This window comes from Dendrobates tinctorius, unplaced genomic scaffold (assembly GCF_039654945.1).
Source record: "Dendrobates tinctorius isolate UK_male_01 unplaced genomic scaffold, ASM3965494v1 ptg000028l, whole genome shotgun sequence".
NCBI lineage: Eukaryota > Metazoa > Chordata > Amphibia > Anura > Dendrobatidae > Dendrobates > Dendrobates tinctorius.
In genome coordinates this window covers 2,847,079-3,135,436 of record NW_027361696.1, presented here as the reverse complement: position 1 = coordinate 3,135,436, position 288,358 = coordinate 2,847,079, and the positions used below count along the sequence as shown (strand labels likewise).

General features: G+C 45.7%; 1 protein-coding gene across 3 annotated transcripts; it reads left to right on the top strand.

Moving 5' to 3' along the window:
• The first annotated feature begins 103,607 nt into the window (after positions 1 to 103,607).
• On the top strand, positions 103,608 to 282,406 carry ETS1 (ETS proto-oncogene 1, transcription factor). 3 transcript variants are annotated; one of them, XM_073569975.1, is made up of 10 exons: positions 103,608 to 103,675; positions 103,802 to 103,884; positions 172,808 to 172,931; positions 269,066 to 269,185; positions 269,303 to 269,503; positions 270,084 to 270,158; positions 270,385 to 270,633; positions 271,051 to 271,311; positions 277,682 to 277,800; positions 280,053 to 282,406. In XM_073569975.1, exons 2-10 carry the CDS (start codon positions 103,813 to 103,815, stop codon positions 280,266 to 280,268), a joined length of 1,437 nt encoding a protein of 478 aa, XP_073426076.1. In that variant the 5' UTR covers positions 103,608 to 103,675; positions 103,802 to 103,812; the 3' UTR covers positions 280,269 to 282,406. The 3 variants fall into 3 exon arrangements, with proteins under 3 accessions (XP_073426076.1, XP_073426074.1, XP_073426077.1); XM_073569973.1 differs by lacking the exon at positions 103,608 to 103,675 and having other exon boundaries at positions 103,690 to 103,884; XM_073569976.1 differs by lacking the exons at positions 103,608 to 103,675; positions 103,802 to 103,884; positions 172,808 to 172,931 and adding an exon at positions 253,606 to 253,784.
• Positions 282,407 to 288,358: the final 5,952 nt, after the last annotated feature.

Genomic DNA, 288,358 nt, shown 5'->3' with positions numbered 1-288,358 from the left:
TTTGACGTTTTTGGCTGGAATTGAGATCGGACACCATGTCGCGTTTGGAAAACTCCTGATGTACCAAAACAGTGGAAACCCCCCACAAATGACACCATTTTGGAAACTAGACCCCCTAAGGAACTTATCTAGATGTGTGGTGAGCACTTTGACCCCCCCAGTGCTTCACAGAAGTTTATAATGCCCAGGCGTGAAAATAAATAATTCGTATTTTTTCCACAAACATGATCTTTTAGTCACCATTTTTTTATTTTCCCAAGGGTACCAGGAGAAATTGGACCCCAAAAGTTGTTGTCCAATTTGTCCTGAGTATGCTGATACCCCATATGTGGGAGAAAACTACTGTATGGGCACACGTCGGGGCTCGGAAGGGAAGTAGTGACGTTTTGGAATGCAGACTTTGATGGAATGGTCTGCGGGTGTCATGTTGCCTTTGGAGAGCCCCTAATGTACCTAAACAGTGGAAACCCCCCACAAATGACACCATTTTGTAAACTAGACCCCCCAAGGAACTTATCTAGATGTGTGGTGAGCACTTTGACCCCCCCAGTGCTTCACAGAAGTTTATAACGCTCGGGCGTGAAAATAAAAAATTCATATTTTTTCCACAAACATGATCTTTTAGTCACCATTTTTTTATTTTCCCAAGGGTACCAGGAGAAATTGAACCCCAAAAGTTGTTGTCCAATTTGTCCTGAGTATGCTGATACCCCATATGTGGGTGAAAACTACTGTATGGGCACACGTCGGGGCTCGGAAGGGAAGTAGTGACGTTTTGGTATGCAGACTTTGATGGAATGGTCTGCGGGTGTCATGTTGCCTTTGGAGAGCCCCTAATGTACCTAAACAGTGGAAACCCCCCACAAATGACCCCATTTTGAAAACTAGACCCACTAAGGAACTTATCTAGATGTGAGGTGAGCACTTTGAACCCCCAAGGTCTTCACAGAAGTTTATAATGCCAGGGCATGAAAATAAAAAAATCGTATTTTTTCCAGAAACATGATCAATTAGTCCGCAATTTTTTCATTTTCCCAAGGGTAACAGGAGAAATTGGACCCCAAAAGTTGTTGTCCAATTTGGCCTGAGTACGCTGACACCCCATATGTGGGAGAAAACTACTGTATGGACACACGTCGGGGCTCGGAAGGGAAGCAGTGACGTTTTGGAATGCAGACTTTGATGGAATGGTCTGCGGGTGTCATGTGCGTTTGGAGAGCCCCTGATGTACCTAAACTATTGAAACTCCCCACAAGTGACCCCATTTTGGACACTAGACCCCCCCACGGAACTTATCTAGATGTGTGGTGAGCACTTTGAACCCCCAAGTGCTTCGAAGAAGTTTATAATGCCCGGGCGTGAAAATAAATAATTCGTATTTTTTCCACAAACATGATCTTTTAGTCACCATTTTTTTATTTTCCCAAGGGTACCAGGAGAAATTGGACCCCAAAAGTTGTTGTCCAATTTGTCCTGAGTATGCTGATACCCCATATGTGGGAGAAAACTACTGTATGGGCACACGTCGGGGCTCGGAAGGGAAGTAGTGACGTTTTGGAATGCAGACTTTGATGGAATGGTCTGCGGGTGTCATGTTGCCTTTGGACGTGAAAATAAAAAAATTATTTTTTTCCACAAAAATGATATTTTTGCCCCCAATTTTTTATTTTCCTAAGGGTAACAGGAGAAATTGGACCCCAAAAATTGTTTTGCAATTTGTCCTGAGTAGGCTGATACCCTACATGTGGGGGTAAAACACTGTTTGGGCGCATGGCAGAGCTTGGAAGGGAAGGAGCACCATTTGACTTTTTCAACTCAGAATTGGCTGGAATTGAGATCAGACGCCATGTTGCATTTGGAGAGCCCCTGATGTGCCCAAACAGTGGAAACCCCCAATTATAACTCCAACCCTAACCCCAACACACCCCTAACCCTAATCTGAGCCCTAACCCTAGCCCTAACCCTAGCCCTAACCCTAGCCCTAACCCTAACCGTAACCCTAGCCCTAACCCTAGCCCTAACCCTAACCCTAGCCCTAACCCTAAGGCTGTGCGCACACGCTGCGGATTTTGCTGCGGTTCCGCAGCGGTTTTGGCTGCTGCGGACCCCAGTACCAAAAACCGCAGTGCAGACGGTGCGGAATTTTCCGCGCGGATTATCTGCGGTTTTCAATCCGCAGAAAGAATTGACATGTCAATTCTTTCTGCGGATTCTTCTGCGGTTTGCCATCTCCTCTATTGAGGAGATGAAAAACCGCAGGACAAAACCGCAGAGCAATCTGCAGGTAAAACCGCAGGTCTTTTGACCTGCGGTTTCACCTGCGGATTTTACAAAATCCGCGCGGATGAATCCGCACCTAATCCGCAGCGTGTGCACACAGCCTTACCCTAACGGGAAAATGGAGATAAATACTTTTTTTTAGTTTTATTATTTTTCCCTAACTAAGGGGGTGATAACGGGGGGTTGATTTACTATTTATGGCGGTTTTTATTTTTGGCGGCTGTCACACGCTAAAAGACGCTTTTTATTGTAAAAATAGTTTTTGCATCACCACATTTTGAGAGCTATAATTTTTCCGTATTTTGACCCACTGAGTCATGTGAGGTCTTATTTTTTGCGGGACGAGTTGACGTTTTTATTGGTACCATTTTCGGGCACGTGACATTTTTTGATCGCTTTTTATTCCTATTTTTGGGACGCAGAATGAACAAAAACCAGCGTTTCATGAATTTCTTTTGGGGGGGTGCGTTTACACCGTTCCGCGTGCGGTAAAATTGATAAGGCGGTTTTATTCTTCGGGTCAGTACGGTTACAGTGATACCTCATTTAGGTCGTTTTTTATGTTTTTGTCGGTTTTATGCAATGAAAACTATTTTATATAAAAAATAATTATTTTTGCATCGCTTTATTCTGTGAGCTATAACTTTTTTATTTTTTCGCTGATGATGCTGTGTGGTGGCTCGTTTTTTGCGGGACAAGATGACGTTTTCAGCGGTACCATAGATATTCATATGCGTCTTTTTGATCGCGCGTTATTACACTTTTTGTTTGGCGGTATGATAATAAATCATTATTTTTTGCTTCGTTTTTTATTTTTATTTTTTAAGGGGTTCGCTAAAAGGGTTAACTAATGGGACAGTTTTATAGGGCGGGTCATTACGGACGCGGCGATACCTAATATGTGTACTTTTATTGGGTTTTTTTTATTATTTTCAAAAAATGAATTTATTGGGGAATATTTTTTTTTTTTTTTACTAATTTATTTGGCGATTTTTTTTAATTTATTTTTACATTTTTTTTAATTTTTTTTTTACTTTATTACATAGTCCCAGGTGGGACATCACTGTCCTGTGACAGATCGCTGATCTGTCACATCACAGATCACTGTGACAGATCAGCAATCTGTCACAGGCATTGAAGCAGACTTCCTCTTGCCTGCGCTTTGCAGGCACTGAGGAAGCCAGCTTCCTCAGGTCCCCGAAGGCCCCCGTCGCCATCTTGGATTCGGGGGCCTGGAGGATAGGAGCCCCCCGCAGCAGCGCTGCACATTGCGCTGCCGTGGGGGGCTCAGGGAAGCATGGAGGGAGCCCCCTCCCTGCCGATGCTTCCCTTTAACTCCCGGTACACCGCGATCATGTTTGATCGCGGTGTGCAAGGGGTTAACGTGTCGGGGGCGGTCCGTGACCGCCCCTGACACATAGTGCCGGGTGTCAGCTGTGATAATCAGCTGACACCCGGCCGCGATCAGCGGCGCTCACCACGTGGGCGCCGCTGATCGCGGTAGACGTACTATCCCGTCCACGGTCATACGGGCCCAGGTACCGTGGACGGGATAGTACGTCGGATGTCAGGAAGGGGTTAAGGGAGCACACTCGGACTGGGTCACAGTTAGCAGTGGGGTACCACAGGGGTCAGTATTGGGCCTGCTTCTTTTTAACATATTTATTAATGACCTTGTAAGGGGCATAGAGAGTGGAATTTCAATATTTGCAGATGACACTAAACTCTGCAGGGTAATCAATACTGAGGAGGACAATTTTATATTACAGGAGGATTTATGTAAACTAGAAACTTGGGCTGATAAATGGCAAATGAGCTTTAATGGGGATAAATGTAAGGTCATGCACTTGGGTAGAACAAATAAGATGTTTAATTATGTGCTTAATTGTGAAACACTGGGCAAAACTGTCACTGAAAGACCTGGGTGTATGGGTGGACGACAAACTCACATTTAGTGGCCAGTGTCAGGCAGCTGCTGCAAAGGCAAATAAAATAATGGGATGTATTAAAAGAGGCATAGATGCTCATGAGGAGAATATAATTTTACCTCTATATAAGTCACTAGTGCGACCACACTTAGAATACTGCGTACAGTTCTGGTCTCCGGTGTATAAGAAAGACATAGCTGAACTAGAGCTGGTGCAGAGAAGAGTGACCAAGTTTATTAGGGAACTGGGGGGTCTGCAATACCAAGACAGGTTATTACACTTGGGGTTATTTAGTTTGGAGAATCGAAGGCTTAGGGGTGATCTTATTACAATGTATAAATATATGAGGGGACAGTACAAAGACCTTTCTAATGATCTTTTTACTCTTAGACCTGTGAGGGGGACAAGGGGGCATCCTCTACGTCTGGAGGAAAGAAGGTTTAGGCATACTCACAGACGTGGATTCTTTACTGTAAGAGCAGTGAGACTATGGAACTCTGCCATATGATGTTGTAATGAGTGATTCCCTACTAAAATTTAAGAAGGGACTGGATGCCTTTCTTGGAAAGTATAATATTACAGGGTATATACACTAGTTTCCTTAATATTGCGTTGATGCAGGGAGCTAGTCTGATTGCCGTATGTGGAGTCGGGAAGGAATTTTTTTCCCCAATGTGAAGCTTACTGATTGCCAGATGGGTTTTTTTTGCCTTCCTCTGGATTAACATGTTAGGGCAAGTTAGGATAGGATATGGGTTGAACTAGATGGACTTAAAGTCTTCCTTCAACCTTAATAACTATGTTACTATGTTACTATGCTACCCATCGGACCAGACCGCCCCCCAGGTGTGTATGATAAAACTTATTTTTCTTATCTTTCAGGTTGGATCGGGGGCTTATCTACAGCATTATAGAATGCTGTAGATAAGCCCTCAAAGGCAGTGGCCGCATCTTATAGAGGCCAAAACAGGTGACAGGTTCCCTTTAACACAGTCCCTTAGTATATAGTGTGCTCACTTATTATACATAGCACAGGCCCTTAGTATATTGTGTACTCACTTATTATGTATAGCACAGTCCCTTAGCACATAGTGTACTCACTTATTATGTATAACACAATACTTAGTTACGTAGTTTCCTTTGTTGTTATGTATAACACTGTCCCTTATTACATACCATTCTCTCTAGCTATATATGGTGCCGTCCCTCATTATATAGCTTCCTCTGCTGTTATGTACAGTGCTGCCTCTTACATAGTGTATTCTTGTTATTTTTGTTATTCACAGTGCCCTCTTATATTGCATAGTCCGCTCTCTTGTTAGATATAAAATGACTGCTGATGGAGGAGCCGGTGACCAGACTACCAGTCCATTATCTCCTCCATTAGAAAAGAAGCTTTCCCATACTCCATCAGCTATCATTGCATTATACACTCACTGGCCACTTTATTAGGTACACCTGTCCAACTGTGTGTTAAGACTTAATTTCTAATCAGCCAATCACATGGCGGCAACTCAGTGCATTTAGGCATGTAGACATGGTCAAGACAATCTCCTGCAGTTCAAACCGAGCATCAGTATGGGGAAGAACGGTGATTTGAGTGCCTTTGAACGTGGCATGATTGTTGGTGCCAGAAGGGCTGGTCTGAGAATTTCAGAAACTGCTGATCTACTGGGATTTTCACGCACAACCATCTCTAGGGTTTACAGAGAATGGTCCAAAAAAGAAAAAAAATCCAGTGAGCGGCAGTTCTGTGGCCGGAAATGCCATGTTGATGCCAGAGGTCAGAGGAGAATGGGCAGACTGGTTCGAGCTGATAGAAAGGCAACAGTGACTCAAATTGCCACCCGTTACAACCAAGGTAGGCAGAAGAGCATCTCTGAACGCACAGTGCGTCGAACTTTGAGGCAGATGGGCTACAGCAGCAGAAGACCACACTGGGTACCACTCCTCTCAGCTAAGAACAGGAAACTGAGGCTACAATTTGCACAAGCTCATCGAAATTGGACAGTAGAAGATTGGAAAAACGTTGCCTGGTCTGATGAGTCTCGATTTCTGCTGCGACATTCGGATGGTAGGGTCAGAATTTGGCGTAAACAACATGAAAGCATGGATCCATCCTGCCTTGTATCAACGGTTCAGGCTGGTGGTGGTGGTGTCATGGTGTGGGGAATTTTTTCTGGGCACTCTTTGGGCCCCTTGGTACCAATTGAGCATCGTTGCAACGCCACAGCCTACCTGAGTATTGTTGCTGACCATGTCCATCCCTTTATGACCACAATGTACCCAACATCTGATGGCTACTTTCAGCAGGATAATGCGCCATGTCATAAAGCTCGAATCATCTCAGATTGGTTTCTTGAACATGACAATGAGTTTACTGTACTCAAATGGCCTCCTCAGTCACCAGATCTCAATCCAATAGAGCATCTTTGGGATGTGGTGGAACGGGAGATTCGCATCAGGGATGTGCAGCCGACAAATCTGCGCCAACTGTGTGATGCCATCATGTCAATATGGTCCAAAATCTCTGAGGAATGCTTCCAGCACCTTGTTGAATCTCTGCCACGAAGAATTGAGGCAGTTCTGAAGGCAAAAGGGGGTCCAACCCCTTACTAGCATGGTGTACCTAATAAAGTGGCCAGTGAGTGTATATCTAACAAGAAAGGATGGTATGTAATAAAAAACAGGGCTCTATATAATCCAATATGTAAAGGACGGTGCTGTACATTACAAGAGAGGACACTGTGTAAGGGACAGCAATATACATAATAATGGAGACTATGTAATATATACAGTGGGGAAAAAAGTATTTAGTCAGTCAGCAATAGTGCAAGTTCCACCACTTAAAAAGATGAGAGGCGTCTGTAATTTACATCATAGGTAGACCTCAACTATGGGAGACAAACTGAGAAAAAAAAATCCAGAAAATCACATTGTCTGTTTTTTTTTTTCATTTTATTTGCATATTATGGTGGAAAATAAGTATTTGGTCAGAAACAAAATTTCATCTCAATACTTTGTGATATATCCTTTGTTGGCAATGACAGAGGTGAAACGTTTTCTGTAAGTCTTCACAAGGTTGCCACACACTGTTGTTGGTATGTTGGCCCATTCCTCCATGCAGATCTCCTCTAGAGCAGTGATGTTTTTGGCTTTTCGCTTGGCAACACGGACTTTCAACTCCCTCCAAAGGTTTTCTATAGGGTTGAGATACATGTACATGTATATATAGCTTTGTCACCATTAAAGGAGGGGGACCCAGACACATTTCTTGCACAGGAGCCCCAAGCTGTCAGTGTCCGCCTCTGACCTGAGGTGTTTCACTGACCTCACACCACCTCTCTCAAAGACTATCATGGTGCAGAGCAAGACAGCAATAGAGATTGGAATAAAGGTCTTTGCTCTTCAGCTATGAGTCCTGCTTTTTTTGTGGATACAAAGTTAGCCAGAGATGGATCTGGAGACCAAATAGGCAACGTCAGGGAACGTCACACTGGTTCAATTCCCAATATTATGGTGTGGGGGGCATAATGTACAGTAGCCAGACCCTTCTAGTTTTCATGCCATGTGCCCTTACAGGTCAACATTACATTAATTTTTTAGTGGAACCAGTGGTGTGTCAATTTCTCCAAACTGTCACAGGAGCCATTCATTTAACATTGTTAGCATCACGCTCCCGGCATGTCAGCTCATTCACCCGCACTGCAGTTGGTTCCTCTCTACCTCATGCTCTGCATGTTCCCAGCAGCAAGGCCATGTTCTAAGAGCACGCGTGTGTGCTCCCACCCTCTTGAAGGGTCAGTGCGTGCACTTGCTATTTCCTCCCCAGCCAATGGTTGGGAGGCATTATGTATATATTGCTTCCTCTCCACTGAGTAGGTGCCTGAGCAACCTTCCTGTTTCAGTCTATGTTGTGTAAGGTTGCATACCAGTGCAAATCCTGCCTGTTGTACAGTAAGTACAAATCCTGCCTATTATACTCCAAGTACAAATCCTGCCTGTTGTACTCCAAGTACAAATCCTGCCTGGTGTACTCTAAGTATCAATCCCCCTTGCTGCACTCAGAAGTAAATCCTGCCTGCTGCACTCAGAAGCAAATCCTGCCTGCTTCACTCTGAAGCAAAACTTGCTGCACTCTGACGCAAACTCTGTCTCTGACACAAACTCTGTCAGCTGCATTCTGATACAAACTTGGTCAGCTACACTATGATACAACCCCTGCCTGCTGCTCCATCCACTCTGCCTTTCGGGTCCAGCCGTTGGTCTGCCCTGGAGTGGCACCTGGCGTTCATCAGGAGCCAAGTCTATCCTCACCATCAGAGGCTCTAGTGAATAGTCAGGTAATCGCTTAGTCATGCCCCTCCAGGCTCTCCGCGGTCCGTGGCACAGTGGTTCCACAAACCACGACCGTGACAAACATGTCTATCGAACCTGTGATTTTCTTAAATCGAAGACTTTTCTTTTTTGGTGTTGCAATTGGAATGTTAGGGAGCTGTGTGTAGGAGATTATAGAATTCTAGAATGTTAGTTGGAAGGGACCTCCAGGATAAATGTGTCCAACCCACAGCTCAATGCATGAGTCACTAAACCATCTCAGACAGATGTTTGTCCGGCCTCTGTTTGAAGACTTCCATTAAAGGAGAACTCACCATCTCTCATGGCACCCTGTTCCACTCATTGATCACCCTCACTGTCAAAAAGTTTTTTTTCTAATATCTAATCTGTATCTTCTCCCTTTCAGTTTCATTCTATTGATTCTCGTATTTCCGTGTGTAAATGAGAATAATGATGATCCCTCTACACTGTGACATACCTTCAGATATTTGTAGACAGCTATTGTCTCCTGTTAGCCTTCCATTTTTGCAATCTAAACATTCCCAGATCCTTTAACCGCTCCTCAGAGGACATACTTTGCAGTCTGCTCACCATCCTGGTAGCTCTTTTCTGAACTTGCTTCAGTTTTTCTATGTCTTTTTTAAAATGTAGTGCCCAGAACTGGACACAGTATTCCAGATGATGCCTAACCAAAAAGGAGTAGGGGGATATAATTACTTCACATGATCTAGACTCTATGCTTCTCTTAACACATCCTAGAATTGTGTTTGCCTTTTTTGCTGCTGCATCACACTGTTGACTCGTGCATTATGTGAATCAATTAATATACCCAAGTCTTTTTCACTTTTCACACGTGCTGTTGCTTAGTTGTATTCCTCCCATTATATAGATGTAATATTTGTTTTTCTTGCCCAAATGTGGAATCTTGCATCTCTTTCTGTTAATTATGATTCTATTAGTCACTGCCCATTGTTCAAGCTTATCTAGATCCTTCTGAATCCTTTCTCTGTCTTCTCTAGTGTTCGCTATCTCTCTAGCTTTGCATCATCTGCAAACTTGATAAGTTTACCTTCTGTTCCCTTATCGAGATCATTTATAAAAAATGTTAAACAACACTGGGGCCAAGACAAAGCCTTGTGGTACCCTGTTGTGAGTTCATTTTCCCCTTCACCACTGAGGTCTGACGAACTCCCTCTTCTGGTGAAGGAAGGTAGTGATGCTGATTACCAAGCACCTGGGCAGGATGATGATGACTGGGTGACGGGAATTACTGACTGGATATAAGGCAGCCGACGCCCTTCTGCCTTGCTGGTGATCTCTCTGAGGGATTCTAGGAGACCAGTCTGATTCCTGCTCCTCATAAGCTAAGTTTTCTGCTCTGCATTTTGCATTTGTGTTTTGGTTTTGTTTTGCCTTGTTTTTCTGGATTTCTGCCATTCCCTGTTGGGGTGAGCTGAATTCCTTTTTGCTCTGTCTTCAGAAAATACCTGAGTACTGATATAGTCTTTTTGAAGCCTAGCGTCTTCAGGGCTTTTTTCCCTATCAGCTGTTGGCTCTTGTTTTGATAGGGTTTTGGCGGATTACAGACAGCAGCTTTTCTATCCTGTGCTATGTAGTTAGCTTGGGCCCCATCGTTTGCTCAGCCTGTCTTTCTATCTGTGTGTTTTTTCATCTTGCTTCACCGTCATTATATGTTGGGGGCTGCCTATTGCTTTGGGGTCTGCTCTGGGGCAGTTTAGATTTCCCTTTCTGTCTTTAGGCTATGTAGTTCTCTGGCTGTGATCGAGGGGTCTAGGGCACCGTAGGAACCCCCCACGGCTACTGCTAGTTGTTGTTGATAGGTTCAGGGGTCTGCAATCCGATAGCTGCCAACTTCTCTGGTTTTCTGGACTTAGCTAGTATTTCTGTTTTTGCCTCTTTCGGTGACTCATTCATAACAGTACCCCACTTGAAACACTTTTCCAATTTGATGTGCAACCATTTATTATCACTCTTTGAGTACGATCACTGAGACAGTTATGAATCCACCTAACCGTAGCCTTGTCAATCCCATGCTTGGTCATTTTTTCAATAAGGATAGTATGAGATACTTTATCAAACTCTGCTGAAATCGAGATATACTATATCTACTGCATTTCCCTGATCCACCCAGTCAGTGATTCCATCATAGAAGGAAATTAGATTAGTCTGGCAAGACTTGTTTGCTACATTGAATTACATATTATATATACTTCTTCTCCATGCTGTGATCGGTCTCCCCAGGATTTAAACTTGGAACATCTGTGTCCACAGGCTGTTGCTTTACCAGTGAGTCACTGGTATTATGTGCTGCAAGAGAACAGAACAAAATACATGTGATTAGAGATGAGCAAATCGATTCGCAGAACCCTGCTCCAGTGGCCATGTCAGCAGTATGGAACCACCATACCAAAGTCCTGCAAATTGCCTTCTACCTGCTGAAACCCCTGCCCCCTCCTGATTTGTAAGCTCTAATCAGAAGAGGAAATGGGGATTCTGTAAAGTAAGAAGAAGTTATCATGGCCCCCATTTGCCTTCCACGGATTACTGGCAAAGCCGCTAGACCCTAGGGTCCTGCAAACTGATTTTTTCATTTCAGCATAGGATATCAATTCATGAGAACAGTACATAAACTGTAGAAGTGACTAATTAACCATGTACAGCATGACATCTGTAATGGGAGTGGTGGAACCACTGTGCCGTGGACTGAGGAGAGCCTGGAGAGGCTTAACTAGGTGAACACCTGACTCTTCACTAGAGCCCTTGATTGTCGGGTTAGAATGGACACCAAATGCAACAACAGGACGGACCCCGGATGCACGGCAGCTGACCCTCGAGGAGCAGGAAGCTGGAACGGCACAGAAGGAAAGTACAGCTACTGCGGGTACTAGCGGGAATGAATGGTATACAGGCAGACATTGGCAGGTGCAGGCTGGTATAAAGGTAGGCACTGGTAGGCACAGGCTGGTATGGCTAATATACTAGTGAGCACGGCAGGTGCAGGATGGTACGGCTGGTATACGGGTGTGCACAACAGGTGTAGGCCGGTATACAGGTGAGCATGGCAGGTGCAGGCTGGTATCGCTCGTTTACAGTTGAACATGACAGATGCAGGGTGGAACACAGCAAGTGTAGGCCGATATACAGGCATGCACTGGCAGGTGTAGGCTGCCACAGTTGGTATATAGGTGGGTACAGCAAACACGGCTAGTATACAGGGGGGTTCTGGAAGACAAACTAGAACAGGGGACCTAAGAACTAGCAAACATGCAACAAGCAGAGTATACACATTGCTTTGGCACCTTCCAACAGGTAGAGGTGCCTTAAATAATAAGTGTCTCCCAATCATTGGCAGGGGACATTTTAGAATGGGGTGCACCTTCCCTTTAATTGGGTGTCTCCACGTGTGCCCTAAGCATAATGCCCAGTTATCTGCCAGCCATGCACAGACCCCAGACGGCAGCAGGAGGAGGAAGTGTGTGATAGGTGTTATGAGGGTGAGTAAGCCGGCGTCCCTGCCGTGGAAGGGGGGAAGCTTGTAGAGACGCCTGTTTTACCCCATCCAGATCCAGTCACGACCTTCCATGTGGTGCCTCATGCTGTCATCTGTTTGTTATTTTGAATCTAAAAATTTAAACACGGCGTTCTGTGAGCAGTATATGGTGGCAATATTTTTGCTGTATGACTCTCCTTTTGATCCATTCCACATTGTGTATTTTGCCTCAAGACTTCCACAGATATTGGCTTTCCCTAGAGAATATGGAATTGAACTAGAATAGTGGCCACTAGGCTAATCCTGTACACCTCATATGAAGCCTGATTATTAACCTGCACGATCACATTATAATAAAGTGCATACAAAATGAGAAAAATTCACACATTAGCTCACCATGCTTAGAAGCATATTGCTTAACCCCTTTACTCCCAAGGGTGGTTTGCATGTTAATGACCCGGCCAATTTTTACAATTCTGACCACTGTCCCTTTATGAGGTAATAACTCTGGAACGCTTCCATGGATCCTGGTCATTCTGACACTGTTTTTCTCGTATTGTACTTCATGTTAGTTGTAAAATTTCTTTGATATAACTTACGTTTATTTGTGAAAAAAAGGAATGTTGGAGAAAATTTCGCAATTTTCCAACATTGAATTTTCATGCCCTTAAATCACAGAGATATGGCAGACAAAATACTTAATAAGTAACATTTCCCACATGTTTACTTTACATCAGCACAATTTTGGAACCAACATTTTTTTTTGTTAGGAAGTTATAAGGGTTAAAAGTTGACCAGCGATTTCTAATTTTTTTTAGGGACCACATCACATTTGAAGTCACTTTGAGTGGTCTATATGATAGAAAATAAGCAAAAGTGACACCATTCTAAAAACTGCACCCCTCAAGGTGCTCATAACCACATTCAAGAAGTTTATTAGCCCTTCAGGTGCTTCACAGAAATTTTTTGAATGTTTAAAAAAAATAAACATTTAAATTTTTTTTCACCAAAAAATTAATTCAGGTCCAATTTTTTTTATTTTGCCAAGGGTAACAGGAGAAATTGTGCAATTTGTCCTCAGTACCCTGATACCTGATATGTGGGAGGGAACCACTGTTTTGGCGCATGGCAGAGCTTGGAAGGGAAGGAGCGCAGTTTGACTTTTTCAACGCAGAATTGGCTGGACGCCATGTTGCGTTTGGAGAGCCCCTGATGTGCCTAAACAGAGGAAACCCCCCACAAGTGACCCCATTTTGGAAATTAGACCTCCCAAGAAACTTATCTAGATGTGTGGTGAGAACTTTGAACCCCAAAGTGCTTCACAGAAGTTTATAACACCCGGGCGTGAAAATAAAAAAATCATATTTTTTCCACAAATATGATCTTTTAGTCCCCAATTTTTTTTATTTTCCCATGGGTAACAGGAGAAATTGTACCCCAAAAGTTGTTGCACAATTTGTCCTGAGTACGCTGATACCCCATATGTGGGATAAAACTACTGTATGGGCACACGTCGGGGCTCGGAATGGAAGTAGTGACGTTTTGGAAAGCAGACCTTGATGGAATGGTCTGCTGGTGTTATGTCGCGTTTGGAGAGCTCCTAATGTGCCTAAACAGAGGAAACTCCCCACAAGTGACTCCATTTTGGAAACTAGACCTACCAAGGAACTTATCTAGATGTGTGGTGAGTACTTTGAACCCCCAAGTGCTTCACAGAAGTTTATAACGTAGAGCCATAAAAATTAAAAAATCATATTTTTTTTCCACAAAAATGATATTTTTGCCCCCAATTTTTTTCCCCAAGGGTAACAGGAGAAATTGGACCCCAACAGTTGTTGTGCAATTTGTCCTGAATAGGCTGATACCCCATATGTGGGGGTAAACCACTGTTTGGGTGCATGGCAGAGCTTGCAAGGGAAGGAGCACCATTTGACTTTTTCAACGCAGAATTGTCTGGAATTGAGATCAGACGCCATGTCGCGTTTGGAGAGCCCCTGATGTGCCTGAACTGTGGAAACCCCCCAATTCTAACTCTAGCCCTAACCCCAACACACCCCTAACCTTAATCCCATCCCTAACCCTAATGGAAAAAAGGAAATAAATACATTTTTTAAAATTGTATTATTTTCCCTAACTACGGGGGTGATAAAGGGGGGTTTGATTTTCTATTTATAGCAGGTTTTTATGTTTGGCACTTGTCACACACTAAAAAACACTTTTAATTGCAAAAATTAGTTTTTTCATCACCACATTTTGAGAGCTATAATTTTTCCGTATTTTGACCCACAGAGTCATGTGAGGTCTTATTATTTGCGGGACGAGTTGACTTTTTTTTGGTACCATTTTTAGGCACATGACATTTTTTGATCACTTTTTATTCCGATTTTTGGGACGCAGAAGAAAAAACAGCAATTCATGAATTTATTTGGGGGGGGCGTTTACACCGTTCCGCTTGTGGTAAAATTTATAAAGCGGTTCTATTCTTTGGGTTAGTACGATTACAGCGAGATACCTCATTTATATAATTTTTTTATGTTTTGGCACTTTTATACAATAAAAACTATTTTATATAAAAAATAATTATTTTTGCATCACTTTATTCTGCGAGCTATAACTTTTTATTTTTTCGCTGATGATGCTGTATGGTGGCTCGTTTTTTGCGGGACAAGATGACGTTTTCAGAGGTACCATGTTTATTTATATCCATCTTTTTGATCGTGTTTTATTGCACTTTTTGTTCGGCAGTATGATTATAAAGCAATGTTTTTTGCCTTGTTTTTTTTTTTTTGAAGGGGTTCACTAAAGGGGTTAACTAGTGGGACATTTTTATAGGGTGATACTAAATATGTGTACTTTTATTGTTTTGGGTTTTTTTTATTTACAAAAAAAAGAATTTATTAGGGAATTTTTTATTTAGGAATTTTTTAAAAATTATTTTTACACGATTTTTTTTTCTACTTTATTATATTGTCCCAGCGATCTGACAGGCACTGCAGGCAACTTCTCAGAGCCTGCTCTTAGCAGGCACTGAGAAAGTCGTCTCCCTGCAGGACCTCGAAGGCCCCCGTGACCATCTTGGATCCGGGGGCCTGCAGGAAGGAGGCCCTCGGAACAATGAGAGCACATCGCATTGTTCTGAGGGTCTCAGAGAAGCATGCAGGGAGCCCCCTCCCTGCGCAATTCTTTCCTATGTCCCCAGTCCACTGCAAAGATGTTTGATCGCAGTGTGCTGGGGGTTAATGTGTCGTGAGCGAAATGTGATAATCAGCTGACACCCGGCCGCGATCAGCTGCGCTCTCCCCTTAAGTGCCAGGTCACATGGACCGAATAGTACGTCCAATGTAACAAAGTGGTTAAGGGCTCATCCAGGGTGCACGGAGTCACCACTAAGTGAGTTATTGGCAGTCATAGAAGGATTACAGGTAAACTCTCCAGCAGTGATCATTGAGGATTGGTCCTTATTCACAGCTATGAGTAGGAATTGATCTTGATACAAAATGCATCAGTTTGTCTTCATTTTTTCTGGATATTTATCTTATAGGGGTTGTCTTCTACTGGAACCTGTCACAAAGTTGTCATGTCTCCCTGGGAGAACTGGAGTTAGACGGTCATGCCAGGAAATGAATCACAGGTCTTCTTTAGAGATGGTGTGATTTGTGTCCCATATTAAATGGATTTTGTTTCTTCTGGTGCTGAAGAGGTTAACAACCCTTTCCATGCTGGTCAGAAACATGCAACTCAATTTCAACTGCTTCTGATCTGGTCATTACCTCTTCCTATATAAACTGGTCAGACCTTCTTCTCCCTGCTGGTGAAAGATTTGTCTTCCTGTGCTTTGTGCTAAAGCTAAGTAGTTGGAGTAAATTTGTTTGTAGAAGTGTTTGGTGGTTTGCTGTAGTACATATGCATTTATCCCCTGGTCCCCGTTTCCATTTAGTTTATTTCTGCCTGTCCCTATCTTCCTCCCCATTGTTGGTTAGTGTTTTTATATGATAGAGGGTTTCTGTTATCCCTGATTTGTCTTTTATGTCTTGTTTAGATTACATTTCTGTACCAGCTCTCATGGGGTTGGGAAGAGGACAGATCAGGGGTTAACATTAAGATAATAAGGTCAGCTCAGGCCTTTCTACCTTCAAGACTACCCACGGGACAGGGATAGTTAGAGTCCCAGTTTCAGGGAGGGTTTTAGGCCCCCCTTATTTACTGAAGACCGTCACAGCATGCACAACACCTTCTCGATCTAAATGTTTGCACCAGATAAAATAAAAAAAAAAAAAAGCCTATACTCGCCTCCCATGCCAGTGCCTTTCTTGCAGTGTCGGCACTCATGGTCCCGGAGCTCTCATGCGGTTATTGTGACATGTGGTGCCTGGCACCCAATCAGTGCTGGCGTCACTCTCCCCGTTTGTCAAATAGAACATGAAGAGGAAGTCCGGACTGTAGATGATCCCTAACTTCCTCTTCATGTTCGATTCGACAGAGGTCGGAGACAGTGACACCAGCGCTGATTGGGCTCCGGGCAGCACATGCCATGCCACCGCACGAGAGCCTTGGGACCGCGAGTGCTGACACGGAAGGTGAGTATAAGCGTTTTTATTTTACTATGGTCAAGCATTTAGATGGAGAAGGTGTTGTCCTATTAGTGGACAGCCCCTATAATGATGGTTTTTAACAAGCAGTTTACATAAATGTGAATTCTAAATTACATATAACTTTTGTGAACCTGAAGTGCTTGTTTGTAAATCCTTCTATTGAAACAAGCTAAGATTTGAGCTGTCTGTTGCCCAAGTACAGACAGAATCCTGGAGCTATTATACCAATCGGTACCAAAGTAATGTACTAATATAGGAAAACAAATATAAATCAACATTTGCATGATAAAGATCTATTATCGTTTTGTGGATAACATAGCTTTGTAATCTATTGTTGCAGTCCTATGTTTTTATATCTGTTTTTTAATGACTGCTGGGATATGATGGTATATAGAGCTAGCTTATGCTTCGTACTGTTGTGGTGTTTTTTGGACAACGCAATTTTGTAAATATTGCTCCCCTACATTAGTGCATTTATAACCCAAAAGTCATTATCTCAGTAAGTTAGAAAAAATAACAAAAAAAACCCCACCTGCAAAGGCTTCCTAAGTGTTAAAAAATGTCCCTTAGTCTGTTTCAGAAGGCTCCACAATCATGGGAAACACTGCTGACTTGACAGATGTCCAGAAGGCAGTCATTGACACACTACACAAGGAGGGTAAGCAACAAAAGGTCATTGCTAAAGAAGCTGGCTGTTCACAGAGTGCTGTATGTAAGCATAGTAATGGAAAGTTGAGTGGAAGTAAAAAGTGTGGTAGAAAAAGGTAAGCAACCAGGATAACCGCAGCCTTGAAAGGATTGCTGCAAATTTTTTCCCATTACTGTATGTTCGGAAAATCACAGCAATAAAAAAACCAAAACACACCACATCATGACAGTATTGTGCAAGTGTTAACTTTAAAAAAATTCAAAAAATACATACGTTACTTTAATTTGCTCCAAACTGATCAAACATTATGTGTCATATTGATGAGTTTATCCACCAAGAGAAAAAGTCCAAACAGGAAAATGAGTTAAAAAAAGAAAAACAAAACACAACTGACAAATTGGTACCAAAGTATACTAGAAAGTTGCAGAACAACTCATAGCATGAGGATGGAGATTCATTCCCTTGTAACCAACCAGCTACCATATGTGTAACATGTGTTGCTTTATTTGCTCTATGCACTGTAACAATCTGGTAATGGGTTGTCCTCTAGCTGCAACTTGATAGAGTCACAGCTAATATTGGCTGCCATTATGTGGTGTGTATCAGGTCTGCTTTCCACATACCCCAACAGTACAGTTACCTGCTGCAGTTAAATTGTGGTTGTTTTGTCATGATTAGCGCAGAAGTGCAACAAAACGCAATGTTTTTGCAAAAACTATATTATTTTGCCACAAGTTTGTGCAAATCTTAGCTGCGTATGACTGCACCTTGTGAATATAGCCATAATGGCATAAAAAACCATTATGGAAGGAGGAGAAAAGGTTTTTCCACCAACATAGAAGAGGATTCTTTACTGTTGGGGCAGTGAGAATCTGGAATTCCCTGCCTGAGGAGGTGGTGATGGCGAACTCAGTCGAGGGGTTCAAGAGAGGCCTGGATGTCTTCCTGGAGCGTAACAATATTGTATCTTACAGTTATTGTTAGGTTCTTTAGAAGGACGTAGATCTGGGGATTTATTCTGACAGAATTTTATAGGCTGAACTGGATGGACTAATGTCTTTTTTCGGCCTTACTAACTATGTTACTATGTTATTATGTGTATATTCTCTAACCAGGAGAAATCCTTGGCCATTCAGTTGTAGCTCTACTACTATATTGCCTGCTATAGATGAGTCTAGAGCTAAATCGGGAGGAAAATTCCCATATAAAACTTCGGAATTTAAGCAGAAATGTGTATGAAAAAAGTTAAATACACTGATCAAAAAAAAATAAAAGGGAACACTTAAACAACACAATGTAACTACACAATGCCACTACTATTATCCCTGTGACATTATAGGAACCTCGGAGTCCCATGTTTCCTGCCTTATCTCCTTTGCACGCGTTTCCCTAATAGTCTGCGCTCACTGATTGAGCAATGAAAATGACTGAAGTCCTTGAGCAAAGGGGAATATTAACCTGGCAGAATTGTGTTCACTGGGAGGGTGGTGGATCTTTGTAATCAAGAAGATCAGATCTCTGAGCTCTGCTCCATTCTTCAAGAGGAAATGGTTACACACTGATACAATCTCACTTCACAGCTGTAATTCTGCTAATGTCACCCATCATTGGCTTGCTAAGTAGATGCTGCTGATCAAAAGGGGACCTGCATCATATCACAGAAAAGGGGGGATTTAGTGCTGGAAGGTGGGGAGCAGGGCGACAGAGTGAGATTCTTATGTGTAGCTCTAATGTAAGTTGTGCTGATTTCTAACCTTTTTGGGATAAACTGAATAAAAGTGAGCAAAAGTAACAGAGAAGTATAGGGAAAAGCAAGAATTAATGGCAAAATCATGCCCAAGCCACTGTCTTAACCCTCTAGTACCTTAAACAGATACTCTCTTGTGATAAAACTAAATGTGGGAGACCCCTGCTGAAAACTGTAAACTACATCATACAAAGTCGTTATATGGAATCGCCTCTTGTAAAACTGATATACAATGATTTTTGATAATTTATCCCAAATATCTAAAATATTCTTACATAAATAATAAAAAATTAGAAAAAGAAAGTTGTGAATTGTTCTCACCATCAGAAGGACCGCCATGACCCCCTCCAGAGACCAGATACAAATATCTACATCGGATGGATGCAGCATTATTGTCAGTCTGGAAGAAGAATGCTTTCATTTGCTCAGATTTTTTCTGCTATGCTGTAGTAGTCACTACTAGTATTAAAGCTAACTCTACTCTCTACTACCACTTAAGGATTTCTTTCTTGTTCATTTCCCTTGTTAAACCAGTCTCCTTGCACATGGAGGTTTTCTTATCATTGATTGCTAAGTATTATGCTTCTCTCTTTTTTTATTATTATTATTATTATTATTATTATTATTATTATTATTATTATTTATTTATATAGCGCCATTGATTCCATGGTGCTGTACATGAGAAGGGGTTACATACAAATTATAGATATCACTTACAGTAAACAAACTAACAATCACATAGAGGGGAGAGGACCCTGTCCTTGCGGGCTTACATTCTACAGGATGCTGGGGAAGGAGACAGTACTGTAGGTTGGGGGGTTGCAGCAGCTCCAGTGATGGTGAGGTGGTAGCTCCAGAAGTGGTGAGGAGGCAGCGGGAATCATTGCAGGCTGTAGGCTTTCTTGAAGAGGTGGGTTTTCAGGTTCCGTCTGAAGTATCCGAGTGTGGTTAATAGCTGGGCGAGTTGGGGCAAGGAATTCCAGAGGATGGGGGCTATTCGGGTGAAGTCTTGGAGGCAGTTGGGTGAGGAGCGAATAAGTATGGAGGAGAGAAGGAGGTCTTGGGAGGACCGGAGATTATGTAAGGGAAGGTATTGGGAGGTTAGTTCAGAGACTTACGGGGGAGACAGGTTATAGATGGCCTTGTAGGTCAGTATTAGTAATTTGAATTGGATACGCTGAGGGAGTGGGAGCCAGTGAAGAGATTTGCAGAGGAGAGAAGCGGCGGAGTAGCGAAGAGAGATGAATTAGCCGGGCAGTAAAATTAAGGATGGACTGGAGAGGTGCGAGGGTGTTAGCAGGGAGGCCACAAAAAAGGATGTTGAAGTAGTCGAGACGGGAGATGATGAGGGCATGTGGGTCGCCCTCCCAGGGCTGCGGGGTTACTCGGTACCGGGCCGGTCTCAGCGGGTGGTGTGTCACAGCAGCGGTGACCCGGTCCGTGGCCCTGGGCGCCCAAGTAATGGCGGGATAATGCTTATGGTGGAATGTAGTTAATGGAATAGTTCGTGACGCCACCTGTGGTGTTCGGCAAGTGGGATGTTAGGCCGACGCTGCAGGGCAGAATAGGCGAAGTGACACTTAGATGGTGTAGTGTCCGGCGCAGGGGATGCAGCAGTGCCAAGCAGGCAGACGCAGGAAGGAATGGAAGACACCAGGGCATGTAGTTCCAAAGCTTTACTCACAGTCTGTAGTGCCCGCTTCCGTGCCGTGTCCTCCAGGTCAGGGACTCAGTCAACCTCCAGGCAAGATGGAATGCTCCCTTCCAACACTCCGCCAACTTATGTACCTTTTCTGAACATCTCCTCTATAGCGCCTTTAAGTGTGAAGATCTCCTAGTACTGAGTTACACTGGAGTTCCTCCTTCTATCAGATGTTCCCAAGAACTCTACTTGTACGGCAGACAGATGTAGCCTGCTTCGGGGACTCCTTACTCCTGAGTCCCAGCTCTCTATCCGTGTTGCTGTTGTGCCCCCAAGTCTTAGATGGGAGTAGTGCATTTACAGCCCACTACTCCACCGGTGTCTGCTGCAGAACCATTAGCGTGCATACAACCTTGGGGACCGGGCCCCGGCCTTGCGCTTAGAACTTCTAGGCAGGGTTCTCTCCTAACCCACGTCCTCTGTGTTCCCTCTTCTCCTACGTTCCGTACTTGTCTTTCTTTCCTATGGAAGCTCAGGCTTCAGTTCAATGTCTTTCTCTTTCTTTCCTTTCCCGTGCCAGCAGACCCGGTCACTCAGGCCTGCTACAGCACTCCTGCCTCCATCCCTCTTCCAGGGATCTCCTTCCCTCACTCCTCTCCGAGTGACTTCCTCTGACTCTCCTTCAGACTGACTGACCTGTAATCCTAAACCTTCCCACTCTTTTATGTATTCTCAACTCCACCCACCTCCCAGCACGTTTAGTGTTCCGAGCAGGGAACCACCAAAGGTGCTCTGCTTCTCTCTAAGCAAGGAGCCGCAATGTGGTTTTGCTGAACTACTCTATTGTGTGGGGTGCGAGTGTTGGAGTGTGGTCAGGAGTTTCCCACCTTACCTGGATGGTGGGGCACCACACCTTAGGAGAAGGTGCAGTACCTCTGTGGCGACGGAGCCTCAGGGGCGCCACACATGCACAAGCGTTTTAGTAGAGTGAGAGTTGAGGAAGGGACGGAATGCTACCAGGCCTATCACCAGTGACACTAACCCTATTACCACTGCCAGCAACCTCATTACCACTGCCACCAACCTCATTGCCACTGCTATCAATCCCATTACCACTGTCACCAACCCTATTACTACTGTCACCAGGCCTATCACTAATATCACCAGCCATATAACCCATGTCACCAACTGCATATCCACTAACTATCACCACTACCACCAAGCTTGTCTTTGGAAAGATTGATAAAGCAAACTAGCAGTGGTCATCCAGCCTCTGATATCTCTGGTAGAAGAGAGGCAAAACACATACTGGGGTAGATATTTGTAGATTGCTTTAGCATTATTAAATGTGACCATTGTAGATGTGTGTCCGTTAGGCCTGACTGCCCCTGCACCCGTGATTGTACACGACCCAAGATGTCATTATCATCCTAAGTTTTACATGAAGGGACATTTCCTATAACTGCAGGCTTGTGACCACAGCCTCCTTCCCAGAATCTAATCCCCGGCACACGTCTCCAGAGCCTCATACACATTCTGAATGGGAATTAAGTTATTACTAGGCTTTAGAGGCTGTACATTGATGTGAGAAATGGAGATCACTGAGGTTAAGCGGAGTCCTAACACCTCAGTGTCATTGGCTGTATTTACAAGTGTGGACACCTGTCATCTCTTCTCATCAGTAATGTTCATCAGCACCAGAGAAAAGCTTCACATATATTGTACTAATTGGAAGCCAGTGATCAGGAGTTGGGGCCTCATCTGAGTCCTCTTTACCTCAGGTTAGGAAATAATGCAATATCCTTTTCATTTTCAACAGCATTGAAGGATTTCTGTTTACTGTTCGTAAATAAAAACATTTCTGTTTACTGTTTGTAAATAAAAACATTTAGGTCAGGACTAGTGTTGAGCGATACCATCCGATAATGAGAAATATCGGATCGGATTGGATCGGACCGATACCCAAAAAGTATCCGGTATAGCTGATTCCGATACCGGAGGTCCCATGCAAGTCTATGGGACAGAAATATCGGAAGTAAAAAAACCCCTTTCTTTCCTTGTACATCCAGTTCGGGAGGGGGGAAGCGTGTGGGCGGTGCGTGGGCGGACACTGTGCGTGTCTGTGTGTGCGGGCGGGGTCTGTATCGGCCTCTCGGGGGTCTATGCGGGCCTCTCGGGGGTCTGTGCGGCCTGCCGGGGGTCTGTGCGGGCCAGCCGGGGCCTGTACGGGCCTCTCGGGGGTCTATGCGGGCCTGCCGGGGGTCTGTGCGGGCCTGCCGGGGTCTGTACGGGCCTCTCGGGGGTCTATGCGGGCCTGCCGGGGGTCTGTTCGGGCCTGCCGGGGCCTGTACGGGCCTCTCGGGGGGTCTATGCGGGCCTGCTGGGGGTCTGTGCGGGCCTGCCGGGGGTTGTGTGTGTGTGCAGGCATCGTCCGATGGGACGACAAGTCCCATTGGGCAATGCCTGCTATAATGACAGTGATTGACACATTAGCCAATGATGGGACAGTAGTAGTCTCATCATCCGGCTAATGTGTTGAATGTAAAAAAAAACAAAAAACATACATACTGCATACATACTACATACATACTACATACATACTACATTCATACAACATACATACATACTACATACGACATACATACTTTATATATACTACATTCATACAACATACATACATAATACATGCTACATACATACTTCATATATACTACATTCATACAACATACATACATACTACATACATACTACATATATACAACATTCATACATACTACATACATACTACATATATACAACATTCATACAACATACATACTACATATATACTACATTCATACAACATACATACATACTACATACATACTACATATATACAACATTCATACAACATACATACATACATACTACATACTACATACATACTACATATACAGTGGGGAAAAAAAGTATTTAGTCAGTCAGCAATAGTGCAAGTTCCACCACTTAAAAAGATGAGAGGCGTCTGTAATTTATATCATAGGTAGACCTCAACTATGGGAGACAAACTGAGAAAAAAAAATCCAGAAAATCACATTGTCTGGTTTTTTTTCATTTTATTTGCATATTATGGTGGAAAATAAGTATTTGGTCAGAAACAAGCAATCAAGATTTCTGGCTCTCACAGACCTGTAACTTCTTCTTTAAGAGTCTCCTCTTTCCTCCACTCATTACCTGTAGTAATGGCACCTGTTTAAACTTGTTATCAGTATAAAAAGACACCTGTGCACACCCTCAAACAGTCTGACTCCAAACTCCACTATGGTGAAGACCAAAGAGCTGTCAAAGGACACCAGAAACAAAATTGTAGCCCTGCACCAGGCTGGGAAGACTGAATCTGCAATAGCCAACCAGCTTGGAGTGAAGAAATCAACTGTGGGAGCAATAATTAGAAAATGGAAGACATACAAGACCACTGATAATCTCCCTCGATCTGGTGCTCCACGCAAAATCCCACCCCGTGGGGTCAGAATGATCACAAGAACGGTGAGCAAAAATCCCAGAACCACGCGGGGGACCTAGTGAATGAACTGCAGAGAGCTGGGACCAATGTAACAAGGCCTACCATAAGTAACACACTACGCCACCATGGACTCAGATCCTGCAGTGCCAGACGTGTCCCACTGCTTAAGCCTGTACATGTCCGGGCCCGTCTGAAGTTTGCTAGAGAGCATTTGGATGATCCAGAGGAGTTTTGGGAGAATGTCCTATGGTCTGATGAAACCAAACTGGAACTGTTTGGTAGAAACACAACTTGTCGTGTTTGGAGGAAAAAGAATACTGAGTTGCATCCATCAAACACCATACCTACTGTAAAGCATGGTGGTGGAAACATCATGCTTTGGGGCTGTTTCTCCGCAAAGGGGCCAGGACGACTGATCCGGGTACATGAAAGAATGAATGGGGCCATGTATCGTGAGATTTTGAGTGCAAACCTCCTTCCATCAGCAAGGGCATTGAAGATGAAACGTGGCTGGGTCTTTCAACATGACAATGATCCAAAGCACACCGCCAGGGCAACGAAGGAGTGGCTTCGTAAGAAGCATTTCAAGGTCCTGGAGTGGCCTAGCCAGTCTCCAGATCTCAACCCTATAGAAAACCTTTGGAGGGAGTTGAAAGTCCGTGTTGCCAAGCGAAAAGCCAAAAACATCACTGCTCTAGAGGAGATCTGCATGGAGGAATGGGCCAACATACCAACAACAGTGTGTGGCAACCTTGTGAAGACTTACAGAAAACGTTTGACCTCTGTCATTGCCAACAAAGGATATATCACAAAGTATTGAGATGAAATTTTGTTTCTGACCAAATACTTATTTTCCACCATAATATGCAAATAAAATGAAAAAAAAACAGACAATGTGATTTTCTGGATTTTTTTTTCTCAGTTTGTCTCCCATAGTTGATGTCTATCTATGATGTAAATTACAGACGCCTCTCATCTTTTTAAGTGGTGGAACTTGCACTATTGCTGACTGACTAAATACTTTTTTTCCCCACTGTATACTACATTCATACAACATACATACATACATACTACATATACTGTATACTACATTCATACAACATACATACTACATAAAACATACATACTACATACATACTACATTCATACAACATACATACATACTACATATATACTACATATATACTACATTCATACAACATACATACATACATACTACATACGTACTACATATATACAACATTCATACAACATACATACATACTACATACATACATACATACAACATACATACATACTACATACATACTACATATATACAACATTCATACAACATACATACTACATATATACTACATATATACTACATTCATACAACATACATACATACATACAACATATATACTACATTCATACAACATACATACATACTACATACATACTACATTCATGCAACATACATACATAGTACATATATACTACATTCATACAACATACATACATACATACTACATTCATACAACATACATACTACATAAAACATACATACTACATACATACTACATTCATACAACATAAATACATACTACATATATACTACATTCATACAACATACATACATACTACATACATACTACATATATACAACATTCATACAACATACATACATACATACTACATACATACTACATATATACTACATTCATACAACATACTACATATATACTACATTCATACAACATACATACTACATACATACTACATTCATACAACATACATACATACTACATACATGACACTGGCTTCGGGGAACAAAGTGACAAGTGATGGTGAGTATGTACTCTATGTTATATGTACTGTATGTCTATATGTATGTATTGAATGTATTGTATGTATGTATGTAGTATGTATGCTGTATGTATGTATGTTGTATGAACGTAGTATATATGAAGTATGTATGTAGTATGTATGTATGTATGTTGTATGAATGTAGTATATATGTATGTATGTATGTTGTATGAATGTAGTATATATGTAGTATGTATGTATGTTGTATGATTGTAGTATATATGTTGTATGTATGTAGTATGTATGTATGTTGTATGAATGTAGTATATATGTATGTATGTTGTATAAATGTAGTATATATGTAGTATGTATGTAGCATGTATGTATGTTGTATGAATGTAGTATGTATGTAGTATGTATATAGTATGTAAGTATGTTGTATGAATGTAGTATGTATGTAGTATGTATGTATGTTGTATGAATGTAGTATATATGAAGTATGTATATAGTATGTATGTTGTATGAATGTAGTATGTATGTAGTATGTATGTATGTTGTATGAATGTAGTATATATGAAGTATGTATATAGTATGTATGTATGTTGTATGAATGTAGTATATATGAAGTATGTATGTAGTATGTAGCATGTATGTATGTTGTATGAATGTAGTATATATGTACTATGTATGTAGTATGTATGTATGTTGTATGAATGTAGTATATATGAAGTATGTATATAGTATGTATGTTGTATGAATGTAGTATGTATGTTGTATGTAGTATGTATGTAGTATGTATATAGTATGTATGTATGTTGTATGAATGTAGTATGTATGTATGTTGTATGAATGTAGTATATATGAAGTATGTATATCGTATGTATGTATGTTGTATGAATGTAGTATGTATGTATGTTGTATGAATGTAGTATATATGAAGTATGTATATAGTATGTATGTATGTTGTATGAATGTAGTATATATGAAGTATGTATGTAGTATGTATGTATGTTGTATGAATGTAGTATATATGTAGTATGTATGTAGTATGTATGTATGTTGTATGAATGTAGTATATATGAAGTATGTATAAAGTATGTATGTTGTATGAATGGAGTATGTATGTAGTATGTAGTATGTATGTAGTATGTATGTTTGTTTTTTTTTACATTCAACACATTAGCCGGATGATGGGACTACTACTGTCCCATCATTGGCTAATGTGTCAATCACTGCCATTGTAGCAGGCATCGCCAAATGGATTGGACGATGCCTGCACACACACAAGACCCCCGGCAGGCCCATACAGACCTCCGACAGCCGGCACAGGCCCCCGGCAGGCATGTACAGACCTCCGACAGCCGTCACAGGCCCCCGGCAGGCCCGTACAGACCCCCGACAGCCGGCACAGGCCCCCGGCAGGCCCGTACAGACCCCCGACAGCCGGCACAGACCGCGCATCATGATGCGCACAGACCGCGCATCATGATGACATCATTTCAGCAGCCAATCACAGCCACAACAGTGGCTCATTGCATTATGGGGACTTCCGATTCCGGTATCCGATATTGAAAAAATATCGGGACTCAGTATCGGAATTCCGATGCAGCGAATATCGGTCGATACCCGATATTTGCAGTATCGGAATGCTCAACGCTAGTCAGGACAGGTTTTCTGACAGCAAGCAGAACTTTTCATTTTACAGTTATTGCATTACCCCTTAATCCCCAGTTACAAGAAAAATTGAGGGACCTAATATAGGGAAGGATGCTCTTTTGTGTAACATTCATTCAGTTTTTATTTTTTTTATTTATTTTTTTGTGTGTAATTTTACAATGAAAAACCTGAAAGTTATTGTTTAGGGTTAGCGTTTCTTCTCTCAGAAGCATCACAATTTCTACCCATGGTTATGTCTTGTGTTGCAGCCTAGCTCCTATCAAGTGAATATGGGACACATGAATGAGAGTGTTTCTGTTTTCAAATTCAGTAAAACCTTTCTCCTAATCTCATACTGGCCCATGTAAGGGAGTGGGAGGATAATGAAGCTTTCATGCTTTTTTTTTTTTAGAACTTATTTCGCTGTTACAGGAAAGATATATATCCTTATACCGTGTTAGCCAGTAGATAGAAAAATATTTAGAATTGAGATTCCTCAGTGGTTGATACCTTTTAATGGCTAACTGAGAAGATGGTAACAAATTGCAAGCTTTCGAGACTACTCAAGTCTCTTCATCAGGCATAGGCTAATACAAAATCTGAAGCAGGGGCTGGCTGGCACTTTTCAGCCTGGGGAGCAATCACAAGGCAGTGGCCCTCGAGTTTCAGTGGCCCTCCTTTTCCCTGCTTATCTCTGGCCATTGCATTAAAGCAGCAGAGATAACAGGCTTTAAAAATAGGCTGGTACATAGATATAGGAACAGTAAGGAGCTTGCTGCATAGATATGGGAGCAGAACCAAGCTTACTCCAGAGATATGGGGGCAGAACCAAGCTTACTCCAGAGATATGGAAGCAGAACTTAGATAACTCCAGTGATATGGGAGCAGAAATGAGCTTACTCCAGAGATATGGGAGCAGAACGGAGCTTACTACAGAAATATGGGAGCAGCATGGAGCTTACTCCAGAGATATGGGAGCAGAACAGAACTTACTCCAGAGATATAGTAGCAGAACCGAGCTTACTCCAGAGAAATGGGAGCAGAACGGAGCTTTCTCCAGAGATATGGGAGCAGAACAGCGCTAACTACAGAAGTATGGGAGCAGAACAGAGCTTGCTCCAGAGATATGGGAGCAGAACAGAGCTTAATCCAAAGATTTGGGAGCAGAATGGAGCTTATTCCAGAGATTTGGGAGCAGAACGGAGCTTACTCCAGAGATATGAGAGCAGAACCGAGCTTACTACAGAGAAAAGGGAGCAGGACCGAGCTTACTACAGAGATAAGGGAGCAGGATCAAGCTTACTACAGAGATATGGGAGCAGAACCAAGCTTACTTCAAAGATTTGGGAGCAGAACAGAGCTTACTACAGAGATATGGAACAGAACAGAGAATACTCCAGAGATATGGGAGCAGAACGGAGATTACTACATCAGTATGGGAGCAGAATTGAGTTTACTACAAAGATAAGGGAGCAGAACTGAGCTTACTACAGAGAAAAGGGAGCAGAACCGAGCTTACTACAGACATATGGGAGCAGAACTGAGCTTACTCCAGAAATATGGGAGCAGAACAGAGCTTACCACAGAGATATAGGAGCAGAGCCGAGCTTACTAAAGAGATATGGGATATATATATATAATATATATAGTGCGATGGCCCCAGTTCTCCCCACATATCTATTATGATGGCCCCAGTTCTCCCTACAAATCTAGTATGATGGCCCCAGGTCTCCCCATATATATAGTGTGGTGTAGTAACCACTGTGTCCGCTAGGGGGCGCTGTGTGGAGGTTCCAAGGGAGAGGATGAGTGGCAGAATCCTGAAGGATGGTTGTGTATCTCAAAGGGGGTGTGTCATGTCTGCCATGCTGTTTTGTCTCAAGAACTCCTGGAGCGATGTGCATGTGCATATCTTGTCTGCTGTCCTGCATGTTCGCTAGAGCAGTGTGCACACTCATGTCTGAGCTGCAGGATGCCTGCGTTTCTGCTCTGCCTTCTGTGATCTTCTCGTCTTGTCTAGAGTCCCTGATCATGTGTCCCTGCCTGGATCCTGCACTGTCTGGTTCTGCAATCATCTCGTCATGTCTGGAACGCTGATCATGTGACGTTTCCTAAAGATCCTGCACTGTCTGGTTCGGTAATCATCTCGTCATGTCTGGAACTCTGATCATGTGACCTGTCTAGGTGTCAGCACTGGTTCTGCAGTCGTCTCGTCATGTCTGGAACTCTGATCATGTGACTGTGCTCTGTTATCCTGTGGATCTGAACCCGGAAGTGCTCCCCTGGTCCTGACCTGGAAGAGGAGGTGCTATGCCCTATATCAGGCCGTCCCTTCTTTGCTCAGGGCCTGAGTATTGTGTGGTGTCCCTGCATGGCTGCTTGGTCTGTGGGGCGCTCCCTCTATTCTGTGCCCTTGCACTCTGCTCTGTCGTGCATCTCTGCACACGCTCCGTGCTCGTATTCCGTCTCTTGTTTTGTGCCATGTCTTGTGTTGTCCTTCGTGCCATGTTCTGTCCCTGGTCAGCTTTGCCTTGTAGTCCTTGTCTGCTTCTGTTCCGTGTCTCTGTCCCTGGCGTGCCTCTCTGCACGCGCAGGACTCTGCCTCTGTCTGTCCCTGGCGTGCCTCTCTGCACGCGCAGGACTCTGCCTTGCCTGTCCCTGGCGTGCCTCTCTGCACGCGCAGGACTCTGCCTCGCCTGTGTACCTTGTCTAGTCCCAAGGCCCTGCCTTAGCCCGGCTCTGGGCTTCGGCCTACGCTCCGCTGCTAGACTGTCCCTGTCCCTGGCATGCTCTCTGCCTTGCACCTAGCCTTGAACCCTGGCGTGTCCCCTACACACGCACTTAGCCTTGGACCTCGGCGTGTTCGCTATCACGCACCATGCCTGGATATCTGTCGTGCCTCCTTGCCTGAAACCTGTTTTGCCTGCCGGCTGCCCGGAACCTGCCGATCGCTGCCAGAGATCATGACCTGGATGACTGCGGCCTGACGTCCGGAGCTGATGTCCGCAGCCTGATGCCTTGATGATGTCGATCGTTGCCAGCAGTCCGGAGTCCGATGCCATCGTGCCGTTACCTGTACCTAGGCGTGCCACCTGGCACGTACCATGCTATGGACCTTGGCGTGCCCACGTGCGCACCTTGCACGTTTTGCTTGTTTACACTGTATGTGATCCTGAGTTATCCTTATGAAGTTACCTTGCACCTACGTCTTGTCTCGTCTTGCTTCCTGCTCGTCCTTGTCGTCAGACACTCGTCTAGTGTCCCCTGAGCCGGCCGTCTGGTCCCAGCAGTCGTGGTGGCTCACCCCCTTGGTCTTGCCCCTGACACTCCCTGGATTCTCACAAGGTAAGCTCGCCCTCGGTGGGTGGGTGCCATGACCCAGAGGGTCCACTCAAAAAATGGGCTCAGCAGGAGCTGAGTCCGTCACAGGGTGGCTTTGAGATGGAGACTTAGTTATGCGTATTGATCAGCAATGGTATTGCTGAGGTGTTATTTCAAGGTATAAGGGAGAAGTCTCTAGGTAACTTGGGAGTTGGGCGGGCCAGTTACCTGCAAACCCACCCAGGGGTGTGTCTGAAAACGCCTGTAGTAAAAGACTATGTGAGGTTCTGAAGGACCTGTGATGAGGTCATAATCACGTGACCCAATGGGTGTGGCTATAGACCATATAATGTGGCCAGGGTAGGTCACATGTGGGGAATGCTGGGACCTGGTCGGTCCAGTGGGGAAGGTCCTGCAGACATGGAACTTCCTGCCTGACAGCACGTGTGAAGTGGCTGGGAGCAATGGCGATGTGTGCCTGAGAGTTCCCTGGAGGGAACGAACTTGTGCGGAATGCTGCAGCCGCATGAGGAACCCTGACGTGGGTGAGATAATTGTGAGGCTAAGAGAGCCTGCGTACTGGACATTGATAATAAGAGTGAAGCATTATAATGGACGCTATGCTGGTAATGCTGTTAAGTGAACTTTCTGTTGCTGCTGTGGTTTATGAGGCGTGAATAAACCGCAAGGACTGTATGATTTGATGGAAAAATCCGTGCCGGAACTGGTTTTTGTTCGCTGCAAGCGAGAATCCCCTAAGTAAATGACAGCGCTACCTCACAATAGTATGACAGCCCCAGTTCTCCATACATATATATATATATATATATATATATATATATATATATATATAGTATGACGGCCCCAGTTCTCCCCATATATATAGTATGATGGCCCAAGTTATTCCCATATATATATATATATATATATATATATATATATATATATATATATTATAATAGCCCCAGTTCTCCCTGTGAGGCAGTGACCGGTGTCATATGTGAGGGTCGCTATGTGTCCCCCAGGATGTGCTCTGAAATGTATTAGATCCGCTGGCGTGCCTTGTGATCACAGCAATGTGTCTGTGACTCGCAGGACAGAATAAAAGTAAGTTGGAACCTGGTCAAGCTATTTGGACCAAGGAGTTTTTTTAGGAAAACCTGGTATGGGCTTTTATTTTTTAAACAGACTGCAGGAAGGTAGTGGTGTCCAGAGGCGTATCTAGGGGGGGGGGGGGTGTGGGGGGGATAGCCGGGGCATTTGCCCCGGGCGCAGCCGGCAGGGGGCGCAGTCCGGGCCGCAATGCAGCGGTCAGCAGTGTCCTCCCTGGCGACTGCGTTCTGCCCCCCCCCCCCCTGGCCTGAGAGTCGGCGGTTCTGTGTCAGCTGTCAAGCTGACAGCTGGCGCAGAGGTGCGCGTGCCGGCTCCCAGGGAACAACTGTACTGGCGTCTGTATAGACGCCGGTACAATTGCAGCTCTGACCGCCGGGCCAGAGCGACGTCAGCAGCGTGACATGTCATGTGATCACGCTGCTGACGTCACTCCCCGGCGCCCAGAGTGCTCAGTGAACGCTCCGCGCTGGTGGTAAGTGTGCTCCAATGTGGAGCTGAAGAAACCACCGAAGATGGGGTGGTGTTAATGTGTGACGATGGGGTTAATGAGTGGGGATGTAGATTAATGTGTGGGGGGGGTTAAAGAGTGGGGATGGGGTTAATGGATGGGGGTTAATGTGTGGGGATGGGGGTTGAGTGGGGATGGAATTAATTTGTGGAGGGTTAATGAGTGGGGATGGAATTAATGTCTGGGGAGTTAATGAGTGGGGATGGGGGTTAATGTGTGGGGGATTTGGAGTGGGGGGTACATAATGTGTTGGGGGATTTGGGAGTTTGGACGGGGGGGTTAATAAGTGGGGATGGAATTAATGAGTGGGGATGGGGGTTATTGTTTGGGGGGGTTAATGAGTAGGGATGGGGTTAATATGTGGGGGATTTGGAGTGGGGGGGTACATAATGTGTGGGGGGGGATTTGGGAGTGTGGATGGGGGTTATTTAATGTGTGTGAGGGATTTGGAGTGGGGATGGGGGGGATTTAATGTGTGTGGGGAGATTTGAGGACACAGAGTATGTATGAGGAAACAGTATGGGGGTTGGGTGCAGACAGGTATGGGGAGCGAACGGGTTAATGTATGTGAACACAGTATAGGGAGTCAGGGGTATGTGTGAGCAGACGGTATAGAGAGTGAGGGGATAAATATGAGGAGACAGTATGGTGAACAGAGGGATGTTAGAGGAGACAGTATGAGGAGGGAGGGGAATAGTGTGAGGTGACAGTATATTGCAGATATTTTTATTCAGGAGCATTATAATGACACTTCTATCTTTAAGGGCGTCGTGTGGAGATTTGCCGCAGAAGACCGGAGAAGATGGAAGTCTGCAGAGACGGCTGTGGGTGAGAAAACTTGTCATGGGGTCTGGACAAGAAGAAGAAAAGGAGAACGACTCCAGAGACGACATCATCTATAAGGTACCTGGATGTAAATGTTATTTGTGATACTGACTAATTCTCATGTTTTTATTTGTTAGGAACATTAAAGGGTTTGTCCAGGTTTGTGATGAGTCTGCAGTCATTCTATGTGACTGCAGACTTCTGAATTCTCACAGTGCTCAGTGAACGCTGTTAGGATCCTCTCATGCCGGTAATTTACATACATACGGTCACATGCTGACTAGACATGTGTGGCCTCACTCAATGAAAATGAACGGAGCGAGGCCGGGCACGTCTAGTCGGAATGTGGCCAGAAGTATATAAATCACATACTTGTGCTGACATGACTGTACATCGGCAAGGGAGAATCCTAAAAGTGTGCAGTGCATTCGTTGTGAGAATTCAGAAGCTGCAATATCAGGACTCAGCTCTGCAGGTTCCAGTGTCATCACACGGACACTTCACTCATATGCGATTTTCATACTTGACAACGAGCTTCTCTTCCTACTTTCAGTTTTTTACTGAACATTGAGAGCATTAGGGAGAGCGGCTCGTGGGTACATGGCTAAGTGTGCCGAACCAAATTCTTGCCCCGGGTGCCAGGAAGCCTAGATACGCCTCTGGTGGGGTCCGGTCCGTTTCCTCCAGCCCAGGTCTTATGAGTGGCCTATGGCCACAGGTTGGAACGGGAAAAAAAAACCCTACAGGGAGGGTTGATTTGTTCAGTGTTGCTCTGGTGAGGAAACAGAGCAGGTGATCTGCAGAGCACGCCCTCTGTGAGTTAACACAGGGCCAGCAGAGCCAAAGGGACTGGCAGCCCTCCCTGTATGCCCGGCAGTACGTCGCTCACGGCTACTGCCCTGGACTGGCGTTTTGTTTACTCGGCTGCGATCCGGAAGATACAGCGTGCTGTGCACTAAGTGAGTTTTGTTGGACATTAAAACCCTTTTTTGTTTTGAACTTGCTTGGGTCACTGCCTCATAACTGCACAGCATGGACACCACTGCTTTACATCCCATATATATAGTAGGATGGCCCCAGTTCTCCATATTAAAAATAATGAAGTTTATACTCACCTCATCCTGATTCCCCGCACTGCAGCCTCCATTTTCTCTTCCGGTCCCCAGGGCGGCATGAGACACTAATGTCATCACGCCGCCTGCGTGAGCACACTGAAGTCTCAAGAAACTGCGGTCTGCAGCTTATGAGACAGACCAGGGCTTCCACTAGGAATTTCGGGGCCCCATGCTGGCAAAATTTTCGGATTCCATTGAGACTCCGCCCAGGTTCCACACCAGCTCCACCTCCACTGTTCCACCACCCACTCTTGAAAAAACTCAACTTCACCACCACATCCTCACCGATCAGATATTAACAGTTCCCATCAAACAACAGATCACATTCATAACTAGCAGCTTTTGTTCTGGCCAAAATAATTTTTAAGCTGATACCACGACACGGTAGACTCTTTCAGCCAGGCCCTACTCTAAACTATTAAAAATAAATATATATTTATGTATTTTTCTTTAAGGGAATTTGTCACATACAATTACATTTTGTAATTGTATGTGACAAATATCGTCACACCATGACCAGACCACATATTACCACCACATAGTGATTGAATAATACCATATACAAGAAACAAATAGCACCACACCATGACCAGACCACATATTACCACCACATAGTGACTGTATATTACAATACTGATCATTAATTTAAAAAAACACAATACTAAGTGCCATTGTATACAGGAACTCTGTATTTACTGTCAGTGTACAGGTAATACAGTGATCACTAGTGACATTATACACAGGAGCTCTGTACAAAGTGTCAGTGTACAGGTAATACAGTGATTGCCGATGATAATGTACACAGGAGCTCTGTATATAGTGTCAGTGTACAGGTAATACAGTGATCACCACTGCCAGTGACATTATGCACAGGAGCTCTGTATATAGTATACAGTGTATAGTGTCAGTGTACAGGTAACACACTGACTCACCAGTGACATCTCTAGCTGAAGTCCTTCATCTTTGCTTTTCTTTTTCATCCAGCACAGACCGCCATCAACACTTCCAGCCAGGACTCGTCTCTGCATAAAATAACAGTTACCTAGCGCACCACTTCCAGAGCATATTCCCCACTTTTCCCTTTCTTCTACACTACACATCTGAATACAGAGGTGCACCTACCATTAATATATAATTGGTTATTATGCAACACACCATTCCAAATATAAATCATAATACGCCAATGTGCCCCCACTATCTGTACATAGCCACTTTCCCCATTTAATATATAAATTAATTAGCACCTGTACTCTTTCCCCCAATTCATTACCAGTAACTTCATCCTCAACACCCCCCACTATGTACCTCCCGCTCTAACCCTAACCCCGATTCATTATATTTACATGTCCCTCCTGCCCCAATTCACTGTCATGTCTTTTTCTCCCACCCTCTATTAATTATCAACTGCTCTACCCCACATTCAATACATCATTTACTCCCCCACCCTCAAAATTCATTGTGTTCTCCCCCTAGATCATCATTTGCTCTCCCCAGCCCCCACCTTCAATTCATCATTTGCTCTCCTCACCCCCCCACCTTCAATTAAATTGCTGTGCCCCGTCACTCACACTGAATTCATCATTTGCAGTCCCCCGTCCTCTCCCCCACTTCATTATTTGCAGTCACCCCCACTTTAATTTGAAGTCCCCTTACTTCATCCATTGCAGTCCCCTATCACCGCCTCACTTCATTTGCAGTGCCCCTTCATCATTTGCAGCCCCCTATCCCCCTTCCATTTCATCATGTGCAGTCACCCTTACCTCCCCACTTCATCATGTGCAGTCACCCTTACCCCCCACTTCATCATGTGCAGTCACCCTTACCCCCCACTTCATCATGTGCAATAACCCTCACTCCCCCACTTCATCATGTGCAGTCCCTCTTACCCGCCACTTCATGTGCAGTCCCCCTTACCCCCACTTCATCATGTGCAATCCCCCTTACTCCCCCCACTTCATGTGCAGTCCCCCCTCAGGGGTGGACACTGACAGCTTGGGGCCCCGTGCAAGAAATGTGTCTGGGGCCCCCCTCTCTTTATGGTGTCAAAGCTACGTGTGTGTGTGTATATATATATATATATATATATATATATACACACGTGTATATATATATTACATAGTCTCCTTTATTATGTATATTGCTGTCCCTTACACTGTGCCCTCTCTTGATATGTACAGTACCATCCCTTACATATTGAATTATATAGAGCCCTGTTTTTTATTACATACCATCCTGTCTTGTTAGCTGTATAATGCAATGATGGCTGATGAAGCATGGGAAAGTTCCTTTCTAATGGAGGAGCTGATGGACTGGTAGTTTGGTCACTGGCTCCACGATCAGCAGTCATTTTATATCTAAAAAGAGAGGTGACTATGTAATAAAAGAGGGCACTGTAAATAACAAAATTAACAAGAATACACTATGTAAGAGACAGCACTATAAATAACAGCAGAGGAAGCTACCTATATAATAAGGGACGGCACCATATATAACTAGAGTGGATGGTACATAATAAGGGATGGTGTTATACATAATAAGAGAGGAAACTATGTAACTAAGGATGGTGTTATACAGAATTAGTGAGTACACTATATACTAAGGGACTGTGTTAGACATAGTGAGTACACTATATACTAAGGGACTGTGTTAGACATAATAAGCGATAATGTCTTCCTCCAGCTGTTCCTAAGGCCATTATAAGTCCTCCTCCCCTCACATCCCATTATTGCCCTCTCCCCAACCCATCATTGCCCTCTTCACCACCTCCATCATTTTCTTCTCCCCCACCACTATCTTTGCTTTCTCCCCCACCACTCCCATCATTGCCCATTCCACCACCTCCATTTCCTCCTCCTCCACCACCCCCATTTATTGCCCTTTCCACCACTCCCATCATTGCATTCTCCCCCACCACCCCATCATCATTTCTTTTTCCCCCACCACCCCATCACTGCCTTCTCCCCATCGCTCTCATCAGTGCCTTCTCCTTCACCCCATCACTCCCATCATTGCCTGCTCCATCACCCCATCATTGCCTTCTCCCCATCACTCCCATCATTGCCTGCTCCATCACCCCATCACTCCCATCATTGCCTGCTCCATCACCCCATCATTGCCTTCTCCCCATCACTCCCATCATTGCCTGCTCCATCACTCCTTCACTCCCATCATTGCCTGCTCCATCACTCCCATCATTGCCTGCTCCATCACTCCCATCATTGCCTTCTCCCCATCTTTGCCTTCTCCATCACCCCATCACTGCCTTCTCTCCATCACTCCCATCATTGCCCACTCCCATGATCCCATCAATGCCTTCTCTCCATTACCCCCTCATGGCCTTCTCCCATCACCCCAGGCATCATGGCCTTCTCTCTCCATCACGGTCTTCTCCTCATGTCCCCATCTCCTCCAGGGCCAGGCTAACCCACACACACACTATCACACACACACACTATCACACACACACTATCACACACACACACTATCACACACACTATCACACACACACACTATCACACACACACACACTATCACACACTATCACACACTATCACACACACACACTATCACACACACACACTATCACACACACACACTATCACACACACACACTATCACACACACACACACACACTATCACACACACACTATCACACACACACACACACACACACTATCACACACACACACACACACACACTATCACACACACACACACACACACTATCACACACACACACACACACACTATCACACACACACACACACTATCACACACACACACACACACACACACTATCACACACACACACACACTATCACACACACACACACACTATCACACACACACACACACTATCACACACACACACACACACTCACACACACACACACACACTCACACACACACTATCACACACACACACACACTATCACACACACACACACACTATCACACACACACACACACTATCACACACACACACACACTATCACACACACACACACACTATCACACACACACACACACTATCACACACACACACACACTATCACACACACACACACACTATCTCACACACACACACACACACACACTATCACACACACACACTATCACACACACACACACTATCACACACACACACTATCACACACACACACTATCACACACACTATCACACACACACACTATCACACACACACACACTATCACACACACACACACACACACACACACACACTATCACACACACACACACACACACTATCACACACACACACACACACACTATCACTCACACACACACACACACTATCACACACACACACACACTATCACACACACACACTATCACACACACACACACACACACACACACACACACACTATCACACACACACACACACTATCACACACACACTATCACACACTATCACACACACACACACACTATCACACACACACACACACTATCACACACACACACACACACACACACACACACTATCACACACACTCACACACACACACACACACACACACTATCACACACACACACACACTATCACACACACACTATCACACACTATCACACACACTATCACACACTATCACACACACTATCACACACACACACACACACTATCACACACACACACACACACACACAGACACACACACACACACACACACACATATATATATATATATATATATATATATATATACATATACATATACACAGACACCACCTCTCTCCTCTCACGTGTTCGCAGCATCGCCCGCGCTTCTTCACTCTGACACAGCAGCGGCTGCTGAATGATGTCATTCAGCGGCCGCGCTCCTCTCTGTGTCAGTCAGAGACAGGAAGCACGGGCGGCGGGCAGGAAGCAGGACGGGTACTTGCAGCTCCGCTCCTGCTATTCCCTCTTGCAGGCAGCGGAGCTGCTTGGATCCCTCCCTGGTCGCTGCTACACATGAGGGCAATCTGGCCAGGGGCCCCCTGGAGCCTCGGGCCCGGAGAAAACGGCCAGATTGCCCTCATCATTAGCTGCCCTGCAGGGGCCCCCTGGAGGCTCTGGGCCCCGATGCAGTGCACTGGTTGAACGGGCAGTATGTCCGGCCATAGTCCCCCTTACCCTCCACATCATGTGCAGTCCCCCACTCCCCCACCTCATCATGTGCAGCCCCACTCCATCATTTGCAGCCCCTCCCCCCCCCCCCCCCCCCCCCGCAGGTGCGTGCATTTTACATGCAGATTCAAAAAACGCAGACTAATCCGCAGCAAGTGCACACAGCCTTATTGAAATAATACATTTTCCTCCAGGTCATTTGTGTCAATGATGCATGATACTGTGTGGCCGAAAGTTGTTCAGCTAATGACAGATGAGTTGCAATGCAAAACATTAAAACTATTAAAAAAAAATAGCTTGTATTTATCTAAAATGACTGTGTGTACTTCTACCTGGCAGTTCAGGACCTGCTGCTTTGTCGCCTCCACTTTCAGGCCAAGTACTGTAAAGTAAATTGCAGGTGTTTTCTCTGATGGTCATGTGCTGCCATCTAGTGGTCATCTGAGTTATAAAGCGTCTAACATGGAAGTATCGGTAACTCTTTAAAATGTGTTTTATGTGGAGTTTTACTTGTCAGGGAGCAACTTGTCTTCACTTCATTTTAGTCCCTGTCCCTATTGAGGCTCACAATTTGCTTGCACATTTTTTACATCTCTGGGACTAGTTACCTTTTTTTCTGCTCTTATTAACAGATAAGCCTGGGCTACTAGGCCATATCTGTTAAAGAGCCGCTGTGTGCCATGTGCATGTTATATCACTGGTGCCTTATTGCATTCCTTCAGACCCCCAGACTACAGGGCCTTTTACTGACTGTTACCACTTCCGCTTTTACCACAATTCTTAAAAATGGAACAAAATTCCATTCATTAGGCATCTGATGGCCCCAAAATCCTTTTAATATAAATATCCCCATGCATGGTTAATACCAGGGCCGCACTGTGGCTGAAATTCAGACCTGGCATTTGAAACACATAGGCCCAGAAGGAGGTCTGTAACATTACCCTGCCTGACAATGGAGGAAATAAAGATTTATTGCGAGACCAATATTACCGCCACCTGACTACATAATACCTCCATCCAGTGACAGAATAATGCCATCACACTGATCTGATCTTTAAAGAACTTGCTGAATCTATACTCTGGGTAGACAACCCCTTCAACAACCAATGTACCAAGACCAATATTACCTGCATTATAAGAGACAAATGATACCAATCACTGGCCTTCTCATGCTTTTTACTTTGTGGCTGCCGTCACTGAGTTTAAGGCTGTGTGCCCACGTTGCGCTTTTTTAAGCGTTTCCGCCGCTGTGGAAACGCTTAAAAAACGCTACCAAAACGCATTTGCATGCAATCCTATGGGATTCCGCAGTTGCTGTGCCAATGCTGTGGAATTTTCCGCTGCGGAATCGCATAGCGGTAACATCCGCAGCATGTCCATTAATTTTGGGGAATCTCGGCGATTCCGCCTCCATAGGATTGCATTGAAATGCTCACTTTATGCATGTGGCTGCCCACCATACGTAAAGTAAGCGCTTCATGTGCGAATGTACCCAGGGTCTGGAGGAGAGGAGACTGTGTCCTCCAGGCCCTGGGTACCATATTCCTGTAAAAAATAGAATTAAAATAAAAAATCGGGATATACTTACCCTCTGTCAGCCCCCGGAGTCCTCCCGGCCCTCAGCGGCCCCTGGGAACGGACGTTGCTGGCAACGCTGCTGAGGGTCGGGAGGACTCCGGGGGCTGACAGAGGGTAAGTATATCCCGATTATTTTTAACTATCTTTTACTACTGATACTGCATAGGCGGCATCAATAGTAAAAAGTTGGTCACACTAGTCAAACACTATGCTGGCCAAGTGTGACCAACCTGTCAATCATTTTTCCAAGCGATGCTTCAAATCGCTTGGAAAGCGCAAGCATTCTGCAAGCTAAAAACGCTTGTGTTTTGTGGGAAAACGCATGTGAATTTACCCGCGTCAGGGAGTTGCAGAAATGCTGCGGCAGTGTGGGCACATAGCCTTAAGCATTTGACACAAGTTTTCAGTTCTGTATTTTACTTTGTTACATTTGTAACTAGCATTAGTTCCAGAATTTCTGTCTTGTTGAATTGCCAATTGTCCTAGTTATTCTTTTTGCTGGATTTTGAGATTGAAAATTATTTAACCTTTCAATAAAAATTTGAATTTTGAAAAAAGCCAGACACAAAGCCATGAAACACATATATCGAAATAACCCTGGAGTTTATTGCTGACAGCGTGGCCTGCAATCTAAACATAAAATTCAAGAATGGATCGGCGCTCCCTATGTCAAGGTGTTGCTCGTGGAAAAATATCATTTCAAAGAGTCCGGGCTCTCACATAATGTTATATTAGCTATTTTATTCAATCAATAAGGAAATCTAATAAGCCACATTTCAGCCCATCCAGGGCTTTCATCAACTGAAACGCGTCCTATTGGGTTTCCTTGTTGATTGAATAAATGAGCTATAATTCAACATTACATGGGTGGCGGGACTCTTTGAAAGTTGCGGTCTAAAGATGACCAGCAGAGGTCTCTTCTGTAAGATGAGCACCTGTATGTGCAGTCACAGTTTACATAAATCCTTATAATAGGCCCTGAAGGTGGGAGTCCTTGTGGTGGTCTGGTCATTTAGGGCCCCGTGTGGAAGATTTCAACATCCCAGTTACATCGTCAGAGATGCCCAGCAGTCATGTGCAGGACTGGGGCTGAAATTCAGCCCTGGCATTTGAAATCACACAGGCCCATGCTGTCCCCGTCCCCGAGCACCAGATGGGATATATTACTAATATTACCCTGGATGGAGGAAAGGGAGATTTACTAAAGAGGCTAAGGACCAAATGAAAGGCCAAAGCTCTGACAATATTTACCAAGGCGGTTTGAATAAAGGCAAGGAGCAAGTAGAAATGGGCTGAGGGTCCACAAAACAATAGGGAACAGGGGTGTTTACCAAACCGGCTTGGTCAATGTTATCAGAGCTTTGGTCCTTAGCCTCTTTTGGATAAGGGGCTCTTATATAGCAATCTCGTTTTTTTTTCTATAGGCATGGTTTATTCATCCCGGGTTTGTGCATTTATGGCTTTCTAATATAAAGGGGTTCACTGTTTTCTATTCAGCTATATTTGGACATTTGTATACATGTGTATGCTTCCTTATGTTTTGATTCTATCATAATTATTGCCTGTTTATTGAACGTGATATACTGTATAAACATGGTCTCATATACCAGTGCTATAGGAGGTTGTATTCTCATTACACATGTATATTGGGCCAGGGGTGTCATGATTTGATTTTGTATGTGTTTTTAAATGGTTTTAAGATCTATTGTGTGTTGTTTCGCTAATAAATTTTGATTTATATATTTGATGATCATTCTGGTGTGCAAACCATTTATTGCTTGGTCTTTTCTATGTGGGTGCATAGTTTTTGCACCCGCTTTGACAAATATCTGGTTTTTGGTACACCCTATAGTGCTTTGTGTCAGTTCTCAAGGGGAAAAGACACACTCCTCTTGAGACAGCACATCTGCGAAACGCGCGTTGGGGCATTTGTGGTGTCACGGATGGACGGCTTACAGCAATATAGATAAGATACATTTTGCATCTTTCTTTCATTAGGTCAGGTTTTTTGCCTTTACTTTATGTACGTGTTTATTAATATACTTCAGGCCATATGAAGTTTTTGCGTGTTACGAATAAATACCTGCAGCCTGATACTGGTCCGCTTCACCACTCATATGGACTTGACTATTTCCTCTATCTTTTGATTACTCATACATGTTTCATGGGTAATCCTGATTCATATTTTCTTTTTTAATGTGTATTTTGTTTATTAAAAATGTATTCACTTTATTATTGCTTTTTGGAGTGGTGTTATTGGATACATGTCCTCCGCCTTTTGATGATATATGGTTATAAAACAACCATTTATATTTTTGATTATGATGGGGATACTGATTAAAGCCCCTTTATATTTTGGATATGTTTGTGGATATTTCTTTTGTTTATTTATGTAAATACAAAAATAAGCAATAAAAATACACATATTGCTAACTACCCACTCTATAAAACTATCCCACTAGTTAACCCCTTCAGTGAACACCGTAAAAAATAAATAAATAAAAACCGAAGCAAAAATTATGCTTTAGCATCATATCGCCGAACAAAAAGTGCAATGAAATGCAATCAAAAAGACAAATGTAAATAAAAATGGTACTGCTGAAAACGTCATGCCCCGCCGTCATACAGCTCCATTAGCTGAAAAATAAAAAAAAGTCATAGCTGTCAGAATAAAGCGATGAAAAAATAAATTTTTTCTATAAAATATTTTTGAATGTGTATGGGTCGCCCTCGCACACCCAGGGCAGAGGGGTACTCGGTACCGGGCCGGTGTTGAGGCGGGAATGTGTCACAGCAGTGGTGACCCGGTCCGTGGCCCTGGGCGCCCAATATCAATGGTGGTGATGTTAATGGTGTTAAAGTTTATATGAATAGTTCGTGACACCACCCCTGGTGTTTGGCAAGTAAGATGGTAAGCCAACGCTGCATGCAGATCCACTGGGACTGATGGTGTGGTGCAGCAGAGATGGTATAGCTCCCCACAGGTTGAGCTGTAGTCCCAGGGCAGTGTAGATGCAATGGATGAGGAGAGGCGCAGAATGGTATGGAGGCTGGTACCCAGGTGTAGTGGTGCGGGAATAACTGGAGGATACCAGTGTATGCGGTTCCAAAGGTTTACTCACTGTTTGCAGTTCACTCCACTGCCTGCCTCCGTACCGTGTTCTCCAGGTCATAGCTCCAGCCAACCTCCAGGCAGGATAGGATTCTCCCTTCCACACTCCGCCAACATGTACCTTACTGAACGACTCCTCCAATGCGCCTTTAGGTGCGAAGCACTCCAGTACTTAGTTACCCTGGAATGCCTCTCTCTAGGTGTTCCTAGTCTTTACTTGTATGACAGACAGCTGTAGCCTGCTTCGGGGACTCCTCACTGCGTCCCGGCTCTCTATTCAGTTGCTGTTGTGTCCCAAGTCTATGATGGGAGCAAGGCGGGGAACGGGCCCCGGCCTTTGCGCTCTCTGGACTGGAAGGGTTCTCTATCTTTCTTCAACCAGCTTCCCACCGTCCTTCTACTCTCCTTTGTTCTGATCTGTTCTATCTCTCTTATGGAATCTGTAGTCTCCAGTCTACGTCTCTTTCTCCTTCTCTTCCTTCCCTAGGGAGCTCGTTCCACTAAGGCCAGTCCTCAGCCTCTCCTGACTGACTGCCTTCCTCCGCCTTGAGCTCCTCTCAGGCTGACCTGCTGTCAGCCTGCTCTCTCTCTCTCTCAGACCCTCGTCTGACTGACCTCCTTCTCTGGGACTCACCCCAGACTGACCTGAAATCCTACACCTTCCCTCTCTTTTATATCTAACTCCACCCGCCTCCCAAGCACCTCTCGTGTTACGAAGCCAGGGACCACAAAAGGCACCCTATGACCTTTCCAGCATAAAGCATAGATGGGTCCCTGCTGAACTATCCTGTGTGTGGGGTGCAGGTGTTGGAATGCGGAAAGGAGCTCCCAGCCTACCTGGATGGTGGGGCACTACACCTTAGGAGAAGGTGCAGTACCTCTGTGGCGACTGAAGCCTCAGGGGCACCACATGTAAATGTGCCAAAATATAAAAAAATATATAAATTGGGTGTCACTGTAATAGTATTCACCCGAAGAATACAGCTGCCTTACCAATTTTACCACACGCAGAACAGTATAAAAAAAAAAGCAATCCTGAATTGTTGTTTTTTTTTTGTTCTGTCTTTCAAAAATCAGAATAGAAAGCGATCAAAAAATGTCATGTGCCCAAAAATGGTAACAATAAAATGGCCAGTTCGTCCCGCAAAAAACAAGCTATAAAATGACTGTCGGCCGAAATATAGAAAAATTATAGTTCTCAAAATATGGTGATGCAAAACGAGTTTTAAAAAGCATCTATTAGTGTGTGACAACAGCCAAACAAATCTGTTATTGCTGTAATTGCACCGACCCAAAGAATAAAGTCGCCATATCACTTATACCGCACGAGGAACGGCGTAAAAAATAAATAAAACCAATTCTTCACATGCTGCTGATTTTTACATTCTGCCTTTTAAAGATTGCAGTAAGGCTTAGCACACATTTATCCTGCGCTCTACGCTGAGCGCTTACACCGGGGTTTTCGTGTAAATCTTTGAAATACGTGACTCAGACAAAACCCTCGGCGGAAGACTCCCTATAATGAGGCAGATGGAGGCACTGTGAATGCCATAGGACCTGTGATCCAGCAGTGTCAATCTTTTTAGGATTGCATAAAAGTGCTGTTGGCAGCAGTTTTGTGCACTTCTGAAAAGGACCCCGCTGAATAGAGGCCAGATTGAGTCCAGAGTAACTCTGCTGCCTCATTATAGTGGAAACCCCAATGTAAGTGCTCATCGTAGAGTGCCAGAGATAAATGGGATCATAAATGTTATGTAAAATGTTTCCAATAAAAGCTTCAACTCAATTCACAAAAAAGCAAGTCCCTACTCAGGTCTGTCATCTGTTAACAGAAATTTAGGGGTTTCCACGTTACTGGTAGCACAAAGGCTCTGGAAAAGTGAACTGGCTCCTCATCCCCAAAAGAAATTCAGCAAATTATCTGCTCCCAAATCCAAATTCCCCCCTCCCTTCTGAGCCCCTGTGTGCCCAAACCACATTTAGTGCCCACGTTTGGCATTTCTGTAGTGATGAGAACCCACCTAATTTATTGGTGCATGTCTCCAGAAGCATGAGCTGGGCATAATGTACTGGTGACTGCAACGTACTGGTCACTACAATGCCGCTTGCAATTGTCACTGAGTAACATCCATTGCTGCATGTTTCTGGAAAACACCCATGGAGTCAAAATTGTTCCTACATCTGTAGATAAATTAGCAAAGGGTTATAATTTCCAAAATGTGGCCACTTGAGGGGGGATTCTGCTCTTCTAACACTTAGGGGCTCTTTATATGGAATCTGCAAACTATTTGACGGAAATCTGTGCTTCAGGAGTCAAATAGTGCCCTGTTCCTCCTGAGTCACTCCGTATGGCAAAGTAGTACTGTACAGCCACATATGTGGTATTGCCACGTTCAGTAGAAATTGCAGAACAAATTTTGGTGCTATTGTTACCCATTTTGCAACATGAAAATTTAAAACTTGGGGCTAACACACAATCTTGGTGGTAAACTGTAAAAATGTAAATTATTTTATCTTCACTGCCCAATGGTATAAAAGTCTGTGACACACCTGTGGTGTCAATATAATCACTGCACCCCTAAATGATTTAATTGAAAGGTTTAATTGGTAAAATGTGGTCACTTTTTGGGGGTTCTGCTGTGCTGGCACCTAAGGGGCTCTGTCAATGTAACATGGCACCCTCAAACAAGCAATGGCGGATCTTAATAGGGGCGGATGGGGCGGTCGCCCCGGGCCCAAGGTTTTTTGGGGGCCCAGGGGCAGGGGCGGGCTGGGCCAGGTGGCAGAGAGGCAAATGCCCCCCGGACCGCTCCCCCAGCACCTGTACAGGGCCGGCCGTGCCCTGTGCTGTGACGCCGCCGGCAGCAGACAGCCGCCCCCGTCACATTCTATGGGGAGCCGGGAGCTGTGCACGGCCGTCACCTTGACGGCTGCTCAGCTCCGGCTGTACTTCCGGGTCAGATGTCGGGCGTGCGCGATGACGTCATCGTGCACGCGCCGACATGTCCCGGAGGATGCTGAAAGCAGAGGCGCTGCTGGGGAGCAAGCCGGCTGTGAGGTAAGTATGGGGAACTTTTTTTTATTTTTTTTTTATTTATAAAATGAATTAAATGGGGGAGGGGGTGAGTGGGGGCTGTACACAATGAAGGGGGGGGTGACTGGGGCCTGTATATGATGAAGGGGGGGTGACTGGGGCCTGTATATGATGAAGGGGGGTGACTGGGGGCTGTATATGATGACGGGGGGTGACTGGGGGCTGTATATGATGACGGGGGGGGTGACTGGGGGCTGTATATGATGAAGGGGGTGACTGAGGTTGTACAGGATGAAGGGGGTGAGTGGGGGCTTCACAGGATGAAGGGGGGTGAGTGGGGCTGCACATGATGAAGGGGGGGTGAGTGGGGCTGCATATGATGAAGGGGGGTGAGTGGGGCTGCACATGATGAAGTGGGGGATAAGTGGGGCTGCACATGATGAAGTGGGGGATAAGGGGGAATGCACATGATGAATTAAGGGGTAAGTGGGACTGCACATGATGAATTGGGGGTAAGGGGAACTGCACATGATGAATTAAGGGGTAAGTGGGACTGCACATGATGAATTGGGGGTAAGAGGGACTGCACATGATGAATTGGGGGTAAGGGGGACTGCACATGATGAATTGGGGGTAAGGGGGACTGCACATGATGTGGGGGTAAAATTAACTGCACATGATGATGGGGGAGTGGGGCTGCACATGAAGTTGGGGGGGAAGGGGACTGCACATGATAAAATGGAAGGGGGGATAAGGGGCTGCAAATGATGAAGCGGCACTGCAGATGAAGTGAGTGGGTGATAGGGGACTGCAATGGATGAAGTAAGGGGACTTCAAATTAAAGTGGGGACATTAAAGTGGATCCCATATGGCCAGGATCACGTTGGGCGATTTTGTGCGTATTGGCCGTAGGCCTACAGCTTATGTGCAACGTCTTTTTAGGCCATGTCCACACGTGGTGGAATGGTGGCGGGTTTTCCGTATGGACCCCCAGCAAACCAAGTGCTGCGGTCCGTACGGCTGTCAATTCCCGCACGGGGACCGCAGCGCTCAGGTGGGAAGGGGGGTACAGGGGGCCCAGGTTTTATGATCAGCCCCGGGCCCATAGTCCACTTAATCCGCCACTGCAAACAAGTGCACCCAAACATTGGTTTTCCCCAACATATGGGGTATCTGCGCACTCAGGAGAAATTGCTCAACAAATTCTATGGAGCAATTTCTCCTGTTACTCCAAATTTTGCATTTTCATAAGGGTAAGAAAGATTTCTTGGAATTTTTATTTCACGACTTAACGTTATAAACTTCTGTGAGCCACCTGGGGGTTCAAGGTGTTCAATACACATCTAGATAAGTTCCCAGAAGGGTCTAGTTTCCAAAATGGTGTCACTTGTGGGAAGTTTCCAATGTTTAGGCACATCAAGGGCTCTTCAAACGCGACATAGTGTCCGCTAATTATTCCGTCAAATGGCGATGATTCCATTCCAATCCCTACCTTGTGCACAAACAGTAGTTTTCCCCCACAATACGGGGTATCTGTGCACTCAGAAGAAATAGCACAACAAATTGTATGGAGCAATTTCTCCTGTTATCCTTATGAAAATGCAAAATTTGGAGCTAAAAAAGATTTATCTGGGAAAAATGTGATATTTTTTTATTTTTTTTTATTTTCACAGCTCTACGTTATAAACTTCTGTGAAGCACCTGTGAGTTCAAGGTGTTGATACACATCTAGATAAGTTCCCTAAGGGGTCTAGTTTCCAAAATGGTGTCATTTGTGGGGGGTTTCCACTGTTTAGGACACATCAGGGGCTTTCCAAACACGACATGGCAACCACTAACCATTCCATCAAATTTTGCATTCAAAAAGTCAAATGGCGCTCCTTCCCTTCCGAGCCCTGACATGTGCCCAAACAGTAGTTTTCCTCCACATATGGGGTATCGGCATGCTCAGGAAAAATTGCACAACAAATTACAGTATATGGTCCATTTTCTTCCGTTAGCCTTGTGAACGTTTAAAAAAAATTAGGTTCTAATCGAAAATTTTTGTGAAAGAAAAGTAAATGTTTATTTTTCCTTTCTCATTGCAAAAATTCCTGTGAAGCACCTGAAGGGTTAAAAAACATCTTGAATGTGGTTTTGAGCACCTTGAGGGGTGCAGTTTTTAGAATGGTGTCACTTTTACATGAAAACCTTCCAGCCTATACTACAAAGCTGAAGAATTTCAACTTTCAGTGCGACAACACCCCTGTGTGACCTCTAGAAGATGCCACCGCAATCAGACAGATGAGGAGCTGCTGTATGCAAGAAGGAGCAGGCAAAGATCACCAATTCTAGATGTGCCTTGCTGAGACACCCCGACCCAGAAAGACAGAAATTCACAGGGGACTGCAACAAAGTATTAGTGTAAGGGCTCATACTCACTTGTGAGAGAATCTCGCATGAAAACCTGGCACTGCTGCCGGCACTGGGACCGGGGCGTGCCAGGTTTTCATGCGAGAGCGAGTATGAGCCCTAAGGGCGTGCAGATTTATGCAACTACATTTTTTTACTTCTTTATTTTTCTAATTACACCCAAAAAGATTTTTTTCAGGTAGTTTTTTTTAATTATTGTTGAATTGTACAGATTATTGGCAACAATAAGGGAGAGGTTCTGATATTATTCTTCTATTTTTTTTTTTTTCACATGACAACAAAAGCCTGTCTTTTTAACACAGGTGTGTAGACTTCTTACATCTACTGTATGTGCTTGCGCTCGGCTTCCTATAGAAATATCCATCAGTCCTATAAATAAAACATGATTTAAGAATGACAACAAATCCTGGATGTTGAACTCTCGTTGGCCATGGGTTGGTTTTTAACCTCCAGTCCCTGGTGGTTCAGGCCACCGCTTATAACCTCACATATCAGTGAAAATCTCAGACTCAACATTTCCTCTCATGGTAAGCAAACGTCTGGAGGTGATCATCACAAAGAAAGACTCCAACTTCTAAACATAGAAGCGTTTCCTTCTATTCACGACCAGGCTGCTGGGACGAACGTGACGAGCGGCTGCTGAGCCTACACCATCAGTGACTGCTCTCGCCTGAAATCCTCATGTCTCCACAGATCCTTCATCTAATATAATGCGCCATCGCCTTGTGTCACCTGGAATAGCTGCAGAGAAGCTGAAGTAATAAACCTTCTAAAACTGTCCAGCTTTAACCTACACTAGACTAGACGATCCCACAGTGCCATATGCAAACATCTACCCTAGATTTTGAGACATGGCTACAATTTTAGGCCACAGCCTCTTATCTGGTGGAACACACCCTTCCGACATATGTAAAGCGCAATAAGTTTGCATGTTTTGTACGTTACTTACTTTTTTGGCAAAAATTAAACCAGAAATAAATGTAACTCTCACTATTGTTTTTTTCTTTTTTTTTTTCAGCACCCCTCTAGTTGGAAAACATTTCAGTCAATTCTCATGTTAAGAGCTCACACTCACATGTGAGAAACTCGGACGAGTCTCGCACGTCAATACCTGGCACTCGGATCGGAGCGTTAAACTGCATAGAAATACGTGGAGCTGAACGCTCCGATCCAAGTGCCGGCGGCAGTGCCGGGTATTGATGTGCGAGGCTCGTCCGAGTTTCTCTCATGTGAGTATGAGCCCTAAAGTCGCACTCCAGCGGTTTTGTTTTTTTTTTAATTGCATTAGTGGTGCCACTAATGTAAGCTCCCTGCCCCTAGTCTAAGGGTCCCGTTACACTTAGCGATGCACCAGCGATCCCAACAACGATACGACCTGGTAAGGATCGCTGGTGCATCGCTAAATGATCGCTAGTGATCTGCCAAACAGGCAGACCACTTCAGCGATGCAGCAACCGTCCAGTGATCCTCGGCGGTCGTTGGTGCCTTGTCACACAGCAGCGTTCCTAAACGATTCCAGCCTGAATCTTGAGTTCTGCGTCACTGAAGAGATCGCTCGTCGGCGTCAAACACAGCGATGCGTGCTGGCCAGCGGGACACCGACGATGAAAAAATGGCCCAGGCCTTTCGCGCACGACCAGTGATATCCAGCGGGGGGGGGGCGGTCGCCGCTGCTTGTCACATGTAGCGAGATCGCTGGCGAGTTCGCTGTTGTGTCACAAAATCGGTAACGCTTCAGTGATCTCGCTATGTGAAAAAGGGGCTTTATACTCATCAGCCGCCATCTTCATCTGTTCATGGTGCCACGCCTGTTGTTGTCTGCAGAAAATTCTTACAATTTTGCTGCAATACTGAGTTTTCCAGGTTTGCACTTTGCTCTTTGGTCAGTGGGGGGCTCTGTGGGTCTGCAGGAGGAGAAGGATGTTTCTCTGTTTACCTAAGATGCTAATCAGTCTCTTCCAACAGAAGTCAAACTTCTCATCCAGTCATGATCAAAGCAGCTGTCACACCAGAGAGTTATGGGTTGCGTATGCTGCTCTTTGCCATGCCTCCGTTTTTTGGGGGTTTGTGCATATATTTGTGTTTCTTCAAAAACTTTATTATACCATGACCGAGGAAGAGACCTAAGAAGTCTTGAAAGCTTTCTTTGTAATGTGGTCATGGCAGGTACGTGGGATGCAGTGATGAGACGCGAGACGGATTGAACTTTAGGTAGTAACTTTTAGGCTGGGTTCACACGTAGCGGAACTCTCGCAGAAATTACCGCGAGAATTCCGGAATTCCATTCCACGGGAAAATCGCATTTTAAGTTCCCACGATTCTCCCACGGAAAAACTAGCATTTTGCAAGCATAATTAGCTTGCAGAATTGCTAGCGTTTTCCAAGCGATCTGTAGCATCGCTTTGAGAACTGATTGACAGGTTGGTCACACTCGTCAAACATAGTGTTTCACGAGTGTTTTACTATTGAGGCCGCTTATGCGGTATCAATAGTAAAAGATAGAATGTAAAAAATAATAATAATAAAAAAAAAATTGTTATTCTCACCTTCCGACGTCCCGCGCAGCCTTCCCGCCTCTCTCTCCACGCTCCCGGTCCCAGTAATCCTCTGCGACAATTACCGATTACTGATTTAATGAGCCATTCGCAGTTTCACTGTACCATCCGTGTGTACTTACACGTGCATGGCTTAATCTTTGAGACAAGCATATGCTACTGGCAGGATCAACCATTCTCGTGGGATCGCGACGTCTCTCGGCCATTCGTGATGACGTCGTGCGAATGACCGCGAGACTTCGCGATCCCGCGAGAACGGACGTCATTGCTCGCAAAGGCTTACTGGGACCGGGAGCGTGGAGAGAGGCGGGAAGGCTGCGCGGGACGTCGGAAGGTGAGAATAACAATTTTTTTTTATTTTAAATTCTATTTTTTACCGGGATATGGTACCCACAGCCCGGAGGACAGTCTCCTCTCCTCCGGACAGTGGGTACCATCCGCAAATGTTCTGCTTACTTTTCGCATGGTGGGCACAACCACATGCGGAAAGTAAGCAGAACAATGCATTCCTATGGGTGTGGGATCGCCGCAATTCCGCAAAATTAATGAGCATGCTGCATTTTTTACCGCGAAGCGATTCCGCCGCAGTAAAAACCGCAGCATTAGCACAGCATTGTGGAATCCCATAGGAATGCATGGGATGCTTATTTTTCGTGTTTTCGCGGCAAAATTGCGCAGTTAAAACCGCCACGGAAGCGCGAAAAAACCGTCACGTGTGAACTCAGCCTTATAGATAGATGCCGGTAGGGCTATCCTAAGCAACCAAACAAGATAACAGCAATTGTCCTCGCAGGGACAAAATACAGGAAAACACTAATTATGAGAACACGACTACCCCGGCAACGGCCGGTCACAATAGGGCCGCGGTATGGCCGACTACAGGTCCTTAGTTACTATGTGTCACTTAGCCGTCCTGACATCCAACGGCGTACTGTTCGATGGTGCTTCGGCGTCGCAGCCGCTGGGCCCAGCTGCTGAGGATCTGGTGGAGTCTTCGGGAGTTCCTACGCCCAGGTGAGGCAGGGGCACAACAGGCCCTAGAAGAGTTCTTTGACGGAATGTCCCCCTACGGAGGCAGTGGGATACCGCATGGGAGTGGGAGAGTGGAGGCCGCAGCCCCCAGGCAGGGGCGGGCAGTGGCGGTGCTGAGTGGCGGTTGGTAGGCCACTGGCGCAGCCAGAGGCTGCACTAGGGGACCCACGGAGGGTGACGGCCCGGCCCCTACCATGAACTGGAGCCAGTGGCGGCTGTGGGCGGCAATGGACAAGCCGCAGCCGCGGACTGGAGTGGAACGGCAGCAGTCAGGCCGCAGCTGCGAGCTGGAGTGAGGCGGCAACAGCCGCGGGTGGCTGCGGGCAGGCCGCAGCCGCGAGCTGGGGCAAGGCGGCAACGGCCGTGGGTGGCTGTGGGCAGGTCGCAACCGCGGACTGGAGCGAGGCGGCAACGGCAGTGGGCAGGCCGCAGCCGCAAGCTGGAGTGATCCGGCAACAGCCTCGGGTGGCTGTGGGCAGGCCACAGCCGCGGACTGGGGTGAGGCAGCAACGGCCGCGGGCTGGAGTGAAGCAGCGGTCCTCTGTCGGTCGGCTCGGCGCCGTCTCCCTGCGGTCCACCGAGAGTCTCCCTCCTGTCTCTGTCCTCCTCTCTGGTTACTGCTGGAGGCTCTGGCTCCCTGGCGCCCCCTCGGTCTCCTGCTCCTTCTCTCCCGTTCTGCTGACTCACCCTGACTGGCGTCCTCCGCCCCTTTTATATAGGCTCCTTCCTCAACCATCCTGGATGTCTCAGCGGTCCGTCCTCTTACTCTGCTCCCCGGAAACAGACCCCCTAGGAACCTAGATGACGGTCCCCTTGGTTCCGGCCCGGACACTCGGCGGGGGCCCTTCCTCCTACAGTAACATCATTTATTTTATTTTTGTTAGCCATTAAAAGGTATCATAACTACAAGATTATCTTGTTTTTCCCACTGAGAGCATTCTTTTTTCAACTGTCTAACATGGTACCAAACCCCTTTGCTCTTTCTATGGACACTCCATAGTTTAAGCTGCTTTCAAGTCGTTCATACACCTTAGGTAAAAGTCAACGGAGCGGCAAACCATTTGTGTGGATGGACCTCCTGATTATGTCACCATAGATTATTTCAGGGGAAATAAGGACTCTGCAGTTGGAATTCAATCACCCACCATGGAGATAATACCACGCCAGATGATTCTGGCAGCAGCTCTCCCCATAGAGAACACAAAAAGGCTTGTGTATGGGGTAGATGGCTATCAGTATGAAGCAGGTACGGACTGGGGCTGAAATTCAGTCCTGGCATTTGAAATCACACAGGCCCATGTTATCCCCGTCCCCATGAACCAGATGCGATATATTACTAATATTACCCTAGATGGAGGAAAGCAAGATTTACTACAAGACCAAAATTTCTAATGATACCCGTGGCCTGCTGGGTTAAGTGACGGAGTCTGCGACTTTGTGCTCTATCACAGCTCTTGGGTATCTTGAGAATGCCGATTCTGTTAACAATTTAGCAGACAAGGCAGCCCATGACCAGACAGGCCCTTCTGGCATTTGCCAGAATTGCCAGATGGCCAGTCCAGCCCTGGTATGAAGCATCTAGATACTCCCTTATGAGAAATATAGATCATTGATTGACAGCAAGGGACACATGCACATATAGATTACTGACATGGATTTTTTTTTTTTTCAAGAGTGGCTATAGGCAAGGGACCGTCGTTACTTCCCTTGCCGAAACACCATTTTTCCCATGGTTTCCACCAAAGCCAGAAGTGTTGACATCCTGTATGATGGCACCCTTCAGACAGCAGTGGCCTTAGCAATCAGATGACTATATAGACTTCTGGTTTTAGTGGAGACCATTAGAGAAGCAACACCTTTATTATTTTACTACCATCTTTTTTGTGTGGACAGTTTTGTGAGATGGCAGATGGGTAACTAGAAAAGCCATCTTTTTCCCTAACGTATGGGGGTCTCACAGGGGTCTTTAGGCTTCTCTGCCGCGGTTTTCTCTTAGATGTTTCTTTGTCTTCTCTCCTGATGTGTTCCATTCCCCAGTTCATTCTCCAGCAGTAAATTTTCATTTATTTTCACTGAAGAATATTTCTTCATCTGGGGCTGGCGGCATTAACGAGTCTTACTTTTGTGTAATTACAATTTCCTCTTTGGCATTTTCTTAAATAACTGGACGCAGCCCAGGAAACCTTTATCTGAGAAAACACTGTTTTGTTTCTTGAGATGTGAACTCCCTAAATTCCTTTTTTATAGTATGTTGATTTTCTTGGAATCATTTTTAACCCATTTCTGTGAATGTTGTCACGAAACAAACAAACGGAAAATCGACGAATGCTTAAAAACGCTGCAAATAGTGTAACTGAGTCGAGTAAGGCATGTGGGCTCTGCATGGGTAGGACAGACTCTGCATGGGCAGGACTTAAAGATTATTAGCAAATGCCTCTAATTAGAAATGTAGTATAGTTTTTCTGATTCACTGTCACTTATCCTATGTGCAGGCATTGCAGGACCTTAGGTTACGACCACTAACAACTAAATAACTGCTACTATATGAGTAATTGTAACGATGGATATCTAAGCTGCTACAATGCCCTGCACATGGGGTAAGCGACCTAGCGAGTCTGTACTACATTTCTAATTGGAGGTACAGTGGCGTTTAAAAGTTTGGGCCCCCTGGTCAAAATTACTGTTTATTGTGAAGAGTTACGCAAGTTGAAGTTGAAATAATCTCTAAAAGTCCTAAAGTTAAAGATGACACATTACCTTTGTATTTTTGGCAAAAAAATTATATTGTCATTTTTTACATTTTAAATATTTACATAAAGGAAAATGGGCCAATGCAAAAGTTTGGGCACCCTTGGAGATTTGTGTGTTCAGATAACTTTAGCCAAGTATTCAGACCTTAATTACCCTGTTAGGGTTATGGCTTGTTCATGATCATCATTAGGAAAGGCCAGGTGATGCAAATTTTCCAACTTTATTAAAACCCACATATATCAACACGATAAAAATACAATAATTTATGGTTCAAATCAAGATACTCAGATCAACAAGTGTGAACATGGACATGACACTATTGTCCAGTACACATCATGAGAACCAAAAAAGCAATTAAGTTTGTTTAAAAATCATATTTATTATTATATGTTAAAATAAATGAACCAATTTAATACAAAATTATACACAAGGTGCCTCACAAAGATGAAGAAAAGCCACCATAGCACAACAGCAAGTCAACATTAAGAAATGTCCCAGTTTAGACCGCCGATAAAGTTAAAAAGTACCTACTATAACAGTAGGTTTTGCATGTACATAAGAAAGGACTTCTATGCTAATCTAATGATAAAGGGAAAAGGTACCAGTGCCTTAGTCCCAAACACCATATGACTATAGGATAATCCAATGTATTAGTCTTAAGAATAAGATATATTGCACATTACCTACGTATATTGAGGTCAAGATCACAGAGGTACACAGAGGTCCAATAGGGTGCTGCGGTGCTGTTAGCGTTTCTCCCACCCCAACGCACGTTTTGTTACTTCTTCTTTTGCATCGGCCCATTTTCCTTTTTGTAGTTTTTAAAATATAACAGATTAACTTTTTTTTTCCCAAAATGCAAAGGAAAGATGTTATTTGTAACTTTTGGCCTTTTAGAGATCATTTGATCTTCAACTTGCTTACTTGCTTTAACTGTTCACAATCACAATAACATTAATTCTGACCAGGGGTGCCCAACTTTTACATTCCACTGCATTTGCAAATATTTTACTACACCTATCTTCTACATATTGAGATAGGATATGGGAATACTCGCTTAACTTCTGTTCCTCACATTAGAGCGCTGACACCAACCACATCAGTGAGGATTACCATTCGTAACACTCAGTCTGGTGCTTGTTGGTCTGTAACAGTATGGACATGGGTTACTCTATAGCCGAGCTAAAGATGGACACGAGATTTAATCAGACAATATTCTGCAATCTGGGAACAGTCCCTATAATGAAACATACGAAGGTGATTGCTGATAAATTTTACCATAGAACATTGCGAATTTCAATAAAAATCTGTTGTTTCTAAAATATATCAGGAGTCGCTAATCATTTTCTATACATCACGAGAGAGCCATTATCTCAGCCAAAGTTGTGTTTTGCTTCCGACTCTGCTAAAAGTTTTTATATAAATAGATGTATCTGTAAAAACTATGGTATATATAATAGTGTCATGATGATTCCTCGTTAAGGAAGGAATGCTGGAAAATACAGTGCGGACCCTGGGGACATAATTGGATGAGGCAAGAAGCCATATGTGACTGGTTTCATAGGATTAAGATAAAAATACAAATGGCCATGTACTCGGCATTATGTCAACTTCCTTCTTACACAACTGCCCATCACAGAACTGACCCCGATAATAGATGGAACTGGGGATGTGGAAGTTGTGAGGAAGTGGAGTATCACTCCGCAGAAGCTGGGATATTGCTCAACTACAGATAGGAGCAAGACGGTGAGTGAATGATAACACAGATATTAGAAGGAATAAAGGGGAAATCCATTTTCATCTCCCTTTTAGATATCATTGACAGTTGGCTGAACATGGCTGGAGATCCATGCTATGAGATCTTCACTGATTGCCCCCTTGATCAAGGCCATCACAATATGTAGACCCCTTAACTGGTGGGGATCTTCACTCATTGATCCCTGTGTGTTGATCAAGGCCATCACAATATGTAGACCCCTTAACTGGTGGGGATCTTCACTTATTGATCCCTGTGTCTTGAGCAAGGCCATCACAATATGTAGACCCCTTAACTGGTGGGGATCTTCACTCATTGATCCCTGTGTGTTGATCAAGGCCATCACAATATGTAGACCCCTTAACTTGTGGGGATCTTCACTCATTGATCCCTGTGTCTTGATCAAGGCCATCACAATATGTAGACCCCTTAACTGGTGGGGATCTTAACTCACTGATCCCTGTGTCATTATCTGCTGATATTTATCAATGGCCATTGATTTGTACATTGACCTAAAATGCTCTGGATTGGGTTACACAGCAGACTTCCTTGAAATGAAGTTAAACCGATGATTGTATGAATGAGGCTGATACTTTGTGACTATATAATCAACAGATCGTGTCCAATGATCATTTACTCCATGATTGATGTTGTTCTTTTTTATGGCTCAGAGTAGTAAAATTTGTGGATTTTACGGAGACTATTTCCAGCTCTTTCTGCATGTAATCTGTGTGACATTAGGGGTCTCGTGCTCTGAGTCATGAATGCAATGAATAAGCTTATCTAAGCCATGAAATAATGGATTGCCTTCCTGAATGCATGACCAGAGAACGCCTGGGTCATGCATACTCCCTTAGATAAGGTCCTCTGATTATCCGCCACTGAAAATGGACTATGTATTTTAAGATCTGGAGGAGCCGCCTGCTTCCTGCGACAAATCTCTACACACACATTCTTTGGCATTGGAGCATCTAGGGATCTAAAAATAATATCAGGAGAAAAGAAGATGTTAGAAAGATAGGAAATTGGGGAAGTATGGGGCATGAGGAACAAGTGTCCCTGTGGAGGAGAGAACGTGGTCACAGAGGGACCCATGAGAGCAACACATAGAAATGAGAGCTGCAGTGATAGGAAATATGAGCTTATGCTCTTACAACCCCATTGTCGTATAGAGACTTCATATTAACTATTGTTATATTTGTGGTAAGTTAGATACAATTCAACATAGTTTGGACCCTTGGTCATAATGTATCTATAGATTTATATATAAGCATATATATGCATACATATACTGTAAGTCCCAGTTCAGAGGGCAGTTGGATGAGAACTAAAAGTCACATATGCTAACTCAGGCTTGGACTGGCCCATAGGGTAACAGGGGAATCCCCCGGTGGGCCCCTGTGCAGATCTGGGCCCCAAACCCTATTGTATGGGCAGTGCTGGGCATGATTCACTCTGTACAGGAAAAAGCAGCATCTCATTCACTAACCAAACTACCCAGTTTATTATTATATAGAGATAGAGGAAATTTGTGCACCAGGGTCGTGTAATATTTGTATGCAGGAGAAAAGTGGGCCCCCAAAGTCAATGTTACTGGTGGGCCCTTGGCAACACAGTCCGACACTGTGCTAACCTACACTCCGGTTAAGGCCTTGTCATAATGTCCTGACATTGAAGCTGGCCATCATATGATAAAAAAAAAACCACATGAAACGGTCTGTATCATAATGACTGACCGTGATAATTGTAGAGGACTTGACCTATGAACATATAGGTAATGAACCAATAGGAAAGCCCTGACATGCCATAGCTCACTGTACAAGGACACACTGTTATACATGGCATAGAAGAAATCTGTCTGTTGCTGGACCCCAGGACACGTACTAAGATAACGCTCTGATCCGTTATTTGTCTGGTTGGATCCTTCACAGTTATTGATTTATAAGAAATATTTTCTCTGCAATAGGAGGACTTTAGCCAGTGCCGGATATCTGAGGAGCTCGAGTGTCTGCACGGAGCTAGAATAATTCTTCCACAAATAACCTGCAGCGATGAACAGCCGTCCTCATCCTCCTATTTATTTTCCTGTACACTAGGTGGCCTGAATTCACCTCCACCTAAGGTTTATTTTCTGACTCTCATCAAGGACAACTTCATTAAGTGGTTTATGTAAAAATCCTCAGTGCTCTGCGCAGCTTCTAACACTAGAGCCAGTCCTCAATAACTTCTTTTGTTTTGTTTGTTTATTACCATTAACATTCAGATGTACTGTATTAGTTACCAGGCACACAAAATACAGATTCACCATATCTTATAGTGATCTGTTTCTGGGATTCTACACTTACTAATTAAAATTACTTATCTGGGGGAAAGGGGGTATGATCCTCACCTATACGGATCATGACAGTAGGTACATTATAAATTCTAACACATTTATTTTTTAAGCCCATAATATCTAATTGGAACTCCATAAATAGTGCATATTTTTACTACTCCTGAGTTACATCATTTATTATACTCCAGAGCTGCAGTCACAATTCTGCTGGTGCAGTCACTGTGTACATACATTACATTACTGATCCTGAGTTACATCCTGTATTATACCCCAGAGCTGTACTCACTATTCTGCTGGTGCAGTCACTGTGTACATACATTACTGATCCTGAGTTACATCCTGTATTATACTCCAGAGCTGCACTCACTATTCTGCTGGTGCAGTCACTGTGTACATACATTACATTTCTGATCCTGAGTTACATCCTGTATTATACTCCAGAGCTGAACTCACTATTCTGCTGGTGCAGTCACTGTGTACATACATTACTGATCCTGAGTTACATCCTGTATTATACTCCAGAGCTGCACTCACTATTCTGCTGGTGCAGTCACTGTGTACATACATTACATTACTGATTCTGAGTTACATCCAGTATTATACCCCAGAGCTGCACTCACTATTCTGCTGGTGCAGTCACTGTGTACATACATTACTGATCCTGAGTTATATCCTGTATTAAACTCCTGAGCTGCACTCACTATTCTGCTGGTGCAGTCACTGTGTACATACATTACATTACTGATCCTGAGTTATATCCTGTATTATACTCCAGATCTGAACTCACTATTCTGCTGGTGCAGTCACTGTGTACATACATTACTGATCCTGAGTTACATCCTGTATTATACTCCAGAGCTGCACTCACTATTCTGCTGGTGCAGTCACTGTGTACATACATTACATTACTGATCCTGAGTTACATCCTGTATTATACCCCAGAGCTGTACTCACTATTCTGCTGGTGCAGTCACTGTGTACATACATTACTGATCCTGAGTTACATCCTGTATTATACTCCAGAGCTGCACTCACTATTCTGCTGGTGCAGTCACTGTGTACATACATTACATTTCTGATCCTGAGTTACATCCTGTATTATACTCCAGAGCTGAACTCACTATTCTGCTGGTGCAGTCACTGTGTACATACATTACTGATCCTGAGTTACATCCTGTATTATACTCCAGAGCTGCACTCACTATTCTGCTGGTGCAGTCACTGTGTACATACATTACATTACTGATCCTGAGTTACATCCTGTGTTATACTCCAGAGCTGCACTCACTATTCTGCTGGTGCAGTCACTGTGTACATACATTACATTACTCATCCTGAGTTACATCCTGTATTATACTCCAGAGCTGCACTCACTATTCTGCTGGTGTAGTCACTGTGTACATACATTACATTACTGATCCTGAGTTTCATCCTGTATTATACACCAGAGCTGCACTCACTATTCTGCTGGTGCAGTCACTGTGTACATACATTACATTACTGATCCTGAGTTACATCCTGTATTATACTCCAGAGCTGCACTCACTATTCTGCTGTTGCAGTCACTGTGTACATACATTACTGATCCTGAGTTACATCCTGTATTATACTCCAGAGCTGCACTCACTATTCTGCTGTTGCAGTCACTGTGTACATACATTACTGATCCTGAGTTACATCCTGTATTATACTCCAGAGCTGAACTCACTATTCTGCTGGTTGTATTTTACATCTGTATTACTAAGATACTGTAGGAGGGTGTGCTCCGTATATTCTTTTGTGAAGCTGGATGACATTCGCCCCTGGCAGACCTGTAGGAATGGCAGCACTCATTGTATGAGCTGTCATGGCGGCTGGAGATCCTCTGCTCCACAGGTCATATCACAACTCTCACTGACATGAAATGAAAGGGAAATGGCTTCAGTCTTTCATTTTTGTGTTTGCTTCGGTCATGAACTGCAGTCTTCAGGAAAACAGGATCCTCTGGGGTCAGAATGTTTAACCCTTCCATGGGTGATGTACAGAGGAGTTAAACAGCAGAAGCAACAGCATTATGTGTGTGGAATGGTTTATTTCCCCAGATACAGTGTAACCTGCACATAAGGTAATTCATCATCTGGACAAAAGTGAACCTGGGGATTTCGAGTCCAGGAGTGGAGGGGGAGTCTGGTAATACTGGAAACCATCACATGCAAATAATACAGGAGCATCCTGAACCTGCGGCATAAGCTCAGGAGGGCCAAGTGCAGATCAGAGCCAGATGTTTGTCCTCTGTGTCCCTGCAGAGCTCTGTAGCCCCTCCTGCCTCACATTCTGTCACTTTATATGTCATATCACATATGTTCTCATCCACATGTTCTGCTGTCATAAAGTGTGGAATGTGGCCCAGAATTACGGCTTCATGGAGGGGAGGGAAAATGGGGGCTATGAACCTGCGGGAGAAGCAATGACCCCGATTTATCCGGGACATTGTAAATGACACATTGTGGAATTCTGCTACAAGACTTGATCCAAAGCAGCCAAAAATCTGCTGCCTGTGACAGCTCTCACCGACAGCCCTGCGTATCCTGGGAAATGGGAGGATGCCGGGTGCACACATGACTGCGCAATCCCCATATGTCAGTGATCACATGAATATAGGAACCATTTTCAAGGTCTCTGCTTGCAGTCAGTGAATGAATTCAGTCATTGGAGGACATCCTAAGTAGGAATTTACCTTACTAAAGTAATAAAGGCTCGTCAACACTATTTCTAATTTAACCATCTGTTAACCTCTAAGGCAGGGATGTCAAACTCAATTGCACAGAGGCAAAATTTATATCTTAGGCAAAGTCAGGGGCCAACCTTGATATTTATTAAAAAAAAGTCTACAATTGAGGACGTTTTTCCTTATTATCAAATATAACTATGAGCTTTTTCATATGAAAACAAACTTAAAGGGGTTGTCCAACGAACAAAGTACATTTTAGTTAATAGATCATAGAATAAAATATTGGAATAATATATGTTGTGGAAGAGCAGTAAAAAGCATATGGCCTAATTTACACATGTAATAACAAAGGATAAAAAACCTTGAATAATACAGAAAAAGTGTGATGCAATCAAAAGTGATCCCAAACACAGCGGCATTGTGGCCCAGAGGTGGAGGGGGGCCTCTGCAGGGCGGCTAACACTGAGGGCAATCTGGCCTGTTTCTCCAGCCCTGAGGTGCCGGGGGGGCCCTTGGCAAGATTGCCCTTATGTGATGGGCAGAGAGCGATCCCTGCAGTTTCACTGCCTAGAGAAGAAAATGGCAGCAGAGCGGAGCTGCATGGAACCGTCCTCAGCTGCCTGTCTGACACAGCCGCACGTTTGGATGACGTCAGCATTTAGCACGTGTCTGTGTCAGATAGAAAGCTGCTGGTGACAATGATGCTGCAGAGAAACGTGCGTAGAGGTGAGCGGTGTTGTTTATTGAGGTGGTGGAGAGGGAAATGTTGGAGGTGATGGGGGAGAACAATGATGGAAGTGGTGGAGAGGGCAATGATGGAGGTGGTGAGGGATAGGGCAATGATAGAGGTGGTGGGGGATAACAATGATGGAGCTGGTGGGGGAGAGAGCAATGATGGAAGTGATGGGGAGAACAGTGATGGAGGTGTTGGGGAGAACAATGATGAAGGTTGTGGAGAGGGTAATTATGGAGGTGGAGGAGAGGGAAATGATGTGGGTGGTCAGGAAGAACAATGATTTGGGTGTTGGAGAGGGCAATGATGGAGGTGATGGAGAAGGTAATGATGGAGGTAGTGACGGGAGGGCAATGATGGAGGCAATGGAGAAGGCAATGATGGAGGTGGTGGAGAGGGCAATGATGGAGGAGAAGGCAATGCTGGAGGTGATGGAGAGGCCAATTATTGAGGTTGGGAAGAAGGCAATGATGAGGTGGTGGAAAGGGCAATGATGGGGGTGGGGGAGAGGACAATGATTGGGGTGATGGAGAAGGCAATGATGGAGGTGGGGGAGAGAACATTGATGGAATATGTGGGTGAAGAGGACAATGAGGGATGTGAGGGATTGGGATGGAAGGAAGGGGGACTTTTAATGGAGTTACAAATAGGGGGAGGACGATATGGATGTAAAATGAATTGGATGGTTGAGGAGGCTGCTAAGCCACTGATAGCATCCTCCCCATCTCACAATTCATTGTGATGCTATCAGGGACTTAAAATTTATTGAGGAATGGAAGAGGAGGCGATAAGGTGCATACTACCTTTCAGGGCTGCTATCAAGGCATTACTGCCCTTACTGCTGTATGCGGCCCGATGACCTGCAGCACACAGGGGGACCTTCAGGGCCCTGCCTCTTGTACTTCTGCTCATCGGGCCCCATCATGCAGTAATGTGCTGGGCGCTGAGCGCCTGCAGTGCACACGTTGGCCCGGGGCTCAGGAGCTTTCTCGGAGCTGTGCAAGGCTGTCTAACCTTGACGGCTACGCAGCTCCGACTCTTTCCGCCCTCCCTGGACTTCTGGTCAGGTGTCGAGCGTATGCGATAAAGTCATTGTGTACCCGCCGACATGTATGAGGACACTGTGACAGAGGAGCTTCACCTGCTGGGGACCACTTATGACGTAAGTATGAAAAAAGTTTTTTTTTCTTAATAACATGAATTAAATGGGTGAGGAGGTTGTGAGGGGGGTCTGCACATGATGAAGGCGAGCTGCTGATGGAGGGGGTCTGCACATGATGAAGGGGGGGCTGCCAATGATGGAGGGGGGTCTGCACATGATGAAGGGGGGCTGCCAATGATAGAGGGGGGTCTGCACATGATGAAGGGGGCTGCCAATGATGGAGGGGGGTCTGCACATGATGAAGGGGGGTCTGCACATGATGAAGGGGGGTCTGCATATGATGGAGTGGGTGCTGCAAATGATGGAGGGGTGCTGCAAATGATAAAGGGGGCTGAAAATGATGGAGGAGGTGCTGCAAATGATAAAGGGGGCTGCAAATGATGGAGGGAGTGCTGAAACTGAGCAAGGGGTACAGCAAATGATGAAGGGGTTCGGCAAATGATGGAGGGGATGCTGCAAATGATGGAGGGGGACTGCAAATGATGGAGGGGGTGCTGCAAATGATGGAGGGAGGCTGCCAATAAGGCAGAGGGCTGCAAATGATGGAGAGGGTGCTGCAAATGATAAAGAGGGGATGCAAATGATGGAGGGGGGCTGCCAATGAGAGATGGGTCTGTCAATGATGAGGGGGCTGCCAATGATGGAGGAGGTGCTGCAAATGATAAAGGGGGGATGCAAATGATGGAGGGGTGCTGCAAATGATGGAGAGGGCTGCAAATGATGGAGGGGGCGCTTCAAGTGACGGAGGGGGTACTGCAAATATTGAAGGGGTTCGGCAAATGATGTAGGGAATGCTGCAAATGATGGAGGGGGTACTGACAATGATGGGGGGGTGCTGCAAATGATGGAGGGAGGCTGCCAATAAGGGAGAGGGCTGCAAATGATGGAAGGGGTGCTGCCAATGATGGAGGGGGTGCTGCAAATGATGGAGGGAGGCTGCCAATAAGGGAGAGGGCTGCAAATGATGGAGAGGGTGCTGCCAATGATGGAGGGGGTGTTGCAAATGATGGAGGGAGGCTGCCAATAAGGGAGAGGGCTGCAAATAATGGAGGGGGTGCTGCCAATGATGGAGGCAGGTGCTGCAAATGATGAAGGGGTTCGGCAAATGATGGAGGGAATGCTGCCAATGATGGAGGGGGGTGCTGCAAATGATGGAGGGAGGCAGCCAATGAGGGAGGGGTCTGCCAATGATGAGGGGGCTGCCAATGATGGAGGAGGTGCTGCAAATAATAAAGGGGGCTGCAAATGATGGAGGGAGTGCTGAAACTGAGCAAGGGGTACAGCAAATGATAAAGGGGGGATGCAAATGATGGAGGGGTGCTGCAAATGATGGAGAGGGCTGCAATTGATGGAGGGGGCGCTTCAAGTGATGGAGGGGGTACTGCAAATGTTGAAGGGGTTCGGCAAATGATGTAGGGAATGCTGCAAATGATGGAGGGGGTGCTGCCAATGATGGGGGGGGTGCTGCAAATGATGGAGGGAGGCTGCCAATAAGGGAGAGGGCTGCAAATGATGGAGGGGGTGCTGCCAATGATGGAGGGGGTGTTGCAAATGATGGAGGGAGGCTGCCAATAAGGGAGAGGGCTGCAAATAATGGAGGGGGTGCTGCCAATGATGGAGGGGGGTGCTGCAAATGATGAAGGGGTTCGGCAAATGATGGAGGGAATGCTGCCAATGATGGAGGGGGGTGCTGCAAATGATGGAGGGAGGCTGCCAATAAGGGAGAGGGCTGCAAATGATGGAGGGGGTGCTGCAAATGATGGAGGCGGGCAGCCAATGAGGGAGGGGTCTGCCAATGATGAGGGGGCTGCCAATGATGGAGGAGGTGCTGCAAATGATAAAGGGGGGCTGCAAATGATGGAGGGGCTGCTGCAAATGATGGAGGAGGTGCTGCAAATGATGAAGGGGGTTGAAAATGATGGTGGGGGCTGCAAATGATGGAGGGAGGCTGCAAATGATGATGGAGGGGGCTGCCATTTTCAAATTATGATGGAGAATCCCACCAAGGACAACATCTGCACGGAGTTTGTATGTTCTCCCCGTGTTTGCGTGGGTTCCCTCCCGGGGACTCCTCCCACATTCCAAAGACATACTGATAGGGAATTTAGATTGTGAGCCCCATCGGGGACAGTGATGATAATGTGTGCAAACTGTAAAGCGCTGCGGAATATGTTAGCGCTATATAAAATTAAAGATTATTATTATGGAGTGGGGGCTGCAAATGATGGAGGGGGGCTGCAAATGGTGTGAGGGAGGGGACATGGGACTGCACATGAATGGAAGGGGACTGCACATGTGAAGTGAGGGGAGAATGGGGGACTGCAAATGATAAAGTGAGGGGAAGGGGACTGCGAATGATGAAGTGGGGGGATACGGGACTTCAAATGATGAAGTGAGGGGGAATGCAAATGATGAAGTGAGGAGGACTGCAAATGATGAAGTGAGAGACGGGGAACAGTAATTGAATTGAAAGTGGCGTGTTGTGAACACTTTAGACCTGACTTCTGAGTTTGGGCTCCCTCTGGTGGTTGCTGCGGGTAATGGAGCTGGTCGGGTTGACAGAAGTCAATCACCTGAAGATGATGATTGGAAGTCAGGTGTTACAGACTGGGAAGATTTAAGTCAGCAAGCTTCCTTCAGTTGTTGCTAGTGATTTGGTTTTCTTCCTGTGCATTTTGAAGTCCGCTTGCCCCCTGCTTGGTCCTGTGTCATTCAGATAAGTTATTTGTTTGCTGGAATCTTTTTGCATTTGATCCAGTTTTTGCCTTTCTCTGCTTTCTGCTTTGCTATGTGGGTTCAGCATTGTTCCCTGCCGGGACCAGTACTGGACCCCGTTCCATGAGCCTCAGCTTACGTCAGTTCAGTATTGCTAGTCCCCTGTTATATCAGTATCTTTTGCTTTGCTTCCAGTTCACACCAGAATGCTGATCTAGTGGGGGAGAGGTTGTGTGGCCTCAGTATTTTTGAATATCAGATGTGTTGGATTTTTCTTAGGGTTTTTTGCATGATTGCAGACAGTATCCTTTCCTGTCCTATTGTATCTAGACAGTTTGGGCCCCATCATTTGCTTACTCTATTTTCTGCCTGTGCTTGTGCCTCATCTTGTCTCACCGGCAATTTATGTTTGGGGGCTATCTATTCCTTTGGGGTTCTACTCCGGGGCAGTTTAGCTTTCCGCTTTCTTGCTTTAGGCTTAGTTAACTCTCTGGCTGTGCCCAGGCGTCTAGGGCATCATAGGTATGTCCCACGGCTAATTCTAGTTGTGTTGTTAGTTTTAGGGGTCTGCAATCTGCTTAGTTACCAAACTTTCTGGTTTTCTGGTTGCCCAGCTTATTCCCCGGCTATCCTCCTTGGTGACCTAATCATAACAGTGGGGGATGGGGAGTGCAAATGAGGACCTTGGGGAGAGCAAATAATGATGAATTTTTTATGGTGGTGGGAGTAAATGATGAACTGAATGTGGGGGGAGAGCAGTTGATAATGAATAGAGGGTGGAGGTGGGAGAGAGAGAATACATGACAATTGGGGCGGAAGGGGCATGTAAATATAATAAATCGGGGGAGTGTGAGGCACATAGTGGGGGGCATTGAGAATGCAGTGACTGGTAATGAATTGGAAAGAGTACAGGGGCTAATTAATGAATATATTAGGTGGGGAAAATGGCTATTTATAGTTGGTGGGGGCGCAGTGGTGGAATATAATTTACATTTGGAATGGTGGATTGCATAATAACTAATTATATATTAATAGTGGGTGCACGTCTGTATTCAGATATGTAGTGTAGAAGAAAGGGAAAAAGTGGGGAATGTGCTCTGGAAATGGGGCTCTAGGTAACTGTGTTTTTTTATGCAGAGACGAGTCCTGGCTGGAAGAAATTATGTCAGTCTGCGTTGCATGAAAAAGAAAAGCAAAGATGAAGAACTTCAGCTAAAGACGTCACTGGTGAGTCAATGTGTTACCTGTACACTGACACTATACCCTTTATTACCTGTTCACTGTACACTATGTACAGAGCTCCTGAATATAATGTACCTATACACTGACAATATATACAGAGCTCCTGTCTATGATGTCACCAGTGGTCACTGTATTACCTATACACTGACACTATATACATAGCTCCTGTGTATAATGTCACTGGTGATCACTGTATTACCTGTACACTACATAGAGACTGTCTGTGTATAATGTCACTAGTGATCACTGTATTACCTGTACACTAACACTACATCCACAGCTCCTGTGTATAATGTCACTGGTGATCACTGTATTACCTGTACACTGACATTATATACAGAGCTCTTGTGTATAATGGCATTAGTGTTGTGTTTTTTTTATTAATGATCAGTATTATAGTATTTGATCTATGGTGTTAGTATGTGATCTAGTTATGGTGTGGCGGTATTTCTCCCTGTATGTGGTATTATTTAGTCACTATGTGATGGTAATATGTGATCTGGTTACGGTGTGGAGTTATTTGTTCCTAGTATGTGGTATTATTCGGTCACTATGTGGTGGTAATATATGGTCTGGTCATGGTGTGACGGTTTTTGTCACTTGCATGTGGTATTAATGGTCATTCTAAAAAATATATGTGACTCATTCCCTTAAAGAAAAATAAAGAAAAATATACCTAAAAAGAGTATTGGATATTTTAAGAAATGTTTAATAGGTTAGGGTAGAGTAGGGCCCGTCCAAAAGAGTTTACCTTGTCGTAGTGGCTGCTTAAAAATTCTTTTGGCCAAAACAAAAGCTGCTGGTTATGTATGAGATCTGGTGTCTGCTCGGAACTGTTAATATCAGATTGGTGAGAATGTGGTGCAGAAGATGAGTTTTTCCAAGAGCGGGCGGTAGGACTGTGGAAGGTTTCGAAATGTGGAGGCCGGGCAGGGGTGGAGTCTAGGCGGAGTCTCAAGGGAGCACGAAAATTTTGTTAGTATGGGGCACCGAAATTCCTAGTGGCAACACTGAGACCCTTTAGAATGAGTTGAAAGGTAGATGAAGACTCTGTCAGGGACTTGTAATGAATTGGGAGGTGGCGGAGGATGCTCAGTACCTGATAGCATCTTTTCCCACTTCCAAATTCATTATGATGCTATCAAGTACTTATAATGAATGAGGGAGGGGTGGGGACACAGGACAGGGACTAAGGTTATGTGCACACTTTCAGGATTTGCAGGAGAAAATTCTGCTGCATATCCTAATGTGTTGGCAGGAAGAAAGTTGTGTAAAATACATTTATTTTTTTCCACATTTTTGCCATGCTTTAGTTAAGTATTTTTCACCATTAGTACGGGTGAAATACGCTGCATGAATTGAAATTATGCAGATTGTAATCTGCTGCAGATATGCAAGGAAAAAAATAAGCAATGTGTGCATGAGACGTCAGGGATCTCATTCAATTCACTTGTACAATAAAAGTGTGCTTTCCGTGTGCATGTAGCCAATTGAGGAAAGTCACAGACTGAATAATTTATATCACTGGGAGTCAGAGATTATAGTTAATGGGAGGCACAGTGCTGCTTATCACTTTATATTTTTTAATGGTCGGGTACATATCTGTATTCAGTTGGGGGGGAAGACACATGTATGTATCCAATGTATGTGACCTTGTTATTTTCAGTGCTGCAAAGATCATCATGACAAGAAGAGTCATGGCTGAGAGATGTCGACATGAAAGTCTGACCAGACAAATAAGGCTAGGTTCTCATTGCGTTAGTGGCATCCTTTTAACGGATCCGTTAAATGGATGCGCTAACGCTGATGTCATTTTTGGCATCTTTTTACTGATAGTGCTAACGCATGGTAGCATGAAGTTACCATACGTTACCATGCGTTAGCAATACAGGTCTAAGTGCCGCTTAGTAATGGATGCGTTAAACGCATGGCACAAACGCAATAGGAACCCAGCCTTAAAAACAGGAGAAAGCGCCTCTAACCAGACGAGAAGTCAGCTGTAAGTGCCTGGATGTAGATATTATTCGGTATCTGCACAATGTGACTTTGAGTGCTAATGTTATTTGTAAAATCCCTTAGGCCTGTTTCATACATCAGTTTTTTCAAATTAGTCAAGATCCGCCGTTTTGCAAAAAAAAACGGATCCGCCATTTTGCTTGGCGGATCCGTTTTTTTTCCCATTGAGTTACATTACCGGCGGAACTTGACGGATGGCCATCCATTGGATCCTTTTTTTGCGGATCCACCAAAATTTTGGCGTCCGCCGACATGTCTGGACGGACCATGCAATTTTTTTTCAGGCGGCCGGATCCGCATTTTACATTGCGCATGCCCGGAGGATTTGCTTCGGCCGCAAATTTAACCCTGTTCTGGCGGCTGAAAAAAATTCTCTCTCTCTTCCCCAGGCAGCGGTTCCTTTAAAATTCTTCCTTCGACAGATCCGTTAAAACAACGGTCCGGTGCCAAACGTTGTGGTCAGTACAGGAACGGATCCGTTGTCCGCCATTTTAGTGGATTTTAACTGAGGAAAACAACTGATGTGTGAAACAGGCCTTATTCTACATTCTCACATTTGTGTGAAATGTCCGTGTGCTTCCAGGTTTTTTTATCAGATGTCACACGGGCTCTTATGGCCAGAGAATGTCCTGTTCTGATCCGATTTTGAGGATCAAATTAGGACATGCTCACCGTGTCTGTAAAAGCTCGCAGCACACCTACACAGCACACGGATACAAGAATGTAGCCTTATTATGTATAGCACAGTCACTTAGTATGTAGTGTACTCACTTATTATTTATAGCAGAGTCCCTTAGTACAGTTGTGCTCAAACGTTTACATACCCAGCAGAATTTTTGCTTTCTTGGCCTTTTTTCAGAGAATATGAATGATAACACCAAAACTTTTTCTCCACTCATGGTTAGTGGCAACCTTCAAACACGAGACAGTTGGAGCAGTTTGCTTTTTGAGGATTGGGCCAAAATGCCTGTCAAGAAGTGCAGAAGTCTCATTGACAGTTACAGGAATTGTTTGAATGCAGTGATTGCCGCAAAAGGTTGTGCAACAAAATATTAAGTTAAGGGCACCATCATTTCTGTCCAGGCCTATTTATTTTTTAAAAAAATCTGTGGAAGCATGATTGAAAAGCATTGTCTGACTTTCATTTGTTAATTTTCATAGATTTTTTTTATTTATTATTACTTTTGTCAGATTCAAGTTATTTCTGTGACCATTGTGGGTTTTTCTGTCATTAAACAAGGGGTACCAATAATTTTGACCGTGTGTGTATATATATATATTACAGTAGCTCTATACAATCCGATATGTAAGGGACAGTGCTGTACATAACAAGAGAGGGCACTGTGCAATAAGAGACACCAATATACATAATAAAGGAGACTATGTATAATATATACATGTACTGTATGTGTGGCTATATATATATATATATATATACTGTGTATATATATATATATATATACTGTATATATACACACACACTGCTCAAAAAAAATAAAGGGAACACTTAAACAATATAACTCCAAGTAAATCAAACTTTTGTGAAATCACTTAGGAAGCAACACTGATTGACAATCAATTTCACATGCCGTTGTGCAAATGGAATAGACAACAGATGGAAATTATTGACAATTATCAAGACACCCTCAATGAAGGAGTGGTTCTGCAGGTGGGGACTACAGACCACATCTCAGTACCAATGCTTTCTCATTAATGTTTTGGTCACTTTTGAATATTGGTTGTGCTTTCACACTCGTGGTAGCATGAGACGGACTCTACAACCCACACAAGTGGCTCAAGTAGTGCAGCTCATCCAGGATGGCACATCAATACGAGCAGTGGCAAGAAGGTTTGCTGTGTCTGTCAGCGTAGTGTCCAGAGGCTGGAGGCGCTACCAGGAGACAGGCCAGTACATCAGGGGGGCCATAGGAGGGCAACAACCCAGCAGCAGGATCGCTACCTCAGCCTTTATGCAAGGAGGAACAGGAGGCGCACTGCCAGAGCCCTGCAAAATGACCTCCAGCAGGCCACAGATATGCATTTGTATGCAAAAACGGTTAGAAACTGACTCCATGAGGATGGTCTGAGGGCCCGATGTCCACAATTGGGGGTTGTGCTCACAGACCATATGCTGTTGCGGTTGGCCCTGGATTCCTCCTAATGCAGGACAATGCCAGACCTCATGTTGCTGTAGTGTGTCAGCAGTTCCTGCAAGTTGAGGCCATCGGACTGGCCCACTCGTTCCCCAGACCTGAATCCGTTTTGAGCACATCTGGGTCATCATGTCTCGCTCCATCCACCAACGTCACGTTGTACCACAGATTGTCCAGGAGTTGGCGAATGCTTTAGTCCAGGTCTGGGAGGAGATCCCTCAGGAGATCTTATCAGGAGCATGCCCAGACATTGTAAGGAGGTCATACAGGCACGTGGAGGCCAGACACAATACTGAGCATCTTTTCCTTGTCATGAGGTATTTCCGCTGAAGTTGGATGAGCCTGTAATTTGATTTTCCACTTTGATATTGAGTATCATTCCAAATCCAGACCTCCATGGGATATTCATTTTGAGTTACATTGAGAATTGTTATGTTTTATCGTTCTGAACACATTCCACTATGCAATGAATAAAAATTTGCAACTGGAATATTTCATTCAGAGATATCTAGGATGTGGTATTTTAGTGTCCCCTATATATTTTTAAGTAGTGTGTGTATATATATATATATATATATATATATATATATAGCTTTTGTCACCATAAAAGTAGAGGGACCCAGACACATTGCTTGCACAGAGGCCCTAAGCTGTCAGTGTCCGCCCCTGAAATGTTGTATGATACCCCAAGGTATCAGGCACTGTAGCCTTGCAGTGGTCATGGGTTCAAATCCCACCAGGGACAACATCTGCAAGGAGTTTGTATGTTCTCCCCGTGTTTGTGTGGGTTTCCTCCGGTTTCCTTCCATATTCCAAAGACATTCTGATAGGGAATTTAGATTGTGAGCCCCGTCATGGACAGTGCCAATAATGTATGTAAAGCGCTGTGGAATTAATGACGCTATATAAATGAGTAAAATAAATAAATGACTGCATCACTAATGTCAGGGTCACTTTCTTATAATAGGAAAATTGAAGGGATTTATGATTTGACTGAGGAAGCAGAGATCCTAAAGATGGCGAGGATCTGAAGCACATATCATGCAGATTATACGTCACACTGTAATCTATCAGTAGGTGTGGATCTGTGCTAAATCCCTATGCGTGTCCCCCTCGGTGCACGGTGGAGCTGCGGACAGGTCTCCCGGTGGTCACATCCTGTCTGTCAGCTCCATCTTTAGGCACGGTGATGTATTGTGGCCCTTATCTGTGTATTGGGGTGGCTGGGATGTGCTATGTGTGTCACTCATTCTGTGTGTCTGTGGTGCTGTCAGGATGTGCGCCCATCGTGCTCTGCATATTGATGGACCCTGTAAATACACCGCCTGGCACTATGCATCTCTCCATCTTCTCCACCTTTTCCTGCCTCTCTGAGCATCATCACTGCCCCAAGCCTCCAGTGCAAAGGAAAATAAACTGCCATTAAGTCTCTTTTGTGCCGCTTGACTCAGACGGCCGGACCCCCTGAATGCTCGGAAGCCCCGTCTGCCTAAAAATAGCAGCGTTTCACTTCGCCTTAGATCCTTGTAGCAGTTTCAGGGCAACATCTGCTGACCGACTTCCTTCAGCAAGAGATTTTTTTGGCCTTGTATCAAAGGCAAAAGGAACAATAGTCCAAAACTCACAAAAGAATCTGCACCTTCCTGCAAAAACATTAACCCCTTCAATCACATGACAACAGGATGAAAAGTGACCCCCGAGCCACACAGCCATCCTCCCGATATACAGCAGAATGGAGAAGATGTAATCCAATGAGGCCTAATATGGCCTATGGCTCCTCTAATGTGTAACTGGATATGGCCACTTCAAGCACTTTGTAGATAGAACTACAGGGTCCTGGGGGGAGGGCGTTGATCCGGCTGTGGTAGGAGAGCGTCTGTCCACGTTCCTCAATGGGTCATGATGTGTAAGGCCTCTTTCACACATCAATTTTTTAGAATCAGTCACAATCCGTCAAAGTGTTCAAAAAACGGATCCTGTGTAGATTGTAAAAAACTGATACACTGGATCCGTTTTTTTGACGGATTGGAATAGAGAGGCTAAGTGCCAGAAAAGGCGCATCTTCATTATTCATAAATGTGTTCTGGCTTTCATGGCTAGAATACAGACATTTTACTCAATGGGACTGCTCACAGGTCTGTGATTTTTTTTTTTTAAGGTGAAACAGTCTGTAAAAAAATCACACAGACTTAAAAATTTTTGATTTGAGGATAAAGATCATGCGTTTAAGGCTGGAGTCACACACAACCATTAAAAAATCGGCCCAATTTTAATGGTACAAAATCGCACAAAGAATTCTTGTCCAGGGATCCGTCTGTGATCCGATTTTCCGGCGATGAACTGATTTTATTCGCATCTAAGCATCAAATTGACATCCGTGCTAATGCCTGATGCTCTTTCCTGTTGACCTGGAGAAATCTTGCGATTTAATCGCAAGTCACACGTGTGGTGCGTTTTCAATGCGATTTTTAATCGCATCCATAGACTTGCATTGGCGAATCCGATCCGAAAATCGGTGACAATCACAGCATGCTGCGATTGTCTCGGTCCGAGGAACGGATCCGATAAAAAAAGCATGATGGGAGCAGCACCATAGAATAACATTGGGACGAATGCAATGCGATTTTTTATCGCATTGCATTCGTCCGATTTAATCGCTAGTGTGACTCCGGCTTAAGTCTATGGGTCCCTCTAAATGGCAACCATGCTGTCACTTTTTAACTTTGTAGGAGAGAACCTTCGAGGTTTTTTAGTTTTTGCTTTGGTGAGGGTAGAAGGCATATGAGAAAATCACTGATGGTAAAAATGGACAAACTGACCAAACACTTATAGAAGTCTGATCCACTGATGAAAAAAAATATTTTTTTTTCCACGTGTTAAAATAAAATTGCAGTCTGAATGAAACCTTGTATAGCTGACAGGCAATCACTATCTACCCAAACCCATCAAAACCTGAAAGGATGAGCGATTGTACATGTGTTTTCAATTGAGATATCGAATTAAGCTGCTACTTGACTCCCCTGTACCCCCTCTCCTTATAAGACTCCTCCGTCCCCCTCACCTCATAAGACTACTTGGTACCCTCTCTCCTTATAAGATTCCTCCGTACCCCCTTTTCTTCTAACACTCCTCCATACTCCCTCTCTTTGTAAGACTCCTCCGTACCCCTCTCCTTATAAGACTCCTCTGTACTCCTTCTCCTTATCTCCTTATAAGGCTCCTTTGTACCCCCTCTCCTTATAAGACTCCTCTGTACCCCCTCTTCTTCTAAAACTCCTCCATACTCCCTCTCTTTGTAAGACTCCTCTGTACCCCTCTCCTTATAAGACTCCTCTGTACTGCTTCTCCTTATCTCCTTATAAGGCTCCTCCGTACCCCCTCTCCTTATCAGGCTCCTCCGTACCCCTCTCCTTATAAGACTCTTCCATACCCCCTCTCTTTTTAAGACTCCTCCGTACCCCTCTTCTTATAAGACTCCTCCCTACCCCTCTCCTTATAAGACTCCTACGTTCCACGTCTCCTTATAAGACTTCTCCATAAGCCTTCTCCTTATAAGACTCCTCCGTACCCCCTTATATAACTCCTCTGTACCCCTTCTCCTTATAAAACTCCTTGGTACCCCCTCTCCTTATAATACACTTCGGTACCTCCTTTCCTTATTAGACTCCTCGCCCTCAGTACCCTCTCTCCTTATAAGACACCTTCGTATCCCCTCTTCTTGTAAGACTCCTCCGCACCCTCTCTTCTTATGTCCTTATAAGACTCCTCTGTAACCATTCTCCTTAAAAAGACTCCTTCATACCCCCTCTTCTTATAAGACTCCTCCTTACCCCTTTATAAGACTCCTCCATAATCCTCCTTTTCTCCTTATAAGACTCCTCTGTACCACTTCTCCTTATAAAGCTCCTCCTCACCCTCTCTCCTGTTAAGACTCCTCCGTACCCCCTCTCCTTATAAGACTCCTCTGTACCCCCTCTCCTTATAAGACTCATCCGTACCCCCTCTCCTTATAAGACTCCTCCTTACCCTCTCTCCTTATAAGACTCCTCTGTACCCCCTGTGTTTATAAGACTCTTCCGTACCCTCTCTTCTTGTAAGACTGCACCGTACCCCTCTCCTTATTAGACTCCTCCGTACCCCCTCTCCTTATTAGACTCCTCTGTACCCCCTCTCCTTATAAGATTCCTCCGTACCCCCCTCTCCTTATAATACTCCTCGGTACCCCCTCTCCTTATAAGACTCAAATGTACCCCCCTCTCTTGTAACACTCCTCCGTACCCCCTCTCCTTATAAGATTCCTCCGTATCCCCTCTTCTTGTAAGATTCCTCTGTACCCCCTCTCCTTGTAAGATTCCTCCGTACCCCCATCCTTAAAAGACTCCTCCGTACCACCTCTCCATAAAAAACTCCTCAGCACCCCATCTACTTATAAGACTCCTCCTTACTCCCACCACCAGAGGTGACTGTCCCCCACCTCCAGATTCTGCAGGTCCACCCTCCACATTAATCCATACCCTCTCTTCCAGACTCCCTTACTCCAAGATCTTCTTCACATGCCTAAAATTTGGTTTCCCAGTCCGGCACTAGGTTTCTTAATGGCTGTACTGGTCTGTAGTCATTTATGAATGGACAGAAGGCTCCAGCTTCTCGACAGTCATTACGACATAAATCTACAGGACGCTTTCTTTGTTTATATAAGAGAAAGGTGGGAAAATATACAGTGAAAACCATCAACCCAAGTCAGTGCCCTTCATATATACAAGAGTTGCAGCTGCCTGCACCCCCCACATTGCCCGCTGGTCTGGCTTTTATCTGGATTCTTCCTCTTTATACAATGTCCAGTCACTGAATGAGAACAGAGATCATGGCAGCAAAGTAACATTGACCAGTTAATCCAGGTCTGAGAAAGAGCTTCATCCTGAACCCAGGCTAAGCATAAGTCAATGGCCACATGTGCTAGATATGTTGCAGACATTTCTGTGACTGTCCCATGCAGTAGTGAGGTTGATTGTGAAATGTGTATTGATTTTTACAAACCCCATCCACATGGTAAACTGCAGAAATAACTTGTCTTATCATCAATTGTCCAGCTTTTCAAAACTAAAGAGAGCAAAGCTGTAAATATAATAAAAAAAGTGCAAATGTTACCAGAATTGAAACATCATGTCCGCATATTCCAGAGTAACATCGTCAGAGAAATGTCTACTCATTCCTGACTTGTTCGGCTAAATGCACATGATGTGGATTTTTGGTGTAAGAAGGTGAGGCAAGACGGAGTCAGCGGTGTGCGGTGCCCTTTAAGGCCGGAACTATCGGGACTGTCACCACTGCTAGCAGGGGATATTTCCTCTGAGAGGGAGAGACCATCCAATCAAACAGCAGGGGCACGGGGAACTTAAGGGGGCATGAGCGTGGGAATGGGTCAGACTTGGCGGGAAGGCGACAGGAGACGATTGACTCCCTCTCTGCAGCTCCTACTGATGACTCCCCTGTTTCGAGACCTCCGTGTGCTGACTTGAAGATTACCCCTGATGGTATTGAGTTACCATCTGTATCCAAACCACTGAATACCTCTGCTTCACCTGAGATACCGTTACAACAGCCTAGAGACTACTCCGAGAGACCGCAGATTGCTGTGGCTAGTGCTCGTGCTCGCGACCCGTGTTCGGCGCCATTCCTGGGACATTCATGCAAAGGACTGTTTCCATGTTCCAGCGTATCAAAGAAAAAGAGGCACTGTCGGGCGGAAGTGTTACTCCTTTCTTCGGAGAAGAGCCAGAGACTTTGTGTATCGTTTGAGATGCCGCCGGGAGATATTCCAGCCTTCCACCTGTCAGAACTTCAACCGATAAGTGTCCCGTTTATCTTGTATATTCTCTTTGCCATTGTCTTTACCTCCCTGCTTAGAGTATTACTGTTATTGATTGTTTAGTAAATACTTGTTCACCCCTTTTCTGTCTCCGGTTACTCACTGCATCAAATGAACTGCTTTCTCCTTTACATTTTGGCGTAGTCAGCAGGATGCAGTCTGGTAGTACGGAGACAGCAGAACAGGCGGTGGGGCCCAGAACCAATATTTCTTTGAGGGCCATGTTGATTAATTTACCAAAGTTTATGGGGTCTAATACTATGTTATGGAGTTGGACGGAGTGTATGAGGGGTATGATGAATCATAGAATCATAGAATCGTAGAGTTGGAAGGGACCTCCTGGGCCATCTGGTCCAACCCCCTGCTCAAAGCAGGATTCGCTAAATCATCCCAGTCAGATGTCTGTCCAGCCTCTGTTTGAAGACTTCCATTGAAGGAGAACTCACCACTTCTCGTGGCAGCCTGTTCCACTCATTGATCACTCTAACTGTCAAAAAGTTTTTTCTAATATCTAATCTGTGTCTCTTCCCATTCAGTTTCATCCCATTGCTTCTAGTCTTTCCTTGTGCAAATGAGAATAAAGTTGATCCTTCTACAATGTGACAGCCCTTTAGATATTTGTAGACAGCTATTAAGTCTCCTCTCAGTCTTCTCTTTTGCAAACTAAACATTCCCAAATCCTGCAACCTTTCCTCATAAGACAGGGTTTGCAGACCGGTCACCATTCTGGTCGCTCTTTTCTGAACTTGCTCCAGTTTGTTGATGTCTTTTTTAAAATGTGGTGCCCAAAACTGGACACAATATTCCAGATGAGGTCTGACCAAAGAGGAGTAGAGGGAAATAATGACTTCACGTGATCTAGACTGTATGCTTCTGTTAATACATCCTAGAATTGCATTTGCCTTTTTTGCTGCTGCATCACACTGTTGACTCATATTCAGTCTGTGATCTATTAGTATACCCAAGTCTTTTTCACATGTGCTGTCACTTAGCCCTATTCCTCCCATTCTATATATGCTTTTTTCATTTTTATTGCCCAGATGTAGTACTTTGCATTTCTCCCTGTTAAAAACCATTCTGTTAGTTGCTGCCCACTTCTCCAGTTTATTTAAATCTTTTTGAATCCTCTCTCTCTCTTCTCTAGTATTAGCTATCCCTCCTAGCTTTGTGTCATCAGCAAATTTAATCAGTTTACCCTCAATTCCTTCATCTAAATCGTTGATAAAGATGTTGAACAATACAGGGCCCAGGACAGAGCCCTGTGGTACCCCACTTGAGACATTCTTCCAACTGGATGTGCAGCCATTTACGACCACTCTTTGGGTCCGATCACTAAGCCAGTTATGAATCCACCTAACAGTTGCCTTGTCCATTCCATACTTAGTCATTTTTTCAATAAGGATTGTATGAGAGACTTTGTCAAATGCTTTGCTGAAGTCAAGATATACTATATCTACAGCATTTCCTTGATCCACCCAATCAGTGATACCGTCATAGAAGGAAATTAAGTTAGTCTGACATGACTTATTAGTTAGAAACCCATGCTGACTCTGAGAATGCACGCCATGACCCCCGCACTCGAGGCTGAGGTGGCCATTATGGCTCTAGACAGAGAGGCCCGAGATTCTGTGATATTGCATACCCCCTGAGACCGAGATACGTTTGCTAAAGTGCTCCAGATCTTAGAGGCGACTCGTGGGGACCTCACTGATGTAGGGGAACTTAGGACAGGTTTGTTTAGCCGTATGCAAAGAGAGGGGGAGACCATCACACAATACATGAATGCCCTACAAGAACTCCACACCGCCATTGTTAGAAAAGATAGGATGGGTATAGGGCCGATGGATGTCGTGCTGTGTGACTTGTTAGTGACCGGTCTACGGGACGTCTTGACCAAGCAGACGTTGAGAGAGAGGGTACGGGTAGACCCTCATATCACTTTTGCTGACATAGGGAGAAAAGTCCGCTCACGTGAACAAGAGCAAGGGGGGAAGGTCCAGAGTAGTGAAGTCGCAGTTCAATCGGTAGTCAAACCCCAATGGGCTGAAGAGATGCGACGACAACTGGTGAATACTCAAGGAGAGCTGGCCCAGATGAAAGAGAAAGTGGAGACTAGCCAGTGTATCGCCGGAAACCAAGGTAGGACAAATGCCCGTAATGAGGAACGAAGGGTCCGTCGGCCGAGGTCTTTGGCATGCTATAACTGCGGAGAAATAGGACATCTGGCTAGGGAATGTCCGCGATGGGCCAGGCCCCATCCACGACGCCCATTAAACTAAAGGGCTCCGAGCTTGGGGAACGTCGCCCGGAGACAGATTTGAAAGGAAGGAGTAGTGAAATTCCCATGAATCTAGTTTCTACATGTCCACTGGTATGGGCCGAATTCGATGGTCCGGCCGTGCGTTGCTTGGTGGACACCGGGTCACAAGTGACCACAATGCCGGAAGCATACTTCCATCGGCACTTCCTTGAAACCCTCAGGCTTGAATGGGGCCCGGTTGTGAAGTTGACGGCTGCAAATCACCTGCCCATCCCGGTCGCAGGTCTCCCTGTGTGGAAGAGATCTCGGACGAAGGGGTATCGTATTGACTCAGGGAGAGGCTGGCCACGGCCACACTGTGACATTAGGGATGAATATCCTGAAAGAGTTTGGAAAGTGGCTGAGTGATGAACCTTCACACTTGTCTTTAAGTCAGTGGAGTCCGCACACCCACCAATGGCGGGTGTTTCAACAGTTGATTTGTATAGCCCAGGTGCAGGAAGTCACCAGTCAAGGGGAAATGCTGGGAAAAGTGGTACCGGCGTCCGTGCAACTCACCCTACCACCGGGACAGACTGTGTTAACTCTACCCGTCCGAGCCCATGCCCCGCTGGAAGGGGTGGAAGTTCAATTGGAACCTCCAGTAGTGCAGCAACTGCTTGCGGGATTACTGGTGGCCCGAACACTGGCCGTGGTGCGAGAGAACCGTACTGGTACGTTGTGTGAACTTCACTGATCAGGAGATTGTCGTCCCACGCAGAAATGAAGTAGCTCGAGTAGTGGGCATGCCTGAGTCAGTCGTACCGCCCCAGGACATACAGCTAGCGGTGAGTCCAGAAGACCCCTGGTCGGTGAAGGTCACTACCTCTCCGACGGCCAAACCTCAATACATCCAAGAGGGTCGGCGCGTCTTAGAACAGATGCGGGCTGAACTATCCGAGCTCACCTCCACCCAAGTGCATCAAGTGGAGGCGTTGCTGGGGCGATACCAATCCGTTTTTTCGAGTCATGAAGATGACTTCGGTTGCACCATGGCAATTACTCATGAAATTCCCACAGGAGAGACAACGTCCATATGCGAACGCTACCATCAGATCCCCCCTCAGTTGTACCAAGAAGTAAGAGAGATGATCGGTCAGATGCTGCAGGTGGGTCTCATTAGAGAGAGTTAGAGTCCGTGGGTGGCCCCTATTGTACTGGTGCGGAAAAAGGATGGAACTTTGAGGTTCTGTGTGGACTAACGCCTGTACTGTACGGTATTCATACCCTCTGCCCCGGATTGAGGAGTTTCTGCATTGGGCAAGGCCAAATTCTTTTCCACGCTGGATCTCGCCAGTAGCTACTAGTGCCCATTTCCGAAAAGGATCGGGCGAAGATGGCCTTCAACTTCCCATGGACCTCTTTGAATTCAACCGAATGCCGTTCGGCTTGGCCAATGCCCCCGATATGTTCCAGCGGCTGATGGAAAGGTGTCTGGACGCTTGAACTTTGAGGCCACCCATCTACTTGGATGATATCATTGTGTACGCTGCCTCATTTGAAGACCATTTACGGAGACTTGAGCAGGTGCTGAGCCATCTACAGAAGTATGGGCTAAAAGTGAAACCCCAGAAGTGTCACCTGTTCCGGACTCAGATCGAGTACTTGGGGCATATAGTTTCCGCCGAGGGAGTGAGACCTTCACAAGAGAAGATTGCGGTGATCAGAGATTGGCCGACTCCAGAAAGTGTGAAGGATGTACTTGCATTCCTAGGACTAACGAGATACTACCGTTGTTTCGTGAAGAACTTTACCCGAGTGGTGCAACCGTTGCTCGAACTCCTGAAGGGAGTACCGCCTGAATGCCAAGGGTAGATCCATTCACTGGGAAGAAAGGCAGGAGATGGCGTTCTGTGTCCGCTTATGCGGACTTCTCTTTACCGTTCATTCTCCACACTGACGGCAGCTTGCACGGACTTGGAACGGTGTTGTCGTAGGTGCAGGATGGGAGAGAGAGGGTGATCACCTATGCTAGTCGGTCCCTCCACGATTCCGAGCGCAACCTGGACAATTACAGCTCCTTCAAGCTGGAGTTGCTGGCGTTTGGCGTGGGCTAACTCAGAGAGATATGCAGAATATCTGTCTGGCTCGGAGGTGCTGGTAGTACCGATAATAACCTGTTGGCTCACCTGGAGAACGCTAAGCTAGGCGCCTTAGAACAACGTTGGATGGCCATAATGGCAAAGTTCCAGTACCGGATCGCCTACAGGAGAGGAGCAGAGAACACACACGCTGACGCCCTATCTAAAGCAAGACAAGCACCACCGGGGAAGAGTAGGGATGAATTGCTGGAGAGGGAGGATGTTCCCCGATCTCAAAGGACCGCTGGGACGGCGGTGGCCACTCTAGACCAGATGCAAAGCCTCCACCATGAAGGAGAATTGGGAAGATCATGGATGAATGGGTCCAATTACAGAAGGAGGACCGTGAACTTGCTTTGTTTAGGAACTGGGTGACGGTGGGGGAGCTGCCTAGTCCAGAGCAGCGAAGTGCTTTGACCCCAGAAGCATTGAAGATCTTCCGGCAGTGAGAGGGCTGCAGATGAGAAATTGACTGTTATACCGGAAGGAGCAACTCCGGGAAGAATTGGGATCTTCCTGGCAGGTGATGATACCGGAGACAGTATTACCTACACTTGCTACCGAAGCTCATGAGAGGAGGGCTCACTTCGGCCTTGAGAAAACGCTTCAGTGGCTACAATGGTTCATTTACCATCCACGATTGAGAGTGGTGGTCGAAGAGGCTTGTAGGCTCTATCTGGCCTGTGAGTTGGCCAAGTCCACAGAACAACGAGCTCCTTTGTAGAAGATAGCAACCTCCGCTCCCCTGGAACTATTGACTGTTGATTATATGACAATCGGGCAAGGCCATCAGGGATTTGACCACTGCCTAGTGATGGTAGACCATTTCACAAAATTTTCAGTGGTGACGTCCACCCGAGATCAGACAGCTGAGACTGCTGCATATGCTATCTGCAAACACTTCATTCAGGTGTACGGGTGTCCACAGCGGATCCATTCAGATCAGGGAGCATGTTTCTTGGGCAAAGTGATGGATGAATTGTAGCGGATCTACCGGTTTGACAGGTCACATACCACACCATATCATCCTCAGGGAAATGGGGCTTGCGAATGATTCCATCATACCCTGATTTAGATGCTAAGGACTCTGAAAGATGATTGAAAGGCCAGGTGTCCAGAAATTGTGTGGATCTATAACAATCGAGTCCATCAAAACAACGGCCACATGCCTTACTTCTTGTTGTTCGGCCGAGCAGGGAAGTACATCATTGAGCTGGACCTGGATCCAGGGAAGGACTACCCACAAATGGGGGTGTCTACCTGGGTCAGAGAACATCGTCACCGGCTACAGTCCTTGCATCGTTTGGTGCTGACTCGGCTCTTGGGGCTGGAGCATGTTGAGAAACTTCCTCTCCGGGAGACAGATCTTCAGGTGGGTGATTGAGTGTTGGTGCGGGACAAGCATCCCCATGACAAGCTGGAAAACCAATGGGCCATACAGAATGAAGCGTCAAGTTATTGTGGAAGGACCTGTGTATGAAGTTTTTCCAGAAGGAGAAGAAAATGCACCCACCAGAGTGGTCCATAGGAATATGCTCCTGCCATGCCTCTCTGAAGATGCCATGCAGAGGGAAGAAGCTCCCAAAGTTTCTGAAGAAGTGCCTCTTGTGATTGTGGAGGAGGAAGAGGCACTGAAAGTATGACCGCGGATCAGGTGTCACGCCGCCTGTCACGCTGCTCTCACCTGGGGGCGGGACCCTGCGCCCGATGTCACCACTTCCGTCGCCACGGCCGCTCCGGGGGTCCCGTCGGGTGCGCGCTCGCACCTCTCGTACTTAGTTCCATGGCTGCACTATGTTGCTAGTGAGCATGTGCGCTCTTCTTGGTTCTAGCTGCAGCCTTGCCCTCTCTATGGTCCTGGAGGACCCGACCCGGAAGTCCTAGCACGCATGCCCTATATCAGACTACCTGTTCCTATGGGACATGCCTGATTATTGTTGTGCTTCCTGGCTTGGTCTGCTTGGTCCTTGCCTGGCTGTGCACTGTATTCGGGTCATCTGCCTTGTGCTCTGTTCCTGTACTCTGCCTTGCCGTGCTTCAGTGCACACGCTCAGCCTCTGCTCTGTGCTCTCTCTTGCTCCTTTGCTCACGCTCAGCTTCTGCCTTGATCCTGTCATGCTTCTCAGCACACCCTCTGTCTAACCTTGCTCTCATAACGATATATTCACCGCACACTCAGAGGAATATAATGCCAACAAGTGTTCATTTTATTATGTACAAAACATGTGGGAGCCAAAAAAGAATATAGAGCACCAGATGGAAGCGATATACATATAACGACGTTTCGGCTCAGCCCGAGCCTTTATCAGTTTATCGCTGTAAATAAAGAAAGATACGTCAAAACATATGCAGAGAAAAAACAAATGTAAAAAAACAAAAAAGAGAATATACAACACCATAAAAACATCACATTATCCAAATATAATACAGTGATAGAGACACATATATACACATATAAATTATACTCCTTTCATGGAGAACATGGACAGAGGCCCAGTAAACTAGTACCATAATAGGTAGAATAAGGGGGAAGAAGAGGGTTACCTGAATCCGGTTTTGGATCTTTGAATAAATAGGAAGAGAACTCCCAAGAGAATAGCCCAAGAAAGACGGCTGAAAGGAATTTGTCAACATCATGGTTAGTAAAATAGATAAAGTTGTAATTGTAGTTACTCTAGTTTTCTAAATATGGTTGTCTGTGTGCAGTATTTAGTACATCAGCATTGTGGGGAAAATACCATCCTTGTAATAATAAGCCTTATGTTAACCTACTGGTCATAATAATAATAGAAGAGATTAAGTATATGGTATCAGATAGGGCAGTAAGAGTACTTGCCCGCAGAGTGTTGAAATAGTGTAATTAATAGAAAAATGAATATACACACAGAGTATAACAGTGCTAGCATTGCACTAAAGTGTATTATGTGTGTTGTGCAGGATGTGCACATATAGATCGCTATGAAACAGCGCTCTTATAAGAATGCAGGACAACACACATTATGTGTGTTGCGCATGATATGCACAATGTCATCTCATAAATCACTGTGTAACAGCGCTCTTATATGAATGCAAGACGTCACATTAAGAGGAGGGGGCCTGTGTCGGTTACCTGTAGTTGTAGTGCTGTAAAGCGGCGCTCCCGCGCCTGGCTGCAATGGCTTCATGCTATCCCTCGGTATGTGGCTGTATTTATGTAAGAGCCCGGGTGGCCGCATCCGGCCGGAAGTGAAACCCCTGAACCGGAAGTGACGTCGCGCTGTCTTAGTATCGACACTGCGCATGTCTGTGATGGTTGTCAGGGTGATCAGCAGGTTGGCGTCCCTGTAGATTGTCTAGTTGCGCCGATAAGTGTGTGTATATATTGCATAAAAGCAACCGTATAGTTATATAATATGGAGACAGCGTCACCAAATTGCAGGAAAATAGTAAAGTCAAACTAGCTAATAAATAAGGAGGCATATGGAAAATATGTGAACCATAAACAGAAAAAGGAAAAATAAAATCTGTAAAGGGCAAAAACAAACAATGTGAAACAAAATAGATGGTAAAATAAGGAAAGTAAAAAATAAAAAAATAAAAATAAGAAAAAATAAAAAATAAAAATAAATATAAAAATAAAAATGAAGATAAAAGTAAATAAAAATAAAAATAAATATAATGGAAAAAATCGAATACAAAAACAACGTAGTTGACCTTACGCAAATAATTACCTATGCGTGCATTGTATATATAGGGTTATGGTTATAAAAATAGAAAATAAAAAATAAAAAATAAAAATAAAAAATAATAATGAAATAAAAAAAGGAAAATAAAGATCCAAAATAAGTAGGAGTCCAGTGGGCGGAGCAAAACTCACCTAGGGTAATAGTATATTAGCGAGTCAGTAAAATAACAGAAAAAACAGAGAAAAGGTTATTAACAATTATAGAAGCCAGTCTATTTCTCTATTCAGCCCCCTAGGGGCTAGAGTGTCTAACTTATGTATCCAATAAGTTTCTCTCTCTCTTAATAATTTAACATGGTCGCCCCCTCTCCTTGGGCGTGGTACATGCTCGATTACCTGAAATTTTAATTGTGCGACCGAATGTCGATATTTAGTGAAATGTTCAGGTAGAGGTAGCCAGTTTTTTTGACACCTGATTGTTGATTTGTGGCTAGCAATACGGTCCTTAACATGTTGGGTTGTTTCACCTACATAGAGGAGGCCACATGGGCATTTAACCAAGTAGACCACAAAGTTCGAATCACATGTATAGTAGCCGCGTATAGGGAAGGATTTACCTGTCCTTGGATGGGTAATACTGTCCGATCTAATCACATTCGAACAGGCTGCGCAACTTAGACAGGGGAATGTACCGCAACGGCGAGAGGCAAGTAGCCTTTGCGTAGTAATAGGAAGTTTACTGCCTATGTCAGCCCTAACAACTTTATCGCGAATGTTCGTAGGACGTTTTGTGCAGATTAAAACTGGAGCTTCAAAGGAGCCGACGTCAGGGTAAGCCTTATAGAGGAGGGGCCAGTGTTTTTTGATAATAGAGTAAACTTTGGGCATCAGTGGATGGAAAGTATGTACAAATGGAATCCTTTCTTTTGCGCATGTCCTCGGTAGAGGAGATGGAGGGGTTAATACCCGTTGTTTTTCAACCTCAAGTAGTTTAGATGGGTAACATCTGTCCTTAAATTTTTTTGCCATAATATCAAGTTTCTCATTGCGAATATCGTGATCAGAGACAATACGTGCCACCCTATTAAATTGTGAGCGTGGAAGACTATTTTTGGTGGCCTTTGGGTGACAACTCGAGTAGTGTAGAAGGCTGTTGGTATCCGTAGGTTTACAGTATAGATCTGTGGAAAGATTCCCCTCACAATCCTGTATAACCTTTGTATCAAGAAAAGGGACCGATTCCATATTGAAATGTAGCGTGAACTGCAGTTCTGGACGGATGGAGTTAAGGTGTAAGTAGAAATCCTGTAGTGATGATGTAGTTCCTGTCCAAATAAAAAAGATATCATCGATATAACGGTGATATTCTGTAGCATGTTGTAGGAAAAGATCATTACAGAACACATGATTGATCTCGAAATGGTTCATGTAGGCATTAGCATACGCCGGCGCTATATTCGCACCCATCGCAGTCCCGCACTTCTGTATATAATAGGTATCCTCGTACAAAAAGTAGTTCTCATGTAATACAAGACTGAGAAGGTCTAAACAAAATTGTATGGAGTCTGCTGACAATTCTGAGGAGTTTAGTAAAAATCTTGCAGCTTCAATCCCTTTGTCATGGGTAATTGAAGTGTAGAGGCTATTGACATCGAGGGTGGTGAGAATGCTACCCGGGGGTATTTTGCCTACCTGTTTAATGATACTCAAGAATTGACCCGTATCCAAGAGGTAGGATCTAGTCTGTTTAACTAAGGGTGTGAATATTTTCTCGAGAAAAATAGACAGTGGGGATAAAACCGAGTCGGTAGATGCGACAATCGGTCTGCCTGGCGGATTTTCTAGAGATTTATGTATCTTGGGAAGTATATAGAACACTGGTGTAATTGGATGAGGGTTCACAAGGAAACTGGCAGTTTTGTGATCAATTATGTGACGGTCCAAGTATGTTTTAGTTAGGTCCCTAATCTTGTGAGTAATGGTGGAAACCGGATCCCTAGGAATAATCCCATATGTGCTGCTGTCAGATAATTGTCTATTCACTTCCTTGTTGTAATCAATATAGTTCATGACAACTAAGGCACCGCCTTTGTCAGCCGGTTTAATTATAATATTCTTATTGCTGTTAATGGAGTTGAGAGCCTGTTTCTCAGCAGGTGATAGATTGGAGTGAGTAGGAAAGAGACCGAGTTTTGCCTGGTGGGACAGCATTTTGACCTCACGGTCTACCAATGAAATAAATGTCTCCGTCGCATGGTATGTGCAAGGAGGACAAAATTTACTTGGACTGCGAAGGCCAAGTGTAGAAATAGACAATTCCGGAATCTGAACATCACCCGATATTGGAAATCCCTCGCCCATAGGGTTAGGAGATAAGCCAAAATGGGTTTTGAGTCTAACTGTCCGATAAAATCTCTTGAGATCCTTCTCGAGTTGAAATGCATCCCACTTAGGAGTGGGACAAAAAGATAGTCCCTTCTGTAGCAACGAGAGCTCAGAGGGAGACAGGAGATAGTCCGAAATGTTGATCACCAGGTCTGATGCTGCATCTGGTGTCTCACCTGTGAACGCGTTGCCATTCTTTCTCCTGCCTCGCCTAATGGGTCTGTGGTTCGCTGGTCCCCTCGGCGGCCCCGTCCTAAAAAACGTTGTCTGCCAGAGTTTACGGAGGACTCGCTCCCGGAACTGAAAGACCCATTTCCTCGTTGGTAGCGGGATCTGCGCCATTGGCCCGTAGTAGCAGATGTATCGTTCCATTTGTATATTCTGTTCATAGAATAGTCATCTGAGTCACGTTGAAATTTCTGCCTCTTTCGTTCCTGTAGAGACTTCTGATGTTCGGACAGGATTTTCTCAGTTTTGGATTTCAATAATGTCCACTCAGTTGAGGAAATAGAGGTGGAAAGTTGCGCTTCGATAGCCTGTATATTCTGCTTAGTTTCCACAATAGCCCTCTGGAGATATTCTACTGTCAATATAATAATGTCTAGGGAATACTTATTGAGTATTTTTTTGTATTTCTCACAATACTCTGTATTATCAGAGAAGAGAGTAGGACGGAGATTACTCCTGAGTCCCCTCGGAATTTTACTCTGTCTATGATATTCTGCTAATGTGGTACAATGCAGGTCATACGAAATTAATTTGCGTTTTGCTTTTTCATAGTCTCGAGTCCTTAGTTCTTGGACTGGAGTTCTCAAGAATTCATTGGAACTAGTAACTTGAGCCAAAATATTGGAACAAGTGGCCAAATCATAAGCAAATGTGTCAGTAGACATGTAGAGATAGGGGAATGACTGGTGCAAGCGCCAATATAACAACGTAATCTAGAAAGAAAGCGTGCACTCAAGTCTTAGTAATGAGGTGCAGGTGTAATGGACCAATAGGTCCTATTACTAATAACGATATATTCACCGCACACTCAGAGGAATATAATGCCAACAAGTGTTCATTTTATTATGTACAAAACATGTGGGAGCCAAAAAAGAATATAGAGCACCAGATGGAAGCGATATACATATAACGACGTTTCGGCTCAGCCCGAGCCTTTATCAGTTTATCGCTGTAAATAAAGAAAGATACATCAAAACATATGCAGAGAAAAAACAAATGTAAAAAAACAAAAAAGAGAATATACAACACCATAAAAACATCACATTATCCAAATATAATACAGTGATAGAGACACATATATACACATATAAATTATACTCCTTTCATGGAGAACATGGACAGAGGCCCAGTAAACTAGTACCATAATAGGTAGAATAAGGGGGAAGAAGAGGGTTACCTGAATCCGGTTTTGGATCTTTGAATAAATAGCAAGAGAACTCCCAAGAGAATAGCCCAAGAAAGATGGCTGAAAGGAATTTGTCAAGATGCAGCATCAGACCTGGTGATCAACATTTCGGACTATCTCCTGTCTCCCTCTGAGCTCTCGTTGCTACAGAAGGGACTATCTTTTTGTCCCACTCCTAAGTGGGATGCATTTCAACTCGAGAAGGATCTCAAGAGATTTTATCGGACAGTTAGACTAAAAAAACCATTTTGGCTTATCTCCTAACCCTATGGGCGAGGGATTTCCAATATCGGGTGATGTTCAGATTCCGGAATTGTCTATTTCTACACTTGGCCTTCGCAGTCCAAGTAAATTTTGTCCTCCTTGCACATACCATGCGACAGAGACATTTATTTCATTGGTAGACCGTGAGGTCAAAATGCTGTCCCACCAGGCACAACTCGGTCTCTTTCCTACTCACTCCAATCTATCACCTGCTGAGAAACAGGCTCTCAACTCCATTAACAGCAATAAGAATATTATAATTAAACCGGCTGACAAAGGCGGTGCCTTAGTTGTCATGAACTATATTGATTACAACAAGGAAGTGAATAGACAATTATCTGACAGCAGCACATATGGGATTATTCCTAGGGATCCGGTTTCCACCATTACTCACAAGATTAGGGACCTAACTAAAACATACTTGGACCGTCACATAATTGATCACAAAACTGCCAGTTTCCTTGTGAACCCTCATCCAATTACACCAGTGTTCTATATACTTCCCAAGATACATAAATCTCTAGAAAATCCGCCAGGCAGACCGATTGTCGCATCTACCGACTCGGTTTTATCCCCACTGTCTATTTTTCTCAAGAAAATATTCACACCCTTAGTTAAACAGACTAGATCCTTCCTCTTGGATACGGGTCAATTCTTGAGTATCATTAAACAGGTAGGCAAAATACCCCCGGGTAGCATTCTCACCACCCTCGATGTCAATAGCCTCTACACTTCAATTACCCATGACAAAGGGATTGAAGCTGCAAGATTTTTACTAAACTCCTCAGAATTGTCAGCAGACTCCATACAATTTTGTTTAGACCTTCTCAGTCTTGTATTACATGATAACTACTTTTTGTACGAGGATACCTATTATATACAGAAGTGCGGGACTGCGATGGGCGCGAATATAGCGCCGGCGTATGCTAATGCCTACATGAACCATTTCGAGATCAATCATGTGTTCTGTAATGATCTTTTCCTACAACATGCTACAGAATATCACCGTTATATCGATGATATCTTTTTTATTTGGACAGGAATTACATCATCACTACAGGATTTCTACTTACACCTTAACTCCATCCGTCCAGAACTACAGTTCACGCTACATTTCAATATGGAATCGGTCCCTTTTCTTGATACAAAGGTTATACAGGATTGTGAGGGGAATCTTTCCACAGATCTATACTGTAAACCTACGGATACCAACAGCCTTCTACACTACTCGAGTTGTCACCCAAAGGCCACCAAAAATAGTCTTCCACGCTCACAATTTAATAGGGTGGCACGTATTGTCTCTGATCACGATATTCGCAATGAGAAACTTGATATTATGGCAAAAAAATTTAAGGACAGATGTTACCCATCTAAACTACTTGAGGTTGAAAAACAACGGGTATTAACCCCTCCATCTCCTCTACCGAGGACATGCGCAAAAGAAAGGATTCCATTTGTACATACTTTCCATCCACTGATGCCCAAAGTTTACTCTATTATCAAAAAACACTGGCCCCTCCTCTATAAGGCTTACCCTGACGTCGGCTCCTTTGAAGCTCCAGTTTTAATCTGCACAAAACGTCCTACGAACATTCGAGATAAAGTTGTTAGGGCTGACATAGGCAGTAAACTTCCTATTACTACGCAGAGGCTACTTGCCTCTCGCCGTTGCGGTACATTCCCCTGTCTAAGTTGCGCAGCCTGTTCGAATGTGATTAGATCGGACAGTATTACCCATCCAAGGACAGGTAAATCCTTCCCTATACGCGGCTACTATACATGTGATTCGAACTTTGTGGTCTACTTGGTTAAATGCCCATGTGGCCTCCTCTATGTAGGTGAAACAACCCAACATGTTAAGGACCGTATTGCTAGCCACAAATCAACAATCAGGTGTCAAAAAAACTGGCTACCTCTACCTGAACATTTCACTAAATATCGACATTCGGTCGCACAATTAAAATTTCAGGTAATCGAGCATGTACCACGCCCAAGGAGAGGGGGCGACCATGTTAAATTATTAAGAGAGAGAGAAACTTATTGGATACATAAGTTAGACACTCTAGCCCCTAGGGGGCTGAATAGAGAAATAGACTGGCTTCTATAATTGTTAATAACCTTTTCTCTGTTTTTTCTGTTATTTTACTGACTCGCTAATATACTATTACCCTAGGTGAGTTTTGCTTCGCCCACTGGACTCCTACTTATTTTGGATCTTTATTTTCCTTTTTTTATTTCATTATTATTTTTTATTTTTATTTTTTATTTTTTATTTTCTATTTTTATAACCATAACCCTATATATACAATGCACGCATAGGTAATTATTTGCGTAAGGTCAACTACGTTGTTTTTGTATTCGATTTTTTCCATTATATTTATTTTTATTTTTATTTACTTTTATCTTCATTTTTATTTTTATATTTATTTTTATTTTTTATTTTTTCTTATTTTTATTTTTTTATTTTTTACTTTCCTTATTTTACCATCTATTTTGTTTCACATTGTTTGTTTTTGCCCTTTACAGATTTTAGTTTTCCTTTTTCTTTTTATGGTTCACTATTTTCCATATGCCTCCTTATTTATTAGCTAGTTTGACTTTACTATTTTCCTGCAATTTGGTGAACTGTCCATGTTCTCCATGAAAGGAGTATAATTTATATGTGTATATATGTGTCTCTATCACTGTATTATATTTGGATAATGTGATGTTTTTATGGTGTTGTATATTCTCTTTTTTGTTTTTTTACATTTGTTTTTTCTCTGCATATGTTTTGATGTATCTTTCTTTATTTACAGCGATAAACTGATAAAGGCTCGGGCTGAGCCGAAACGTCGTTATATGTATATCGCTTCCATCTGGTGCTCTATATTCTTTTTTGGCTCCCACATGTTTTGTACATAATAAAATGAACACTTGTTGGCATTATATTCCTCTGAGTGTGCGGTGAATATATCGTTATTAGTAATAGGACCTATTGGTCCATTACACCTGCACCTCATTACTAAGACTTGAGTGCACGCTTTCTTTCTAGATAACCTTGCTCTCAGGCGTGCTCCTTCGCACGCGCCCTGCTTTGTTTGCACCCGGGCGTGCTTGGCTGTGCAAGCCGTATGTGCCCTTGTGTATCCGCCATACACTATCCTGTATCTAACACACTCTCGTGTACATGCCTTGTATTGTCCTGTACTCTCCGTGCTCCGATACACTCGCCCTGTATTGTCCTATACCTTGTGTGTCCCTGTGTCCACGCTTTGCACACACTTGTACTCTGCACATCCCCTGTTGCTAGACACACTCACTCTTGTCTCCTGTGAGCCGGCCACCTGGTTCCAGCAGTCATGGCACCTCACCCCCTTGGGCTTGCCCCTAACGCTCCCTGTATAGGGGGTGGTCCTCACTAGGTCATCTCGCCCTAGGTGGGTTGGTGCCACGACCCAGTAGGTCCACTCCAGGAGTCGTTCTCCTAAGGTGTAGTGCCCCACCATCCAGGTAAGGTGGGAACTCCTTTCCACGCTCCAACACTCACATCCCACACGACAGGGTAGTTCAGCACAACCACATTGAGGGCTCTCTCTCCTCCTAGACATTAGGAGTGCCTTGGTGGTTCCCTGCTTGGAACACTGGATGTGCTGGGAGGTGGGTGGAGTTGGGATCCATATAAAAGGTTGGGAAGGTTTAGAATTACAGATCAGTCTGAGAGGTCAGTCTGACGGGAGGGCAGGCGGGAGAAGGAAAGTCAGTCAGGAGTGTCTGAGGATGGGTCTGAGGAGAAGGAGAGAAGAAGGAGTGCTGCAGCTGCCTCAGTAATCTGAGCCAGCTGGCACGGGAAAGGAACAAGAGAGAGAGAGACGTAGAACTGCAACCTAAGCTTCCATAGGAAAGAGAGACAAGTATGGAATGAAGGAGTAGAGAGAACAGAGAGGAGTTGTGGATTGGAAGAGGAACCCTGCCTATAGGTTCTCAGCGCAAGGCCGGGGCCCGGTCCCTGAGGTTGTATGGACACTTATGGTTCTGCAGCAGACATCGGTGGAGTAGTTGGCTGTAAATGCACTACTCCCAACTTAGACTCGGGGCACAACAGCAACTGAATAGAGAGCCAGGACTCCGGAGAAAGGGGTCCCCGACAGAGGCTACAGCTGTCTACCATACGAGTAGAATTGCTAGGAACATCTGACAGGAGGAACTCCAGAGTACCACGGTACTGGAGAGCTTCACACTAAAGGAGCATTGGCGGAGTCATTCAGGAAAGGTACATGTTGGCGGAGTGTTGGAGAGGAGAGCCCTGACTTGCCCGGGAGGTTGGCTGAGTCTCTGCCCTGGAGGACACGGCATGGAAGCGGGCACCAGTGTGTACCACGAACTGTGAGTAAAGCGTTGAAACTGCAAGCCCTGGTGTCCTCCATTCATTTGCGCACTAACATCTTCAGCACCACTACACCTGGGTACCAATCCCCTCACCGCTTGTGCCTCTCCTCTAATCTTACATCCACACTGCCCTGGGACTACAGCTCCACCTGTGGGGAGCTACACCATCTTTGCTGCACCATCTCATCAGTCCCAGTGGATCTGCATGCAGCGTTTGCTTAACATCTTACTTGCCAAACACCACAGGTGGCGTCACAAACTGCTCACATATACTATATCACAAACCACCATTGATTTGGGCGCCCAGGGTCACGGACCGGGTCACCGCCGCTGTGACACATTTCCCCCTGACACCGGCCCAGTACCGAGTACCCCACGGCCCCATCATTCGAGGGCCACAAAAAATGATCACCTTGAGGCTGTGTACCCACGTAAGCATTTTTTCCGCGTTTTTTTACCAGCAAAAATGCTTTAAAAAATGCTTAAATGAAGCATCCCATTCATTTTAATGAATTCCGAACTTTTTGTGCATATTGATGCGTTTTTTTCCGTGAAAAAAACGCATCGCAGTAAAAAACACAGCATGCTCATTAACCCCTTCACCCCCAAGGGTGGTTTGCATGTTCATGACCGGGCCAATTTTTACAATTCTGACCACTGTACTTTTATGAGGTCATAACTCTGGAACGCTTCCATGGATCCCGGTGATTCTGACATTGTTTTCTCGTGACATATTGTACTTCATGATAGTGGTAAAATTTCATTCAAATAACTTGTGTTTATTTGTGAGAAAAACGGAAATTTGGCAAAAATTTCACAATTTTCCAACTTTGAATTTTTATGCCCTTAAATCACAGAGATACGGCACACAAAAAACTTGATAACTAACATTTCCCACATGTTTACTTTACATCAGCACAATTTTGGAACCAAAATTTTTTTTTGTTAGGAAGTTATAAGGGTTAAAAGTTGACCAGCGATTTCTCATTTTTACAACACCATTTTATTTTTAGGACCACATCACATTTGAAGCCACTTTGAGGAGTCTATATGATAGAAAATACCCAAAAGTGACACCATTCTAAAAACTGCACCCCTTAAGGTGCTCAAAACCACATTCAAGAAGTTTATTAACCCTTTAGGTGCGTCACAGGAATTTTTTTGAATATTTAAAAAAAAATGAACATCTAACTTTTTTTCACAAAAAAAATACTTCAGGTTCAATTTTTTTTATTTTACCAAGGGTAACAGGTAAAATTGGACTGCAAAAGTTATTGTACAATTTGTCCTGAGTACGCTGATACCTGATATGTGGGGGGAACGACTGTTTCGGCGCATGGCAGAGCTCAGAATGGAAGGAGCGCCGTTTGACTTTTTTCAATGCAAAATTGGCTGGAATTCAGATCGGACGCCATGTCACGTTTGGATAGTCCCTGATGTACCTAAACAGTGGAAACCCCCTACAAATGACCCCATTTTGGAAACTAGACCCCCCAAGGAACTTATCTAGATATGTGGTGAGAACTTTGAACCCACAAGGGCTTTACAGAAGTTTATAATGTACAGCGGTACAATTAAGAAATCATATTTTTTCCACAAAAATGATCTTTTCACCCCAATTTTTATTTTCCCAAGGGTAACAGGACCCTAAAAGTTATTGTGCAATTTGTCCTGAGTACGCTGATACCCCACATGTGGGGGTAAACCACTATTTGGGCGCATGGCAGAGCTCGGAAGGGAAGCAGCGCCATTTGACGTTTTTGGCTGGAATTGAAATCGGACACCATGTCGCGATTGGAAAACCCCTGATGTACCAAAACAGTGGAAACCCCCCACAAATGACACCATTTTGGAAACTAGACCCCCTAAGGAAATTATCTAGATGTGTGGTGAGAACTTTGAACCCCCAAGGGCTTCACAGAAGTTTATAACAAAGCCGTACAATTAAAAAATCATATTTTTTCCACAAAAATGATTTTTTCACCCTCAATTCTTATTTTTCCAAGGGTAACAGGACCCTAAAAGTTATTGTGCAATTTGTCCTGAGTACGCTGATACCCCACATGTGGGGGTAAACCACTATTTGGGCGCATGGCAGAGCTCGGAAGGGAAGCAGCGCCATTTGACGTTTTTGGCTGGAATTGAGATCGGACACCATGTCGCAATTGGAAAACCCCTGATGTACCTAAACAGGGGAAACCCCCCACAAATGACACCATTTTGTAAACTAGACCCCCCAAGGAACTTATCTATATGTGTGGTGAGCACTTTGAACCCCCCAGTGATTCACAGAAGTTTATAACGCCCGGGCGTGAAAATAAAAAATTCGTATTTTTTCCACAAACATGATCTTTTAGTCACCATTTTTTTATTTTCCCAAGGGTACCAGGAGAAATTAGACCCCAAAAATTGTTGTCCAATTTGTCCTGAGTATGCTGATACCCCATATGTGGGAGAAAACTACTGTATGGGCATACGTCGGGGCTCGGAAGGGAAGTAGTGACGTTTTGGAATGCAGACTTTGATGGAATGGTCTGTGGGTGTCATGATGCCTTTGGAGAGCCCCTAATGTACCTAAACAGTGGAAACCCCCACAAATGACCCCATTTTGGAAACGAGACCCTCTAAGGACCTTATCTAGATGTGTGGTGAGCACTTTGAACCCCCAAGGGCTTCACAGAAGTTTATAATGCCCGGGCATGAAAATAAAAAAATCGTATTTTTTCCACAAACATGATCAATTAGTCCCCAATTTTTTTATTTTCCCAAGGGTAACAGGAGAAATTGAACCCCAAAAGTTGTTGCCCAATTTGTCCTGAGTATGCTGACACCCCATATGTGGGAGAAAACTACTGTATGGACACACGTCAGGGCTCGGAAGGGAAGTAGTGACGTTTTGGAATGCAGACTTTGATGGAATGGTCTGTGGGTGTCATGTTGCCTTTGGAGAGCCCCTAATGTACCTAAACAGTGGAAACCCCCACAAATGACCCCATTTTGGAAACGAGACCCTCTAAGGACCTTATCTAGATGTGTGGTGAGCACTTTGAACCCCCAAGGGCTTCACAGAAGTTTATAATGCCCGGGCATGAAAATAAAAAAATCGTATTTTTTCCACAAACATGATCAATTAGTCCCCAATTTTTTTATTTTCCCAAGGGTAACAGGAGAAATTGAACCCCAAAAGTTGTTGTCCAATTTGTCCTGAGTACGCTGACGCCCCATATGTGGGAGAAAACTACTGTATGGACACACGTCGGGGCTCGGAAGGGAAGTAGTGACGTTTTGGAATGCAGACTTTGAGGGCATGTTCTGCGGGTGTCATGTTGCCTTTGGAGGACCCCTAATGTACCTAAACAGTGGAAACCCCCCACAAATGACCCCATTTTGGAAACGAGACCCCCTGAGGAACTTATCTAGATGTGTGGTGAGCACTTTGAACCCCCAAGGGCTTCACAGAAGTTTATAATGCCCGGGCATGAAAATAAAAAAATCGTATTTTTTCCACAAACATGATCAATTAGTCCCCAATTTTTTCATTTTCCCCAAGGGTACAGGAACAGGAGAAATTGGACCCCAAAAGTTGTTGTCCAATTTGTCATGAGTCGCTGACATCCCATATGTGGGAGAAAACTACTGTATGGACACACGTCGGGGCTCGGAAGGGAAGCAGTGACTTTTTGGAATGCAGACTTTGATGGAATGGTCTGCGGGTGTCATGTGCGTTTGGAGAGCCCCTTATGTACCTAAACTATTGAAACTCCCCACAAGTGACCCCCATTTTGGACACTAGACCCCCCACGGAACTTATCTAGATGTGTGGTGAGCACTTTGAACCCCCAAGTGCTTCGCAGAAGTTTATAACGCTCGGACGTGAAAATAAAAAAATCATTTTTTTCCACAAAAATGATATTTTTGCCCCCAATTGTTTATTTTCCTAAGGGTAACAGGAGAAATTGGACCCCATAAATTGTTTTGCAATTTGTCCTGAGTAGGCTGATACCCTACATGTGGGGGTAAAACACTGTTTGGGCACATGGCAGAGCTTGGAAGGGAAGGAGCACCATTTGACTTTTTCAACTCAGAATTGGCTGGAATTGAGATCAGACGCCATGTTGCATTTGGAGAGCCCCTGATGTGCCCAAACAGTGGAAACCCCCAATTCTAACTCCAACCCGAACCCCAACACACCCCTAACCCTAATCTCAGCCCTAACCCTAACCCTAGCCCTAACCCTAGCCCTAACCCTAACCCTAGCCCTAGCCCTAACCCTAGCCCTAACCCTTCCCTAACCCTAACCCTAGCCCTAACCCTAGCCCTAACCCTAACCCTAATGGAAAAATGGAAATAAATACATTTTTTTTATTTTATTATTTTTCCCTAACTAAGGGGGTGATAACGGGGGGGTTTGATTTACTATTTATGGCGGTTTTTATATTTGGCACCTGTTGCACGCTAAAAGACGCTTTTTATTGTAAAAATAGTTTTTGCATCACCACATATTGCGAGCTATAATTTTTCCGTATTTTGACCCACTGAGTCATGTGAGGTCTTATTTTTTGCGGGACGAGTTGATGTTTTTATTGGTACCATTTTCGGGCACGTGACATTTTTTGATCGCTTTTTATTCCGATTTTTGGGACGCAGAATGAACAAAAACCAGCGTTTCATGAATTTCTTTTGGGGGGGTGCGTTTACACCGTTCCGCGTGTGGTAAAATTGATAAAGCAGTTTTATTCTTCAGGTCAGTACGGTTACAGCGATACCTCATTTAGGTCTTTTTTTTATGTTTTGTCGGTTTTATGCAATGAAAACTATTTTATATAAAAAATAATTATTTTTGCATCGCTTTATTCTGCGAGCTATAACTTTTTTATTTTTTTGCAGATGATGCTGTGTGGCAGCTCATTTTTTGCGGGACAAGATGACGTTTTCAGCGGTACCATGGATATTTAGATGCGTCTTTTTGATCGCGCGTTATTACACTTTTTGTTTGGCGGTATGATAATAAATCATTATTTTTTGCTTCGTTTTTTATTTTTATTTTTTAAGGGGTTCGCTAAAGGGGTTAACTAATGGGACAGTTTTATAGGGCGGGTCGTTATGGACGCAGCGATACCTAATATGTGTACTTTTATTGTTTTGGGTTTTTTTATTTCCAAAAAATGGATTTATTTGGGGGAATATTTTTTTTTTTCTAATTTATTTGGCGATTTTTTTTAAATTATTTTAACACTTTTTTTTAATTTTTTTTAGCTTTATTAAATAGTCCCAGGTGGGACATCACTGTCCTGTGACAGATCGCTGATCTGTCACATCACAGATCACTGTGACAGATCAGCGATCTGTCACAGGCAGTGCAGAAGGCTTCCACATGCCTGCGCTTTGCAGGCACTGAGGAAGCCAGCTTCCTGCAGGCCCCCCGTCGCCATCTTGGATTCGGGGGCCTGCAGGAAAGGAGCCCCCGCAGCAGCGCTGCACATTGCGCTGCCGTGGGGGGCTCAGGGAAGCACGGAGGGAGCCCCCTCCCTGCCGATGCTTCCCTTTAACCCCCGGTACACCGCGATCAAACATGATCGCGGTGTGCAAGGGGTTAACGTGTCGGGGGCGGTCCGTGACTGCCCCTGACACATTGTGCCGGGTGTCAGTTGTGATAATCAGTTGACACCCGGCCGCGATCAGCGGCGCTCACCACGTGGGCGCCGCTGATCGCGGTTGACGTACTATCCCGTCCATGGGCATAGGGGCCCGGGTCCCATGGACGGGATAGTACGTCGGATGTCAGGAAGGGGTTAATTTTGCGGAAAAATCCGCATTTCTAGCTATTCTCTATGAGACTGGGGACGCGCGGAAAACACGCAGAAACCGTGCGGAAAAAAACGAGCGTTTTCTGGGAAGGAGTCCGGTTTCATGCAGAAATTTTCTGCATACATGGGTACATAGCCTGAAAATTACCCTGGTATATTTAGTCAAACAATTAATTACGGTAACTCACCCTTAATGTGACGGCTGGAGCTGCTTCTCATCACTGGGGGCTATATATATCACAGGTGGTAGGATATACAGTACTCGGGGGGGATATACAGCACTTTTTGGGTAAATGCAGCAGCTGTGGGGAGATATATAGCACTGGGGGGGACAGGGATCATCGGGGAGGCTCATAGATCACCGGGGGGACAGATCACAGAGGGGTGACACGAAGATCAAAGGGGTGCACATAGCTTTGGGTGACAGATCACAGAGGGCACATGGGAGCACAAACATCACAGGGGGTACATAGCAGGTGGGCACATAGATAACATGGGGCACAAAGCTGGGAGCCACAGATATCACAGGGGTGCACATAGCTGGGGGCACAGAGATCATGGGGGGCATATAGCTGGAGGGCACAGATCGCATAGATATCGCTTGGGGAAACAGCTGGGGGGGCACATAGATGGAGGGCACAGATCACGGGGTATATATAGGTGAGGGGCACAGATCACATGTGGAAACATAGCTAGAGGGCACAGATCATGGGGTATATATAGGTGTGGGGCACAGATCACATGTGGAAACATAGCTGGGGGCACAGAGATCATGGGGGGCACATAGCTGGAGGGCACAGATCCCCAGGGAGGCACAGAACTGCGGGCACGCACTCACAGAGATCGCTGACTCTCTGGCAGCATCTCCTCTTCCGGCCTGGGACATGTGGACGGGAGAGCATTGGGCGCTAATCCCGCCCACCCGGGCGCTAATCCCGCCCACCCAGACACTAACCCCGCCCACCCAGACGCTAACCCTGCCCTCCCAGATGACATCATCATCATGTGCAGGGCAGGCAGCGTTTTGTAATGAACACTGTGTGCCCGTGCACTTGGGGGTTACAGGGCCGGCAGCTGCCGCCCGAGCATTGGGGACTCCAGGGACCTACCCGCGGGCTGCATGGAAAGCCACTACAGGCCGCATGCGGCCCGCGGGCCGGAGGTTCCCCACCCCTGGCCTAGAGACTATTCCGAGAGACTACAGATTGTTTACATTTACTGCTTTCTCGTTTACATTTGCACAGAACAACTTGTTGGAATAATGCATATTGATCTGTATGTATTGCAACAACTACTACGGTACTGTTTGACATATTGTGCATATTGTGAGATTGTTAACAAAGTTCAGTGACAAAAAAAACCCAAAACAGACAGGATGCCCCCTCCTTCTCTTCCCTTCTTGTTGTTGTAATGCTCCCATGCTGCAAGCCACAGCAGATACCAGACTGATCACATTTCATGCTGTAAGCTGTTCAACCTGGATATGAATAAATCTACATTCTGTGTTGCTGACTCTGGATGTTACGCTGATTAATCCGCTGCTAACACAACTGCAGCGTAAAACTGTAAATGCTCAGTACATGAAATTTTGGAAAGCTTATCTATCCGCTCTGGAAATGTTCTGTGCGTAAATTGACCTGTGGGTCAGATTTTTAAATCCACAGCATATTAATTCTTTCATTAGGGAGTTCACCATTTGTAATCCACTACAAAATCCGTGGCAAAGAGTTGATGGTCCTGTTGGGACCTAGTCAAACGTTTTTAGCAAACCTTCCACAAGTGAACATTGCCTTCTTGTAGGAGGGAATGACATGAAGTAACTAGTGGAGTTGTAGAGGCCCCTTTTCACTCGTTCCTCATAGTTGACCAGTGTAAACATTCTGACGATTGATTGAGCACTTTCTTTAGTTGACTGGATCATTGCCGCAGACCCTATAACCGTTGTCAGCAGCACATTTCCTCTGTAACCAGACTGTGTGCGGCAGACAACATGCGCACTGTATGGGGACAGAACCATGCTGATTGCTCATCATAAGCAGAAAGTGATGAATTTACATTTTATATCCTCCGGGCTGTACGATTGTCGCCTGTTTAGTGACTGGCCCAAGCGAAGATCTGTGCAGATTCCCATTATGAGAGCTGATCACAGCTCATATTTGGGTATAACTACCGGCCCCAGTGATGGAGCACTGATCGCCCTTCCTTACATTATCTACAATATCTTCATTCACATTTTATCCACAGATTTTTGATCATTTTAGTTTCTTTGCATTTGAAATTAATATTTTACATTATTGCTGTCCTTTTAATTCCCTTTGATTGAGTTGATGGATTACAGGTCTCATCTTGTTGGCTGTTGCTTGGCCTCTGACAGTGTGTTCTCCCTGCGCCTCTTCTCCTCTGTATTTTAGAAGAGAAGGCGAGTCGGACACTGAGGAAGGAAGGAAACTTCTTCAGGTTTCTAACATTTCCTCTCTGCGGTTGAGTCTGATATGGGATTTGATTTCCACAGAATGTCACTGAGTCCCTGACTGCTCCAGGAGGTGTCATCCCCAGCAGCCTCCATTCTAGGGCTGTGTAAGTCGGTGGGGATGAATGTGGGGGGCACACTGTTTATGGTCGATCATCTGTCTGCTGTCTTTGGATTGTGTTTGCTTTTTTGTGCATCTGTGACTGGTTCTCATGGGGTTTGTTTGACTACAGGTGATCCTGTCATGACTTATTACTACAGCTCCCGGGCCACCGATGACTCTGCCTTGTTCCAGCTTCCATCATCTGCAGTCGTGGTAAGTACAAAACTGTCTACATCTATTACGATTCTCATAAGAAAGGCAGAGTGCAAATCTCCCACCATTCCCAACTTATTTTATTTCTGCAAAGATTGCTTTCTGGATTGACATTGTAGAACGCATACAGTAATTTGATGATGGAAATATTTAACTGCTCCTCTGAAGATTTAAGGTGTGGGTGTGTCTGTCCAAAAACTAGCAGAATAGTGAGTGCAGCTCTGAAGTATAATACAAGATGTAACTCAGGATCAGTAGCGCATGTACACAGTGATTGCACCAGCAGAATAGTGAGTGCAGCTCTGGGGTATAATACAGGATGTAACTCAGGCTCAGTAATGTAATGTATGTACACAGTGATTGCACCAGCAGAATAGTGAGTGCAGCTCTGGGGTATAATACAGGATGTAACTCAGGCTCAGTAATGTAATGTATGTACACAGTGACAGCACCAGCAGAATAGTGAGCGCAGCTCTGAAGTATAATACAGGAGGTAACTCAGGATCAGTACAGGATCAGTAGCGTATGTACACAGTGACTGCACCAGCAGAATAGTGAGTGCAGCTCTGGAATATAATACAGGATGTAACTCAGGATCAGTACAGGATCAGTAATGTATGTACACAGTGACTGCACCAGCAGAATAGTGAGTGCAGCTCTGAAGTTTAATACAAGATGTAATTCAGGATCAGTACAGGATCAGTAGCGTATGTACACAGTGACTGCACCAGCAGAATAGTGAGTGCAGCTCTGGAATATAATACAGGATGTAACTCAGGCTCAGTAATGTAATGTATGTACACAGTGACAGCACCAGCAGAATAGTGAGCGCAGCTCTGAAGTATAATACAGGAGGTAACTCAGGATCAGTACAGGATCAGTAATGTATGTACACAGTGACTGCACCAGCAGAATAGTGAGTGCAGCTCTGAAGTATAATACAAGATGTAATTCAGGATCAGTACAGGATCAGTAGCGTATGTACACAGTGACTGCACCAGCAGAATAGTGAGTGCAGCTCTGGAATATAATACAGGATGTAACTCAGGCTCAGTAATGTAATGTATGTACACAGTGACAGCACCAGCAGAATAGTGAGCGCAGATCTGAAGTATAATACAAGATGTAATTCAGGATCAGTACAGGATCAGTAGCGTATGTACACAGTGACTGCACCAGCAGAATAGTGAGTGCAGCTCTGGAATATAATACAAGATGTAACTCAGGATCAGTAATGTAATGTATGTACACAGTGACCACACCAGCAGAATAGTGAGTGCAGCACTGAAGTATAACACAGGATGTAACTCAGGATCACTAATGTAATGTATGTACACATTGACTGCACCAGCAGAATAGTAAGTGCAGCTCTGGGGTATAATACAGGATGTAACTCAGGATCAGTACTGTAGCGTATGTACTCAGTGACTGCACCAGTAGAATAGTGAGTGCAGCTTTGGGGTATAATAAAGGATGTAACTCAGGAACCGTAATGTAATGTATGTACATTGCCTTGCGAAAGTATTCAGCCCCCTGGAACTTTTCAACCTTTTCCCACATATCATGCTTCAAACATAAAGATACCAAATGTAAATTTTTGGTGAAGAATCATCAAGTGGGACACAATTGTGAAGTTAAACGAAATTTATTATTTAAAATTTTTGTGGAAATTCAAAAACTGAAAAGTGGGGCGTGCAATATTATTCGGCCCCTTTAACTTAATACTTTGTTGCGCCACCTTTTACTGCGATTACAGCTGCAAGTCGCTTGGGGTATGTCTCTATCAGTTTTGTACATCGAGAGACTGAAATTCTTGCCCATTCTTCCTTGGCAAACAGCTCGAGCTCAGTGAGGTTTGATGGAGATCGTTTGTGAACAGCAGTTTTCAGCTCTTTCCACAGATTCTCGATTGGATTCAGGTCTGGACTTTGACTTGGCCATTCTAACACCTGGATACATTTATTTGTGAACCATTCCATTGTAGATTTTGCTTTATGCTTGGGATCATTGTCTTGTTGGATGACAAATCTCTGTCCCAGTCTCAGGTCTTTTGCAGACTCCAACAGGTTTTCTTCAAGAATAGTCCTGTATTTGGCTCCATTCATCTTCCCATGAATTTTAACCATCTTCCCTGTCCCTGCTAAAGAAAAGCAGGCCCAAACCATGATGCTGCCACCACCATGTTTGACAGCGGGGATGGTGTGTTCAGGTTGATGAGCTGTGTTGCCTTTACGCCAAACATATCGTTTGGCATTGTTGCCAAAAAGTTAGATTTTGGTTTCATCTGACCAGAGCACCTTCTTCCACATGTTTGGTGGCTTGTTGCAAACTTTAAATGACACTTTATATCGATATCTTTGAGAAATGGCTTTCTTCTTGCCACTCTTCCATAAAGGCCAGATTTGTGCAGTGTATGACTGATTGTTGTCCTATGGACAGACTGTCCCACCTCAGCTGTAGATCTCTGCAGTTCATCCAGAGTGATCATGGGCCTCTTGGCTGCATCTCTGATCAGTCTTCTCCTCTGTTTGAGATGAAAGTTTAGAGGGACGGCCGGGTCTTGGTAGATTTGCAGTGGTATGATACTCCTTCCATTTCAATATGATCGCTTGCACAGTGCTCCTTGGGATGTTTAGAGTTTTGGAAATCATTTTGTATCCAAATCCGGCTTTAAACTTCTCCACAACAGTATCACGGACCTGCCTGTTGTGTTCCTAGGTCTTCATGATGCTCTCTGTGCTTCAAACAGAACCCTGAGACTATCACAGAGCAGGTGCATTTATACGGAGACTTGATTACACACAGGTGGATTATATTTATCATCATTAGTCATTTAGGACAACATTGGATCATTCAGAGATCCACAATGAACTTCTGGAGTGAGTTTGCTGCACTGAAAGTAAAGGGGCCAAATAATATTGCATGCCCCACTTATCCGTTTTTGAATTTCCACAAAAATTTAAAATAACCAATAAATTTCGTTCAACTTCACAGTTGTGTCCCACTTGTTGATTCTTCACCAAAAATTTACATTTGGTATCTTTATGATATGTGGGAAAAGGTTGAAAAGTTCCAGGGGGCCGAATATTTTCGCAAGGCACTGTATACCGTGACGGCACCGGCAGAATAGTGAGTACAGCTCTGGAGTATAATACAGGATGTAACTCAGGATCAGTAATGTAATGTATGTACACAGTGGCTGCACCAGCAGAATAGTGAGTGCAGCTCTGGGGTATAATACAGGATGTGACTCAGGATCAGTAATGTAATGTATGTACATAGTGACTGCACCAGCAGAATAGTGAGCACAGTTCTGGAGTATAATACAGGATATAACTCAGGATCAGTAATGTAATGTATGTACACAGTGACTGCACCAGCAGAATAGTGAGTGTAGCTCTGGGGTATAATACAGGATGTGACTCATGATCAGTAATGTAATGTACAGTATGTACATAGTGACTGCACCAGCAGAATAGTGAGTGCAGCTCTGAAGTATAATACAGGATATAACACAGGATCAGTAATGTATGTACACAGTGACTGCACTAGCAGAATAGTGAGTGCAGCTCTGGAGTATAATACAGGATATAACACATGATCAGTAATGTAATGTATGTACACAGTGACTGCACCAGCAGAATAGTGAGTGCAGCTCTGGAGTATAATACAGGATGTAACTTAGGATCAATACAGGACCAGTAATGTAATGTATGCACACAGTAACTGTCTCTTGTCCTGTGTTCTGCTCCTTGTTGTTTTCTATATTTTTATTTCATGTAGAGAGGGGAAGATATAGAAATGTGTATATAGAGGGAAGGACAGGACAAAGGACGCGGTGCTGGTCTCCACGGGTGTGCATTGCACCTGTGATACAGGAGGGGTCACTGCTCCTCGTGGTTACATTTGCCTACTGAACGTCTAGGTATTCACATTTCCCAATATGTAGTAGGTGTAATAATAATAGCGAATACCTCCAAATAGAAATGTAGTATAGTTTTTCTGATTCGCTATGTCTCTTTCCGCCTGTGCAGGCACTGCAGGACCTTAGGTATCCGTGGTTACGATCACTAGCAACTAGTGACAATTAGTCACTATATCAGTGGTCGTAACCATGGACACCTAAGGTCCATGGAGGTATTTGCTAATATTATTGTCATTCATACCTAGTACATATTGGGATAGGACCTTGGAGATGTGAATACCCCTTTAAACTGTTCATAATTCCCTTTACTTTGCCTAAAGCCCCAATGCCTGCAACCAAAAAATCCTCCTAGAGCAGCGACACTTTATATGGGGCTAATCAGAATCGCTGTAAATGAGGGCAGTTGTGTACTGACTACTGTGTAACATGAGGATTAATATGACTGGCCAATTATAAACACAACCACATCCCCAATTATAAGAGGTTATTCACACTTACACAACCATATTATTTTAGTTTTATTTTCTCCCTTTTAATTACTTCAGTTTGTTCCTCAGGATTTGTACAGATAATAAGCAACACTGAAGGTGAAAAAGTTCTGAAAATGTTCTACTTGGAATAATTTTTCTCATGAAAAAAAAACTGGCATTGTAACAGGGGTGTGTAGACTTTTTATATTTGTTTATTTCACTCTCTTATATAGGTATCATTATGTGGAGTTATGCATTTTGCAATATGCCTCCCTCTGTAGAGAATAATATTTCTTTATTATGCTTTCTTATTTAGTGTCATTAATTCCACATCTTTACAGACATTATCATCACTGTCCCCAATGGGGCTCACAATCTACATTCCCTATCAGTCTGTCTTTGGAGTGGAGTCTTATATCCACTGTATGTTGCCAGGGGCCCCTTATCTTGACTGATAGTGGACCCAGATCCACTGATCATCTCTCATCATCTTCCTGTCAGGCCTAAAGGGGGCTTCATACATAGCGATATCGCTAGCAATATCGCTAAAGCGCCACCGATTTTGTGACGCAGCAGTGATATTGCTAGCGATATCGCTACATGTGACACTTACCTCTGACCGGCTGCCCCGCTGGCTATCGTTGATCGCGCGAGATCGGCCTGGTCCATTTCTCGGCGGCGGCTTCCTGCTGGCGCCGACGAGCGACACGTGGACGCGAGCGGGAGGACATCTTCATCTCCGCATCTGACAGGTAATTAACGACCGCCGACCGCTGCTATGTCACTGGTGAGATCTGCCTGTTTGGCAGCTCCCTAGTGACCATTTAGCGATGCACCAGCGATCCTGACCGCATCATATCGTGGTCGGGATTGCTGGTGCATCGCTAAATGTAACGGGGCCCTTAGCCAGCTGGTCAGCTCTAATCGTTTTATCAGGCTTTGACCATCTTCCTATCGGTCCCTGGTCAGATCTTCACCTCTTCATAATCAAGCATTCCTTAGCTGGTCAGCTGTCCTTCTCCTACCATCGGCCCTGACTGGCTTCTCCGCCCTCCTCCTATTTTGTCCTGGCTAGCTCGTCATCTCTCCTCTTCCTATCAGGCTTTTGCTAGCTGATCAGCTCTGCTTCGTTCAGGTCCTGATCACCTTCTCTTGGACTTCTCCGGCCAGCCTCCTTGTCCATGGATGCTGTTTTCGATGTCCCTACGTAATATTTGCTGTACAGAGTCTTGGCAGGGATGTATGCACAGCCCTCCACTCTGAGTCTGAACACAAAGCTTTCTTTGGCACGGTATGTTTGCATAAGCTATTGAAGTTCGGAGCAAAGTAAAAATAGACCTCCATCTGCCACATTATTGGCCTTGTTATATTTGGCTACATGTCTCCGTGTGATGTGGGTGACCAATGAAAGTGCAAATACTTAGAGCAGTTTTATACTGAGTAATCCAAGCACTTTATTGCTGGATCTGAGCTGGAGATTTAAAAAAAAAAAAATTTCAGGGACTACCTGACTATAAGATTAAGGCCAGGATCACACTACCGTGTGTGATGCGAGAAACTCGCACGAGTCTCTCGCATCAACACCCAGCTCTGCCGCCAGTACTCAGGACCAGAGCTGCAGCTGCATGTATTTCTATGCAGCCGCAGCTCCGGTCCTGAGTGCCAGCGTCAGCTCCAGATGTTGATGCGAGAGACTCGTGTGAGTTTCTCACATCACACACGGTAGTGTGATCCCGGCCTTACAGTTAAAGTTAATCCCCTGAAAATTTCTGTTGCAAGCAATTACTCTCATAGGTCCCATGCTTAAGTCCCATGCTTAAGTCCCATGCTTAGTTAAAAGAAGTCCACCTGTGTGCAATATAAGTGTCACATGTCTGTCAGTATATACCTTTTGCCTTTTATGAAAGGCCACAGAGGCTACAACACCTTTCCTTACACAAATTATAAGGTTCATTTTGAATTTGCCAAAAGACATGTGGGAGACTGCACAAATGTATGGAGGAAGACGCTGTGACCAGATGAGACCAAATTGAACTTTTTGGCCACCAATGTAAACGCTATGTCTGACACCAAACCAACACAGCTCATCACTCCAAGAACACCATCCCCACAGTGAAACATGGTGATGGCAGCATCATGCTGTGGGGATGTTTTTCGGCATCAGGGACAGGGAAAATGGTCCGAGTTGAGGGGAAGTTGGATGTTGCGAAATACAGGGAAATTCTTGAGCAAAACCTGTTTGTCAGTGATTTGAGACTGCAACAGAGGTTTACCTTCGAACAAGACAATGACCCAAAGCATACTGCTAAAGCAACACTCCAATGGTGTAAGGGGAAACATGCAAATATATGAGTCACAGCCCAGACCTTTATCCTATGGGGATTCTGTGTTCAGACATGAAATTTGCTGTTCACCAGAGGAAATGGATCACCCGCCAGGGCAGTGGGGTACTCGGTACCGGGCCGGTATTTCACAGGGAAGTGTCACAGTAGCGGTGACTCGGTCCGTGGCCCTGGGCATCCTTGTAAGGGAGATTGAAGTGATGGAATAAAGTTTATGAACAGATAATTCATGACGCCACCTGTGGTGTTCGGCAATGAAGATGTTAAGCCGACGCTGTAGACAGATCCTCTGGGACCGATGGTGTGGTGCTGCAATGATGTTATAGCCCTCCACAGGCAGGGCTGTTCTCCCAGGGCAGTGTAGATGGGTATTGGGAAGGAAGGTGCAATGTCAGGTATAGAGATGTAGCAGTGCCGGGGAGGTTGCAGCAAGAAGGCAAGGGCACAATAGGTTGCAGTTTCTTTACCTTTACTTGGCAAATGCAGTCCAGTGTCCTGAGTACAGATGGCACAGGAGCTGGTTAGCCTGGAAGCAAATCAGGAATCACTCTGGCAGATGGGTTGTGCAGGCTCCTTACTAGCGCTCTCTATGAAGTACTCCCAGCACTAAGTTACACTGGAGTTCCTCCTTTCTGATGTTATCCACACTCCACTCGCATGGCAGACAGCTGTAGCCCTCTATCTCTCTTGGCTCACCCGTTGCTGTTGTGCCTCCGAGGATTATGTGAGAATAGGGCATTTACAGCTTCCTATTCCTCTGGTTTCTGGTGCAGGACCGTTAGTATCCATACACCCTTGGAGACCAGGCTCCAGATCATGCGCTATCACTGGGACTGAGCTCTCCACTTTCCTCAGTCTCCCCAGCACGTCTCCTCCACGTCTGCACACGACGCCCTCCTCACACTAACTGACTAATTCCTTCCTGGACCTCAGAGAGCACTCCTCCCCCTCAGTTCTGGGTTCAGAGCTCCCTCTGCTGACCCGGAGTGGGAACTGTGTTGCATGCAGTGATTAACTGCCAGAGAGACCCTTCATTGCTTCCAGGCATGACATCACTCTCCCTAGGAAGAAGGCAATTCCATTGTGGCGACCATACTCCTGGGGGTGCTACAGAAACATCTAATGTGAAGGAGCTGGAGCAGTTTTGCCTTGTGGAATGAACAAAAATCTCAGTGATTACATGTGGAAAGCTCATAGAGACTTATCCAAAGTAAGTTACAGCTGTAATTGCTGCAATAGGAGGCTCTACAAAGTACTGACTTTAGGGGTGTGAATAGTTATGCACACTGAAGTTTACAGTTTTTTTGTCCAATTTGTTATTTGCTTCACAATAATAGGAAAGCCAATTGTTCAGAGTTGTAGGCAAGTTCTTTATATGAACTGATGTAACCCCTCAAAAAAACCTGTGAAATTCCAGATTGTGAGGTAGCAAATTATGAAAAATGCTGAGGGGATGATTACCTTCGCAAACCACTGTAGAATGGGTCGCAGAATTGCTGGGGGAAAAATGGACACCAGAGTTCGCACCAGAGACACATTAAATTAATCTATTCTTAAAATGTAAATTACAAGATGTTATTTGAATTAAGGATATAAATATGAAAACCGAAACCCCCACTGGGACTGGACCTTTTATTTTCATGTGAATAAAGATTTCCTACAAGTTTTACTTTGAATAAGAAGAAAGGGATACTAATGGACATTAATACAAATTATCACTTGTTACATTGTAACCAGGGTCTGTGTGTGTGACTCATGAATAGATACTCCAAACTGGTTTCCTACAGTATCTGTACTGCCTGTCCTTAAGGCCTGTTTCACACATCAGTTTTTCACCATCAGTCAAAATCTGCCAAAAAGTGAAAATGGTGGATCCGCTAAAAATGTGCGAAAACGGATGCAAGCGGATGGTACGGATCCGTTTTTTGACGGATCCGCTAAACGGATTTTTATACGGATCCATCAAAAACAGGATCCGTTCCATCTGCTGGCATCCGTTTTTGCTATCCGTTGGGTCCGTTTTCTGACGGATCCATTTTTACACACCCTCCAAATGGGATGCTCCCAAATATGATTGGCTCTTGGAAAATGCTCCCAAATGTGATTGGATCCTGGAAACTAGGGGAAACTATATCTATGGTGTTGTAAAACAATATCTGAAAGGTTGTATAGCTAGTGGCAGAGATGGAAGGAGTCATAGCAAATATTAACAGCTTTTGTGTGGAATTTGATTTGCACTGCAATCGGTTGGCAATTATTGCTCTCCAGAGGGAGAAAAGAAGACTGCGAATCCTGCGTCAGAGGAGACGGCAGTGGATTCATCCGATAAATGCGCAGAGATTTACCCTTGGCGTGTTTTCTACACTGTATCTGGAATTGAGGGATAATCCGGACAAGTTCTTCAATTTTGTGCGCATGAGGCAGGACCTGTTTGAGATTTTGGTGGAGCGAATTGGGGCGCAAATCCGGAGAAGGGACACCTACATGCGCTTTTCTATTTCACCGGTGGAGCGTCTGATGGTGACCCTTCGGTAAGTTATCAATTTTTTAAAAGGTTTCAGATTCTGCAGACTTTTATTGTTATGTTATGGCTTGTAGTTTGTACTAATTTTACTTTTTCCCTTTTTTTATCAGATTCCTGGCAACTGGAGAATCCTTCACCTCCCTCCATTACCAGTTCCGGATTGGGATATCAACAATATCTGGAATTGTCCAACAGACCTGCCAGGCATTGTGGGATTGTCTACATGAGGAATACATCCCACAGCCAACACAGGAGAGGTGGCTGGAGATTGCGGACAACTTTCAACAAATCTGCCAGTTTCCAAATTGTGTTGGTGCAGTTGATGGGAAGCATATACGGATTGTGAAACCCATTGGATCTGGTTCAGAATTTTTCAACTACAAGAAATTCTTCTCCATTGTATTGATGGCCATTGCAGACTCAAAATGCAAGTTTATTGCAGTCGACATTGGTGCACATGGTCGATCTAATGATTCGCAGGTATTCAAGATGTCCGCAATGGGCCGTCGTTTGTATGGAGACAATTTTGCTTTCCCACCTCCAAGACTGCTCCCTGGAACAAGAGGCCCACCAATGCCATTTGTATGTGTTGGAGACGATGCATTTCAACACTCAAAACATCTTCTCAAGCCCTATGGAAGTCATGGATTGACACACACCAAAAAAAACTTTAACTATCGATTGACAAGAGCGCGAAGAGTGGTGGAGTGCGCTTTTGGGATTTTAACTGCCAAATGGAGAGTGCTGTTAACGGCCATAAAAATGAAAACTGATATTGTGGATGAGTTGGTGAAAGAATGCGTAATCCTGCACAATTTTGTACTTTCAAAGGAACCTGCTTCCATGGAAGAAAATGTTTGTGAAACCACCTTGTGGGATTATCAGCAGACAAGTGTTTGGAGTACTGTGTCAGTGTCAAGAATGAGGGACACATTTGCGGATTATTTCCTGTCACCAGAAGAAAGAGTTGACTGGCAAGATGACAAGGTATAATTTTTTTCTTTTTTTTTTTACCAAGGTTCCTTTTTTGGTTAAGAAAAAGAAAACATTTTTGTAATTTTTCCTTTTTTCTTTCATAGTGGGTAATAACAGTGTTGTGTTTTTTTTACCTTTACACCACCGGTCTACTTTGAAATTTTACCAAGTGTTGTGTTTTTTTTACCTTTACACTACCGGTGTACTTTGAAATATTACCAAGTGTTGTGTATTTGAATCTGTACACCACCGGTGTATTTTGAAATTTTACCAAGTGTTGTGTTTTTTTACACCACTGGTGTACTTTGAAATGTTACCAAGTGTTGTGTTTTTTTACCTGTACACCACCGGTGTACTTTGAAATGTTACCAAGTGTTGTGTTTTTTTACCTGTACACCACCGGTGTACTTTGAAATGTTACCAACTGTTGTGTTTTTTTTACACCACCGGTGTATTTTGAAATGTTACCAAGTGTTGTGTATTTGTATCTGTACACCACCGCTGTACTTTCAACCTTTACCAAGAACTAAAGAAAAAAGTAAACTACACAATAAAATTGTTTTGAAACAAACACATGTTTATTTTTGTTTTTCAAAATGATATACTGTTTTTTTTTTTTTTTTTTGCAAAACTTATTTTAATTTTTTAGAAACTGTTATTTTAATATTTAGCAAATTACTTATGCCGGTTTTGTTGGGTGGAGATATCATCGGAGGGGTTAACAGGGTTGACCACATCGAGGGGGGGGTGGAGGACTGGGAACGGAGTTGGTGAGGATCAGAAGTGGAAGGGGGGTTGAAAACATGAGGTTGGGATGGGAGTTGGACAGAGGAGGTTTGTGTGAACATTGAAGGTGTGTGTGGGGGTGGGTATGGTGAGGGCATTGGGGTATAATGCAATGGGGAAGGAAGGTACTGGGAAGAATGGAATGGGGAACTAGAGAAAGGAGGAGTGGTAGGAGGATGGATGGTGGTGGAAGGATGGACGATGGACGGGGGAAGGATGGACAGAGGGAGGATGGACAGAGGGAGGATGGACAGTGGAATGAGGTGATGGAATAGGTGCATGGGATGCTTCGGACACTGCAGCCACTAGAGCATTGTGACAGGCTTGCATCAAATGCATCTGCTGGTGAGTATTTAAACCTTCCATTTGCCGGACAACTGAATGAAAAAAAAAATATGTCTCGGCGTCTGGTTTGACTCTGCATTCATCCGTTCCATGTAGCTTCTGAGTTCCATGATACTTTGATTTATCATGTTCAACCCAGAAGCTAACTGTTGCCCAAAAACGTGGAAAGCATTCTGGAGGGATGAGTTCAGACTCAAACAGTCAGACAAGGTCATCCTTTCCAGACCTCTCAGACGCTGCCGTCCAGAACCAAAAGTTGGTCGAGATGTTGCGGCAGTGTCAGAGGGGTGGGGTAAAGGGTACTGTAAATCGTCACCTGCAGCTTCATGTGATGAAGTCTGCCCTGCTGCTCCAGTGCTGGTGGAGGGGATAGAGGGACGAGACAAGAGGGAAAGTAGAAAGGGCTCGGATACCTCGATGTGGTCACCGGTGGCGGTCTCCGAAGGGATCCCTCCAGAGGGAGGCAACTCAGAAGCAGGCTCCCGAGTGCTGCAGATGGTGCTAAAAAAGAGAAAAAAAAAATATATTAATATATTGATTTCATTTAACATTGCTGAAAAAAAAAATGGTTAAACATGTAAACATTTGTACTACAGAAATGGTGTGTGGAATATTTACCTTCTGCTCACCATCGTCGACCGGAGGAATGGCAGGGCTCGGTAATGTTTATACTGGGTGCTCCTGCGTCCTCTCGATTCACTCGGGGCCTGCATCTCCTTGTTGAAGTCCCTCTTGAAGCGATCCCTGAGCAACCGCCACAGTATGATAACCCTGTCACCTGTGAAGGAAAAAACAAAAAAGTTGTTAGTATTCAACACTTCACATGCTGTAATATAAGTTACTGAAATTGGAATATTTACGCACAAAATCCTTGGCCCTCGCATTGAGCTCCTCCCAGTTCTCAACAACCTCCGAACACACCTCATCCCATAGCCGTCGGGTGGTTGGTTGGTCGGCATGTAAGCGGTTTGCCATGTTCCACAGAGGCTCCCGTGGTTGAACAACCTCAATGAGGGCGTCCACATCAATGATGACAGAATCTTCCACAGGTCTGTGGGGAGCACGCTGTGAAACCTGTGAAGAAAAAAAACAAAACGCAAAAAAAAAAAATGATTACATTCAAACACATGAGGTTCATTAATCAATCACCCAAATAAAGGGTTACTTACCGTTCGCCGACCACCAGATGAATCACCTCGTCGACGATGGGATGTCCTGAGAGTCGCTCTAGTGCGGGTACCGAATTCTGAAGACTGTAAAAAAATAAAAAAATTTTTTGGTTGGATGGATGCGTAGTTATTGTGTGTGCTGTGATGAATGTTTGTGTTGGGTGTAGCATTATGTATGTATGTATGAATGTGAGTTTTTGTATGTGCTAAACTTACACTCTACGCGCCCCCTCCTTGCATTTCTCCACCCTGCATGTCTGCTCCTGGAAGCTCCTCAGATTCAGCTTCCTGTGAAAGCATAATACATGCATATATTGTTAAAAAAAAAATTTGGAAAATAACATTAAAAAAAAAAATTATTTATATTACCTCAGTTCGCTGATGCTGTGAGGGGGAGCTCCCAGAAGAAGACATATTAAATTGCTGCGGTTTTGCTGGCGGGTCTGCTGCAGAATTGCTGGCGGTTCTGCTGCAACCTTGCTGGCTGGATCTGTAAGTATAAAGACACTTGTTTAGCTACTATACAAAGGATTAAATAAGCTTTCAGGCCTTTATGCTTAACTTGGAAACCTGAAGTGTTTTCCTAGGATGCTCTGCTGCAATCTTGCTGGCGGGTCTGCTGCGGAATTGCTGGCGGTTCTGCTGCAACCTTGCTGGCTGGATCTGTAAGTATAAAGACACTTGTTTAGCTACTATACAAAGGATTAAATAAACTTTCAGGCCTTTATACTTACTTGGAAAACTGAAGTGTTTTCCTAGGATGCTCTACTGCAATCTTGCTGGTGGGTCTGCTGCGGAATTGCTAGGCGGTTCTGCTGCAACCATGCTGGCTGGATCTGTAAGTATAAAGACACTTGTTTATCTACTATACAAAGGATTAAATAAGCTTTCAGGCCTTTATACTTACTTGGAAAACTGAAGTGTTTTCCTAGGATGCTCTGCTGCAATCTTGCTGGCGGGTCTGCTGCGGAATTGCTGGCGGTTCTGCTGCAACCTTGCTGGCTGGATCTGTAAGTATAAAGACACTTGTTTAGATACTATACAAAGGATTAAATAAGCTTATAGGCCTTTATACTTACTTGGAAAACTGAAGTTTTTCCTATGTGCGTCTGCTGCAGTCTGGCGGGTATGCTGCGGAGTGGCGGGTATGCTGCGGCCTGGTGGATGCTTCCTGAACGGATCTGCTAGTATAAAGAGAATTTTAGTAACATAAAAAAAATCTTCATTGGTATTAATGTGTGTAATTCCCTGAGAATGTATCACTGAGAGTATACCCACACTTTTAAGTGTTTGCATGTGTGTAAATTCCCTTCCAATCTCTCACTGAGAGTGTAACCACACTGTGATTTTATGTGTGTAATTCCCTGAAACTCTCACTGAGAGTATACCCAAGTGTTTGCATGTGTGTAAATCCCTGAAACTCTCACTGAGAGTATACCCAAGTGCTTGCATGTGTATAATTCCCTGAAACTCTCACTGAGAGTATACCCAAGTGTTTGCATGTGTGTAAATCCCTGAAACACTCACTGAGAGTATACCCAAGTGCTTGCATGTGTATAATTCCCTGAAACTCTCACTGAGAGTATACCCAAGTGTTTGCATGTGTGTAATTCCCTGAAACTCTCGCTGAGAGTATACCCAAGTGTTTGCATGTGTAAATTCCCTTACAATCTCTCACTTGAGAGTATAACCACACTTGTATACCAGAAACCAACACTTAATGTAACCTTTTTTGCACGTATACCCATACTTAATTTTACCTGGTTTAAAAATAATACTATGGACAGTTTTTAAAAACAGTTTTTATTAAAAAAAATTTTTTATCTTTTTTTTCACAAGTAAGAGCTACTCTGCTCTTTATTTTAAATACCACAATACATGAAAAGTAAAAAAACAGTGATATACTACAGTAACAAAACATACAATACCACAGTTACAAAGCATACAATACACAACACAATCACAGCACAATTGCAAATATGCAAATAAAATTACAGTACTATAAAAATAAAATGCAGTACACATGCAACAGAAAAAAAATTAAAGTTTAAAAAAAAGCATTATAAAAATACACACACACACAGACATGCAACACTCGGAGGCCACGAACATACATGCAGGAAGGCAGACCACACACACACAGGCAGGCAAGCCACAGACACACACAGACATGCAACACTGGGAGGCCACGAACATACATGCAGGAAGGCAGACCACACACACTCAGACACACACACAGGCCACACACACACAGGCAGACAAGCCACAAACACACACAGACATGCCCCACACAAATTGGTTTTATACTCACACAATAATTGCAGGCTTTGCTAGCAGGCTGGTCGTGCTGGCTGGCAATGGCAGGCTGCTAGGTCCTGGCTTGGTGCTGGGCAGCTGGGCAGGTGCTGCCAGGCATCTTGCTCCTGGGCTTGTGGTTCCAGGGGGCTTTCGGTTCCAGGGGTCTTGCTGCAGGGTAGGTGCTGGCTCTGTCTCTGTCTCGTCAGTGTGGCTGGTGCCGGATGTCTGGGCCCAATGATTAATTAGCCCACTTTATATAGATTTTGGACTGTCTGGAAAAGTATATTTTTTTCTGAGCATGCTCAGTGCGAAAAAGCGGATTCCGCCGGCGGATTCTGCCAAATAAAGGATCCCGGCGGATCTGCCGCCCATAGGCGCCCATTCTACCACATGGCGGACGACGGCGGATCCGACGTCTCCCGCCATTTTGACGGCGCCAAAAAACGTTGCAAAGTCTTTTCACCTCAGACAGAATCCGCCGAATAGCGGACGACCATCCGCCAAAATCCGCCACTAATGTATTTCAATGGAAAAAAACGGCAGATCCGCCACAAGTAAAGCGGATCCGCCATTTTCAAATTTTGGCGGATTTTGACTGATGGTGAAAAACTGATGTGTGAAACAGGCCTAAGACTCTGCACTATAAAATAATGATATTGGACTGGCCTTTTATTTGTAGCTGTTTAGTCTCGAGGAACTGATAGAAAGCCCATAAGTAATAATGTTCATTATATAGCAGTGAGTGAGGGAGATATTAATGAGAGCAGGAAATTACAGACCATGAACTGAGGCCATTAGCCATAATGAAGTTATAAGGTGTAAATATTGTCTGCGGATTACAACAGTCTGATACGTTCGGAGCCAAAAATAATAGGAAAGTAAAGTCTTAAGGGGGTTTTACACATAGCGATATCGCTAGTGATATCGCTATAACGTCACCGATTTTGTGACGTTATAGCGATATCGCTATGTGTGATACTTACCTCCGACCGGCTCCCCCGCTGTCCATCGCTGATCGCGTGAGAATGTCCGGCTCCATTTCTCGTCAGGCGCTTCCTGCTGGGCTTCCTGCTGGCGCCGACGAGCGACGCGTGGAGGCGGGCGGGAGGACGTCAGGATCGCTGTGTGTGAAAGGTGAGTATCGTGCGCTGCGTCGCTGCTGCATCGCTGTTAGATCTGCCTGTGTGACAGCTCACTAGCGATCATTTAGCGATGCACCAGCGATCCTGGCCGGGTCGGATCGCTGGTGCATCGCTAAATGTAAAGGGGCCTTTATACTCAAAACATCTCTGAGATTACTGATTATTGTACTTATAAGCTATACATTTTCAGATAACATATAAAATTTATCTGCATGTAAAGCTGATCCATTGTGTACATACATTACATTAATTAGCCTGTACTGATCCTGAGATACATCCTGTATTATACCCCAGAGCTGCACTCTCTATTCTGCTGGTGAGGTCACTCTGTACATATATTACATTACTGATCCTGTACTGATCCTGAGATACATTCTGTATTATACTCCAGAGCTGCACTCACTATTCTGCTTGTGAAGTCACTGTGTACATACATTACATTACTGATCGCGAATTACCTCCTGTATTATACCCCAGAGCTGCACTCACTATTCTGCTGGTGCAGTCACTGTGTACATACATTACATTACTGATCCTGAGTTACATCCTGTATTATACTCCAGAGTTGCAATCACTATTCTGCTGGTGCAGTCACTATGTACATACATTACTGATCCTAAGTTACATCCTGTATTATACTCCAGAGCTGCACTCACTATTCTGCTGGTGCAGTCACTGTGTACATACATTATATTACTGATCCTGAGTTGCATCCTGTATTATACTCCAGAGCTGCACTCACTATTCTTCTGGTGCAGTTATTGTGTACATACATTACATTACTGATCCTGAGATACCTCCTGTATTATACTCCAGAGCTGCACTCACTATTCTTCTGGTGCAGTCACTGTGTACATACATTACATTACTGATCCTGAGTTACATCCTGTATTATACTCCAGAGCTGCACTCACTATTCTTCTGGTGCAGTCACTGTGTACATACATTACATTACTGATCCTGAGTTACATCCTGTATTATACCCAGAGCTGCACTCACTATTCTGCTGGTGCAGTCACTGTGTACATACATTGCATTACTGATCCTGAGTTACATCCTGTATTATACCCAGAGCTGCACTCACTATTCTGCTGGTGCAGTCACTGTGTACATACATTACATTACTGATCCTGAGTTACATCCTGTAATATACTCCAGAGCTGCACTCACTATTCTGCTGGAGAAGTCACTGCATATGTATAAGGTATAGCAGGAAGGTAGGATGCAGTAACGGACTGGAGGCAGAGCTAGGGTTAAAGGGGGTTTAATAATACAGTGGATACTCCAGGCAGGGAGAATCATAGAATCATAGAATCGTAGAGTTGGAAGGGACCTCCTGGGCCATCTGGTCCAACCCCCTGCTCAAAGCAGGATTCGCTAAATCATCCCAGACAGGTGTCTGTCCAGCCTCTGTTTGAAGACTTCTGTTGGAGGAGAACTCACCACCTCTCGTGGCAGCCTGTTCCACTCATTGATCACTCTAACTGTGAAAAAGTTTTTTCTAATATCTAATCTGTGTCTCCTCCCATTCAGTTTCATCCCTTTGCTTCTAGTCTTTCCTTGTGCAAATGAGAATAAAGATGATCCTTCTACAATGTGACAGCCCTTGAGATATTTGTAGACAGCTATTAAGTCTCCTCTCAGTCTTCTCTTCTGCAAGCTAAACATTCCCAAATCCTGCAACCTTTCCTCATAAGACAGGGTTTGCAGACCGGTCACCATTCTGGTCGCTCTTTTCTGAACTTGCTCCAATTTGTTGATGTCTTTTTTAAAATGTGGCGCCCAAAACTGGACACAGTATTCCAGATGAGGTCTGACCAAAGTGGAGTGGAGGGAAATAATGACTTCACGTGATCTAGACTGTATGCTTCTGTTAATACAACCTAGAATTGCATTTGCCTTTTTTGCTGCTGCATCACACTGTTGACTCATATTCAGTCTGTGATCTATTAGTATACCCAAGTCTTTTTTACATGTGCTGTTGCTTAGGCCTATTCCTCCCATTCTGTATATGCTTTTTTCATTTTTATTGCCTAGATGTAGTACTTTGCATTTTTCCTTGTTAAAAAACATTCTGTTAGTTGCTGCCCACTGCTCCAGTTTATTTATATCTTTTTGAATCCTCTCTCTCTTCTCTAGTATTAGCTATCCCTCCTAGCTTTGTGTCATCACAAAGAAATGGGGAAGGGGCTTACTTCAGCAGGGGTATTATAACTAAGAAAAACAGGTTTAGGTAAATAAGGCAAGAAGTTCAGAGGTAATAAACTTATCAAACCAGTGAGTTCAGCAGTTAGAGTCCTGGGCGGAAATGTTGGCGCCAAGGCTGTGGCGCGTATGGTGTCCAGCGTAGTCTTGGAGAAGATGGCATCCTGGATCCTGGAAATGGCGGTGATTCCTCGTGGTCGTGGCGAGGGTCCTGGGTTCAGAAGATGAAGGGACAGAGAAGATAAAGTCTCTATCCTGGGCAGAGGTTAACACTGCATAGCCACTGTGTGCGGACTTATCAGGGCAAAGTTCAAAACGGGTCACCTGGCTTTCCTGCTGGTATGGGCGCGTGCCTATGTTCCTCCCAGGGGCCTTGTGACTCACGGCCAGTGGTATCATCGGCATCAATGGTGTCAGCAGTAGCAGCGGAAATGGGACAAGTGTCTGCTGACAGTCTCTGGTCATGGTACTGCGGCCCCTCAGGCTTGGGCCTGCTCCGACGCGATGCTCTGAGGTCGGAGCACTCACACTGTCCTCCTGCGCTCTGCGCATTCCCGCCAAGACTCTCTGCATGCCGCGGCTTTTTAAGCTTAGCCACGCCCCCTATCACTGAGTGCAAAAGCCATTCCGGGGCCTTAAGCTTTCCCCTGTGCAACAAAGGTAACAGCCCCAACAGTTTTGTATCTGTCACGGAAAAGGTATGCCTGACCTGGTTCTTCTTCTTACATATGTTTCTGACTTATCCTGTATAGTGATAGTGTAGGATATTTTACAGCTGCACTCTCTGAATATGGGGTGAATACTAGGATCCTGCAGAATTATGTCTGCACGGAGCCTTCCCTAATTAGCGAGCTTAGGCCTGGATAAGAATGCCAATGCTGGACTTATAAAGGTTGGTCCCTATAACAAGTGGATGATAAATATGCTTTTTGATTTTGGGTATACATGTATATCAGATATAAAGGCTGAAGGTTATTATTCCCCATTTCTTGAACTGTCACCAAGGCTGGATGAAGGGGCGGCCGCTGCTGCCTCATAGACTGGACAATATGTCCAAAACCCACTTGAGTGACAGTGAGGAATATAAAGCGATTGTGAATCTAAAAAAAAGCTTTCCTGGAAACCATCCTAATACCCGGTGAAAATATGACCTCTGGGAATAGGATCATATTGTGACGTTGGGTCAAAGCAAAATTGGATAGAAGTGTTCTGTGTACACCGGTTTGCGGACTATTCCTAGCAATTTTCTATCATTTCAGTGCAACTTAAACATTAAATCATTTTTCTGAATCTTGTCGAGTGTGGAATCCCGAGTGCAAATTCTCCTTCATTCTTGCTCAGTAAGGCTCCTTCTTCCCTATGTAATTTAGTTACATTTGTAAGTGAATCAGGAAATACATTGTGGCTTCTGTCATGAGTTACGTCCATCTGCATAGCCAATACAGCTATTGAATCCACCTCCACCCAATGAATGACTAAACCATAGGCCCTCAAAATCTTGGGGCCCCTCAAGAAAATGATTTCCTAATATGTTGATAAATTTGCTAACTATTTTAATACCCAAATTACATTTTGTTAAACAGAACAGAAATGAAGTTGCTCAGACTGCATTATAACCCACAAATGGTAATGAGCGTACATCGACCTTGGGTGTAGGCCTATAATCCTTGTCTGTGTCCCGAAGCTTCTATCATGATCTAGAGTCAGCGAGAACTCACGGCCACTCTCTACTCCACTCCCTCTCCCGTTCTGGCCAATTACACAGTTGCCACGGCCGATCACACAGCTGCCTCTAGTCTACTACTCGAGAATTCTCGAATATAACCAACAACATCCGAAACATCATTTCCCCGCCATTTGGTTTAATGTTCACATCTGAGCTCCAGGTCTGTTGCTGGCTCCAATGTCGGCTGGCCGGGCCGGCATGCTCATTATATATTTTTATAATATCGAATCAATATTTTTTGTCCATTGTGCAGGGCCCCCAAAAGATCCAGGGTTGATAAGCTGGTGCCTAATTGGTAATCAGGCACTGCCTTCACCATGTGGCATAACCTGAAGGTCAATGTGGTTCTTATCAGACCAAGTCTGATAGGTATCCCCAAGATTCACAGAGGACCCACTCTCCTCCTCGCTTCATCCTCTAGTCTCTTACAGTGCTGGTAACTGGGGTGGACTACATTGTCATGATGGCTTCTGTATATGTTTTACATACAGATCATAGGAAATATTATATTTTAACATTTTGGGAAATTGCCATAACTCTCCAAAGGTCGCATATCTGATGCTAGACTAATGGGGAGAATGTCTGCTGTACAGGCTTTAAAAATAGGACTAGCTGACAATCTCAATGGAGTATGGGTAAATTCAAGAAATTATCTAATAGTTAAGGGAGAAAGACTGGAGTGGGGGGCGCATTGGAGCAGCAATTCAGATTGGTGTGTTACGACTTGAGATTATAGGTTGATTTTGTGGGGATGAAGTGGAGAAGACATTCAAAGGGCCATATGATCCCAAGAAATCATTTTTGGTATTTTTTCATTGGGTGAGGATTATTTACTTGCACTTAGATTTTTTAAATGCTGTAATGTTTCATGTTGAGCTGGAGAACATTGGGGGTCACCTTAGACAATGAGGGCCCAGCTTACTACTATAATGGCCACTTTTAGTTGCATTTACACTTTGTGGTGCCAACATGAACCATCGAACATCCTGCTAAACTTTTATATTATTTCTTTTTTTCACTCAAATAAGATCTCTCCGCCATCAGACTTGGAAACTTTCTTTTTTGGAGGGCGGCTCTCCTTCCTTGTTTTAGTTGACTCTTCTGTTTCCTTCACATATTCACAATTCTCATCAATTATGGCATTGCATTGCATGTATGAGAGCTTCCTTGCCCACTGACACTTCGCTGTCTTGCACACGTTTCTTTTTACATTGTTCCAATTCTTTGCTGCTCATTGCTGAGATTCCTTGTTTCTGTGTTGTTTGACTTTGACTGGAAACGATGCCATCACATTTTTGTAGGATCTGGCAATATTCTCAAATTGACTCTTGCTCAACATTTTTGGTCCTCTGCTCCATACACTTAAGGTGCAATGATGAACACAATCTGTCTCATTATTCAATGGCATAGCCTCAGCCTCAGATACATTCCTTTTCCTGTAAAGTCATTAACCACAAGTGACATATTGCAGCTTGGGAGAGACTCCTGAACTGCGAAATGTGTATGTGATTTCTTACAAATACAGATTTCTTTCTATTGCCTGTGTATGTAAATCGCTGTGGAATAAGATAGCGCTATATCCCTGTACTGTTATATTGCTTTGTGTCTTATCCCTGTACTGTGATGTCAATGTGCGCATTCACTGTGCTGTGACGCTGCTGTGTGCCTTATCCCAGTACTGTGATGTTGCTCTGTGTCTTATCCCTGTACTGTGAAGTTGCTGTGTGCCTTATTCCTGTCCTGTTACGTCGCTGTGTGCCTTAGGGGTACTTCACACTAAGCGAGATCGTTAGCGAGATCACTGAAACGTCACGAATTTCGTAACCCAACAGCGATCTCACCAGCGATCTCGCTATGTGTGACGCATAGCGGCGTCCGGCCCCCCCCGCTGTGATATCGCTGATCGTGCTCGAATGTCCCAGGCCATTTTTTGATCATTGGTATCCCGCTGGCCAGCATATGGGACGCCCTCACACCCAGGGCTGTGGGGTACTCGGTACGGGGCCCAATGGATCTCAATGGGAGTTGTCTCGGTAGCTGTGACCTGGCCCGTGGCCCTGGGCGCCCAATGTAAATGTTCAGTGTGAATGAATAAGTCGTGACGCCACCTGTGGTGTTCGGCAATGTAGATGTTAGGCCGGCGCTGCAGACAGATCCTCTGGGACAGATGGTGTGGTGCAGCAGTGATGGTATAGCCCTCCACAGGCAGGGCTGTTGTCCCAGGGCAGAGTGGATGTGGTGACACTCAGATGGTGTAGTGTCAGGCGCAGGGGATGTAGCAGTGCTGGAGAGGTTGGCGCAGGAATAAGTGGAGGACACCAGGGCATGTAGTTCCAAAGCTTTACTCACAGTCTGTTGTACAAACAGGTGCCTGCTTCCGTGCTGTGTCCTCCGGGTCTGGGACTCAGTCAACCCCCAGGCCAGATGGAATACTCCTTTCCAACACTCCGCCAACTTATGTGCCTTTCCGAACGTCTCCTCTTATAGCGCCTTTAGATGAAGTACTCCTAGTACTGAGTTACACTGGAGTTCCTCCTGTCTGATGTTCCTATGAACTCTACTTGTACGGCAGACAGCTGTAGCCTGTTTCAGGGACTCCTTGCTTCTAAGTCCTGGCTCACTATCCAGTTGCTGTTGTGCCCCCAAGTCTGGTGTGGGAATAAAGTGGTCACTACTTCTATTCCTCCGGTGTCTGCTGCAGGACCATTAGTATCCATACAACCTCGGGAACCGGGCCCCGGCCTTGCGCTTAGAACTTCTAGGAAGGGTTCTCTTCTCAACCACATCCTCTGTTCTCTTTACTCCTCAAGTTCCGTACTAATCCTTGCTTTCTATGGAGAGTGAGGCTTTCAGTCTACGTTGCTCTCTTTCCCGTTCCCGTGCCAGCAGACCCAGATCACTGGGATCTGCTGCAGCACCTCCATCCATCTATCCCTCTCTCTAGGGATCTTCTTCCCTCCAACTCTCGAACCAACTGACCTCTAATCTCAAACTCTTCCTGCTCTTTGTAATGTAATCTAACTCCACTCACCTCCCAGCACGTTTCGTGTTCCAAGCAGGGAGCCACCAATGGGTGCTTTGCTATACTCCAAGCAGGGAGCCGCCGAAGGTGCTTTGCTACACTACTTTGTGGTGTGGGGGGTGTGGTGTAGGAGCGTGGTCAGGAGTCCCCATCTTACCTGGATGGTGGGATACCACACCTCAGGAGGAGGTGCAGTACCTCTGTGGCGACTGAGCCTCAGGGGCGCCACATACCCCCCGTTAAATGCAGCACATCCGCGGGCTGCAAGGCAAACAAAGTTGACAAACACAGGAACATACAAAATTTTTGCAATGCTTAGTAAACAGTTCTTATCTAATCTTCTCAATGTGAGAGGCACTCATTCTTGAACGTTACAAACAATTCTTAATTAACTATCTAGAGTCCTAATTCAAAAGTGCAAGTTTTCATTATCAACACATTTCTTTATCATCTTTCCTGTTCACATTTTCTATCATTAGCTTAAGTGACAACCGTTGATACCTGGTTCATCACCTACTTCTTCCAAATCTTCATTCTTTATTCAAATCTCTCATCTTTTTTTTTAAAAAATTCCTAAATCCTATATAAAAGCTATTTTCTAGTCATCAATACTCTCATAAGACACATTATCAAATACTTCACATTAAGACATCAATAATTCTTGTAAGTGCTGACACCACTCCCAGCCGGGATTTCTTGCAGTGTCCTTTAATTGGAGTCATGCTCCAGATGAGGTAGACCTTATCTTCGCAAAGTGTCTATGTAAAGCCAAGAGAGGGCACCAAAAGAGGTGCAATTATTTACAACACAGTTCTGTATCACTCTGCGTCCATGATCTCCACAGTTCCAAATGTAGAAGCGCTGCCAATCAAAACTGGGCAACAACAATAAACATTGTAACCTAAAATAGGAAAAACAAAATTAGGGAAAACAGGCACTATTGTGCAAATACCCTCCTGGGCAACAAAGTTAGTTACTTTACTGGTTATGGCTAGTTGTCCCCTCCTGGGGTACTGGAAGCCGATTGTTTGGACTGCTGCTTCCATGGAAGAACTTCTTGACAGTCTCTTCCTGCAGATGGGTTTACATGGGACGAAGTGGTGGCACCTGGGGATACGTACATCTTCCTTCCTGTATAGGTTGCCAGTAGCTCTTCAGGTATCCACCGTATATTCATGGCACACCACCCTCTCAACCCCTCATGCCGGGTGAAAGTCACGTACTCCCCTGGCTGCAGGTCTCTAGCAGGGTGCCCCTTCCTCAGGTGCGACTCCACATCCCGCCGATTAAAGAAAAGGTCACTAATTCTTTTGGGGTCTGCAATGAACCCGAAGCCTCTCTCATGGTTCACATTCAGGACTTGCCCCCAACCAGCTGCATCCCGGGGACGAAAATGAGCAGCCCCGACCTTCTCCTTCCGGTCCAGGTCAGGACCCAATACAGCCAATCTCTGCTGCTCCCTCTCCCGCTGCTCCGCTGCCAGTTTCCAGAGAGTCTGCTGGTAATAAGGCTCTTCCTCCTCTTCCTCCCGGGACCTGCTTCCACCCACTTCGGACATGGGGGCCTCTGCTGGGGATTCGGGTGTCTCCCCCAAAGGTTCAACGTCTCGGTCCCAGATAAGGTCCAGCATGACCTGTCCCGATGCTGCCACAGGCGTACACCCCAGGACCATCCCAGGTGCAGGGACAGCAGACATACCTGGGGCCTCCTGGCAGTGTTCCGATGCAGGCTTGAGACGGTGGTCAGCTGTAGGGGTATCCACTGGAGTGGCTGGTCCGGGTGTCGGTGGTGGAGAAACAGATGGCGGCTCCGGGTCCACAGGGGCCTCCGGTGGGACCTGCGCAGCCACGTCAGGTCCAGGCGGGAGCACGGCCTCAACTCCCGGGGTCTCCGGTGGCTCTGCCGGACAGGCCGCAGCCAGCCGTATGGACAGCGTGGAGGTGTACACTGGCGCTGCCTGAGGACAGTCCGGGTCAGCGGTGACAGGTACCGCTGGTGAAGGTACCGGGGTGACAGCTGTTATGAATGAGTCACCGTAGGAGGCAAAAGCAGAAATACAAGCTAAGTCCAGAAAAACAGAGAAGTTGGCAACTATCAGATTGCAGACCCCTGAACCTATCAACACAACTAGCAGTAGCCGTGGGGGGTTCCTACAATGCCCTAGACCCCTCGATCACAGCCTGAGAAATACATAGGCCTAAAGAAAGAAAGGGGAAATCTAAACTGCCCCAGAGCAGACCCCAAAGCAATAGGCAGCCCCCAACATATAATGACGGTGAAGCAAGATGAAAATACTAACACAGACAGAAAGATAGACTGAGCAAAGACGGGGCCCCAAAACTACCTAGATAGGAAAGGACAGGAAGGCTGCTGTCTGCAATCTGCCAAAACCCTATCAAAGACATAAGCCAACCAGCTGATATGAAAAAGGCCCTGCAGCAGCTAGGCTTCAAAAACTGAATCAGCACTCAGGTATTTTCAGAAGACAGAGCTAAATGAATTCAGCACACCCCAGCAGGGAATGGCAGAAATCCAGAAAAACAAAGCAAAAACAAAGTCAAAGCACAAAAGCAAAAGGCCGAGCAGCAAACTTAGCTTTGGAGGAGCAGGAATTCAGACTGGTCTCCAAGGATCCCACAGAGAAATCACCCGCAGGGCAGAAGGGCGTCGGCAGCATTATATCCAGTCCGTAACTCCACTGAGCCAGTCACAATCATCAGCCTCAGGTGTTTGACAATCAGGCTCACTACCTTTCTTTACCAGAAGAGGGAGTTCCTCGGGCCTCAGTAATGAAGGGGAAAATGAACTCACAACAGACAGCTGTAGCAGCAGGTACCGACTGGAAAGGTACCAGGTCCGGAGGCGCCGATGGTGTAGGCCCCTCCTGGGCGTGCTGCCTGCTCAACTTCATAAGGCTGCTTGCCTTAGTCGTAGACGGCACATCAGCTGGGTTCTTTCGTCCTCCAGCTGTTGGCGATTCATCTCGGAGATGGGGTTGGAGCCTTCAGCCATGGCGCCGGGGAGATCCAACTCAACCTCCATGCGCTCTCCAGGCCTCCTCCCTTCTCCTTCCAAGATGGCGTTCTGGCGTTCTTCTTCCTGCCTGAGCCCTTTTCCCGCCACTGGCCTTTGCCCCTCCTTCCGAGGGCGGTGTCTTTTTCTTACTCCTCCATGCCAAGCCAGTATCCGAACCCCTCGGGGGGTGGGCCATGTTGCAGTTGCATAGTAGTTCAGACAGGGGAGGCCCAGGACAGTTCGCGGTCTTTTCTTAGGACCACCCATGTTATCACGCCCTTCTTCACCGCACCAGCAGCCATTTTTAGCGTTCACTTTACAGTCTATCAAGTAGGGTCTTCTGCACATTTCCACAAACATTCAAGTTCAACAAATCGTAGGCACACAGAACCCGATGGCATCGGGTCTTGTTATCCTGTTCGGGACGCCCTCACACCCAGGGCTGTGGGGTACTCGGTACCGGGCCCGATTGATCTCAATGGGAGTTGTCATGGTAGCTGTGACCCGGTCCGTGGCCCTGGGTGCCCAATGTAAATGTTGAGTGTGAATGAATAAGTCGTGACGCCACCTGTGGTGTTTGGCAATGCAGATGTTAGGCCGACGCTGCAGACAGATCCTCTGCGACAGATGGTGTGGTGCAGCAGTGATGGTATAGCCCTCCACAGGCAGAGCTGTTGTCCCAGGGCAGAGTGGATGTGGTGACACTCAGATGGTGTAGTGTCAGGCGCAGGGGATGTAGCAGTGCTGGAGAGGTTGACGCAGGAATAAGTGGAGGACACCAGGGCATGTAGTTCCAAACCTTTACTCACAGTCTGTTGTACAAACAGGTGCTTGCTTCTGTGCTGTGTCCTCCGGGTCTGGGACTCAGTCAACCCCCAGGCCAGATGGAATACTCCTTTCCAACACTCCGCCAACTTATGTGCCTTTCCGAACGTCTCCTCTTATAGCGCCTTTAGATGAAGTACTCCTAGTACTGAGTTACACTGGAGTTCCTCCTGTCTGATGTTCCTACGAACTCTACTTGTATGGCAGACAGCTGTAGCCTGTTTCGGGGACTCCTTGCTTCTAAGTCCCTCAGATTTTTATGGAATAGATTCATGGACTTCAGTGCGCTGCTTGACAGATTCACGAACCCAGTTTGTGAGAAAAGATTAACTATTTTATTTCCCAACGCGTTTCAAAGTGTATACCATTTCTTCCTCAGGGGATGACATATATATGTCATCCCCTGAGGAAGAAGTGGTATACACTTTGAAACGCGTTGGGAAATAAAATAGTTAATCTTTTCTCACAACCTGGGTTCGTGAATCTGTCAAGCAGCGCACAGAAGTCCATGAATCTATTCCATAAAAATCTGAAGTTCTGGCGGTCACGGAGCTGACCTTTGGACGTGCAGCAAGCTGACTACGGATCTTATATGCCTGAACCTCTCCTGGAAAGGGTGAGTGAATTTTTGCTTATTCGTTTAGCAATAACTCGGGTAAGACCCTATTGCGCTTTCTGTTCCTACAGTTTATTTGCATTGCTTCTAAGTCCCGGCTCACTATCCAGTTGCTGTTGTGCCCCCAAGTCTGGTGTGGGAATAAAGTGGTCACTACTTCTATTCCTCCGGTGTCTGCTGCAGGACCATTAGTATCCATACAACCTCGGGAACCGGGCCCCGGCCTTGCGCTTAGAACTTCCAAGAAGGGTTCTCTTCTCACCCACGTCCTCTGTTCTCTTTACTCCTCACGTTCCGTACTAATCCTTGCTTTCTATGGAGAGTCAGGCTTTCAGTCTACGTTGCTCTCTTTCCCGTTCCCGTTCCAGCAGACCCAGATCACTGGAATCTGCTGCAGCACCTCCATCCATCTATCCCTCTCTCTAGGGATCTTCTTCCCTCCAACTCTCGAACCAACTGACCTCTAATCTCAAACTCTTCCCGCTCTTTGTAATGTAATCTAACTCCACCCACCTCCCAACACGTTTCGTGTTCCAAGCAGGGAGCCACCAATGGGTGCTTTGCTATACTCCAAGCAGGGAGCCGCCCCGAAGGTGCTTTGCTACACTACTTTGTGGTGTGGGGGGTGCGGTGTTGGAGCATGGTCAGGAGTCCCCACCTTACCTGGATGGTGGGATACCACACCTCAGGAGGAGGTGCAGTACCTCTGTGGCGCCTGAGCCTCTGGGGCGCCACACATACATCGCTGTGTTTGACACAACCTCGTTGGCGACGCAGAACTCACGCTTATCGAGGTCTGAGTCATCAGAATAGCTGCTGTGTGACAACGTCCGAATGACTGCCGAGGTCATTATACGGATCGCTGGATCGTTGCTGCGCCATTGAGTAGATCTGCCTGTTTGACAGCTTACTAGCGATCTTGTAGCGATGCACCAGTGATCCTTACCAGGTTGTATCGTTGTCGGGATCACTGGAGCGTCGCTTAGTGTAACGGTACCCTTATCCCTCTACTGTGACGTTGTTGTGTGCCTTATTCCTGTGCTGTGTTGTTGCTGTGTGCATTATCCCTCTACTTTGACTTTGCTATGTGCATTATCCCTGTGCTGTGACTTTGCTGTGTGCCTATGCCTGTACTGTGACGTTGCTGTGTGCCTTTTCCCAGTACTGTGATGTTGCTGTGTGCCTTATCCCTGTACAGTGACATCGCTGTGTATTATCCCACTACTGTGATGTTGCTGTGTGCTGTGTATGTAAATCGCTGTGGAATAAGATAGCGCTTTATTCCTGTACTGTAAAGTCGCTGTGTGACTTATCCCTCTACTGTGACATTGCTGTGTGCCTTATTCCTGTGCTGTTCTGTTGCTGTGTGCCTTATTTCTGTGCCGTATTGTTGCTGTGTGCACTATACCTCTACTGTGACTTTGCTGTGTGCATTATCCCTGTGCTGTGACTTTGCTGTGTGCCTATCCATGTACTGTGACTTTGCTGTGTGCCTTATCCCAGTACTGTTATGTTGCTGTGTGCATTATCCCTCTACTGTGACATTGCTGTGTGGACTAGGACTAAAATTCAGCCCTGGTATTTGAATTTACACAGGCCCACTAGTCACATGGTGACTATATAATATCTTTGTACACTTGTAGGTTACAAGAAGTGAGAGGAGATTAACACGACTATATAACATGTAGTCACAGCTGTGCCCAGTATTTCAGCTCAGTCCTATTTATTGCTTTTAGTTGCAGTACTCCTCCCAAAGCTCTGTCCTATTTTGTACGCACGGTGACAGAATTCCAGGCAAAACTGCCATCCATTGGGCAACCAGACCCCCTGGTCATAGCCGCCCCTATCATACCTCCCAACTTTTGAAGAAGGGAAAGAGGGACAAAGACTGCAGCAAATTTTAGGCCACGCCCCAGTCACACCCATTTTGCAACTAGTCACACCCATGTCCACACCCAACCGCACCAATTTAGCACTGCTGATCACACTGACTGGTACTGAGGGCACAGTGGCTGGCATTATGGGCACATTTGCTGGTACTGTGGGCACACTGACTGGTACTAAGGAAGAGAGAAAACAGAGAGAGAAAAAAGAAAACAGAGAGAGAGAAAGAAAGGAGAGCGAGAGAGAAAGAAAGAACAGAGAAAGAAGAAAGAACAGAGAGAGAAAGAAAAAGGGGAAAGAAAGAAAGAACAGAGAGAGACAGAGAAAGAACAGAGAGAGAGAAAGAAGGAAAGAAAGAAAGAACCGACAGAGAGGAAAGAAAAAGAAAGAAAGAGGGGAAAGAAAGAACAGAGAGAGAAAGAAAGAAAGAAAAAAGAAAGATTAGAGAGAGAAAGAACAGAGATTGAGAAAGAAAATGAGGGAAAGACAGAACAGAGAATGAGAAAGAAAGAACAGAGAAAGAAACAGAGAGAAAGAAATAAAGAAAGATTCTATAAAGATACTAGAGAAGCCCGGCTCCCATTGTAGTGCCCACCTGAGCCTCCCGATGCAGGATATATCATGATCCGCTCACATGGCCGGCATCCCCGATTCCAAGGCGATCCTGCTGTCCGCGCTGTCGGAGGAGGACATGGTGATGGATCTGAAACATTCCTAGTTCCGTCAGAATCTCCTCATGAAATTATCTAATTTCCGGTCAGCTTCCAGCACATCACTTCCGGTGGAACGTCATGTGCGAGTTTTAAAATGCTCCTCGGGGCTCCGCCATATACTCCTGTGTCCGTGGGTAAAGCCTGCTTTGTATGCCTCATACACACTTGGCTCCGCTCCATACATCCCGTACACATATGGCTCCACTCCGTACACACACGGCTCCGCTCCGCATACCCCATACACACGCGGCTCCGCTCCGTACACCGAGTAGACACACGACTCTGCTCCGTACACCTCATACACGTGCGGCTCTGCTCTGTACACTTCATACACGCGTGGCTCCGCACACCCCATACACACCTGCCTCCGCTCCGTACACCTCGTACACGCGCAGCTCCGCTCCATACACCTCGTACACGTGCGGCTCCGCTCCGTACACTTTGTACATGCACGGCTCCGCCCCGTACACTTCGTACACGCAAGGCTCCACTCCGTACACTTCGTACACGTGCGGCTCCGTACATTTCGTACACGGGCGGCTCCGCTCCGTACACCTCGTACACGCGCGGCTCCGCTCCATACACCTCGTACACGCGCGGCTCCGCTCCGTACACCTCGTACACATGCCGCTCCCTACACCTCGTACACACGCAGCTCCACTTCGTAAACATGGTTCCGCTCTGTACACCTTGTACACACACAGCTCTGCTACATCCACCCTGTAAACCCCTCCTGACCCCAAACAGAAACTTACCCGCATCCAGCAGTGCACCATGACAACCAGCATGGCAGTGTCCTGCATACACACAGGGAGGCTCCTGATCATGTGACCCCTGACTCATCCCCTCCTGTGATCTAATCACAGGTCCTGTGTACACCGAGCAGCCAATTGCAGCCTGAGAACGGAGCTGCCTGTGGGGGGTCAGAAGTGCCGTGCAGCGTCTCATCCCGTCCTCAGAGGGGATAATGAGCGCTCCTGCCCCCTTGTGGTCGGGTGACCGCAGCGCACATCATCACTCTACGACACCTGAGCTGCCGGTGCTGCCTGTATCCATGTGGCGTCATTTGCCAGAAGTGCCCGATGGTCAGTCCGGCCCTGTGTGTGCCTTATCCTTGTACCGTGACATCACTGTGCATTATCCCACTACTGTGATGCTGCTGTGTGCATTATCCATCTACTGTGAAGTTGCTGAGTGTCATATCCCTGTAATGTTATGTTGCTGTGTGCATTATCCCTGTACTGAGACATATCTGTATGCATTATCCCTGTACTGTGATGTTTCTGTGTGCCTTTTCCCTGTACTGTGATGTTGTTGTGTGCATTATCCCTATACTGTGATGTTGCTATGTGCATTATCCCTGTACTGTGACGTTGCTGTGTGCATTACCGCTATACTGTTACATTGCTGTGTTCATTATCCCTCTGACGTTGCTGTGTGCATTACCGCTATACTGTTACATTGCTGTGTTCATTATCCCTCTAATAATGTGACGTTGCTGTGTTCATTATCCCTATATTATGACATTGCTGTGTGCATTATCTCTCTATTGCGAAGTTGCTGAGTGTCTTATCCCTGTACTGTCATGTTACTGTGTGCATAACCCTGGTACTGTGAGGTTGCTATGTGCATTATCCCTGTACTGTGATGTTGCTGTGTGCCTTATCTCTGTACTGTGATGTTGCCTTGTGTATTCTCTCAGTCCAGGGAATAGTTTCCAGTTGTGATGAAGGTGACGACTGCTGGAACCAGCACTTTCCTTGCTCCAGTAAAGTGAGTGCAGATGTGAATATTTATCAGTCATCTCCTGCACATCACATAGAAAATCACAGCTTCTATACAATTTATGGCTCAGGTCGGTCATTATTTTCTGTGCGTTTCAACCATTCACGTGTCAGGTATTTGTATCAGATATTACACTATATTCCTCTGTGTTCTCGATAAGTGAATGAGTGTATGTTTCCGGTAGCTGCCATTAGTTTCTCTTTCTGCGCTGTATCGGTTCCTGATCACTGCGCTCATCTCAGTACTGTAATATCTGATGTTGCTGTAAATTCTCCTCGCTGTCGTGTTTATGGCTTATATGTGCGGTTACAGATCTGCACCTGGTTATGATGCTAGTGACACGCCCCAGGGGCCGTGGGATACTCGGTACTGGGCCGGTCGTCTTAAAGGGATGTGTCACAGTGGCAGTGACCCGGTTCATGGCCCCAGGCGGTCATGTAAAAGGGGAGTATTGATTAGGGATAAAGTTTATGTAGTGATTCTTGATGCCAGTTGGAGTGTTCGACTGTGGTATAGCCGTCACTGCAGATGATCCCTGGGGGAGTAGATGGTGATGGCAGTGCAGATGTTTAACCCTCTCCAACCAGGGATGACCCCCAGAGATTGTGATGGAAGTAGAAGGCATGGAGTAATCAGGCAGGAGACAAGGAAAGTCACTTTATCATTTACTGTAGTTCAGGAGCAGTTCAAAGAAGATATTACAACTCTCACCAGGTTACAGTCTGCTTTGCAAAATGGGAATTATCCTTCGCTCTGCTGTGACTCAGTGTAAGCTTCCTGCTATTCAAATCCCTTCAGGGACCAAGGCTTCCCGGAGTCTAGAAACTTCCAGTATAGCACTACACACTGTGTTTTCCTCCTCTGGCAACTTGCAGCTTGGTTCCTGTGTGAAGCAGCTCAAGTTCCTTCTTGCACAATCCATCACTGATCCTAGTTGCTGCAGTATTCCCGGAGAAAAACACTCTGCTGTTGGTTGTATAAATCCACAGTCTCTCAGCAAGCATGGATGGCCTAGGGGCTGATTCCCTGATGCTTCATAGCTTTTACTCCTGGACGAAGCACATGTGTCATGGCTTCCAAGAGCATTCTTCTTCTCCTTCTTCACCACTGAAAAATAACAACTTTGGACTCCTCCCCCTCCCAGTTAGGGTGTGTCTGCAAAGCTCTAAGCTTCAGACAAGTAAGGGAGTGAGGTGAATTGTGCGTGTGTTGTGGTCTCTAGCAGAGAAAGCATAACTCCCGTTGCTCACAAAACACATGCAAAACAGTACATATTTAACCCTTTTGTGGCAGTAAAGACGCAGGGCGCCACACTAGTACAACATAAGAGACAAAACCTGCCACCACTAGGAGGGTGAAATAAACGGCCTCCAGAGATTTCTGGCTCTATGTATCTCCGTGGGAGCTTCAGGATTTGACATCTTGATTGGAGTGTGGTCCTGCCTGACAGTTTTCTCGCCCAGGTCCATTCCTCACAGGGCCTATACACAATCATACACAGCATGGAGACCCCGCCAGCCCTACACAGCTTAATGCACCAACGCTGACCTGATATTTCATATATTGATCCCACTGAGCAAAATGTAATCACATACAATAGAGGTGGGTGGGGCAGGCCCAAAAGCTTCACGGCTATAACAGTCATTTATTGCACAGAAATCTACTGACTATTTCCTGCTGCTCACTCTGACCTATTTTACAGTAACCTGCAGAATCTTTACATTTTTCAGGCAAACTGAAAGTGTGCACAACAGACGTCTGTGCACCTGCAGCACAACAGGAAGCACCGTCTCTTGTCTCTTATTCCATTTGTTCTGTGTTAATGAAAGTTTCATTGCCGTACACTGACTTTTAACCACAAGTGTGATGGAGAAGATGTGCCCCCAGTGCAGTCCTATCTGGTCCTGCAGCAGAGAAATTCATAGGGGATCCAGAAACATTCAGGTTCCTGGAAAACACTGTGATCTAAATGAACTAATACATTTTCGTTCACTTAAGAGGGTGTTTGTTCACAAATTTTCTAATGGTTTTCAAAACCAACTTGCAGAAAATAACTGCAGCTCTTCTTGAGTATACTACAAGATGTAACTCAGGATCAGTAATGTATGTACACAGTGACTGCACCAGCAGAATAGTGAGTGCAGCTCTGCTCAGCTGCTGCTCATTGTGCTAATTGTGGGTGTGTTCACTAATGATCCTGCTGTGTGCTCCTGAGAACCATCACCTCTCCACCCAGGGACCTGCTCTCTCTCTTACTCATGGAGGGAGGGGCTTCCTGGGATGAGTGAAGGAGCCAAGTCCCAGGCTTCTGTTTCCTGGACCAGGCCGGACTCGGGGGTGAGCAATGTGGCTCCTACTCCCTCCAAGTCTGCAGAGACCCAGAGAAGCTGCAAGGCTTCCAACATAGAGGAGAAGCCTGCTAGCAGCGTGCAAGATGGCGTTTCTGCCGGAGAAAAGCTGAGTGCTCACAGGGGAGACGCCAACCTCACTGAAGAAGGTTGGGGGCTGCAGAGGTCCCGGGAGTCTGTGTCCACCTATGCATCCCGGGTCATGAGCCAGCTCTGTGAGTATGAAGAGGCGAGTAAGACCATCAGGAGGCTCTGGGAGGAGCTGCGCTTCACAAGCGCTAAAGCTGCAGGTGCCTCAAAGCTGAGGAAGAATCAGTTCCAGTTGGAGGTAAAGAAACTAAAGCTTGAACTTAATGAGCTGGAGGTGAAGAAAGCCTTCATAAGAGAGAAGAGTGGTCCCTTCAAGGAGAAACTAATAAATGAAGACAGATTTAGATAAATGGATGATAACAGAGAGCAAAGGCAGATGGGGCTGCAGCCTGAAAGCCAGGTGGATGATGATGAGGATGATGACCAGTAGAAAGCCCCACTTGGCAGTCTGCAAAGTCACCCGCAGGCTACGTGCAGCGAGCTCCCTGCAGGACAGGCGACTTTGGCATCTCGTTGTAGTTCTGCTGGTTCTGGGGATGACAGTGGCAACAGCGGCCAGGGAGGGGCACTAATGGCAGAGATTAAGCTCCTGGAGTCCCCAGTGTGCCTCCAGAACATCCATCTTGGTAATGATTTACCAGAGGAGGTACCTGGGGGCCAGAAGAAAAAGGCAAAGAAGATCAAGCCAAAGCTGCAGGAAGCGATAAGCTACATGCATGCCACCCTCCCTGTGCCCCCTGAGTCGGCTGCAGGGTCAGCTCGCTGTATAAGCCCCATTGCCCAGCCCAGCCCGGGTTCTGCTGTGGATCCGGTGCAAAGGCGCGGGGAGATTACAAAGCATTGTAGCTTTCTCTTCTACCCCTGATGAAGTCACGATGGTGACGATACGCGTCGGGTTATGGGAGCGACACTATGCCCCTCCATACTAATCTATGCATAATGGCTACTTATACTGAATGAGTATCTCCTATTTCAGCTTGCTGGCGTGGTAAAGTATTATAGGAAGGGTTGCTAATTTTCTTGCTACTGGCGCTGTTTTTTAACCTTTGGTGTATTGATTTATTTATCGGATACTGGTTGGTGTTCCAACCTCCACCCTAATGGACTGTTATTTGGTGCCTTAACCCTATCCCCACTATCTATAGCTGTGATCCTTTGCTTCAGCAATTTTGTACACTTTATCTGCATATTATCATCGGCTGCAGCAAGGAATTTAGGCTCACACTCTGGTGTAAAAATACTCTGCAGTATATTTGTATAGGTCATTTTTTTGTATTTCTTGTGTATATAAATCGTATTTACAACTAGGAATTTCTCCTGTACTTTAACACAAGACCACTTCTTATTATAATGGTATATATTGTGGACATGCTGTATGTGACATTCTGTGCATAATTAGCAGATTTTGTATAGGGCTTGTGTTTGCTCCCATATATACAGCTTATGGTTATTAACCACTGTATATTTTAAATGTTTTTAGTATCTTTTTGTGCTTTGTGTGTTCTAAGAAATAAATTTGTGACTGTTTTCATGATGATCCCTGCTGTTTGTATATGTCTTCTTTGCCTCTGGTTGTAAAGCATTGTAGTGAGGCGCAGAGCTCTGTCTCTGACTGTAGTAGCAGAGATGTAGCAGGAGGTGCATCAGCCGAGAGGCTGGACAGTGAGGGCGGCCCGGCGGCGGGCATACATTCAAGCCACGATACTGAAGTGTGCTCCTCAGTGGGAGGGGGAAACGGCCCAGTGTCAGGTGCAGCTCCGGTAGCCTCGGCGCCCCTGAATACTGTTGCTGCTGATCACTTAGTTGAGAAGCGGCGGCAGTATGAGGCGGTTGTCGGGGCTGAGCGTTCCGATCCTCTCAAAGTCCTATTCTGTGTTGGCGCCGCTGGTCAACAAGATACAGATATAAAGGATCAGCGGCGCCTCACAGCAGCAAAAGATCAGTGGCATCTGATGTCAACTGTTAAACAGTGGAAATTACCAGCTGATGATGCGGAGGGCACATTTAAGACCAGGGGTGAGGTTGCCTCCAGTTCTGTGGAGGAGACTGAGACCCTTGTGCCTGATGATGCGGTGGTCAAAATGTCACCCCCTGTTGTTGGTCCAGCAGGAGTGAATGTGGTGGGGGGTATGAATGTGGAAAATTCTTTGTTTAGTGTTGTGGTTGCTGGTTTGGTGGAGAGTGAGGGTGTTATGGAGGTGGGTAATAGTGATACTGTTGGGGTTGATGTGTCACCTCCAGGGAAAATAGGGCATCATCCTCCTCTCTGGGCTCTGGGGACGGCATGTTGCAGCATCGTCTCCTGGAGGCTCTATAGAAGGGAGAGAGATCACTAATGGTAGAGGGTCGAGAGGTTGATCTATCCTTCTGGTTAGAAAGGCATGGCCTCGGGGCCTTCCGAGAGCAAAATGGGGAAATACAGTGTGGTCCCTCCTGACAGCTGGATAGAAAGGCAAGGTCTCGGGGCCTTCCGAGAGCAAAATGGGGGAAATACAGTGTGGTCCCTCCCGACAGCTGGGCCAGGTAGTGTGCGTAGAAATGTGGTCCGTCTTCGGTGGAGGGGCAGTGATGCGTGTCCTCCAACGTATAAGGTTGTAGAGCTCCTGCTGAAGATGGGCTTCAAGGCTATTGACATCTACGCCTTGATACATCCCTATTCCATGCCTGAGTTTGATGTCAACTTTGTTCGACCTGGGGCTTGAGCTCTTCTGGTCGAATTATGAGCTTGCAAAAAATGAGCCCGGCTGGCGAGACTTTGCCATCCAGGCAGTGTCTCGCCAAAATCAAGTCAAGAAAGTGACCGTGATGACTTGTAACGAGTCGCTTTCTTGTTATGACATCATGACGTGTCTTGGCCGATATGGAGAGGTGGTGGAGATGCTGAAGAATATCTGTGATGAGTTTGGTATCTGGTCAGGGGCCTGGACATTTATGGTAAAACTTAAGCGTTCAGGTGGTACGGTTGCCCACATTCCATCATCTGTCTTCCTGGGTAGGGATCACATCCAGGTCTTCTACCAGGGTCAACCGAAGCTCTGTCACAGGTGTGGCAACCCCACACACTTCAGTGCAAACTGCACTGTGCAGAAATGTCCATTGTGTGGTTATCGGCCATCTTGCTGCATCTTGTGTGGAGATTAGGTGCCACCTGTGTGCTGACTTAGGTCACCCATTCAGCCGTTGTCCTCGCTCCTTCGCTAATGCAGTCATGACCCCGGAGGGAGAAAGCCGTGAGGCTGATTCTGCTGGGGAAGGGTGTTATGATTGGGTCACCGAGGAGGAAAACAAGACCAAGCTAAGCTACAGAAAACCAGAGACGTTGGTAACTAAGCGGATTGCAGACCCCTGATCCTATCCACACAACTAGCAGTAGCTGTGGAGCGTGCCTACGATGATTCTAGACGACTCGACACAGCTAGAGAACTAAATAAGCCTAAAGCAAGAAAAGGGGAAATCTAAACTGCCCCAGAGCAGACCCCAAAGGAATAGACAGCTCCCAAACATATATTGTCGGTGAGACAAGATGAAAACACAAACACAGGTAGGAAAATAGGCAGCGCAAACGATGGGGCCCACACTAACTAGAAAGGAAAGGAAAGACACTGTCTGCAATCACGCAAAAAACCCTGCAAAAATGGCCAACACTTCTGATAGCAAAAACTCTGAAGTCACTAGACTTCTCCCACTATATCAGCACTCTGGCATATTCTGAAAGCAGAGCAAAAAGAGGCCAATCTAATAAGGGACAAGAAACAAACTGACACAAACAGTAACATAAGGATGGAAATTCAGCACACCCCCAGACGGGGCTGGTTGACCACACAAAACTGAATAGACAAAACCAAATCAAATGTGAACAATAGCAAAGAACACTTAGCTTGAGCATGCAGGAACTGAACTGGAAACTAAGACCTCAGGAGGCAGGAAAAATCACTAGCAGGGATAGAGGGAGTCGGCTGTCTTAAATCCAGTCAGAGACTCCAGATGTCCAGTCGTCATCCTCATTATCAGGTGGCAGGCCTCTGTCAATTAGATCAGCTCCATTACCTCCTGTAATCACCAGAGGGAGCCTGGAAAGAGAATTCGCGACTCTACTGTCAATACAACCAGCTCCACTACCTTCACTAGCAACCAGAGGCAGGCCAGAAAGTGAAATCACAACAGAAGGGACTAGCAGGGGTGAGGGAGCTGAGGGGCCAAGGAGGAAAAGCAATAAAGAGACGCCTGCCCGGCTGAGGCGACTAGAAAAGCGCAGACAGGAGAGGGAGCTGGGCAAGCCCTTGGCTACTGAGATGGTCCCTGTCCTGGATGCCAGTCTTGCTGCTGAGGCCCCAAGGGATGATGAGTTAGTTGAGGAGGTCAGGAGGATCCACAGGGAGGAAAGCGCCACTGCCTCCGAAACCTCCCATTATGGAAGTATGGATGAGGATAATAGGCAGTGGCTAAAGAACAAGTGTAAGCTCGGCACCAAAAAGAAGAAAATGAAGGGAGATAAAACATCCTTTCCAGCTCTGACCAAGGTACCTAAGGAAGGAAAAACTGACTCCCCTCTGGTTGGTCTTTCTAACCGGTTCCAAGCTCTTGAGAACATCTCTTCCTCTGAGGAGGAAGGTGAAGGTGAGGTTCCGGCTTCGGCGGGGCTTACAGGGGATGCCGATTCTCCTGGGAATGTAAGGTCCTTGGAAGGAGGGACTGGCCCAGAGTCTGGAGACAAGGACGATAAAAAGAAAAAACACTCGGGAATGGACACCTCCGTGTCATTAAAGAGGGGGAAGGATTCCTCCTCTGAGGCAGAGAATAAAGGGAGTGGGAAGAAGAACGCCATTTAACTCAATCACCAATGATGGCGGTACCCACTCCGTTGACGTTGGCGTCCATTAATGTCGCCAGCATAAAGTCGAATACAGCTAGATTTGCAGCCTTTGATTTTCTCAGCCAGGTTGAAGTTGACATTTTCTATTTGCAAGAGACCAGGCTGCCATATATGGCAGACGTGTTTAAAGCTAAGAGGGTGTGGAGACTCGGGCCCTCCTATTGGTCTCTTGTGGCCGAGCTGTATAGCAGAGTGGCGGTCCTTTTTACGGCATCGGTTGAATACCGACGGGTTATTGAGGAAGGTGCCTGATCTTAGATGTCCTCATAAAGGGACAAGCGCGCAGGATCATTAACATCTATGGTCCCCAATCTAAGTGGGAACAAAAGTGTCTCTTTATGAGGATCAAGCCCTACCTTTTTACAAGTCAGCAGGTTGTCTTTGGAGGGGACTTCACTACTGTCACGAGGCCCCGGGATAAAGGAGGTTCCAGAGACAAGCTGACTTATGATAGCGTCGCCCTTAATAGTACAGCTAGTGAGAATCGCCTGGTGGATGTCCACATTCGGCACACCCCAGGCCACAAGGAGTTCACTATCATAGAGGTACCTGTAGTTCCAGAATAGATAGGTTTTAATTAAAGGAGGAAGTTTTCTCTTCAGCAGTGTCTGAGGTGGAGTTCCCGGACCACTGTTCAATTTTGTTTTCTCTGAATATTACAGACACCCTCCGGATGGGAAGAGGCTTTTAGAGGCTCAATTCGTCTCTCTTGGAAGAAACAGACATAAGACAGTCCTTTGAGGATTTTCTTCAGAGCCAGGTACCCTTACTGGATCTTTGTAGTAGTAAGTCAGAGTGGTGGGAGATGTTCAAGAAAAGGGTGGTGAGATTCTTCCACCAGCTCTCGAGCCTCAGGAGTCTGAACAGGTACCGCCTGTCTCAGGGTCTGAGGAGGAAACTCCAGCATCCTGTCTCAACTGGAGGTAGCTGCTAGGAGATCTCCAGAGTGAAATCTTTGCTCATGAGGTGTCAGTACGATAGAGACACATCTTTGGTTTTTGAGAGGGATTACTGGAAGTACCGCTCGCCCAACCCTTACAGAAACTGCAAGATGTCAGTGAATAGTAAAGTGGTTACAGGACTGGTCGACACTATGGGGTCCCTGAGGCGATTCAGATCAGGGATCCTGGAGGTTGTCAGATCCTTCTACTCGCACCTCTTGGGGAAGAGGGATCTTGATTGGGATGAGATGTTGGCTTTCCTGGCTGAAGCCGTTCCCGATCCAGGGGTAGACCCCTCTCTTGATGTTTTGACAGAGATGATCAGGGAAGAGGAAGTTAAGTTGGTGATTGAAGGGCTTGCTGAAAAAAAATCACCCGGTCCAGAAGGCTTAACATCTGAGTCCTATAAGACCTTTAAGGACGCTTTGGTTCCCCTCTTGACTGAGGTATTCAATGAGTGTCTTTCCTCGAGCACTCTGCCAAAGTCAATGAGGAGGTCTGCCCTGATCATCTTGTCAAAGGGTAAGGACCCCTTCGTGCATTGAGAATTGGCATCCCATAGCGCTTCTCAATGCAGACAGGAAGGTTCTGGAAATGGTGCTGTTTAATCGGCTGGTGAAATTTGCACCCCTACTCCTTTCAGAGGCCCAACATTGCTCTCTTGCAGGTCGCAGCACATTTAGTGCTGTGCTTGGTGTCCGGGAGGCGGTGGAGCAGGGTAGGGCTGGTCATTGGAAGGGGTACATGCTGTCACTGGACCAGGCAAAAGCGTTTGATTGGGTTAATCACGAGTACCTCTGGTCTGTCCTTCTGAGATATGGCCTGCCGGGGGGGTTTGTTGATTGGCTTAAAACCTTGTACGGTGGGGCAGAGAGTTTCCCGCTTGTGAACGGTTGGATTGCCAGCTCTTTTGAGGTTTGATCGGGTATTTTCCAAGGTTGTCCCTTGATCCCGCTGCTGTGCGTGTTTGCGATTGACCCACTTCTTAGGAGGGTGGAGAGTGGACCGTTGGCCAGGATTGGCATGGACCGGGCAGCACCGGAAGCCACTCTGAGGGTGGTGGTGTATGCCAATGATGTCACTGTTTTTGTTTCCTCTCACGAGGAGGCAGGGTGGCTGATGTCAGAGGTAGATCGCTATTCAGAGGCATTCGGGTACAATATCAACCGGGATAAGTGTGAGAGTCTCTGGCTGGGAGGAGGAGATCCTGGTTTTGATCTCCTGGACACCCTTCCAGGACCCAAAGTCTCTGCAAAAGTCCTTGGCATCGAATTTGGCCAGGGGGATTACCTCAAACAAAATTGGGATAGCAGGCTAGAGATCGCCACTCAGAAGGTGAACCAATGAAAGGGTTGGTCTTTGACCCTAAGGGAAAGGGTAAACCTGATCAAAACTTACCTGCTCCCTTTACTGATTTATCTGGGCATTCTGTGCATCTTGCCGGAGTCTCTCTGGACTCGGGTCTACAGTTTGTTCTTCCAACTGATATGGAGGAATAGACTGAACCTGGGCAAGAGGGAGGCTACTTACCATATGAGGAGACTAGGAGGGTTGGGTATGGTCAACCTTGTGGATACCTTCATTAACATCAATATTGCAAACCTCTGGAAAGAGAGGGCGCCTCCGTGGGTATTCTACAGTAGGGGATGGTTTCAGCCTTTCTTCCAGGAATGGGAGACAGGAGAGCAAGTGAAGGATCTTCGCTCACCGCATGGACATATTCCGGCTTACGCTACCTTGGGTCTCAAGGTAATTTGCCGATGGGGTCTGGGAATGTGGGAGATCAGGACTCTGCCAAGGAAACTCCTTGTCAATAGGGTTCTGTTGACCCATTTCCAGAGGTCTCTGGTGCTCAGGGATTGCCCAAGTCGGGATCTTGGGGTGGGTTTGCATCTTTTGAATTCTATCAAAATCCCCTCAAAGCTTTGGGACTTGTTTTGGCGCTTCTTCCATGGGAAACTGTGTGTGAGGGACAATCTGAAGTGTAGGAGCTCTGAGGACAGGAACTGTCCTCGGGAGCATTGTGGTACCGTGCTGGAAAGCATGGACCGTTTCCTGCTTCATTGTCCCTTCAACACAGAGGTGTACAACAGGGAGGGCACCTCCATTGGCTGGTCTCGGCTGGCCGGTCTCTCCTATGCGGGATGGGCCTATGGAGCATTCGGAGACCTTGGTGGTCGGGACTGCTGCACCTTATTTCTAGTTAGCGCAGTGGTTAGATATCACACGTGGAACGCACGGTGCTTAGTATCGACGCAACGGAAAATCTTCCCAGTGGACGATGTGTTTAGTACCATACTCGGTGACCTGGTAAAGGTGCGCTCTCTGGAGTATGAGAGACTGGGTACACGTAGGGCCACTCTCCTCTGGAGGGGCTTTTCTTTCAGTGTGCCCTAGTCTGGTCGTCTCCTTTCCTGGTGGTGGGCTGCTGCTGATACTGTAGATTTTTGTTTTGTGATTGGTATAAAGTAATGTAGGGCTGCAGGCGCCGAACTTGGGCTCTGTGATTTGTGGTTATTGTAGTTTGTTTCTGTATATATTGTATATAGGGATATAGATTTGGGTGTAGGTTTTAGGTTGGGTGGTGGGAAAAGGGGAGAGGTGGGTTTATCTTGTGGGCCTATGGGACACTGGGGTGTTTGGGGGAAACACTGGCACTGCCTGATCTGGCCTATGGACATTGGACATGGACTGAGGCATGAGACGCAGGACCAGCTCTCAGGTCAGTGTGGGGGTTGGAAATGGTGGGCTTGAGTGTAAGGTGTTTAGTTTAGTCTTGTATATATTTGTATAGTTTGTGGTTATTTTATTTAACCCCTTTCTGACATCCGAAGTACTATCCCATCCACGGTACCCATGCCCGTATGAACGGGGACGGGATAGCACGTTACCGCGATCAGCGGCACTCACGGGGGGGACACCCGGCACTGTGTCAGGGACAGACACGGACCGCCCCCGGCACATTAACCCCTTGCACACGGCAATCAAACATGATCGCAGTGTACCGGGGGCATAGGGAAGAATCACGCAGGGAGGGTGCTCCCTGTGTGCTTCCCTAAGACCCTCGGAGCAGCGCGATGTGCTTGCGTTGTTCCGACGGTCTCCTCCCTGCAGGCCCCCGGATCCAATATGGCCGCGGGGGCCTTCGGGGTCGTGCAGGGAGGCGGCTTCCACAGTATCGCTGTGTCCGTAACGACCCGCCCTATAAAACTGTCCCACTAGTTAACCCCATTAGTGAACCCCTTAAAGAAAAAAAAACAAAACCAAGGCAAAAAACAATGCTCTATCATCATACCGCCGAACAAAAAGTGCAATAACACATGATCAAAAAGACGGATATAAATAAACATGGTACCACTGAAAATGTCATTTTGTCCAGCAAAAAACGAGCCGTTATACAGCATCAACGAAAAAATAAAGTTATAGCTCGCAGAATAAAGCGATGCAAAAATAATTATTTTTTATATAAAATGGTTTTTATTGTATAAAAGTGCCAAAACATAAAAAAATTATATAAAGGAGGTATCGCTGTCCTGACCTGAAGAATAAAACCGCTTTATCAATTTTTCCACACGAGGAACGGTGTAAACGCCCCCCCAAAATAAATTCATGAAATGCTGGTTTTTGTTCATTCTGCGTCACAAAAATCAGAATAAAAAGCAATCAAAAAATGTCATGTGCCCGATATGGTACCAATAAAAACTTCAACTCGTCCCGCAAAAAATAAGACCTCTCATGACTCTATGGGTCAAAATACAGAAAAATTATAGCTCTCAAAATGTGGTGATGCAAAAACTATTTTTACAATTAAAAGCGTCTTTTAGAGTGTGACAAATATAAAAACCTGCCAGAGTAAATCAAACTCCCCTTTATCACCACCTTAGGGAAAAATAATAAAATTAAAAAAATGTATTTATTTCCATTTTCCCATTAGGGTTAGGGCTGAGATTAGGGTTAGGGGTGTGTTGGAGTTAGGGTTGGAGTTAGAATTGGGGGGTTTCCACTGTTTAGGCACACCAGGGGCTCCCCAAATGCAACATGACATCTGGTCTCAATTCCAGCCAATTCTGCGTTGAAAAAGTCAAACGGTGCTCCTTCCCTTCCAAGCTCTGCCATGCGCCCAAACAGTGGTTTACCCCCACATATGGGGTATCATCATACTCAGCATAAAACTTTTGGGATCCAATTTCTCCTGTTACCCTTGGGAAAATAAAAAATTGGGAGCAAAAATATCATTTTTGTGGAAAAAAATGATTTTTTTATTTTTATGGCTCTACGTTATAAACTTCTGTGAAGCACTTGGGGTTCAAAGTGCTCACCACACATCTAGATAAGTTCCTTAGGGGGTCTAGTTTCCAAAATGGGGTCACTTGTGGGGGGTTTCCACAGTTTAGGCACATCAGGGGCTCTCCAAACGTGACATGACACCCACAGACCATTCCATCAAAGTCTACATTCCAAAACGTCACTACTTCCCTTCCGAGCCCCAACGTGTGCCCATACAGTTGTTTTCTCCCACATATGGGGTATCCACATATTGGGGTCCAATTTCTCCTGTCACCCTTGGGAAAATAAAAAAATTTGGGACTAAATGATCATGTTTGTGGAAAAAATTTGATTTTTTTATTTTCACGCCCGGGCGTTATAAAAATCTGTGAAGCACTTGGGGGTTCAAAGTGCTCACCACACATCTAGATAAGTTCCTTGGGGGGTCTAGTTTCCAAAATGAGGTCACTTGTTTGGGGTTTCCACTGTTCAGGCACATCAGAGACTCTCCAAACGCAACCTGGCGCCCGATCTCAATTCCAGCCAATTTTGCTTCAAACGGTGCTCCTTCCCTTCCGAGCTCTGCCATGCGCCCAAACAGTGGTTTACCCCCACATATGGGGTATCAGCATACTCAGGGCAAATTGCACAATAACTTTTGGGGTCCTGTTTCCCTTGGGAAAATAACAATTGGGGGTGAAAAGATCCTTTTTTTGGAAAAAATATGATTTTTTAATTTCACGGCTATACCTTATAAACTTATGTGAAGCCCATGAGGGTTCAAAGTTCTCACCACACATCTAGATAAGTTCCTTGGGGGGTCTGGTTTCCAAAATGGTGTCATTTGTGGGGAGTTTCCACTGTTTAGGCACATCAGGGGCTCTCCAAATGCGATATGGCGTCAAGCCAATTCTGCGTTGAAAAAGTCAAACGGTTCTCATTCCCTTCCGAGCTCTGCCATGCATCCAAACAGTGTTTTACCCCCACATATCGGGTATCAGCGTACTCAGGAGAAATTGCACAATAATTTTTGGGTTCCTGTTTCCCTTTGGAAAATAACAATTGGGGGTGAAAAGATCATTTTTGTGGAAAAAATATGATTTTTCAATTGTACGGTTGTACGTTATAAACTTCTGTGAAGCCCTTGGGGGTTCAAAGTTCTCACCACATATCTAGATAAGTTCCTTGGGAGGGTCTAGTTTCCAAAATGGTGTCACTTGTGGGGGGTTTCCACTGTTTAGGCACATCAGGGGCTCTCCAAATGCAACATGGTGTCTGATCTCAATTCCAGCCAATTTTGCGTTGAAAAAGTCAAGCGGCGCTCCTTCCCTTTCGATCTCTGCCATGCGCCGAAACAGTGGTTTCCCCCCCCCACATATCAGGTATCAGCGTACTCAGGACAAATTGCACAATAATTTTTGCAGTCCAGTTTCTCTTGTTATCCTTGGTAAAATAAAAAAAATTGGACCTGAATTAATTTTTTTGTGAAAAAAAGTTAAATGTTCATTTTTTTTAAACATTCAAAAAATTCCTGTGAAGCACCTAAAGGGTTAATGAACTTCTTGAATGTGGTTTTGAGTACCATCAGGGGTGCAGTTTTTAGAATGGTATCACTTTTGGGTATTTTCTATCATAGACCCCTCAAAGTGACTTCAAATGTGATGTGGTCCCTAAAAAAAATGGTGTTGTAAAAATGAGAAATCGCTGATCAACGTTTAACCCTTATAACTTCCTAACAAAACAAAAATTTTGGTTCTAAAATTGTGCTGATGTAAAGTAAACATGTGGGAAATGTTATTTATTAAGTTTTTTGTGTGCCATATTTCTGTGATTTAAGGGCATAAAAATTCAAAGTTGACAAATTGAAAAATTTTCAAAATTTTCGCCAAATTTCCGTTTTTTTTCCACAAATAAACGCAAGTTATATGAATGAAATTTTACCACTAACATGAAGTACAATTTGTCACAAGAAAAACATTGTCAGAATCACCAGGATCCATGGAAGCGTTCCAGAGTTATTACCTCATAAAGGGACAGTGGTCAGAATTGTAAAAATTGGCCCGGTCATTAACATCAAACCACCCTTGGGGGTAAAGGGGTTAAAATAAAAAAGGTATATTTCTAGTTTTTGTTTGCTTTTGATTAATTAATTTGTTTGTTATTTATTTATTTGTTTGGTGACCTGACCAGAAGGTGTAAGTGCTTAATATTAGTTATTATTTTGTATATAATGTATGTATAATATGTGTGAGGAGAGAATGATCGGCTGGACCAGATTATTTTTCTGGCTGATATTTTTGTTTTGTTTCTGTTATTATTATTGTTATGTTTTTCATTTTTATATTAAAAGAGCTACAGGATGTAACTCAGGATCAGTAATGTAATGTACCTTATATACTCGCGTATAAGCCGAGATTTTCAGCCCATTTTTTGAGCTGAAAGTCCCCCTCTTGGCTTATACGCGAGTCATATAACAGGGGTCAGCTGGGGAGGTGGAGCCAGGGGTGTCGGAGATCATACTCACCTCTCCTAGCATGTCTCTTGCAGTCCCCCATGCTTATTCCATCTTCTCGACGCTGTTCTTCCTGCTTTCAGCAGTCACATGGTGCCGCTCGCATATGTAATGAGCGGCACCACGTGACTGCTGAAAGCAGGAAGAACAGAGCCAAGAAGATGGAATAAGCACGGGGGGCTGCAAGAGACATGCCAGGAGAGGTGAGTATAACCGAGGGAGCCATATTCACCTGTCCCTCATTCCACCGCTGCGCGTCGCTCTACTATCTTGCTTCCTCTGGCAGTGACGTTCAGGTCAGAGGGCGCCATGATGTAGCTAGCAGGTGCCCTCTGCCTAGTCACTGCAGAGCCGGCAGCCCTGAGGAGCAGTAGCTGCAGCAACAGGGACGAGGTGAGTATATAGGTTTTTTTTTTAATTGAGGCAGCAGCAGCAGCAGCAGCATTATAAGGGGCCACTGATAACTGTGCATCATTGTAAGGGGCCGCTCACTGTGCAGCATTATAAGGGGCCACTAATAGCTGTGCATCATTGTAAGGGGCCGCTCACTGTGCAGCATTATAAGGGGCCACTAATAACTGTGCATCATTGTAAGGGGCCGCTCCCTGTGCAGCATTATAAGGGGCCACTAATAACTGTGCATCATTGTAAGGGGCCACCAATCACTGTGCAGCATTATAAGGGGCCACCAATCACTGTGCAGCATTATAAGGGACCACCAATCACTGTGCAGCATTAGAAGGGACCACCAATCGCTTCGGCATTTTCCACCCTAGGCTTATACGCGAGTCAATAAGTTTTCCAGTTTTTTGTGACAAAATTAAGGGGGTCAGCTTATACACGGGTCGGCTTATACACGAGTATATACGGTATGTACACAGGTTCCTGGAAAACACTGTAATCTAAATGAACTAATACATTTTTGCTCACTTAAATTAAGAGGGTGTTTGTTCACAAAGTTTCTGATGGTTTTCAAAACCAACTTGCAGAATAATAACTGCAGCTCTGGAGTATAATACATGATGTAACTCAGGATCAGTAATGTAATGCATATACACAATGACTGCACCAGCAGAATAGTGAGTGCAGCTCTGAGGTATAATTCAGGATGTAACTCAGGATCAGTAACGTTTGTACAGTGCCTTGCGAAAGTATTCAGCCCCCTGGAACTTTTCAACCTTTCCCACATATCATGCTTCAAACATAAAGATACCAAATGTAATTTTTTGGTGAAGAATCAACAACAAGTGGGACACAATTGTGAAGTTGAATGAAATTTATTGGTTAATTTACATTTTTGTGGAAATTCAAAATTGAAAAGTGGGGCATGCAATGTTATTCAGCCCCTTTACTTTCAGTGCAGCAAACTCACTCCAGAAGTTCATGTGGATCTCTGAATGATCCAATGTTGTCCTAAATGACTAATGATGATAAATATAATCCACCTGTGAAATCAAGTCTCCGTATAAATGCACTTGCTCTGTGATAGTCTCAGGATTCTGTTTGATGCACAGAGAGCATCATGAAGACCAAGGAACACAACAGGCAGGTCCGTGATACTGTTGTGGAGAAGTTTAAAGCCGGATTTGGATACAAAATGATTTCCAAAACTTTAACCATCCCAAGGAGCACTGTGCAAGCTATCATATTAAAATGGAAGGAATATCATACCACTGCAAATCTACCAAGACCCGGCCATCCCTCTAAATTTTCATCTCAAACAAGGAGAAGACTGATCAGAGATGCAGCCAAGAGGCCCATGATCACTCTGGATGAACTGCAGAGATCTGCAGCTGAGGTGGGACAGTCTGTTCATAGGACAACAATCAGTCGTACACTGCACAAATCTGGCCTTTATGGAAGAGTGGCAAGAAGAAAGTCATTTCTCAAAGATATCCATAAAAAGTGTTGCTTAAAGTTAGCAACAAGCCACCTGGGAGACACACCAATGTGGATAAAGGTGCTCTGGTCATATGAAAACAAAATCGAACTTTTTGGCAACAATGCCAAACGGTATGTTTGGCATAAAGGCATAAAGGCAACACAGCTCATCACCCTGAACACACCATCCCCACTGTCAAACATGGTGGTGGCAGCATCATGGTTTGGGCCTGCTTTTCTTCATCAGGGACAGAGAAGATGGTTAAAATTGATGGGAAGATGGATGGAGCCAAATACAGGACCATTCTTGAAGAAAACCTGTTGAAGTCTGCAAAAGACCTGAGACTGGGACAGAGATTTGTCTTCCAACAAGTCAATGATCCCAAACATAAAGCAAAATCTAAAATGGAATGGTTCACAAATAAACGTATCCAGGTGTTAGAATGGCCAAGTCAAAGTCCAGACCTAAATCCAATCGAGAATCTGTGGAAAGAGCTGAAAACTGCTGTTCACAAACGATCTCCATCAAACCTCACTGAGCTCTAGCTGTTTGCCAAGGAAGAATGGGCAAGAATTTCAGTCTCTCGATGTACAAAACTGATAGAGACATACCCCAAGCGACTTGCAGCTGTGATCGCAGTAAAAGGTGGCGCAACAAAGTATTAAGTTAAAGGGGCCGAATAATATTGCACGCCCCACTTTTCAGTTTTTGAATTTCCACAAAAATTTAAAATAACCGATAAATTTCGTTCAACTTCACAATTGTGTCCCACTTGTTGTTGATTCTTCACCAAAAATGTACATTTGGTATCTTTATGTTTGAAGCATGGTATGTGGGAAAAGGTTTAAAAGTTCCAGGGGGCCGAATACTTTCGCAAGGCACTGTGTATAGTCTAGAGACCGCACTCCCAACACTAGACAGTAAGGTTTCCACCATGTTGGAAAATGACATCTCGGATACAGAAATCGAGATAGCAGTTCAGTTATTGTGTCCCGGAAAGTGACACAGTCCTGATGGGTTCACCCCAGCTTTTTTTTTAACCTTTTTAATAATCACTTAGCTCCAGTGATGGTAAAAACTTGAAATTTTTTTTAATTAAAACAATCCAATCGCTTTGCAATCACTAGAGGTCCAGATTAGCATTATCCCAAAGCCAGGGAAAGACCCCTCTATAACAGCTAACCACAGACCTACGGTAACTCCCAACTATGTGTAATGTCGATATTAAACAGTTTTAAAAGATATTTGCTGATATATTGACACCCTTGTTACGTTCCCTGATCAATACCGATCTGGTGGGATTTGTTTAGGGTTGTGAGGTGAGGGACAACACAGTCAAGGCTATGGTAATCATTTCTAAAGCCAAAACCAGACGTATTCTGCTTGGCCAAAAATCTGTCAAAGTAGAAAAGGTTTTTGACGGGGATAGTTGGGGGTTCTTGAAAGAATCCTTTTGTCAGATTGGTGTTCACCTCCGCTTCTTTAAATTGATCTCATTCTGAACAGGTTAGGGTCAACGGCTCATTGTCTTCTCCATTTGAGATTTGGAATAGAACTATGCAGGGATACTCACATTTAGCCAACGCTATCAGAAATCATGTTAGCATCCATGGTATTAAAATTGGCCCTTCTAATTATAAAATGGCATTGTATGCAGATGGTCTTTTATTACACATTTCCCTGACCCGTCTTTCCCTACCTTCCGTGATGAGGGAATTTGAGAGATTTAGTTTTTTGAGTATTTTTAACCCCTTAGCGACCGCCGATACGCCTTTTAACGGCGGTATTTAACTGTACTAAAACCACAGCGCTGCTAATTCACGGCGCTGTGGGGAAAGTGAATAGCGCCCCCCAGTGTCGGATTTTCTACGGGGTCTCGGCAGCTGGGGGTAGCCGAGACCCCAGAGAACATGAATCGGTCGGTTTTTACCGACCCCGCTTTTGCGATCGCCGTTATTAACCCTATAACGGCGACCGCAAAAAAAAAAAGCCGCAATTGTGCATTCAATTTCTCTTTCCTCTGATGTGATCGCACATCACAGGAGAGAGAACTAGGGTCCCCGATCCCCCCGGTACCTCTCCGTGGTCCAGGGTCCCCTCCCGGTGGTCCCACGTCCCGCCGGCGTCCTCCGGTGGGCGCCGCCATCTTGGATCCGGAGAAAATGGTGGGCGCATGCGCAGTGCGCCCACCGGGAATCTGCAGGCTCCGGCTAGCAGATTCCATTCATTCATTTTGATCACGATGATAAACTATCATCGTGATCAAAATAAACAAAATAGTACATAATCCCCCCGTTTATCACCCCCTTAGTTAGGCCAACATAACGAAATAAAGAAAATATTTTTTTTTCAGTTTTCGCTTAGGGTTAGGGTTGGGCTAGGTTTAGGGTTGGGCTAGGGTTAGGGTTAGGGCTAGGGTAAGGGCTTGGGTTAGGGCTAGGTGTTATGAATGGGTCACCGAGGAGAAAAAAGCAAAACAAGCTGTCACAGGAAACCAGAGAGGTTGGTAACTATGCAGATTGCAGATCCCTGATCTTACCACACAACTAGCAGTATCCGTGGAACGTGCCTACGATGTTCCTAGACGCCTCGTCACGGCCGGAGGACTAAATAAGCCTAATGCAAGAAAAGGGAAAACTAACAGCCCCAGAGCAGACCCCAAAGGAATAGATAGCCCCCACACATGTATTGACGGTGAAACAAGTTGAAGGCACAAACACAGGCAGGAAAATAGGCTGAGCAAATGATGGGGCCCAAACTAACTAGAAAGGAAAGGAAAGGAAAGACACTGTCTGCAACCTGCAAAAAACCCTACAAAAATCATGTCCAAAACTTCTGATAGCAAAATTAACCCTGAAGTCACTAGACTTCCCCCACTATATCAGCACTCTGAAATATTCTGAGACAGAGCAAAAAGAGACCGAACTAGTAAGGGACAAAAAGCCAATTGGCAAAATACTGATAAATAAGAGTAGAAATTCAGCACAGCCCCCAGCAGGGGCTGGCTGACCAAACCAAAAAACTGAATAGACCAACAAAATCAAGTGTGAACATTAGCAGAAAAACTTAGCTTTAGATGACTGGAACAGAGCTGAAAACCAAGAGCTGACAAGCCAGAAGGAATCACCAGCAACTGAATAGGGCGTCGGCTGTCTTAAATCCAATCTGAGACTCCTGAGATCCAATCGTCATCCTCATTCTCAGGTGGCAGATCTCCACCGATCAAATCAGCCTCTCTACCTCCTGTCACCACCAGAGGGAGTCTGGAAGGAGAACTCACAACTGGTGAACCAGAGAATGAACTCACAGCAGTACCCCCCCCTTGAGGAGGGGTCACCAAACCCTCATCCACACCACCAGGCCGATCAGGATGGGCCCGGTGAAAAGCACGAACCAATCTATCGGCATGAATATCGGAGGCAGAGACTCAAGAATTATCCTCCTGACCATAACCCTTCCATTTGACCAAATACTGGAGTCTCCGTCTAACCAAACGAGAATCCAATTTTTTCTCTACCTCATATTCCACATTGCCTTCAACCAACACATGATCAGGAGGTGCTGCCATAGGAACCACTGGCTCAACAAACCTCTTCAACAGAGATTTGTGAAATACGTTATCGAAACGAATCAGGATTAAGAATTTCCAAAATCTTATAAGGACCAATAAATCTTGGCTTAAATTTAGGAGATGCAACCTTCATAGGAATTTTCTTAGACGACAACCAAACCATATCACCCACTTTAAACCGGGGACCAATGGTCCTATGCCGGTTGGAAAATCGCTGGGCCTTTTCCTGAGAGAGTGACAACTTATCCACCACTTGGTCCCATATCTGCTGCATTCTCTTAACCACAGTGTCCACACCTGGGCAGGACGAAGATTCCACTTGCCCTGAAGAGAATCGAGGATGAAACCCAAAATTACAGAAAAAGGGTGACATCAAAGTGGCAGAACTAGCTCTATTGTTCAGTGCAAATTCGGCAAATGGGCAAAAATGAGACCCAATCATCCTGATCAGCAGATATAAAACATCTCAAATAAGACTCCAGGGTCTGTTTTGTTCTCTCAGTCTGTCCATTGGTCTAGGGATGAAACGCGGAGGAGAAGGATAACTGAATTCCCAGATTGGAACAAAAGGCTTTCCAGAATCTGGAAACAAACTGGACTCCTCTGTCGGACACAATATTCTCAGGAATCCCATGTAACCGAACCACCTGTTGTAAAAACAAGGGCACCAACTCAGCGGAAGATGGCAACTTTGGGAGTGGTACAAGATGGACCATCTTCGAAAATCTATGACAAATCACACAGATAACAGTCATTCTCTGAGAGACAGGAAGATCAGAAATAAAATCCATTGAGATATGGGTCCATGGCCTCTTGGGCACCGGCAGGGGCATCAGCAACCCACTAGAACGAGAACAGGGTTTAGACCGAGAACAAGTCCCACAGGACTGTACAAAATTCCTGACGTCACGAGATAAGGCAGGCCACCAAAAGGACCGACTCACCAAATCTCTGGTACCAAAAATACCTGGATGACCAGCCAATGCGGAGCAATGAATTTCAGACATCACTCTCTTTCTCCACTGGTCAGGAACATACAATTTTCCCATAGGGCAACGCTCAGGTTTATCCTCCTGAAATTTCTCCAGGGTGCGTCTCAAATCAGGCGAAATGGCAGAGAGAACTACCCCCTCACCTAGGATGGTAGTAGGCTCGGTCACACTAAGAGAATCGGCAAAGAAACTCCTAGAAAGGGCATCTGTCTTAACATTCTTAGTGCCCGGAAGAAAAGAGACCACAAAATTAAAACGCGTGAAAAACAAGGCCCATCTAGCCTGTCTAGGATTCAAGCGTTTGGCCGACTCCAGATAAATCAAATTCTTGTGATCGGTGAGGACCACAACTTGATGTCTAGCTCCCTCCAACCAATGTCTCCACTCCTCAAATGCCCACTTCATGGCCAACAATTCCCGATTCCCCACGTCATAGTTGCGTTCAGATGGGGAGAACTTATGAGAAAAGAAGGCACAGGGATTCATCTTAGAAGTCACAGGGTCTTTTTGGGACAAAACAGCTCCTGCACCAATCTCAGAAGCATCTACCTCCACCTGAAATGGAAGTGAGACATCAGGTTGCCAAAAAACTGGAGCTGAAGTAAATCTCTGCTTAAGCTCCTGAAATGCTGAGATAGCCTCAGGAGACCAATTCAGCACATCAGCGCCCTTCTTGGTTAGATCAGTCAGTGGTTTGACAATACCAGAAAAATTACCTATAAATTTACGATAGAAATTAGCAAAACCCAAAAACTTCTGGAGGGCCTTCAAAGAAGTAGGCTGAACCCAATCATAAATGGCCTGTACCTTGGCCAGGTCCATTTCAATAGTTGATGGAGATAAGATAAATCCCAAAAATGAAATCCTTTGTACACCAAAGAGGCATTTCGATCCCTTAACAAACAGGGAATTCTTCCTCAAAATCCGGAACACAGTCCGGACGTGTTCCACATGAGAATCCCAATCACTAGAAAAGATCAAAATATCATCCAGATAGATGATCAAAAACTTATCCACAAGGTCACGGAAAATATCATTCATAAAGGACTGGAAGACAGAAGGGGCATTAGTGAGCCCAAAAGGCATCACCAGGTACTCAAAATGTCCCTCCGGAGTATTAAACGCCGTCTTCCATTCATGCCCGTGCTTCATGCGAATAAGATTATATGCCCCCCTGAGGTCAAGCTTAGTAAACCAGCAGGCACTCTTAACTCTGGAGAATAAATCAGACATCAGAGGTAACGGGTACTGATATTTAACCGTCATCTTGTTAAGGGAACGATAATCAATACACGGTCTTAATAAACCATCTTTTTTGGCCACAAAAAAACCCAGCACCTAAAGGTGACAAGCATGGTCTAATATGACCCTTCTCCAATGACTCCCTAATATTGGATCGCATAGCATCATGTTCGGGTACTGATAAGTTGAAAAGCCGACCCTTGGGAAACTTACACCCAGGCATCGACTCAATAGCACAGTCAAAACTCCTATGAGGAGGCAAAGACGCAGACTTGCTCTCACTAAATACATCAGAAAAATCAGCTAGATAATCAGGAATATCATGAGACTGAGGAGAGGTGGAGGAAACAGGAGCATCCCTAAGAACACACTGACAACCCCAACTCACCACAGACCCAGATTTCCATTCCAAAACTGGATTATGAGTTTGCAGCCAAGGAAAACCCAGAACAATAGTATCATGCAGATTATGCAGCACCAAAAATTTACAATTTTCTTGGTGGTCTGGGGCAACTCGCATTGTCACCTGCGTCCAAAACTGAGGTTTATTCTCTGCCAAAGGAGTAGCATCAATACCCCTCAAAGGAATAGGCGTCCGCAGAGGCGTCATGGAAAAACCACAACGTTTAGCAAAGTCCAAATCCATCAGATTCATCACTGCTCCTGAATCCACAAAAGCCTTCATGGAAAACGTGGATAAGGAGCAGATCAGAGTAAATGCCAAAAGAAACTTGTGTGTGCAAAACGTTTCTCTCGTTTTGGGCAGACAGAAATAATATGAAAGGCGTCTCCACAGAAAAAACACAGCTTATTACGCCTTCTAAACTCCTGACATTGCGCCCTAGACAAAGCCTCATCACATTGCATAGGTTCAGACGTTTGTTCAAAAGGTGGCAGCGCCTCCCGTGTAGTTTTACGTTCACGTAAACACCGATCAACTTGAATGGCTAATGACATAGAATCATCCAGACCAGAGGGAACAAGAAATCCCACCATAACATCTTTTACGGTCTCTGATAAACCCTTCCGAAAGAGAGCTGCCAAGGCACCATCATTCCATGTAGTAAGGACAGCCCACTTTCGGAATTTTTGACAGTATATCTCTGCAGAATCCTGACCCTGGTTTAATGCCAACAGGGTTCTCTCAGCTTGTTCAACAGCATTAAGTTCATCATACAACAACCCCAAGGCTTGAAAAAATGCATCCACATTAGTCTGAAAAGGATTTTCAGGTGTCAGAGAAAAAGCCCAATCCTGGAGATCGCCATGCAGCAAGGAGATGACAATTTTAACCTGCTGCACAGAGCTCCCCGATGAGTTAGGCTTCAAGGCCAGAAATAATTTACAATTATTCTTAAAATTCCGAAATTTAGACCAATCCCCAGAAAACACTTCAGGAGTAGGGATATTAGGTTCAGCAGCTTGTGACTGAATGAGATAGGTGGAAATTCCCTGCACTTCAGCAGCCAGCTGCTCCACACGATCAGACAATTGCTTAAACTCCATTAGGAAAAAGAAAAAAAAAATCCTCCTATGGCCCCAGAGAAAAAGAGGAAAAAATATTTTAAAAAAAATTCTGACCCTTTTTTTTTCTTTTTTTTTAACAACTTTTTCCTGCTTTTGAGTACCTTAGAATCTGTGGTATGGCTGGTGATTCTGTTATGAATGGGTCACCGAGGAGAGAAAAAAGCAAAACAAGCTAAGTCACAGGAAACCAGAGAGGTTGGTAACTATGCAGATTGCAGATCCCTGATCTTACCACACAACTAGCAGTAGCCGTGGAACGTGCCTACGATGTTCCTAGACGCCTCGTCACGGCCGGAGGACTAAATAAGCCTAATGCAAGAAAAGGGAAAACTAACAGCCCCAGAGCAGACCCCAAGGGAATAGATAGCCCCCACACATGTATTGACGGTGAAACAAGTTGAAGGCACAAACACAGGCAGGAAAATAGGCTGAGCAAATGATGGGGCCCAAACTAACTAGAAAGGAAAGGAAAGGAAAGACACTGTCTGCAACCTGCAAAAAACCCTACAAAAATCATGTCCAAAACTTCTGATAGCAAAATTAACCCTGAAGTCACTAGACTTCCCCCACTATATCAGCACTCTGAAATATTCTGAGACAGAGCAAAAAGAGACCGAACTAGTAAGGGACAAAAAGCCAATTGGCAAAATACTGATAAATAAGAGTGGAAATTCAGCACAGCCCCCAGCAGGGGCTGGCTGACCAAACCAAAAAACTGAATAGACCAACAAAATCAAGTGTGAACATTAGCAGAAAAACTTAGCTTTAGATGACTGGAACAGAGCTGAAAACCAAGAGCTGACAAGCCAGAAGGAATCACCAGCAACTGAATAGGGCGTCGGCTGTCTTAAATCCAATCTGAGACTCCTGAGATCCAATCGTCATCCTCATTCTCAGGTGGCAGATCTCCACCGATCAAATCAGCCTCTCTACCTCCTGTTACCACCAGAGGGAGTCTGGAAGGAGAACTCACAACTGGTGAACCAGAGAATGAACTCACAACAGCTAGGTTTAGAATTGGGGTTAGGGCGAACTAGGATTAGGGTTAGAATTAGGATTATGGATTAGGGTTGGGATTAGGGTTAGGGGTGTGTGGGGGTTAGGGTTGGAGCAAGAATTGAGGGGTTTCCACTATTTACCAACTTTGGGGGTCTAAAAATTGGGTCTAAAAAAATCACTTTTGTGGAAATAAAAAAGACTTTATTTTCACGGCTCTGCGCTTATAAACTTCTGTGAAGAGCTTTGGGGTTCAAAGTGCTCACTGCACATCTAGATAAGTTTCTAAGGGGATCTAGTTTCCAAAATGGGGTCACTTGTGGGGGGTTTCCACTGTTTAGGCCCATCAGTGGCTCTGCAAACGCAACATGACGCCCGCAGACCATTCCATCAAAGTCTGCATTCCAAAATGGCACTCCTTCCCTTCCAAGCTCTCCCATGCGCCCAAACAGTGGTTTCCCCCCACATATGGGGTATTGGCGTACTCAGGACAAAGCGCACAACAACTGTGGGGGTATGATTTCTCCTGTTACCTTGTAAAAATAAAAATTTGGGGGCGAAAAGATCATTTTTGTGGGAAAAAAATTGATTTTTTATTTTCACGGCTCTACGTTATAAACTTCTGTGAAGCACTTGAAGGTTCAAAGTGCTCACCACACATCTAGATAAGTTCCTTAATGGGTCTAGTTTCCAAAATGGGGTCACTTGTTGGAGGTTTCCACTGCTTAGGCATATTAAGGGCTCTCCGAACACAACATGGCATCCGATCTCAATTGCAGCCAATTCTGCATTAAAAAAGTCAAACAGCGCTCCATCCCTTGCGAGCTCTGCCGTGTGCCGAAAAAGTGGTTTACCCACACATATGGAGTATCAGCGTATTCAGGAGAAATTGTACAAAAAATTTTGTGGTTGATTTTCTCTAACACTTGTGAAAATAAAAAAAATTGGTTCTTAGGTAAATTTTTTGCAAAAAAAAATAAATGTTAATTTTTTCCTTCCACATTGCTTTAGTTCCTGTGAAGCACTTAAAGGGTTAATAAACTTCTTGAATGTGGTTTTGAGCACCTTGAGGGGTCTAGTTTTTAGAATGGTGCCACTTTTGGGTATTTTCTGTCATGCACACCCCTCAAAATGACTTTAAATATGATGTAGTCCCTAAAAAAAATGGTTTTGTAAATTTTGTTGCAAAAATGAGAAATCGTTGGTCAACTTTTAACCCTTATAACTTCCTAACAAAAAAAAATTTTGCTTCCAAAATTGTGGTGATGTAAAGTAGACATGTGGGAAATCTTATTTATTATGAAATTTGTGTGACACATCTCTTTGATTTAAGGGCATAAAAATTTAAAGTTTTAAAATTTCAAAATTTTCAATATTTTCCCCATATACCAAGGTGGTATTTTTGGAAATACTTCCTGTACCACGTGCCACGCCAGAGAGGCAACAGGAGATTAGGGAGGTTAATAAGTGGCTCAGGAATTGGTGTAGGAAGGAGGGGTTTGGGTTCCTGCAGAACTGGGCCGACTTCTCAGTTGGCTACAGGCTCTACGCTAGGGACGGGCTGCACCTCAATGGGGAGGGTGCAGCTGTGCTGGGGGAGAAAATGGCTAGAAGGTTGGAGGAGTGTTTAAACTAGGGACGGGGGGGAGGGTATTCCTTTTGTAGGAGGGGAAGACAGTGCAGCTAGAGACCTGGGCACAAATAATGAAATTGGGGGTGGGGGTGGCATGGGGGGTGGGGTTAGAACAGTTAATAATTTAAGAAAGAATAGAGGTACAGAGAGATACATAAAGTGCATGTATACTAATGCCAGAAGCCTTGCCAACAAAATGGAGGAATTGGAGTTAATGTTGTTGGAACATAATTATGACTTGGTGGGGATATCTGAGACATGGCTGGACGAGAGCCACGACTGGGCGGTTAATTTACAGGGCTATAGTCTGTTCAGAAATGACCGTACAAATAAGCGAGGGGGAGGCGTGTGTTTATATGTAAAATCATCCTTAAAACCCATCCTTCGTGATAATATATATGAATCTAATGAAAATGTAGAGTCCCTGTGGGTAGAGATAAGGGGAGGGGGGAAAAATAATAAATTACTGATAGGGGTTTGTTATAAGTCTCCAAAAATAATGGAAGCAACAGAGAATATCCTCATAAAGCAAATAGATGAAGCTGCGACTCAAGGAGAAGTCATTATTATGGGGGACTTCAACTACCCTGAAATACATTGGGGAACAGAAACCTGCAGTTCCAGCAAAGGTAATAGGTTTTTGACTACTATGAGAGACAATTACCTTTCACAACTGGTTCAGGACCCAACAAGAGGGGGGGCACTGCTAGACCTAATATTAACCAACAGGCCAGACCGAATATCAAATGTAAGGGTTGGGGGTCACGTGGGTAACAGTGATCACAAATTAATAAGTTTTCATGTATCCTTTAATAAGATGTGTAGTAGAGGGGTTACAAGGACACTAAACTTCAGGAAAGCAAATTTCCAACGGATGAGAGATGATCTTGGTGCAATTAACTGGGACGATATCCTGAGACATAAAAATACACAAAGAAAATGGGAGACGTTTATTAGCATCCTGAATAGGAGCTGTGCACAATATATACCGTATGGGAATAAACATGCGAGAAATAGGAAGAAACCACTATGGCTAAATAGAGCTGTAAGGGGCGCAATAAGGGACAAAAATAAAGCATTTAGCGAATTAAAGCAAGTAGGTAGTGATGAGGCATTAACTAAATACAGAAGATTAAATAAATTCTGTAAAAAGCAAATCACGACAGCAAAGATTGAGACAGAGAGACTCATTGCCAGAGAAAGTAAAAATAATCCCAAAATATTCTTTAACTACATAAATAGTAAGAAACTAAAAAATGATAGTGTTGGCCCCCTTAAAAATAGTCTGGGTGAAATGGTGGATGAGGATGAGGAAAAAGCCAATATGCTAAATGACTTTTTTCAACAGTGTTTACACAAGAAAATCCCATGATGGATAACATGATCAGGGATAAAAATTCTCTGTTAAATGTCACCTGCTTAACCCAGCAGGAAGTAAAAAAATCACTAAAATTGACAAATCCCCGGGCCCGGATGGGATACACCCCCGAGTACTGCAGGAATTAAGCACAGTCATAGATTGACCATTATTTTTAATCTTTAAAGATTCCATAATAACAGGGTCTGTACCACAGGACTGGCGTATATCAAATGTGGTGCCAATATTCAAAAAGGGGACAAAAACTGAACTTGGAAATTATAGGCCAGTAAGTTTAACCTCAACTGTGGGTAAAATCCTGGAGGGTTTTCTAAGAGATACTATACTGGAGTATCTGGAGAAGAATAACCTCATGACCCAATATCAACATGGGTTTACAAGGGACCGTTCCTGTCAGACTAATCTAATAAGCTTTTATGAAGAGGTAAGTTCCGGACTGGACCAAGGGAATGCAGTGGACGTGGTGTACATGGACTTTTCAAAAGCTTTTGATACGGTGCCACACAAAAGGTTGATACATAAAATGAGAACAATGGGGATAGGGAAAATATGTGTAGGTGGGTTAAGAGCTGGCTCAGGGATAGGAAACAAAGGGTGGTTATTAATGGAGCACACTCAGACTGGGTCACGGTTAGCAGTGGGGTACCACAGGGGTCAGTTTTGGGCCCGCTTCTTTTTAACATATTTATTAATGACCTTGTAGGGGGCATAGAGAGTAGAATTTCAATATTTGCAGATGACACTAAACTCTGCAGGGTAATCAATACAGAGGAGGACAATTTTATATTACAGGAGGATTTATGTAAACTAGAAGCTTGGGCTGATAAATGGCAAATGAGCTTTAATGGGGATAAATGTAAGGTCATGCACTTGGGTAGAACGAACAAGATGCATAATTATGTGCTTAATTGTAAAACACTGGGCAAAACAGTCACTGAAAAAGACCTGGGTGTATGGGTGGACGACAAACTCACATTTAGCAGCCAGTGTCAGGCAGCTGCTGCAAAGGCAAATAAAATAATGGGATGCATTAAAAGAGGCATAGATGCTCATGAGGAGAACATAATTTTACCTCTATATAAGTCACTAGTGCGACCACACTTAGAATACTGTGTACAGTTCTGGTCTCCGGTGTATAAGAAAGATATAGCTGAACTGGAGCGGGTGCAGAGAAGAGCGACCAAGGTTATTAGGGAACTTGGGGGTCTGCAATACCAAGACAGGTTATTACATTTGGGGTTATTTAGTTTGGAGAATCGAAGGCTTAGGGGTGATCTTATTACAATGTATAAATATATGCGGGGACAATACCAAGAGCTTTTCTAATGATCTTTTTACTCTTAGACCTGTGACGGGGACAAGGGGGCATCCACTACGTCTGGAGGAAAGAAGGTTTAAGCATACTCACAGACGCGGATTCTTTACTGTAAGAGCAGTGAGACTATGGAACTCTCTGCCATATGATGTTGTAATGAGTGATTCCCTACTAAAATTTAAGAAGGGACTGGATGCCTTTCTTGAAAAGTATAGTATTACAGGGTATATACACTAGTTTCCTTAATATTGCGTTGATCCAGGGAGCTAGTCTGATTGCCGTATGTGGAGTCAGGAAGGAATTTTTTTCCCCAATATGAAGCTTACTGTTTGCCACATGGGTTTTTTTTGCCTTCCTGTGGATCAACATGTTAGGGCAAGTTAGGATAGGATATCGGTTGAACTAGATGGACTTAAAGTCTCCCTTCAACCTTAATAACTATGTTACTATGTTACTATATTTCCATTTTTTTCATAAATAAACACAAGACTTATTGAAGAAATGTTACCACTAACATGAAGTACAATATGTCACGAAAAAACATTCTCAGAATCAGCAGGATCAATTAAAGTGTTCCAGAGTTATAACCTCATAAAGGGACAGTGGTCAGAATTGTAAAAATTGTCCTGGTTATTAAGCTGCAAACTAGCTCTGTCGCTAAGGGGTTAAAGTAAACAGTTCAAAATCTGAGGCTTTCAATGTATCACTCCCTGAAGATGACGTTATACATGTGACTGATAACTTTCCATTCAAATGGCAATCAGATGTTATAAAATACTAGAGAGCACTAATTTCTTCTGACTCTTCAAAGTTTTTTTCCTATGAATTATTTATCAAAGCCTTTTAGAACATACTCTCAAGGATCTCAAGTATTATGCCAAATTAAAACTATCCTGGTTTGGTAGGATGAATGCGGGTAAAATGGACATTTAACATCGATTCCTCTGCATCTTTTAGACTACCCCTATTTCTCCTCCTCGCACTCTTTTTGGTAGATTACGTCCAGCATTGATTAGGTTTGTGTCATGATCCATGCTGGATCAGGACTGATAAAAAGCACAGGTAACCTTTTTTCCTTAAGCTGTGCTTGAGTTTGGTTTTTGCCCCAGGTGGCCATTGGGATTATTGCACTGTGGTGTCTTTTGTTCTAAGTTTGCCCCCGGTGGTGGTGAGCGTCATTGCACTCTGGTTTCTTTTGTTAAGTGCACATGATTATAATGTAGGTGTGATTGCCTGGCTCTGCTATAAAACAGTCACAGGTGTTGCAATCAGTGTTGGTGATAGTGTTCATTTCAACCATCCTTGGTGGAGGAAGGAGCTGGAGAGCGTTCCTTGCAGCACTGTCTTAGCCCTGGTGTGGAAGGAGTCAGAGGGGATTTCCTTGTCGCTCTGACAGAGCTTGGTGGCAGCTATTCAGGAGGAGAGCTGCATTCTGGTGGTGGACTCTGTTGCCAGGAGCAAGTGCAACATAGTAAAGCTAAGTGGTGTTTCCCTGTTTGTGTTTTTCCTTAGTGTGTGTTGGTACAGCGGTGGGGCCGGTGCCTGCGCCGCCCAGCTCCCTAGCAGGGGATGGGTGTAGGGTGTGCTGGGGCGACATGTTCCTGGTCGGCGCCCGGTGGGGAACCAGCGTGGGGAACGTTGGGAGCGTTGGGGACACTGACTCGGGGGGAGTGCAGGAGGTCTCCACGTCCCCATTCCCTATCGCAGAGCCCACCGTTGTAACTGTTTCCCCTTTCCCCGTGTCTTGTTGTTTTACTTTAGTTACCGGCCTGTGGGCCATGTCACACAGGATGGGTCATCGTGACATTATCACCAACCGATAACTTTTTTTTTCTGCTGAGCCATGGACCCAGTTCAGCCCTTTGCCCAAATGCTGCAGATCCTTACTAATGAGATTAGGGGGCTGCGCGGAGGGTTGGTGCGGCAGCTGCGGCTGTTGGTGGGCTCTGGGGGCTTGGTTCAGGAACAGGCTTAGACAGAACCCAAAATATCCCTCCCTGACAGATTTTCTGGAGGGAAAGATCAATTCTTGGTGTTTCAACAAGCCTGTAAATTGTATATCAGGTTGCGCCCTCATTCATCAGGGAGTGAAGAGCAACGGGTGGGAATCATTATGTCCCTTCTTAAAGGGGATCCCCAATCCTGGGCCTTCTCCCTACCGGACGAATCTCCATCATTGGTGTCCGTGGATGAGTTTTTTGCGGCTTTGGCGCTTGTGTATGGGGATCCTGATGGCGTAGCCCTGGCGGAATCCCGAATCCGTAGGTGTAAACAGGGAACCCGGGTTGCTGAGGAGTACTGCTCAGAGTTTAGGAGATGGGCCACTAACACTCAGTGGAATGACCCTGCACTTAGGAGTCAATTTGTGCAGGGTTTGTCTCCAAAGTTGCAGGATACTCTGGTGCAGTACGCCGCCCCCAGGTCGCTGGACGCCGCCATGTCCCTTGCCATCCGGGTAGACGCCTTAGGGAAAGATACATACAAAAAGTGCCCCCTGATGTCCTCGCTAGGGAGGAGGACCCACCAGTGCGGACGGAGGAATCCAGACAGCTCGGTGTTGTTGATACAAAAAAGGGGGTGTCTGCGGCTCGTCGTGGTGGGGGGGTATGCTTTCCCTGTGGGAAGCCTGGCCATTTTATGAGAGCCTGCCCAGTTCATGCTAAGTCTCCAGACGAACCGATGCAAGTAGGAGGAGCTAGTTTGTATTCGAAGCTGCCTACGGTTCGGGGAGTGGTGTCGGCATGTTTGTACTGTGGGCAGCCTGGTCATGTCCTGAAGGCTTGCCCATTGCGCGCCAAATTATCTGTGCCATCTGAGAAGCCGCATTCCCCTGGTCGCTTAGAGGGAGGCAACCAGGGAGTATACATTTCCTCCATTTTGCCCTCCCAAGGTACCATGTCAGCAGAGGTCTTGGCTGGCGGGGTACCGGAGGTGATACCGGTGCTTGTGGACAGCAGAGCAGGAGTCAGTCTGGTGGATGCTCGCTTTGTCAGACTCATGGTCTGAGGTGTAGGACGCTAGCCCAGCCTATAAGCGTCCAGGCCTTAAACTCTGTTCCACTGAGCCAGGGGAGCTTGACCCAAGTCGTAGAGAGTATCCATCTGCGTATAGGACTTCATGAGGAGTCCTTGTCATGCTACGTCTTGGAGGGAATGCCAGTACCTATTGTTTTAGGCCTCCCTTGGCTGAAAAGACACAACCCGGTAATAGATTGGCGGGCGAGGGAAGTGGTCAGCTGGGGGAACTCGTGTGAGGGCTGCTGCCTAGGAACTACTGTCTCTGCTGTCTCTCTTCAGCGGACCCCTTCCTCTCCGGGGAGAGCAGCAGATGTGCTGCAGGAGAGTAGGGGCAGGGCTCAACCCTCGCCATTGGCCAACCCTGGGAGGCGCAGACCTCGTGGTGGAAGGGGTTGGAGGGTGGTGTACCCCTTGGTGAAGTGCGAGGGTGTGAGTGTGGTGACACAGGGGGAAGCCTCTGTTGTCAATCCCAGAAAGAGTTCTCCAAATGGTGACAAACGATCGAGTGGCAATAAACGTTCAGATCCGGGCCTGTGTGTGAACGAGCGTGTATGGGTGGCCACCAAAAAACATCCAGTGGAAGTGTGTTGTGGAGTGATACCCGCTCATACCAAACATACACATACACAACTCGTTCCCCAGGTCAGCGCTTCGGAGATGTGTGGTGCCTCCAGAAACGTTACCAATACCAGCGGGCTCGTTTGTCATCAACCTGACGTGCAGGTACTTGCTAGGGTGATCTCTAGGTCTGGGCGTCCCCGCAGTAGGTGGTTCCCTGATGAGGAGCGGTCTTGAGGATCCAGAAGCCCCTCATTAAGGGGAGGGTACTGTCATGATCCATGCTGGATCAGGACTGATAAAAAGCACAGGTAACCTTTTTTTCCTTAAGCTGTGCTTGAGTTTGGTTTTTGTCCCCAGTGGCCATTGGGATTATTGCACTGTGGTGTCTTTTGTTCTAAGTTTTCCCCCGGTGGTGGTGAGCATCATTGCACTCTGGTTTCTTTAGTTAAGTGCACATGATTATAATTGCCTGGCTCTGCTATAAAAGAGTCACAGGTGTTGCAATCAGTGTTGGTGATAGTGTTCATTTCAACCATCCTTGATGGAGGAAGGAGCTGGAGAGCGTTCCTTGCAGCACTGTCTTAGCCCTGGTGTGGAAGGAGTCAGAGGGGATTTCCTTGTCGCTCTGACAGAGCTTGGTGGCAGCTATTCAGGAGGAGAGCTGCATTCTGGTGGTGGACTCTGTTGCCAGGAGTAAGTGCAACAGAGTAAAGCTAAGTGGTGTTTCCCTGTTTGTGTTTTTCCTTAGTGTGTGTTGGTACAGCGGTGGGGCCGGTGCCTGCGCCGCCCAGCTCCCTAGCGGGGGATGGGTGTAGGGTGTGCTGGAGCGACAGGTTCCTGGTCGGCGCCCAGTGCGTTGCCGGCGTGGGAAACGGGAGCATTGGGGACACTGACTCGGGGGAGTGCAGGAGGTCTCCATGTCCCCTTTCCCTATCGCAGGGCCCACCGTTGTAACTGTTTCCCCTTTCCCCGTGTCTTGTTGTTTTAGTTACCGGCCTGCGGGCCGTGTCACACAGGACAGTATCAAGTGCCGCGTCTTGTTGTTTTAGTTATGGGCCTGCGGGTCGCTTCACACAGGATGGTTCATCATGACAGTTTGTTTGGGGTAGATCTTTAGAATAGGTATATATACGTTAGTCCTGCCCAAATCGTTAGGCGGAACCGGTTTCTCAGGCTTCAAAACCTATTTTCAGGCTTTTAGTCTAATCTGTCTTCAGGATTGTCAATTCCAAGCTAAAGCCCCTGTCACACATAGCGATCTCGCTAGTGAGATCGCTGCTGAGTCACAAGTTTTGTGATGCAACAGCGATCTCACCAGCGAGATCGCTGTGTGTGACAGCGATCAGCGACTGGTCCCCCTGCCGGGTATCGCTGATCGTCCTGGAATGGCCAGGACATTTTTTTGATTGCTGGTCTCCCGCTGGCTAGCACGCATCGCTGCGTGTGGCAGGCGGGAGACCAGCAATCAGCGAGTTGGCGCTGGTAACTAAGGTACATATTGGGTTTCTAAGCGGCGCGCAGCGCTTAGAAACCCGATGTGTACCTTAGTTACCAGCGCGCTGGTGCAGGGAGCTGGTAACCAAGGTACACATCGGGTTTCTAAGTGCACCAGCGCGCTGGTAACTAAGGCTGGTTTCACATTTGCGGTTTTTTTCGCGGTATTTTAGCGCTAAATAGCGCATGCGTTTTTTTCCCCTATACTTTGCATGGGATGCGCTTATGTGCGCATACACATGCGTTTGTACGCGTTTTACCGCGCATGCGTTTTTTTGCGGTATGCGCTCGGGAGCACAAAATGCAACCTGTTGCATTTTTTGAGCGTCCGACTTGCCTCAAAAAAACGCATGCGCGCGCAATGCATTTTTTTACAGCAAGACACCCATTATAAGTCTATGGTGAGCATATGTGCGCATTGGCATGCTTATGTATGCGTTTTTTTGCACATGCGTTTTTTTTTTACCATTAGTTTAGACAATGGAATTTAGGGGTTTGGGTTAGAGTTAGGGTTAGTTAAGGGGGTTTAGGGTTAGGGTTAGGGTTAGGGTCAGGGTCAGGGTTAGGGTTAGGATCAGGGTTAGGGTCAGGGTTAGGATCAGGGTATGGTTTGGTTAAGGGTTAGGGTTAGGGTCAGGGTTAGGGTTAGGATCAGGGTATGGTTTGGTTAAGGGTTAGGGTTAGGGTTAGGGTCAGGGTTAGGGTTAGGGTTAGGGTCAGGGTCAGGGTTAGGGTCAGGGTTAGGGTTAGGGTCAGGGTTAGGGTTAGGGTTAGGGTTAGGGTCAGGGTTAGGGTTAGGGTTAGGGTCAGGGTTAGGGTTAGGGTCAGGGTTAGGTTTAGGGTCAGGGTTAGGGTTAAGTATGGTTTGGTTAAGGGTTAGGGTCAGGGTTAGGGTTAGGGTCAGGGTTAGGGTTAGAGTCAGGGTTAGGGTTAGTAAAGTCATGGTTTGGGTTAGTGTGAGGGGCCACCTAATGTTGGAAAAAAACACAAACGCGGTAAAAACGCACTAAAAATGCATACAAACGCATAAAAACGCTGCGTTTTTTTCATGCATGCTCATAAAAATGCTTGAAAAAAACGCAGCAGTTGTATGCTTTTGTATGCGTTTTTTCAATGCGTTTTTTTACGGGAAAAACGCGCTGCAAAAAAAAGCAAGTGTGAAACTAGCCTTAGGTACACAGTGGGTAACTAAGCGACGTGCGTCGCTTGTTACCACCTGTCGCTGGTGCTGATCGCTGGTGAAGCTGCCTGTTTGGCAGCTCACCAGTGATCATGTAGCGACACCCAGTGATCCTGTCAAGGTCATATCTTTGTCGGGATCGCTGGTGCGTCGCTATGTGTGACGGGGCCCTAAGAACAAACAATGGGAAAACACTTGAAGAAGATAACGTAATTATCCCTTTAAAACACCTCCCATGGCTTTCTCAAAAAGATGTCACACTAGGTCTCCTTTACAAATATTACTGAGGGTACACTAAAACTTTGGCATGCCCTCCTAAGGAATATATGCCTTTCTAGAGCTCATAGACCTCTCACACCACTCTTATCTACTCCTTCCTGCAAATCAGGGTACCTTAGGTATCATTTCTCAGCTGGAGAGCTATGGAGGAGATTTGCATACATCATGTACCAAATGGAAGAAAGTTACTTTCATTTAACACTCTACAGGCTAGATTCCCATCCAAGAAATTACTATGGTTTGCATATTTTCAACTTTAACCCTTCTTGACTTCCCAGGGAGTAGATTGCTCGATCCAGTCTGCTTTTGGAGAAGTATTCTTGCAGAATTCTTCTCCTGACCATGCAATCTCCTTACTAAATAAGACGCTGAGCAGAGCGGGTAAAGAAGGGAAATTAGGATTCCAAGGAGCTTGGGAACAGGAATTGGGTATCTCCAGTGTCAGACTGAAGAGCATTGGGCCCACCAGAGGATTTGATTCTGAGGGTCCACCTTTCTCCCCCACTCAAGAGCCCCATAGCAGCTGCAAGGTTTGCACTATGAACTCTCCTGAAGGAGAAGGCAGGGCCCACCGGAGGATTCTCCAGTTCTCTGGTGGGCCAGTCCAACCCTGGGTATCTCTGTATCTTTCCTACCCTCCTCTTTCCGTCTCCCTTCTTCTTTATTTATAAGTACTATTGTGAGGGACCCCATCGGTTGTGTTTACTTCACAGCATAATCTGTTTATGTAAATGTTAATTCACTAATATTAAATCTTTGTTCTCATGTAACTCAAAACTTCTATAAAAAAAAGCTGTATGTGATTAATATGCCTTACTTATATCATTATACTAAGTTTTTTTTTTGGATTAAATTGTAAAAAAATGTTAATAGAACAGATTGAACACAACCATTCCAAATGATACAGTTTCTGCATTGGTTTTTGGTTGGGGTGGATATAAGTCGGTAGACACAGTTCTGAAAGTCAGCTGGTAAAACATGTGGTCCCGTAATGTGTCTTATAGCGTGGCCACTGAACAGAGCTGTTGCCTTTAATGACCCTTTTTTCTGTATTTTTAGAACTCCGACTTTCAGGATCCTTACGTTCCGTATGGATTTCCAGTGCATGAGAATCAGAATAAGTGGAGCCGTCCATTGTGGAAATATCTAGCAATCCAGGAGGTGCCGTGTCCAGATGTAGCAGGTCTGTGTCTCATATGTGTGGCTGGAGTAATACTGATAACAGAGAGCAGAAGATGCTCACTATGAAGCTGCTGGAGATTAGTCATCCTCTGACAACAGCTGCAGTGCTGGCACTTTGTGTTGTCATTGTACAATAGACAGACACTTCTTGAATGCAGCTCAGCTCCTGATGACCATCGCTGTGATATTCATGAAAAATTAATAACACTCTATCACAGCCCAGCCCCCTTAGGATATTAATGAATTATGTTGAAAGTATATAATCTCCGATCAAATGTTTTTCTTTATATTAGTTTTGTCCCTTTTTATAGGCGATCATCCATTATTATTTGCTATTATTTCATCCCCGATTTATTATAAAGAAATACTAAACGTTGAATCCTTTTCCCTATTTGGAGTCCTGGTCCCTAAGACAACACTGCCAGAGTACAGGAGCGTGAAGTGTTGTCATGGGGTGTCTGAAGATCTTTTTACAAGGTCCTTCCTCTTTAACCCTTTAGCCAAATAACTGCCTCGAATGATGGTTCTGTATGGCCACTATTAGTGGCATCACTTGTGGCATGTAAATGGCACAAGCCCAGATTTCCAGGGTGAGAGCTCAGCATTCATTAATATTGACGAGACACAGTTATAAACATATCATTAACAGCGCCATATATCCATCCTCTCTGGTACAGTGGATGAGACTTCATGTGATCACATGATGGGAGTTATTGTCTGTGCACTGACGTTGAGTTAATCGCAGCATTTGTGGCTGATGACTCAGTTCTCCCGCTATAAAAGCAGATTTCGGTTTTACTCATACTTCTACCTCTGCTGTGAGAGTGGCGAACTTGTCAGTGCCTACGATCTTTCCCTGCGACAAAAGCTGCAGGAATCAAAACTGCAAATACTTGTTGGCATCTTGCACAGCAAACCCCGTTTATATAATGTCCCTCTGACAACACTTGGGCGATGTTGACATGTTGAGTATAATTTCTGCATCCCTTGGCAGGAAAAGCGCAGCTGCAAAAACGCACATTTTTGGTGCATTTTTGCCCTGCGTTTTTTGACTAATTGTGAAAAATGGTGGTAAAAACGCACCGTGAATTGACGCTGCAGATTATTTTCTGCACCAAATCTGCAACTTGTGCACAAGCCCTTACGCGGCAGAGACCTGCAGAATAGTCAGAAGTCAGAATAGTTCTTCGGTCACATCTCGAAACCCGGCACTATGAGGTTTCTGTGCCCATTACTGTGCATGTGGGATCACTGACAAGGACCATGGAGAGTAATTGTCAGTTTCCAAGGACAACCTGCAGAATTCTGAGCACAGCTCTGGATGTTACCAAAGACAATATATTGGGCTGTAGAAGGGATATCTCATCTGCACACGACACTTTATCGGTCTTGTGTATGGGACATCAAACACTGATGTGTAATTTTCACAGTCATCATGCCACTCATGATAGACTGTGTGCAATAAAATGCTGCAGAATACACAGCATCCCACCGACCTGAGATCGTATTGTAGAGAGGGCAAGTCAGTTTAATGAAAGGTCCCGTCCGTGTAAAATCACCCTGTAACTATGGGGGGCCCCCGCAAGTCTTTGTGCTATATATATCAGTAACGATCTCTTAGCTTTTGTGTGGTGATCCTGTGGTACAGAGAAACTGTAGACTTTGTGGGTGTCTTCAAGACCATTTTTCTCATTAAATGCATGTATTTTTGGCGGGTTTGATACAACATTTTGCCTTCTGTATCTTCTGTGTATCGCTCTACATAACAGAATGCAAAATGAGTTATTATCAGAGAGCGAGGTGACTAATGGATTGCTGGTAACTCTTGTTTCGTTTGTCCTGAATCATATTCCACGCTGATTTATGACCCAATCACAAGTCGACTTTCAACTGCTGGTAAATCGACTTAGATTATTGCTGAGGAGAAGAGGAGTAAGGGTTACAGATCGCTGACCGATCACTGATACATCGAGGATGTAGAAGACAAACTCTGCAACATTTTATTTACAAACCATTGCAAAATTGATTTCAGACAAAAATAAATGCATGTAAAATAAAACAAAATCCCCTCAAAAGTGCCATTGCCATTAAACTGGTGCAGTTGCTCATCTTTATGATATCATATATCAGATTTACATGGCTGAAAACCTGAGACATTGACAGCGCTGAAGTGTATTGGTCCTGAGTGTTGGCTAATGATATCATTCAGGTGTACACAGTGTCGGACTGGGTGCCAAAGGCCCACCAGTAACTTGGACTTTGGGGGGGCCCTTGTTTCACCCGCATACAAATAGTACACTACCGTCGTTCACAAATTTACCTATATCTCTATATAATAATAAACTTTTTTCTGTACAGAGTGAATCAAGTGAATTATGCCAAGTACTGCCCATACAATGGAGTTGGGGGCCCAGATCTGCACTGGGGCCCGCTGGGGGGGATTTCCCTGCTACCCTGTGGGCCAGTCCGAGCCTGGGTGTACGATATATATAATTTTATATGTTTTTAGGTGCAGTAGAAGCTCTGGGACACTCAGAGGTAGGACACTCAGCAATCAGAGGTAGGACACTCTGCTCATCCTCTATGTAAGAGGCCTCCACTGATCGGCAGCGAGAGCCCACCCTGGGCCGTAGCACGCACATAGTATTTAGTCATAGACTGACACACAGGACACGGGGCTGGTCACACTCATTCATACGCTTCACACTCATTCATAGTCATTCATTCAGGCTCCTGCCAAATACTCGGAATTTTCTCCTTTCCTTTTATCCTATTTATAACTCGGCCAATTCCTTTCCTGACTTTTCCAGATCTCCGCTCTCTTCCTTTAGGCGCAGTGGGAAATATGTAAATTATTTTATTCCCAGCATCTCTTGGCACTGGAGGGTCTGAGCCTCCTAAATACTTTACTCCTGGTCGCACACTACCAACATCTGCACAGAGGGCTTCAATCTCCACTCTCCAATGATCCTGAAACTACTACTTCCAGCACGCCTTGACAGCCGCAATCTACAAGGGTTCTTCCAGGGTCGTAGATCTACTAATCCCATAATGGCCTAATAAGCTTTTTCCTCTTTTGTGAACTTATTTATTAGTTTATATGGATGTTTCTCTTTTTTGTCTATCTATGTATGAAAGTTCAGATTCCATAGGAAAATTCATTAAAGGTTCCCACATTTTCAACATTACATTGTAAAGAATAAGAAAGCTGGGTACCCAGCCCCCATCATGTGAAAGCAGACTTGGCTCATGTATATAGTGACATCTGCAGGAGCAGGAATGACGACCATACTGGTTGTCACTCAGAAACTGATATACCCGGGCCTACATTTGTATTTGTTAGTGAATTAGCATTTTCTGATTTTCTGTCAGCGTCCAGATTTCTATTGCTTTGGCGGAGTATTGAGATTTTCGCTAGGACCTGCAGATCTACGTCAGTCGTTCTACACTTGATGGTTTTACGCCAGGGACTCATTGAAGCAATGGGAAATGAGCTGCTCCACAAATCAATATTTGCTGCTATATACCAGCAGACTGAGCTCATGAAGAGTCCTGGACTCTTGTGGTTAACTCTCGGAGGGCAATCTTCAGGAATGGCTGCAGGGAGTGTGCGGATAGTGAGCTTCCAGGGTCTAAAGGAGTTAACATGACGGAGTAGACAATTCCTTGTAGATTCCCATCCAGCTGCACATGACTTCACAAGACACACATCTCCATCTCTGAGACTCTCCATTCTTCTCCTTCTTTTTGGTGTAATGTCCAGCCCCCTCACTTCTGCCTGCTGCATTTTACGCCGTGGCTCCCGGCCCTGACATGAATGGGGCCGTTCTGTTCGCTCATTAACACTGGTTATGAATCATTTTGGCTCTGGGTATAGAAGGGCCTGGGGCAACTGGAAGTGGGTCATCTCTGGCTTCATACACTCAGGCTTTGTGTCCCATTCATGACTTACAGCTTCATCTTTACTACGGTAAAATGCAAAATACCAAGAAAACAGGGTGAACACTTTTGGGTCTGGTTGAGGAGCAGGAGGAAAAGTTACAGGAGAAGAACTGGAAAAAAAAAACCAAAACATTATATAATGTATAGACCAACACTAGGGAATTACAGCCAGGTAATTGTAGGAGCTGCTGGGAGTGATCCACCATAATGCTGAGTGACCCTACGGTTACGGAGGCCATAGATACGAAGCAGCAGAGGGATGAGCGGTCATTGAACCGACAGATATCTGCCTGGACTCCCTCACTAATATGGACTGTCACCACGTATAATGCTGCTTATCCTGGAGACTGAGGGTGCATTCAGCCCGGCAGGTTTGATATCTACAACAAGCCGAGATTGTCTAAATACGGCAGATTTATCATAGTGGTTTAGGCTGGATGATTTGGCAGATTTTTCACTGTCCAGTCAACACCACAAAAGTGGACACAAAACTTGTCGGGAATGTAAAGAAATGATCTAAAGCACATAATGTGGTGCACTTTAGGCCATAATTTTGATGTATGTAGCTTAATAAATCAGCCCCACTGATGGGTAACACAACAGTTCTGTACCCATGTTGTCTACATATTGTCTGTCCCCTGTCTCTAACATCACGTGTTCTTTCTGTCTGAAACTGAATCTCTCCAAAACTGAACTTCTTGTGTTTCCTCCCTCCACTATCCCTACCTATACCTTGTACTGCAGTTTCCTTGGGTGGGGTCAACCATAACTTCCCAGCAGCACACTTACTGTCTCGGGGACTTATTTGACACAGAAATTTACTTTATCCCTGCAACCAATCACTCACTCATGTCACCAGCAACTTAAAAACATCTTCAGAATCCAACCTTTTTCACCTTTTGAAAATGTAAAAACTTTTACTCTCACTCTTATTTATTCTTGTCTGGTCCATTGCAACTCTTTACTGATAGGTTTCCCTCTAACCAATCTTTATCCTCTTCAATACATCCTGAATGCAGCACCAAAGGTCATATTTCCATCCAGCTGCTTCAATGAATCCTCCACCTTATGCCAGCCATTGCAGTGGTTACCCATCCGCTACAGAGTACATTGTAGACTCTTTGCTCTCACCCATAAAGTTCTCCATACTGCTGCACCACCCTGCATCTCTTCTTTAACTCTTTATACCACCTGTCTTCTCCACAGTGCTGCATCACCCAACATTTCCTCCTCATCTCTGTAAACCACCTACCTGTATCCTCCACAGTGCTGCACCCCCTGCATCTTTTCCTCATCTCTGTCTACCACTTTACCTGTCTTCTCCACAGTGCTTCACTGCCCTACATCTCTTCCTCATCTCTGTCTACTACCTACCTGTCTTCTCCACAGTGCTGTACCGCCCTGCATCTCCTCCTCATCTCTGTCTACCACCTACCTGTCTTCTCCACAGTGCTGCATCACCCTACATCTCCTCCTCATCTCTGTCTACCACCTACCTGTATTCTCCACAGTGCTGCACCCCCTGCATCTTCTCATCTCTGTCTACCACCTACCTGTGTTCTCCACAGTGCTGCACTGCCCTACATCTCCTTCTCATCTGTCTACCACCTACCCATCCTCTTCACTGTGCTACACCATCCTGCATCTATTCCTCATCTCTGTGTAACACCTACCAGTCCTCTCCACAGTGCTGCACCATCCTACATCTCCTCATCAGTCTACCACCTACTAGTACTTCCCACAATGCTGCACCATCCTACATCTCCTCCACATCTCTGTCTACCATGCTCTCCACAGTTCTGCACCATCCTACATCTCCTCCTAATCACAGTCTACCACCTACCTGTCCTCTCCACAGTGTTGCACCGTACTGCATCTCCTCCTCATCTTTGTCTACTACCTACCCATCCTCTTCACAGTGCTACACCGTCCTGCAGCTATTCATCATCTCTGTGTAACACCGAGCAGTCCTCTCCACAGTGCTGCAGCATCCTACATCTCCTCCTCATTTCTGTCTACCACCTACCTGTATTCTCCACAGTGCTGCACCCCTGCATCTTCTCTTTATCTCTGTCTACCACCTATCTGTCTTCTCCACAGTGCTGCACCTCCTGCATTTTCTCCTCATCTCTGTCTACCACCTACCTGTCTGAGCACCACCCTGCATCTCCTCCTCATCTATGTCTACTACCTACCCATCCTCTTCACAGTGCTACACCATCCTGCATCTATTCCTCATCTCTGTGCAACACCTACCAGTCCTCTCCATAGTGCTGCACCGTTCTACATCTCCTCATCTCTGTCAACCACCTACCTGTTTTCTCTACAGTGCTGCACCACCCTACATCTCCTCCTCATCTGTCTATCACCTACCCATCCTCTTAACAATGATGCACTGTCCTGCATCTCTTCCTCATCTTTGTGTACCACCTACCAGTCCTCTCCACAGTGCTGCACCGTTCTACATCTCCTCCTTATCTGTCTACCAACTACCCATCCTCTTCACAGTGCTACACGGTCCTGCATCTATTTATCATCTCTGTGTAACACCTACCAGTCCTCTCCACAGTGCTGCACCATCCTACATCTCCTCCTCATCTGTCTACCACCTACCAGTACTGTCCACAGTGCTGCAGCATCCTACACCTCCTCCTCATCTCTGTCTTACCTCCTCTCCACAGTGCTGCACCATCCTACATCTCCTTCTAATCACAGTCTACCACTTACCTGTCCTCCCCACAGTGTTGCACCATACTGCTTCTCATCCTCATCTTTGTTTACCACCTACCTGGCCTATTCACAATGCTGCACCATCCTGCATCTCTTCCTCATCTCTGAGTACCACCTACCAGTCCTCTCCACAGTGCTGCACCGTTCTACATCTCCTCATCTCTGCCTGCCACCTATCAGTACTCTCCACAGTGCTGCACCCTCCTATATCTCCTCCTCATCTCTGTCTACCAACTACCAGTCCTTTCCACAGTGCTACACCATCCTACATCTCCTCATCTCTGTCTACCAACTACCATTACTCTCCACAGTGCTGCACCATCCTACATCTCCTCCTCATCAGTCTACCACCTACTCGTCCTCTCCACAGTGCTGCACCATCCTACATCTCCTCCTCATCTTCTCTGTCTACCACCTACCTAACGTCTCCACAGTTCTGCACTACCCTACATCTCCTCATCTCTGTCTACCACCTACCCATCCTGTCCACAGTGCTGCACCATCCTCCATCTCCTCTTCATCTCTGTCTACCACCTACCCGTCCTCTCCACCGTGAAGTCCCCAACGCATATATTTGAACTTGCTTTCTCAAGGGGAAGTCTGTCTACCTCCTACCCGTGCTCTCCACTGTGCTGCACTGTACTACATCTCCTCCTAATCTCTGTCTACCATCTACCCATCCTCGACATAGTGCTGCACCGACCTACATCTCCTCAACTCTACCACCCTACCCATATTTTCCACAGTGTTGCACTGCCCTACATCTCCTCATCTGTCTATCACCCTACCTGTCCTCTCTGTTCTGCAACTGATCTAAGAGTAGCATCCTCTAAAATGCGAACCTCGCACCTCCATCTCCAATACTTCCCTTGTGCTGCATCAACTTTCTGGAATACACTACATTGGAAGATCCGATTAATTTCTAGCCTGCACATTTTTAAGCGTGCTTCAAAACCATATCTCTTTAGATTGGCCGAACACCTCAGCTCACTAATCTAGCTCTTCCTTGTTTCTCCTTCTAATATTTTCTCAGACTCTGCGCTCTCCTTTTCTTCTGTCTCCACATCCTCCATACACCCAGTAACTCCCGGTAAGTACATTTGACAAATCCTGGCTGATGATGAATCGTGCAGCTTTATATGAAAAGCCCTATTTATTTCAATGATGGCCGCACCGTACATGACGAGCTCTTGTTACCTTTTGTGTCCCCCTATTTCCTCATAGATTGTAGCAGGACCCTCTGTCTTCCTGTAACTGGTGATGTGTGTTACTCTGTGATGTCTTTATTGTCCGTACATGTCCTCGCTTATTGTTTATAGAAATAAAATTATTCTGATGTAGTTGTCATCACATCCGCTTTCCACACCGCGATGTGGGACCGACAAGCATAATCTTCATGCCGGCGTGCTACCCAGGCCAATTATTCAGAATGCATGTTTCCCCAATTATTGGCCTTTGTAAATGTGCCTGAAGAGTTGGGTTACCAGCAGATCCCATGATATGACTAAAATCTTGGTTTGCAATCAGTTGCTTTGGAGCTGAATGTGCCAATGCGGATAGTAGGATGCCAGTGCGTCAACCTGCCCAATAAATATCTGTGATCTAATTACCGTATTTCTTTACATTTTGCCTCCATTTTTATATGTAATTAAATGCTTCTCCCAACTAAAGCTGTAGTTTAAAAGGTTTTTTTCTCTGTGTAGTACAGCTCAGGTGACCACGCAGCTTGTAACCAAACCCTGCGAGCAGCAGCAGAGAAGCAGCACTGGAGCCGCGGAGGAAGAGTATTTTCAGCATTTACAAGCCTCTCGGTAGCATAAAGTTGGGTAAACCCCTATCAATGTGCTGGTAAGGTCGAAAGAGCAGGAGCCAGGTACGAACTGGGGATGAAATTCAGCCCTGACATTTGAAATCACACAGGTTCATGTTGTCCCCATCCCCAAGAACCAGATGGAATATATTACTGACATTACCCTGGATGGAGGAAAGAAAGATTTACTACATGACCAATATTTCTAATGATACCCATGGCCTGCTGGGGTAAGTGAAGGAGTCAGCAACTCCATCGCTCCATCACATCTCTTAACAGCATGGGTATCTTGAGAACACCGATTCTGTTAACAACATAGCAGACAAGGCAGCTCACAACCAGACAGGCCCTTCTGGCTTTTGCCAGAATTGCCAGATGGCCAGTCCGGCCCCTGTCAGGAGTCCTCTGATCTATAGTCAGCCTGCTGTGTATACATACCAGTGGGGCCTGATAGGAGCTTCTGCTTCTAGCCACATGCAATGCTACCAGCATGCTGTGCTGATAACTAGTGCCGAATTATCAGATATTCTTGACTATTGGCTTCTGGAGTGACAGATTTCTACATATATAAGGTGCTGATTGCTTTCCATTGCCACCTGCTTATTGTCTATGCTTGGTCATATGTTTTCAATGTATAGTGTCTGGAGCTGCTGTGTAGCCTGTGCATTGTCGGTGCGCGTTCTCCGCGTCCAGCTGCAGTTACATGTCATTTCTTAGGTATTTTCCTGCTCGTTCTGAGCTGATTGAGAATTGTAAACCTCTGCAGGATCATTTTATGTGCAGCGCCTTCTCTGCGACCTTTTCGGTGCTGGTGGAGTAAATAAATGTGGAAAGATCTTTCTCCACCCCTGTTTCTTTCTTGCTGACTTTCCCAGCCATTGGGATGACACTACACGCAGCTCATTCATTTTTAACTGGAGCCCCTTCTCCAGATGTGCCGTGTTTAGAAGTGACGCAGGCTCCAGGCTCCATTAAAGTCTTCATCTGGGAGCAGCGCAGCTGTGAAGAGAATAGGAGTGGGGAATGCTGGTGGGAAAGAGAAGCGATGTGAAGGAGTAGGGGGAAAAATAACACGTATGTGCGTGAAGGGCTGAAAATATGGGACATGCTCCGGACTCCATTGGATGGGGACATAGACGAGCAGACCTGGAGACCATGACACATTTAGAGTCAGGTCACCTGCATATTATGGGGAAGTCAAGTGAACCTTTGGGAGGTTGAAAATGAATTTTAAAGCTAAAATCTGTCACTTTTATGCTTTACCCAGTATATGACACCTGTGACACAAAAGAGCAACCACATAGATGGCTGTCAGTTTTGTAGACACCTATCCGAAACATGATCAATGATATAGCAGGTCGATAGAGACTCATTACAGTTTTAAATCTACTCATGTAAAAAGAACCACACTGATCATTGTGGCTGTGAATCCAGCTCTAAAGTGAGATAAAGCACTTGCTAAAAACAGAAGCAGCATGGAGGACATTATACTGCAGTATTTAGCAGTGTAGCTGTGAACCTAGCACTGGGGTAGGATAAAACACTAGCGAGAACTTGTAGTACTATCTGTGTCTGTTTCTCTTTCTCATTCTTCTCGCTCTTGCTCTTCGACTACAATGCATAGCTGTAATCTGATTCCTCAGTCTGTTTTGCCCTGAGCAGGACAGATTTTTAGCTATATTTCAGAGACAATGATTAGTTTATTTGGTGGAGGGGGGGAGAAGTGGCTCATAAGTGGAGAAAGCAGCAGAAACCTCTGATACGCTATATTACAAACTTTCTTAGGTTTGCTTTTGATTTATACAGTTTGACAAAACAATAGTGATCCTTTATCTACATATTTGGAAACATAATGCTGGACTTTCTGTGCTTATGGATGTCTATGCGCAATGGTGATGGGTCTGGGCGTAAAAAGAAGCGGCGTCCATCTATTGTCTCCCACCTCCCCAAAAATAAACAGCTTAAAATAAAGGGAAAAACATGGCAGGCAGTTCTAAACATTCAGGCCATTGGGGGTCTGGAGGTTATGGGAAAGGAGGAAGCCCTCCCTGTAATCAGCCCAGCACACACTTCCCCTGCTGAAACAAGCCAGAGAGCCTGTGCTGCCACCGCTTCCCCCAGCATTAACTCTTCAGGTGCTGGGAGTCGCTGTCCAGATGTCATCTGTTGTGTTACGGTTCTTCCCATTATGAGATAATCAAGAGGAATGTGACTAGGGCTTGTGAAGACACCGGAGGTCCACCGATTTCTTAAATTGTCATACAACACCTCAGTGACTGCAACAGAACGATCCTTGTATGAATATTAAAGATTTTCAGATACTCAGACCCCATCCTGAGATCCCAGTTCCCACCTTGTTCTATGGAAATATGTGGGCGCTCTACAAACACGGTAATGATAATAAGCCAGGATTGTGGGTTCAGCTGCTTCTTCATACAACTGTGTTTTATCAGCTGTGACCCCAGATCAGCCGGACCCTGGGATTCTGAGGCCTGTCCTGGAGGCTACTGCTACATACAGCTATACCATGCCCAGATTGTAACAGCAGAGACTAGAGATCCATGTGAATCTAGGGATGACATTCAGCAACACCGAGGATTAAAGGAGAGGTATGCTGACCTTGAGGAATGTCACAATCTGAAAGTTACATTATATAAGGTCTAGGATGGCCAAGCAGCACAGAGTATTTCAGGAAACATCTTGGTGCTTCTTATAGGAAGTCAGACTTCGGTTGGGTGTACACTTGTCGACTTGCATCGTTAAGGCTGCGTGCATATGATCAGTAATACTGGCGCTCTGGATGCACCATATTTTTGCTGCGTTCTACAGTACAAGCACAGTGGATAAGATTATTAGGATTCTCATGTCCACGGTGCTTCTTTTTTACACTGGGTAAACTCACCTGCGGTGGGTTTTTTCAAGCCACACCATGTCAAATTCTCTTGTGGGAACGCTCAGGCTTGTTTAGATGTTCTTTTGCACACTTCTGACACTGAATTTTATGGTGAGGACGCAGGAGCGGTTTTCTTCTGATGACTCTACATGAAGGCTATATTTGTGCAGGTGTCTCTAAACAGTAGAACAATGTGGCACAACTACACAGTCTGCTAAGCTAAATCTTTCTGAAGGTCTTTTGTAGTCAAGCGGGAGTTCTGATTTACCTCTCTAGCAATCCTACAAGCAGCTCTCACTGAAATTTTGCTTGGTCTTCTAGACCTTATCTTGACCTCCATTGTTCCTGGTAAATGCCATATCTCAATTACATATTGAACTGAGGAAAAGGCAACTTGAAAATGCTTTGCACTCTTATAGCCTTCTCATACTTTGTGGGCCTCCGTTATTTTTATTTTCTGAGTGCTAGGCCGCTGCTTAGAAGAACCGATGTCTGCTGTTTTTTTGGCACAAGGTTAGAGGAGGCTGGGTTTTTATAAAGTTGGGAAATCTGCATCACCTGGCAACGATGATCGTGAACAAGCCATAACTCTTACAGGTTAATTAAGGAATGAAGCATTGGCCAAAGTTATCTGAGCACACAAATCTCCAAGCGTGCCCAAACATTTGGCATCGGCCCATTTTCCTTTTTGCACTTTTTAAAATGTAAAAAATGACAATATATTTTCCTAAAATACAAAGGAAATGTGTCATCTTTTATTTTAGGCCTTTTAGATATCATTTCATCGTCAACTTGCTTAACTGTTCACAATAACAGTAAATTTGACCAGGGGCGCACAAACTTTTACATGCCTATCTATCTATTAATTTATCTATTGTCTATTACCTATTACCTAGCCATCCATTAATCTAGTAATCTATTATCTATCTATTATCTATAAAGAAGAAAAAAGGAAGGCAGCACTCCATAAGTATTTCTGGTGAAAAAGTGGAAACGTTGCCACGTCATGTGAATAAAATCCACTTTTTCACCTGAAATACTTAAGGAGTGCTGCCTGCCTTTTTTCTTCTTTATAGACCTTTGACAAGTGTAGGGTGATCTGCTGGGAGGCCTGAGCACCCGCTGCTGTTGAATTTTTTTTTTTAATATATGTATTATCTATCTACTGTGAAAAAGACTTGGGTATACTAATAGATCACAGACTGAATATGAGTCAACAGTGTGATGCAGCAGCAAAAAAAGCAAATGCAATTCTAGGATGTATTAACAGAAGCATACAGTCTAGCTCACGTGAAGTCATTATTTCCCTCTACTCCTCTTTGGTCAGACCTCATCTGGAATATTGTGTCCAGTTTTGGGCACCACCTTTTAAAAAAGACATCAACAAACTGGAGCAAGTTCAGAAAAGAGCAACCAGAATGGTGACCGGTCTGCAAACCCTGTCTTATGAGGAAAGGTTGCAGGATTTGGGATTGTTTAGTTTGCAAAAGAGAAGACTGAGAGGAGACTTAATAGCTGTCTACAAATATCTAAAGGGCTGTCACATTGTAGAAGGATCAACTTTATTCTCATTTGCACAAGGAAAGACTAGAAGCAATGGGATGAAACTGAATGGGAGGAGACACAGATTAGATATTAGAAAAAACTTTTTGACAGTTAGAGTGATCAATGAGTGGAACAAGCTGCCACGAGAAGTGGTGAGTTCTCCTTCAATGGATGTCTTCAAACAGAGGCTGGACAGACATCTGACTGGGATGATTTAGCGAACCCTGCTTTGAGCAGGGGGTTGGACCAGATGGCCCAGGAGGTCCCTTCCAACTCTACGATTCTATGATTCTATACTCCATATCTATCGATCTATGGTATATCCTTGTAAATATAATGTAACGTACCAAGAGAGACAAAAACACGAGGCAAACTGCTGATGAGTAGAGGTGCGGGGATTCATGCGGAAATTCAGCTGCATGAAGGCCTGAACAAACCCTGATTGCTGGAACGTACCCTAAATGACTGCCGCTTGCCTGGATGTTTGTTAGTCGGCGGGTATTTCACAGCCTGTTCACATAGGCCAACATGCGTACAAAACGATTGGTAGTAGATCACTCCAAGCAGACGGGCGATACTGACTGCAGGATCATACTGAAGGTGCATGTGATGTGGACCTTACTGGGGCCAGTGCACACACAGAACGCGGCTGTATGATGGGTCGCCCTCCCAGGGCCGTGGGGTACTCGGTACCGGGCCGGTGTCGGCGGGATGTGTCACAGAAGCAGTGACCCGGTCCGTGGCCCTGGACGCTCAATTAATGGGAGGGGGTTTGAATGGTGGAATGTAGTTAATGGAATAGTTCGTGACGCCACCTGTGGTGTTCGGCAAGTGAGATGTTAAGCCGACGCTGCTTGCAGCTCCTCTGGGGCTCGGGGTGTGTTGCAGCCAAGATGGTGAAGCTCCCCACAGGTGAAGCTATAGCCCCAGGGCAGTGTAGATGTGGAGTTAGAGGAGAGGCACAAGCGGTGTGGAAGTTGGTACCCAGATGTAGCAGTGCTGGGTGTGTTGACGCAAGAATCAATGGAGGACACCAGGGCTTGTAGTTCCAAAGCTTTACTCACAGTCTGTAGTACACACAGGTGCCTGCCTCCGTACTGTGTCCTCCGGGTCAGAGGCTCAATCAACTTCCAGGTCAGATGGAATGCTCCCTTCCAACGCTCCGCCAACATGTACCTTTCTTAACGTCTCCTCTTATAGCGCCTTTAAGTGTGAAGATCTCCTAGTACTGAGTTACACTGGAGTGCCTCCTGACAGATGTTCCCAAGAACTCTACTTGTACGACACACAGCTGAAGCCTGCTTCGGGGACTCCTCACTCCTGAGTCCCAGCTCACTATCCAAGTTGCTGTTGTGCCCCCAAGTCTTAGATGGGAGTAGTGCATTTACAGCCCACTACTCCACCGGTGTCTGCTGCAGGACCATTAGCATCCATACAACCTCGGGGACCAGGCCCCGGCCTTGCGCTTAGAACTTCTAGGCAGGGTTCTCTCCTAACCCACGTCCTCTGTTCCCTTTTACTCCTTCGTTCCGTACTAATCTCTCTCTCTTATGGAAGATCAGGTTTCAGTTCAATGTCTTTCTCCTTCTTTCCTTTCCAGTGCCAGCAGACCCAGGTCACTGAGGTCTGCTGCAGCACCTCCTTCCTCCATCCCTCTCTCAGGGATCTTCTTTCCTTACTCCTCTCTGAGTGGCTTCCTCTCCCAGACTGACCTATAATCCTAAACATTCCCGCTCTTTTATATATTTGTGGCGCCCCTGAGGCGCAGTCGCCACAGAGGTACTGCACCTTATCCTAAGGTGCAGTGCCCCACGGCCTAGTTAAGTTGGGAGCTCCTTTCCACACTCCAACACTCGCATCCCACACAACAGGGTAGTTCTGCACAACCACATAGAGGTCTCTCTCTCCACCTAGACATTAGGAGTGCATTGGTGGTTCCCTGCATGGAACACTGGATGTGCTGGGAGGTGGGTGGAGTTGAGATCCATATAAAAGGTTGGGAAGGTTTAGAATTACAGGTCAGTCTGGCGGGAGGTCAGGCGAGAGAAGGACAGTCAGTCAGGAGAGTCTGAGGACGGGTCCGAGAGAAGGAGTGCTGCAGCTGCCTCAGTGATCTGAGCCAGCTGGCACGGGGAAGGAACAAGAGAGAGAAAGACGTAGAACTGCAACCTAAGCTTCCATAGGAAAGAGAGACAAGTACGGAACGAAGGAGTAGAGAGAACAGAGAGGAGTTGTGGGTTGGAAGAGGAACCCTGCCTATAGGTTCTCAGCGTAAGGCCGGGGCCCGGTCCCCGAGGTTGTATGGACACTTATGGTTCTGCAGCAGACACCGGTGGAGTAGTTGGCTGTAAATGCACTACTCCCATCTAAGACTTGGGGCACAACAGCAACTGAATAGAGAGCCAGGACTCCAGAGAACGGGGTCCCCGACAGAGGCTACAGCTGTCTGCCATAAGAGTAGAATTGCTAGGAACATCTGACAGGAGGAACTCCAGAGTACCACGGTACTGGAGAGCTTCACACTAAAAGGCGCATTGGCGGAGTCGTTCATGATAGGTACATATTGGCGGAGTGTTGGAGAGCAGAGCCCTGACTTGCCCGGGAGGTTGGCTGAGTCTCTGCCCCGGAGGATACAGCATGGAAGCGGGCACCAGTGTGTACCACGAACTGTGAGTAACGCGTTGAAACTGCAAGCCCTGGTGTCCTCCATTCATTTGCGCACTAACATCTTCAGCACCGCTACACCTGGGTACCAATCCCCTCACCGCTTGTGCCTCTCCTCTAATCTTACATCCACACTGCCCTGGGACTACAGCTCCACCTGTGGGGAGCTACACCATCTTTTCTGCACCATCTCATCAGTCCCAGTGGATCTGCATGCAGCATTGGCTTAACATCTTACTTGCCAAACACAAAAGGTGGCGTCACGAACTGTTCACATAAACTATATCACAAACCACCATAGATTTGGGCGCCCTGGGCCACGGACCGGGTCACCGCTGCTGTGACACCTTTCCCCCTGACACCAGCCCGGTACCGAGTACCCCATGGCCCTGGGAGGGCGACCCATATTCTCAACTCCACCCGCCTCCCAGCACATTTCGTGTTCCAAGCAGGGAGCCACCAAAGGTGCTCTGCTGCACTCCAAGCAGGGAGCCGCAATGTGGCTTTGCTGAACTACTCTGTTGTGTGGGGTGCGAGTGTTGGAGCGTGGTAAGGAGCCTCCAACTTACTTGGATGGTGGGGCACCACACCTCAGGAGGAGGTGCAGTACCTCTGTGGCGACTGAGCCTCAGGGGCACCACAATGACAACTCAGCCAATGCCCACGTGTGTTGTGTATTGTGCTATATGTCCACCAGCATATATGGTTCCGTCCAGCCGTCATCACCTCCAGCCTCTTCTGATTGATGCAATCCTGGATCTTTATGTGTCTGTTCCTAATATTCTGCAGAATGACAAGATCTGATCGCACCATTCATAAAAGGTACAGTGTAAGGACCAGCTGTGTGCACTCCACTCACACATCAGCCTGCCAAAGCCGGCTCTGCTATTACACACAACCTAATCCTCCAACATAACCCCTTCACTGCCAGGACAGCGGCACTGCGGGGAATAACATTACACCTGAAGAAATCAGAACCTGGAAAATTTGGCCTGATGCCACGAGGTCCAGTGCCTGAGACCATGAAATGCAAAGGTGGACAAGAACGTGACAAATCTCCCCGATCAGATTCAGGTTGCTATTTTTTTTTGTTTGCATTTAGAAAGATCATTAGAAAAAGGATGAACACAAATAGATATTTCTCATATACCAGGAAACAGCCTGTGTATGATGGACATTATTGTCGACAGGAGCTTACAATCTAGTCCTCTTGTATTATACACAGCGTAACAACCCCATCATCCCTGACCCCAGGACCTTACACTGTGTATGATATAGGAGGACTAGATTGCATCACCCCCATCATCCCTGACCCCAGGACCTTACACTGTGTATGATATAGGAGGACTAGATTGCATCACCCCCATCATCCCTGACCCCAGGACCTTACAATCTAGTCCTTACATATCATACACAGTATCACTCGCATCATCCCTGACCCCAGGATCTTACAATCTAGTCCTTCCATATCATACACAGTATCACTCCCATCATCCCTGACCCCAGGACCTTACAATCTAGTCCTTCCATATCATACACAGTATCACTCCCATCATCCCTGACCGCAGGACCTTACAATCTAGTCCTTCCATATCATACACAGTATCACTCCCATCATCCCTGACCCCAGGACCTTACAATCTAGTCCTTCCATATCATACACAGTACCATTCCCATCATCCCTGACCGCAGGACCTTACAATCTAGTCCTTCCATATCATACACAGTATCACTCCCATCATCCCTGACCCCAGGAGCCATTTCTTTCTGATTTATCAGACTGTATTTATAGTAGAGAAGGAAACCCACATGAACACAGCGAGAACATACAAACTGTTTGAAGATGTGGCCCCTGGTGTGGCCCTCAGGACACCTGTGTAACCCTGTCGCCCTGCAGCCCACATAGCGTGCAGTGAGGTAACATCCTCTACTAGCTAACATTACATAGAATCTGACATCCCATGGGCCAGGATCTCTATAGTCATTGAAGCTCTATAGAGGGATGCACAACTCCTAGGGGTCACATGTGGCCCTCAGTCATTCTGTGAGACTCTCATCCATCAGGACCCTTACAAATACTGTTGTAAAATCCTGACCAAATACTGAACGTGTGAATGTGGCCAAAGTCCCCATGTCCTGGAACAGAAGAAAGCAGCGGGCGTCAGCCACAGCAGGTACGGCTGAGATGTATGGACTGGCATTTAAGTAGGTTTGTTGGCCTGACACGTGGCCAGTATGGCGGAGCACCTATCTTCATTGTACGGAACCCCTTAACCCTCTGAAGTATGAGCGTGATCATGTCGGGGGACCGCAGCGTCCTCCATCTTTCGGCTTGGCCGTCTCCGCACTCATTAAGATGTGTTTATAAACCAAGAGATATTTTTAGTTTCCGGCTCACGGTCGCTAGGGCAGATTCCTCTTTGGAACAAGGCTTGAGGGGGGAGCTGGGAAAGGGGTTATATAAACTGTGGGAAATGTGTGCTTGACCCACGGGGGTTTAACCCTTTTAACCCCAGCAGGGTACTGTCAGGCCCAGATTTATGGCAATCATAATCTTCTACTAAAAATCTGCTGCTTGAAGGCTATGAATACAAGAAATTATCAAGGGCGGAATGTTGACCAGCTATTTTTTTTTTTTTATTTCTGACATTTATTTTCTAATTTTGCACGTTCCCTAAGAAGTACACATAAGGTGTAAAGTCATAGTTGTGATTCCACAACACCCATTGGACGCACTATTGCTTCCTGTACAAAACTAAATAGAAATAATTACCTGGCAAGTGAAAGCTACATAATAGATGTAGAGACAGTCATCATCTTCTGTGTTAAGGCCCCTTTACATTTAGCGATGCACCAGCGATCCCAACAACGATACGACCCGGTCAGGATCGCTGGTGCATCGCTAAATGGTCGCTAGTGCGCTGCCACACAGGCAGATCTCACAGCGATGCAGCAGCAATACAGCGGTCGATACTTACCTTTCAGACGCGGCGACCCTGACGTCCTCCCGTCCGCCTCCACGCGTCGCTCGTCGGAGCCAGCAGGAAGCGCCCGAAGAGAAATGGAGTTGCGAGATCTCGCGCAATCAGCGACAGACAGAGGGGGAGCCGGTCGGCGGTATCACACATAGCGATATCGCTGCTGCGTCACCAAATCGGTGATGCTTTAGCGATATTGCTAGCAATATCACTATGTGTAAAACCCCCTTTAGTCTGTGTGACAAGAGTCACTAAATAAAAGATGTGATATAGATCTTGAGATACTTCTAGTATTATACTCCAGAGCTGTACTCAATATTCTGCTGGTGCAGTCGCTGTGTACATACATTACAGTACTGATCCTGAGTTACATCCTGTATTATACTCCAGAGCTGTACTCAATATTCTGCTGGTGCAGACACTATGTACATACATTACAGTACTGATCCTGAGTTACATCCTGTATTATACTCCAGAGCTGCACTCACTATTCTGCTGGTGCAGTCACTGTGTACATACTTTACAGTACTGATCCTGAGTTACATCCTGTATTATACCCCAGAGCTGCACTCACTACTCTGCTGGTTCAGTCACTGTGTACATACATTACAGTACTGATCCTGAGTTACATCCTGTATTATACCCCAGAGCTGCACTCACTACTCTGTGGGTGCAGTCACTGTGTATATGCATTACTGATCCTGAGTTACATCCTGGATTATACCCCAGAGCTGCACTCACTATTCTGCTGGTGCAGTCACCGTGTACATACATTACTGATCCTGAGTTACATCCTGTATTATACTCCAGAGCTGCTCTCACTATTCTGCTGGTGCAGTCACTGTGTACATACATTACATTACTGATCCTGAGTTACATCCTGTATTATACTCCAGAGCTGCACTCACTATTGTGCTGGTGCAGTCACTGTGTATATACATTACTGATCCTGAGTTACATCCTGGATTATACCCCAGAGCTGCACTCACTATTTTGCTGGTGCAGTCACTGTGTACATACATTACATTACTGATCCTGAGCTACATCCTGTATTATACTTCAGAGCTGCACTCTCTATTCTGCTGGTGGAGTCACTGTGTACATACATTACATTACTGATCTGGAGTTACATCCTGTATTATACTCCAGAGCTGCACTCAATATTTTGCAGGTGCAGTCATTGTGTACATACATTACATTACTGATCCTGAGTTACATCCTGTATTATACTTCAGAGCTGCACTCACTATTCTGTGTTGTAGTGCAGCAGCATCCACACTGCGCAGTGACGAGGCAGTGACCCAGTAAAGTTCAAAGCTAAAATGTGTTTAATGTCCAAACTCACACAGTACACAGTCGGGAAACACGACGGTTCATAAGTGCGTTTGTTGCCGAGGGCGACTGCACCACCGAATCACACTGCGGGTGCCGGGGGTTCGCTCTGCTGGGCTCTGTGTTAGCTCACACACGCTGAGATTTTGCAGAGCCGTCTACTCTGCTTGCTGCAAACTTCACACTGACACACCCAACCCCCTGCTGCAGGAGTTTTTACAAAGAACCTGTGGCTGCCGGCCACACGTGGAAACCTGGAGCTGGAGAGGGAATGGACTGCCCCACTGCCATCCTGTAGTCTATTTAAAAAAAAAAAAAACCCAGAACAGGCTTTCATCAATCTGCCTTGGACTCATAGCATACATAAGACCAATACTCACTTTTATTTTGCATTGCAACCACAGTCTCCATATGCTTCTTTGCCCATCCTGGGGGAAATATAGCGACCCTCGCATATAATGCCAGTCACTGCCTCACAGTGTACATACATTACATTACTGATCCTGAGTTATATCCTGTATTATACTCTAGAGCTGCACTCACTATTCTGCTGGTGCAGTCACTGTGTACATACATTACATTACTGATCCTGAGTTACCTCCTGTATTATACCCCAGAGCTGCACTCACTATTCTGCTGGTGCAGTCACTGTGTACACACATTACTGATCCTGAGTTACATCCTGTATTATACTCCAGAGCTGCACTCACTATTCTGCTATTAGACACAATTAACAAGTTTGTGTGCACTTTCCTAGACAAGACAACATACAGTGGGGAAAAAAAGTATTTAGTCAGTCAGCAATAGTGCAAGTTCCACCACTTAAAAAGATGAGAGGCGTCTGTAATTTACATCATAGGTAGACCTCAACTATGGGAGACAAACTGAGAAAAAAAAATCCAGAAAATCACATTGTCTGTTTTTTTTTCATTTTATTTGCATATTATGGTGGAAAATAAGTATTTGGTCAGAAACAAAATTTCATCTCAATACTTTGTGATATATCCTTTGTTGGCAATGACAGAGGTCAAACGTTTTCTGTAAGTCTTCACAAGGTTGCCACACACTGTTGTTGGTATGTTGGCCCATTCCTCCATGCAGATCTCCTCTAGAGCAGTGATGTTTTTGGCTTTTCGCTTGGCAACACGGACTTTCAACTCCCTCCAAAGGTTTTCTATAGGGTTGAGATCTGGAGACTGGCTAGGCCACTCCAGGACCTTGAAATGCTTCTTACGAAGCCACTCCTTCGTTGCCCTGGCGGTGTGCTTTGGATCATTGTCATGTTGAAAGACCCAGCCACGTTTCATCTTCAATGCCCTTGCTGATGGAAGGAGGTTTGCACTCAAAATCTCACGATACATGGCCCCATTCATTCTTTCATGTACCCGGATCAGTCATCCTGGCCCCTTTGCAGTGAAACAGCCCCAAAGCATGATGTTTCCACCACCATGCTTTACAGTAGGTATGGTGTTTGATGGATGCAACTCAGTATTCTTTTTCCTCCAAACACGACAAGTTGTGTTTCTACCAAACAGTTCCAGTTTGGTTTCATCAGACCATAGGACATTCTCCCAAAACTCCTCTGGATCATCCAAATGCTCTCTAGCAAACTTCAGACGGGCCCGGACATGTACAGGCTTAAGCAGTGGGACACGTCTGGCACTGCAGGATCTGAGTCCATGGTGGCGTAGTGTGTTACTTATGGTAGGCCTTGTTACATTGGTCCCAGCTCTCTGCAGTTCATTCACTAGGTCCCCCCGCGTGGTTCTATGATTTTTGCTCACCGTTCTTGTGATCATTCTGACCCCACGGGGTGGGATTTTGCGTGGAGCACCAGATCGAGGGAGATTATCAGTGGTCTTGTATGTCTTCCATTTTCTAATTATTGCTCCCACAGTTGATTTCTTCACTCCAAGCTGGTTGGCTATTGCAGATTCAGTCTTCCCAGCCTGGTGCAGGGCTACAATTTTGTTTCTGGTGTCCTTTGACAGCTCTTTGGTCTTCACCATAGTGGAGTTTGGAGTCAGACTGTTTGAGGGTGTGCACAGGTGTCTTTTTATACTGATAACAAGTTTAAACAGGTGCCATTACTACAGGTAATGAGTGGAGGAAAGAGGAGACTCTTAAAGAAGAAGTTACAGGTCTGTGAGAGCCAGAAACCTTGATTGCTTGTTTCTGACCAAATACTTATTTTCCACCATAATATGCAAATAAAATGGAAAAAAAACAGACAATGTGATTTTCTGGATTTTTTTTTCTCAGTTTGTCTCCCATAGTTGAGGTCTACCTATGATGTAAATTACAGACGCCTCTCTTCTTTTTAAGTGGTGGAACTTGCTCTGTTGCTGACTGACTAAATACTTTTTTTCCCCACTGTATGCTCAGCCATCATAATATTTAGGGTGATGAATACCGTAGTAAAAACTGCTTAATGATAAAACAAAGTTTTCAAAAGAATTTGATCAGAATCATTAGCGATCTGTTGTCAGACACGCTGTAGTTTTGGGCCTCTCCTCTCTGCTGTTGTGTAAGAAGGGGCCAGGACGGTAGGTCGTAGCCAAGGACACTGGGGCTCTGGTGTCCTGACCTCCCACAGGAAAACTTTCAGCTTCTACGGACGTACTTGTTTGGGGTGCTGGTCCACGAACAGGGAGTTTCAATGCTTGAGGTTGAAATAATGGACACAGATACCGGTTCAGTCAACTCAACGATTTTACTTTACTCTTCAATGGTTCCGGACACATCAGTTACATTACAGTCCACACAGCATTCCTCCTGCACTTTCCCTTCCTTACTTTCTGTATCCTCACGCGCATTACAGGGTAGTAGCGCCCTTGGCAGTACCGCAGCATCACTCTTGTAGGACCTCAAGACATAGAGGATCCCGTTCATCCGTTTCACCCCGGATTTGCAAGCTTCAGTACTATTTATGTTCTGCCACATGGTAAATACTCTGCGCCCTGCACGACTTTGGGACCACTTCTTCCTTCCTGTTCCTGCTGCTGTCACAAACTGCAATTTCCCAGGATCTCCGGTCGTATCCAGCACCTGTCTGACTGTGCCCGTGCTTTTCTTCTTCATAATATTGCATAGCTGCTATGGTGTCCTGGGCTTAGAGCCCTTGTGGACCTGTCGGGCATCCTTGCCTTTCTGACTTGTTCCTATAATCTACACTTACTTAACCCATAGCAGCTCCTCCTACAGTTTACCCCTATGTGAACTTCCTATCAACTATACCTAACAAGGCCCACTAGTATACCCCCATCTAGTGGCCTGCAACCAAACTATACTTATCCATATATATGAACTCTATACTAATAGTGCCCTCCACTATTGAACCCAAAGGATGCACTGGCTTACCCTAAACCTATACATTAATATGCATAACATAATACAATACAATCTTTACAGCATGGTAACACATATATAATGTGGCAGTACCAATGAGAACGGCGGTAATACATAATAGTCAGTCTGCATTGTGATTGCTATAAGTGTGTGCTAGAAGTGTGAAGATTAATTTAAGAATTAAAACCAGAAGGATGAATACAGACTGTGCCCTGCTACCTGCCACCATCGCACTCTAACAAGCATCTCTCTTCTTCCGACAGGTATGTCCATCCACCCAGCTCTCCTGCTCTCCTGCTGTCTGTCTATGAAGGACACACAGTGCGTCACCCAGCTTTGCACATAGACTTGCCTCTGCACCTAGCATTCACATGGTATGTCCATCCACCCAGCTCTCCTGCTCTCCTGCTGTCTGTCTATGAAGGACACACAGTGCGTCACCCAGCTTTGCACATAGACTTGCCTCTGCACCTAGCATTCACATGGTATGTCCATCCACCCAGCTCTCCTGCTCTCCTGCTGTCTGTCTATGAAGGACACACAGTGCGTCACCCAGCTTTGCACATAGACTTGCCTCTGCACCTAGCATTCACATGGTATGTCCATCCACCCAGCTCTCCTGCTGTCTGTCTATGAAGGACACACAGTGCGTCACCCAGCTTTGCACATAGACTTGCCTCTGCACCTAGCATTCACATGGTATGCCTTTCAGCTAACCCCAGCTTACCCCAGTGTTATTTATGACCTTGTTTACTCTGGCTTGATCATATACATCTGGTCCACTCTTAATTGTCTGGCCAAGATGAGCAGAGACCACTCCTCTCTGCTTCACACCTGACTGCACTTAGTTGTACATATATTGCAGAGTACAAGTCTGCATAGACTTCAGTCTGCATTGTGATTGCTATAAGTGTGTGCTAGAAGTGTGAAGATTAATTTAAGAATTAAAACCAGAATTGAACCAGAAGGGAACTGAAGGTAACTGGACACAGTCACTGTAAACAATGTTTCTGTTTGTTTTCACTTTCACCCCAATAATCCTTCACTTTCTGCTAATTCCCCTAATCCCTACTCCTAGTAAGGAACTGTTCATCTCTTCTTCAATCCTCCCCATCCACCTCACCTCCGCCTCAAAACTGTTCCTTAACATACATTCCTCTGTCTCCAAACACAGACAGCCCCCTCATGCCCTCTCCTGCTCCCACCTGGTAACACTTTCTCTGCTCCTTCTCACTGCTGGTGATATCTCTCCAAATCCTGGTCCTCCTCACCACATTCCCACAGTCATTTCTACCTCCCATCCACGCTCTATCACAACCTTCCGTAACCTCTCCAACCTTATACCCATTCACCCAGCCCCCACTTCCCCAGTCCCACTAACAGGAGCTCTGTGGAACGCTCGCTCTGTCTGCAACAAGCTTTCCTACATCCATGATCTTTTTGTTACTACCAAACTCTCCTTCCTCGCCATCACCGAAACCTGGCTCACCCCTTCTGACACAGCCTCTCCTGCTGCACTTTCGTATGGCGGCTTCCACCTTTCTCACACCCCCCGCCCCAGCAGCAAACATGGTGGAGGAGTTGGTTTTCTCCTGTCAGATACCTGCTCCTTCACCCCAATCCCACTGCCACCCTCTGTTACCCTCCCTTCCTTTGAGGTGCACTCTGTGCGCATCTACTCCCCCTCCAACCTCCAACTGGCTGTCATCTACCGCCCCCCAGGGCCAGCCACCACCTTCTTTGACCACTTCACCACCTGGTTACTTCATTTACTTTCCGCGGACATCCCTACTATCATCATGGGCGACTTCAACATCCCCATTGACACTTCCCTCTCAGCTGCCACTAAACTTCTATCTCTCACTTCCTCCTTCGGCCTCACTCAATGGTCTTCTACAGCCACCCACAAAGATGGCCACACACTGGACCTCATCTTCACCCGCCTCTGCTCCCTATCTAACCTCTCTAACTCACCTCTTCCTCTCTCTGACCACAACCTGCTCACATTCTCTTCCCTCTTCACTCCATGTCTACAATCCCCACCCCACAAACTTTCACACCCTCGCAGGAATCTTAAACACCTTGACCTACACTCATTCTCCGAATCCCTCCTCCCTCTTACAGATATAAGTTCCTTACACAATGCGGATGACGCTGCCGCTCTATATAACACCACAATAGCTGTAGCTTTGGAATCCGCTGCCCCACTTACACATACCAAAACTCGCAAAATCAACAGACAGCCCTGGCACACCAGCCTGACCAAAGAGCTGAGGCGAGCTTCCAGGGCTGCTGAGCGCAGATGGAAAAGATCCCACTCCAACGAGCATTTCATCGCATTCAAACAGTCCCTCACTACTTTCAAGACCACACTCGCCACAGCTAAACAAACCTACTTCTCATCTCTCATATCCTCCCTGTCTCACAACCCTAAACAGTTATTCAACACCTTCAATTCTCTCCTCCGCCCCCCAGCACCTCCTCCCTCCCCACTCATCTCAGCTGAAGACTTTGCCTCATTTTTCAAGCAGAAAATTGATAACATCAGGGACAGTTTTGGTCAACAACCCCCAGAGCCCTTCCTCCCGACTTCCCAGCCCTCCACCTTCAAAACCAACTTCTCCACCATTACAGAAGATCGACTCTCCACTCTACTCTCAAGATCACATCTCACCACCTGTGCACTCGACCCGATCCCATCCCACTTCATCCCAAACCTCACCACAGTCTTCATCCCAACCCTAACCCATCTCTTCAACCTATCACTAACAACTGGTGTTTTCCCCTCAAGCTTTAAACATGCCTCCATCACACCTATCCTCAAAAAGCCCTCTCTTGACCCATCCTCTGTATCTAGCTATCGCCCTATATCACTTCTCCCATACGCCTCCAAGCTACTGGAACAACACGTCTACCTTGAACTGTCCTCCCATCTCTCTTCTTGCTCCCTCTTCGACCGCTTACAATCTGGCTTCCGGTCACACCACTCCACTGAAACTGCCCTTACTAAGGTCACCAATGACCTCTTAACTGCCAAGAGCAAGCGACACTACTCTGTCCTCCTCCTCCTGGACCTGTCGGCTGCCTTTGACACAGTGGACCATTCCCTATTATTACAGACCCTCTCATCCCTCGGCATCACAGACTTGGCCCTCTCCTGGATCTCATCATACCTAACAGACCGGACATTCAGCGTCTCCCACTCACACACCACCTCCTCACCTCGCCCCTATCTGTCGGAGTCCCACAAGGTTCAGTCCTAGGGCCCCTGCTGTTCTCTATTTACACCTTTGGCCTGGGACAGCTCATAGAATCTCATGGCTTTCAGTATCATCTTTATGCTGATGACACACAGATCTACATCTCTGGACCAGATATCACCTCCCTACTAACCAGAATCCCTCAATGTCTGTCCACTATTTCATCCTTCTTCTCCACTAGATATCTGAAACTCAACATGGACAAAACAGAATTCATCATCTTTCCCCCATCTCACGTGACCCCCCCTACGAACCTATCAATTACAGTAAATGACTGCCCACTCTCCCCAGTCCCACAAGCTCGCTGCCTCGGAGTAATCCTTGATGCTGATCTCTCCTTCAAACCACATATCCAAACCCTTTCCACTTCCTGCCGACTTCAACTCAAAAATATTTCACGCATCCGTTCATTCCTCACCCAAGAATCTGCAAAAACCCTAGTCCATGCCCTCATCATCTCTCGCCTTGACTACTGCAACCTCATGCTCTGCGGCCTCCCCTCAAACACTCTCGCACCCCTCCAATCTATTCTACTCTGCTGCCCGACTAATCCACCTGTCCCCCCGCTATTCCCCAGCTTCTCCCCTCTGTCAATCCCTTCACTGGCTCCCAATTGCCCAGAGACTCCATTACAAAACCCTAACCATGACATACAAAGCCATCCACAACTTGTCTCCTCCATACATCTGTGACCTCGTCTCCCGGTACTTTCCTGCACGCAACCTCCGATCCTCACAAGATCTCCTTCTCTACTCCCCTCTTATCTCCTCTTCCCACAATCGCATACAAGATTTCTCTCGCGCATCACCCCTACTCTGGAACTCTCTACCACAACATATCAGACTCTCACCTACCATCGAAACCTTCAAAAAGAGCCTGAAGACCCACCTCTTCCGACAAGCCTATAACCTGCAGTAACCACCGATCGACCAAACCGCTGCACGACCAGCTCTACCCTCGCCTACTGTATTATCACCCATCCCTTGAAGATTGTGAGCCCTCGCGGGCAGGGTCCTCTCTCCTCCTGTACCAGTTATGACTTGTATTGTTTAAGATTATTGTACTTGTATTTATGTATACCCCCCTCACATGTAAAGCGCCATGGAATAAATGGCGCTATAACAATAAATAATAATAATAATAATAATAATAATATCTGTACAACATTTACAATATATTTATATTAGAACTCCTTAAAGGGAATCTGTCACCCCTTTTTTGAGATATCATATAATGGTATCATTCAATTGTGTATCACATAAGGATTCTCTTAGTACTTTTGTTTCCCCCTGACCCCGCACCTTTCATGCATAAATACCTTTTTTTTATCGGTTCAGATGAATGTAAACTGCCGCTGTCCGGTCCGCTGGGCGGGGCTTATTCAACTGCTCCCCCCTCCATGTCTTGCTCTACGCATTTCTTCTTGTGTAGAGCAAGACAGGGAGGGGGGAGCAGGTGAATAAGCCCCGCCCAGCGGACCAGACAGCGGCAGTTTACATTCATCTGAACCGATAAAAAAAAGGTATTTATGCATGAAAGGTGCGGGGTCAGGGGGAAGCAAAAGTACTAAGAGAATCCTTATGTGACACACAATTGAATGATATCATTATATGATATCTCAAAAAAGGGGTGACAGATTCCCTTTAAAGGGAGGTGGCATTAAATGGATATTCTACTTCAATCCCCTACATAGCCGTAGTGCACACACATTTGTTTTTCCGCTATAGATAATAATGCATTTTGCTCGTACTGTGACAGCACATGTACCTGCACAGGAGCAGTTGTCACACCTCAGACTACAGGAGCTGTGCTTCACTGCAAACAAGATCCTGGCTCTGTTACCCAGGAATGTTAGAATCTTGGTTCTTGGCAAGCTGAAGCCTCACCAGAGCCAAGGAGCTGAGACACGTTCTGTAAGCCCTATAATGTGCGTGAAAGTGTATCAAAAGACAATATGCATCTCCATCCTCAATATCAGCCACAGAGGAGACCAACACATGAACTACTGAGATATAGAAGCAACGGAGCGGAGTCTGCAAATACAATCTTATCTCAATGTATTTGCCTATACTATGTAGCGGTGATGTCACTCAGTCTATATTTCTATGGGGGTGATCTGGGCCTATAGTAATGGTGATGTCACTCAGTCTATATTTATATGGGGGTGATCTGGGCCTATAGTAATGGTGATGTCACTCATGCTGTATTTCTATGGGGGTGATCTGGGCCTATAGTAATGGTGATGTCACTCAGTCTATATTTATATGGGGGTGATCTGGGCCTATAGTAATGGTGATGTCACTCATGCTGTATTTCTATGGGGGTGATATGGGCCTATAGTAATGGTGATGTCACTCAGTCTATATTTATATGGGGGTGATCTGGGCCTATAGTAATGGTGATGTCACTCATGCTGTATTTATATGGGGGTGATCTGGGCCTATAGTAATGGTGATGTCACTCAGTCTATATTTATATGGGGGTGATCTGGGCCTATAGTAATGGTGATGTCACTCATGCTGTATTTCTATGGGGGTGATATGGGCCTATAGTAATGGTGATGTCACTCAGTCTATATTTATATGGGGGTGATCTGGTCCTATAGTAGTGGTGATATCACTCATGCTGAATTTATATGGGGGTGATCTGGTCCTATAGTAGTGGTGACGTCACTCATGCTGTATTTCTATGGGGGTGATATGGGCCTATAGTAATGGTGATGTCACTCAGTCTATATTTATATGGGGGTGATCTGGTCCTATAGTAGTGGTGATATCACTCATGCTGAATTTATATGGGGGTGATCTGGTCCTATAGTAGTGGTGACGTCACTCATGCTGTATTTATATGGGGGTGATCTGGTCCTATAGTAGTGGTGACGTCACTCATGCTGTATTTATATGGGGGTGATCTGGGCCTATAGTAGTGGTGACGTCACTCATGCTGTATTTATATGGGGGTGATCTGGGCCTATAGTAGTGGTGATGTCACTCATGCTGTATTTATATGGGGGTGATCTGGGCCTATAGTAATGGTGATGTCACTCATGCTGTATTTCTATGGGGGTGATCTGGTCCTATAGTAGTGGTGATATCACTCATGCTGAATTTATATGGGGGTGATCTGGTCCTATAGTAGTGGTGACGTCACTCATGCTGTATTTATATGGGGGTGATCTGGTCCTATAGTAGTGGTGATGTCACTCATGCTGTATTTCTATGGGGGTGATCTGGTCCTATAGTAGTGGTGATGTCACTCATGCTGAATTTATATGGGGGTGATCTGGTCCTATAATAGTGGTGACGTCACTCATGCTGTATTTATATGGGGGTGATCTGGTCCTATAGTAGTGGTGATGTCACTCATGCTGTATTTCTATGGGGGCGATCTGGTCCTATAGTAGTGGTGACATCACTCATGCTGAATTTATATGGGGGTGATCTGGTCCTATAGTAGTGGTGACGTCACTCATGCTGTATTTATATGGGGGTGATCTGGTCCTATAGTAGTGGTGATGTCACTCATGCTGTATTTCTATGGGGGTGATCTGGGCCTATAGTAATGGTGACATCACTCATGCTGAATTTATATGGGGGTGATCTGGTCCTATAGTAGTGGTGACGTCACTCATGCTGTATTTATATGGGGGTGATCTGGTCCTATAGTAGTGGTGACGTCACTCATGCTGTATTTATATGGGGGTGATCTGGTCCTATAGTAGTGGTGATGTCACTCATGCTGTATTTCTATGGGGGTGATCTGGTCCTATAGTAGTGGTGATGTCACTCATGCTGTATTTATATGGGGGTGATCTGGTCCTATAGTAGTGGTGACGTCACTCATGCTGTATTTATATGGGGGTGATCTGGTCCTATAGTAGTGGTGACGTCACTCATGCTGTATTTATATGGGGGTGATCTGGTCCTATAGTATTGGTGATGTCACTCATGCTGTATTTCTATGGGGGTGATCTGGTCCTATAGTAGTGGTTATGTCACTCATGCTGTATTTATATGGGGGTGATCTGGTCCTATAGTAGTTATTCTGACTCTTCAAGGCAATATGAGTCTCTAAATCCTTAGCCATCAATCCCTTAGATAACTGTATGGTTGTTGTACTCACATGCGAAGCATCCTCAGATAGTTCCAACTCAGCCAGCAGTGACTTGTAATAAGAGTCCAGGAGAAACAGAGTTGATTTTCTCTAAAATCTTGTATTTATGTACAATTCAGCAAGTGGAAGGAGTAATCTCAAACAGAGAAGTACACATGTGCATGCCAAATGGCTATAGAAAACTGATAATGAGAAAGAAGGGAGGAGCAAGGGCTAACATCATCAACTACAGGAGAGAAGAAGGGACAAACTTCAAAGGGCAGGGCTTCTGCCTAGCAATAACAGAATGTAATGCATAACATAGAAAATACATAACAAGTTGTTCCCATTCATGGGACACAACAGTAGTGGTGATGTCACTCATGCTGTATTTATATGGGGGTGATCTGGACCTATAGTAGTGGTGATATCACGCAGTCTGTATTTATATGGGGGTGGTGTGGTCTTATAGTAGTAGTGGTGTCACTCATGCTGTATTTATATGGGGGTGATCTGGGCCTATAGTAATGGTGATGTCACTTGTGCTGTATTTATATGGGGGTTATCTGGTCTTATAGTATTGATGATGTCACTCATGCTGTATTTATATGGGGGGTGATCTGGACCTATAGTAGTGATGATGTCACTCATGCTGTATTTATATGGGGGTGATCTGGTCCTATAGTAGCAGTGATGTCACTCATGTTGTATTTATATGGGGGTGATCTGGTCCTATAGTAGCAGTGATGTCACTCATGTTGTATTTATATGGGGTGATCTGGTCTTATAGTTTTGATGATGTCACTCATGCTGTATTTATATGGGGGTGATTTGGGCCTATATTAGTGGGATGTCACTCATGATGTGTTTATATGGGGGTGGTCTGTGCCTATAGTAGTTGTAATGTCACTCGTGCTGTATTTATATGGGGGGTGCTCTGTGCCTATAGTAGTTGTAATGTCAGTCGTGCTGTATTTATATGGGGGTGATCTGGTCCTATAGTAGTTGTGTTGTCACTCATGCTGTATTTATATGGGGGTGATCTGGGCCTATAGTAGCAGTGACGTCACTCATGCTGTATTTATATGGGGCTGATCTGGGCCTATAGTAGCAGTGATGTCACTCATGTTGTATTTATATGGGGTGATCTGGTCTTATAGTTTTGATGATGTCACTCATGCTGTATTTCTATGGGGGTGATCTGGACCTATAGTAGTGATGATGTCACTCATGCTGTATTTATATGGGGGTGATTTGGGCCTATGTTAGTGGGATGTCACTCATGATGTGTTTATATAGGGGTGCTCTGTGCCTATAGTAGTTGTAATGTCAGTCGTGCTGTATTTATATGGGGGTGATCTGGGCCTATAGTAGTGGTGATATCACGCAGTCTGTATTTATATGGGGGTGATTTGGGCCTATATTAGTGGGCTGTCACTCATGCTGTATTTATATGGGGGTGATCTGGACCTATAGTAGTGATGATGTCACTCATGCTGTATTTATATGGGGGTGATTTGGGCCTATATTAGTGGGATGTCACTCATGATTAGTGTTGAGCATTCCGATACCGCAAGTATTGGGTATCGGCCGATACTTGCTGTATCGGAATTCCGATACCGACTTCCGATATTTTTTCAATATCGGAATTCGGCATCGGAATCGGAAGTTCAAAGTTGATTGACAGCCTGACGTCATCATGATGCGCGGTATGTGCGCATCATGATGCGCCGTCATTTCGGACCTTCCGGGGGTCTCTGCCGGCCTGCCGGGGGGCTGTGTGGACTGCCCGGGGTCTGTACCGGCCTGCCGGGGGGCTGTGCCGGTCTGCCGGTGGTCTGTGCACCCTGTGGGGGTCTGTACCGGCCTGCCGGGGGGGGGCTGTGCCGGCCTGCCGGTGGTCTGTGCACCCTGTGGGGGTCTGTACCGGCCTGCCGGGGGGCTGTGCCGGCCTGCCGGTGGTCTGTGCACCCTGTGGGGGTCTGTACCGGCCTGCCGGGGGGCTGTGCCGGCCTGCCGGGGGGCTGTGCTGATGTCCGGGGGTCTGTGCAAGCATCGTCCGATGGGACTACAAGTCCCATCTGGCGATGCCTGCTACCATGACAGTGATTGACACATTAGCCAATGATGGGACAGTAGTAGTCCCATCATCCGGCTAATGTGTTAAATGTTAAAAAAAAAAAAAAAATACTACATACATACTACATACATACTACATGCATGCTACATACATACTACATGCATGCTACATACATACTACATGCTACATACATACTACATATATACTACATGCATGCTACATACATACTACATGCTACATACATACTACATATATACTACATGCATGCTACATACATACTACATGCTACATACATACTACATGCTACATACATACTACATGCTACATACATACTACATACATGCTACATACATACTGCATGCTACATACATACTACATACATACTACATGCATGCTACATACATACTACATACATACATACTACATGCATGCTACATACATACTACATGCATGCTACATGCATGCTACATACATACTACATACATACTACATGCTACATACATACCACATACATACTACATACATACTACATACATACTACATGCTACATACTACATATATACTACATGCATGCTACATACATACTACATGCTACATACATACCACATACATACTACATACATGCTACATGCTACATACATACTACATATATACTACATGCATGCTACATACATACTGCATGCTACATGCATGCTACATACAAACTACATGCTACATACATACCACATATATACTACATACATACTACATACAATACATTCATACAATACATACATAGACATACAGTACATATAACATAGAGTAACATACTTACCAATACTTGTCACATTGTTCCCCGAAGCCATTGTCTTTTCCGGAATAAATATTAACATAACAAACCACAAAAATACTCACCCACGATCCGAAGCAGTCCACGAGTGTGTCCCACGACGATCTTGGGTAGAGAACGGCAGCATCAGATGATGCTGCCGTTCTCTACGGGCTGCAGGAATCCAATGACGGAAGGTAGGTATCCTTCCGCACTGTATTCCTCCGCCACTTAAAAAAAAAAAAGTCCCTAGTCTCACTTTATGCCATTGCTGCGTGGGAAATTCCCACACAGCAATGGCATAAAGTGAGACTAGGGACTTTTTTTTTTTTTTAAGTGGCGGAGGAATACAGTGCGGAAGGATACCTACCTTCCGTCATTGGATTCCTGCAGCCCGTAGAGAACGGCAGCATCATCTGATGCTGCCGTTCTCTACCCAAGATCGTCGTGGGACACACTCGTGGACTGCTTCGGATCGTGGGTGAGTATTTTTGTGGTTTGTTATGTTAATATTTATTCCGGAAAAGACAATGGCTTCGGGGAACATTGTGACAAGTATTGGTAAGTATGTTACTCTATGTTATATGTACTGTATGTCTATGTATGTATTGTATGAATGTATTGTATGTATGTAGTATATATGTGGTATGTATGTAACATGTAGTATGTATGTAGTATGTATGTAGCATGCATGTAGCATGCATGTAGTATGTATGTAGTATGTATGTAGTATGTATGTAGCATGCAGTATGTATGTAGCATGTATGTAGCATGTATGTAGCATGTATGTAGTATGTATGTAGTATGTATGTAGTATGTATGTAGCATGTAGTATGTATGTAGTATATATGTAGTATGTATGTAGCATGTAGTATGTATGTAGCATGCATGTAGTATGTATGTAGTATGTATGTAGTATTTTTTTTTTTTTTTTTTTTTTTAACATTTAACACATTAGCCGGATGATGGGACTACTACTGTCCCATCATTGGCTAATGTGTCAATCACTGTCATGGTAGCAGGCATCGCCCGATGGGACTTGTAGTCCCATCGGACGATGCCTGCACAGACCCCCGAAGCCTGCACAGACCACCGGCAGGCCGGCACAGCCCCCCGGCAGGCCGGCACAGCCCACCGGAGCCTGCACAGACCACCGGCAGGCCGGCACAGCCCTCCGGCAGGCCGGCACAGACCACCGGAGCCTGCACAGACCCCCTGGCAGGCCGGCACAGCCCCCCGAAAGGCCCGTACAGACCCCAGAGAGGCTGTACAAGGCAAAAACAGGGTTTTTCTTATTCCGATACCGGAAGTCCCATAGACTTGAATGGGACTTCCGGTATCGGAATCGGCGATACCGATACTTTTTTTAAAGATCGGCCGATCCATTCCGATCCGATACTTTGAAGTATCGGACGGTATCGCTCAACTCTACTCATGATATGTTTATATGGGGGTGCTCTGTGCCTATAGTAGTTGTAATGTCACTCGTGCTGTATTTATATGGGGGGTGATCTGTGCCTATAGTAGTTGTAATAGTCAGATATCAAAGAAATAATTTTCGGATTAACCGTGCACTGCTAGACAAAACGACTCCTTTCAAGATTGTGTACTTGTATACTTTTATTTTCCCAACGCGTTTCGAAGTTTCAAACTTCTTCCTCAGGGGATGATATGTAGGTATCTGATTTATGGTCACGGAGTGGCCATTTGGATGTGCAGCAGCTTTGACTTCTATTCCTTTATGCCTCCAACTCTCCTGCTAATGGTGAGTATAATAGCTTGAACTATATCTCTTTTACCTGGGTAAGACCCTATTGCGCTCTTTCTCTTTTAGTTTTAACCATATAGTAGTTGTAATGTCAGTCGTGCTGTATTTATATGGGGGTGCTCTGTGCCTATAGTAGTTGTAATGTCAGTCGTGCTGTATTTATATGGGGGTGATCTGGGCCTATAGTAGTGGTGATATCACGCAGTCTGTATTTATATGGGGTGATCTGGACTTCTAGTAGCGGTGATGTCACTAGTTTTTATCTTATATAAGGGTCAGCTTAGCGATGATGTCTCTCTTGTTGTATGTTACATATATCAGGCAGTTACGAGGTTTGCTTGGTACATTATATCCCGGAGGTCCAGACTCCATTAGTCTAAAAGCCAGATATCAATCTCAGGGTCTCTGGAGATCATTTCATATACTAAGTATCTTCTCAGTCGGAATCAATACCTTCCTATAGCTTCATCTTATTTCAGTGATGGCCACATCCACTAATGGGGGTGAAATTTTCTGATCATGTCCACGTCATGGAAATTGAAGGGTCTCCACACCCCGGAGATCCTGCCTGAGACTTTCCCTGTATACCACCTAATTTACTTCATGTTTGGCTCCAGCTACTCTGTTCGCACTGGAGGTTGCCTTCTTCCATGATTAGATCCTCCTTTTTAAAGTTGTATCTGGTTAAAAAAAATTGTAAGATATACAAGTGAGTAATACACACTTTATTAAAATATTACCGTACTCTTAGCGCCTGGGATGTGAATTTCTCAATCATGGCCATTTACACTGGGTAGATTGGGTTTGTTCATGTTCCTTCTGTTGCTGTCCCAGGAGCTCAACCTTCACAAAGGGCAATAAATGCTGAGTCTGACATGAGGGTGGGGTGGTGTAATTAGGCTGAGCATGTTATTTAATTAAGTCTGTGATCAGCTGCTGAAGGGGGCACGTGCTGGCTGGTGAGGACACTAGCAAATGTCCTTTCAACTGGTCAAATTGTCTGGGCAGAGCGGAGCCTTTTCTCTGGGCCTTGTGGGGTGTCTGTGATCTGTGTCTGGGTGGGATACACTGTATGAATGTCATAGGAGGGGCCACAGACCCCACTGCTCCGGGACATGGAGCAAGAATAGACTCTTTGCTGGCTTAGTCTGTGTGTGCGCCATTGTTCGTTGTGTTGTGATGAACAGGGAAATCTTTCATCCTTGTAGTTGTGTGTCACTTTAACTCCACGCTGTATAGGCCTCCACACCATTCATTGTGACAGACAGACACAAGCTAATGGTGGAGAATAACTCAATGATTATTATCTGGGGACACCCTGTAGACAGACTATAGATCGCTTCTTGGGGCACAGCCATTATGTCCACCTGGGTTTGTCTAGAAATTCTATTTAGGGAAGATCGTCGATCCACAAGAAAATACAAAACGAAGTTCACACGTAGATAATGCAAAATTGTGTACATGGACCCCGAGAAAAATCCACTGAGTTCAGGATCTTATAGAAAAAAAAAGACCTACAGTGGGGAAAATAAGTATTTGATACTCTGCCGATTTTGCCAGTTTCCCCTCCTACAAGGAATGGAGAGGTCTGTAATTTTCATCATAGGTACACTTCACCTGTCAGAGACAGAATCTAAAAATAAAATCCAGAAAATCACATTGTATGATTGTGACATAATTAACCCTTTCACTTCCCAACCTGTTTTCACCTTCATGACCAGGCCAATTTTAGCAATTCTGACCAGTGTCACTATATCTGGTAATAACTCTGGAACGCTTCAACATATCCCGGTGATTCTGAGAATGTTTTCTTGCAACATATTGTACTTCATGATAGTGGTAAAATTTCTTTGATATGACTTGCGTTTATTTGTGGGGGAAAAAAACAGAAATTTGGCAAAAAATTTAGAAATTTTTCAACTTTCATACTTTTAATTTTTACGCCCTTAAGCAGAGAGTTATATCGCACAAAATAGTTAATAAATAACATTTCACACATGTCTACTTTATATCAGCACAATTTTTGAAACAATTTTTTTCTGTTAGAAAGTTTAGAAGGGTTAAAAGTAGGGCTGACTGATTAGCTTCGGATAACTGCTTATCCGAATAGTTATAGCGCTTCCCGAATAGCTGCATTGGGAACCCGGATACCTGGAGCGCTCCCGATAATCAGCTGTCCGGAGCCGCAGCTGCATGTGTCACGGCTGTGTGACAGTCACAGTACATGTATGGAGAGCCGAACAAACAGCAGATTATCGGGAGCGCTCCAGGTATCCAGGTCACCGATGCAGCTAATCGGGGAGCGCTATATCTATACGGATAAGCAGTTATCCGAAGCTATTCGATCAACCCTAGTTAAAAGTTTGCCTGCAATTTCTCATTTTTCCCACAAAATTTGCAAAATCATTTTTTTAGGGACCACATTACATTTGAAGTGACTTTGTGGGGCCTATGTGACAGAAAATACTCAAAAGTGACACCATTATAAAAACATCACCCCTCAGGGTGCTCAAAACCACTTTAAGAAGTTTATTAACCCTTCAGGTGCTTCACAGGATATTAACTTTGGTGACTACAATTTTACTTCAGACCCAAAATTTTGTATTTTCACAAGGGTAACCGGAGAAATTGTACAATGCAATTTATTGTGCATTTTCTACTGATTATGTAGATATACCGTATGTTTTGGTAAAATACTGTTTAGGCTCACAGCAAGGAGTGATGTTTCAGAACGCAGACTTTGATGGAATGGTTTGCCGGTGTTATGTCTTGTTTCGAGATCCCCTGATGTGCCTAAATAATGGAAAACCCCCACAACTTACACCATTTTGAAAGCTAGACCCATCAGGGAACTTATCTAGATGTGTGCTGAACACCTTGAACCCCCAGGTGCTTCACAGAAGTTTATAATGTATAGCAGTGAAAATTTAAAAAATAACATTTTTCCCCTAATATTGCTATTTTAGCCAGATTTTTTGATTTTCACAAGGATAACAGGAGACAATGGACCCCAAAATGTGTTTTGCAATTTCTCCTAAGTACGCCAATACCTCATACGTGGTCAAAAACTACTTTTAAAGTGCAGTGCAAAGCTCAGAAGGGAAGATGCGCCATATTGGAGATCTAATTTTGCTGGGCTGGTTTGCAAGTGTCATGTCACATTGGCAGAGCCCCTGAGTTGCCAGAACAGCAGAACCCCCCCCCAAAAGAGACACCATTGTACAAACTACACCTCTCAACAAATTCATCTAAGGGTTCAGTGATCATATTGACACCACAGGTGGGTCACAGAATTTTATACCATTGGGCGATGAAGAAAAAAATAATTATACTTTTATCACCAAAATTTTGTTTTAGTTCAAGATTTTACATTTTCACATGGGAAAAAGGGTAAAAATGACACCAAAATTTGTCCTACAATTTCTGCTGAATGTAGAAAGACCCCAAATGTGGAAAATAGCGCTCCGTCCCTCCCGAGTTTTGCTATATGGCTTAGCAATACTGTTATATAGGGGGCATCCTGGAGTGCAGAGCTTTTCATAATATTTTGTGGATTCCATATACAGAGCCCCTAAGTGCTAGAAGAGCAGAATTCCCCCTCAAGTGACCCCATTTTGTAAATTATACCCATTTGGGAATTTATCTACAGTTTTCCCAGAAACAAGCAGCAGTGGATGTTGCTGAGTGAAAATTGCAAACTGCGGTTGTAGTGAACAGTGTAGTGACCAGTACGTTGTAGTGCCTGTACATTGTGACAAGCTCAATAAAGCCTCGATAAAGTGGCATCCTGTACCGGCGAAACGTGTGTCGGGGCTCTTACATCCAGTCCTTGGTCACCCTCTACACCGCTGGTAAGCTCTGCCCTCCAGTACTACCTGTTATTGTGTCACTGGCCGTTGCATGCCTTTTTTGGATGGTTTCCTTTTGAGCTCACCACCTGGCTTAGGGCTCCACATGTCTGATTGTTTGACATATATCGATATGTTTGATCTATCTACCCTGTTTTGGGTGACCCAGGTGTATCTGTTGTTTTGTGGTCCTTTGTTGCTATATATCAATTTTCTATTTTTATATGATATTTAATAAAATTTATATCTGCTTTTACTAAATTCACCTGCTACTCCTTTCACTCACCTGTAAATTAGACGGGCTCTCATCGCTACAGAAATGCCAAACGTGGTTGCTAAATATAGATTAGGCATACTGGGTTCAGAAGGGAGTGGGGCATTTGGATTTGGATGCACAGAATGTGATGAAGTTCTTTCAGAGGGTGAGGAACCATTTCACTTTTCCAGAGCCTTTATGCTACCAGGAACGTGGAAACCCCCTATATGTCCATTAACAGATGACTGACCTGAGTGGAGACTGTTTTGTGGATTGAGTTGAAGCTATTTTATAGAAAAAAAAATCATTATTTTTGCAACGTTTTATTCTGAGAGCTATAACTTTTTTTTACTTTTTGGTTGATGGAGCTGTGTAGCAGCTTGATTTTTGAGGACAAGATGACGGTTTCAGCTATACCATTTTTAAGTACATTCATCTTTTTGATCGGGTTTTATTCCAATTTTTGTTCAGCGGTATTATGATATAGCATCGTTTTTTGCATATTTTTTTTCTGTATTCACTAAAGGCGTGAAGTAGTGGGACAGTTTTAAAGGTCGTGTCGTTCTGCATGCGGCGAAACCAAATACACCGTATATACTCGCATATAAGCCGAGATTTTCAGCCCATTTGTTTTAGCTGAAAGTCCCCCTCTCTGCTTATACGCGAGTCATATACCGGGGGGTCAGCGGGGGAGGGGGAGCGGGGGTGTCAGATCATACTGCCCCCCCGGCGCGGTCTCTGAGGTTCCGCTGTTTGTACCACGGTCTCAGGCTCCTTCCTTCAGCGGTCACGTGGTACCGCTCATTAAAGTCATGAATATGCGCATATTCATGACTTTAATGAGCGGTACCACGTGACCGCTGAAGGAAGGAGCCTGAGACTGGGAGAAGCAAGGCTGCAGAGGCCGTGCCAGGAGGGGGTAAGTATATGCGACATTCACCTGTCCCCGGTCCACCGCTGTGACTGCCATGTCCTCCACGTCCTCTGGCTGTGATGTTCTGGTCAGAGGGCGCGGTGACATAGTCAGTGCGCGCCGCGCCCTCTGCTGCCTAAACGCCACTGATAGAAGGCCCCGGAAGAAAGAGCGGGTGCAGTGATGGACCAGGGACAGGTGAATATCGCAAGTGTGGGGGTACTGAGCCAGCGGTGACACCGGCACCTGTCCCCCATAGTGTGCCTTTGTCCCCGCCTGCTTAGGACACCGCACCTGGCCCCCAGCAATGGGAGGTGCAGCAGCAGCAGCAACATATGGAGCATAATGTATGGAGCATCTTATGGGGGCATAATGTATGGAACATCTCATGGGGGCATAATCTATGGAGCATCTTATGGGGGCATAATCTATGGAGCATTTTATGGAGCAGCATATTGGGCATATTATTCTGTGGAGCATCATATGGGGCCATAGCCATTATGGAGCAGCATATCGGGCATATTATTCTATGGGGCCATCTTATGGGGCCATTATTAACCTTTGTGCAGCATTATATGGGGCGTATTTTGTATGGAGCATCTCATGGGGCCATTATTAACCTTTGTGCCTTATTATATGGGGTGTATTTTGTATGGAGCATCTTATGGGGCCATCATGAACTTTATGGAGCATTATATGGGGCTTATTTTGTATGGAGCATCTTATGGGGCCATTATTAATCTTCATGCAGCATTATATGGGGGGTATTTTGTATGGAGCTTGTTATGGGGCCAACATGACTTTTATGGAGCATTATATGGGGTGTATTTTGCATGGAGCATCTTATGAGGCCATTATTAATCTTCATGCAGCATTATATGGGGTATATTTTGTATGGAGCATCTTATGGGGCCATCATGAACTGTATGGAGCATTATATGGTTCTCCTGATTCAATATGGCTATTCAAAAACATTTAACCTACTTATGTCTCAATTAATTTTACTTTTATTGGTATTTATTTTTATTTTTTGAAATTTACCAGTAGCTGCTGCATTTTCCACCCTAGGCTTATATGCGAGTCAATAAGTTTTCCCAGTTTTTTGTGGCAAAATTAGGGGGTCGGCTTATACTTGGGTCGGCTTATACATGAGTATATACGGTATGTACTTTTATTGTTTGTTTTTTATAATAATATTTATGTGTACAATATATATTTTATTATTATTTTGTGATTTAAAAAATATATTTTTACAATTTTCTTCATCCTTTTTTTAAACTTTTTTTCTTAGTCTCACTATGGGACTTTCACTTTCTGCAGTCTGATTTCAGTTATAAGGTATAGCGATGCAGGAGCATTCTGGCTCTCACTTGTTACCTGTATTAATTGCATCAGTTTGATCTTGTTACCTGTATAAAATACACCTGTCCACACACTCATTCATATGCCAACCTCTACACCATGGCCAAGACCAAAGAGCTGTCTAAGGACATCAGAAATAAAACTGTAGACCTGCATAAGGCTGGGATGGTCCTGGGGTGGCCTAGCCAGTCTCCAGAAATGAACCCAATAGAAAATCTTTGGAGGGAGCTGAAACTCAATGTTGCCCAGCGACAGCCCCGAAACCTGAAAGATCTGTAGAAGTTCTGTATGGAGTAGCGGGCCAAAATCCCTGCTGCAATGTGTGCAAATATGGTCAAGAACTGTAGGAAACATCTGACCTCAGTAACTGCAAGCAAAGTTTTCTGAACCAAATATTAAGTTCTGTTTTTGTATTGTATCAAATACTTATTTCATGCAATAAAATTCAAAATTATTATGTAATAATCCTGCAATCCGATTTTCTGGATTTTTTTTAAGATTCGAACTCTCACAGATGAAGTGTTCCTACAATAACATTACAGACCTCTCCATTCTTTGTAGGAGGGAAAATGTGCAAAATCGGCAATGTATCAAATACTTATTTTCCCACTGTACAAATCTGCATTTATTCTAATTGTGAAGTAACTGTGGCTCAAGTGTCTGATACACATAGGTGCGCTCTGCTGAAGGGGGATCTAAGGAGTAAAATTTCTCCTTGTGGATAGCGTCCAGAAGGTGTAGGGAGACCACTCATTGCTCCCCTAGAAATTTAAATATGCAAAAAAGCCACTTCAGAAGGAAGAACACAGGAGCTCTAGTGCCACTCTAGTAGTAATCCTAAAATTCAATATTGACCTTTCGCGAGCCTTGCCACATGACTTCAAATAAGAGCCAAACCATGAACTCAATTTGCAAAGACGTATTTTGGGGTGTTTGTCTTTTCTTTTGTTTTGCACTGATCAGAGGCAAACTGATGAGAAGATTCCTCGAAACATGTCTGCAAATGGAGTATATGGTTCATATTCTTATCCGAAGTCTTGTGGCAAGGCCCTTCAAAGGGTCAATATTGATTGATGTAACCTTCAGGGCTCATACCCATATGTGAGAAAAAAAAAACGGTCCGATTTCTGGACCAAAAATAAGGACGATTGCTATGCGAGTGTCATGCGAGTGTCATGCGATTTCCGTGTGATTTTTCCATGGAACATCCGTATGACATGCGTATGTTTTCCTTATGCAAAGCGATTTTAACATGAGCCTTTACATACAGCAGTTCTCTGCATGTAAAAGCTCATGTTAAAATCGCATTGTAATACACAACTGTACACATCGTTTTAAAACCAAATATTCTTCAAAACACACATATATATATATATATATATATATATATATATATATATATATATATATATATATATATATATATTAGATAGATAGATAGATAGATTGATTAAAAGCCAGCAAATGGTCTGCTAGTATAGAATAGGTTTTAATAGAATAGTTAGAATAGATATATACACACAGAATATATACAGTATATATATATATATATATATATATATATATATATATATATATATATATATATATATATAAACAGTATGTGTGTGTGTATATATATATATATATATACACACACACACACACACAGTATATATAATAAAAAAGTGAAAAAGCAGCACAAAAGAAAGAAAAAACAGACGGGTGCAAGCTTTCCAGGCATATACCAAAGCTTGTCACTATCCATCATCCTCTTGATTACATTCCAGAGGTTTTCAATGGGGTTCAGGTCTGGAGAATGGGCTGCCCATGACAGGGATTTGATGTGGTGGTCTCTTAATTTTTGCCAGAGCTGTATATATGTCTTTATATTTCATATAGAGATACATAGAAGAATACCCGTTAATTCATTTGCCGACTTCTGTAAAATCAATGCAGGAGCCGACAGGATAGGAGACTTGGTTTACATACAGTAAATCCATGCAGAATAGTTAAATTTATAGATGTGTGTGTTCAATACAATTAGTATATTGTGTATGCAAATTACGGGACATGAATGTATTTAATTAGAGATTCTTTTCCTAGAAAAAAATGGAGTTTTCTATGCCAGAGAGGGAAAGCCAGTGACTGGGAACGATATTAATAGCCTAGGAAGGGACCATGGTTATTGGCCCCCCTCGTGTCATGGTTGTGGACAGGGTTCCTTCCCTGTCCTCTCAGGGTTAATTTGTATGGCCTCCTTTTGGTTTGGGGAGGGCTATATTTACCCGTCTTCATCTGGGGAACTGTCACGTCGCCGTCAGACTTGGGGCCCGCTGTTCTGCCCTCAGCCACTAGGAGGCGACGGACTGTCACGCCGCCCTCGGGCTCGGGGCCTGCTGTCCAGGCCTCGGCCACCAGGAGACGCCGGACTGACATGTCGTCGTCAATCTCGGGGCCTGCTGTTCCGCCCTCAACCACTAGGAGGCGCCGTGGCTCGCGCCTGAGTGAGGGCGGCAACAATGAAAGGGCTTCTGCGCAGGCGTCTACTGGACGCAGACTCCGCTCCTCTGTCAGTCATGAAGGGGCTGGTGCATCATCATCAGGTCTGGTCCTGGGGGCGGTCCTGATGACATCACCAGCCCGGGAGCCTGTGAGGGACGACCTGATCCCTCAAATACCTTGGGACTGGGCTTGCAAGCCGCCGGATATATTCTTGGTTCCCCTACGTGTTACTTGTGATTGCCTATCGTTAACTCCGACCTCAGCCTGAACTTCTGACTACTCTGTTGCCTGCCGTTTTTGTACCTTGCATTTCTCCTGATTACTGACGCTGACCTTGGCCTGGATTCCTGACCCCCTCTACTGCCTGATGATTTTGTACCTCCGCTACTCTCCCGGTTTTTGACCTCTGCCTGGACTCTCGACTCTGCCTCTGCCTGCCGTTTCTGTACCTCCACTGCTCGCCTGGTTTCCGACTCCATTTTTGGCTCCCTTCCTGCTTTTCTATTGCGACCGTTCTGCTCTGGCACTCTGCTCCTGTTCAGACAGCGCTTCCTGGGCTCTGCAGTAAATCCAGATCCCTGTATAGGGGTAAAGGGTGTCGGTGCTACTCGGGGCGCTGTCTGTCTGCAGCCCAGACTTGCAGACGGACGCGACATTATATCCGGCCCAAATAAAACTGTCTCTTGTGTGTATATATATATCACACCTACACTCACTGGCCACTTTATTAGGTACACCATGCTAGTAAGGGGTTGGACCCCCTTTTGCCTTCAGAACTGCCTCAATTCTTCGTGGCAGAGATTCAACAAGGTGCTGGAAGCATTCCTCAGAGATTTTGGACCATATTGACATGATGGCATCACACAGTTGGCGCAGATTTGTCGGCTGCACATCCCTGATGCGAATCTCCCGTTCCACCACATCCCAAAGATGCTCTATTGGATTGAGATCTGGTGACTGAGGAGGCCATTTGAGTACAGTGAACTCATTGTCATGTTCAAGAAACCAATCTGAGATGATTCGAGCTTTATGACATGGCGCATTATCCTGCTGAAAGTAGCCATCAGATGTTGGGTACATTGTGGTCATAAAGGGATGGACATGGTCAGCAACAATACTCAGGTAGGCTGTGGCGTTGCAACGATGCTCAATTGGTACCAAGGGGCCCAAAGAGTGCCAAGAAAAAATTCCCCACACTATGACACCACCACCACCAGCCTGAACCGTTGATACAAGGCAGGATGGATCCATGCTTTCATGTTGTTTACGCCAAATTCTGACCCTACCATCCGAATGTCGCAGCAGAAATCGAGACTCATCAGACCAGGCAACGTTTTTCCAATCTTCTACTGTCCAATTTCGATGAGCTTGTGCAAATTGTAGCCTCAGTTTCCTGTTCTTAGCTGAGAGGAGTGGTACCCAGTGTGGTCTTCTGCTGCTGTAGCCCATCTGCCTCAAAGTTCGACGCACTGTGCGTTCAGAGATGCTCTTCTGCCTACCTTGGTTGTAACGGGTGGCAATTTGAGTCACTGTTGCCTTTCAATCAGCTCGAACCAGTCTGCCCATTCTCCTCTGACCTCTGGCATCAACAAGGCATTTCCGGCCACAGAACTGCCGCTCACTGGATTTTTTTTCTTTTTCGGACCATTCTCTGTAAACCCTAGAGATGGTTGTGCGTGAAAATCCCAGTAGATCAGCAGTTTCTGAAATACTCAGACCAGCCCTTCTGGCACCAACAATCATGCCACGTTCAAAGGCACTCAAATCACCTTTCTTCCCCATACTGATGCTCGGTTTGAACTGCAGGAAATTGTCTTGACCATGTCTACATGCCTAAATGCACTGAGTTGCCGCCATGTGATTGGCTGATTAGAAATTAAGTCTTAACACACAGTTGGACAGGTGTACCTAATAAAGTGGCCAGTGAGTGTATATAAAGACAGTTTCTCTGAATTTTTTTTTTTCCTTTCCTCTCTTGCCTGAGCTGATTGTTGGCCTAAAACACCTGTTACTAAGCCTCAGTATACAGCCTGGAGGATCAGTCTCACCTTCCTGCTCGAGCATGCTGCAGTTAGGAGACTCCAGGGACAAAGCTGAACGTCAGAGATCCGTACCCCGGGAACATCAGCCTCTGAGCAGCTCTGGCTATGGTTGCGCAGAGGCTCAGGTATTGCCCGCAGATGCGGCCAAAGTTTTACTACCTATTTCGTTGTATTTTGGTCAGGATTCTCTGTGTTTAAAAGCCTATGTCGATAGCGGGTCTGAAGGGAATTTTATGGACTCTTTTGCTGCTAAAAAACTTGGTGTCCCACTACTGAAACTTAATATTCCAATTAAAACCACGGCTATTAATGGCACATCCATTATTCAGGAGGGGGTTAAATTTGTTACTGCTAAGATAACTATGTCAGTAGGAGCACTACATACTGAGTTTATTTCCTTTTTTGTGTTGGACAATCTATCTTCTGCAGTCATTTTGGGGATGCCGTGGCTACGTCAACATAACCCTGTCATTGACTGGCACCTGGGTGATGTGGTGCGCTGGAGTTCGCAATGCCAGGATAATTGCATGTCTGTAGCAGTAAATCAAACCAAGCTAAAAAAACACCCCTTCATACCGTTTGCTCTCAGGGATTATGGAGATGTCTTTTCCGTTATAGAGTCTGAGAAACTACCGCCCCACAGAGAGTATGATTGTCCTATAAACCTAATTCCAGATGCCCGTCTTCCAAAAGGGAGAATAATCTCTCTGGTCCAGAGCATCAGGCCATGAATGAGTACATAGCGGATAGCTTAAGAAAGGGGTTCATTAGACCATCTATTTCACCAGTTGGAGCTGGGTTCTTCTTTGTAGAGAAGAAAGATGGTGGTCTCAGACCCTGCATTGACTACCGGGAATTAAACGCAATCACTATAAAGAACCAGTACCCGCTTCCACTCATCCCTGATCTTTTTAATCAGCTAATTGGAGCCCGTTGGTTTACTAAACTTGACCTCCGGGGGGCATACAATCTAATCCGCATAAGAGACGGCGATGAGTGGAAGACAGCATTTAATACACCTCTTGGTCACTTTGAGTACCTAGTAATACCTTTCGGACTCAGCAATGCTCCTGCAGTGTTTCAGCACTTTGTTAACGATATTTTCAGGGACATCTGTGGTGTGTATGTCATTGTGTACTTGGATGACATTTTGATTTACTCCACTGACCCTGTGACACATGCTCAACACGTCCGTTCAGTACTGCAGAGACTGCGGGAGAACTCCTTGTTTGCTAAGTTGGAGAAATGTGTCTTTTTCGCTGAGGAGGTACAATTTTTGGGGTACATGGTCTCAGGCAGGGGGTTCCGCATGGATCCTGCCAAGATCCAACCTATTAAGGCGTGGGTGCAACCCAAATCGCTGAAAGCACTGCAGCGATTTTTGGGATTTGCCATTTACTACCGTAAGTTTATCAGGAGTTTTTCTGAGATTGCCAAGCCACTCACGGATCTAACCCGGAAGGGGGCGGACGTGGCCAACTGGAATCCCGAGGCCATTCAAGCATTTTCTACGTTAAAAAGAATGCTTTGTGGCCAACCCGGTTTTAGTACAACCTGACTTAGACCGCCCATTTATTGTGGAGGTGGATGCCTCCGTAGTCGGAGTGGGAGCAGTGCTATCGCAAGGCACTGCAGCCCTCACTCAGCTGCGCCCATGTGCTTTTTTTTCCCGAAAGTTCTCTGCCACAGAGAAGAACTATGATATTGGGAATCGGGAATTACTAGCAATCAAATGGGCCTTCGAGGAATGGCGTCACTTTCTCGAAGGCGCCAAACACAAGGTCACCGTCATTACAGACCACAAAAACCTGACCTACCTGGAGTCAGCTAAAAGACTGAATTCCAGGCAGGCCAGGTGGGCCTTGTTCTTTTCAAGGTTCGATTTTTTTAATCACCTTTCGCCCTGGCACGAAAAATGTGATGGCCGATGCCCTCTCTCGCAGTTTTTGCCCCACACAAGCCGAAGACTGTGAACCCGTTCCGATATTAGCCAATGGGATCGTCGTGTCGGCTGTTTCCTTGGACCTTCTGGAGGAGATCCGTAGGTCTCCGGAACGAGCTCCTGACACTACAACCCCAAAAAATTGTTTGTTCCAAATTCCTTTCGCCTTCAAGTTCTTAAAGAGTCACATGACTCTGTTCTGGCAGGTCATCCTGGGCTCAATAATACCACCAGGTTGGTAACTAGGAACTTTTGGTGGCCGACGGTGGTCAAGGACTGTAAGAACTATGTTTCAGCATGTGAAGTCTGTGCCCGCGCCAAATCCACCCATAATCGCCCTGCTGGCTGGCTTCAGTCCTTGCCCACCCCTGAGAGTCCATGGACCCACATCTCCATGGACTTCATCACAGACCTGCCGACCTCAGATGGGAAAACATGTATCTGGGTGGTGGTAGACAGGTTCAGCAAACAGTGCCATTTTATTCCCCTGTCTGGCTTACCTAACTCCGAAACCTTGAGCAAATTGTTCCTTGTGCACATTGTACGTCTTCATGGTGTTCCGTCAAATATTGTGTCCGACAGAGGTACCCAGTTCGTCTCAAAATTCTGGAGGGCGTTCTGTAAACGCATCGGTGTTGAGTTATCCTTCTCCTCGGCCTACCACCCCGAAACCAATGGGCAAACCGAACGTGCTAATCAAGCTCTGGAGCAATACCTCCGTTGTTACGTGTCAGGACACTAGTCCGATTGGGTAGAACATCTGCCATTGGCTGAGTTTGCCTTAAATAATCGCTACTAGGACTCCATTAAAACTACCCCTTTTTTTTGTAACCTTGGATTGCATCCGCGCTTTGGGACGTTCTCGGCTAGGATGTCGGAGCTCCCTGGGGTAGAGAAAAACATACATCGCTTGAAAACAATATGGTCTGAAGTAAATACGAATTTGAAAGGGGCTCAGGTTAGGCAGGCTTCAGCTGCAAACAAACGACGGTCCAAGGGGCCACACTTGAGGGTTGGGGACAAGGTTTGGCTTTCTACTAAAAACATCAAACTGAAAGTACCGTCTGCCAAACTGGGTCCCAGATTTATTGGCCCATATGAAATTATAGAAGTGGTTAACCCGGTAGCCTTCCGTTTGAAACTTCCGCAGTCATTTAAATTACCTAACGTGTTCCACAAGTCTCTCCTCAAACTGTATCGCTCCCCAATTCACCCTGTCCAGTCCCCTCCTCCTCCTGTTTCGGTCGGAGGGTCCTTGGAGTTTGAAGTCCAGGGTATCCTTGACTCCCGCCTTGTGAGAGACTCCATCCAGTATCTTGTACACTGGAAGGGCTACGGCCCGGAGGAGAGGAGGTCCTGGGTCCCCGCAAGGAACATCCATGCCAAGGCATTAATTAGGAGATTTCATCTCCTTCACCCTGACAAACTGGGTTTTGAGGGTCCGGAGGCCCCTCCTGGAGAGGGGGGTACTGTCACGTCGCCGTCAGACTCGGGGCCCGCTGTTCTGCCCTCAGCCACTAGGAGGCGACGGACTGTCACGCCGCCCTCGGGCTCGGGGCCTGCTGTCCAGGCCTCGGCCACCAGGAGACGCCGGACTGACATGTCGTCGTCAATCTCGGGGCAACAATGAAAGGGCTTCTGCGCAGGCGTCTACTGGACGCAGACTCCGCTCCTCTGTCAGTCATGAAGGGGCTGGTGCATCATCATCAGGTCTGGTCCTGGGGGCGGTCCTGATGACATCACCAGCCCGGGAGCCTGTGAGGGACGACCTGATCCCTCAAATACCTTGGGCCTGGGCTTGCAAGCCGCCGGATATATTCTTGGTTCCCCTACGTGTTACTTGTGATTGCCTATCGTTAACTCCGACCTCAGCCTGAACTTCTGACTACTCTGTTGCCTGCCGTTTTTGTACCTTGCATTTCTCCTGATTACTGACGCTGACCTTGGCCTGGATTCCTGACCCCCTCTACTGCCTGATGATTTTGTACCTCCGTTACTCTCCCGGTTTTTGACCTCTGCCTGGACTCTCGACTCTGCCTCTGCCTGCCGTTTCTGTACCTCCACTGCTCGCCTGGTTTCCGACTCCATTTTTGGCTCCCTTCCTGCTTTTCTATTGCGACCGTTCTGCTCTGGTACTCTGCTCCTGTTCAGACAGCGCTTCCTGGGCTCTGCAGTAAATCCAGATCCCTGTATAGGGGTAAAGGGTGTCGGTGCTACTCGGGACGCTGTCTGTCTGCAGCCCAGACTTGCAGACGGACGCGACAGGAACCTTGTCAGTGATGCATCTGTCTTGGCTGTGTGTTTGACCCCATAGTGTGCTTGCATACTGTTTAGTCCAATTGCTTTCTTGGGTATAACCCGGTCTGTTTCCTCGTTCTGTGCATTGCCTTGTGCCTCTGTGCTTGTTGTCCGTTTCTGGCTCTGACCTTCGGCTTGGTACTCTAACTTCCCACCTGTCCGCCATTCAGTCCCACGCCGTAATCCAAATCTGGGGGCTATACAGTTTGCAACCAGGACGGTGCTAAGATGCGACTGTCCCGGCTGCAAACTACTGGGGAATGAATGAAATCCTGACAGCGCAGACTCAGTGACTAGCGGTGAAGTCACAGAGTCTGCGCTCCCTCAGTGCCTGAACTGAGATGAACTGTTGAGCGTGGGAAAATGCCAGTTGATTTTCCCATGCTCAAGAGTTCAGCGGGGGTCAGGCTGTGAGTGTGCGCAGCATCAGTGACATCACCTCTATTCACTGAAGCTGTTCTCACAGCCACCCTGAACTGCTGTGACCTCAGGACCGTGTCAATAATTTTGCACACACACTATACTCATTGAATTTGTCACTGACATATATATATATATATAAATTCAAAGAAGCTTTATTGGCAGGACTAAATATATATTAGTTTTGCCAAAGCAAGTGTACAAAAGGGAATGGGGATAGGGACTGTAGGGATGTTGGGTAGGGGCTATATTAAAAGGTGGATGGGGGCAGATCCAGGATGGGGCTATAGAAGTCCATGGCATAGGGAAGGTGGATGGGGGGATGGGGCAGATCCAGGGTGGGGCTATAGAAGTCCATGGCATAGGGAAGGTGGATGGGGGGCATGGGGCAGATCCAGGGTGGGGGCCATAGAAGTCCGTGGCATATCATAGTTCTCTTTTTCGCAGTCTATGACATTCGCTCACATATTGCGCTGCTATCTCCACTGCTCTCTTCTTCCCCCAGCAGTATATATGTTTTCTCTTCCTCCTTCATGGTGATGAAATCCGGGAAGAGATGTGAGAGTCTCCTGAAGGGAGTGTCCCTCACTACTGAGTATTAGGGGCAGTGTAGCAGGAAGTGGGTCTCATCCTCCAGGGCCTCCTGGTCACAGTGTTGGCACAGTCTTTCCTCCCTGGGCTTGTAGCTCTGCCTGTGTCGGCCAGATTCGATGGCCAGATTGTGAGTCTATGTCGGCTCAGGATCTTGCGGTCTCTGGGGTCTGGGAATTTTTCCAGATATGGGGCCAGTCTGTAGTCTCTCTGTACATGGTCAGTTAAATTAATTATATATATATATATATATATATACACATTCATTAAAAAAATATAGGGAACACTCAAATAACACATCCTAGATCTGAATGAATGTACTTTGTTCTATACAAAGTTGAATGTGCTGACAACAAAAATCACACAAAAATCATCAATGGAAATCAAATTTATTAACCAATGGAGGCCTGGATTTGGAGTCACACACAAAATTAAAGTGGACTGTAATGTCTTTAAAACAAGTCAAAATGAGGCTCAGTATTGTGGGTGGCTTCCACATGCCTGTATGACTTCCCTACTGTACAACGTCTGGGCATGCTCCTGATGAGGCAGCAGATGGTCTCCTGAGGGATCTCTGTTGTGAATTTTCTTACTTCTGAGTCGGAACTCCCTCTAGTTGTTACTGTGGGTAGTGGAGCTGGCCGGATTGACAGAGGTCTGCCGCCTGGCGATGATGATTGGAAATCTTGGGTTACTGATTGGGAGTATTTACTGTAAGTGAGCAGGCTTCCCTCAATTGCTGCTGGTGATTAGTTCTTCCTGTGGAACTTGAGGTCTGCTGTCTCCTGCCTGATCCTGCATTTTTCAGCTAAGTTGTTCATTTGCTAATCCTTTGCTTCTGATCTGGGTTTGCCTTTTTATGCTTTGCTGTGCGGGTTCAGCGTGCTCCCTGCTGGGGCTGTGCTGGACCCCGCTCCATATGTTACAGCTTGTGTCAGTTTGTTCAGTCCCCTGCTATATTAGTCTCTTTTGCTTTGCTGCCAGTTTACACCAGAATGCTGATATAGTGGGGGAGAGGTCGTGAGACCTCAGTGTTTTTTGTACATCAGATGTGTTGGATTTTTTAGGGTTTTTGCGTGATTGCAGACAGTGTCTTTCCTTTCCTATCCTATCTAGACAGTATGGGCCCCAGCATTTGCTCAGCCTATTTTCTGCCTGTGTTTGTCCTTTATCTGGTCTCACTGACAATATATGTTTGGGGGCTATTTCTTTGGGGTTCTACTCCGGGGCAGTTTAGATTTCACCTTTCTTGCTTTAGGCCTAGTTAGTTCTCCGGCTGTGTCGAGGCATCCAGGGCATCGTAGGTACGCTCCATGGCTACTGTTAGTTGTGTTGTTAGGATTAGGGGCCTGCAATTCGCTAAGTGACCAACCTTTCTAGTTTCCTGGTGGCCTAGCCTATTCCTGCCATCCACCTCGGTGACCTGTTCATAATAGAATCACCAGCCATACTGTAGACTCTAGGGTACTCTAAAGAAGGAAAGAATTGTAAAAAAAAAAAAAAAAAAAAAGTGTCAGAAATTTTTTATATATTTTTTCCTCTTTTTCTCTGGAGCCGTAGGAGAATTTTTCTCCAATGGAGACTAAGTAATTGTCCAATCATGTTGAGCAGCTCGCTGCTGAAGTGCGGGGAATTTCTGCCTATCTCGCTCAATCATCTGCTGTAGAACCAAAGATCCCTACTCCTGATGTGTTTTCTGCGGATCGGTCTGAATTTTTGAATTTTAAGAATAATTGTAAACCATTTTTTGTTTTGAAACCTAACTCATCGGGGAGCTCTGTGCAGCAGGTTAAAATTGTCATCTACCTGCTGCGCGGTGATCCCCAGGATTGGGCTTTTTCTTTGACACCTGGAGATCCTATTCTGGGTAATGTGGATGCATTTTTTTCAAGCCCTGGGGTTGTTGTATGATGAACCTAATGCTATTGATCAAGCTGAGAAAACCTTATTGGCATTGAACCAGGGTCAGGATTCTGCAGAGTTATATTGTCAAAAACTCCGAAAATGGGCAGTCCTTACTAAATAGAATGATGATGCCCTAGCAGCTCTCTTTCGGAAGGGTCTGGCAGAAACCGAAAAAGAGGTTATGGTGGGATTTCCTGTCCCCTCTGGTCTTGACGACTCTATGTCATTGGCCATTCATATTGATCGACGTTTACGTGAACGTAAAACTACATGAGAGGCGGTGCCGCCTTTCGAACGAACTTCTGAACCCATGCAATGTGATAGGGTTTTGTCTAGGGCACAACGTCAAGAGTTTAGAAGGCGTAATAAGTTGTGTTTTTTTTGTGGGGATGCCTCTCATACTATTTCTGTCTGCCCTAAATGAGAAAAGCGTTTTGCTCTCGCATTTGCGGTGGGCAGTGTACAGTCTAAGTTCCTTTTGGCGGTTACCTTGATCTGCTCCTTGTCTACATTTTCCGCTAAGGCTTTTGTTGATTCAGGAGCAACTTTGAATCCGATGGATTTTGACTTTGCAAAACATTGTGGTTTTCCCATGGTACCCCTGCGGACTCCTATCCCTTTGAGGAGTATTGATGCTACTCCTTTGGCGGAGAATAAACCCCAGTTTTGAACCCAGGTGATAATGCGTGTCACCCCGGACCACCAAGAGAATTGTAAATTTTTGGTGTTGCACAATTTGCATGATATTATTGTACTGGGTTTTCCTTGGTTGCAAACCCATAATCCTGTTTTGGATTGGAAATCTGGGTCTGTGGTGAGTTGGGGTTGTCAATGTGTTCTTAGTGACACTCCAGTTTTCTCCACCTCTCCCCAGTCTCATGATATTCCTGACTATTTGGCTGATTTTTCTGATGTATTTAGTGAGAGTAAGTCCTCGTCTTTGCCTCATCATAGGAGTTATGACTGTGCAGTGGAGTTAATAGCCGGTTGTAAATTTCCCAAGGGTCGGCTTTTCAACTTATCGGTACATGAACATGATGCTATGCGATCTTATATCAAGGAGTCGTTGGAGAAGGGTCATATCAGACCATCCTCTTCACCTTTAGGTGCTGAGGTTTTTTTTTTGCGGCCAAGAAAGATGGCTCATTAAGGCCATGTATTGACTATCGTTCCCTTAACAAAATCACTGTTAAATATCAGTACCTGTTACCCCTGATTTCTGATTTATTTTCCAGAGTTAAAAGTGCTTGTTGGATTACCAAACTTGACCTCAGGGGGCGTATAATCTTGTTCGCATCAAGCACGGGGATGAATGGAAGATGGCGTTTAATACCCCGGAGGGACATTTTGAGTACCTGGTGATGCCTTTTGGGCTCACTAATGCCACTTCCATCTTCCAATCTTTTATGAAAGATATTTTCCGGGAGTTTGTGGATAAGTTTTTGATCATTTATCTGGATGATATTTTGATCTTTTCCAGTGATTGGAATTCTCATGTGGAACATGTCCGGACTGTGTTCCGGATTTTGAGGGAAAATACTCTGTATGTTAAGGGATCGAAATGTCTCTTTGGTGTACAGAGGCTTTCGTTTTTGGGATTCATTTTGTCCCCATCTGCTACTGAAATGGACCCGGCCAAGGTACAGGCCATTTATGATTGGGTTCAGCCCACTTCTCTGAAAACTCTCCAGAAGTTTTTGGGTTTTGCTAATTTCTACCGTAAATTTATAAGTAATTTTTCTGGTATTGTTAAACCACTGACGGATTTGACCAAAAAGGGCGCTGAAGTGGTGAATTGGTTTCCAGAGGCAGTCTCGGCATTTCAGGAGCTTAAGCGGAGATTCACTTCTGCTCTAGTTCTACGGCTACCTGATGTTTCACTCCCATTTCAGGTGGAGATAGATGCTTCTGAGATTGGTGCAGGAGCCGTTTTGTCCCAAAGAGATCCGGTAACTTCTAAGATGAATCCCTGTGCCTTCTTTTCTTGAAAATTTTCCCCATCTGAACGTAACTATGACGTGGAGAATCGGGAATTGTTGGCCATGAAGTGGGCATTTGAAGAGTGGAGACATTGGTTGGAGGGAGCTAGACATCAAGTTGCGGTCCTCACTGACCACAAGAATTTGATTTATCTTGTGTAAATCATGTTTATTGAATTAACAATATTAAAATAAAACATTGCTTTCAACAATATCATGTCTGGATCTTGAATGAAAAACAAATTGCATATTAATTCCATTGTTGTGTACTTAACACCAATATTATCTTCTAATTTCAATAACAACTATTAATACCATTCAGTCCAGAAAATTGTCATACACAAAACAACCTCTGTGTTGTGTATTCTCATGAGAATTAAAAATAGAGGTTTGATGAACAACATTAAAATAACAGGAAAAAAATTAAAAAGAAGTCAGAGGGAAGAAAAGAAAAAGGAAAGAGAGGAAGGAAGAGAGGGGGAGAGAAAAAAAAAAGGGGGAAGTAGAGGTAAGGAGAAAGTTATAAGTAGAGGGTCATTTAATCCAGACCCCCCCCCTCGAGCACTTTTGTGTCCTCCGTCCCATACGGAGGAGATAATAAGTTGGTGAAGACCATTTTAAGCCAAAGGCAAACAGTTCAAACCAAGTGAACAAGATCTAAAGTGTACAGAATATTTCTGATGCTATCCTATATATGAATCAAGGTCCCGATAGCCAGATATCAAATTCTAGGGTTTCCCTGAATACTAGCCAGGAGGCCCAAGTGTTATATAGTCTGTCAGGGTTCCCTGTGGTTTGAATCAGCAAATACTCCATTCTATAAATATCATTGCGTTCTGCAACAAATTCAGAGCGAGAAGGGTATTTCTCTTGCTTCCAAAACCGGGGGGGGGATCAGATTCCGAGTAGCCGTGAGAATGTGCCTGAGGAGATTCTTCTTAAACCTGGAAATCAACATATCACATAAAGATAAAAGTGCAAGTTCCACTGTAGGTTGAATTTGACATATTGATAGCCTGTTGTAGAGATCAAAAATCGACATCCACAACTTCTTTATAGGCGGGCAGTCCCATCATATGTGAACATATGTTCCTTTATCCTGTAAGCATCTCCAACATGTGTCCGGAATCACCGGTGACATAGAATGCACCATAGAGGGACACCGGTACCACCTTGTTAAAATCTTATAGCTCCTCTCCTGTGATACCGAGTGTAACGACATTCTAAATGTAAATAGAAGCACCCTGCCCCTCTCCTCTTGAGATAGGGATCTCCCCTAGTCATGCTCCCACTTTGAGAAAAATAATGGAAAGTCATATGTCGGAGTCTGATTTTTTTTGAAAAAGATTGTACAGCAAGGAAACCGTGTGGGCCGGAGAGTCCCCCGTGACACAGAGCTCCTCGAAGGGACTTAAAGGTCTCCTGATTTCATTTTGTTTGGATATAGCAGTTATAAAACTTCTTAGTTGTTCATAAAAGAACCAGGCACCTGTGGGTGGTACTCCACCCTGAAATATCTCATCTAGTGACCTCATATCAGATCGATCTGCAAAATCATAAACAATAGGACGTGAACTCCTACACTTATCTAGATAAAATTTCCTATTAAAACCAGCAGGGAAACTAGGGTTATCATAAATAGGAGTCAGTGGCCCAGGAGATGTTGAGGTCTGAAGAGCCCTGTGCTTCTGTTTAGTAAATAAGATCATGTTCCTGGTCAGGAACGGCAAGGTGGCTCCCCCCTTCCCCCCACCCCCCTTGGACCACAGTATAATTTGAGGATCACTACCATTAAGATCACTTTCCAAATTGACCCATTTCTTACTATCCCTGCTATGATATAAATCTAGAATACAAGTTCCCAATGATGAACGGCTATAAGTTAGAAAGTCCGATAGGCCAACTCCATCCATTCTTTTAGGACAACTTAATAGGTGGTATGATATTCAAGCCCGTGTATGGGACCACACAAACCGGGAAATCGCTTTTTTAAGGCGGGAAAAAAAGGAGGCAGGTAAATATATGGGGATCGTTTGGAAATAATAAAGAATGCGTGGCAATAAGTCCAGAATTTGATTTATCTTGAATCAGCCAAGCGCTTGAATCCTACACAGGCTAGGTGGGCCTTGTTTTTCACGCGTTTTAATTTTGTGGTCTCCTTTCTTCCGGGCACTAAGAATGTTAAGGCGGACGCCCTTTCTAGGAGTTTCTTTGCGGATTCTCTTGATGTGACCGAGCCTGCTACCATTCTAAATGAGGGTGTAGTTCTTTCCACCATCTCACCCGATTTGAGACGTGCCCTGGAGGAATTTCAGGAGGACAAACCTGAGCGTTGCCCTATGGGAAAATTGTATGTCCCTGACCAGTGGAGGATAAGAGTAATGTCTGAAATTCATTGCTCCGCGTTAGCTGGTCATCCAGGTATTTTTGGTACCAGAGATTTGGTGAGTCTGTCTTTTTGGTGGCCTGCCTTATCTGGTGATGTCAGGAATTTTGTGCAGTCCTGTGGGACTTGTTCTCGGTCCAAGCCCTGTTCTCGTTTTAGTGGTTTGTTGATGCCCCTGCCTGTGCCCAGGAGGCCATGGACCCATATCTCAATGGATTTTATTTCTGATCTCCCTGTCTCTCAGAGAATGACTGTTATCTGGGTGATCTGTGATAGATTTTCTAAGATAGTCCATCTTGTACCACTCCCAAAGTTACCATCTTCTTCTGAGTTGGTGCCCTTGTTTTTACAACAGGTGGTTCGTTTGCAAGGGATTCCTGAGAACATTGTGTCGGGCAGAGAAGTTTAGTTTTTTTCCAGATTTTGGAGAGCTTTTTGTTCCAAACTGGGAATTCATTTATCTTTCTCATCTGCATTTCGTCCTCAGACCAATGGGCAGACTGAGAGAACAAACCAGACTTTGGAATCCTATTTGAGATGTTTCATATCTGCTGATCAAGATGACTGGGTCTCATTTATGTCCTTGGCCAAATTCACGCTAAACAATAGGGCTAGTTCTGATACTTTGATGTTTCCTTTTTTTCTGTAACTTTGGGTTTCATCCTCAATTTTCTTCGGGGCAGGTGGAAGCTTCGGCCTGCCCAAGTGTGGATTCTGTGGTAGAGAGAATGCAGCAGATTTGGGACCAAGTAGTGGATAAGTTGTCCCACTCTCAGGAAAAGGCCCAATGCTTTTCCAACCGGCATAGGACCATTGGTCCGCGGTTTAAAGTGGGTGATATGGTTTGGTTGTCTTCAAAAAATATTCCTATGAAGGCTGCGTCTCCAAAATTCAAGCCAAGGTTCATTGGACCTTATAAGATTTTGGAAATCCTTAACTCCCGTTTCTTTCCGTTTGGCTCTTCCAGTTATGTTTAAGATTCATAACGTTTTTCATAAATCTTTGTTGAAAAGGTTTATGGAGCCAGTAGTTCCCATGGCGGCGCCCCCTGACCCTGTATTGGTTAAGGGTAATTTGGAGTATGAGGTAGAGAAGATATTGGATTCTTGTATGGCTAGATGGAGACTCCAGTACTTGGTCAAGTGGAAAGGTTATGGCCAGGAGGATAATTCTTGGGTCTCTGCTTCTGACATTCATGCGGAGAGATTGGTTCGTGCTTTTCATCGGGCCCATCCTGATCGGCCTGGTGGTGTGGATGAGGGTTCGGTGACCCCTCCTCAAGGGGGGGTACTGTTGTGAATTCTCTTACTTCTGAGTCAGGGCTCCCTCTGGTGGTTACTGTTGGTAGTGGAGCTGGCCGGATTGACAGAGGTCTGCCACCTGACAGTGATGATTGGAATTCTGGGGTTACTGATTGGGAGTATTTAAGTGAGCAGGCTTCCCTCAATTGTTGCTGGTGATTAGTTCTTCCTGTGCAACTTGAGGTCTGCTGTCTCCTGCCTGATCCTGCATTTTTCAGCTAAGTTGTTCATTTGCTAATCATTTGCTTCTGATCTGGTTTTGCCTCTTTCTGCTTTGCTGTGCTGGTTCAGTGTGCTCTCTGCTGGGGCTGTGCTGGACCCCGCTCCATATTTTACAGCTTGTGTCAGTTTGTTCAGTCTCCTGTTATATTAGTCTCTTTTGCTTTGCTGCCAGTTTACACCAGAATGCTGATATAGTGGGGGAGAGGTCGTGAGACCTCAGTGTTTTTTGTACATCAGACGTGTCAGATTTTTTTAGGGTTTTTGCATGATTGCAGACAGTCTTTCCTATCCTATCTAGACAGTTTGGGCCCCATCATCTGCTCAGTCTGTTTTCTGCCTGTGTTTGTCCCTCATCTGGTCTCACCGACAATATATGTTTGGGGGCTATCTATTTCTTTGGGGTTCTACTCCGGGGCAGTTTAGATTTCACCCTTCTTGCTTTAGGCCTAGTTAGTTCTCCAGCTGTGTCGAGGTGTCTAGGGCATCGTAGGTACGCTCCACGGCTACTGTTAGTTGTGTTGTTAGGATTAGGGATCTGCAATTCGCTAAGTGACCAACCTTTCTGGTTTCCTGGTGGCCTAGCCTATTCCTGCCATCCTCCTCGGTGACCTGTTCATAACAGAGCTCCTCACAAACCTGGACTAAAGTATCCGCCAACTCCTGGACAGTCTGTGGTGCAACATGATGGTGGATGGAGACATGATGTCCCAGATGTGCTCAATCAGATTCAGGTCTGGGGAACAGGCGTGCCAGTCCATAGCTTCAATGCCTTCATCTTGCAGGAACTGCTGACACACTCCAGCCACATGAGGTCTGGCATTGTCCTGCTTTAGGAGGAACTCAGGTCCAACCACACCAGCATATGGTCTCACAAGGGGTCTGAGGACCTCATCTCGGTACCTAATAGCAGTGAGGCTACCTCTGGCAAGCACATGGAGGGCTGTGCGGCCCTCCAAAGATATTCCACCCCACACCATTACTGACCCACTGCCAAACCGATCATGCTGAAGGATGTTGCAGGCAGCAGATCACTCTCCACGGCCTCTCCAGACTCTGTCACATGTGCTCAGTGTGAACCTGCTTTCATCTGTGAAGAGCACAGGGAGCCACTGGCGAATTTGCCAATCCTGTTCTGTGGCAAATGCCAAGCATCCTGCACAGTGTTGGGCTTTGAGCACAACCCCCATCTGTGGACGTTGGGCCCTCAGACCATCCTCATGGAGTCGGTCTCTAACCGTTTGTGCGACACATGCACATTTGTGGCCTACTGGAGGTCATTTTGCAAGGCTCTGACAGTGCTCCTCCTGTTCCTCCTTGCACAAAGGCTGAGGTAGCGGTCCTGCTGCTGGGTTGTTGCCCTCCTACGGCTCCCTCCACGTCTCCTGGTGTACTGGCCGGTCTCCTGGTAGCGCTTCCAGCCTCTGGACACTACGCTGACAGACACAGCAAACCTTCTTGCCACAACTCGCATTGATGTGCCATCCTGGATGAGCTGCACTACCTGAGCCACTTGTGTGGGTTATAGAGTCCGTCTCATGCTACCACAAGTGTGACATCACAACCAACATTCAAAAGTGACCAAAACATCAGCCAGAAAGCATTGGTATTGAGATGTGGTCTGTGGTCCCCACCTGCAGAACCACGCCTTTATTGAGGGTGTCTTGATAATTGCCAATAATTTCCATCTGTTGTTTATTCCATGTACACAACAGCATGTGAAATTTATTGTCAATCAGTGTTGTTTCCTAAGTGGATAGTTTAATTTCACAGAAGTTTGATTTACTTGGAGTTATATTCTTTTGTTTAAGTGTTTACATATATAGAAATTATATATATTACATACATATATAATATGTATATACATATCTATATTATATGTATATATTACATGTATATTATATCTATATATTATATATATTACATATTTATATATACTACATATATATTATATCTATCTATTATATGTATATATAATTATATATATATATTGTGAGGTAGTACTGTCCTTCAGGGTTAGGGGACACTCGCTTGCAGCGATCAAAAACACATTCGGCACAGGATTTTCCAACAAATCATAGTCCATGAGGTTTATTCATCCTTCATAAACCTCCAGCAGTAATATGCAACAGTCTTATAGCAGACAGTAGGGTATCTTCACACTGGAGCTCTGCTCCCCTATAGCCCTCCTAGTCACACAGGCTGTGCTACATCTAGCCAGCAGGCTATACAGTCTCTCTGTAGCAGTCCCATTTCCGGGTTACCTTGCATGCTGCTTTACACTGCAAACGTTCCTTCCCTCTCCCTGGGAACGGTCAGGCACACATCGCCATTAGTCACAGCGTCCACACGTGCTGTTAGTGAGGAGATCCTTCTCCACACAGGACCTTCCAAACTGGACCAATCAGGTCCCAGCATTCACCCCCATGTGACCAGACCTCAGGTACCTTATATGGTCCATAACCACACCCACAGGTGATCACATGGCTATGACCTCACCCAAGGTCTTATTGCACACAACCACACACAGGCTTCCCTGACACATTGTAACAGAACGTACTAGTCAGAAGTACCTCTGCTGATTATTATGATCTTTCAGTATCCTACACCTATCAGGGCAATGGAAATGTTTATACGGCTGTCCTGGGACACCCACACAGTGCCCCCTAGCGGACACAGAGGTCACTGCACCACATAATATATATATTATATGTGTATATATATATATATATATATTATATGTATATATTATATATATGTGTGTGTGTGTCACTGACATCTATATATATTTATATATGTATTCTATGTGTATATATCTAGTATTTTGTGAGCTGTCAGTGTGATTTTACAGTAGCCGGACATGAATTGCCGGCTTTTCAAAGGACACCGGTGCGTAAAAATAATGGTGCGAGTGCAGTCCTATTTTTTTTTTTCTCGCACCCATTGACTTGCTTTGGCGAGTCTCGTCCGAGATACACAGCATGCTGTGATTTTTTTCTCAGTCTGATTTCAACTGAGAAAAAAAATCGCAGATGAGATTTTTTTATCGGATTGCAGTAGTCCGTATTTCTTGCATGTGTGTATGTGCCCTCACAGTCACTCTTAGTTGTTAGGCCCCATTCAGTATCTGTTTCCGCACGATGATTGGAATCCCGTATAAGTAAAAAAATGCACATCTGAATGAGGCCTTAGCTGCTTAGTTGCCAGGAAGGCACCTTGGGTCACGCTTAGTTGTCAGGAGTGCACCTAGGGTCACCCTGAGGTGTAAGATGCACAAAACTTAGTTTCCCAAGCCCATATACACAATCATGCTCAGTTTTCAGGTACACAGTCATATTCAAGTGTCAGGTGTACACAGTTATTTTCTTTTCACAGTCACACTCAGTTGTCACTCTTGCACACACCATCACGCTTACTTGTCACTCTTGCACACACTGTCACGCTCAGTAGTCACTCTTGCACACACTGTCACGCTCAGTAGTCTCTCTTGCACACATGGTCACGCTCAGTTGTCACTCTTGTGCACACTGTCACGCTCAATTGTCACTCTTACACAGGAAAATCTCAGTTGTCACTCTTGCACACTGTCACGCTTACTTGTCACTCTTGCCCACATAGTAAAGCTGAGTTGTCACTCTTGCCCACATAGTAAAGCTGAGTTGTCACTCTTGCACACACTGTCACGCTCAGTTGTTACTCTTGCACACACTGTCACGCTCAGTTGTCACTCTTGCACACACAAAGAAGTGCATTTGTCACTCTTGCACACACTGCCACGCTCAGTTGTCACTATTGCGCACACTGTTATGCTTAGTTGTCACTCTTACACACACAGTAAAGCTGAGTTGTCACTCTTGCACACACAAAGAAGCACATTTGTCACTCTTGCACACACTGTCATGCTCAGTTGTCACTCTTGCGCGCACTGTAAAGCTGAGTTGTCACTCTTGCACACACTGTTATGCTCAGTTGTCACTCTTGCACACACTGTCAGGCTCAGTTGTCACTCTTGCACACGCTGTCACGCTCAGTTGTCACTCTTGCACGCACTGTCACGCTCACTTGTTACTTTTACACACACAGTAAAGCTGAGTTGTCACACTTGCACACACTGTCATGCTTATTTGTCACTTTTGCACACATTATCACGCTCAGTTGTCACTCTTGCATACACAGTAAAGCTGAGTAGTCACTCTTTCATACACTGTCATGCTCAGTTGTCACTCTTTCACACCCTGCCATGCTCAGATGGCACTCTTGTACACACTGTCATGCTCAGTTGTCACTCTTGCACACAATGTCAGGCTCAGTTAACAATCTTGCACACACTGTCACGCTCAGTTGTCACTCTTACACACACAATTATGCTGAGATGTCACTCTTGCACACACTGTCATGCTCAGTTGTCACTCTTGCACACATTGTCACGCACAGTTGTCACTCTTACACACACAGTAAAGCTCAGTTGTCACTCTTACACACTGTCACTCTCAGTTGTCACTCTTACACACATAGTAGAGCTCAGTTGTCACTCTTGCACACACTGTCATGCTCAGTTGTCACTCTTGCACACACGGTCATGCTCAGTTGTCACTCTTGCACACAATGTCACACTCAGTTGTCACTCTTGTACACACAGTATAGCTCATAGCTCATTTGTCACTCTTGCACACACTGTCACTCTCAGTTGTCACTCTTACATACACAGTATAACTCATTTGTCAGTCTTGCACACACTGTCACGCTCACTTGACACTCTTGCACACACTCACACTTAGTTATCACTCTTGTGCACACATTGTCACACTCAGTTGTCACTCTTGTGCACACAGTATAGCTCAGTTGTCACTCCTGCACACACTGTGATGCTCAGTTGTCACTCTTGCACACATTGTTTCGCTCAGTTGTCACTCTTGCACACACTGTTATGCTCAGTTGTCACTCTTGCACACTGTCAGGCTCAGTTGTCACTTTTGCACACAATGTCACGCTCAGTTGTTACTCTTATACATACAGTAAAGCTGAGTTGTCACTCTTGCACACACTGTCATGCTTATTTGTCACTCTTGCACACACTGTCACGCTCAGTTGTCACTCTTGCACACACTGTCGTGCTCAGTTGTCACTCTTGCACACACTGTCATGCTCAGTTGTCACTCTTGCACACACTGTCATGCTCAGTTGTCACTCTTGCACACACAGTCACGCTCAGTTGTCACTCTTGCACACATTGTCATGCTCAGTTGTCACTCTTGCACACACTGTCACGCTCAGTTGCCACTCTTGCACACACTGTCATGCTCAGTTGTCACTCTTGCACACACTGTCATGCTCAGTTGTCACTCTTGCACACAGTCATGCTCAGTTGTCACTCTTGCACACACTGTCATGCTCAGTTGTCACTCTTGCACACACTGTCATGCTCAGTTGTCACTCTTGCACACACTGTCATGCTCAGTTGTCACTCTTGCACACACAGTCATGCTCAGTTGTCACTCTTACACACATTCTCACTTAGTTATCACTCTTGCGCACATTGTCACACTCAGTTGTCACTCTTATACACACAGTAAATCTCAGTTGTCACTCTTGTACACACTGTCACGCTCAGTTGTCACTCTTGCACACATTGTCATGCTCAGTTGTCACTCTTACACACACAGTAGAGCTCAGTTGTCACTCTTGCACACAATGTCACGCTCAGTTGTCACTCTTGTACACACAGTATAACTCATTTGTCACTCTTGCACACACTGTCACGCTCACTTGTCACTCTTGCACACACTCACACTTAATTATCACTCTTGCACACATTGTCACACTCAGTTGATACTCTTGTGCACACACTGTCATGCTCAGTTGTCACTCTTGCACACACTGTCGCGCTCAGTTGTCACAGTTGCACACACTGTCACGCTTAGTTGTCACACTTGCACACACTGTCACGCTTAGTTGTCACTCTTGCACACACTGTCACACTTAGTTGTCACTCTTGCACACACTGTCACACTTAGTTGTCTCTCTTGCGCACATTGTCACGCTCAGTTGTCACTCTTGCACACATTGTCATGCTCAGTTGTCACTCTTACACACACAGTAGAGCTCAGTTGCCACTCTTGCACACAATGTCACGCTCAGTTGTCACTCTTGTGCACACAGTATAACTCATTTGTCACTCTTGCACACACTCACACTTAATTATCACTCTTGCACACATTGTCACACTCAGTTGATACTCTTGTGCACACACTGTCACGCTCAGTTGTCACTCTTGCACACACTGTCGCGCTCAGTTGTCACAGTTGCACACACTGTCACGCTTAGTTGTCACACTTGCACACTGTCACGCTTAGTCGTCACTCTTGCACACACTGTCACACTTAGTTGTCACTCTTGCACACACTGTCACACTTAGTTGTCACTCTTGCGCACATTGTCACGCTCAGTTGTCACTCTTGCACACATTGTCATGCTCAGTTGTCACTGTTACACACACAGTAGAGCTCAGTTGTCACTCTTGCACACACTGTCATGCTCACTTGTCACTCTTGCACACACTCACACTTAGTTATCACTCTTGCACACATTGTCACACTCAGTTGATACTCTTGTGCACACACTGTCACGCTCAGTTGTCATTCTTGCACACACTGTCACGCTCAGTTGTCACAGTTGCACACACTGTCACGCTTATTTGTCACTCTTGCACACACTGTCACACTTAGTTGTCTCTCTTGCACACACTGTCACGCTCGGTTGTCACACTTGCACACACTGTCACGCTCAGTTGTCCCACTTGCACACACTGTCATGCTCAGTTGTCACTCTGACAGACACAGTAAAGCTCAGTGGTCATTCTTGCATGCACAGTAAAGCTGAGTTGTCACTCTTGCACACACTGTCATACGCAGCTGTCACTCTTTGACACACTGTCACGCTCAGTTGTCCCTCTTGCGCACACTGCTGCTTGGCTTTACATTGCTGTGTGTGGGTGAGCTGGGAGCATTTTATGTTAAACTTTGCAGCCTCCTCTAGTCACTGCTCCTTGCCACAATGAAAATAAGGGACACATCTTTCTGGTGGTGGTTTAATAAGATTAGCTGGAGGGCAGCCTTCCCTGCTGCCACAAAAGACCCCAGCCCTGAATGCTATTAATCACCTGCCCTGCAGGGGGTTGTATTTGAGGAATCTTGTTTAACCCCCTGGCTACTGATTGCTGCATGGAAAAGCATCCCTCCTCCATATGTTTAAATAGCCCACAGCAAAGAAACAGATGATGGGGAGGGAGAAGGGGTCACTGATGACCTTGTAAGGGGGCTGCTTTCAGTAATGTACCAAGCATGTATATGAGAGGGGTCATGAATCTGCACAGGGGGAGGCATTACTGCTGCCACTGAACGCAGAGATGCTGAGCTCTACTTTAATGACAGCTAAAAATTGCGTAAGATTTCTGAATATGTCTACATATGGCCCTGTTCACATCACGCATCACTTAACATTACAAGAGCACAGTTACATTGCTGTATTTTCTAGATCAGCATACACTACTCCTTGCCTATTTTTAAAGTATATTGTCCTATATGTGCCTGACAGAGGCCAAAAGTGCTCTGGGTGAATACAGCTCCGTGTACTGTAAATGAGTTTGTCCCTTCACTGATAACTTGTAGCAAATGACTTCTACTGCCATGTGCAGAGCACAGAACAACCCTCAGCTGTGTGGGCAGGATTTGTTCTCCGCTTCTAGCAATAATGTGACATTTGTATCATCTTTTTAGATGAAAGTGATTGTCATAATGATAAAATATCTCCTGGAGAGCTTGCCTGACATAACATTTACTATATAGAGCTCAGTTACTGCAGAACACCCAAGAATATCAGCTTATGTCGTACATGATGGAATATGCCTCCTTCTGTAGAGGCCTCTAGTTCTTCCAGATATATCTACCTCTGTAGGGATCACTATGTGGAGATGTGCATTCTGTAATATGTCTCCCTCTCTAGGGATTAATATTTATTTATTATGCTTACTTATATAGCACCATCAATTCTGCAACACTTTCCAGACAGTATCATCGCTGTACACATTGGGGCTCACAATCTACATCCCCTATCACTGTATTTGGATTGTGGGAGGAAACCCCCTCAAACATCGGGAGAACATAGATTCCTTGCAGATGTTGTCATTAATGGCATTTGACCTCAGCGTTGAAAAACAACAGTGCTAATCACTGAGCCATCGTGCAGTGCTAATCACTGAGACCTATCCTACAATGTCCGATTCCAGCTCAGGTCTCCACATTCCGATATGTCTACCTCTGTAGGGATCACTGAGTAGAAGTGATGGAGTTCTACACACCTTGATCCCTATAGACCTAGACATATCCCAATGTGGAGACATGAGATGGAGTCGTACATTGTAGGATAGGTTGTAGGGAAAGCTATGGGAGACATTAGGGGAGTTCCACAATCTGGGATACAATAGTTTCTGGATAAACATGGTGGCTTTTCCAGTCTGAGACTTTTAACTTCTCTTTATTTTCATTACAGCATGTGTATAAACAGTTGCAGGGGTAGGGGAGCCCTGTGACGCCAATTTCACACGGTCCTGCGCTTCTACGGGCATTACCCCAGTGTGGTCTACAGTCATTATAATAGGTTGTGGCAGTCACAGACTTACTTTATTTATGGACATTCAGGGATTCGTCTTCCTCGGTAGAAATCACTATGTAGAGACATTAGGTGGCATTCTACATTCTGAGATACGTCAGTGTTATGCACTTTGTGGCTGGCGGGGAGCTCACATGAAATACCCTGGTAGATGTTTTTTGAGCTGATCCTGCAACATTTCCTTCATACCCAGTTTGTTAGTTTTGTGCTGATTTACACAAAAGAATGCAAAGATCTGAATCCTAAAAAAGGACAAAGTTGAAAGAGGGTGATCAAGTGCTGAGAATGAGGGGAAGGACCTGCACAGGTGGAGTGGACGGTATAACGTGATGATCCTTGTGGGTCAGACCCAAGCACTGCTGTCCCAGTAATGGCACATACTACTTGGGTTTTAACCTTCAGTTAGTTGTGCCAAAATACTTTCCACGATTGGTCGCAATCACCTCACTGTGGCACATGTAGTGGACGCCGCATCTCTCGATTCACTGACGATGGAGGGGCATCTGAGCTACTGAAAGTGACGGCGACCTAACTTCCAAACTTGCGGAAATATGACAAAAACAAACTCGCCTGTGCTCCGAAGGACACCATGGGAATTATTATCTATGAGAAGAGTTCAAATGTGTCGCGCAGGTGCTAATTCCCACCTTATACCTTATTGAAATTGCTGGGACAAGAATGCATTTTTACTGAGGAGTTTGGGAACTTTTTTGATGTTCTACAAATGTATGATGGGTACAGGCTGCAGGTCATGAGAGTTTTACGTCCCGCATTCACTCCCGAGATGTGGCCACTTACGTGTGATCATCTTCCATCATAGCTGTATGAATGGATACTGTATATATGAATGAAGTGCTCCTGGATACCATAGGTCACCTGATGTTCCTGCTATTGCGGAAATCCTTAGCTTTTCCCCATTTCAATCAGTGGCCTCCGTGAGCCTTACTTTCTATTTTAGACAGTAAAGATGGTCTGAGTGCTGCCCTTACTTCCCTCATACTCAGCATCTGGCTAAAAGACTTGGCACTGAATGAAAAGTTTTCTCTTGTGCCTTTCCAATTGCCAAACTTCACAGAACATTTTTTCCCATCTGCTTATTTAGTGGATTTTTTTGAGAAGGAAAACAGTGACTCGCGCCCTGTGCTGCCTCGCTCAGCACTTACTGCTCACTTGAAAGAAAGAGAAGAGCTGCGGACCTGCCCCAAACTGGGCTAAAAGATATGATCCACCCTTTTCCAACACCATGGACCCTTAGGCTGTATGCACACGCTGCGGAATCCGCTGCGGATTAGCCTGCGGTTTTGCCCTGCGGTTTCACCATCTCCACAATGGTGGAGATAGGAACCCGCTGCGGATTCCGCATAAAGAATTGACATGTCAGGCTGTGTGCACACGCTGCGGATTGTGCTGCGGTTCCGCAGCGAATTTGGCCGCTGTGGACCCACAGCAGTTTTAGCTGCGGTGTACAGTACCATTCAAATGAATGGAAAAAAACCCCCGCTGTGTAGACGGTGCGGATTTTTCCGCGCGGTTTACCTGCAATTTTGAAACCCCAGAAAGAATTGGCATGTCAATTCTTTCTGCGGAATCCGCGGCGGGTTCCTATCTCCACCATTGTGGAGATGGTGAAACCGCAGGGCAAAACCGCAGGCTAATCCACTGCGGATTTATCTGTGGATTTTGCAAAATCTGCGCGGATGAATCCGCAGCGGATTCCGCAGCGTGTGCACACAGCCTCAATTCTTTCTGCGGTTTCAAAACCGCAGGTAAACCGCACGGAAAAATCCGCACCGTCTACACAGCGGTTTTGTTTCCTATTCATTTGAATGGTACTGTACACCGCAGCTAAAACTGCTGCGGGTCCGCAGCGGCCAAATCCGCTGCGGAACCGCAGCAGAATCCGCAGCGTGTGCACACAGCCTCACTCTGAAAAAAACTCCTGGAAAACGCAAGGAGAGTTCAGGAGGCACAGGACTGTATCACCACTAAACTTCATATGAATGTCTCTCAATTCTCAGCTCAATGACCAAGACCAGCACTATCTTTACAAACTGAGTTAAAAGGGGTTGTCTCACCTTGGATGATAAGCCCCTTAATATGACCATTTTCTACATGCCTGCAGTCACCACTAGTGGGAGCTCTGGAGGTTATTGCATGATACTTATACATTGAAACCGGTATATATAATCAATTATCTCTAATAGTAAAGATTAAACTTGGCACTCAATAGTTGAAGCCGTTCTCTGCTCTGTTGCACACTCGGTTGTTACATTGCTCTGTTACACACTCAGTTTTTACATTGCTTTGTTGCACGCTCAATTGTTACATTGTTCTGTTGCACACTCGGTTGTTACATTGCTCTGTTGCACACTCGGTTGTTACATTGCCTTGTTGCACACTTGGCTGTTACAATGCTTTGTTGCACACTCGATTGTTACATTGCTCTGTTGCACACTCAGTTGTTACATTGCTCTGTTGCACACTCGGTTGTTACACTGCTCTCTTGCACACTCGGTTGTTGCATTGCTCTGTTGCACACTCGGTTGTTACATTGCTCTGTTGCACACTCGGTTGTTACATTGCTCTGTTGTACACTTGGTTGTTATAGTGCCTTGCTGCACACTCGTTTACATTGCTCTGTTGCACATTCGGTTGTTACAGTACCTTTTTGCACACTCGGTTGTTACATTGTCTTGTTGCACACTCGGTTGTTACATTGCTCTGTTGCACACTCTGTTGTTGCATTGCTCTGTTGCACACTTGGTTGTTACATTGCCTTGTTGCACACTCGGTTGTTACATTGCTCTGTTGCACACTCGGTTGTTACATTGCTCTGTTGCACACTTGGGTTGTTACATTGCTGTGTTGCACACTCGGTTGATACATTGCTCTGTTGCACACTCGGTTGTTACAGTGCTCTGTTGCACACTCGGTTGTTACATTGCTCTTTTGCACACTCGGTTGTTACAGTGCCTTGTTGCACACTCGGTTACATTGCTCTGTTGCACACTCGGTTGTTGCATTGCCTTGTTGCACACTCAGTTGTTACATTGCTCTGTTACTGTGCCTTGTTGCACACTCGGTTGTTACAGAGCCTGGTTGCACACTCAGTTGTTACATTGCTCTGTTGCACACTCAGTTGTTACATTGCTCTGTTGCACACTCAGTTGTTACAGTGCCTTGTTGCACACTCGGTGGTTACATTGCTCTGTTGCACACTCGGTTGTTACATTGCTCTGTTGTACACTCGGTTGTTACAGTGCCTTGTTGCACACTCGGTTGTTACATTGCTCTGTTGCACACTCGGTTGTTACATTGCTCTGTTGTATACTTGGTTGTTATAGTGCCTTGCTGCACACTCGTTTACATTGCTCTGTTGCACACTCGGTTGTTACAGTGCCTTTTTGCACACTCGGTTGTTACATTGTCTTGTTGCACACTCGGTTGTTACATTGCTCTGTTGCACACTTGGTTGTTGCATTGCTCTGTTGCACACTTGGTTGTTACGTTGCTCTGTTGCACACTCGGTTGTTACGTTGCTCTGTTGCACACTCGGTTGTTACTGGGCCTTGTTGCACACTCGGTTGTTACATTGCTCTGTTGCACACTCGGTTGTTACAGTGCTCTGTTGCACACTCGGTTGTTACAGTGCTCTGTTGCACACTCGGTTGTTACAGTGCTCTGTTGCACACTCGGTTGTTACATTTCTCTTTTGCACACTCGGTTGTTACATTGCTCTGTTGCACACTCGGTTGTTACATTGCTCTGTTGCACACTCGGTTGTTACATTGCTCTGTCACACACTCGGTTGTTACATTGCTCTGTTGCACACTCAGTTGTTACACTGCTCTCTTGCACACTCGGTTGCTACAGTGCCTTGTTGCACACTCGGTTGTTACATTGCTCTGTTGCACACTCGGTTGTTACATTGCTCTGTTCTATACTTGGTTGTTATAGTGCCTTGCTGCACACGCGTTTACATTGCTCTGTTGCACACTCGGTTGTTACAGTGTCTTTTTGCACACTCGGTTGTTACATTGTCTTGTTGCACACTCGGTTGTGACAGTGCTCTTTTGCACACTCGGCTGGTACATTGCCTTGTTGCACACTCGGTTGTGACAGTGCTCTGTTGCACACTCGGCTGGTACATTGCCTTGTTGCACACTCGGTTGTAACAGTGCTCTGTTGCACACTCGGCTGGTACATTGCCTTGTTGCACACTCGGTTGTGACAGTGCTCTTTTGCACACTCGGCTGGTACATTGCCTTGTTGCACACTCGGTTGTGACAGTGCTCTGTTGCACACTCGGCCGGTACATTGCCTTGTTGCACACTCGGTTGTGACAGTGCTCTGTTGCACACTCGGCCGGTACATTGCCTTGTTGCACACTCGGTTGTGACAGTGCTCTGTTGCACACTTGGCTATTACATAACCGAGTGTGCAACAAGGCAATGTAATAGCCAAGTGTGCAACAGAGCACTGTCACAACCGAGTGTGCAACAAGGCAGTGACAGTGCTCTGTTGCACACTTGGCTATTACATTGCCTTGTTGCACACTCGGTTGTGACAGTGCTCTGTTGCACACTCGGCTGGTACATTGCCTTGTTGCACAGTCGGTTGTGACAGTGCTCTGTTGCACACTCGGCTGGTACATTGCCTTGTTGCACACTCGGTTGTGACAGTGCTCTGTTGCACACTCGGCTGGTACATTTCCTTGTTGCACACTCGGTTGTGACAGTGCTCTGTTGCACACTCGGCTGGTACATTGCCTTGTTGCACACTCGGTTGTGACAGTGCTCTGTTGCACACTCGGCTGGTACATTGCCTTGTTGCACACTCGGTTGTGACAGTGCTCTGTTGCACACTCGGCTGGTACATTGCCTTGTTGCACATTCGGTTGTGACAGTGCTCTGTTGCACACTCGGCTGGTACATTTCCTTGTTGCACACTCGGTTGTGACAGTGCTCTGTTGCACACTCGGCTGGTACATTGCCTTGTTGCACATTCGGTTGTGACAGTGCTCTGTTGCACACTCGGCTGGTACATTTCCTTGTTGCACACTCGGCTGTGACAGTGCTCTGTTGCACACTCGGCTGGTACATTGCCTTGTTGCACACTCGGTTGTGACAGTGCTCTGTTGCACACTCGGCTGGTACATTGCCTTGTTGCACACTCGGTTGTGACAGTGCTCTGTTGCACACTCGGCTGGTACATTGCCTTGTTGCACACTCGGTTGTGACAGTGCTCTGTTGCACACTCGGCTGGTACATTGCCTTGTTGCACACTCTGTTGTTACATTGCTCTGTTGTACACTCGGTTGTTACAGTGCTCTGTTGCACACTTGGTTGTTACATTGCTCTGTTGCACACTCGGTTGTTACATTGCTCTGTTGCACACTCGGTTGTTACATTGCCTTGTTGCACACTCCGTTGTTACAGTGCTCTGTTGCTCACTCGGTTGTTACAGAGCCTTGTTGCACACTCTGTTGTGACCGTGCTCTGTTGCACACTCGGCTGGTACATTGCCTTGTTGCACACTCGGTTGTGACAGTGCTCTGTTGCACATTCGGCTATTACATTGCCTTGTTGGACACTCGGTTGTGACAGTGCTCTTTTGCACACTCGGCTGGTACATTGCCTTGTTGCACACTCGGTTGTGACAGTGCTCTGTTGCACACTCGGCTGGTACATTGCCTTGTTGCACACTTGGTTGTGACAGTGCTCTGTTGCACACTCGGCTGGTACATTGCCTTGTTGCACACTCGGTTGTGACAGTGCTCTGTTGCACACTCGGCCGGTACATTGCCTTGTTGCACACTCGGTTGTGACAGTGCTCTGTTGCACACTTGGCTATTACATTGCCTTGTTGCACACTCGGTTGTGACAGTGCTCTGTTGCACACTTGGCTATTACATTGCCTTGTTGCACACTCGGTTGTGACAGTGCTCTGTTGCACACTTGGCTATTACATTGCCTTGTTGCACACTCAGTTGTGACAGTGCTCTGTTGCACACTCGGCTGGTACATTGCCTTGTTGCACACTCGGTTGTGACAGTGCTCTGTTGCACACTCGGCTGGTACATTGCCTTGTTGCACACTCTGTGACAGTGCTCTGTTGCACACTCGGCTGGTGCATTGCCTTGTTGCACACTCGGTTGTGACAGTGCTCTGTTGCACACTCGGCTGGTACATTTCCTTTTTGCACACTCGGTTGTGACAGTGCTCTGTTGCACACTCGGCTGGTACATTGCCTTGTTGCACACTCGGTTGTGACAGTGCTCTGTTGCACACTTGGCTATTACATAACCGAGTGTGCAACAAGGCAATGTAATAGCCAAGTGTGCAACAGAGCACTGTCACAACCGAGTGTGCAACAAGGCAGTGACAGTGCTCTGTTGCACACTTGGCTATTACATTGCCTTGTTGCACACTCGGTTGTGACAGTGCTCTGTTGCACACTCGGCTGGTACATTGCCTTGTTGCACAGTCGGTTGTGACAGTGCTCTGTTGCACACTCGGCTGGTACATTGCCTTGTTGCACACTCGGTTGTGACAGTGCTCTGTTGCACACTCGGCTGGTACATTTCCTTGTTGCACACTCGGTTGTGACAGTGCTCTGTTGCACACTCGGCTGGTACATTGCCTTGTTGCACACTCGGTTGTGACAGTGCTCTGTTGCACACTCGGCTGGTACATTGCCTTGTTGCACACTCGGTTGTGACAGTGCTCTGTTGCACACTCGGCTGGTACATTGCCTTGTTGCACATTCGGTTGTGACAGTGCTCTGTTGCACACTCGGCTGGTACATTTCCTTGTTGCACACTCGGTTGTGACAGTGCTCTGTTGCACACTCGGCTGGTACATTGCCTTGTTGCACATTCGGTTGTGACAGTGCTCTGTTGCACACTCGGCTGGTACATTTCCTTGTTGCACACTCGGCTGTGACAGTGCTCTGTTGCACACTCGGCTGGTACATTGCCTTGTTGCACACTCGGTTGTGACAGTGCTCTGTTGCACACTCGGCTGGTACATTGCCTTGTTGCACACTCGGTTGTGACAGTGCTCTGTTGCACACTCGGCTGGTACATTGCCTTGTTGCACACTCGGTTGTGACAGTGCTCTGTTGCACACTCGGCTGGTACATTGCCTTGTTGCACACTCTGTTGTTACATTGCTCTGTTGTACACTCGGTTGTTACAGTGCTCTGTTGCACACTTGGTTGTTACATTGCTCTGTTGCACACTCGGTTGTTACATTGCTCTGTTGCACACTCGGTTGTTACATTGCCTTGTTGCACACTCCGTTGTTACAGTGCTCTGTTGCTCACTCGGTTGTTACAGAGCCTTGTTGCACACTCTGTTGTGACCGTGCTCTGTTGCACACTCGGCTGGTACATTGCCTTGTTGCACACTCGGTTGTGACAGTGCTCTGTTGCACATTCGGCTATTACATTGCCTTGTTGGACACTCGGTTGTGACAGTGCTCTTTTGCACACTCGGCTGGTACATTGCCTTGTTGCACACTCGGTTGTGACAGTGCTCTGTTGCACACTCGGCTGGTACATTGCCTTGTTGCACACTTGGTTGTGACAGTGCTCTGTTGCACACTCGGCTGGTACATTGCCTTGTTGCACACTCGGTTGTGACAGTGCTCTGTTGCACACTCGGCCGGTACATTGCCTTGTTGCACACTCGGTTGTGACAGTGCTCTGTTGCACACTTGGCTATTACATTGCCTTGTTGCACACTCAGTTGTGACAGTGCTCTGTTGCACACTTGGCTATTACATTGCCTTGTTGCACACTCGGTTGTGACAGTGCTCTGTTGCACACTTGGCTATTACATTGCCTTGTTGCACACTCAGTTGTGACAGTGCTCTGTTGCACACTCGGCTGGTACATTGCCTTGTTGCACACTCGGTTGTGACAGTGCTCTGTTGCACACTCGGCTGGTACATTGCCTTGTTGCACACTCTGTGACAGTGCTCTGTTGCACACTCGGCTGGTGCATTGCCTTGTTGCACACTCGGTTGTGACAGTGCTCTGTTGCACACTCGGCTGGTACATTTCCTTTTTGCACACTCGGTTGTTACATTGCTCTGTTGCACACTCGGTTGTTACAGTGCTCTGTTGCACACTCGGTTGTTACAGTGCTCTGTTGCACACTCGGTTGTTACAGTGCTCTGTTGCACACTCGGTTGTTACATTTCTCTTTTGCACACTCGGTTGTTACATTGCTCTGTTGCACACTCGGTTGTTACATTGCTCTGTTGCACACTCGGTTGTTACATTGCTCTGTCACACACTCGGTTGTTACATTGCTCTGTTGCACACTCAGTTGTTACACTGCTCTCTTGCACACTCGGTTGCTACAGTGCCTTGTTGCACACTCGGTTGTTACATTGCTCTGTTGCACACTCGGTTGTTACATTGCTCTGTTCTATACTTGGTTGTTATAGTGCCTTGCTGCACACGCGTTTACATTGCTCTGTTGCACACTCGGTTGTTACAGTGTCTTTTTGCACACTCGGTTGTTACATTGTCTTGTTGCACACTCGGTTGTGACAGTGCTCTTTTGCACACTCGGCTGGTACATTGCCTTGTTGCACACTCGGTTGTGACAGTGCTCTGTTGCACACTCGGCTGGTACATTGCCTTGTTGCACACTCGGTTGTAACAGTGCTCTGTTGCACACTCGGCTGGTACATTGCCTTGTTGCACACTCGGTTGTGACAGTGCTCTTTTGCACACTCGGCTGGTACATTGCCTTGTTGCACACTCGGTTGTGACAGTGCTCTGTTGCACACTCGGCCGGTACATTGCCTTGTTGCACACTCGGTTGTGACAGTGCTCTGTTGCACACTCGGCCGGTACATTGCCTTGTTGCACACTCGGTTGTGACAGTGCTCTGTTGCACACTTGGCTATTACATAACCGAGTGTGCAACAAGGCAATGTAATAGCCAAGTGTGCAACAGAGCACTGTCACAACCGAGTGTGCAACAAGGCAGTGACAGTGCTCTGTTGCACACTTGGCTATTACATTGCCTTGTTGCACACTCGGTTGTGACAGTGCTCTGTTGCACACTCGGCTGGTACATTGCCTTGTTGCACAGTCGGTTGTGACAGTGCTCTGTTGCACACTCGGCTGGTACATTGCCTTGTTGCACACTCGGTTGTGACAGTGCTCTGTTGCACACTCGGCTGGTACATTTCCTTGTTGCACACTCGGTTGTGACAGTGCTCTGTTGCACACTCGGCTGGTACATTGCCTTGTTGCACACTCGGTTGTGACAGTGCTCTGTTGCACACTCGGCTGGTACATTGCCTTGTTGCACACTCGGTTGTGACAGTGCTCTGTTGCACACTCGGCTGGTACATTGCCTTGTTGCACATTCGGTTGTGACAGTGCTCTGTTGCACACTCGGCTGGTACATTTCCTTGTTGCACACTCGGTTGTGACAGTGCTCTGTTGCACACTCGGCTGGTACATTGCCTTGTTGCACATTCGGTTGTGACAGTGCTCTGTTGCACACTCGGCTGGTACATTTCCTTGTTGCACACTCGGCTGTGACAGTGCTCTGTTGCACACTCGGCTGGTACATTGCCTTGTTGCACACTCGGTTGTGACAGTGCTCTGTTGCACACTCGGCTGGTACATTGCCTTGTTGCACACTCGGTTGTGACAGTGCTCTGTTGCACACTCGGCTGGTACATTGCCTTGTTGCACACTCGGTTGTGACAGTGCTCTGTTGCACACTCGGCTGGTACATTGCCTTGTTGCACACTCTGTTGTTACATTGCTCTGTTGTACACTCGGTTGTTACAGTGCTCTGTTGCACACTTGGTTGTTACATTGCTCTGTTGCACACTCGGTTGTTACATTGCTCTGTTGCACACTCGGTTGTTACATTGCCTTGTTGCACACTCCGTTGTTACAGTGCTCTGTTGCTCACTCGGTTGTTACAGAGCCTTGTTGCACACTCTGTTGTGACCGTGCTCTGTTGCACACTCGGCTGGTACATTGCCTTGTTGCACACTCGGTTGTGACAGTGCTCTGTTGCACATTCGGCTATTACATTGCCTTGTTGGACACTCGGTTGTGACAGTGCTCTTTTGCACACTCGGCTGGTACATTGCCTTGTTGCACACTCGGTTGTGACAGTGCTCTGTTGCACACTCGGCTGGTACATTGCCTTGTTGCACACTTGGTTGTGACAGTGCTCTGTTGCACACTCGGCTGGTACATTGCCTTGTTGCACACTCGGTTGTGACAGTGCTCTGTTGCACACTCGGCCGGTACATTGCCTTGTTGCACACTCGGTTGTGACAGTGCTCTGTTGCACACTTGGCTATTACATTGCCTTGTTGCACACTCGGTTGTGACAGTGCTCTGTTGCACACTTGGCTATTACATTGCCTTGTTGCACACTCGGTTGTGACAGTGCTCTGTTGCACACTTGGCTATTACATTGCCTTGTTGCACACTCAGTTGTGACAGTGCTCTGTTGCACACTCGGCTGGTACATTGCCTTGTTGCACACTCGGTTGTGACAGTGCTCTGTTGCACACTCGGCTGGTACATTGCCTTGTTGCACACTCTGTGACAGTGCTCTGTTGCACACTCGGCTGGTGCATTGCCTTGTTGCACACTCGGTTGTGACAGTGCTCTGTTGCACACTCGGCTGGTACATTTCCTTTTTGCACACTCGGTTGTGACAGTGCTCTGTTGCACACTCGGCTGGTACATTGCCTTGTTGCACACTCGGTTGTGACAGTGCTCTGTTGCACACTTGGCTATTACATAACCGAGTGTGCAACAAGGCAATGTAATAGCCAAGTGTGCAACAGAGCACTGTCACAACCGAGTGTGCAACAAGGCAGTGACAGTGCTCTGTTGCACACTTGGCTATTACATTGCCTTGTTGCACACTCGGTTGTGACAGTGCTCTGTTGCACACTCGGCTGGTACATTGCCTTGTTGCACAGTCGGTTGTGACAGTGCTCTGTTGCACACTCGGCTGGTACATTGCCTTGTTGCACACTCGGTTGTGACAGTGCTCTGTTGCACACTCGGCTGGTACATTTCCTTGTTGCACACTCGGTTGTGACAGTGCTCTGTTGCACACTCGGCTGGTACATTGCCTTGTTGCACACTCGGTTGTGACAGTGCTCTGTTGCACACTCGGCTGGTACATTGCCTTGTTGCACACTCGGTTGTGACAGTGCTCTGTTGCACACTCGGCTGGTACATTGCCTTGTTGCACATTCGGTTGTGACAGTGCTCTGTTGCACACTCGGCTGGTACATTTCCTTGTTGCACACTCGGTTGTGACAGTGCTCTGTTGCACACTCGGCTGGTACATTGCCTTGTTGCACATTCGGTTGTGACAGTGCTCTGTTGCACACTCGGCTGGTACATTTCCTTGTTGCACACTCGGCTGTGACAGTGCTCTGTTGCACACTCGGCTGGTACATTGCCTTGTTGCACACTCGGTTGTGACAGTGCTCTGTTGCACACTCGGCTGGTACATTGCCTTGTTGCACACTCGGTTGTGACAGTGCTCTGTTGCACACTCGGCTGGTACATTGCCTTGTTGCACACTCGGTTGTGACAGTGCTCTGTTGCACACTCGGCTGGTACATTGCCTTGTTGCACACTCTGTTGTTACATTGCTCTGTTGTACACTCGGTTGTTACAGTGCTCTGTTGCACACTTGGTTGTTACATTGCTCTGTTGCACACTCGGTTGTTACATTGCTCTGTTGCACACTCGGTTGTTACATTGCCTTGTTGCACACTCCGTTGTTACAGTGCTCTGTTGCTCACTCGGTTGTTACAGAGCCTTGTTGCACACTCTGTTGTGACCGTGCTCTGTTGCACACTCGGCTGGTACATTGCCTTGTTGCACACTCGGTTGTGACAGTGCTCTGTTGCACATTCGGCTATTACATTGCCTTGTTGGACACTCGGTTGTGACAGTGCTCTTTTGCACACTCGGCTGGTACATTGCCTTGTTGCACACTCGGTTGTGACAGTGCTCTGTTGCACACTCGGATGGTACATTGCCTTGTTGCACACTTGGTTGTGACAGTGCTCTGTTGCACACTCGGCTGGTACATTGCCTTGTTGCACACTCGGTTGTGACAGTGCTCTGTTGCACACTCGGCCGGTACATTGCCTTGTTGCACACTCGGTTGTGACAGTGCTCTGTTGCACACTTGGCTATTACATTGCCTTGTTGCACACTCGGTTGTGACAGTGCTCTGTTGCACACTTGGCTATTACATTGCCTTGTTGCACACTCGGTTGTGACAGTGCTCTGTTGCACACTTGGCTATTACATTGCCTTGTTGCACACTCAGTTGTGACAGTGCTCTGTTGCACACTCGGCTGGTACATTGCCTTGTTGCACACTCGGTTGTGACAGTGCTCTGTTGCACACTCGGCTGGTACATTGCCTTGTTGCACACTCTGTGACAGTGCTCTGTTGCACACTCGGCTGGTGCATTGCCTTGTTGCACACTCGGTTGTGACAGTGCTCTGTTGCACACTCGGCTGGTACATTTCCTTTTTGCACACTCGGTTGTGACAGTGCTCTGTTGCACACTCGGCTGGTACATTGCCTTGTTGCACACTCGGTTGTGACAGTGCTCTGTTGCACACTCGGCTGGTGCATTGCCTTGTTGCACACTCGGTTGTGACAGTGCTCTGTTGCACACTCCTTTCTAGCTGATTTTATGTAGTTCTAAGATAAAAGTTTTGGGGGCGGGGTTTGTTCTCTTTTTGGCCAGTGACATGCAGGCCCCGCCCCAGTGTCAGGCCCAGTCCCGCCCCTTTCCCCCTCTCTCGCTCTCGGGCAGGACGGAGCTCAGTAGAGCGGATCACAATAGAGGCGGCGGATCCCGGAGCCATGAAAGCTGCGTTAGACATCAAGCCCACTCTGACCATCATCAAGACCGAGAAGCCGGAGTATGAGGCGTACTCCTGTGCCGGTGAGTGTGCGCCGGAGGAGGGGGAGTACCCGGAGTGGCCCCGAGCAGAGAACCTCCTAGAGGAGTGCCATCACATGGCATCATTAACCCATCACTGCCCTGAGAGTGCCAACACCGGGCAGCACTGCCCAGAGATCTACCACCGGGCATTAGTAGCCTATTAGTGCCCTGAGAGTGCCACCACCGGGCATCACTAACTCATCACTGCCGAGAGTGCTACCACCGGACATCAGTAGCCTATTAGTGCCCTGAGACTGAGTACCGCCACCGGGCATCAGTAGCATATTAGTGCCCTGAGAATGACACTACTGGGCATCAGTAACCCATCACTGCCCCGAGAGTTCAAACACAGGCAACCATAACCTATTAATGCCCCGAGTACCACCACCCGGCAATAGTAGCCTATTAATGCCCTGTGAGTGCCACCACTTTGCACCAATTACCCATCAATGCCCCGACAGGAAGACCACCAGGCACCAGTAGCCATCACTGCCCTGAGAGAGCCATCACCAAGCATCAATAACCCATTGCTGCCCCAAGAGTGCCGCCACCAGGTATGAATAACCCATCACTGCCCTGACAGTGCCACCACCAGGCACCAGTAACCCATCACTGCCCTGAGAATGCCACCACCATCGGGCACCAGTAACCCATCACTGCCCTGAGAGTGCCACCATCGGGCACCATTAACCCATCACTGCCCAGAGAGTGCCACCAACCAGGTACCAATAACCCATCACTGCCCCGAGAGTGCCACCACTAGACATCAATAATCCATCGCTGCCCTAAGAGAGGCACCAATAACCCATCAGTGCCTTGAGAGTGCCACCACAAGGCATCAATAATCCACCACTGCCCTGAGAGTGCCACCACCAGGCACCAATAACCCATCACTGCCTGAGAGCGCCACCACCAGTAATAAATAACCCATCACTGCCCTGAGAGTGCCACCACTAGACCTCAATAACCCATCACTGCCCTGAGAGTGCCACCACTAGACATCAATAACCCATCACTGCCCTGAGAGTGCCACCACCAGGCACCAATAACCCATCACTGCCCTGAGAGTGCCACCACCAGGCACCAATAACCCATCACTGCCTCTGAGAGTGCCACCACCAGGCACCAATAACCCATCACTGCCTCTGAGAGTGCCACCACCAGGCACCAATAACCCATCACTGCCTCTGAGAGTGCCACCACCAGGCACCAATAACCCATCACTGCCTCTGAGAGTGCCACCACCAGGCACCAATAACCCATCACTGCCTCTGAGAGTGCCACCACCAGGCACCAATAACCCATCACTGCCCCAATATTCTCTTTTGGATGTCTGATAGAGATGAACCTTTTGTCTCTTTAGATCCCTGTTACTCTGCTTCGGGGTTACCTGGTGTTTCATGGGTAGCAGAGTGCAAGGGGCACCAGACCCCCTCACCCCAGTGGTCATGTCGGTCATTGAGGAGTTAGAAGTAATTGGATGAAATTAATGTGGTTCAGCTGCTGTGACCTGGGGGGATCTGAGGTCGTGATCTCAGGTTGCACTTAAGGAGATTACAGTAATCTGATTAGTTCTGTGATCTGCTGAATGTTACCAGTCATGGAAACCCTGGAGTCAGTGCTGGGCATAGAATACAGCTGCTGTAGCACCTTAGACACAGACTCCTTGGGCACTGACGGCTTAGCCATCATCCAGATGCTTTAGCTTTGCAATTTTTCGTCATCTTGTAATGAGGGAGTCCTGGCACTGTAGTAACATAGATTATATATATATATATATATATATATATATATATGTGTGTGTTGCGCACCTTCCTCCTGTCTTTGGATGATGGGAGTGCAGCCGGTATCTGCAACCTTTACCCTTCCTATAGGTGTCGTAGGTCACGGGTCACATTATTTGTATTTTCTGCCCTGGTTGTTTCTATGGTTTTCGCTGCTGTTATAGAAGTTAATTTGTGTGGGCTTCAGATAATGGGCATTATTTATTTGTGATCTTTTTGGGGGCTGGGAAGGTGTACACAGCAGATCAGGGCTGGTCAGGGCCTTGCAGTCTGCCCTCCTGGGCCAGATAAGAGGCTGATGACAGGGCTCAGGGCTTCTCTTTGTCCTCATTACAAGTCAGATTGAGGCCCAGATAAGGACCCCCCCTCCCCCATATTCTATGCACAGAACATCCCATACACTCTGCCCTTCTGAGGAGGGTTGTGGTGTTCATGCAGCTAAATAATTCTCACTGCACATTAACCAAATGATGGAGGCTTTTTCTTATTTCTTGAATGGTCAGGAAGGAAATTCAAATTCACCTTTCCCTGCTAATGTGAGGAGCGAGCTGTGGACAGGTGGAGAAGATACCCCGACTCATCAATCATTGAGCAGCAATAAGGATCATGTAGAGATCGCGATTCTCCCATCTTGGAGCAGTAGTAGGGATGATGAAGTGATTGATATTTTCAGGGGTCTTGTAAGTCCTCATTTACTCTGGCTTCTGATGATATAATTAGGTATATAAGCCCCCTCCCCCATCCACGGATCTGTCTGTGGCCTGGAGCTTCTGATGATTGGGACACACTGGGCAGATCTCTGCTCTGGAATCTTGGAATCTGATGACGTCCTCATTATCTTCCCATCAGTACAAGGATTGCTCAACTATCTCCCCACTTCTCAGAGATCGCTGCATACGGGCCCGTGTCGCTGCACACGTGCTGCATACGGGCCCGTGTCGCTGCGGACGTGCTGTATACGGGCCCGTGTCGCTGCATACGGGCCCGTGTCGCTGCAGACGTGCTGTATACGGGCCAGTGTCGCTGTGGACGTGCTGTAGCTGTATACGGGCTCGTGTCGCTGTGGACGTGCTGCATGCGGACTGACATCGCTGCACACGGGTTCACGCCGTTGGCCGCTCTCTGTACACGGGCTCATGTGGCTGCACATGCTATGTATGTATGGTGTAGACCCGGCATAATATTACCACATGACCACTGGCGATACATACACAGGATTCCTTCGGGTATTATGGTGACCCCCTATCTTGTGCAGCTCACCCCACACAATATCACAGAATGCCCCTCTAGGTTTCTCCCTGTGGGCAGCCATCTATATGGAATGTAATTAGTTTTCTGCACATGAAGTAGAAGTGACCACAGTATTTGCATCCTCCGTAGAAGACTCCATGATCTGGCCGCCACCTTGTAATAATCTGCAGGATTCCCCCCTAAGTGACTTTTGTAGGTGACATGATGCAGGAGGGGGCTTTAACCTTGTGCTTCCCAGAAGTCTGCTTCATCTCAGTGCAATAAAGTGCACTCAGCCATCATAAATGGCTCCGTCCCTGTGTGGGTGTGTAATTAGGGTTATTGGGCTGAGACTTTGAGTCCCCCCCCCCCCACCCCGCTCTGTGTGCAGTGTGGTGAGGGAGCAGGAGCCAGGCCGCCCCTGCAGAGGTTTCACACCTAGTGTCAGAGCTGCAGCTTTGTGTCTGTTATCCCTGACAGGGACAGATGTTCTCTGCAGCACCATCTCCCCTCACCATCATCCTTACTGAGATGTGGGGGTCACCAGGGTTCTGCCACACAAATAGAAATTCATTCAAAAAGTGCTGTCGATCCCTTGCTGTTATGTATAATATATTCTATATCCAAAAATTGGATTGATACAGTCACTCGGGGTCTCCAGGATAAAAGATTGGACGTCTCCATTATTAGCTGTGTATTATTAATAGCATTGGAAACACTTTGTTAGGCCTCTTACACACATCAGTATTTTTGATCAGTATTTCATCAGTATTTGTATGCCAAAACCAGGAATGTCTCCAAAACAAAGAACAGACATCAGTCTTTCAATTATATTTTTTTTCTCGGTAAGTTCCATTCCTGGCTTTGGCATACAAACACTGATGCAAAATACTGACCAAATACTGACGTGTGAATGAGCCTTTACAATGTAAAATCCTGAATGACCTGTGTCCCAAAGGTCAATGCAGTTTCAGTGATCATTAAAGGGGATGTTGAAGGTTGGACAAACATGGCTGCTTACTGCTGTAGCCAGGACCCCCTCACCCTCAGGTTGTGTGCAGTACTGCAGCTAAGGCCTAGTCCCATCTGTGGAGCAGATGATTTCTGTAGATGGTTATTTGCACTCTGGTCGTCTTCATACCCAATTTGATTGAATGTGATTTATGCCTCATGGTACCTGAAGTTATGTAGATTTGTTAGTATGAAGCTTGCTAGAGATTTGTTTTTTGGTTTGTTTTTTTTTTCGCCTCTTCTGAGCCCATACCGTCTGGTTGTCATCTGTACCTTTGCTTTATCTGTCTCATCTGTCGGAAGTGTTGAGACGCGCTGCCTGCCCCTGTGGCACTTTCTGGATATTAGTTATGGCAGACGTGTGCCCTGAAGTCAGGGCCATCCTCTACGTATTTGCTGACGATCACCAACTTGTGATCTGTGTCCAGTCGTTGTAGGGTACCCAGAGTCGCTGGCATGGCTGCGGAGGAGGGCCGAGACGCTGGCATGGCTGCGGAGGAGGGCCGAGACGCTGGCATGGCTGCGGAGGAGGGCCGAGACGCTGGCATGGCTGCGGAGGAGGCCCATTGATCTCATATCACACTTGCGTCGTAGCATTTCTCCATGGAGGAAGGAATCCTGGACTCCTCAGTTTACTGCATTGATCATGGTTCTGGGTTTGGCACTTTCGCCTTTACCAATGCCCAAGCAAATGATGTTGCCCTTCCCTGAGGACTTTCTGATATGCTGAGCCCAGGAGCCCCCAATGTCCACAGCCCCTCACACCTAGGACATGTGGCTGATCCCAGCTGATGGGATGTTGAGATAATGGCATCCTGACATATTGTGAGCGTGAAGTGAGACATTCATGCCCTATCAGTATCTGGGGGGTGAAATTTCCCCTGATTCCCTGAGGGAGCAGCACAAGGAGACTGTGAGAAGAAATTCCTGTAAGGAGGCCGCTCTTATAACTGAAATGACTTCCATATGAAAGGGGGCACTATGGGGGTGTGAGAAATTTGTCCTTGGGAGTGGAATCAGTGGGTGCTGCAATCTGCCTCATCTGAAGCCTCCTGTGAGAGGGGAGACAGGACCCTTTAACCCTTTCTCGGCTACAGAACATCATTCCAATCTGGTTCCCACATTAGCAGAGTGTAGATGTCATGTGCTGAGCGTGAGGACTGCCGGCTGGGAGGAGGTTAAGTGTGGGAATATTTGGGAAATACAGTCAATCTGGCTTGAGAAGACGGGCAGTGACTGAGCTCCCATGCACGCTGTGACGACAAGCTGGTGGTCTCACATTACACTAGTATGACTCAATCCTAGGAGGTGGAGAGGGCGGACCAGTGGCACTCACAATGTGCAGGCCCTGGATGTACAGGCTGAAAATGACAAATGCCCAGATGCAGGCTTGTGGCCTGTACCGTTATTGAAAAAATGTTGTTATTATTAATGTCATCCTCCTATATCCTCCCAGCATAGTTACTCAGTGCCTCCTAACAAAGTGAAATACATGGTCAAAGCCAGAGAGACTCAAAGATGCCGCTACCCCTGTTGGCGTCAAGACTTCAGTGTGCATTTGTGGAGATTATACACAGTGGGGAAATGGTGATACTCTGCCGATTTCTGCCAGTTGCCACCCCCCCCCCCCCCACAAGAGATGGAGAGGTCTGTAATTTTTATCGTAGCTACACTTCAACTGTGAGAAACAGAATCTAAAAATAAAATCCAGAAAATCACATTGTATATTACAAAATTTATTTGCGTTTTATTGCCTGAAATAAGTATTTGACCACCGACCAACCAGCGAGAATTCTGCCTCTCACAGACCTGTTAGTTTTTCTGTAAGAAGTCTCCTACTCTGCACTCATTACCTGGATTAATTGCCCCTGTTTGACCTTGTTACCTGTATAAAAGACACCTGTCCACACACTTAATCTCACTCCAACCTCTCCACCATGGCTAAAGGCCCTTTTACATTTAGCGATGCACCAGCGATCCCGACCACGATATGACCCGGTCAGGATCGCTGGCTCATCGTTAAATGATCGCTAGTGAGCTGCCACACAGGCAGATCTCACAGCGATGCAGCAGCGATACAGAAGACGATACTTACCTTTCAGACGCGGCGATGAAGACGTCCTCCCGCCCGCCTCCACATGTCGCTCGTCGGCGCCACAAGAAGCGCCCGACGAGAAATGGAGCCAGCCGATCTTGCGTGATCAGCGACAGACAGCGGGAGAGCCGGTCGGAGGTAAGTATCACAGATAGCGATATCGCTAGCAATATCGCTATAACGTCACAAAATCGGTGACTGTATAGCGATATTGCTAGCGATATCGCTATGTGTAAAACCCCCTTAAGACCAAAGACCTGCACAACATTGGAGTGGGCTACAGGACAATATGCAAGCGGCTTGGTGAGAAGGCAACAACTGTTGGCACAATTATTAGAAAATGGAAGAAACACAAGATGACTGTTAATCGTCCTCAGCCTGGGGCTCCAAGCAAGAATCTTGCCTCATGGGATAAGGATGATTGTGAGAAAGGTCAGGAATCAGCCCAGAACTACACGGGAGGACCTGGTTAATGACCTGAACACAGCTGGGATCACAGTCTCAAACATTACCGCTAGTAACATACTACGCCGTCATGGATTAAAATCGCCAGTTCGCCAGTGACCATCTGGATGATCCCAGAGGAGGCATTAGAGAAGGTCATGTGGTCAGATGAGGCCGAAATAGAAGTTTTTGGTATCATCTCCACTCTCCGTTTTTGGAGGAAGAAGGATAAATACAACCCCAAGAATACCATCCCAACCGTGAAGCATGGTACTGGAAACTTCCTACTTTGAGGGTGCTTTTCTGCAAAGGGGACAGGACAACTGCACTGTATTGAAGGGAGGATGAACGGGGTCATGTATTGGGAGATTTTAGACAAAAACCTCCTTTCCTCAGTAAAAGCATTGAACTAAGGAGTGGCTCCGTAAAAAGCATTTCATGGTGCTAAAGTGGTCTAGCCAGTCTCCAGATCTGAAACCCAACCGAAAATCTTTGGAGGGGGCTGAAATTCAATGTTTCCCAGTGACAGCCCTGAAACCTGAAAGATCTGGAGATGGTCTGTATGGAGGAGGGGGCCAAAATCCCTTATGCAGTCTGTGCAGATATGGTCAAGAACTACAGGAAACGTCTGACCTCTGTAATGGGTTTCTGGACCAAATAAAGTTCTGTTTTTCTATTGTATCAAATAATTATTTCATGCAATAAAAGGCAAATTAATGATGTAAAAATCCTACAATGTGACTTTCTGTTTTTTGTTTTTTTAAGATTCTGTCTCTCACAGGTGAAGTGTACTTACGATAAAAATACAGATCTCTCCATTCTTTGTAGGGGGATAAACTTTCAAAATCGGCAGTGGTCAAATACTTATTTTCCCCACTTGTAGATTTACTACTTCATGTTAGTTCTTAGTGCACATTTTTATCAAAATCATGTTAACACCTCTACAACAGACCAGGAGACCGGACATTAAAATGGCTATCCTCTCCAGAATCTGCAGTAAAAGAGCTGACCAGTTCTGACTTCCAGCTACTTGCAGCTTCAATACACAAAATGATATCCACATAGCCTATCACAGAGGCTGTCACACCTTGGTCAGGAGACCCCCGGCCGGTGCAGCATTGCGGTACGTGATCAGACTGAGGCCTGCATGAGCCCTAAATGGAGCTTTTGGCCCAGGAGATGGAAGTCTCTTACTGCAGGGTGTCATCTGTATGAGGGCGACTTGTCATGGCAGATCAGTGTTTTGGCACGAACCTCACATCTATGCCACGTTCACCTGGGCAGTATTCGGTCAGTATTTTACATCAGTATTTGTAGACAGGAGTGGGTGATAAATACAGAAGTGGTGACGTGTTTCTATTTTACTTTTCCACTGATTGTTCCACTCCTGGTTTTGGCTACAAATACTGATGTGAAATTACGGACCAAATACTGAAGTTGTAAGGCTGTGTGCCCACGTAGCGCTTTTTGACAAGCGATTCTGCTGCAGAAACGCTTAAGAAAAGCATCCAATTGATTTTTAATGAAAAACACACATGTTGTGCCAATGGTGTGTTTTTAACCGCTGCGGAAACGCTTAGTGATTAAAAAGGCAGCATGTTCATTAATTTTGTGGAATCGCATGCCATCAATTATATGGGTAAAAACACTTAGGAAAACGCTTACAAAAGCGCGTCAAAAAATGCATGCGTTTTCCCGGGAGCAGGGTGTGCGATTCTGCTCAGGTTTATTCTGCTTCAGAATCGAACGTGGGCACATAGCCTAAATATAGCAGTGATGCCATGGCCCTAAAGGACCGATATCAGTAAATAAATGACACCACACACTTAATAATGGAAGAAAAGTGGCTGTGAGTTTATTTTGGGTTAATAATAAATAAATAACCAAACCATTAAATAAATAATTCCATAAAATTATCCAATATTACCATACCAGAGAAACAATCCGCCCCTTAACGGGCGATTTTCCCGCAATAAAACATCACGACAGATAATCTGAAAATTAGGGAGGGAGGGGGAATCTTCTTTCTTCAGGAAAATGTTGTCTGAGGTAAAAACTGCCAGTGCGGGCTTCTTATAAACACAGAAAAACCGCCAAATTTCTCCAGCCAATCCTGGCCCGTTAAAACGTTGCCAAGGAAACCAGTCAGAAACCAGATATGCCCTTCTCCACAAACCATACTGAGGGCGCCCAGCCCACTTTTAACCCATTTTTATATATATTAAAACAATAAATAAATATTATCACGGCCCGTATGGCCATAGGACCCCCCCCTTTATGTATTCCTTTATTGGGGGGGGCTGACATTAGATTGTGTCTAGTGTTTGCGGCGTAGATCGTAGCATGTGCTTGTTGTCAGTACTTCGTATTTAGCCTAATGGGGTCTGGCCGTAGTGGAGGGATATGGGACTGTGCCAAGCCAAGATTAGGCCGAGGCGTCCACGTGTGTCGGCTGTAACAGGGTCTCATCTATTGTGTTATCTGAAGTGCTTCCTTTTATACAGCATCAAGTGTCCGTCTCTTTGTGTGGACCCCGGACCGCGGTGATAATCCCCTGTAATAGCCACTAATCTCATGTGAGCCTTGTGAGGGGAGCCCACCAGCGGAGCCTGACCAGGGATATGAGCCGTCACAGCGTGGCGTAAAGTACATAGAAAAATCAGTGATGTACAGTGCCCCCTCCTCGTGATGACCATTGTTGCGGGGTGCACTCTCTGGCGCCACAACTACTTAGGTGCACTCTCTGGCGCCACAACTACTTATTAGTAGTTGTGGCGCCAGAGAGTGCACCCCGCACTACATCACTGTGTGTATACGTCAAGTAGCTAAACATGATGTGATTCTGATACCGGAAGATTTCAGCTCCTCAACAGCAGTGTCAAGTTCTGTACTGCAGTGCATTAGTTCTTGGTACTGACACAGGTGCAGAGTTTGTTCGTGTGTCAGTGCTTTCTCTTATGAAGCAGTTCTACATTTAGGCTGTGTTCACACGTAGCGTTTTTTTTCTCACGGATTTGCCAATAAATCCGCTATAAAAACACTTAAAATAAGCTTCCCATTCATTTCTATGCATTTTGCACTTTTTGTGCATATTGATGCATTTTTTACCGCGAAAAAATGCAGCATGTTCATTAATTTAGCGGATTTTTCCGCATTTTTGGCTCTTTCTATGTGTCTGGAACCGCGCGGAAAAAAACCGCACGTTTTTTGTGCAAAAAAAACGCGCGGTTTCTGGGAAGGAATCCGTTTTTTATGCAGAAATTTTCTGCATACGTGTGCACATAGCCTTACTCTTCTATTCACTGATTGCATGCAGAGAACTTGAACCTGCTGAAACATTTAAATAAAAAGTACAGTAGAAAGTTGCAGAACTATGTAATGAAAAGATCTGGAAAGTCCCCTTCATGGAGAAATTAGATTTCCATGTAATCCAGCAATGTCTGCCCCCAGCTGTGTATTACCTGTGCACGGGGCATAAGATTACTGCATTATGCATTTTGTGCCTGTATACTCAGATCTAACTGCCCTGCCTCTGCTAGGATGAAGGTGAATTATTATGTATTCATTAGGCTATAATTTTGTCTCCGCAGCAGCCACCAGGAGGCGCAGTGTTGGTCACTATAGTCAGGGGCGACTGTTGCCCGCCGAGGGTGAGGTAGAGGTTCGGGCTCTCCACAACCATTCAGATTTGACATGGGAAGATGGGTTTATGATCGATTTTCCAATAATCTGCTGGAGGGAATGTGTCACCTGGATGAAGCTCTAACTCCTGCATGCCCCCCCCCCCCACGCCACACCCTGCCATCATGTGCCCTACGTCTCCTATAGGTTTATAGGGGGAAGGAGTGGGCAGCCACTTCTGCCTTAGAGCTTTATCATCTCTGGGGTCTTTGAGCCCAGTCCACTTCAGTCTGATGGTTCATTAAGGACGGGAACATTCCTGGATCAGCTCTGAGGCCACATTCATGACAATAAAATGCAGACCCTAGAGGCTTCAGACTCTGAGTCACTGAGAGCTCAACTCTGAGACCTGGGAACACGGTCCACAGGCAGCTGATCCAGGGCCGGTCCTGCCCCAGGCAAAGAATCTGGAGCGTCTATGGGATATTCTCATATATGGGGTACCACCTATACTCTGAAGTCTATAGGTGTAATCTGCCCAGAGCCTTAAGTGCACTCATATAGTGCACTACAGGGACCAGCACATCGTGCTGGAATTTACAACACTTTCTGCCATACATTATAGAAATCTGTAGGACCATAGTAGGCCACGGCCCTCCAACTTGGCTCCATCTATGTTCCAGAAAAGTGCCTTAGCTGGTGTGAGAATTAAGTCACAAAAAAGTTTGCATATTACACAAACATGACATTTTCCTGCAAAAACCCCCTCCGTGTTATCACTCCATGGTGACGCCCCTCAGAGCTATTACTCCGCTCTCATACGTGGCCCTGCTCCGTACCCTTTGTGGCTACATGTATGTACGTCCCTGTGTGAGTGATCTCAGCTGCTCATAGGTTTAAGGGAACCGTCAAGAAAAAAAAACAGCTTCCCTGTATTTCTGTTAGCTCTGCTTATTGGCTCCACAGTGGCCTTAGTTTGAAGAGCATCAGACACCACCTAGGAGCGGTACAGGCCCCTCGCCCAACGTGGCACGGTACAGGCCCCTCGCCCAACGTGGCACGGTACAGGCCCCTCGTCCATTAATTGTGTGGTTTTCTTATATTCCAAAGCTGTAGCCTGATTCGATCTGCAAAGACTCGGGTTTCCTGTGTACCAGGAGGTATGGAATAGACGAGGTTGATGGGGTTTTTTTTAGTGAGGGGCGAAGGATTGGAACAGAGTAATCTGATAAACTCTTCTCTACAGGCATAAGTTGGGACATTTTTTATTTGGAGGGGCTGGGGTGCAATGCTCCTTAAGGCAGTGACATTTGCAATGATGGGGGTGATTGTCCATTTGAAGGATTGTTCTGGCACTGCAGGTCTCGTGGTGTCGTCATCGATTCCCTTCACAACTGATTGTACCATTTTTTTTATTGGTACAGTGGGGCAAAAAAGTATTTAGTCAGTCAGCAATAGTGCAAGTTCCACCACTTAAAAAGATGAGAGGCGTCTGTAATTTACATCATAGGTAGACCTCAACTATGGGAGACAAACTGAGAAAAAAAAATCCAGAAAATCACATTGTCTGTTTTTGTTTCATTTTATTTGCATATTATGGTGGAAAATAAGTATTTGGTCAGAAACAAAATTTCATCTCAATACTTTGTGATATATCCTTTGTTGGCAATGACAGAGGTGAAACGTTTTCTGTAAGTCTTCACAAGGTTGCCACACACTGTTGTTGGTATGTTGGCCCATTCCTCCATGCAGATCTCCTCTAGAGCAGTGATGTTTTTGGCTTTTCGCTTGGCAACACGGACTTTCAACTCCCTCCAAAGGTTTTCTATAGGGTTGAGATCTGGAGACTGGCTAGGCCACTCCAGGACCTTGAAATGCTTCTTACGAAGCCACTCCTTCGTTGCCCTGGCGGTGTGCTTTGGATCATTGTCATGTTGAAAGACCCAGCCACGTTTCATCTTCAATGCCCTTGCTGATGGAAGGAGGTTTGCACTCAAAATCTCACGATACATGGCCCCATTCATTCTTTCATGTACCCGGATCAGTCGTCCTGGCCCCTTTGCAGAGAAACAGCCCCAAAGCATGATGTTTCCACCACCATGCTTTACAGTAGGTATGGTGTTTGATGGATGCAACTCAGTATTCTTTTTCCTCCAAACACGACAAGTTGTGTTTCTACCAAACAGTTCCAGTTTGGTTTCATCAGACCATAGGACATTCTCCCCAAACTCCTCTGGATCATCCAAATGCTCTCTAGCAAACTTCAGACGGGCCCGGACATGTACAGGCTTAAGCAGTGGGACACGTCTGGCACTGCAGCATCTGAGTCCATGGTGGCATAGTGTGTTACTTATGGTAGGCCTTGTTACATTGGTCCCAGCTCTCTGCAGTTCATTCACTAGGTCCCCCCGCGTGGTTCTGGGATTTTTGCTCACCGTTCTTGTGATCATTCTGACCCCACGGGGTGGGATTTTGCGTGGAGCACCAGATCGAGGGAAATTATCAGTGGTCTTGTATGTCTTCCATTTTCTAATTATTGCTCCCACAGTTGATTTCTTCACTCCAAGCTGGTTGGCTATTGCAGATTCAGTCTTCCCAGCCTGGTGCAGGGCTACAATTTTGTTTCTGGTGTCCTTTGACAGCTCTTTGGTCTTCACCATAGTGGAGTTTGGAGTCAGACTGTTTGAGGGTGTGCACAGGTGTCTTTTTATACTGATAACAAGTTTAAACAGGTGCCATTACTACAGGTAATGAGTGGAGGAAAGAGGAGACTCTTAAAGAAGAAGTTACAGGTCTGTGAGAGCCAGAAATCTTGATTGCTTGTTTCTGACCAAATACTTATTTTCCACCATAATATGCAAATAAAATGAAACAAAAACAGACAATGTGATTTTCTGGATTTTTTTTTCTCAGTTTGTCTCCCATAGTTGAGGTCTACCTATGATGTAAATTACAGACGCCTCTCATCTTTTTAAGTGGTGGAACTTGCACTATTGCTGACTGACTAAATACTTTTTTGCCCCACTGTATAAGTGAAAGAAGCCATGCATACAAGTAGGATCACCACACAGAATACAAATGTATTTTAGAAAAATATATTTTATTGTTTACAAAAAACAAAACACCACACAAATGTAAAACCATTTAAAACTACAATACATTGGGACAAGCATGGTCACCAAAAAAAATTTCATAGAAGATGGTCAATATTATACAACCACTGGCTACAAATATTTTGTTATTGCACTAAATAAGATACAATGTAGCCCAAACATATAGGGCTAGTCCATGACAGGCAATATAGATTGGTTAAGCCTCCTATTACATCTCAAGTTCATGTATCTTAAACAGATATAGGTTATCATCCCAATACCATAAAGTACATATATAGAGGAGCAAAAGGTAAATGATTCAAGCCTCCCAATAAGCTCCCACCAAAAGCTCAAACTCATGTATCCTGAACTAAGAGAGATCCTGGTGAAAAAGCTGCTGGCTCAAATGCAAAATAGGCGGACTAATACATCACCGCAGACCAGTCAGTCAAAGAGAAATCACAGTCGCCCCGTCATCTCAGATGTGGTCATGCAGCCAAAGTGGAGAATATTTGTAGCCAGTGGTTGTATAATATTGACCATCTTTTATTAAAAATTTTTTGGTGATCATGCTTGGCCCAATGTATTGTAGTTTTAAATGGTTTTACATTTGTGTGGTGTTTTTGTAAACAATAAAATATATTTTTCTAAAATACATTTGTATTCTGTGTGGTGATCCTACTTATATGCATGGCTTCTTTCTCTTCTACTGCTTTGGTCTTTTTTACATGCATGTAGTGATCCCCGTAACAATATTGGTATTTCAATGATGGTGCCCACTTATTGCTTTTTCTAATTGTTTTTATTGGTTGGATCCAGCATTTTGGTTACAGAGCAGATTGTTTTCCTGTTGCATTGTAACTTCTACTGTCTTATTACACAGGACCCACTAAATATTGAGTGTCATGAACCCCTGTTGTGTAGATTAATGCAACCCCCTGAAAAAGCAATGATTAACCCTGTAGTGTCAGTGTAGCTCTGTGGTTGGCTGGGTGGGTGCATGGCTGTGATTTGGATGCATTGCTAAAGATTTGGCAAATCCTTGATTCCTAGAGGTAAATCAGGATTTGTCATGTTTTGGCAGCCGGGAGTTATGACACAATGGACGGTTCTTGGAAGAAGTCTCCGAGGCTTCAATAGTCTGTCAATAAAACCTCACAAGACTAATGCACAGTGCACACGATTTATGATTAGTGACCCGGAGTAGAGAGAGGCACTTGTTCTTCAAAGGGCCGATTCTGTGTACATAATGCTTCAGCATGGTGGTCCCATGTGCCTGAAGCTTGATTTGTGCAGCTTTGTCACTGAGGGCTGGTCTTGTGTATATGAAGCTTATTCTTGACCATGCGCCTATCCTGTGTATTTGCAGCTTTGTCGCTGTGGGCCGGTCTTTTGAATGTGATGCATTGCTACCATGGGCTGGTCTTCTGTATGTGCATCTTCATCACTTCTGGCCAGTCTTGTAAATGTGATGCATTACCACTGTGGGCCGGTCTTGGGTATCTGCATTTTTGTCACCTCGGGCCGGTCTTGTCGCCTCAGGCCGGTCTTGTGTATGTGCAGCTTCATCGCCTTGGGCTGTCTTGGGTATCTGCAGCTTTGTCGCCTCGGACCGATCTTGTGGATGTGCAGCTTCGTTGCCTCGGGCCGGTCTTGTGTATGTGCAACTTCGTTGCCTCAGACCGGTCTTGTGAACATGATGCTTTGCCACCATGGGCCAGTACTGTACACATGTAGCTTGATCGCCATGGGCCAGTTCTATGTACATGATGCTGTTATAACTGTATATGGAAACATAGCAAACAGAGATCCTGAAAATAGGAACTATCTTAAATTCACAGGATATTAAGACATTGCCATACATAGAGACCTAATAATTTTACCTGCACTGCTTCAATGTAACAAACCGGGCACAGGAAAATTGTCATGACTATGAAATAACGCAGAATGGAGTGTACATTTCCTATTTTGTATATCTCTTGGTAAGTCGTATCTCTCTTCCAGATATGGAGTGTGCGGACGTGCCCCTGCTGACCCCTAGCAGTAAGGAGATGATGTCTCAGGCTCTCCGGGCTACCTTCAGCGGCTTCACAAAGGAGCAGCAACGTCTGGGCATACCCTTCGGTGAGAGTCTTGACAAACAATATATAGTATTATAGATGGTGGTGTTCCCCCAGCTTTGGGGTCTTCCTCCTGGTTCAGAGCACTATATAAACATTGCCTCTTCTGTCCCTACACCAGATCCTCAAGAATGGACGGACGCTCATGTCAGGGACTGGGTTTCGTGGGCAGTGAATGAGTTCACCTTGAAAGGTGTAGACTTCCATAAGTTTCGCATGAGCGGGGCTGCGCTGTGCGCCCTCGGCAAGGAATGTTTCCTGGAACTGGCACCAGATTTTGTTGGAGACATCTTATGGGAACACTTGGAAATCTTACAAAAAGGTAATGTGTTCTGCGGAGTGTGCGGCTGCAGTAAAAGATCTGAAGGTGCAGGATGGAGTGTGTGAGCGGGGTAAGATATGGAGGTGCACATGGCAGAGCGGAGTGTGAGTGCGGGATAAGATGTGGAGGTGCAGAGGCAGAGTGGAGTCTCTGCAAGATAAGATGTGGAGGTGCAGAGGCAGCGCGGGATAACGTGGAGGTGCAGGGGGCAGCGCGGAATCTCTGCGTGCTAACATGGAGATGCAGGGGTCAGTGCGGGATAACGTGGAGGTGCAGGGGGCAGCGTGGAATCTGCGGGATAACGTGGAAGTGCAGGGGGCAGCACGGAATCTCTGCGGGATAACGTGGAGGTGCAGGGGGCAGCGCGGAATCTATGCAGCATTAACGTGGAGGTGCAGGGGCAGCGCGGAATCTCTGTGGGATGAGATGTGGAGGTGCAGGGGCAGTGCAGAGTCTCTGCGAGAGAAGATGCGGAGGTGCATCATGTCATGCTGCTCTGTGCAGAGGTTGCACTTCATTGTATCAGTAATACATTTTTCTTTCTCTTTATTTTCTTCTTTTTCACCAATTGGCCCACAAGATTCTAAACTGTACCAAGCAAATGAGCTGACGGCATCATACCCCGAGTCCAGATACAGCTCAGAATATTTCATCAGTGAGTATTGCTGGGAGTCCATCTGAACTCTGGGGGTTTCTTCACTAGGACTGTCAGATTGGGAGGTTTCCATCACATAAACCACAATACAGTTCTCTGAATATTTTTTATATTCCCGTTTGGGTTTTGCAGTGCGCTATTGCTCGATGTATGTGTGCCTTCTCATCATACAGTCCAGCAGCAGATCATCCGTATCATAATTTGTGACCAATGTCATGTTTTGCAGGTTACGGTGTGGAGCATCCGCAGTGTGTCCCACCATCCGAGTTCTCCGAGCCCAGCTTCATCACAGAGTCGTACCAGACCCTGCACCCCATCAGTTCAGAGGAGCTCTTGTCTCTGAAATATGAAACAGAATACCCCTCTCCACTACTGCGAGACCCCTTACCACTGGACTCGCTCCAAGGAGACTACTTCACTATCAAGCAGGAGGTGTTGTCTCCAGATAACATGTGCGTGGCCCGGATCAGTCGAGGTAAGAGCTTCTGCCAAGACATTGGGGGAGGGGGATATACAGCCGATCACTGACCGTGATATAATAAAGACTCATCAAGTGATTCACTAATTCCTAAGTTTAAGAGTATGCAAAATGGAGATTAGTGGCTTCTGATCATGTGCAGATCCAGTCAGCCGCAAGGAAGACTCCCAGCTAGAACGGTGTAGGAAATAGTTGTAGCTTTGTCTCCGTAAAGTAGTGCATCATAGAGTGTAGGATAGGAAGAAAAAAGTGATGCAGCAGCTCAGCAAGGAATCTTAGTTTTGTGTATGCAGCTCCTGTGCAGATCTGTCTGAGGGAATGACAGTTTCTCCCTAGACCTCTATGGATCTGTGACGTGCTGCTGCTGGGTAATGTCTGAAGACTGATGCCATCCTCACTCCTCTTTTCGGTCAGGTAAACTCGGGGGACAGGAGTCATTTGAAAGCATTGAGAGTCACGACAGCTGTGACCGTCTCACCCAGTCCTGGAGCAGTCAGTCATCTTACAACAGCCTGCAGCGCGTCCCCTCATATGACAGCTTTGACTCTGAGGACTACCAGCCGGCACTGCCCAACCACAAACCCAAAGGAACATTCAAGGACTATGTGAGAGACCGAGCCGAGCTAAATAAAGACAAACCGGTCATCCCTGCTGCCGCCCTGGCTGGATACACAGGTGAGACTGTTACCAGAGCTTACATTGTAAAGTGAGTGCTACACTGCAGCCCGCTCCATCTGCACAGTGGATAAATTCCTGAGATTGTGAGACATGGGGCTACAGCCTGGTAGTGAGTGGGTGGTGAGGAGCAATCGGCCTCACCGGTGCAGATTTCTAAATTGGGTCATGATTTCTGTGTCTGATAAGTAAATCTAAAGCTGCATCTCCATCTCAGATAACATCAAACGCTGCTGCTATAGGGTTTATCTTCCGTTGCAAGTCACTTTCACACCTTTTGTGTGACTGATGTGATCGCATCTGAGGTGTTGAGACCCAAGCGGCGCTCGCCAAGCACAGCACAGAGGTGTCAGCCGAACACACGATACCTGCGGCAAAAAGTCACAAAGTTCCGCAGCTGATAATAGGATAAACCTGTGCTACAGGGTCTTGTGGGAAAGTGAACCTCTTGTAGCAACCCGATATGTGAACATTGGGGGAAAAAATATTGCATCCGCCATGTAATCACCTAGAGGAGTGTGGACAGGCACAGAGCGCGGTGACGCAGCAGATGGCGGCCCGCACTATCTGAAGAGCAGGTCCGAGTGCTTGTGATGGAAGGACATCACAGGAAAGCGTCCTGGGGTCCGGCCAAGTGTCACCTAGGTGTTAAAAAAAAAAAAAAAAAAAGCCACGTACTGAAGTGGATATAGTGTTGCCAAAGAACACATCAACTGGCCCAAAGAGAAATGGAGAAACATTTTGTGGACTGATGAAAGTAAAATTGCTCTTTTTAGGTCCAAGGGCCGCAGACAGTTCGTCAGACGACCCCCAAACCCTGCAGCCACAGTACCCTCTAAAAACAATGAAGCATGGTGGTGCAAGCATAATGATATGGGCATGTTTCTCTTACTATGGGGCCGGACCTATTTACTACATATCGGTGATCATTGACCACTTTGCATATATTAAAATACTTGAAGAGGTCATGTTGTCTTACGCTGAAGAGGATATGCCCGTGAAATGGGGGTTTCAAAAAGACAACAACCGTGAACACACCAGGAAACGAGCAAAATCTTGGTTCCAGTCCAACAAAATTGAGATTATGGAGCGGCCGGCCCAATCCCTGGACCTTAATCCTATAGACACTTGTGGGGGCACATAAGAAATGCTGTTTCTGAGGCAAAACCAACAAATGCCAAAAATTGAGGGATGTAGTCCACATTCGGAGTGGAAAAAGAGAAATCTATTGAGTAATTTCACTTGAATATTGTCCTCTCTTGGTCGTGGAACTGGGTCGCCCTTCCAGGGCTGTGGGGTACTCGGTAGCGGGCCGGTGTCAGCGGGATGTGTCACAGCGGCGGTGACCCGGTTCGTGGCCCTGGGCGCTCAAGTAATGGGGGAATTGAAATGGTGGAATGCAATTGATTGAATGAATAGTTCGTGACGCCACCTGTGGTGTTCGGCAAGTGAGATGTTAAGCCGACGCTGCATGCAGATCTTCTGGGACTGGTGGTGTGTTGCAGCCAAGACGGTGAAGCTCCCCACAGGTGGAGCTGTAGTCCCAGGGCAGTGTAGATGTAGGGGTAGAGGAGAGGCGCCGGCAGTGTAGAAGCTGGTACCCAGATGTAGCGGTACAGGGTGTGTTGGCGCAAGAATAAATGGAGGACACCAGGGCTTGTAGTTCCAAAGCTTTACTTACAGTCTGTAGTACACACAGGTGCCTGCCTCCGTGCTGTGTCCTCCGGGTCAGGGATTCGGTCAACCTCCAGGTTAGATGGAATGCTCCCTTCCAACACTCCGCCGACAAGTGCCTTTCTGAACGTCTCCTCTTATAGCGCCTTTTGTGTGAAGTACTCCTAGTACTGAGTTACACTGGAGTTCCTCCTGACAGATGTTCCCAAGAACCTTCCTTGTACGGCAGACAGCTGTAGCCTGCTTCGGGGACTCCTTGCTCCTGAGTCCCGGCTCACTATCAATGTTGCTGTTGTGCCCCCAAGTCTTAGATGGGAGTAGTGCATTTACAGCCCACTACTCCACCGGTGTCTGCTGTAGGACCCTTAGTATCCATACAACCTTGGGGACTGGGCCCCGGCCTTGCGCTTAGAACTTCTAGGCAGGGTTCTCTTCTAACCCACGTCCTCTGTTCCCTTTTACTCCTATGTTCGGTACTAGTCTTTCCTTTCCATGGAAGATCAGGTTTCTGTTCAATGTCTAGGCAGGGTTCTCTTCTAACCCACGTCCTCTGTTCCCTTTTACTCCTACGTTCCGTACTAGTGTTTCCTTCCCATGGAAGATCGGGTTTCTGTTCAATGTCTTTCTCTTTCTTTCCTTTCCCGTTCCAGCAGACCCAGGTCACTGAGATTTGCTGCAGCTCCTCCTTCCTTCCTCCATCCCTCTCTCAGGGATCCTCACTCCTCTCTCACTGACCGACTGACTGACCTGAAATCCTAAACCTTCCTGCTCTTTTATGTATTCTAACTCCACCCGCCTCCCAGCATGTTTAGTGTTCCAAGCAGGGAGCCACCAAAGGTGCTCTGCTACTCTCCAAGCAGGGAGCCGCAATGTGGCTTTGCTGAACTACTGTGTTGTGTGGGATGCAAGTGTTGGAGCGTGGTCAGGAGCCTCCAACTTACCTGGATGGTGGGGTACCACACCTCAGGAGGAGGTGCAGTACCTCTGTGGCAACTGAACCCTCATGGGTGCCACAGAACCTGCTTGATATCTTCATATTTTAGCTGGGTTAGTTGGTTGTCAGTCATCAGCTTTGACCTGTCCATCAAATTGCAAATGCAAACAAAGGAAAAGTGGGTTAATATTAGAAGAAATAATAAATGGTCTCTCCCTTGCGTACGGGGTGTGAGGGACTCGTATCACCACAGCCCCTCATCACTCCCCTGTTTTCCCTGCATGCGGGGTCTGTAGGAGTGGAATCACTACAGCCCCTCATTACCCACAACCCCCCCCCCCCGCCCCCCACATATCTACCCTGAGTGTGGGGTGTGAGGGACTGGTATCACCACAGACCCTCATTACTCCGCGGTTTCCCCTGCAGGTGGGGTCTGTAGGAGTGGAATCACCACAGCCCCTCAATAACCCCCCCCCCCACCCCCCATATCTACCCTGAGTGTGGGGTGTGAGGGACTCGTATCACCACAGACCCTCATTTAATTCCTTGTTTCCCCTAGGCTTCATTCAGACGTAAGTGATTTTTCACTTACACAAAAAATGCTCCGAATGTCATAAGCTATTTTTGTCAGTTTTTACCATTAGTTTTCCCTAACAAATCTTCTCCTTTCGGCTCCAATGTTAATCTCGCACTGTGCACTGATTTCACAGGGTTTGTGCACTGATTTTATATATATATATATATATATATATATATATATATATATATATATATATATATATATATATATATATATATTGAAAAAAAGAAACAGCACTCACCATTGCTTCTTAAAAATGGTGAATGTCCTTTATTCCGTGTGTCGGGACAATCCTGTAACATGCAGGGGGAGCGGGGAAGTGAAGGTGGACAACAGCCATTTTGCGCCTGTCCCAGAGCTGCTGTGGGTCAGGAGCGTTGGGATAGGCGCGAAATGGCTGTTGTCATCCTTATTTTTTCAATATTGAATGCATTTGGTCTTCAACACATTTTTCATGCACCACCAGCTTAATATCAGGTGGTATGCTTTATACCAAGGACTGATTCAGACTGCAGTCAATAGTTTGGTTCTGTTTTTTTCTGCTTTTTAACTTTTGCTATATATATATTATATGGACCATGCACTGATTATATACGGACTGTGCACTGATTATATATTGATTACACAGGGTCTGTGCGCTGATTACACATGGTCTGTGCGCTGTCTGATTTTCTTCTGTGATTGTGATCAATAATAGACATGTTTCCATGTTTTCTTGTGGACGCATGGTCCAGGCATCGCCATCTTCCCCTAGCTTCTCATTAGCGTATCCTCATGTCGCCACAAAACTTTCTCCATACACATTAGCTGAAGCCATCTGGAGTGTTTGTGGCCCCCCGGCCTCTCCCCAGATTACTGAAGCACCATTATGTCCCCCCATCCTCCGTTATATGAGGCACATTCATTGTAAAGGCCGAGCTCGCCTTCCTCCGCTACTGGGGTCTGACCACACAAGTTACCAATCTTTTCCTAAACAATTCCAAGAGAGATACACAAACTATACATCTGTATGCCGTCCCCAGCCACAAATATGTACACAGAAGGGCTGTGGCTGTAACTCCGGGCGGCTCTGCGATTCCTCTCACCAGATGGAGGAGAACATTCAGTCACAGTGTTTACAGATAGTGACGCAAACCGTCCAGGCTGTGACCGTACATCGGTGGCCGCTGTCCCCGCCTGTGAGGAGGCGACACTGCCGCTGATGGGGACCAGTGTCTGCGCCGTTCCTGTATCGATGGCATTGTGATAGCGGCAGGAGATGGGTTATTTTGTGTAGATTGAGGAAGACTTGACTTTTCCTATTAAAGCTACAATTCTCTATTGAAACAAAGACGACTCAACATGGAGTCCGGGAACAAGGCGCCAGGGGGAACAGACGGATAAGACTGTAGGTCAGCCACTCGATATCTGAATAAATGTTTTCTTATTTAAACAGAAAATGCTCTTGTGAGCCTGGGAACGTTCCTTCTTCCGAGCGCCCCTGGGACTTGCGGTCGCTGCGCTCACAGCTGTGGCCTGAAGGCCGGAGCCAAAAGTGTGCACAGGTCACAATTTATTTCAGTCCATTCCTCCACATTGTGAATTATAGATGCAGTCGGATTCATCGCCACCCTCATATAAGACTCCTCACCCCAAACAGACTGCATCTTATCTCCAGTCGCTCCATTAAAGCTTGCTGTGTTTGGGTCCATTATAAGGCCATTATGTCGTTGCAGCCCAGACATTGTCCTGCGTAAGGGACAGAAAGAGGGGTCTGTTGTCTCACTTTATTTTTAGTATCAGGGCTCCCTTATCCCCTCGTTACTGAATGGGGAGACATTTTTTCGCAGTGAGGCTAGTGCATTCCTATCATGTGACTGCTTAGATCGGGCTGCCATGCCCAGCAGTGCTTGTAACAGAGGCCGCATTGTGCGCAGAGATAGCATGTGAGTCCCATTGATTGGATGTAGTCTTTGAACCCTGATCAGGTTAGGGGTCGTCGGGTTACAGCGGGGGACACAAGTGCGCTGTTAATCAGCCCGTATGTGGTTGCTCGGGGACTTTCCAGTGAGTTGCCACCACCAGGGCTCAGGAATCCAGTCCATGGAGCCGTCACATGTCTAAGTATTGAGGAGACGCTCATGGTCGCCGATCTCAGTAGATGCATTGTTCTACCCAAGATCCCTCCGGGGACTGTGCTGGGTCGTATGTAGTGTCCAGATGCCGGCATGGTAGTTGTCACTTTGCCCATCTTAGCTTCCTTATTAGCGATCCTAACAGCTGCTTATCTGTACTAATTTAATTATACCCACAAAAGGCCCCGAATGCAGAATGGACCCCGATGATTCTATAATTGGGGGTTTTGTTGTTGGGTTTCCGTCTATAGGTGATGGTTGCAGCTCTTTAAGGTACTGTCACACTTAGCGATGTACCAGCGATCCCGACCAGCGATATGACGCGGTCAGGATCGCTGGTACATCGCTAAGTAGTCGCTAGTGAGCTGCCACATAGGCAGATCTCACTAGCGACATCGCTGGGGACGGGGATCGCTACTTACCTGTCACACCAGGCGATCCTGCGTCCTCCCGCCCGGCTCCACGCGTCGCTCGTCTTCACAGCAGGAAGCGCCGCAGGAAGCTGACGACGAGAAACAGTCCTGAACGTTCTCGCGCGATCAGCGATAACCAGCGGGGGAGCCGGTCGTAGGTAAGTATCAGACACAGCGATATCGCTAGCAATATCGCTATAACGTCACTAGTTATAGCGATATTGCTAGCGATATCTCTTAGTGTGACATGCCCTTTAGTCTGCGCTGTCAGAGAGAGCTCTGCAAAATATCTGAGTATCAGAGACTGGAGTTACCAGGAACGCTACATAATCCATTGTTGTCACATGAGCACCTGCCAAATTAGAAAAAAACCCATATTAGTTTCTTCTAAGGTCACTTTTTGACCGTTTTCACCAAAATATCAAAAAATATAATCCATCAAATTACTCTTGTTCCTTATTTTCCCAGAAGTGACAGCCATGGCAACAGCACCTCTGCAGGTTGTGCACTATCGTGTCCTTATAGTCACTACCTCAGAGGAGAAGGACCCGCTGCCACATTGTGCTGTCACTCTTGGTTGTTCTGGTTTTGTTTCTTCATATTCCGGATGAGCTCACAGTGTTCATGTCTTCCCCGTTCATCTCTTCTTCTCCAGGCAGCGGACCCATCCAGCTCTGGCAGTTCCTCTTAGAGCTACTTACAGACAAGTCATGCCAGTCCTTCATCAGCTGGACAGGAGACGGCTGGGAGTTTAAACTCTCCGACCCAGATGAGGTAAGTGGCCAAAGCTCCACCACGATGTCCTGATCGCTAATGGGCGCTGTGTGACTCCATAACGGACCTTATAATTACACCCGAACTGTGTCTTCTGTGGAGCCGCTCTGCTCCCTTATTGACCATTACACCACAATAAGAGCAAGACAATGGTTTCTTCATTAGTCCCTTCTGTGCAGAGATTGATACCTTAAATCACAGGCCCAAAGCCAGAGGCTGCACCACTGAGATTCAGATGACAACATATCTGTTGTGGATTTGTGTCAGGTGCAGAGTTGACACAGAGCATTTCATGGATTCAGATCACCATCTACATCAATGCCCCCATTTTACCCCCAAAAATGCAATAATGAGTGTTCATTGCGCTATATGCCCCAAAATTGCGTAATTGAAAACTCTGTTCAGTACATAAAAAGCAAGTCCTCACCCCGCACCTTCAACCGAAAAATGCAAAAAAGTCAGTGGTCTCAGAAAATGGCCACACAAACCAAAAAAGTCTCTCTTTTCACAACTAAAATATATTACATACAGTTAGGTCCATATATATTTGGACAGAGACAATTTTGGTTCTAGACATTACCACAATGAATTTTAAAGAAAACAATTCATGTTAAGGAGCTGAAACTCCTAAACCCTTCATCCAATTTTAATGTGGATACCCTCAAATGAAAGCTGAAAGTCTGAACTTCAACTGCATCTGAATTGTTTTGTTTAAAATTCATTGTGGTAATGTCTAGAACCAAAATTAGAAAATTGCTGTCTCTGTCCAAATATATATGGACCTAACTGTAAAAACTAAAATATCCACGTTTGGCATCACAATCCTTGTACTGATCTGGGGTTTTATGTGTCCAGGACACTTTATAGTTGAATAATTAATTTGTCATAAAACGAAACTCAGGAACCTATGGAGGAAATGGTTATTTAACTAGATGCAGGCCCAATACTATCGCATCGGGAGGGCGGTAATATCACGATGGGGGCAGGCTTTGCAGTGTTGAGAATCCCCCCCCCCCACCTCTTGTGCTCTACCACCTATCCACTCTCTTTCCCCATGTGCTACTTCTTCCATCTGTGCTCTCTTCTTTGACCTCTCTACCCCATGTGCTATACCCCTTGTCTGCTGTCTCTCTCCTTTCTGTGCTGTGTTCTCCCCTCATGTGCTGTCTCGTTTGAGCTGTCTCCCCCCTGTGTCTGACCGTGTACAGAACATACCACAGCTCCTGGGCAGGGGAGGAAGCAAAAGACAATACTGACATTACAGCAGGAGATCGCAGAGGATACATTTTGTGAGGTAAAATATTGATTAAAAACAGTCAGTGAAATATTTTACCTCACAAAATGAATCCTCTGTGATCCCCTGCTGTAATGCCCGTATTGTCTTTTGCTTCCTCCCCTGCCCAGGAGATGTGGTATGCGCCGTACATGGCCAGACACAGACAATTTTTAAAATGAACTTTCGTTCGTGGGAAAACCCTTTTAATGTGATCGGCTTCCTCTGCCTGTAGACACGTCGCGCATCTGCCGCAGGGATCAGCCGAACGGTTCACTGTGCCTGTGCATAATTCGCGCAGGCGTAGTGCGACGATGTTCCGCTGATGGTACTGCGCAAAAGGATGAGTGAGTGTGTGTGGTGCGACGGTGTTCCGCAGGTGGTACCGCGCAATAGGTTGTCACCAGCAGCAGTTTCCATATTGAGACACCCATCACTTGGGTATCCCAATAGGTCGGTCGGTGAACTTCTTCCGCTTGGAATTCTGGGATACGGTGACATCTGGACAGAACAGAAAATGAAAACATTACGAGGCCATTATATAAAGATTTCCAGCCTATGATGTGGTAAAATGAATGGTGTCAAAACTGCAACTCATCCCTCACAAAACCAGGTCCAGATATTCTTCTATCGATGGAAGAATGACAAAGTTCTGGCTCAGAGGAATAAATCAATGCGCAAAAACTAAAAATTGTCCAGTCCCAAAGGGGTTAAAGGGTATTTTGTACATTTCCTCAGTTATTTTTCCTTAGGCCGGGGTCAGACTTGCGAGTGTGATGCGAGTCTCTCGCATCAATACCCGGCACTGCCGCCAGCATGTATTTCTATGCAGCCGCACACTCCGGTCCCGAGTGCTGGTGGCAGTGCCGGGTATTGATGCGCGAGTTTCTCGCATCACACTCGCAAGTCTGACCCCAGCCTTTGAGTTGTGATCTTTGTATTACAGCAGACTGTTTACTTTCAACCTCATTTATTGCAGGTTGCCAGACGTTGGGGCAAAAGGAAAAACAAGCCCAAAATGAACTACGAGAAGCTGAGTCGGGGTTTGCGCTATTACTACGATAAGAACATCATCCACAAGACGGCTGGGAAGCGATACGTCTACCGTTTTGTATGTGATTTGCAAAGCCTCCTGGGCTATGTGCCGGAGGAGCTGCACGCCATGCTGGACGTGAAACCAGACACTGATGAATAAGAACGGCAGCCGGGGGATGGTGGAAATCAGAGACATGACTCTTTGGACCCCAAATCCCCTCCACACCCAAAACGCTTTATATCAGTCGGATGTGGAGGATTCTTGGAAATGGATCTTCTGACATTCCCGAGGTGTTAATTGCCTCAATTACTGAAGATCTCGGTCAGCTGTGTCTCACCATATGGCTAAAGTGGAAGAAGAGCGATATGACGGCTCCTCCCAGTGAGCAGATTCATTCCTGACTTATGCCAGTATTTTTTTTCTTTGTTTGGCTGTGGGCAGAGGTTGGACCATAAGCCCCAGCATCCACCAGGTCACTTCTATGAATTAGCAGCTACAGGCGGAGGATTGGCTCTGCCACCCAAGGGGTAGATTTTATATTTATGGTTTTTTATATTTGTTTTTATCATGAAGCAAAGTTTCCGAAACTTTACAAATCTCTCTCAGGACAATTCATAACTGTAGCGACCAAATGCAGCCCTCCCGCTCAACTCTCGCTCCTCATCCTCGCTAATTTATGCCTTCTGCTGAGCCTGTGAGACGGTGGTTTCACCCATGTCCTGTTTGCCATCTTGCATATCTCCAGATTGTATTTTTATAAAAAAAAATATATATATATGTAAATATTTTATAAAAAAAAAAAAAAAAAAATGTAAAAGAGAATTGTACAGATTTAAATTGCTTTGGTTTTCCAATGTGCCAAAGATAATATGTGCGATCCTGATCTGCTATGACAATCCTGTGTGCAGCTGCTCATAGATGCAGCAAAGTCACTGCCATTTCCATCTCTCACTGTATGTGCATCTGTGGACTAGAGTGGGAAGCCTATGGGGGGCTCAGCTGCAGTACTAGGGAACTCTAAAATGGAGGCGGCTATTTGTGGTGGACGCGCCGCTGCAGTGTGCTGCTTCCCATTAGGACAGATGACAGACATCACCAACAGCTCTGCTCTATACATTCCATACACCCTTTGCAGACTGACTGGGAACACTATAACGCTCTGTTTACTCCTCCATTTCTCTGTCCGTTTGCTGGTTTTGCTGAAGCGTCATTATCAGGATGAGAGTAAACTGGTGTTTTCATTAAGACGTGAGTGTCGTACACGACCCAGAGGAGATCTGCTTACAGATCATGGGGATGTGAGGGCCCCAGCGCCATGCTTACACGTAGGAGCCAATCAGGACAGTAATGGGTGTAGAATCATACAATCGAACGTTACAGGTCACTGTTCTCACTCGGCATTGCAGGGAAGAGACAATCAGGAGTTTATTTTATACTATGCAAGAAATGACTGATACTCGGCCTAGTAATGTACAGTATATAGAGGACAGTCCAGTTTTGCTTGCAGATGTTTATCACGGTGCGATCAGTCTGTTTAGATTGGGTGTTGGACATGTTGATGCCTTAAATATTAGACCCTGAGAACCGTCCACAGAACTGTCTGAACAGGAGCTCAGGGCAATATCTCTCATCCCACTCACCATCGTGTCAGCCGCTTGTTACTGGCACCATTAGTGACTTTAGTAGACAGACCCCAGATGGCCATGAGGAGGTGAGAGTAGGGTGCGCTGCTGATTCCTTTTTCCTGGTGACATTGCAGTTGGGCACGTCACCTTACACAGCAGTGACCTATATCGTAGTTAAGCCCCATTATCCCAAGTTGGGCCATATACAGAAACACCAGGTATAGGGAACAACAAGGTTCGGGCTGCCAGTGACGGGCACATACAGCAATCCCTCCCTGTACACACATTTCCATGTTGCATCCTTCTCTCGCGGCCTTTGTCCAGAACTCATCCCCTTACTCGCTGCATCGGTTGAGCCGGTTTGTGATATCTCTGTGGGGTCTCTGTACTGACAATGTAGCATTTCACGTACTGTTGTATGTTCTGGAGTATCAGTGGTATTAAGGGTCCTGGTGCAATGTGCTGCAGCACAATATGGGGTCCAAGCCCGGAGAATAGAAGGAGGGTTTGTTTGTTTGTTTTTTGTTTTGTTTCTTTTTTATTTCCCTGTAGTTTTTCTGATGCAGGAACATCAATTCTGATAAATATTTTTCTATATATGTGAATCTATTTTCCAACATTTCATTTGTTACTGTTAAAAAGGTTTTAATTAAATGAAGCATTTATACAAAAGTCCGACTCCTTGATTATTGTATCGTACGGGGGGTGAGGACAACTGTGGCATATATACATACATATATATATATATATATATATATATATATATATATATATAAATATATAAATATATAAATATAAATTATCCACCCCAGTAAGACCTTGTGACTTGGAATAACGGTTTGGGTTTATCTGCTGTGTACCTGAACATAAAGTTAGTTTAATTCACATAAAAAAACAGCAGTAAAGCATGGCTGTTCTTGCTGTAATGAGACATTGTGAAAAAACACTGAAAGAAGTAGTGACATGATGTAGTTTTCCAACTCAGCTTTTAATATGCATAAAAAAAGCTGCAAAAGCGCAACATGTGAACATAGCCTAAGCAGTGAAAAAAAATGCCCCCAAGAGATTTCTGTATTTCTAAATCTACCCTTGTAGAGGTGGCAAAGGACTGAACTCTCGAATTTAGTAGATGTCACTTATCTGCTATTTACAATAAGGAACTTGCCTGCAAAATGTGAAGTAGCTCCGGCAAAAGGTGGAAGACTGAGATGGACATCTGTCCTAGAACTACAAGCCTCAGAAGTATAGCAAATATTGCAGCGTCTGATCACTGATGTCATGACGAATGTATGGATGTAATGAAAAGAAGCCTCATAATATCTAGTCAGTTTTGTGTAAGTACCTATATTTATTAAAAAATCACCAAGACTGTTTCCAGTAAATAAGCCCCATGTACTATCAGCAGCCCCATGTACGGTCATGTTCTGCCGTTCCTCAACTATCAACCTTTAAAATGTTACATTCACAGTAAACTGTTTTCTTGTCACTATAGAAACTGATAAACCTCAAACTTACCGAGAAAAGGCAGCAAAGTATCCGGAGCAGAAACCAAACATCCCCAGAAATAGCTCACACCCCTGCAGGAACAAACCCATACAGCGCTGACCCTGCTATGGACTGAGGTACTACAACTCCCAACAACTACCCAAAAGGGCATAGTTTTTGTTTCTTCACTCCTAGTTGTAAATGCCCACTTGTTCTGCAAGTCCTGAATAATGATGTATTTGCTACACATGATGTATATGAAATGGATAACACTACAATTTAGAGAGAACTGACAGTAGGGAGCACAACCTGGACTAGAGCATTTTCCTTTCATTTGTCACAGGTGAGGATGTTCCCTTTAGTAGCCTTTCAAACCTATTTGTGTCAACTACTGTGCATGTTCTCAGGCCAAAATCACCAGAGTGTGTGAACTTTTCATCAGGGTCATTTGGATTTAAAAAGAGAAAACACAGGAGTTTGACAATAAATGGCTTCACCCAACCACTAACCATGAGTGGAGAAAAAGGTTTGGTATTATCATTCATATTCTCTGAAAAAAGGCCAAGAAAGCAAATATCTGCCAGGGTATGTAAACTTTTGAGCACAACTGCATGTACATAATGACTGCACCAGCAGACTAGTGAGTGCAGCTCTGGGGTATAATACAGGATGTAACTCAGGATCAGTAATGTAATGTATGTACACAGTGACTGCACCAGCAGAATAGTGAGTGCAGCTCTGGGGTATAATACAGGATGTAACTCAGGATCAGTAATGTATGTACACAGTGACTGCACCAGCAGAATAGTGAGTGCAGCTCTGTACACGCCCAGGAAGAGGAGGAGCGTCGCAGCTGAGCGTCTGCAGGCTGGGGTTTTGCTAAGCTCCTGGGAAGGGAGGTTTTTTTTCCCTGCAAGGACTTTCCATCTGCCCCCTTCCCAGGAAAGAGGACTCTCCCTGGGACTGAGCGCCGGGGCTGTGCCCCTGGCTCCCACCCTCCGGCAAGCCAGCTGGGGGTGGGGGGCCTCATCCACCACCAGGAGGCCCAAGGCACAGCCAGACAGTCCCAGGGATGGGGGAAAAAGCGGACACCAGGGGGCCGCAAGGCTCCAGGGTCCGGGACCCCTGAAGTGAAGGCTGTGGCGGGCCCTTCCCCCGGAGGTGCAGCAGCCGGCAGAGGTGAGGCGGGGCCCCCCCTTAACATCTGGGGCTCAAAGGCTGCGGGAGAGCCGGCTACCACCTACGCCTCCCACATCCATGCCCACCTCTCCGAATATGAGGAGGCCGGGAAGCAGCTGAGGAGACTTCGGGGGGAGTTGGAGGGAGCCAAGATAATATCTAAAAACAGGCTCCGTACCTCAAAGAAAGAGGAGGTCGCCGCCACAGTCCAGCGGCTGGAAGAGGAGATTCGGGCCCTGGAGGGCCGGCGAAGTGTCATCATGGCTGGCAGCGGCCCCTTCCAGGAGAAGCTGCGGAACGAGGACCGGTTCAGGGCCATGGCCGGTGGGTCTCCTGGGGGGTCAGGAGGCCCCACCCAGGTGGAGGAAAGTGAGGAGAAGGAAGAGCAAGATGGCGCCCACGCTACACCCGGGCCGCCTCCACCTGAAGACCTGACGGACACCAGCAGGAGTCAGGTAACATGCAGCGGGATAGCCCCTGAGCAATTGGCCCTCCCGCTGGACTCCAGTAACGCGGAGGAAAGCATGAGCGAGGGGGAGGATGGAGGGAGTGGGAGTAATACCGAGGGGGGCTGCCTCATCCTCAGGCAAGTGCGGCAGATGGAATCCCCAGCACGGTTTGGCACGCTGTTGTTTGGGGATGAAGTCTGCCCAGAGGATGAGGCAACCGGGAAGAGGAGAAACAGGAGGCGCAGGCGTAAGGCCTCTGAAGGCGTGGAGGAACAACTGGTTTTTGCTCCTCTTCCCGGGGCCCCTCTGTCCCGCTGTGTGGAACCCGCTACCCACCCCGGCTCGGGCCCTGTGGTGGGTCCGCAGCGAGGGAGCGGGGAGAGAGATGACTGTTGTGACCTGACTGTCGCATCTGGTGACAGTTCAGACCAGGGCAGCGACATGGAGGTCGGTGCTGGTTGTGGTGTTGGTGGTGGTGTCCAGGCTCAGCCCTCGGTGGCAGGGGGGGCTGGCCTGGCACCAGGTAAAGTTGGTACAGCCAGGGCCGCACCTCCGGCGGCGAGTGCTGGGGCTTCTGGACCCCCCACGTACGGATCCGCTAAGTTTGGATCGCTAGTGGGGGTCCAGAAGTCTAGGAAGGGCGAGCAAAAAATCAAACAACAACTGAAGCGGTGCAGGGAGCTGGTCGCTCCCATGGCAGCGCCCGTGGTAAGAGCGGGGTCTCCGGCACGTCGACCCAAAAGGGGGTCCGTGCGGGGGGCTCCGCCGCCACTGGGTGACGAGGGGGCGTGGCCGGCCCTGCCCGTGGCAAGTGGTGGGCACAGAGTGGTGGCGGTGGTCTGCGAGGGGGGCGGGGCCTCCCCGAGTGTTGCCCGACATGCAAAGGCTGTGGCATGCGGGGGGGGCGTGTCCTCTTCGGCCGCTGTCCCACTCGCTACGTCCGCGTCACCTGGGGGGGCATGGCCTCGCAAGGGGTCACTGCTCTGCCCGTGGTGGCCGTGACTGGCGGGGGGGGCGGGGCCACGGCAGGCCTGCTGCCCTCTGTCCCACCCACCCTCCCAAGCAGTGCAAGCAAGCTGCCCCCAAAAGCTGGCGGGGGGTTGTCGGGGTCCCCAGCCCACCTACCTTCATCTGAGGGTGCGGGGACTCTGGCGCCCCCTGGCAAGCCGGCAGAGGGAGTGAAGAAGGATGCAGGGCAGGGAGCTGTGCCAGAGGCCGTCCCTGCCCAGAGCAAGGAAAACAAAAGAAACTCTGAAAAAGAAAAAAAAATGGTGCTGGAGAAACCAAGAGCTGCTGCTCCCAGGCACAGCCAGGGAAATGTGCAGTATGTCATCAGCGCTGAGGCACTTAAAGGGGCAGCAGTACTCTTGGCCAGTAAAGGCAATCATGGAGCACCTGGCCAGCTAGGGCCCCCAGCAGGTGGGAGGGAAAAGGAACTGTTAATGCTGATGTAAATAAAAATGTAAATATAAATAAAATTGGTGCTGAGGAGTATGAGGAGTGCGTGAGTGAATGTGAGAGCGGGGTGACTGATATTTTTGAGGAGTTGTTTGTGGACGTGAATGGGGATGTGAGTGACATGGATGAGGGAGTGAATGTGGCTGAAAGTGCTGGAGTGAATGCTGGGGTGAGTGGGAATAATAGAGTGAATGGGAGAGTGAGTGGGAGGACGAATGGGGGTGCAGGCACAAGTGGTGATGGGAGGGCTGGCCCATCTGCCCCCCCGGCCGTGAGACCCCAACGTAACTATGCGGGGGCCGCGGCTGGGGGTCAGGGTGGTCCATGGGGGGTCTCCTCGCCTCCGGGTTCCAGGGACGGCGCTTTGCACCACCGTTTCCTGGAGGCCCTTAAAAGGGGAGAAAGGTCGGTAACAGTAGAGGGGAGGACAGTGGACCTGTCTTTCTGGATAGAGAGACACGGCCTTGCTGCCTTCCAAAATCAAAGGGAGGGAGGGACTGTCCGTCTTAGGTGGGGGGGCAATGAAGCTTGTCCACCCAGGAGCAAGGTGGTAGAGCTCCTCCTAAAGATGGGCTTCGGGGCGAATGACATCTTTGCCCTGATACATCCTTTGGCGTCCCGCTTCTTTGATGTCAGTTTCGTGCGGCCAGAGGGGCTTGAGCTCTTCTGGTCGAACTACGAGCTGGTGCGAGAAGAGCCCGGATGGCGAGACTTCGTTGCGCAAGCGGTGTCTCGCCAAAATGCCGTCAAGCGAGTGACCGTGGTGACTTGTAACGAGTCGCTCGCAGGCGTGGACATAATGACGTGGCTTTCTCGTTACGGGGAAGTCACCGAGGTCCCAAAAAAGAACAGGGACGAATTTGGCATCTGGTCGGGGGGCTGGACCTTCATGGTAAAGCTGAAGGTTTCCGGCGGCACGGTCACCCACATCCCTTCCTCGGCGTTCTTGGGGAGGGACAGGATCCTGGTCTTCTACCAGGGGCAACCGAAGGTCTGCCACAAGTGCGGCGACCCCACCCACTTCAGCGCCAGCTGCAAGGTGCAGAAGTGTGTGTTGTGTGGTGGGGTAGGCCACCTGGCCGCCTTGTGCAAAGACATTCGGTGCCACCTGTGTGGTGACCTAGGTCACCCGCTCAGCCGCTGCCCTCGCTCTTTCTCCAATACCGCTGCAGGCCCGGTGGGGGAAGACCGTGAGGGGGCAACCTCTGGCGGTGCTTCTGCCGTGGCAGGTGGTGGCGGAGGGGGAAGGGCTGAGGGGCCGGTGAGGAAGGGCAATGCTAAGGCAAGGGGCCCCGCTTATGAGCGGAGGCAAGAAAAACGCCATGGAGGCAAGGGGCAGGTGGAGCCTCGGGAAACTGGGGTGATGCCTGCCCCTCCCTCTAGGCCCGTGGCAAAAGCCTCTGAGGTCCTGGGGGAGAGTGCGGTGAGTGAGGAGATCAGGAGGATGGAGAGAGAGGAGAAAGCGGCTGACTCAGACGACTCCTCTCGTTATGAAAGTGTCGACGAGGATGTCAGGGGGCAGCCTACAGCATCAGGTGGCAAAAACAAGCGTGCCAAACGTAAATCGGGAGGGAAGAGGGCTGACAAGTCTTCAAAGTCCCCCCCGCCCCCGACCACAAGAGTGCATACGGAAGGGCCCGCTGACCCCCCTCTGATCAGACTCTCCAACCGGTTCAGCGCCCTCGGAGGTTCAGATGATGATCCACAAGACGAGGGTGCTGGGCCGGGGGTAACACCGGAGGGTCCTTCGGGGGATGGTGGAGTCCGTCCCTCAGGGGGCACTGTTCCTCCTGAGGGGGGGACAGGCCTGGAACCCGGGGGCGAGGACACTGGGGGGGGAGGGATGGACACGTCGGGGGCTTCCCTAAAAAGGAAGGTGTCTGACCCCTCCCCAGGTGGAGGTGATAGCGGGGCAGGGAAGAAACTGGCCATCCAACTCGATCACCCATGATGGCTGAACTCGCCCCGTTGACGCTGGCGTCCATTAATGTCGCCAGCATTAAGTCAGATGCGGCTCGCTTCACGGCCTTTGATTTTTTTCTCCCGGATTGAG

Coding starts and splice junctions, on each gene's coding strand:
- ETS1 (XM_073569973.1), top strand. CDS start 103,690: ATGAATGTGGGGGGCACACTGTTTATGGTCGATCATCTGTCTGCTGTC. Junction 269,186..269,302: donor ACGTCTGGGCATACCCTTCG/GTGAGAGTCTTG, acceptor TCCCTACACCAG/ATCCTCAAGAATGGACGGAC. Junction 271,312..277,681: donor CGCCCTGGCTGGATACACAG/GTGAGACTGTTA, acceptor CTTCTTCTCCAG/GCAGCGGACCCATCCAGCTC.